The 256,274-nt window shown below is 41.2% G+C and overlaps 2 protein-coding genes and 1 non-coding gene across 4 annotated transcripts in view; 1 reads left to right on the forward strand and 2 right to left on the reverse strand.

The window, feature by feature from the left end:
* Positions 1-7,964: 7,964 nt before the first annotated feature.
* LOC126190826 (uncharacterized) lies at positions 7,965-146,116 on the reverse strand. Its single transcript, XM_049931400.1, has 9 exons — positions 146,098-146,116; positions 128,059-128,231; positions 91,509-91,585; positions 61,146-61,202; positions 58,215-58,277; positions 44,604-44,733; positions 37,776-37,882; positions 37,643-37,696; positions 7,965-8,903 (listed from the first exon to the last, which is right to left on the reverse strand). Exons 2-9 carry the CDS (start codon positions 128,228-128,230, stop codon positions 8,292-8,294), a joined length of 1,272 nt encoding a protein of 423 aa, XP_049787357.1. The 5' UTR covers position 128,231; positions 146,098-146,116; the 3' UTR covers positions 7,965-8,291.
* On the reverse strand, positions 124,357-124,431 carry Trnas-cga (transfer RNA serine (anticodon CGA)). The gene has a single exon. It is a non-coding gene; the product is annotated as a tRNA-Ser (tRNA).
* Positions 146,117-204,576: 58,460 nt separating the features above from the next.
* Positions 204,577-256,274, forward strand: part of LOC126190838 (mitochondrial Rho GTPase) — a 192,069-nt gene continuing 140,371 nt past the window's right edge. For both annotated transcript variants that reach the window (XM_049931420.1, XM_049931428.1), the window contains exons 1-2: positions 204,577-205,070; positions 249,889-250,082. In XM_049931420.1, the coding sequence (XP_049787377.1) occupies positions 205,069-205,070; positions 249,889-250,082 (196 nt within the window). In that variant the 5' untranslated portion in view covers positions 204,577-205,068. The remainder of the gene's footprint in view (positions 205,071-249,888; positions 250,083-256,274) is intronic.

Raw genomic sequence — 256,274 nt, forward strand, 5'->3', positions numbered from 1 at the left:
CTGATATAGAGAAAGCTATTTGCACTTACAGTGAGAATGTACTTAATTCATTAGATAATAAATTACAGGCTACTGGCATTTTCTGTGACCTGTCAAGCCTCTGACTGTGTGAACCACAGCATTCTCCTAAGTAAATTAGTGTATTATGGTGTCACCAGCAATGTCTTATCTATCTAACAGGAAACAAAGGGTGTAGTTGCAAAATACCTGTGCGGTAAGCAGTCAGTCTTCATCTGACTGGGAATTAATTACATGTGGTGTTCCTCAAGGTTCCATTTTGGGTCCATTGCCTTTTCTAGTGTATATTAATGACCTCTGATCTGTTACATTGCCAGATGCTAAAGTTTGTTTTGTTTGCAGATGATACAAGCACTGCAATAAGTAGCAAGTCAAGTACAGATATAGAAATAGCTGCTAATCAAAGTTTCACTGAAATTAATAAGTGGTTTAAAGCTAATTCTTTGTCATTAAACTTTGAGAGAACCCACTATATGCAGTTCAGAACATGTAAGAGATTTCCTTCCAGCAAGAGAAGAACATATGAAGACATGAAGATCGAAGAGGTTGACAGTGTTAAATTTCTGGGATTACAATTTGATGATAAATTCAGTTGGGAAGGGCATACCACAGAATTGCTTAAGTGCCTAACCAAGTCAGTATTTGCCATGAGAATGATGTCAGATGTAGGAGAGAGAAATATAAAAAAAGTGCATACTTTGCTTACTTTCATTCTCTTATGTCATATGGGATCATATTCTGGGGCAACTCATCAAACCGAGCAAAAGTTTTTAGGGTGAAAAAGCGTGTGATAAGAATCATTTGTGGTGTAAATTCGAGAACATCTTGTAGAAACCTGTTCAAGGAACATTGTATTCTAACCACTGCTTCCCAGTATGTTTATTCCTTGTTGAAATTTGTTGCAAGTAATACATCTCTATTTCCAAACAATAGCTCAGTACACAGTATCAATACTAGAAATAAGAAGAATCTACATAAAGGCCTACAATCACTTACCTTGGTCCAAAAAGGGGTCCAATATTCAGAAACACACAAAATAAATTGCCAGCAACTATTAAAAACTTGGTTTCAAATAAATCACAGTTTAAACAGAGTTTGAAAGACCTTTTGATAGACAACTCCCTCTACTCCATAGATGAATATCTTAACAGAGACTGTTAAGTCACCTGAAGTAAAAATATCTATTAGATTTCAGATCTGACAACACTTGGTCACAACAGTCAGGATTAGGTATTTTGCGTATGATAAATTTATTAATAGTGCATAACAGTGTTTCATTCTGACAGTGTGTTAATTCTGTAAATAGCTGTCCTAGTTTACTGCATTGTAGTAACTCATTTTCGACTATCTCCTGACAAATGATCAGGGAAGTAAGTATTATATTCAAATGTTTTTATGACATACTTTCTGACATGTTCCACACCCAAAAGAATCGTGTCATTTTTGGGTTTATGGAACGAAAACTGAATCTAATCTAATCAACACGTCTGTGTGTGCAGGGTTGACGTTTATCATGGGAAGACAGGAGTTGCGTCAGACAAGCAGCACCAACAAGTATTGCCGTAAGCGCCACAGACACTGTAGGAGAGGACACGGAGTAATTAAATGCTACTCTTTGCTGTGTTAGTGAATGTGATTGTTGTAAAAAAAATGAACATTTGTCTATAGACTTTTGACTTACTTCATAGCTTAGCTCTGAATGAAGCAAGACGCAGGGGACGTCTATAACTTATTTGGTTGTTAAAACCAGGCAAATGTGATTATGTTTAATTGTATGAGGGTCACTCCAAAAGAAATGCACACTATTTTTGTAAAAATACAATTTTCATTCTGTATGTGTGAAAGTTTTACAGTGTCTAGATACATCCTTCCCGCTTGTTTTCAAACTTAGTTCAACCTGTTCCCGTGAGTGGCACCGTCACAACATATCTTCAAGCTGGTTGCTACACTTGACGTTCGTCAGAAGCAACGTGCTGTCATAGAATTCCTGTGCTGTGAAAACGAGACAGTGGGAAACATCCACAAGAGGTTGAAAAAGGTGTACGGAGATGCTGCTGTCGCTCACAGTACAGTTAGTTGGTGGGCAAGCAGGTTACATTATGAAAGCGGGCATGGCAATATTGAGGATTGTCCTCACGGCGGCAGGCCTCTTACTGCACACACTTCAGACAATGTGCAGAGAGTTAACGAATTGGTGACTGCTGACAGACACATCACAGTGAACAAATTGTCACACTACGTTGGGATAGGGGAAGGAAGTGTTTGCAGAATACTGAATGTGTTGGTGTTAAAAAGGTTTGTGCCAGATGGATTCCCAGGATGTTGACAGTGGCTTACAAAGGAACAAGAAAAACGGTATGCAACGAACTTTTGAAACAGTAAGAGAATGGTGGAGATGAATTTCTTGGAAGAATTGTGACAGTTGATGAAATATGGCTCGATCATTTTTCACCAGAGATGAAGAGGCAATCAATGGAGTGGCATCATGCAAAATCACCCAGGAAAAAAAATTCAAAACCACACCTTCTGCTGGAAAAGTTATGGCTATGATGTTTTTCGATTCCGAAGGGCTCTTGCTTGTGGAGATCATGCCAAGTGGAACCACCATAAATTCTGATGCATATGTGACGACACTGAAGAAGCTTCAAGCTCGACTGAGTTGTGTTCGACCACATCGGCAAAAGCAGGATGTTTTGCTGTTGCACGACAATGCACGGCCACATGTCAGTCAAAAAACCATGGAAGCGATGACAAAACTCTGATGGACAACACTGAAATACCCACCTTACAGTCCTGACCTGGTTCGATGTGACTATCATCTCTTTGGGAAACTGAAAGACTCTCTTCGTGGAACAAGGTTTGAAGATGATGACTTCTTTGTGCATGCTGCCAAACAGTGGCTCCAACAGGTTGATCCAGAATCTTACGGTGCGGGTATACAGGCACTGGTTCCAGATGGCGTAAGGCGGTTGAGAGGGATGGAAATTATGTGGAGAAATGAAAATATTGTTCCTAAAGGATGTATCTACACACTGTAAGACTTTCAAACATGTACAATAAAAGATGGATTTAAAAAAAAAAAATAGTGTGAATTTCTTTTGGAGTGACCCTCGTATCTAACGGGTGTCGTCATAGTTGACTTACAAGGATTTGTATGTTTATGCGAAATTTGTGAAGACGAAAATAAACCTGAACTGAAAGGTTACTGAGTTATTTCTAGTGTGTGTGTGTGTGTGTGTGTGTGTGTGTGTGTGTGTGTGTGAGTGAGTGAGTGAGTGAGTGAGAGTGAGAGTGAGAGTGAGAGAGAGAGAGAGAGAATTTGTTAGTTCCTCTAATCAGCATTATTTCTTCGGAGAAGAAGTTGTGGAGATCGATGCAGCCTCATATCCAGAGAAGAGGATCGGCTAAAAGTTTCAAGAAAGTCAACTGTAGTAAGAGAAGTGTGAAGTTCGCAATCCAGCTTTGCACCACTTATCTTCTAGCCAAAACTGTCTGCGCTCTCTTCAGACATCTGAAATATGCTACATTCAAATGCTGACAGATGTGTCGAGTTTGGAGGTGGTAAAACAAAAGCTATGTCTTTTCTTCACAAAGTTTAATTACCTCCAAAGACAAATGACTGGACAGATTTTCTCAAATTACAATTTTGCACCCGGCAAATTTTCTTACATGTGGGACCTAAAGTTTCCTCAATAACTGCCCGCAAGTCAAACCAACCATTAGCACTTAAGTCAGACTGCTCTTCTCACACCATCCCACGTAGATGTGTTTTGCCTTACACACTACATAAGGTGGAACACTTCAGCCATGCACAAATCATGAAACTGATGCTTGACAGGAGTCTGAAATCTGCTCCACGTTTTACCATAAATTTGCTGACTCCCAGGTCCTCAGTAAAACTGAGTTTGTCAAAGTTAAATACGTTGGATGGTGGCACATCTTGGAGGGTTTCCTTTAGATTGATAAAATAGTCCCTTATCTCTCTTGGTATGGCACATCTTGATCTTTGTACAATTTCTCATAATCAGGCCATTAATATTTTATTCTGTAGCATGAATATATTTACCCATTCCTTTCTTGGTCTGTTATCTATAAATCTTCCTTATTACTTGAATAATCTTGACCTACATCACAAATGTCTGTCATAGGAAATCCCCACTCAGCAAATGTCAAAGCCCTCCACCAAATATCATTCATCACAGGTTAACACTGTCTGCCTCTCATAATTTAAAAGGATTAACTCTGTCATTGAGTGTAGTATATGGCGCAGGATTTTCATTAGAAGTCCTTCTGATTCTCATATTATCCGATTTCACAGCTTCAACTTTTAAACATGATATTATTACAGTTATACTCACAAGATACACATATTAATTGCTGGAATATTACTGCACTGTTAAAAACCTTCAAATCAGGGCTCTACTAATAACTATTTCCGTTTGATGCAGCCCTCCATGCTACTCTATCCTGTGCAAGCTTCTTCATCTCCCAGTATATGTCCACCCAGTCTCCCAGTATGTGTCAGTCTGAATAGTTTTAACTGTATTCTATGAAACTGGAAATTCCACGACGGAGACGACAAACAGATATAGAGAATGGCAACCACTCACCTATCACTGACTGATGTCTGGTGTATAACCACATGTAACACAGACTTTACCGCAGTGACTGCTTAGGCCTTTACTGTATTATATTGTGTAACATAGGAGGAAAGGGATTTAAAATTACAAATGATCCTGTTTCCCACCTCAGCAAGGGTATAATCTAAAATTATGTAAACAAAGCATTTTTCTTTAATAAAGGTGAGTTTTATTAGAACTTTCATACATATTTACAAAATTAAATTTACTGTTTTAAAAATAGATCTGTAAAAGTTACCTTAACAGGACTAAAAACAAATGGATTTTAAATTTCGTCCACACATTTAAGCATTTAAACCTCGGTCAATGTTTTTCACAATTATTTTACACAATGATCATTTTACATATCCAGTATCTAAAAAAAGAACTAAAAGTAGCAAAAACATGTATTATATGTCTTTTTTCAACAACTTCAGCCATTTACATATGGCTCATTCCATGTGAAAGGACCCTTCATAATAAAAAAATAATGTTTAAAAGATCTAAGTGTGGCATATCTTTCTGTAACCAAAAGGTCAAGGAAGCACAAACTAATCCCAGTTTTCATTATATCCTGGCCTGAAAGGTATAAAACAGTTACAAACTTACTTTTGGTGTCAGGGAAAAAAATTGTAAAATTTAATGTGAAATGTTGGCAGCCCTACAGACTAGTGTCTTTGAAGTTGAATGTCCATGTATTGTGCATATACTCTCTGGATAATTGTGAAGCTGTAACTGTGGTTTTACATTTACAATACAGGTAAATAAGCTCTGAATCTTAAAAAGGCAAAATACGGAATTTCTGTCACACTCACAACACAGAAATAGACATTTATTTATTTACCAGTTTAGTTTCATGTAATGTAAAGTTGAAAGTTTGTAAAAGTGAAGTTAGTTCCGTGGGATAAAACTTTGAATTATAATATTTTTTTTGTAGAAACAGTCTATCATGTCAAGAAACGCGTTTCGGGTGTGATATGTCAAAGTGTTAGAGCTGTTACCATGATACCATAACTTTGTAACAAGAAAATTTTACTGTAACAACAGACACAGTTATTGTCATTGTTGATATTATTGCTGTGATTGTTATTATTATCAACCAGCTGAAAGTATTATTCTTGTAATTTATTATGGGACAAGCATGTCATCCACTGAAAGGTGATGCAAGTTTAGGGAAAAACTGAAGCAATCTCCAACTCAGTATCAGGCAATGTTAGAAAGGAACGCAAAAACGGAGAGAAAAAAATAAAGCTGCCTTGCAGGATGATCAAAAGAAACTTAAACATATGCAAGATAGGAAAAGACAAAGGAGGCATCGAGAAAAGAATAAAATTTCTGCTCAAACTCCCACTTCATCTTGAAAATTGTCACCCTCTAAATCATATAGTTCCAAAAGATCACTTGGGAAGGCTGTAAACAAGGTGAAGAAAAGCGTAGCATGCAGCCCAAGGAAATGAAAGGATGTAGTGGCAAAGCTGTATAACGATGAGCTGCCTGAAGTTGCAAATAAACTTAAAAAAGATATGTACAAGGAAGGGAGTAAGTTTGTCAGTGCAGATACAGAAAATAAAATTAAGAACTTCTACCTTCGTGACGACATAAGCTGAAAAGAACCAGGAAGAAAAGATGTGGCTAGTGTCAAGAACCCAGAAACTGGAGAATGAGAACAGAAACAGAAGTGCTACATGATGATGACAATATCTGAAGCATATGAACAATTAATTCTTGAATATCCAGAGTGTCAGATAAAAAAATCAAAATTATTCTCTCTTCGTCCACCTTTTGTACACCCTGTATCATTTATGCCACATAATGTGTGTATTTGTCGATACCACGCACAGAAAATTATAAGTGTATGTCCAGTGCCTGCGAAAAGTGTAACACCTTAAATGCGAAGAGCCTTGTTGATGATGAAGTACTGAACAATGAGCTTGAATGGACGAAATGGAAAGATGCTGAAGGTCGCCTTCAGCTTATAGAAACAGTTGGGACAGTTTTGAATGCCATTAAAGAAATAGAAAAACAGCTTCTGGGATTCAAACTGCACTGTTATGTTAAGAAGAAGCAATCAAAGTACTTTGAGGATGCAAAAGTAAATTTCAGTAATCACGATTTGGGTTAGCAGGTTGACTATGCTGAAAATTATACTTCTGTTTGTCAGGATGAGATCCAGAGTGCTCACTGGCACCAACAGCAGACAACTATATTTACAGCTGTGGCCTGGATTAAAGATGGCACCGTACGCAGCTATGCCATTGTTAGCGATGACTTATCCCACAATAAATATTCAGTTTGGACAATGCTTAAGCTACTTTTTCAGGACTTAAAGAGAGAATTTCCGTATCTTCAAAGCGTCAAGATTTTCTCCGATGGTTGCGCAGCGCAATTCAAGAATCACTTGAAATTATTAAATGTTACATATTTACAAGCTGACTCTGGCATTACTGGTGACTGGTATTTTTTGCCAGTTGTCACAGTAAAGGTGCAGTTCATGGCATTGGTGGTGCTGTGAAAAGAACAGTGTTGAGAACTGTAAAATCATGGAAGGTTACTATTAACACTCCTTATGATTTTTACAAGTGTGTCGAGGAGAAATTGAAAGGGATTACAACCCTCTACTTATCATCTGAAGAAATTAATTCAGCAATGGCATGTTGGATAATGGTTGGAAAGGCGTACAGCTTATTCCAGGATTGCACAAACTCCATTGGACAATTGCATTATAGCAGTTAAAGAGGGAGTTCTAAGGGTTTCTGCTACATCTGCTGAAGACATTACAACAGTGACATTACTTCATAACCATGAAAATGCATGCAATTTGATATGTAGTGTTGATAGTGAAGAATCCTTGAAACTTACTATAGGAGACTTTGTACTGTCAGAGTTGACTGTCACTGGAGAGTCCTGTTTGAAGAAGAAGTACTTTGCAGGAGTTCTTCAAGTTGATGAACAAGCTGAGCAGGTCTTGCTGAAGTATATGTAACCCAGTGGGAACTGATGGATTTGGCCCACAGAAGAAGACATATCTTGGGAAAATATTTCAGCAATCTCCCAGAAAGTAAATCCACCCAAGCTGTTGAATAACAGGGGACAATTAGTTTTTCAGTAGTATTGAAATAGGCCTAGTTCTCTCTTGTTTAAGTTTTTATCATTTTAACATAATAATTAAAGTATTTTCTTGCTGTTCTGTTTTAAATTACAATCAATAATATTGATGTATCTGTGTGTCACAACCGCAATGTCACACCCGCAACATGAAGGAAAAAATACGTTGTGTTTTGGAAGTGTCTGTGAATAAAAGTTATCATATCTTGTATTTTATTACTCCTTTTCTTCACTGTGTAAAAAATTATCAACCATCCTGATTCAGAAGTAAAAGACAAAATAACTGAAGAACACCTCTATGTGCAAATGAAGGGTAAAGTTTTGTCACACCCGCAACTCTTCTTCACGATTTTTTTAGAAGGTTGAGTGTAAAATTAAAACCTAAAGTTTTTTTACAGGAACTTAATAACATGCTATTCTATTCATTTAATTAAAGTTAGCCTTACTCTGACAACTGAAGTACAAATAAATATAACTTTACGCGTGAAAAGTAGGACAAAATGTCACACCCGCAACAATGGAATGAACCATATGTCAATGTCAATGTACTTAATCACCATACAAATCGTTCAACTGAGCAATGACTTTTCTGGAAATTCTTCCTGGGGTGTTCATCTTTTTAGCTGATCCATGTCGAGGAGTTGTAAGTAATTTGGTACTCTTCCTAAGACTCTCATATGCATACTGAGCACCTATGTTATTTAGCCTTGAAGACCTCCTTAGTGAATAGCGTTTCTTCTCAGAGTCTACAACATAGTTCTTTGTCTCTGAACTTTGTTCATCAGAGCTGACCGGAACTCCTATCTGTTCCAAATTATTTATTGCTGTACTGCCATTGCTTTTTGTAGCAGTTGCTTGCGTGGTCTGGCAGTGACATGAACATTTTCTACAGACAGTTTCCTGATTTGAAGACAGATTTTTAACAATTCCTGTCAAATTTGCCAGTTCATTTAAAGTTTTATCCAGCTTTTCATCCAAGTTTTTTAGCTTCTCATCCATGTTTTTTAGCTTTTCATTTATTTCAGTTTGTTCATCAAGAATTTTCTGTTCATTTCTTACATCACAAGTGTTGACTCCTGTGTTCTTGTGTATCTGCTTTAAAATTTGAGACTTTAATAGGCTTGACTCTTTCACTAATTTTTCTTCTATATCGTCAACATTCTGAAAAAAATATTAATGTTATTTATGTTACAACAGCTTAAACATAAGAACACACCAGTAATAACTATAATTTTGAATTTCCACGTAAATAAAATCAGAGTCAAATGTAAGTTTCCAAACTATAATGTTTACTAGAATTAACAAACTCACTTTTCTATTCTAACAATCAGCTTTAGTTTAATACTATCATTCCTGGTGACTGAACTAATTATTATTCGAAACAGGAATAGTGTCTGGTATTTTAGAAAGAAAGTAAGAACAGACTTTGAAGTTTAAGAGTGAATAAGACTTCGTTTGATGCACCATTTCACAATTGGTCACATCTCTAGTTTTCTTTTTTCTGTTTGAAGACATGTACACTACGTGACAAATAATGCTCAGTTTCTTTCATTGTTATTTAAATACTCAAACATAGGAGTGAACTACCAAAATTGTGAAATGAGCAGATGTGACATAAATGAAGTACCGGTAGGCTAAGAAAAAAATGCATCTTGATCTATTATGACTGGTGGAAAGATGAACTGACAATGAGTCTACATAAGCATACACAGCTATATGAAGTTAAATCTGTCAACATACAAGCATGAAAAATAATAATAATAATAATAATAATAATAATAATGTCACAAAAAATGCTAATTTGCGAGAATCAAATAAAGAGATTATTTTGGGTCATACTGACCTGAACACTGCATATGTAACAACTACCATTTGCAAAAAACTATTTTAACAATCAGATATCTGTGTCACTGACAGCTCTTTGAATTAAAAATGAAATCAATGATTTTTACAAATACCTCATTCGATAAAAAAGATAAAAGAATACTTCTTTTAGGAGTTTTGGACATGAACAGACTAGCACAGTTAAATTCCTCTGCTCACTGTTACTAGTCTACGTGGATAAGCTACCTTTTAACTATTTGTTCTGACCACATTTGTGTATGTTTAAAGATTCCCTGTTAATCCTCTTATTTCAACCCCCCACACTTGAGCAATTGTGCAGAATGGGTTGCACAAGCACTCCCCTTGGCAGGCCGACTGCGTTTTCCCTGAATCCCACCGAAGAACCTAAGTCTGCCACTTGCTTTATGACAGTCTATGTGACTGTTCCACTTCATATTCCCCGAATTATTACACCTAGGTGTTGTATGAGATGACCAATTCCAATTGTGACTCACTGATAGTTTAGTACTAGGATACTTCATTCTTGTATTTTGTGGAGTTAGCAATTTTACATTTCTGAATATAACCTGATGGAGTACAATTGCACACACATGCAACATGTTTATAGTGATGTTCACGGCAACACCAATTCTAAGGCTGTATGGAAACAGACTCCAACAATTGTGGATACCACAGCCAAGAAAATGAACAATTTAAATTCAAAAGAATGTGTAAAATCTCTTAACCACTGATAACTGTAACTTGAGTCATGCTGGTTAATAAATGTGTGGTAATGTATTCTATCATGTTTGTAGTGTGTTCTTCCCAGTTATAGAAAATAACTGTTTGCTACACATGTCATCAAACCATCAAAAAATTGAGTTTGTGTGTATGTCAGCTATCATAACTGTGTATTGTGTTTCTGAGATCAACTTTGGAGAAAAAACCTTGTATTTGCCTAGGTGATAGCAGAAAACCATATGAAATTCTAAGAAGGGCTGTCTAATCTGTCACACCTATAGGCTTTCATCTGATACGTGGATTAAACCTAAGTCTCACTGACTAATGTGTGTCTCAAGCTATTGTACTGTTTTTATCATTATACATTTCTGAAGACGTGACATGGCATCTGCTACATACTACTGTTATAGTGTAGTACTATTCAATAAACTTAAAGCACTGTTCATGTAACACAGCATAATGTCAATGTTAGTTTGAATAGTGACACCTTCCCTGACATAACACAATCTGCTTCATTCCATGGCAAATAACTTTCTATATCCAAGCTTGCATAAATACTTATTTGTTTTCGAAAAATGGTTTCAACAGGCTTTGCTGTCATCTTCTGACCTTAAAATTGTTACAAAACATGTTCACTGCAAGCTGGAACCTCATGCCGAGTTGCCACATTAGTGGATAAAATGTCGCACATTATGCAAACATTTGTCACAATGGACAGAACACGTCAAGCTAACATACACAGATGTGCTGTTTCACATTTTATTGTATACTGTGTTTACAGACTTAATCATCTGGGAGTGCTATACATACAGAAATGTAATAGGCTCTTCGAAATAAATTATTGTGCTCAATTTTTTGCCATATAACACCCTCACACAAAGAAATGAAACAAATATCAAGATATTATCTCTAACTTTTAAGCTTACACAATTTTATAATGTACAGCCAATATTCTCACACAGTAATAAAGGAAAGAAAAGTTTCCAATTACCTCTAACCACAACCATGTTTGCAGCATGTGAATGTCTGAAGATAAAATTTTGAGAAAGAATTTAACTGTGGATAACAGTTTATTTACTTTGATAATGACCACATCCTGGGCAAATAACTGAAACACCATCCAATGTATCACAGAATGCAAACTGAAAAACAATCTGTCGAAACATCTAGCTTCAAAAGTTACATATTTGCAACAAGTCCTTTTGATAACTTCTAGCTCATTAGAAAGAGTAGAGGACTGAGTATACACAATGCACTTTAAATCGTGTGGAGACTGTCATGTTACAATACAAGTAACAAACATACAAATTGCACTTCAAATCAATATTCTAAAATACAATTTTCATAGACTGACGCTAACCTCTTATTTGGTTTTTTGTAATACTGAAACAAAATATAAAAGCTGGAAAGTAACTTTGCGAGCAAAATAATAATTAAACTTTAATTATGTCTTGAGAAGTATCAAAACAACTGCTGATATAAAGTTACATTTGCTGAAAAAAAAAAAAAAAAAACTTACTTGCAAGCTTAAAACAGGAATGCTAAGATATGTTTTTGGAATTACTGATCCTTACGAAGAAGTAGAAATATTATATAAAAAATACAAGCTGGCATTCTATGGATCGGAGCATGGAATGTTAGACCCATTAACTGGGTAGGTAGGTAGGTAGGTAAGAAAACTTAATAAGGAAAATGGATAGGTTGAAGTTAGATACAATGGGAATTAGTAAAGTTCGATAGCAGAAGGAACAGGACTCCTGGTCAGTTGAATACAAGTTTATAAACACAAAATCAAATAGGGGTAATGCAGGAGTAGGTTTATAATTAATAACAAAATAGGAATGCAGGAAAGCTACTATGAACAGTATAGCAAAAACAAGATAGACACAAAGCCCACACCCACCACTGTAGTACAATGTAATAAAATGGAACACCTTCAACTGTCCTTTTGCTGTTATTTATTATATAGCTACCAGTTTAGATTCAGTGCACCACCTTCACGCCTTAACTGACACTCAGGGATTAACTCCAATTGTGTACATGTTACCTCAGTGGCGAACATCAATGAACTAGCTTCCATGGCCTGTAACAATGATGATGTGTCTCCAATCATCAACTGGCAACTACCAACTGGTCGAGACATATCATCATTGTTACAGTCTACAGAATCCAGTTCAAAGATGTTGACCACTGATAGAATCTTGTGTACGACTGGGGGTTAACCACCTCATTGTCAGTTAAGTTCCGAAGATAGTGGTCTGAATCACCGAAATTGATAATTATATAATAAATAACATTGAAAGAACAGCTGCAGGTGATTCATTTCATTACGCAAGTAAACGATCAAAGTTCCTCAAACCTTCAGTCACAAAGGATACCAACTACATGGTGCATATGTGGACATGGGGAAAAAAATTCCCGGTTAAAAATACACTTTTTCCATGTTATGTGACAGTACACTTTCCTTCGGAACTGTAAAACTTATGAACCCTTCAAATGGTTAAGGTTTTATGTATTGGCATAGAACTTCCTGGCAGTTTAAGGGAGGGGGGGATGACTACGACCAGTTTTTGAAAGGTCTTGGATGTGAGCAACATGTACGCTGCATATTTTTATAGTCCAATACGCTGCATATTTTTGTATTACTAAATTATAAATTCGAATTTCACCAAAAACAGCACGATAGTTTCCAAAGTATTGAAATCGAGATTGAGATGCGATTTTGTAACCCAATAATAGCTTATGTCACATGATCTCACCAGACAATAACAGCAGATATTCAGTGCATAAGGCATGTGATTTAGGCAGCCACTAGCAACCTCACTTTCAAGTAGTGCTAGCACACAGTTAGGAAAAAGTTAATGGTTTAAAGTAATATATATAGTGTAGCTAGAAGAAAAACTAAGCTTTCACATATAATATTGGTCTCTAATAAGATCAATAAGCTACAAGAAAAGCTAAGTTTTTACTTATAATATTGGTCTTTTTTGCCTGTGTTACACTGTAAAATACATCACACCAATGTGCTAGTAAAATTTTAATAACAACATAAATGTCTGGTTTTCAGGGCTCAAAATTATTCTAAGTGGTTGGTCCTCAAAGTTTTAAATGAGAGTCAAACACTCTGTGGTTTAAGAAACTCTTCGCATGTTCTCATATGTAACACATTTCATCCAGCGTAAAAGCAAAAATTTACTTTGATAGTAATGCGTTTCAAACCACCATTAGCAATATCTTCCTGCTACCTGTTAGAAATAAGGTCATTTCAGAAGTTTCCAGAGAGTGCCAAAAAACAGGTGTTACAGCATGTACGCAGCTACGATGACGTAGGAAGCCCGTATATTCAACACATATAAAGCATTAAGAGATCTTACATTATGTCATAAAAGAAACAGGCCATCAGAGGATACTCCAAGAGCATTGGAATTTCATAAACCACACTAAACTGCATAATTCAGCTAAAGGTGAACATTTGTATGTCCAGATTCACAATGAAGTAGGCCCCAACCTGATATTAAGCTTTTCAGTGCAGTTTTCTGGGTGTAAATTTTCTCGTGTTTGATTCTTTATTATGGCATAATGCCATATGTGCCTGGAGATGAAAACGTGCACTTGAAATTCGACAAACAGTTGGAACTAGCCAATAGTATGGAATGAAACACTTTGTTTCCAATAAATTGACTGCCTCAGGGGAAAAGATTAATAAAAGTCAAATTTCTTTAGCAAACCGACAAAAATAACTTCATTGTTTTGCAAGGCAAATAATGCTTGACTGCCAATAACATGGAAACAAGAAAGGTGAAATTAACAACATATTTTAGCATTATGTAATCATGTGAATGTATTTTAATCCACTTGGTAGCTCCCAGACACAGAAATCCATTTTGTTTTCATTTGTCATGAGAGCTGTAAACAAAGAGGGATCAGCAAAATCGCTAAACGTAAACACGGGTCAAGTGGGACTACCCCCCTCCGCACTATAACTCAAACTGCTCGCACGTGTGAATCAGACAGCTTGGGCACACCAGAAACACTTTTCCTGGTAGCATATGGCTCCTTGTTGCTACTGCCGATATAGTTAACAACCACTCTTCAAAAAGGAAGAAGTTACTGCTCATATGCAACACAACTGCACATGAGCCTGCTGGCAACTGCTCAAATGAACCTAATGTAAACTGTTGTCACATAATGCCCATCAGAAGCAGTTTGTTGTTGGCAGACACTTTTGAGTGCACTGTGTTTTCTTTGCAGGTTATGTTTTATTGTTTTGTTTTATCTTTTTTTATTTTTTTATGTTTTATCGCTGCAGTATCATTCTGCAGTAGGGGATACAGTAATATTCTTTGTTAGAGTTTCAGTTCTTACCTATCAAAACTAAATTTAACTGAAAACTAGAACAATGAAAAATTTCCTGAATTTTTAAAAATTCCCAGACTTTGCCAGATTTCCCCGTTGTCCTGGGGGTTACACATCCTGAACTGACTTTGCAAATGAAGAGACTGAAGAAATGTATGATGAGATAAAATAAACTATTCAGATAGTTAAGGGAAATGAATATTTAGTTATGATGAGGGACTGGAATTCGATAGCAACAGGGAGAGAAGGAAAAATAGTAGGTGAATATGAAATGAGGGAAAGGAAAGAAAGACAAAGCCATCCAGCAGAACTTTGCTCTGAGTGCAATCTAATCAGCACTAACACTTGGTTTAAGAATTATGAAAGAAGGTAGTATACGTAGGTGAGACCTGGAGACACCGGATGAATTCAGATTGATTAGATAAGGGTTAAGATATAGATATTTGAACAAGATTTTAAGACATTTCCAAGGGCAGATGTGGACTCTGACCATAATTTATTGGTTATGAATTTTAGGTTAAAACTGAAGAAGTCAAAGAAATGTAGGAAGTTAAGGACACGGGATCTGGATAAACTGAAAGAACCAATGGTTGTTGAGAATTTCCGAGGTAGTATTCAGCAATAAGTCACCAGAACAGGGGTATGAATACAGCAGAAGGTGAATGGGTAGCTTTGGGAGATGAAATAGTGAGAGAGCAGAGGATCAAACAGACAAAAAGACAACGCCTAGTAAAAACCCCCCCTTGAACCATGGACCTTGCCGTTGGTGGGGAGGCTTGCGTGCCTGAGTGATACAGATAGCCGTACCGTAGGTACAACCACAACGGAGGGGTATCTGTTGAGAGGCCAGACAAACGTGTGGTTCCTGAAGAGGGGCAGCAGCCTTTTCAGTAGTTGCAAGGGCAACAGTCTGGATGATTGACTGATCTGGCCTTGTAACAATAACCAAAACGGCCATGCTGTGCTGGTACTGCGAACGGCTGAAAGCAAGGGGAAACTAAGGCCGTAATTTTTCCCGAGGGCATGCAGCTTTACTGTATGATTAAATGACGATGGCGTCCTCTTGGGTAAAATATTCCGGAGGTAAAATAGTCCCCCATTCGGATCTCCGGGCGGGGACTACTCACGAGGATGTCGTTATCAGGAGAAAGAAAACTGGCGTTCTATAGATCGGAGGGTGGAATGTCAGATCCCTTAATCGGGCAGGTAGGTTAGAAAATTTAAAAAGGGAAATGGATAGGTTTATGTTAGATATAGTGGGAATTAGTGAAGTTCGGTGGCAGGAGGAACAAGACTTTTGGTCAGGTGAATACAGGGCTATAAATACAAAATCAAATAGGGGTAATGCAGGAGTAGGTTTAATAATGAATAGGAAAATAGGAATGCGGGTAAGCTACTACAAACAGCATAGTGAACACATTATTGTGGCCAAAATAGATACAAAGCCCACACCTACTACAGTAGTACAAGTTTATATGCCAACTAGCTCTGCAGATGACAAAGAAATTGAAGAAATGTATGATGAAATAAAAGAAATTATTCAGATAGTGAAGGGAGACGAAAATTTAATAGTCATGAGGGACTGGAATTCGAGTGTAGGAAAAGGGAGAGAAGGAAACGTAGTAGGTGAATATGGATTGGGGCTAAGAAATGAAAGAGGAAGGCGCCTGGTAGAATTTTGCACAGAGCACAACTTAACCATAGCTAACACTTGGTTTAAGAATCATGATAGAAGGTTGTATACATGGAAGAACCCTGGAGATACTAAAAGGTATCAGATAGATTATATAATGGTAAGACAGAGATTTAGGAACCAAGTTTTAAATTGTAAGACATTTCCAGGGGCAGATGTGGACTCTGACCACAATCTATTGGTTATGAACTGTAGATTAAAACTGAAGAAACTGCAAAAAGGTGGGAATTTAAGGAGATGGGACCTGGATAAACTGAAAGAACCAGAGGTTGTACAGGGTTTCAGGGAGATCATAAGGGAACAATTGTCACAAATGGGGGAAAGAAATACAGTAGAAGAAGAATGGGTAGCTCTAAGGGATGAAGTAGTGAAGACAGCAGAGGATCAAGTAGGTAAAAAGACGAGGGCTAGTAGAAATCCTTGGGTAACAGAAGAAATATTGAATTTAATTGATGAAAGGAGAAAATATACAAATGCAGTAAATGAAGCAGGCAAAAAGGAATACAAACATCTCAAAAATGAGATCGACAGGAAGTGCAAAATGGCTAAGCAGGGATAGCTAGAGGACAAATGTAAGGATGTAGAGGCTTATCTCACTAGGGGTAAGATAGATACTGCCTACAGGAAAATTAAAGAGACCTTTGGAGATAAGAGAACCACTTGTATGAACATCAAGAGCTCTGATGGAAACCCAGTTCTAACCAAAGAAGGGAAAGCAGAAAGGTGGAAGGAGTATATAGAGGGTCTATACAAGGGCGATGTACTTGAGGACAATATTATGGAAATGGAAGAGGATGTAGACGAAGATGAAATGGGAGATACGATATTGCGTGAAGACTTTGACAGAGCACTGAAAGACCTGATTCGAAACAAGGCCCCCGGAGTAGACAACATTCCATTGGAACTACTGACGGCCTTGGGAGAGCCAGTCCTGACAAAACTCTACCATCTGGTGAGCAAGATGTATGAAACAGGCGAAATACCCTCAGACTTCGAGAAGAATATAATAATTCCAATCCCAAAGAAAGCAGGTGTTGACAGATGTGAAAATTACCGAACAATCAGTTTAATAAGCCACAGCTTCAAAATACTAACACGAATTCTTTACAGACGAATGGAAAAACTAGTAGAAGCCGACCTCGGGGAAGATCAGTTTGGATTCCGTAGAAATACTGGAACACGTGAGGCAATACTGACCTTACGACTTATCTTAGAAGAAAGATTAAGCAAAGGCAAACCTACGTTTCTAGCATTTGTAGACTTAGAGAAAGCTTTTGACAATGTTGACTGCAATACTCTCTTTCAAATTCTAAAGGTGGCAGGGGTAAAATACAGGGAGCGAAAGGCTATTTACAATTTGTACAGAAACCAGATGGCAGTTATAAGAGTCGAGGGACATGAAAGGGAAGCAGTGGTTGGGAAGGGAGTAAGACAGGGTTGTAGCCTCTCCCCGATGTTATTCAATCTGTATATTGAGCAAGCAGTAAAGGAAACAAAAGAAAAATTCGGAGTAGGTATTAAAATCCATCGAGAAGAAATAAAAACTTTGAGGTTCGCTGATGACATTGTAATTCTGTCAGAGACAGCAAAGGACTTGGAAGAGCAGTTGAACGGAATGGATGGTGTCTTGAAGGGAGGATATAAGTTGAACATCAACAAAAGCAAAACGAGGATAATGGAATGTAGTCGAATTAAGTCGGGTGATGTTGAAGGAATTAGATTAGGAAATGAGACACTTAAAGTAGTAAAGGAGTTTTGCTATTTGGGGAGCAAAATAACTGATGATGGTCGAAGTAGAGAGGATATAAAATGTAGACTGGCTATGGCAATGAAAGTGTTTCTGAAGAAGAGAAATTTGTTAACATCGTCAGGAAGTCGTTTCTGAAAGTATTTGTATGGAGTGTAGCCATGTATGGAAGTGAAACATGGACGGTAAATAGTTTGGACAAGAAGAGAATAGAAGCTTTCGAAATGTGGTGCTACAGAAGAATGCTGAAGATTAGATGGGTAGATCACATAACTAATGAGGAAGTATTGAATAGGATTGGGGAGAAGAGAAGCTTGTGGCACAACTTGACCAGAAGAAGGGATCGGTTGGTAGGACATGTTCTGAGGCATCAAGGGATCACCAATTTAGTATTGGAGGGCAGCGTGGAGGGTAAAAATCGTAGAGGGAGACCAAGAGATGAATACACTAAGCAGATTCAGAAGGATGTAGGTTGCAGTTGGTACTGGGAGATGAAGAAGCTTGCACAGGATAGAGTAGCATGGAGAGCTGCATCAAACCAGTCTCAGGAGTGAAGACCACAACAACAACAACAACAACAACAACAACAACAACAACTAGTAAAAATCCTTAGATAATGCAAGAGATACTGAATTTAACTTATGAAAAGAGAAAATATAAAAATGCAGCAACTGAAGCAGGCAAAAAGGAATACAAGTATCTAAAATATGAGACTGATAAAAGAGCAAACTGGGTAACCAGGAATGGCTAGAGGACAAATATAAGGACTTACAAGCATGTATGAATAGCGGAAAGATAGATACTGCCTACAGGGAAGTTAAAGAGGCCTTTGAAGAAGAAAAGAAGAAGAATTTCATAGAGCACTGAAAGACCTAAGTTGAAACAAGGCCCAAAGAGCAGAAGAAATTCTGTCAGAACTACTGATAATCTTGGGAGAGCCAGCCATGACAAAACTATTCCATGTGATACGCAAGATGTGAGATACAGGCGAAACATCCTCGGACTTCAAGAAGAATGTTATAATTTCACTTCCAAAGAAAACAGGAGCTCACAGGTTTGCATTCTGGACAAATGTAGGGTGTGAGGCAATACTGACCCTATGACTTACCTTAGAAGATGGACGAGGGAATGGCAAACTTAAGTTTACAGCACTGAAGAAAGCTTTTGAAAATACTGACTGGAATACTCTTTGAAATTCTGAAAATAGCAAGCATAAAATAGATGAAGCTTAAGGCTATTTAAAACTTGTACAGAAATCGGACAGCAAGTATAGTAAGAGTTGTGGGGCATGGAAGTGAAGCAGCAGTTGAGAATAGAGTGATACAAGGCTGTAGCCTACCCCCAATTTTATGCAATCTGTTCACTGAGCTAGCATTAAAGGAAACCAAAGAAAAATTAGGAGTAGAACAATTGAATGGAATGGACAATTTATTTAGAGGAGGATATGTGATGAACATCAACAAAAGCAAAACAAATACAATAAAATTTAGTCAAATTAGGTGACGTTGAGGCAGTTACAAAAAGAAATGAGACACAGTAGTAGATGAGCTTTGTTATTTGGACTGCAAAATAACTGATGACGGCTGAAGTAGAGGGGTTGTAAAATGTAGACTGTCAATGGCAAACAAAGTGTTTCTGAAGAAGAGAAATTTGTTAACACTGAATATAGATTTAAATGTTAGGGAACCTTTTCTCAAGGTTTTTGTCTGGAGTATAGCCTTGTATGGATGTGAAACGCAGACAATAAACAGTTTAGACAAGAAGAGAATAGAAGCTTTTGAAATGTGGTGAAACAGAATAATGCTGAATATTAGCTGGGTAGATCACATACAGATAAGGGGATACTGAACAGATTTTGGGGAGAATAGGAATTTGTAGCACAACCTGACTACAAGAAGGGATCAGTTTGTCAGACACATTAAGAGACACTACGCGATCTCCAAATTAGTATTGGGGGAAGAGAGAGAGAGAGAGAGAGAGAGAGAGAGAGAGAGAGAGAGAGTGTGTGTGTGTGTGTGTGTGTGTGTGTGTGTGTGTGTGTGTGTGTGCGCGCGCACGAGGGGGTGTGTGTAAAAATTGCTGAGGTAGACCAAATGATGTAAACAGTAAGCAGATTCAGAAGGATGTAGGCTGCAGTAGTTATTCGGAGAAGATAAAGTAGCATGGAGAGTTGCATCAAACTAGTCTTCGGACTGAAAACAGTGACCTGTCTAAAGAGTTTAGAATGTAATAGTTGTATTGATGTTGGAGTGACTGCACCATGTTTAGCAGTACGAACTGAGGAGGACAAATGGTGATGTGATGCACTAGGAGGCAGATGTGATGTGTTGACTGGTCTCATGCATCAGTACTGCACAATTTCTGTGCTCATGCTGCAAATTTAATCGCTGTGAGAAATATGTAGAGCAACTTTAAACAATTTATGAGCATTTTTAAACTAACAGCTGTCTTTTTATTTATTGCAAATTGTATTCATTATGCTTGTCCAAGCAACACAAACTGTGAGTCTCAGGTTATTAATTCAGGGTGTATACCCGGACAAGGAAAAAGAAAAAAATTCTGGATTTCACAGTTAAAATTACACTTTCTCCTGGGTGAAAACTCACTCTTTCCGTGTTAAGTGACAGTATATTTTACCTCGGAACTGTAAAACTTATCAATCTTTTGAATGGTTATGGTTTTATACACGGGTGTATAATTTCCCAGCACTTTAGAAAACAAAAATCAGGGGGAAAAAACACATTTTGAAACAATCGTCGACATGCAGCAAGACGTACACTGCATATTTTCATATTACAAAAGTATAAATCCAAATTCCACCAAACGACCGCATGTTACTTTCCGAAGCACTGAAATTGAGATTCAGCCAATAGCAGTATCACTGTTGAGTAGTGTGAACACACAAACAAGAAAAGCAAAGCTTTCATGTATAATGTTGGTCTCTAAGGTTAATAAGTTGCAAGAGAAGTCAAGCTTCCGTATATAATGTTGATCTTTTTGTGCGTGTTACACTTTAAGATATATTACACAAATGCGCCAGGAAAATTTTTAATAATGACATATAAATGGCATCCATTTGGCTTTACTCCACTCAGCTCATATAGCCCTATCCCTTTTTGTCTGGAGGAAAGTTTATTTCTAGATACGATGAGGATTCCCCTGACAGAGACATCAAGTACACTATACCAACATTCAAAAATCACTTCATGACTCATTCAGAAATTAACTTAGAACGTGTTCAAAAATGTTCAGAAACCAACAGGGATGCATTTCAAAATCATATGAATAATCGATAGACCAATGTGCGCTGAATGCTAGGCCCTTTGTGAACCAAGTTTTTTTTCCTCAAAATATATCTGGAGCCATCAAACTCATCTGTTTGGACTACTTACAATTCATGGTGATCATGACAAACGTATTTTTTGTTTCAGAAAGTATATTTGTCTGAAAAATCAACATGTACGATTGGCAGAAATAATGGACTACTGCAGTGGTCAATTATCATCTTATGACAGTGCTGTATACAAATTATCTGCTTAATAACAGCAGCAGAAGGCACGTCCCACACTCGTATCTGGGGGGGGGGGGGGGGAGAACTTCATGAACAATTGCTGTATCCATATAATCTAAAGTGCGTTCAGGTCCTAAGGCCACACTATCATCATGGCAGACAGCAGTTCTGTCAATGGCTGTTGCAGAAGTGCGCTGCAGATCCACTATTCACATCCAAGACTATTAACCAGTGAGGCAGGTTTCACAAGGGATGGTGTTATGAATCTCCATAACTGACATGTATGGCCAGATGTAAATTCCTAAGCAATTCAGGAAAGGGGCATCCACACTGATTCTCAACCAAAGTATGGGCAGGAGTACTTGACGATAGATTAATAGTGCCATATGCACTACATCACACAGGTTAACTGGGGCACATGATCTGGACTTTTTCATTAATGTATTGCCTACCTTGCTGGACACTGTGCCTCAGTCCCCTAGACTTTTGGTTGTGGGGACATTTGAAGGAATTTGTCTTTGTCTACGCCGCACCAATTAATGATGGGCGCGTCTTCAATACATGCCAGCAGGATGAACAACAACAACAACAACAACAACAACAACAACAACAACCGGGTGTAATTCAGTGGTTGCATCACTCCTTATGCCAGAGGGCAGAGGGGTTCGTTGTCATGAATAGATGCCATGTTGAACGCCTTCTTTAAACGTATTTATCACATGAAGTATCGATTTCCGGAACCGTGTTTATTGGACTTATTTTTCTTGTTTCAGTGAGTACTATCAGCTCTCAAAGTATTCAACATTTTTTTTGACACCCTATATATGACAGAATATGCGAAAGAAATGCTGCTTATACTGTCACCGAATTGTAACTCTTAAGAATAAGCATTCTGAGCAAAATTGTGGAGCACTTTTTGTACAACTCTCGTATTTACATAGTCTGAGCAAAAAGTAGCAGCAGACGACTCAGCACAACAGAAAGAGTGAAGAGATTTCTTTTATATTATATCTGAACACAGACAAGAACTTCAAAACACTGTTACTTTGGATTTATAAGAATAGGTTTGTAACTAGAATTAAATTTAAAATACAACGAGAGTGAATTTATGTAAAACTAAGCCTTGATTTTTTTTACTTCATAGACCTAACTAGCAACAATACTAAAAGAAATAAATAATAAACAGACCAACAAAGAAGGAAGAAGTCCATGACCAACAAATGAAAAATGACCACCAAAAATGCGCAAATCAATTACGGAATGATAGTGCATGGACTGCGGTAGAAATTTTTATTCCTTGAGTGAAAAGGCGTAGCTAGGCCATGCACTTCAAGTAATGGTCGATGCTGAACTGAGAACATGAGCAACCGTGCATGCAATCGCAAACATTACTGAATTGCAGCTATGTTAATTATACGAACTGGTAATCAAAGAATATTCATTTGTGCAACTGAAATGAAATAGTACACAACAGTTGAAACTACATCATTTGTATGAAAGTTAAGTGTTAACTGAAAAACATTGTTTCGAGTGGACAAATAAGTAAGTTGATCAAACAAAAGATTTGACTGTAACCATGGCATGATCCACATGATAAAATTACTCTGAATGGACAAGATCATAAGCCAAAGAATTGTAGGGCAAGAGTCTAGAAGCTTTTCAAGACTACAAGTCACAGACAGATGGACATCTTGTAGCAGTAATCAGATTGTAAATTCATGCCTAAGAAAATAACAGACAAACACACGTGAAATTTACGAAAATATGGACAAGATACAATGAACAGTTTGTAAGGAATTAAAAAGAGTCATGGAAATTATCAATATCCAGAAAATGTCAAAAAACGTGTAAAAGAAAGCACGGCCCAAGTAAAAGAAATGTGTGTTTGAATATCCATATCAACTAAAACAAGTAAAAAATGGCATAAATGTGGGAGATTTTCCAAGAACTACCAGCAGTATGGGGGCAGAAGCAACTAATAACATATTTGCTACATGATGGTCTAACCAAACCATCCATTTTCTACATTTATACCTGGAAGATGCAAGGTACACCCAGTGATTTTATAAAATAATTCCACAATGGACTGCTACAGCACTGGACAGAGAATGAGAAAATCAGATTTGTTGAAGGTCATATGTAAGGAGAAATAACGAACTTCCACTAAACAAACGACAAAAATTGTAAATGATACCAGACCATGACTTACAGTCAATTTTACTTGTCCTCTACAACACAAGCCAAAGGGAAATCAGAGATCCACACATAGTGTAAGTTCGACACAACACAGGCTGATGCAATAAATCAAGGAATCAACAAAAGTGCGGACAGTAAGATCAAACAGAAGTGATATGTGACATCAGCGCAGAGACAGAAACAGAAACCACTGAATGCTTGAATAACAGCATTAGACATTGGCAGTCACAATGTAATCACAGATACCAACCTGTTTGAAATGACACAAATTGGAGATATGAACTGGAACTGAAATAATGGACAGGAACTCAATGATGAAACAGGAATGAAGATGGACATTTACAACATGCGACAGAAAAAGTTTAAAAAAGGACAGCTGCATTGTAAATTGCTGGGCAAAGCTACAAATGCAGTGAAAATTATTACCGTATAATAAAGATGTAACACGTCAAAGCAGAATAAACACAAAAGGACCAAGTGTTTAACATTAATGTAAATGAGGTAATGGTCACAGCTTCTGAATGCAGGTGCAGATTTCAGTATGATTCTGTAGGCTAAGACAAAAGAAAATGTTAACATTACCAGTAAGTGATGTAAAATTAATTGGAGCCATTGGACAAAGCTAGAGAGAGAGAGAGAGAGAGAGAGAGAGAGAGAGAGAGAGAGATTGATTTAGGTTTCTTTTATAATTGTGTGGCCTACATCACAGAGATTAAATCATTCATATTTACACATTCTGGATGAAAAGAAGTGGTAGCCAGCTCAGCAGCCCAGAAAGTAAAATAATGGTGAAGATATAATTTTTTTAACATTACATCAAGCCCAATGAGAGGTTTAGTTCTTGAAGTGTATTGCCACGTTATTTAAAGATTGCGTTAAGTGTGCTGAATGCTACAAAGTTATAATGGCAGTGACTTTTCCATTAAAGTGAGTAGATGCACTGTAATGTGCTTATGCAAATTAAATGCAAGTAATATTAGAATTTCAATGTAAGTAACATATTACTGAAATGATAACACAATGGTGTGTAATACTTAAGGATAAAAATAAATTTTGCATGATGTGCCACTGTGAAGTGTGAGCATACATAGAAGCACTACAGTATAGTACCGAAGGTAACAAAGCAACATACAATGATATAAATAGAGATGACAGATAGTAATTACCGTGAAATTACTGTGGCTCTCAATGGTCCACTGAACATTATGAAACACAGGACATGGTTCTTAATAGTGCATGTGATTACCACAGACGGCAATGCTCACTCTGGAACATGTTCCAATGCTGGCCACAAGGTCGGTGAGGGGTTCTTGTGGTAGGGCATTCCATTCCTTCACCAATGCAGTTAAGAAGTTTTTTTTTTTTTTTTTTTTTTTTTTTTTTTTTTTTTTTTTTGGGCGCAAAACTTCTATGGTCATTAGCGACCAGCCCGTGACTTAGGAAACAGTAAAAAACAGAAATTTAAAACCAGCAGCAATGGGAACAAAGTCATAAAATTGGAGAAACTAAAAGCAGAGGGAATGCTTAAAAATCCACTACAGAAAGGGGTTGGTTGTCCCCAAAAAAAAGCTTCAAATGACTGACGTCATTTCACTGTCACTAATAAACTGGAGAACGCGGTCGGCTGAGCGCGTGTCATCTGCTAAAATCGACGATAGATCAGGCGATAGCTGTAGACGGGAGCGTAACGGATTAAAATAGGGGCATTCAATTAAAAGGTGTCTTACCGTCCACAGCTGAGAGCAGTGGGGACAGAGTGGGGGAGGATCGCCGCTTAAAAGATGTCGATGGCTAAAAAGACAGTGCCCTATCCGGAGTCTAGCTAGAATTACCTCCTCCCGACGACGCGTTCGGGATGAAGAGGTCCAAGCGCAAGGAAGGGCTTTCACTTCCTGCAATTTATTATGGGGAAGTGTTGACCAATGCGCATGCCATAATTGAGCAACTTTGCGACATAAACCGCTCCATAGATCGGTGAAGGGAAGCGACTGAATAGCTGGCCGAGGAAGAGAGACTGCAGCCTTGGCCGCTATATCGGCCGCCTCATTCCCACAGATACCAGCGTGTCCCGGGAGCCAGAGGAACGCCACCCCCAGGTGGAGCAAGCGCAGACAGTCCTGAATCCGGTGGACCAGAGGGTGCACAGGGTAAAGAGCTTTGAGACTGAGGAGAGAGCTGAGAGAATCGGAGCAGATAACGTACTATATCCGCTGATGGCGGCAGATGTAGTGGACAGCCCGGAGAACAGCGTAAAGCTCCGCAGTATAGACCGAACACTGGTCGGAAAGCCGAAAGTTATTGGGGGGGTCGCCAACAACATAGGCACTCCCTACACCTAACGATGTTTTCGAGCCATCGGTGTAAATAAATGTGGCTTCCGTCATTTGTGCACATAGAGCAGCAAATGCCCGACGATAAACAAGTGAAGGGGTACCATCCTTGGGAAATCGACAAAGGTCACGGAGCAGGCAGATCTGGGGACGGAACCAAGGCGGTGCTGTACCCCAAGTTGTCAAGAAGGTTTTAGGAAAGCGGAAGGAAAGAGAATGGAGCAGTTGACGGAAGCAGGCTCCCGGTGGTACTAGGGAGGAGGGGCGGCCTGCATACCCTACATCAAAGGAGGCGTCGAAAAATATGTCATGGGCTGGATTAGCAGGCATGGAAGACAGATGGCTGGCATAACGGCTCAGAAGGACTGCTCGCCGATTGGACAGCGGAGGTTCAGCAGTCTCAGCATAAAGGCTTTCCACAGGGCTGGTGTAAAAAGCTCCAGACACTAAACGTAATCCACGGTGGTGGATAGAGTCGAGACGCCGAAGAATAGACGGCCGAGCAGTGGAGTAGACTATGCTTCCATAGTCCAATTTCGAGCGCACTAGGGCGCGATAGAGGCGGAGAAGGACCACTCGGTCCGCTCCCCAGGAGGTACCATTCAGGACACGGAGGGTGTTGAGGGATCGCAGACAGCGAGCCGAAAGATACGAAACCTGGGAGGACCAGCATAGTTTTCTGTCAAACATAAGACCCAAGAATTTAGCGACGTCTGAAAACGGAAGGTTGACAGGTCCTAGATGTAAGGAGGGTGGAAGAAACTCCTTATGTCGCCAAAAATTAACACAAACGGTCTTACTGGGAGAAAAATGGAAGCCGGTTTCGATGCTCCAAGAGTGGAGGCGATCGAGACATCCTTGAAGACGTCCTTCAAGAAGGCTGGTCCGTTGAGAGCTGTAGTAGATCGCAAAATCGTCCACAAAGAGGGAGCCCGAGACATCAGGAAGGAGACAATCCATAATTGGATTTATGGCAATGGCAAACAGTACAACACTCAGCACGGAGCCCTGGGGTACCCCGTTTTCTTGGGAGAAGGTACGGGAGAGAGTAGTGTTCACCCGCACCCTAAATGTGCGCTCTGCCATAAATTCGCGAAGAAAAAGGGGCAGCCGACCTCGAAAGCCCCAAGAGATGGTCAACTGCAGAATGATGCTTTCGGAATCCGCATTGGGCAGGTGTTAAAAGACTGCGGGATTCCAGCCACCAAGCTAAACGGTAATTCACCATACGCTCCAAAACCTTACAGACACTACTCGTGAGAGATATGGGGCGATAGCTGGAGGGGAGATGTTTGTCCTTTCCAGGTTTCGGAACAGGAACGACGACAGCTTCCCGCCATCGTCGGGGAAAAGTACTGTCGGTCCAAATTCGATTATAAAGGCGAAGGAGGTAACGCAGACTATGGGTTGATAAATGCAGCAACATTTGGATGTGGATACCATCCGGTCCTGGGGCGGAGGAGCGAGAAGAAGAGAGTGCATGTTGGAGTTCCCGCATGGAGAATACAGTATTGTAGCTTTCGCGATTTGGAGAGGAGAAAGCAAGAGGTCGCGCTTCCGCTGCACATTTCTTCGGGAGAAACGGTGGCGGGTAATTGGAAGAGCTCGAAATCTCAGCAAAGTGCTAGCCCAATGAGTTAGAAATTGCGACGGGGTCCACTAATGTATCATGCGCAACAGTGAGCCCAGAGACCGGGGAGAAACTAGGCGCGCCTGAGAACCGTCGAAGCCGACTCAAAACTTCCGAGGAGGGAGTGAAGGTGTTAAATGAGCTAATAAAGAATTTCCAGCTTGCCTTCTTGCTATCGCGGATGACGCGACGGCATCGCGCACGGAGCTGCTTATAGCGGATACAGTTGGCCAAAGTAGGATGGTGACGGAAAATGCGAAGAGCACGTCGCCGCTCACGTAGTGCGCCACGGCATGCCTCGTTCCACCAAGGAACCGGGGGGCGCCGGGGCAATTCGGAGGTGCGTGGTATTGAACATTCCGCAGCTGTAAGAATAACGTCGGTAATATGTGTGACCTCATCGTCGACGCTGGGAAAGCGACGGTCATCGAATGTCGCTAGAGACGAAAAAAGTGTCCAATCGGCTTGGGCAAACTTCCAGCGTCACGGGCGCATATATGGCAGTTGAGGCTGCAGTCTGAGGACACATGGAAAGTGGTCACTCGAGTGTGTATCATCAAGGGCGAACCATTCGAAGCGCCGAGATAGCGGAACAGTACCGACCGCAAGGTCGAAATGAGATAAAGTTGTCGTGGAGGCAGACAAAAATGTGTGGACCCCAGTGTTGAGGCAAACTAGATCCGCTTGGTGGAAGACGTCTAGCAATATGGAGCCACGCGGACAAGGATGTGGAGATCCCCAAAGCGGGTGGTGGGCATCGAAGTCCCCAACCAGCAAACAGGGGGGTGGAAGCTGACCAAGAAGATGAAGGAGATCAGCTCGTGCCATTGGTGTGGACGATGGAATGTATACAGTACAAAGAGAGAACGTGTATCCGGAAAGGGAAAGACGGACGGCGACAGCTTGGAAGGAAGTGTTTAAGGGGATTGGGTGATAATGGAGAGTATTATGGAGAAGAATCATGAGTCCTCCATGGGCTGGAGAGCCTTCAACAGAGGGGAGATCATATCGGACCGACTGAAAATGAGGGAGAACAAAGCGGTCATGGGGACGCAGCTTTGTTTCCTGAAGACAGAAGATGACCGGCGAGTAGGATCGTAAGAGGATCGACAATTCATCCCTATTGGCTCGAATGCCGCGGATATTCCAGTGGATAATGGACATGGGGTGAACAGAAAATGGAGGAATGTGACCAAAGTTGCTGTCAACTCAAAGACTGCTCGGAGCTAGCGACCGACAGCATGGAATGGCAGTCAGCCGAAGGCAGAAGATCCTGATCCATAGGTTGGTCAGGAGCAGCTCCTGCCACCAGCGATCGGCCGGTTGAGCAGCCACCAGCAGTGCGCCTCGGCGACACAGAAGACGGCCGAGGGCGATTTCCGCCAGGTGGTGCTGTAGGTGGGACACGCCTTGGCGGAGAAGGAGAGGAACTGGGTTTCTTTGTAGCCTTCTTAGAAGTATGATGTTTAGATGAAGGAGGAACCGATGGTTGGGAAATTGCGGTACGTAAAAACTCTTCACGAGTATGCTCTTTTTTGGAAGGCTTGGTGTCTGACTTTTGGGCTCGAGATTTAGCAGAACCCGATGAAGGGTGAGCCATAGCAATCTCGAGAGGAAGCATTGTGGTCACCCATACAGTTGATGCAGCAAGGGGATGGAGGTGGACAAGCACCCTCATGGGCATCCTTGCCACACGTAACACATTTGGCCGGATTGGAACAGGACTGGCTGGTGTGATTGAACCGCTGACATCAATAGCAACGCGTAGGGTTTGGGACGTAAGGGCGAACGGAAATTATCTCATAGCCAGCTTTGATTTTCGATGGGAGTTGAACTTTGTCAAACGTCAAGAAGACAGTGCGGGTTGGAATGATGTTTGTGTCAACCCTTTTCATAACTCTATGAACAGCCGTTACGCCCTGGTCAGACAGGTAGTGTTGAATTTCTTCGGCAGACAATCCATCGAGGGATCGTGTATAAACGACTCCACGCGAGGAATTTAAGGTACGGTGCGGTTCCACCCGGACAGGGAAGGTGTGGAGCAGAGAAGTACGCAGCAATTTTTGTGCCTGGAGGGCACTGTGTGTTTCTAACAACAGGGTGCCATTCTGTAATCTGGAACAAGACTTTACAGGACCTGCAATTGCGTCAACACCTTTCTGAATAATGAAAGGGTTGACGTGGAGAAGTCGTGACCTTCGTCAGACCGAGAAACAACAAGGAACTGTGGCAACGATGGAAGAACCGTCTGTGGCTGAGACTCAGTATACTTACATTTGTGAGCAGACATAGTGGAAGGTGAGGAAACCATTGCGGAAGAATCCCCCATGATTACCGGCGTCTCCGATGGCGCACTCCTCCCTTGTGGGGGCCCTCACTGAGGGCACTCCCGCCTTAGGTGATTGTTCACACCTCAGGTCACACCTCCCGACAAACGGACGGAGGGACCAATCGGCACTTTCGGAAGGTATCAGCTCGGGTAATCACCCCTCCCTGGGCCTGGCCGTTACCAGGGGGTACGTACGTGTCCTACCTGTCTACCCGGGGCGGGGAATTACGCATTACCCCGTCACCGGCTACGCATGGAGGTGCGTGGGTCGGCCTTCAGACACGCACAGGGAGGAAAAAAGAGAAGAGGAAAGGAAAGAAGAGGGGTCTCAAACGCCGCAGCGGATAAAAGGGCAAAGAGAAGAGGAAAGGAAAAGAAAAGGACAGAGAAAGGACGAAGACTTGCAAGTGGAGAAAGCAAGGAAGTTGGAACAGTTTCGAGCGTCCGTCTCCGGATGTAGGCACAAACCATACTCTCAGATGGGGAGAAAGGGAAGCAAAGAGCCAGAGGTGAGGGGAGGAGGGGCGAAGGTGCGGGATGGGGAAGGATGCAGAAAGGGAAGGTATGCAGCCCGGAAAGGAAGGAAGGCCACATTAGCTCGGGGTCCCGTGCTCGCTACGCACGTATCCACAAAAGAGTTGTGGACCCCCCTGGGGGGCAGCAGCAGTTAAGAAGTGCTGGACAGTCGTCAGCACATGTGGATGTGCTGCAATACATCTCCCAAATTCATCCCATACATATTTGATGGGATTTAAGTCAAGGAAACAGGCAGGCAAGTCAATTTGCCAAGTATCTTCTCATTCAAAGAGCTCCTCCCACTTGTACAGTTCAATGCGGTCAGGCATTGTCATTCATAAAAATGTCAGGATTGAATGCACACCTAAAATACACACAAGTGGAAAGAGTACAATGTCACAATAACATTGGCCAGTGAGTATACTGTGTTCAAAAGTTTGGAGGTCAGTAAATCTCTCATGCAACATTATGGTCCCCCACACCATAAAACTTCTCTTTCCGTGTGAGGATACATCCAGCACAGCCAAACAATTGTTTTGGTGGTCCAGGTGTTATGCTGTGGGGAGGCATAATGTTGCATGGGCATACCAATCTCCAAATCTTTGAACATGTACACTCACTCTGTACTACTTCCACATTTGTATCTTTCCAGGTGCATTTGGCTCCGACTTAAATTTTAGGCATGACAATGTGTGACTGCATTGAACAGTGCAGGTGAAGCAGAGCTCTTTCAATGAGAAGATGTTCAGCAAATGGATTAGCCTGCACCCCTTCCCCAACTAAAAGATCACTGAGCATGTGTGAAGTGGGGGGTGCATTCAGGAGACATATTGCAGTATGTCCACATGCACCAATGACCATCCAGTATTTGTCAGCCGTGCTGGTGGACAAATGAAACACGCTACAAATAAGAACTCCTTACTAACCTTGTGGCCAACTTGAAAGCATGCTGCAGAGCATGCACTGCTGTCCATAATGACCACACACCCTATTAAGATCCATGTCTCAGGTTTTATTATGTCCAAGGGACCATTCCTGGGTGAATCGCAGTGACACTGCACTGAATAGACACGTGCCAGTACAACAGTTCATATTGGGAGGGAATCTCCATGATACAGTCACTGTAAAGAAACTTTTAAAGAAACAGATTGCTGCATAACAGGTATAAAACTAAGTGTAGACCTATAGATAGAAAGATGCTGAATGAAATGCGTTTGGCTGTCAAGGAGCAATGCGCGATGCCTTCACTGACTACCATAGCATAACATTGTCAAATGACATTTTACAAAGTTCAAAGACATTCTAGTCTTATGTGACGGCTGTTAGTGGCAGCCAAGTTAGTGTCCAGCCCTAATGAATGAGACAGGAACTGAAACTGAGGATAGCAAAGCAAAAGCTGAAATGCTTAATTCCATTTTCAAATGTTCCTTTGCAGTGGAAAACCCAGGAGAATTGCCCCAATTTAATGGTCGTACCACTGAAACGATGGATGAAATAAGTATTAGTCTCAGTGGTGTCGAGAAACAGCTGAAATAGTTAAAATTGAACAAAGCTCCAGGCCCTGACGGAATCCCTGTCAGGTTCTATGCGAATCAGCAGCCGAGTTAGCACCTCTTCTTACTATAATCTGTCATATATCCCTCGAACAAAAAACTGTGCCCACTTCTTGGAAAAAGGCACAGGTCACACCTGTCTATAGGAATGGTAGCAGAAGTGATCCACAAAACTACCGTCCAGTATCCTTGACTCGATTTGCTGTAGAATCTTAGAACATATTATGAGTTTAAACAAAATGAGGTAGCTTTAACAGAATGACCTCCTCAATGGCAAGCAGCAGGGATTTCAGAAACATCGGTCATATGAAATCTAAATCACCCTTTTCTCACAAGACATACTGAAAGCTTTGGATGAAACCAACTCGGTAGAGGCAATACTTCTTGATTTCCGAAATGCGTATGACTCAGTACCACACCTATGCTTATTTTCAAAAGTATGATCATATGGGGGTATCAAGTGAAATTTGTGACTTGAGTGAGGACATAGCATGTTATTCTGGATGGAGAGATGGAGTGTCATCATCAGGTGTAGAGGTACCTTTGGGTGTGCCCCAGGGAAGTGTGTTGGGACCCTTGCTGCTCATATTGTATATTAATGAGCTTGCAGACAATATTAATAGTAAAATCAGGCTTTTTGCATATCTATAATGAAATACTATCTGAAACAAGCTACATAAATATTCAGTCACACCTTGATAAGATTTCAATGTGGTGCTGAGATTGGCAACTTGCTCTATATGTTCAGAAATACAAAATTTTGCACTTCATAAAACGAAAAAAAAAAATAGTATCCTGTGTTACATATGCCTAGGTGTAACATTTCGTAGGAATATGAAAGTGAATGATCACATAGGTTGTCATGGGTAAAGCAGGAGGTAGACTTTAGTTTATTGGTAGAATACTGGGGAGCACAATCAGTCTATAAAGGAGATTACTTACAAATCACTCGTGCAACCGGCTACAAAATAGTGCTCAAGTGCGTAGAACCTATACCAAATAGGACTAGCAGGGGGTATTGAACGTATACAGACAAGGGCAGCATGAATGGTCACAGGACTGTTTAATCCCTGGGAGAGTACCACAGAAATACTGAAGGAACTGAACTGGAAGACTCTTGAAGATGGACTTAAAACTATCCTGAGAAAGTCTATTAACTAAGTTTGAAGAACAAGCTAAAGCTCACATAGGGCTCACACAGAGGCACTCAAACAATCATTCTTCCTGTACTCCATACATGAATGGAAGAGGAAGAAACCCTAATAACTGGTACAATGGGAGAACGTACTCTCTGTCACGCACCTCACGGTGGTTTTCAGTTTATAGATGTAGATATAGACATCAATATAATAATTATCTCTTACTGAAAGCGTCATTTCTATTAACTGCATTACATATTTCTTTCAGTTACCTTTTGTACTATATTGTAGCAGTTCTTTTTGTGTATGGTCCAAGTTTTATTGAGTTATGTTACATGGCAGTGACACATGATGCAAAATTTACTTTCATCTTTATGTTTTGCACACCAGTGTACACTGAGGTGACAAAAGTAATGACACAGCAAAATGCACATATACAGATGGCAGTAATACTGTGTACACAAGGTATATAAGGGCAGTGCACTGGCAGAACTGTTGTGTGATCCATGTGGAGAGGTTTCAAACATTATTATGACAGCACAACATGAATTAACAGATCTGAACACAGAATGGTAATTGGAGATAGATGTGTGGGACATTACATTTTGGAAATCGTTAGGGAATTCAATATTTCAAGACCCCTTAGTGTCAAGAGTGTGCCAAGAATACCAAATTTCAGGCATTACCTCTCACCACGGACAATGCAATGACCAATGTCCTTCACGTGATGACCAAGAGCAGTAACGTTTACGCAGAATTGTCAATGCTAATGGCTGTGTGAAATCACCACAGAAATCAATGTGGGATGTACCACCAACGTATCGATTAGGACAGTGCAGCGAAATTTGGCAGTAATGGGCAATGGCAGCAGACGACTGATGTGAGTGCTTTGCTAACAGCATGGCATCGCCTGCAGCACCTCTAATGGGCTCGTGACCATCGGTTGGACCCCAGGTGACTGGATAACTGTGGTCTGGCCAGATGAGTCCCAATTTCAGTTTGTAGGCGCCAATGCTAGGGTATGAGTGTGGCACACACCCCATGAAGCCATGGATCCTAGTTATCAAGAAGGCACTGAGCAAGCTGATGGTGGTTTCATAACGGTGTGGGCTATGTTTGGTCCAACTGAATTGACCATTGACTGGAAATGGTCAAGTTCAGCCACTTAAGAGACCATTTGCGGCCATTCGTGGGCTTTGTGTTCCCAAACATGTCACCAGGCCACAACTGTCTGTGACTCACTTGAAGAACATTCTGGACAATATGAGCAAATGATTTGGCCATCCAGATCACCCAATATGAGTACCACTGAGTATTTATGGGACATAATTGAGAAGTTAGTTCGTGCACAACATCCTGCACCAGCAGCACCTTAGCATTTATGGACGGCTATAGACACATCTTGGCTCAGTATTTCTGCAGGGGACTTCCAGCAACTTGTTGAGTCCATGCCACATAGAGTTGTTGCATTACGCTGTGCAAAAGGAGGTCCAGCACATTGTTGGTAGGTATCCTGTACTTTTGTCACCTTGGTGCATAATCAGATAATATGCAGTAGTCACTGTTATTGGAGCCACTCTGATCATACTGGCTCCACAGAAACTATATTTCCCATCTTGCAATTTTTGAGGAAGTGTTGTCTCTTTTCTGGTTAAGTTTCACATACTGTATGATACATAAGACCTTATGATATGATTATTTCTGATATGTGGTCAATATTATACTGAATATGATTAGCCCGTCCTGTCATTATCACTGCACTGTATTTCATGTAGTGTGTGTGTGTGTGTGTGTGTGTGTGTGTGTGTGTGTGTGTGTGTGAATGCACAACATTCTTTAATACCAATTACCTGTTTGAAATTACTGTTGTCTAGGATGTTGAGCATAAAGCAGACGTGACTGGATAATTATTCTGAGTGACAGATCAAAAAGATGTAAAATTAATTATGTATTTGGAACCTACAGCAAATGACTAAAAACACACATTACACTGGAGCGAGTCAGAAGTCCTTGGACACCTTCATAAGCTGGAAGATTAAAGGGAAAATTGAAATGTTATGATAGGAACACAGGTTTGACGTGAAGCCGCAACTTTTGTAGTGAATGTCATTCATGGCTGCCATCTTGAAATCCGCCATTTTGGATTAAAGGCATTTTTTTTTTTTTTTTTTAATGGGGAGGGGGTTGTATTACACATTAAAAATAACACTCGCTTGAGCTCTGGAACTGAGCAGTGTAATCTGTTTTTGTCTATCTTGTAGAGTTTAGAAGTTATTAATGTTCAAAGTTACCTTGATACTGACTCACGTCTCTCTTTGTTCCAGATGATCTAAAATGGGTCTGACACGTGAACGTAAGATCGAAATCATTCTTATATGAGGGGAACGCAGCTACCGAACAATAGCAGCTGACTACAACAGACTGCACCCAGACAGAGACCCAGTATCGCACAGCACGGCGGCTCATGTGATCACCAAATTCCGTGAGACGGGCTCTGTTCACGATAGGGCATGTAGTGGGCGACCAAGGACTGCCACCAATGAGGAAACTGCAACTGTGGTTTTTGCGTCGTTTGTGAAAAGTCCTAAATGAAGTACCCGTCGTGTGGCCCTAACATGTGGAATAAGCCAAACCTCCGTTGTCCGGATATTGCACACCAATAAGTGGTATCCTTATAAGCTGCAGATGCAACATCGACTTAACGAGGATGACCATGAGTTGGGAGTTCTGCCTATGGGATACTGAACAACACGAATTGGTTGGTTGGTTGGTTTAAGGATTAAAGGGACCAAACTGCAGAGGTCATCGGTCCCTTTTTCCAAAAAACTAAAAAAATACCCACAGAGAATAAAAAATGTTCAACAGAATAGGAGACAGACGACACAGAACAAAAGAAACGTAGACAAGGACCAGACAAAACGAAATAAAATCACACAGAGTGTGACAGTGGTTGGCCGACCATAGGAACAAAAAAAGGAAATGCCAACAACCGAAAACACATTAAAAACTGAGTTTAAAACCGTAGGCCAAAGGCCAGAATCAACACAAAACAATAAAATAAAACAAACACTCACATTAAATGATAAAAAACCCCTGCCCGAATAAAACGCAAAACTAAGCCAGCCACAGCAGCGTCACCTGTTAAAAGGGCAGGGAGCGTATCAGGCAGTGCAAACGTCTGCCTCAGCACAGCTAAAAGAGGACACTCCAATAAAATATGGAGCACAGATAAAACGGAGCCGCAGCGACATAGAGGTGCGTCCTCACGGCGCAATAAGTGGCCGTGTGTAAGCCAAGTGTGCCCAATGCGCAGCCGGCAGAGGACAACAGACTCCTTGCGGGAGACCCGCATGGACGACCGCCACACAGTCGTCGTCGCCTTGATTAGACGGAGTTTGTTTGGCGTGGGCAGATTGCGCCTTTCAGCGTCCCAAACCGATAGAACTTCGCGGCGCAAGACTGCCCGCAAATCAGTCTCTGGGAGGCCAATCTCCAGAGATGATTTACTAGTGGCCTCTTTCACCAGGCGGTCAACATTCTCATTGCCGGGTATCCTAACATGGCCCGGGGTCCAAACAAAGACCACAGAGCGGCCGCAACGGGCAAGAGTATGCAGGGTCTCATGGATAGCCATCACCATACGAGAACGAGGGAAACACTGGTCGAGAGCTCGTAAACCGCTCAGGGAATCGCTACAGATAACAAAGGACTCACCTGAGCAGGAGCGGATATACTCTAGGACACGAAAGATGGTGACCAGCTCAGCAGTGTAAATGCTGCAGCCATCCGGCAAGGAACTTTGTTCGGAATGGTCCCCTAGAGTTAGTGCATAACTGACACGACCAGCAACCATCGAACCGTAAGTGTATATAACGCCGGAGCCCTGATACGTGGCCATTTAATCCAAAATGGTGGGTTTCAAGTTGGTGGCCATGAATGACATTCACTCTAAAAGTTGCGGCCCCACATCCAACCTATGTTCCCATCATCACATTTCAATTTTCCCTTTAATCTTCCAACTTATGAAGGTGTCCAAGGACTTTTGACTCGCCCTGTATAACCTTCCTGATGAGGCAGTATGGTTGAATTTTATATTGAAACCAGTCATTTCTATATTTACACTTCTAAATGGAATGTTTAAGCTGAAAAAAAAAAAAAAAAAAAAAAAAAAAAAAAAAAAAAAAAAAAAAAAAAAAAAAAAAAAAACCAACATTTATGACATGTTCTGAAACAACATTTGTGTTACAAGTAGTTTGGGGATAAAAGCTAAAATGATTGTATTCTAAACAGAAGCAAGATGGCACTTAAATTCAGATAACTGTTAAATATACTTACAAGGAGATTAACAGAGTTTTCTAAGTTTGCAAGGTGAGGAAGGCGCCCCATAACCTGAAAAACATGAAATTGTTGACATCATAAATGCTGAAACAGTGAACTGGCAGCTGAGTGAAATTATAGCGTCACATACCTTTCCACTAATCTTCGACTGCCTGGATGGCAGAGCTGTGGCTGAACTGCTTTGATTTTGAAATCTGGTTACTGGTGGTTTAGTGTCTCCTTTCTTAGCACTGCTTGCTACAGTGATATGCAAGAACAAAGATCTTTTCACTTAATACCAAATCACATTTTCTTACAGATAGTTTAATACATTAAAATAAAACATGAATGTAACTACTTTAACAAAGTAAAAGAAATCTAAACACACAGTATAATAATCATGAAAGCAATGTCTTAAGTTTACATTCCACTACCTTAACGTACAGTCGTGTGATGACACTGGAGTGGGTGGAAGGTGGAGGCAGATAGAAAGATATTCCATGATGATTAAAGTGAAAGTTCACATTCCCCTCACCAGGCAAATTGGAGAAGCACATTTTACGATACTAAATAAATCTGGATTTCACCTAATCTAAATTTTGAGGTGATATTTCCAATAAAATCTTCAAGACAAATCCACTTTATGCCATACCTAATTTAAAAATAATTATTACTATTATTATTCTTATAATTCTATTACAATTATTCTCAGTTTAATTGGTTGATGATGCCTGTGTATTGCTATGGATGTGTTTCCTTGTTGATTTGTCTCTTTTTTAGTTTCATTTATAGTTTTCTAATCTCTTTCCCTTTATTCCTTTCTTGAACTTCATATGACCATTCCAAGTAACTTTAAGCAGTGATACATGTATTTAAGTTAATAATATTGCACTGAGCAACACTGGGGTGTTTAACTTTTCCTTGGCCATACTTTGGTACTGAAAGTTTTCAGGGAGGAAAAAATAGCTGGTAGTTATATAAACAGAAAATAATAGATTCAATTATAGATTTTCAAGCCGTCTCCCCTAGAACTGCAACTTTGGGTTTAAAAGCATTCAACAAAATTTATACCATCATTAATGCCCCATGCCCCTACTAATGAAAAGAATTTTCTCTAACAAAGACTAGGAAAGAAGTGGAAAAGTTTTGGGGTCTCCTTGACCAACGAATAAACCAAGTAAATATTAACAATGTTAAGATCCTGTTAGGGGACTTCAATGCCCAACTCTGAAGAGAGAAGAAATACCGGGATATCATTGGGAAATAGGCTCCACATAAACAAACAAATAAGAATGGCCAAAGACTTGTTGAGCTCTGTAGGAAACACAAACTGATCTCAAAGTCCACATCCTTCATAAGTAGGCCAAACAAACTTAAAACTTGGAAACATCCTGATTGGAGAAAAGGGAAATGGCAGCTGGATCATGTATTTATGGGCTAATTCTTCCACAGAGAAATCTACAATGTTAAAGTATTAAGAGGGGTAGATACAGGTTCAGATCATTACATTGTCAAAATCAAAATTAAGTTCACATCACTAAAAAAGAAACCAAAATGCAATAAACAAACAAGGAACTTCGATCCCCACCAGTTAATTAGAAACAATAAATATAGAGAAGTCACACAGAAAATATAAAACTGACATAATTTAGTAGAACTGGTTCAAATTCTCAGGCAACAAGCAGAAAATTTAGCCCCATTGAACAGACGTAAAAGACATGTCTGGTGGAACTCAGAATGTGACGGAATTTGTGAAGAAAGACATTATGCATGGTTAAAATTTCAAACACACAAAACAGAAGAAAATACAGCCAACCTCAAAAATATCAGGAAAAAGTTCACACAAATTATCAGGCAAACCAAGAGACAGTCACAGACAGATCTAATCGACTCAATAGAAGAAAATTACCATAAAACCCATTTCCAGAGATTTTTACAAAATTTTTGCAAGACAATTGCAAAAATTTGCCCTGTCATAATAATGCTGAAAAGGGACGATGGAAAAATGGCAAATGATGACAAGGAAAGTGCCGAAATAATGGCAAAAGCATTAAGTAAACTTTTGAATTGTGAAGAACCCCAGGAACTTTTAGCAATTAATACAGACACACCCATCAAGACTCCAACTGATCTCATAAATCCTCCAACAACCCAAGAGGTGGAAATGGTACTCCTCAGAGAGATGAAAAATTATAAGGCATGTGGAGAAGACCAAGTGCTTTCAGAAATGTGGAAATTTGCCAGTGATGTAGTTCGAACATCCTTACACATAGCCCTAAAAAAAATCTGGATAACAGAAAAGTTTACGAACATTGGACCACAGCCATAATCCACCCACTCCACAAAAAAAGGAGATTAAAGCAACCCAGATAATTGCAGAGGTATCTCTTTCTTAGACTGCACTCCAGAATCCTATACAAGAGGATCAAAGAGCAACTCGAGGAAGAATTAGGTGAATACCAAGGAGGCTTCAGACCTTGGAGAAGCTGTGCTGAAGAGATCATCAGTTTAAAATTAGCCACATTACAAGAAATGAAATAAACCTCTTGTAATAACCTTCATGGACTTAGACCTTCAATGTTAAAAATCTTAAGAAATTTTGGGCTCCATACAAAATTAATCAAATTGATAGGACTCACCTTAATCAACACTGTACCAAAAGTCAAGTTCTGGGGGGAACTCTCTGAACCATTCATCATAAAAACAGGTTCAAGACAAGGAGATTGCTTGGCACCCCTGCTGTTCAACTGTGCTTTAGAATACATAATGAGGGAATGGTACAAGATTAACCCAAAGAACATCCAAATTGGAAGACTCAAAGACAAAATAAGTTTAAATTGTATAGGATTTGCTGATGACCTTGCTCTCTTGTTCAACAGTATTCAGGAAACCAAACACCAAGTTATCTCATTACAGGAAATAGCATAGAAAACTGGTCTTGGAATATCCTCTGAAAAAACAGTCAACATGTTAACTGACCCACCACTCAAACAAAATTGCCATAGGAAACCAAGAAATGAAAATTTTAGATAAATTTAAATATCTGGGAAAAATCATAACATATAACCTCGATGGAAAGCCAAAATGGCATAACAGAATAAACAAATTGACTAGAGCACAATAAATCACAAAGAACACCTACAAAAAAGAGCCTGTCATTAGAAACAAAATTAAAACACTACAAAACAGTCACTCAACCAGAAATAACATGCGCAAGTGAAACCATCTTCAAAAAAACTAACACTGCACAAATACACAAAATACTCAAAATAGACAGAAGAATCATCAGAACGTGCATCAACAAATCGTACCACAAAGATGGACACTGGAGAGTAGCTACAAATGACAGTCTACAAGGAAATAGAACCAATAATGAGTACAATCAGGAAAAAACTAATTTCATTTTTCAGACATCTAATCAGAAGACAAGAGAACAGGATCATCAGGAGAGTAATAGAAAAATTGTGGAATAATAAGTGCAACATTAAGTGGACAACAGAATCAAGGAAGATATGGATGAGCTACAGATTACATTGGAAGACCTATGAAACAAAACTAACAAAATCAGGAAACTCGCAGGCAAACAAACCAGACTGCAAATCAGAATCAACAAACAGACAATAGGAAGGGTGATTTCTGATGAAGAAAGGATGAGATCTGAGAGAATGAAGAAGTACTGGGTTGACAGGAAACTGAAAAATTCTTTGTATAAAGTCTGACAGAGTGGTTCAATGAAGGCCATAAAATGGGAATAAATAAAACATAAAATGAAGGTGTTAATTAAATGCTTCAATTAGTCCAGCTTGGTAGAGCTTGCAAACTGACAGGCAATACTTTTAAGACCAACATGTAACCATATCATCTTACTTCAATCATGGATAAATTACTTTCTCTGAAGGTTCTAACAAATTGCAGTCTAGCACCTATACACCGCATACTTAGATTTATGTGGTCACTCCATTTAAAAGCCCTCCACCAGATGCAATCCTTGAGGTTTTGTTCTTTCTCAGATTGTCGTCAAGTATTTAACTAATTGTAATAGCATTTGGTTACCTTGCAGTGGTCAGCTGACAGTTGACAATAGGTGATGCAATTTAAAGGTCTTCCTGCAATTCACAATTTTCTAGTGACTCAGCCTTGCTCTGCAAAGAGGTACGCGTTATGTAATGGTCATTTACATATTTTCTGAACTGCAATGGACTTTTTTGCACTTTCCTGAGCAATGTCTGATGATACTTTAATCATAAGTTTCCTCACTGAGAACAATGTACTGAATTCCCTTTGGTAACACAACTTCAGTTCAGTCACATGCTGCTCTGGGATTTTATATCAGTTTATTTACTACGGAGCACTGCAGTTTCCTTGACACAAAAACCACAATCAACCTGGACTTCATTAACTATGGCCTTTTGGAGCTGAATTTCACGAAATCCGCATATATACAATCACATTGCTTCCAGCGGAGTAGTAGTTTGGTCTTCAAAATGTAATAATATTTAAGCAGCCAACATCCATAATTCTACAGTAAGTTGATCCTTGTCACCGAAAGTCAACACTCCTTAAAATAGATAAACTTATGTTTTTTCTGTTATTATTGGTCACACTACTGCTCTGAAGATCTATAATAAATGCAATAAACGGTTGCTAGAGCAGTAGTTGAATATTTTGCATGATCAATATGATTCTAATGAATATTCCACCATGTCCATACTTTTCCTGTACCAAGGAACTTGCTTTTTGAATTTGTAATCTCTAAGTCTGTCATTTTGGTGCCTGTGTGACATTCAATAAGAATAACTGTGGTCACTATTGTTTAGGAGATGTAAATTCAGAGGATAGTATATAGTTTATTTGGTCGCATTTCATTATGTTCTACCGTCATGCTAGTGTGATGAACAAGCAACACGAAGAATAGATTTTAATTTCCTGACTGACTACATAGGACAAAACATTTCTGAATTTTTATTTCTTTTCTTGAAAATTTGGCAGGTAAAGAGTTTGCTTAAACACTCCCTGCACAGCTGTTCTTACTCATTCTCACTTCATTCAGCTTTTGTTTCTCTGCAGTACATAGTTTTGTTTGAATCTGCATTTAATGTATTTCTGATTTCATACTAGCTTACCAACTTTGTTACTGTACTGGCTGAGGGTGGACCCTTTCTATCCATGACTACCTTACTTGATACATAATTATCTAACACATGACCTGCAATAATTAAGTTTATGTTGTTGATTCTATATGTATATACCCCTTCCCATGAGAGTACTAGCTACCTGGATAACTAGAACTCAGGTTCTTATCACTCTCGTCCATGACTACCTTACTTGATACATAATTATCTAACACATGACCTGCAATAATTAAGTTTATGTTGTTGATTCTATATGTATATACCCCTTCCCATGAGAGTACTAGCTACCTGGATAACTAGAACTCAGGTTCTTATCACTCTCGTTAAGCAGAAATACTTCATACCTTTCTTAAGAATCCCCTCGACGACTGCAGTCTGATATATTTAGTGATATGATCATAAAGTTGTACTAAATTCACTGTGTGTGCCTCTTATCAGGATATTCGAGTTCTTACCATAACAACTATGTCATTTAGACACTCAATGTGAATTTTCGCCCCTAGCATTAATAATGAAAATTTGCACCTTTCACTCTGCTGCTGCGAATTGCAGTCTCCATTTACAACTGTAGTTCACACAGTTTACAAGTATATGCTAAGTTTTCTGTGATGTGTCTGATGCCTTCAATGCTTGATGAAGATGGGTAGTAGAACGAATTGATCAGTAGCATTTGTCCATCTTTAATGTCTAACTATATATGGAATATCTCACATTCTAAATCACTGTTTATTTCCTGACGTAAGACTGTGGTTGTTAAAACGATAAATACGCCACTGTTACTGGCATCTAACCTCTATTTCCTATGCACATACTATTCAAAAATATTTTCCTGCTACATTTCTGGTTTCAGCCTGTAATTCTTACAGTGACGGTCGCAGCAGTTAAGTATTACTGGTTTGCACTTATACTCTCTGATTAGGAAATATACATAATCTTCATGCTTAAAATGCTTATTTCTCCAGAGTACTTGCCCCCATTTTTATCTCTTGCTCCACCGGTCAGGATCAGCACAAATCCGAAGTTTTTAGATAAAGTGTACATGTGCCAAATATTGCAAACAGTATTACCTACAGCTTATTACTCAACATGTCTTCTTTTACAGCACTATTTTTTAGTGTTTTGAGAGAAAATGAGTAATGAGTGATGCTTGTCCATTGCAACTGTCACTAATTTAAAGCAAGGGCACAAAAACACTTGCAAATAATGTTTAATGAACAAACAATGATAAGACAGGATAGGGTTGCTTTTCACAGGAAGCCAGGTTATAAAGGGTTGAAGAGAGCTACTACCTTAAACAGCCTTAAAACATTTTGCAAGAGATACCCTGTCAAGTTTCTGAGAACTCCTAATATGACATAAATAAGTTCACATTTTTTTAAATGTATTTCTGACACACATTCTTGCTATCATGATGAAACTGGATTGTTATTTTCAATTATCATGAAATACCTTCAATCATTGTATAAAAAACCTGTGCTATCTCACTCTCCTCAGAGCAGCCTGTGTATAGGGAAAAAATAAATAAAAAAAAAAATTCACTTCACGGCACATGCATCCCCCTCTGAAAGAGCTGCAGAAAACATTTTAGTACTCATCTGGCATACAGAATATCTTTAACCCAAGGAAACCCACATGTAATTTCCCTTAAAATGCCCAGTCATAACTTAACCAAAAAACTATTACCAACTTAGAGAGAAAGAGAGAGAGAGAGAGAGAGAGAGAGAGAGAGAGAGAGAGAGAGAGAGAGAGGGGGGGGGGGGGGGCACTTGACACAGAGAGAAGAGATGAAAAAGGTACAAATAACCAAATAACTTCAGCAATACTGAGGAACATTCATTCTTTCATACCAGAAATCTTCTGAGCACTTCTAATAGTTCCAAGAGCAACAGGCACTTGTGTTTTCCGTTGATACATTTTACTACCACGTCTGTTACCAGGATGTTGTGCTTGCCCAACACTGGGCCGGTTTTTATTTACCTGTTGACAAAATTGAAAGTGATATAACAATGAATTATTCAAATTATAGCTAAGGTTGATACAGTAAGAGTCATTCACAATTAGTATTTGAATTTAGTGGAACAGAGATACACGATAGGACTGTGCCTTCTCTTTTCTCATTTATGGAAATGTAACATCCCATTCATACAAAGGTAATTGGAGAAAACACCAGGTTATTTACAGGATGAATGAAGAAAATGTCCGCTTTTGTTAGATTAACGATGCCAACATTCATGTGTACAGTTGTCGTGAAGTCACAAATACATGGGTTGGATAGAAAGTAGTAGCAACACTGTTATAAATCATACCAGATGTTCACCATATTAAACAGCCCCGCATCTCTATCACTTTCCCCCACATAGACGGAAGGTGTGTGACACTTAACGCATCTATCTCTGTCGACCTCTCTTAAGGACTGCCCTGTGACAACGTGATGTCTTCTGTTGCATTGTAGTGCATGCCAGGAAGGGGTTCCTTCATTCAGGCATATGAGTCGTAATCGCACTGTCTCATATCGGACGAATGCATGGGATATTCGAGTATCTCCCACCCCTATATATACAGGAGCTCCTGCACAGTGTTCGCTGAGTGGCATCATGCATTGACATCAAGGATGATGCGATGCAGTTCCAGGTGCCATCACTCTTCTTCTCATTGCAGGATGAAGGTGATGTCACAAGAAACTGTATTAATAAGCAGCAGTGACATACTGTTAGGGAGCCTGAATTGGTCTCCTACATTTTTATACAGTAGGCACTGCAACTGACTCAAACACAGCCGTCGCCGCTCACTGCACTACTTCAACACACCTTCTGCTGTTGGCTGTAGAGTGTGCATACCATGTGACACACATCATGTATTAACCTTACTTTTCATCCAACCCACGTAATCAATTAAGATGGCAGTACTGGGACTTCAAGCACCAGTAGTACATCTCACTGCGATAACACAGCAGCTAATGTTTATACAAAATTAAGAAAAAGATTAATGGTGGGCTTCTGGGTGTTCTACTGAGTTACTGTTTCCATTTTGCGCATAATATTTCAACGACTGCCACAGCTATATTCTTCCGAGGCTGTAAGTTTTCATGTTATATGTACTTGCTGCCTGGATTCCAACCAGTCTGCAAAACTGACAGCATCTGAAGAAGATGGCAGAGTGTCATCTAAATATTGTGCAGCCAAAGCATTCCATTGATCAGTCATCCCAGGAAAACCTCACAAGAAACAAGACATCTGAAATGAATGTGAAATACATTTAAAAAGTTGGAGTTGTAATAAAGGGAAAAATACAAGACAAATTAAACTCACTATCAATAAATCATTGGGCAGAAGCCCAGGAAAGAGATCCAGTATGTTTGTCTATGAAAAAACAAAAGAAGGAAGGGAAAAATATTACTTCTCTCCCTTTGGCACTCACTTGTTCAAAAAAATTATTAGCAGTATAACCCCTCAAACAGATCAAATGAACCACATAGCCAAAGTGAACAAGGTAGATTAGGAGTTAATTTCCTGTTGAGATCAGAGAGTAAGCCACAGCTCAGAGAGGACAAATGTGGATTAAGGAAATTAGCTGTGTCCACTGGCTAGATCTCTACACAGTAAAAGTTATGCTTATTGCTATAGCACAATTAGTCATAAAACTCATCCCTCACAGACATTTCTCCTGGATGAATGTATGCTACTCTGCACCATGAAATCATTCCACAGCTGAAACTGTACAAGAACAGCTAATGAGTGATGCAAATTTTGCACCACTTTCATTTGGCACCTTTTTTCCAGGAGAGACTGAACACATTTTCTGAGAGTATGTACACATAGATTAAGAACACAAATGTTCAAAAAAAATGGTTCAAATGGCTCTGAGCACTATGGGACTTAACATCTGTGGTCATCAGTCCCCTAGAACTTAGAACTACTTAAACCTAACTAACCCAATAACATCACACACATCCATGCCCGAGGCAGGATTCGAAACTGCGACCGTAGCGGTCACGCGGTTCCAGATTGAAGCGCCTAAAACCGCAGGGCCACACCGGCCGGCAACACAAATGTTACTTGTTATTTTTGCATTCAGAGGAGAAAGTTGGCAATTGAACTTTTGTGAGAAGATTCTGCCGCAACGAAAAATGGTTTTCTCTAAATGACATCCTCCCCAAATGCTGTATCATGTCAGTGACACTCACTTCTATTTCACTAAGTACAAAATGTGCTGCTCTTCTTTGAACTTTCTCTATATACTCCGTTAATCCTATCTGGTAAGGCTCCCAGACCATGCAGCAGTACTCCAAAAGAGGACGGACAAGCGCAGTAGATCTATTACATTTTTTAAGTGTTCTGGCAATAAAATGCAGACTTTGGTTTGCCTTCCCCACAACATTTTCTACATGTTCTTTCCAATTTAAGTTGCTCGTAATTGCAATTCCTGGGTATTTAGTTGAATTTACAGCCTTTAGATTTGACTAATTTATTGTGGCACTGAAGTTTAACAGATTCCTTTTAGCACTCATGTGGAAGAGTTCACACTTAATTATTTAGGGTCAACTGCCAATTTTTGTGCCATACAGATATCTTTTCTAAATCTTTTGCAATTTGTTTTGATCTTCTGATGACTTTACTAGACAATAAATCACTGTATCATCTGCAAACAACCAAAGATGAGTGCTCAGATTGCCTAGTAAATCATTTATATAGATAAGGAACAGCATAGGACCTAAAACACTATCTTGGAGAACACCAGAAATCACTTCTGCTTTACTCTGCAACTTTCCATCAATTACTACAAACTGTGACCTCTCTGACAGGAAATCGCAAATACAGTCACATAACTGAGATGATGATATTCTGTAAGCATGCAATCTGACTACAAGCTGCCTGTGTGGTACTGTGTCAAAAGCTTTCTGAAAATCTAGAAATACAGAATCAATTTGAAAATCCTTGTCAGTAGCAGTCAACAATTCGTGTGAGTAAAAGAGCTAGTTGTGTTTCACATGAATGATTTTTTTCTAAATCCCTGTTGACTGTGTGTCAACAGACCATTCTCTTCGAGGCAACATGTTAGAACACATGTTCCAAAATCCTGCTGCAAGTCGACGTTAATTATATGGGCCTGTAATTTAGTGGATTATTCCTACTATTACTCCTACGACATTTCTTAAATATTGGTGTGACCTGGGCAACTTTCCGGTCTTTGGATATGGATCTTTTGTCAAGCGAGTTGTTGTACATGATTGTTAGGTATGGAGCTATTGCATCAGCATACTCTGAAAGGAATGTAATTGATATGCAGTGTGGACCAGAAGACTTGCTTTTAATAAGTGATCTAAACTGCTTCACTATTTCAAGGATATCTACTAAGTTACCCATGTTAGCAGCTGTTCCTGGTTTGAATTCAGATATATTTACTTAGTCTTTTTTGGTGAAAGAATATCGGAAGGCTGTGATTAGTAACTCTGCTTTGGCAGCACTGTCATTGCTAGTATTTCCACTGCTACCACATAAAGAAAGCATCGATTGTGTCTTGCTGCTAGCATACTTTACATACGACAGGAATTCCTTTGGCTTTTCTGCCCGGTTTCAAGACAAAGTTTTGTTATGTTAACTATTGCAGGTATCTCACATTGAAGTCTGCATTAAATTTTGAGATTCTGTAAAAGATTGCCAATCTTCGTAATTTTGTGTCCATTTAAATTTGGCATGCTTTTTTTGTTGTTTCCGCAACAATGTTCTGACTTGTTTTGTGTACCAAGGGGGTTCAGTTCCGTTGTTTGTTCATTTATTTGGTATAAATCTCTCAACTGCTATCGATACTTTTTTGCCACAGTCTACACTTACACTGTTAATTTGGAAGGAGTGAAGATATTCTCTCTCAGAAAGGCGTCAAGCGACTTTTTATCTGCTTTTTGAATAGGTTATTCTTCATTTATTTTTGGAGGATTTGGGGGGGTTACAATAATCAATTTCAGTACAACAACCCTTCGTTCATTAATCCCTGTACATTCTGATGTTCGTTACTAGCTCAGGATTATTTGCTGCTAATAGGAAAAGTGTAGTTTCACAACCATTTACTATTCATGTGGGCTCATGAACTAACTGCTCGAAACAACAGGATATGTGGGAGATGAATCAAGTGTGTGGGAGTATCCGGAGTGTCTTTGAAGGCAGAGTGCAGTCTATACACTCTCTCGTACTTCAGCTTTTGACCAGAGAGGAAAGCTCACTGGCCACACAAATGTGAACTGCCTCTCTCATGTTCCCTATTTCTTTATTTTACCTAATCACCTAAACTGGCAGTCGACATTTACTTGTGCCCTCGGGTGAACATACCACAATTCAATGAGTTTCACTCTTTAATTTCAGAATCCTCACTTCCGAGATCCCCTCTTCTGCCCTGACCATGCTGCTACTCTTTTATGCCTGCACAGTAGAAAGTACACCATACAAAATAATTAGGAGAACATATGAATCAACGCCCAGTATGTTAAATCTATTTTGATACAGGTGGTACCTGTGGTCTTACTGCATGGCTTGAAATCTTCACTTTCAATGTATGCAACAATTAAAATCATTCACCACTATTGGCCATGTCATGCATTAAAGGAGGGTACACAGATGGTAGTTGTCATTTGTGGACACTGTATTCAACCAAGCACATGCAACACGACATCTTAATGTAACACAAGTTGCAAGGGCGGTCTGTTTTATCCAAAAAAGGATGGATTTTCTGCTGGGTTTGTTGCAGCTGCCAATGTGTCTCCATCTGTCATACATAGGTCGTGGACATGCTTCAAGAAGACAGGTCAGTACACAAGGTGAGCTGGACGAGGTCGCCAATACATTACAACCATATGTGAAGACATATCTGGCCATCTCTGCGTGGCTTCTCACAGATACCACCGGGGTACTGCAAGACGATCTCAGAAGGGCCACTGGAGCCACTGTGTCCGATAAGACTGTAATGAACTGGTTAGGAGAAAAGGACTACACCCTGTTTGATAGGACGTCGTGCAGCTCGCCTTCTGTTCTGCCGTTCACATGTCAACACGTTACTTCATCTCTAGTGAAATGTGTTATTCACAGATGAGTCCAGATATCCTCCAATGCTAGGTGATGGCTATGTTAATGTGTAGTGACCTGTGATGAGTCGTCTCTGATGTCCAGGAAATCTACAGATCTCCAAGGTTCTATGTTGTTGTGAGGAGGCATCAGTGTTGACGGTCACAGGGATCTCATCGTCATCCATGATCAGTGTACCATCACACAAAGTAGAACAGATCATGTGCTGGATGCTGCACAGTCATGGCCCAGAATTATTTTTATTGCCAGAGCCTATGTGGCAGGAGTCAGCAAGGATGTCTTGTGAAGCCTGGAGATTGAAGTAATGGAATGGGCAGTGGTGAGTCCCAACCTAAATCCATCTTGCATATATAAGACGTGTAGCGGCACCACCGTTTAAGATGGGGAACGTTATCTTTGGTACAATATTTCTGAACGCACAAGTTACAGCCAGGTGCGGGCCTGTTAACAGTAAGTTACGCTACCAGCGGTTGCGAAGTAGAATGGAGGCCACAGGGCCGTAGACCCACTGAAAAGAATAAATGCAGCGGTGTGCATGGTGCGAGTTACAGACAGAAGGGGCCCACTGGCCCAACCCAGGTGTTATGAGTACACGACTCTGAGTGGCGCGTTAGCAAAACAGAGGCGCACAGCCGTGATAAATAGGCACTGGTTCACTAACAAGGTATCCAAGTGTGACAGCTCTCCTGGATGGCGGGGTGTGTCACACCACTGGCTACACACAACTGCAGATGGGATGCCAGCGTTCCAGTCCACGGCAGGTCACTGGTTTGACCCTCTGAGACCAACGTGGGGTCCACAGCCAGCCAGCAGCGTGCCACGCCACGGCTCGCTAATGCGGGCAGTCTTGTTGGCTCCCAACACACGCCGGAGGCATCCCGAGGCAAGGGCCACAGATTCGGACGCCGGATCGCGGGTGTTTGTTGTCGCAGCAATCTAAGCCACACTGGCGCGGAAACTAGCTGCGGGCCGCCCTGCAGCTTCCAGCAGGCGCAGCGCTGAGGCAGCAGGGACAGAGACTGCTGAGTTGACTGCCAGCGCATCCTGACGTGCGCGTGCGGGTGGGGTGGGGGCTTTAAATCACTTGGGGAACTCTGACGAGTTTTAATGCGGCACATTCTGACAGTTTCCATACTCGTCCAACATTCCTCTACATTTGGTGTCAGAATACTGGGCGTCGTCTGTACAGTACGACGTTCGAGCCCACCGCCTGCATTACAGTTACAAAATGTGGTGTGAGTGTAGACCAAGTTTTCTTTCTGAGTGTTGGACGTTTTCTTTCCTTTCTTGTTTGTGTTTTGAGTATGGCTCCTGGCAGACCAATTTAGATGTTTTGCGCACGCATTTTTTCTTGTCAGAGTAAGTGTCAGTGAGCTTGAGGCAGTAAGATGTTTTTCATAGCATTTGATTACTTTTGCATTAGTTTATGGTGATACGGAGCTGTAGGAAGTCATGTTATTCTTGTACTTAAATGTTTGGTTTCAGGATTAACTGGGAACAAAAGCAACACAATGGCATAGTCAGGGACGCAAGGTGTGTCGGAACCAGAAGCAGTACGGATTTTGTTGGAAAAGGTAGCACAATTGACTGCAGACAATACGCAGTTGATAAGTGAATTAACAGCCAGAAGTGAGCAGGAAAACGCATCGGAACAGTCGCTTTTGCCTAGGGTGCTGCAGCAGGAGATTGGTTCAGCTGCCGCGAGTTTGATTATTCTGTTTTCTGGCAAGGCATCTGAGGATGTGTGTTCATTTGTGGAGGACTTGGAAACTTCAGCTGCGATGAATGGTTGGTCTGATGAACAGTTGTTACATGTAGCCAAGAGTAGATTTACGGGTGAAGTGAAGACATATATAAGGTGTTCTGAGGCCTTAAGGAAAACGGGGCAGTTTAAGCAGTTTAAGGAGGGGCTTTTTACAGAGGCACAAGAAACAGAATAGCACTCGGTACTTCAAGGAGAGGTTGAGTACAATGACAAAGAGGCAGGGGGAGACGGTAGTGAAATTTGCAGACAGAATAAGAGAAATTAATGAGTATACTTACGAGTTGGATCAGAGTGATGAGGCGAATGGTATTCTTTTGCAGGACACCGAATAAAGGGCACTTTATGTATTTTTAAGGGGATTACCGGTGCATATGTTGCGGAAAGTGCGTGACTGGACTCCGAAAGATTTGTATTCGGCCATTCAGCTGGCAAGTCAATGTGAGGAAATAGACGTGGCAACAGGGGTACGTGATAGACAAGCAGTGTTTACAGTGGGTATAAAATGTTATATAAGTGTGGTCGTGTGGGACACATACAGAGGCAATGTACCCAGTCACTGAGGAATAGAGGAAGGGGTGGAAATCAGCAGCATGGAGAATGGAGAAGTGGAGTTAATAGAGGTGGACAATAGTTAAACGGCAGAGGGGGCCCAAGACCCACCTATGGGAGCTCCCGTTTAATTTTAATGCTACAAATACGTATGCAGAGGTGGAATGTTCAGTGGTAGGATCCTTAGGAACTAAAGGGTTTAAGATTTTGTTGAACGCAGGGGTGCAAGTGTCAGTGGATACTAAGAGTTTAAAGGGACGAAGGATGTTAGACCCACCACGTTTTAGACTACGTGGAGTCGGGGATAAGGAGGTCACACCTTTGGGGTCAGTGACAGTTGACTTTCACATAGGGAAAGTCTAATTTGTGCGTGCATGGAGGTAGTACAATGGGTAAGTGAGGGCTATGACATGATCCTAGGAGTAGATTTCTTGCATCAACATCATGCCAAAATTGACCTTGGACAACGAACTGTGGAACTTGGTGGAACGTTATTTCAGCTAGGAGAAACTGTTGTCAATGCAGAGCTGTCATGAGGGGCGTTCAACATAATGAACAAACCAATTGAACCACGTACATCAGCATTAAGGCTTAATTTGCATGTGTGTGTGTCTAGTGGCACCGGGAAGTCGCTTTGGGTGAGTCAAATCTACCTGTGGGTACGGTAGGTGTTATTGAACGATTGGAGGATAATGAATTTTTGGATCCATTAGGTTGTTTTGTGAAACTTAGTATTGTAGGCGTACAAGAGGGAAACTAAGGGCGAGTAGGCCCTGTGAACTTGGATAATTTCAGCGCTGTAGGTGCGAATCTGAGAAAAGGAGTTTTAGTAGCGAATTTGGATGTATTGATGACAAATACTGGTGTTCGAGAGGTAGGCGTAGCAATCAACCACCAATTGCTGACAGAACTGTATTGCGTAACAAAGTTAAGCATTTGAAAGGAGGAGAAAAAGACCATATGGAAGAATTGTTGTGGGAATTTAAGGATTTGTTTTTCTGCAAGGTCCGTTGCCAGTAACTCCATTAGTTCAACATAAGATACCAACAGGGAATGAAGCACCTGTTTACTGTAAACCATACAGAATACCGAGGTATCTGCAGCCAACTGGAGGATTTCATTGATCAGTAGCTTGCAGACGGTATTATAGAGCGTAGTAATAGTTGCTGGGGAATGGGCATTGTCGTTGTGCCTAAAAAATCTACAGATGGAACTAAGAAATACAGGTTCTGTTGTGACTACCGATACCTCAATAATAAGAGAGTAATGGGCGCGTACCCCATTCCAAACATATCGGAGACTTTGGATCACTTAGGACAGTGCCAGTACTTTTCTATGATGGATTTGACAAGTGGTTATCATCAGTTAGAGGTGGCTCCAGAGGATCGTCTAAAAACTCTTTTCTCTAATCCTGGAGGCCATTACCAGTAAATCAGAATGCCATTCGGTTTGGAAAACACTCCAGCAATGTTTCAGAGGTTGCTAGACAGTGTGTTAACGGGTTTGAAACCACGGCAGTGTCTTGTCGATTTGGATGACATAGTATTTTCAAGTAGTATGGAACAACACAGACAGGCGGTTAAGGGAAGTCTTTATGAGGTTAAGAGCATCTCATTTGATGTTGAGCCTGGAGAAGTGTCAGTTTACATTAGAAGAAATAAAATATTTTCGTCATATTATCACAGGGTGTATATGAGGACAAGGAAAAGAAATTCCCAGATTTTTCTCAGATCTCCCAGTTAAAAATACATTTTCTCCCGGGTGAAAATACACTTTCTCCATGTTAAGTGACAGTATACTTTCCGTCGGAACTGTAGAACTCGTCAATCCTTTGAATGGATATGGTTTTGTACAGCAACACAGAATTTCTCGTCACTTTATAAAACAAAACTCAGGGGGGGGAAAAAATAACTAGTTATGGAAAGATCTTCGATGTGCTGCAACATGTACGCTGCATATTAGCCTATTACAAAAGTATAAATCGAATTCCACCAACAGGAAAAGTTAATGGTTTAAGTTAATATATTTAGTGTTGCTACAAGAAAAGCAAATCTTTCACATATAATACTTGTCTCTAAGATTAATAAGCTACAAGAGAAGCTAAGCTTTCAAATATGTCAATCTGTTTAGCGCATGTTACACTTTTAAGACACATCACACAAATACGCCAGTAAAATTTTTAATACCGACATAAATCTCTGATCTTCTGGACTCGAAATTCTGCCAAATGGCTCATCATCAAAGAGTTGATTTTTAAATGAGAGCAAAAGCTCTGTGATTTAAGAAATTCATCGTACATTCTCACACATAGTTCATCTAGCGTAAAAGGAAATTTTACTTTGAAGATAACGCCTTTCAAACCACAATTCGCAATATTCTCCCATGACCTGTTAGAAAGAGTTATTTCAGAAGTTGCCAGAGAGTGCCAGATAAGAGACGTCACTGCGCTTGCACAGATACGGTGACGTAGGAAGCCCGCAGGTTTGTATGTGTAAAACATAAAAAGATCTTACTTAAAAGAAACAAGACATCAGAGGCTACTCCAAGAGCATCGGAATTTCGTGAACCATACTAAAATGCATAGTTTGCCTTAAAGCACACATTCGTTTGTCCTGATTCCCAACGACATAGGACTTGACCTGATATTAAGCTTTTCGGTGTGGTTTGCAGAAAAAGTCATGGCTTGCAGAAAATAAACTGATGCTAAATCACATCAAGACTCAGTTTTTACAATTTCTAACAAACAATTCAGAAAACGGTCATTTTGATTCACAGATTGGACATATGTTTAGTGAGACTGAACAGTTCAAATTCCTAGGTGTTCAGACAGAGAGCTGTAGTGGAAAGCCCAGGTTCAGGATCTTGTTCAAAAACTAAATGTTTCATTATTTACCATAAGAAAAGTATCTGAAATATGTGATGGTTCAACAGGAAAAGTAGTCTGATTTGCTTATTTGCATTCGCTTATGACACATGGTACAAATTTTTGGTGCAGCTCTTCCTATTCAAAAAGGGTGTTTTTGGCTCAGAAATGGGAGGTTCGAGCAATATGCTGTGTAAGTTTGCAAAGCTCTTGTCATCGCCTGTTCAGTAGTCTGGGAATTCTGAGACTGGCCTCTGAATACACGTGTTCTTTAATGTCAATTTTTGTCAACAATATCAGCTAATTCCCAAGAATTAGCAGCTTTCACTCAGTTAATACTAGGCAGAAATCCAATCTGCATTTGGAACGCACCTCCTTGATTCTCGTGCAGAAAGGCGTGCAGTATTCTGCTGCATCCATTTCCAATAAGAAGCCAAAAAAATTCAAAAATCTTAGCACTAATCCACACACTTTCAAATCTAAACTGAAGAGTTTCCTCACAGCTCACAACTCCTATTCTGTCACAGATCTCCTGGACTTATTAAAAAATTAAACTAATTCCTGTGTTATATGTTGTTGATTATGTACATTTGAACTAATGGTTTGCTGTCTGCATTGGATACGTATACGTATGTGGCAGGGGTAAAATACAGGGAGCGAAAGGCTATTTACAATTTGTACAGAAACCAGATGGCAGTTATAAGAGTCGAGGGACATGAAAGGGAAGCAGCGGTTGGGAAGGGAGTAAGACAGGGTTGTAGCCTCTCCCCGATGTTATTCAATCTGTATATTAAACAAGCAGTAAAGGAAACAAAAGAAAAATTCGGAGTAGGTATTAAAATCCATTGAGAAGAAATAAAAACTTTGAGGTTCGCCGATGACATTGTAATTCTGTCAGAGACAGCAAAGGACTTAGAAGAGCAGTTGAACGGAATGGATGGTATCTTGAAGGGAGGATATAAGATGAACATCAACAAAAGCAAAACGAGGATAATGGAATGTAGTCTAAGTCGGGTGATGCTGAGAGAATTAGATTAGGAAATGAGACACTTAAAGTAGTAAAGGAGTTTTGCTATTTGGGGAGCAAAATAACTGATGATGGTCGAAGTAGAGAGGATATAAAATGTAGACTGGCAATGGCAAGGAAAGCGTTTCTGAAGAAGAAAAATTTGTTAACATCGAGTATGGATTTAAGTATCAGGAAGTCATTTCTGAAAGTATTTGTATGGAGTGTAGCCATGTATGGAAGTGAAACATGGACGGTAAATAGTTTAGACAAGAAGAGAATAGAAGCTTTCGAAATGTGGTGCTACAGAAGAATGCTGAAGATTAGATGGGTAGATCACATAACTAATGAGGAAGTATTGAATAGGATTGGGGAGAAGAGAAGCTTGTGGCACAACTTGACCAGAAGAAGGGATCGGTTGGTAGGACATGTTCTGAGGCATCAAGGGATCACCAATTTAGTATTGGAGGGCAGCGTGGAGGGTAAAAATCGTAGGGGGAGACCAAGAGATGAATACACTAAGCAGATTCTGAAGGATGTAGGTTGCAGTAGGTACTGGGAGATGAAGAAGCTTGCACAGGATAGAGTAGCATGGAGACCTGCATCAAACCAGTCTCAGGACTGAAGACCACAACAACAACAACAACATGTTACATTTGATCTATAATTACTCTTCTGTTATAGTTTCACGTACTGACTAGTTCCATGACCATGGAGACTTGCTCCTCAATTTGGAGCTACAGAACATGACATAAAATAAAATAAACCACTCACAATTGCGAAGGGAAGAGACATTAAAGGCAAATACAGCTGAAGACCCTGAGTAGATGTAGCTTTTGAATGTTCAGGTAACGAATCATCTGATTAGAAATTGAGTCAGGGCCTGGGGCTGTATTGTGAGATAAGGCAGGAGCCTGAAGCAGTTCGCAGTCAGTGAAAGGTTCACGGATTCAGCTTGCTGGAGGTGAAACTTAGAGAGATGCCTTCAACTTGTCATTTATGCAGCAGAAAGACAGCTAGATATGAAAAGGACACCGGTGTTACTGCAAGGTGTTCAGCAAGAGCCAACACATGGGTACAAAGACCACCGTAAAGGACAAGACCCGGAACAGTTGGTCAACATTTCACGTGTAAAATGCCCACAATGACGACACCTGCTATGATCATGCACTCTCCCCAGGGTGCCACCCACCTACAGCAAAGGCCAACTGGTATGATGGCTATTGCTGGGAGTACTGTTGCCCAAGGAAGATGGGCATCTACTCCTTGGCATCCATGGGGAGCTAGCAGCTCAATCAACAGTGTGATCCCTGTGTTGTTAGTGGGCTCAACAGAATGGGTAAGTAATGACCTCACCACATCGGATTGGCTACTGTGTTGGCTTTGAAGTGCAAATAAGAGCCTACACAGGTATTTAGCTCAGATGGTCTTTAACAATGTATGCAGTAGGCACTATTTAAGGTGTTCTTCCCAGGTTGGTACACACCAAAGAAAAACCTACAGAATCCCAGAAGGGGACCACAAACTACTTTTGTCAAAGGTGGTGGAGAAAAGAATATTTCAAGAAAGAAAGGCAGAGCCTAGGGAATAGCCTGGTCACCATCCTAGGTTGCCACCATGAGAAAGAGAGCTGTAGGAGGAAGGATAATAAGAAGTGGGAGATTGCAGCACAGGATAGGAAGTCAGTGCTGCAATACCTTCGGACTCCACACACTACAAAAGAGTCATGAGCCCCCTGAGGGGAGGGGAAGGGGCATCAACATGAACAGAAGAAAGGAAAAGACAACATGGAAAGAAGATGAAACAGTACCGCAAGAATAAGAAACAGCAAATAAATAAGAGTAATTTGTTATATGATCCTAGTAGCTCAATACAAAGATAAATAATAAGGACCTGGCAAATAAATTAAACAGAAAGAATACAATGACCAGTCAAGGACACAAACACTTCTAATTATTTCAGTTAATAAAAGCATTATCATATAAAGAAGTGCATTGAGCTAAGTTCACCAAATCAGAATAACCTCTTTCTCACCCAGAATTTTTAGTTTGCAGTGTGCCAAGCAAATAAACTATTATGTTGAGGGAAAACATCTTAACTGATTCCTGATCAAAACAAATTTTTAGGAACAATTATCAAGCAAGCCACTCCTAGTTTATACTTATTAAACTTATCAGAGAAAGTTTTAAACATAATACGTACCACATTTTTTGGTTTTAAAAATGATGCTTTGTAAGTTTCTGATGGTCTTCTTACTGAGGATGGCTAGAAAAGAAATTATAAAGAACAATTTTTTTTAATTCTACATCCTTATAAACTAAATAACAACACATTAAGAACTTCACATGGAATGTACGAATTTTAGTAAGAACTACACTGGATATTCCCACACAACCATATATGAGTAAGGACTCAGCTAAAACTTGTTAAACACTCAATAATACAGATGAATGTATGAGCGTAATCCCTAAAGTAAGGTCTCTTTTTTGTTTTTAATATAAATACAAAACTCTGTGTGGCAGTTGGTCATACTATTATGAAGAGTGCTTCACGCGCTGTGTGCAAACATGCGCACGCCATGCTGAGGTGCTCAGTCTTGGCTTGGGAGGCGTTGAGAATGGAGCTCCCGTTAGATGTTACTGCCAAGTGTGAGTTGCACGCAGTCATTCAGTTTCTGAATGCAAAGGGCATTGCATCGATTGAAATCCATCGCCAATTGACGGAAGTGTATGGTGAGTCATGCATGGATGTCAAAATTGTTCGTAAGTGATGTAGAGTGTTTGCAGCTGGTCGGACTGAAATTCACAATGAACAAAGGAGCGGGAGACCGTCAGTTTCTGAGCAGACAGTGTTGAAGGTTGAGCAAAGGATGCGTGAAGATCGGCAGATCACCCTGGATGGTCTCTGCATGTTGGTTCCTGAGGTTTCCCGAAGCACCGCTCACAGAATTTTAACGTAAACTTTGAACTACCGGAAGGTGTGTGCAAGATGGGTGTCACGCATGTTGACTGAAGACAACATGCGGCAACGAGTTGATGCTTCCTCCCCATTTCTTCACTGCCTTGCAGCTAAACAGGACAATTTTCTGGACTCAATTGTCACGGGTGACAAGAACATTTGGCCGGAAAGCGATTCAGCTCCAACAACGAGGTGAAAGAAGAGGTTCATAACTTTCTGAATACCATGGCGGCAAGCTGGTATGGTATGGGCATACAAAAACTGCCACAGTGTCTACAAAAATGCATTGACGCAAATGGTGATTATGTTGAAAAATATGTGAATGTTCAAGCTGTAAACTGATGTAAACCATTGTAGAAATAAACAGGTCTATGTACTTATAAAAAAAATAGGAGACCTTACTTTTGGGATTACTCTCGTATCAACTTTTATTTCTCTACAATGAAACAGGGAAAGACAATTGTCATGAACCTCTTGCTGAAAAACCATATAACGCCAGTTCAAAAATTTATTTAACAATACTCAACATGAAAGTCAATGACATAGTTGGCAGTAACAGCCACAGACATAAGCAAATTGATTTAATATTTTTGGTAGTTTAATTGTAAAATGAAAAACATTGCATGCGCAATAAAAGGTCAATATCAAATTAAAAAATAAATAAATAAAACAACAACAACACCATGATCATCATCATTAACTAAGCTGTTTAAATGCTCAAATATCAAAGAATGACAAAACACATGTAGAAGTGCACAAGTATGGATTTTTAGTAATGTTGCACCCTGAATACATGCATTACAGTTTTCACTGACACACATCCACACTGCTCCTTCACATTTTTCAGTCTTGATCTACTCTTATTTTGTTAAATCATCTCTATCTTTTCTTACCTCTTTAAATACAGTAAGGATTCGTAATTATGCTCCCACTCAGATTCATTTGTTCCATGTAACCCTTCCAGCTGCTCTGTATTGTATCAACCAGTGACTAGTCAGGATTCACACCATTTCATTATTTTTTTTCTCTCAGCTTGATTCTTTCAAATTTCTTTGTGTCAATAGAAAGCTATAGATGTTCATGGATAAGACTAACTTAATATTTGTATAAATTGCACAGTATTAGTTTGTCATCACATTTGTTATGCCCAACTATCAAAACTTCTAAATGTAAGGGAGCACTGGCTCTGCACTGGAAGCAATATGCTTGGCAGAATCATTTATAAGCAATGACATATTATGCTTATATGAACTTGCCAACCCAAGTACTAAAGCAAACTTGGAAATTTTATTACAATTCCTATCATGTCAACACACAGATTATGAACCATATGTTGGAAGAAGCCTTCAGTGAAAATCACCTGCAAAGTAGGTGATGTACAGAAACTGCAAGCTTTCAGAACAGTTGAGGCTTATTAGCCTATCATCTTGGACAGAACTGCAGTGATGTTTGGGGCAAATGGTAAGGTATTTATATGCAATTTCATACTTAAACACCACTTCTTGTTTATTCTATAACTCGTTCCAACTTTCAATCATGGTGCCACAAGAACAGACTTTTCATCTCCACTGGGCTGTAAGGAGAGTCCTAGTCCAGACAGCTGCAATACTGTTTACAACATTTCATGAACAGGTTTCAGCAGTCTAGACTGTATCATCACCTTATTTGGAGCAACTCTACCCAAGTGAGATCGCTGCATTAATCTAGAATATCAAAATTTTTGACTATTGACTTGGATGGGAAAAAAATAATACGGGGCAGTATATATCACTAAATGCAAAAGAATGAAATCTCATTCTATGAAGGGTCATAGAAGCCATAAGAACCAAAGCTCAAATTTTTAGGGAAATTATTAGTAAAAAGAAGTATCAGATAAGATTTTTCCAACCGCAAAATTCCGTGCTAACAGAACTTCCAGCAAGCACATGTATTTTGATTACACAGTAGCACAGCAACTGCCAACCTCACCTCACTTTCCTTCCATAAATTTCTTACCCAAAAGAAAATCAAAAAGGAATTCCATATTTCCCCTTAAGGACATCGATTTCGTTTATCTCAATGTTCTGAATTTTTCTGTATCCTTGAATCGCAATAAAATGTCTTATACACTGGAATATAAAAACAACATTTAATACTTTGTTACAGTCAATGCTAACTATTATCTAATAGGCTTACCGCATGCTGTGGCAGAACTGATAATGTCTTTCGAGCAGCTGCCCTGTTTTGAATGTCCTGTAATGAGAAATATGAGTGGATTAGGAAAATGAAAAGTTGAAAATATTAAGCTACTATAAAAGACGAAATTTTTCTATGTTTGATGAGAGCCGTTTGCCTCCCCCCATACTTATCACAAAGATCATGACAATTTAAATAGGAATTACAATGTAGTCTCATTCTACACTCCTATATCACGGGGAACAAGACTTGTCTCTGCACCTTCCAGTAAGAGCTGTGGAACCACAAATGAGCACAAACTTAATGTCATGTAGAACACATCACTGTCCTAACAATGGAAAATCCAGAATGGAATAACAACATTACAAATTACAACTTGATCAAAATAACAAAGTGACTGACAGTAGCACATGGAGTGGGCAATGCTATTGGTTCAAGCATGTCTCTGAACATGACATGGCTGCCATAGCAATAGCTGTGTGTGTTTGCTCAGCAGGGTGGTAATAGTCCTATCACTTTTGTCTGCACTATTTGAACCAGTTTAGGATATTTTGACATGTAAAATAAGCGTTCCAGACATAGAAACAATGTAAACAAATCACAACAGTTATATTACCACCCACAAGTGTTATCTGAAACAAAGTGGCAACTGGCACCCGAGGTAGCAAAACGATACAACAGTTAACAGAATAGAAGGTGTAACCCAGATTGTTCTCTGACTGGTTGTCACTGTGGTGGCTACCCTGTAAACAACTAGCTGTCAGGGTTATTTCATGTCAAATCAATAAGATTTGTGGAAACACGAATGAGCACAAACTTAATGTCATGTAGAACAGTTCACTATCCAAACAATGGAAAATACAGAATGGATGACCCTCTTTGATTTATTTGAAGTAATTATGCATGTAATATTCATAGAGAGTACCACAATTTTTTTCACATTTTTCTGAGGAAAGGATACTGAGTAATGGGTGGAAAAAAAAGAGTATTTTTGACTTGCAAAACAATATTGATTTATTCACAACTTCTATTCTAATTAAGCTGGAACAATGAAACTCAGTCAACTTCAAAGCTCTTTCAAGGGTGTTTCGTATGATATAAAACGTAATTAGTTGAAAATACATATATACATTTTTAAAATAAAAACATTATTGAATTTGCTAAATTTGAAAAACTATTTTTAAAATTATAAAAAAGATATGTGAAAGTTATTTTTTCGTCTACCTATTCTGAAAGTTTCAACTTCGGATGAGCATGGGATCACTATTAAAAGTAATTTTATTTTTATCATTATTGTGTTAAATGTCATTCAGATAGTGAATTACTTTTACTTTGCTACCTGTGACAATTTTACAAAATCTTAGTTGTAATTATTGCTCGGACTACAAAATTGTACCTTTCATACAAATAACTGTGTTTTAAAGTGTAGCACTAGCTAAATTTCTAATTCAAAATTAATAAATAGACCAACATATCCAAAATATATACACTCCTGGAAATGGAAAAAAGAACACATTGACACCGGTGTGTCAGACCCATCATACTTGCTCCGGACACTGCGAGAGGGCTGTACAAGCAATGATCACACGCACGGCACAGCGGACACACCAGGAACCGCGGTGTTAGCCGTCGAATGGCGCTAGCTGCGCAGCATTTGTGCACCGCCGCCGTCAGTGTCAGCCAGTTTGCCGTGGCATACGGAGCTCCATCGCAGTCTTTAACACTGGTAGCATGCCGCGACAGCGTGGACGTGAACCGTATGTGCAGTTGACGGACTTTGAGCGAGGGCGTATAGTGGGCATGCGGGAGGCCGGGTGGACGTACCGCCGAATTGCTCAACACGTGGGGCGTGAGGTCTCCACAGTACATCGATGTTGTCGCCAGTGGTCGGCGGAAGGTGCACGTGCCCGTCGACCTGGGACCGGACAGCAGCGACGCACGGATGCACGCCAATACCGTAGGATCCTACGCAGTGCCGTAGGGGACCGCACCGCCACTTCCCAGTAAATTAGGGACACTGTTGCTCCTGAGGTATCGGCGAGGACCATTCGCAACCGTCTCCATGAAGCTGGGCTACGGTCCCGCACACCGTTAGGCCGTCTTCCGCTCACGCCCCAACATCGTGCAGCCCGCCTCCAGTGGTGTCGCGACAGGCGTGAATGGAGGGACGAATGGAGACGTGTCGTCTTCAGCGATGAGAGTCGCTTCTGCCTTGGTGCCAATGATGGTCGTATGCGTGTTTGGCGCCGTGCAGGTGAGCGCCACAATCAGGACTGCATACGACCGAGGCACACAGGGCCAACACCCGGCATCATGGTGTGGGGAGCGATCTCCTACACTGGCCGTACACCACTGGTGATCGTCGAGGGGACACTGAATAGTGCACGGTACATCCAAACCGTCATCGAACCCATCGTTCTACCATTCCTAGACCGGCAAGGGAACTTGCTGTTCCAACAGGACAATGCACGTCCGCATGTATCCCGTGCCACCCAACGTGCTCTAGAAGGTGTAAGTCAACTACCCTGGCCAGCAAGATCTCCGGATCTGTCCCCAATTGAGCATGTTTGGGACTGGATGAAGCGTCGTCTCACGCGGTCTGCACGTCCAGCACGAACGCTGGTCCAACTGAGGCGCCAGGTGGAAATGGCATGGCAAGCCGTTCCACAGGACTACATCCAGCATCTCTACGATCGTCTCCATGGGAGAATAGCAGCCTGCATTGCTGCGAAAGGTGGATATACACTGTACTAGTGCCGACATTGTGCATGCTCTGTTGTCTGTGTCTATGTGCCTGTGGTTCTGTCAGTGTGATCATGTGATATATCTGACCCCAGGAATGTGTCAATAAAGTTTCCCCTTCCTGGGACAATGAATTCACGGTGTTCTTATTTCAATTTCCAGGAGTGTATCTTAATACAAACAGAAAACCTCATTTTGAACACTACATAGAAAAGGCTAAAAGGGTAAAAGATTTGGCGAAGGTCTACATCTACATACACACTCTGCAAGCCACTGTATGGTGCATGGTGGAGGGTACCCTGCACCACTACTAGTCATTTCCTTTTCTGTTCCACTTGCAAACCGAGCAAGGGAAAAAACGACTGTCTATATGCCTCTATATGAGAATAATCCCTCTAAGCTTACCTTCATGGTCTTATGTGATACATACGTTGGTCGCAGTAGGGTTGCTCTGCAATTAGCCTCTAATGCCGATTCTATAAATTTTCCTAATAGTGCTCCTAGAAAAGAACGTTGCCTGTACTCCAGTGATTCCCATTTGAGTTCCTGAAACATCTCTTTAATACTTGCACGTTGCTTGAAACTACCAGTAACAAATCTTGCAGATATCCTCTGAAATGTTTCAATGTCTTCCTTCAATTCCACCTGGTGCAGATCTTCAACACTATCAGTACTCAACAATGGGTCGAACTAGTGTCCTACATGTGGTCTCCTTTACAGATGAACCACACTTTCCCAAAATTCTTCCAATAAACCTAAGTCTACCATTTGCCTTCCCTCCTCCAGTCCCTACATGCTCACTCCACTTCATATTGGTTTGCAACATTTTGCCTAAATTTTTAATCAACATTACTGTGTCAAGCATTGCACTACCAGTAATGTATTCCAACATTATAGTTTGTTTTTCCTACTCATCTGCATTAACTTATGTTTTTCTACATTTAGGGTTAGGTGTCATTTGTCACCCAAACTAGAAATTTTGTTTAAGTCATCTTGTACCCTCTTACAACTGCTCAATGATGACACCTTCCCATTCATCACAGCATCATCAGCGAAGAGCCACAGACTGCTGCTTACCCATTCTCCAGATCATTTATGTATATAGGAAATAACAGTAATCTTATCACACTTTCCTGGGTCACTCCTGAATAGGTCAGGGTATTTTGTCTTCTTCCAATCCAAAACCTTACAAGACTTTTCATCAGATGATTGCCAATTTTGTTAAAAACTTTTATTGTTCTGATGAGATAAGCAGGTCAATTCTTCGCAAAAAAGATTTTGTGCTTGTAAGAAACGAGGAAGGTAAATTTCACGTTCAGAAATTATTAATTTTAAGTAATTTGAAAGAAATTTATGTACACTTCAAAGACCACTATCCAGGTCTCCACACTGGGTTTCCGAAGTCTGCCGAGCTCATCCCAAAAATTTTGTTTTAGCTACAAGCAGTGGTATTCACCAAAGCTTCAAACTTATGTTGACCCAGTGAAGGTAGCATTCCTCATCTGACAATGAATGATGATACTCCAATACAAACCTACAACGGTTCAATTTCAAAAGTTAAGTGTAACCTATCATTACCTGTTCGCCACATTGGTGAATATCAGTTCTGTCCAGGTGCAGAAACGCTTTAATGGTATTTACAAGAATTGTTGGATATTAATGATATTAACCAAATAACTTTAATAAACAATGGATCTCTATTGATCATTCATCTCTAAGAACAGTCAACAGTCACAAAATCCTCAAACTACTTAACCGAATCTCCTTTCATCAGAAAAACTTGAAAAAATTATTTTTTTACTCTTTATAAATACTACATGCATACTTAATCCCAAACAAATCCAAGAGGTCTCGTTGAAAATCATACTTTAATTTGTTGATTTGACCTGTGTGTGTGTGTGTGTGTGTGTGTGTGTGTGTGTAGTGAAAGCAGAAAAGGGGATAGATACTAGACAAAAAAATTGATGCCAAGAGTGTTACAGGAACAGAAGATATGTTGCAGAAGTGTTACCAACTGCCTGATTAAGGAAGCTGGTGGTGGTGGGAGGAATTCAGATCTCAGAAGCTGTAAAGCAGTTCGTGAAGCCAAGCACCTCTTGCTGCACATCATGTTCGACAACTGGCTGGTCCAGCTGTCTCTTGCCCAGAATTTGGTGGTGTCTGGTTTTTGAAGACAGCTTGTTAGTGACCACGCCCACATAAAATGCTGCATAGCGGTTGCAGCATCCCATTGTTGCTTTCAAAGGTGGCTCAGCGTTTGATGGGAAGGAAATGCCTGTGACAGGACTGGGGTAGGTGGTATTGAGAGGGTGTATAGGACAGGTCTTCCATCTACGTTCTGTCAGGGATATTAGCCATGATGCAAGGTTGGTTGGTTGGTTTTGGGGTTTGATGGGGGCTAAACATTGAGGTCATCGGTCCCCTGTTCCGAACAGACATACTTGTAAAAGGCCAATACAGTAAAAGCTAAACCTCTGCACCCAGAGGGAGGGAACACCAAGGGGTACAGAGCTAAAATGAACACCACAATAACACAAAATAGAGGACTCTTAAAAGGAGCAGATCAAAGAGTTGACTAGAGTAAAACAGACTACAGTGGTTGATGGATCAGGTAAGAGGTCAACCACTCAACTACAAACGAAGAACCTCCAGCTGGAAAGCGTTGATAGAGGTACCAACACAACTTGTTACCACAAAAGACACTATTTTGGTATCCACGTCACAATTAAAAGTAGCTGGAGTGAGTGTAGCCTGAGAAATTGTGCGAGAGCGCCCACACTAGAGTGATGAAACCCAACTGCAGGGATAAAACGTAAAACTGAGTCAGCTATAGAGGTATTGTCACCTAGAATTAAAGGAAAAGCAGCTGGTAAATTAAAGCACTGGCGCTAGGGGGCTAATAGGGGGCAGTCCATCAGAAGATGGATCACTGTCAGCCATGCATTGCAGCGACACTTGGGCGGGTTCTCACGGCGAAGGAGATAGCTGTGGGTCAACCGCATATGTCCAATTCAAAGATGGCAGAGAACAACTGAGTCCCTATGCGTGCTCCTCAAGGATAAGTTCCATATGGCCGTGGATGACTTTACCATGCGGAGCTTATTTGTCATGTTCAAGACAGACCATTCAGAGCTCCAGACATCGTGGACCTTGTGATGTACGGCTGACCAGAGGTCTCTTTCCAGGAGACCAAGCTCCAGGGGTGGTGAAGTGGTGGCCTGCTTGGCCAACTGATCGACACGTTCGTTTCCTGGAATGCCGATGTGGCCCGGGGTCCATACAAACGTCGCTGAACGACCACACTCTGTGAGAGCAAAAACAGCATCTTGAATATCACGCACCAAAGCGTCCCGAGAAAAACACTGGTTGAGTGCTTGCAACCCACTCTGGGAGTCACTGCATATGACAAATGACTCCCCAGGGCAGGAGGAAAGGTGAACGAGTGCACGATAAAGAGCAACCAGCTCCGCAGTGAAAACACTGCTCCCACAAGGCAGAGAATGCTGCTCAACATAGTCGCCGTGGATGAAAGCAAACCCAGTGCATCCACTGACCACAGAACCATCGGTGTAGACTACATCTGCATCGCGGAACGAGGCAAGAAGAGCCAGGAATTGTTGAAGACTGGCAGGTGGAACGGAGGACTTGGGAGTCGCAAGACAAATCCAAGCAAAGCCGCAAGTGAGGGAAGGAGAGACCAAGGAGCGGTAGAAGAAGAGGGCCGGAAGCATGGAGGAAAGGAAATGACTCGAGTGACGAGAGAAGGGAACGAATGCGGACCGCAATCGGGAGACCCGACCGAGGCCGCAGTCGTGGGGAGGGGAGTGCAGAAGATGGAAAAAGGAGCCTGTGGTTTGGGTGGTCGGGCGAGGCATGGACGCGGGCGATGTATGACGCAAGCAACTGTTGTCAGCGGAATCGTAGGGGAAGGGATTCCAGCTTCTACAAGAAGAGTAGTCACCGGACTAGTGCGGAAGGCACCTGTCGCCAGTCTGATGCCACAATGGAGAATCGGGTTGAGGATCTGTAGCGTTGAAGGTGCTACTGAGTTGTACACCACACTCCTGGTAGTCGAGACGGGACTGGACTAAGGCCTTATAGAGCTGTAGGAGGGTTGTTCGTGCATCCCCCCAAACGGTGTGGCTGAGGCAGCGAAGGATGTTGAGGTGCCGCCAGCACCGTTGTTTAAGCTTGCGAAGATGAGGTGTCCAAGTGTGCTGAGCATCAAACAGCATGCCAAGAAAGCAATGCGTCTCCTCAATACGAAGGAGTTCACTGGCAAGGTAGAGCTATGGATGGAGGTGGACCGTTCGACGACGACAGAAATGCATCACTTGGGTCTTAGAGGCTGAGAACTGAAAACCATGGTTGGATTCCCAAAAATGTGCCTTACGGAAAGCTCCCTGCAGCTGCCGTTCAGCGACACTGATGCTTGGGGAACTGTAATAAAGACAAAAGTCATCGGCATATAGAGAGGAACAGACCGATGAGCCCACCGCAGCCGCAAGAATCGCCACCAAAAAGAGAGGAACACTGAGAACCAAGCCCTGCGGGACACCGTTCTCCTGAATATCAGCAGAGCTAAAATAAGTGCCAACTCCAACCCGAAAGGAGCGATTGGAGAGAAAATTCCATAGAAAAATCAGAAGTTGACCCCGCAAGCCCCATTCGTACAGCGTAGCAAGGATATGATGGCGCCAGGTAGTATCGTATGCCTTCCGAAGATCAAAGAAAACAGCAACTAGATGTTCTCGCCAAGTAAAAGCTGTACAAATAGCCAACTCTAGTGAGACTAAATTGTCGATTGCTGAGCAGCCCTGATGGAAGCCCCTCCATTGCTGGGCCAGGAGGCCCCGAGCTTCGAGGATCCACATGAGCCGCCGACTCACCGTCCATTCCAGAAGTTTGCACATAACATTGGTAAGGCTGATAGAGCGATAGCTATCAACCACCCGTGGATCTGGGCCAGGAGGCCCCGAGCTTCGAGGATCCACATGAGCCGCCGACTCACCGTCCATTCCAGAAGTTTGCACATAACATTGGTAAGGCTGATAGAGCGATAGCTATCAACCACCAGTGGATCTGCACCAGGTTTCAGCACCGGGATGGTAACGCTATCCTGCCAACGAGTTCGGAAAACACCCTCTGTCCAGATGCGGTTAAACAGGGCAAGTAATTCACCCTGACACTGCGCCGAGAGATGGCGAAGAAACTGGTTGTGAATTCCGTCTGGACCTGGAGAGGTATCGGGGCAAGCTGTAAGGGCACTTTGGAACTCCCATTCACTAAACGGGGCATTGTATCGTTCCCAACGGTGCGTGCAAAACGACAACTGCGTACGCTCAGCCAGCTCTTTAATGGCGCAGAATTCTGTGCTGTAGTCTGCTGTCGCGGAACTATGAGCAGAGAACTCTGCCAGATGTTCGGCGATGGCGATTGGGTCAGTAAAAAATGTACCCCGAAGAGAAAGGCAAGGGACAGACGCATGGGGTCGAAAGCCAAAAATGCGCCGAACCCGTGACCACACCTGAGATGGTGAGGTGTGAGGACCTATGGTGGCAACATATCGTTCCCAGTAGTCCTGTTTGCTCCGCCAGATTAACTGCTGAGCCCGGGCCCACAACCGTTTAAAAGGCGACCAGATTCTCTAGGGAAGGATGATGCCGGTGTCATTGCAGGGCTCGCCAGCGGTCTCTGGTGTCCACCAAAAGATTGACTTACGCCTTCGGGTACGAGAACACCAAGGGACTGACTTACGCCTTAGGGTACGTGAAGAACAGGGGACAGTTGCCTCGGCAATGGCTACAGTGACCTCGTCCCCTGCTAAATCAATGTCACCAGGAAGCAGAGCAACGGCCATAGTAGCTGAGGTGTAGGCTGCCCAATCAGCTCCACGAAGAGACCATCGCGGCAGCTGGTCAGGGGATTGGGATTGAAGAAGAGAAACCAGGATAGTAAAGTGGTCGCTACCACAGAGGTCGTCATGGATCCTCCAACTGAGGTATGGAAGAAGACCTGGGCTACTAAGAGAGATCAATGGCCGAGTATGTGCCATGAGTCAAGCTAAAATATATGGGAGTACCAGTGTTAAGAAGGTAAATGTCCTGCTGTGCCAAGAGAGCCTCAACGTTCCTACACTGGCCCGAGATCTGAGCCCCACCCCATAAAATGTGGTGGGCATCAAAGTCCCCCAAAACGAGGAATGGCGGGGGGAGCTGGGCAAACAAGGGAGATCCTGCCCAGATTCTAACAGCCACAGCCGCGAGATCCATGTGAAGTGGCACTGGGGCACCAGGAACAGTGGCAAGAACATAAACACAGACATCGCCAGACACCCTGTCGTATTCTACGTGGTTCGTATTGTAACCCCGGTAGCCACAGAGGGAGGACGTCCACCAAACACAAAGCCAGGTTTCCTGTAGGGCCAGACAATGCTCCACATCATCTTCAGGTGGAGCGATGAACTCCTTTTCTGTCTCTATGTCCTTCTCCTTTTGCCTTTTCTTCTTATTGGTAGGGTCCCGTTTGTTCTTCGGTTTATCAGGCTGGGTGGGCTTTTCCGGCCCAGCCTCATGGACCAAGGAAGACCTGGAAGCCCTACGGCCCTCAGGTGGTGGCTTTTTCAGCCACTGGATGACATCTGGAGGGGCAGTAAGCGTGGAAGGGAGGGCACCAAGCGATCCCTTCTGTGCGAGGGGAGCCGGAGGAGGCAGGCACTTCTCCGGTGCAGAGGTGGGAACTGAAGTCCCCAAAGAAGGAGGGGTTGTTACTACCAATGTTGAAGACAGGGGAGCAACGGAAGAGGGTGTTCCCCCAACTACAGAGGGGCAGGACTAGACGGCCGGGCTGGAGGGCCCACAAAAATCGGCTGAGCTTGGGGGCTCATCGCCAGGGATGGCGACATCGAAGCTGTTGCAGCATACATCGATGAAATGCGCACTGGGTGAAGTCGATCGTACTTGCGTTTAGCCTCTGTGTAAGTGAGCCTGTCCAACGATTTATACTCCGTAATATTCCGTTCTTTTTGATAAACCGCACAGTCTGACGAGCAAGGTGAATGTTTCTGTCCGCACTGACACAAACAGGGGGTGGCGAACATGGGACATTGGGGTGGGAGGCATGTCCACAATCCCAACAGGTAGGGTTGGCGTCACATCTCGATGACATATGCCCAAACCTCTAGCACTTACAGCAGCGCATGGGAGGAGGGATGTAAGGCTTAACATCACATCGATATATAATCACCTTGACCTTCTTGGGCAGAGTGTCATCTTCGAACGCCAAGATGAAGGCGCCGGTGGCAACCCTACTATCTTTAGGTCGTACAAAGTGGACACCGTGGCGTTCCAGATTTGGATGGAGCTCGTCGTCAGACTGCAACAACAGGTCACGATGAAAAATAAGCCCCTGAACCATACTGAGGCTCTTATGAGGCGTAATGGAGACTGCAACATCACCGAGCTTGTCAGAAGCAAGCAATGCCCGTGAGTGTGTGGGGGATGCTGTCTGCATGAGGACTGCTCCGGACCTCATTTTAGACATGCCCTCAACTTCCCCAAACTTGTCCTCTAAATTTTCCACAAAAAACTGAGGCTTTGTGGTCAGAAACGAGTCCCCATCTGTTCGGTTGCAAACCACAAATCAAGGAGAATACGTCTCACCAGGGAATTTAGACCGCCGTTCCTCCCCTGGTGTAGACAGGGAAGGGAACGATTTGGGGTCATACGGTAAAGCATTTAACTTCCCTTTCTTAGAGACTCGTACTTGCGCACTATTCGTATTTCTTTTCATGGTGGTCCCACGAGCAGCTAGGGAAAGGAGAAAGGAATATCCACCCAGACAGAGCCCCGCTTGCCTGGGTAAGCCTAATACAACCGGCGGGGAGGGGGGGGGGGGGGGGGGGGGGGGCAGGTTCCCCAGAGGTCGCCCGCTAGAAACTGTTCTACCTCAATAGCCATGTGTGTCCTCGGCGTGCAGCACGCCTTGAGATTGAGGGGTTTTTTTTTTTTTAAATAGAGGTTTATACCATCCTCGCAACCCAGGCAGTTAAGCCAAAATCCCTGGGTTGTGTACCATACAACGTTGCACCGTCGCGCCTTACGGTGGTCGTTGAAGCGCGCTCAAAGCTTACGGTAGGGAGGACTGGTGGCGCTTCCTAGTCCCCAGCTCAGGGACCCCGGGGTCGCCAAGCACGTACCCCGCAATTCAATGCTGAGCCCCCTGAGGGCCATGATGCAAGGCATGGAATAGGGATGCACAAGGATACTGCATACGTTAGGTGGGTGGGAGGATAAAATATCACTTGGAGAGAAGTGGGGAAGATATTTCTCCATTCACCATTCAATTGCTCATGGAGTTGCAACCAATGAAAGAAATAGATTGACAATTATTCTTAAGGATCGTCATATTAAGTTCACAAATTCATTCTGAAAAACCCTTGGATATGGAATATGGATATCTCTAAAAAGTCCATCAGCAAACACACTACAATGAAAATTTATCAGCATATGCAAACCATGAATCTTGGTAGCATCACAGTGAAAACATTTCTTGTGTGTGGCCTCTTATCTTCCCAGCAAAAACATGTCTGAATATAAACACATATGCAGCATGACCTGTTGTATGTAATAGAGGACAAAAGATCAAAGACATTAAACATCTACCGTGGATATGATGAATACGAATCATGTTACACACAACAGGTCCTCAAGACACTCCAATCATTGGTATATAACATATTTAAGGTAGCTAAACACCTTATGTTAAAACAACAGTTCCACACATCTTTTACAAATATTATTTATGTTGTGTATAATACGTTTAACAGCTTTTCAATTTTAATGCTATGAACCGTAATCTCCAATTGTTGCAACAGGTCAAATTTTCTATTCTTATTTTCCACTATCTTCAATTTCCAGCAAATGGCAGCCAGTTTCACGAATATGCACAGTCAGCCGACTTTTCAAATTCACTGAACCAACATGAATCCTTGTGTCCATTGTATCTTCTTCTGAAGGACCTTCCAGTTTGAGTGAAGTATTTCAATCGCCAAGTGTTACACTACTTTTTTTGAAGACATCTGCTTTGTCATACTCATCTTCTATCTGCTTAAGCTGTGTCTTAATTCATACTACAATAAATTGTTCATATCAATTGCACCTTAATCTTTAATTACTTAAGAAGTTAGCTTCCCTCTGTGATAAATTACCAAAATATACAATACTGGTACTCTTAAGATTATGGGTTACATTTCCATTTGGTTTCACAATACGTTCCTTTGTAGTAATGTAGTTGCCATGTTTTCTCGGAATCTGTTTTCTTTGATTATTTAGTAATAATCAGCTCTGTTACCCTATTGTCCTGAATCACTGGAATTTTGAATGCTCTAACAACTAAACGGCAAAGAGCAGATTGTTTTCGGCCATTCAAATTTTTGTTTTAAGATACTACTGATGACGAAGGCATGTACTTTCAAAATATGTAAAAATTTGTGGTTTTGCACTGTGAATGGTTTAGTCTATCTTCTAGATTTAAAGACGAGTACAGGGAGGATCTTACATCAAATCATACATAATATCAAAGCAGCTATACATTTTAAACACAATAAGTAACACAAAATGTTAGACAGACTGTATGTTCAAAGAAAAAATGTCAAAAATTTTAACAGACAATACATCACCCAAAAATGTGACACACTGGTGCCAATGGATCCCATTTCGATTCTTCTTGGAAGCAGCATTCTGGGCGAAATCATTTTAAATGCTTCCAGTCAGGATACCAGCAACTATACCGATGTCACATGATGGATAAGTGTACACGGTTTTCTTGGGTGAGAGCACCCTTCAATGCCAATGGAAACAGCGTAGCCCACTATGCATCCGACTACCACCACCCCTGCCACCAACAGCTGGTTGCACCATATGCATAGTACTGACAAGACCATATCAAGTTCACCAACAATTATGGACAATCAACAGCACATTAATGAGGTGTCTGCCTGGCCTGCATCCATGCCGACGCAGCCTTACCAAAATACTATCGCTTCGCTGTTGTAATGCCATCAGTAGGTAGGCTTAAAAGCAGTATCAAGGATGAAGAAGTCCATATGCCGCAACAGTCAACCAACATGAAAGTCACTGACCGAGCAGCTGCCACAAGTGACAACCAATCTCAACAATGTACCAACTTTTCCACTACCGCTACTTCCCTCGCCGTGACACAAACATGCCCATTTCAGGTAATGAGGAGGGAGGGTGCTACACTGATCAATGACCTCCTCATAATCCTGAAGTAAAAGAGATGTCAGCACCAACAGTATTGCTATGCTGACCACGTGATTGGCAGCACAATGTGAACTGTATCTCATTATGGAGAGTTTGAAAGCACAACACACAAAGCTCAGGTTCTTATTTAAGGCTAACTAGCCTATTGTTCCTACCTCAAAGGCTGTTGTTATGGGCAGTGCTTTGGTATGTTGCAGAGGGATCTATCATGGGTACCTCATTAGCAATGTTTCATGCGATGGCCCCTAGTTTCCGAGATAATCGGTTTGATGTTTTATGAGTACCTCTTACACCCATAATGTTACTCATGTTGCCACCAAGCAAATGTAGTGCAGCACCTAATATTTAGGACTACCACAATATATGTACAGGTTCAGGCCCTACTTATATTCTTTTTCAGTTTCAATTTCATCGTAAAAAATATCATTAAATAATATACATCAATCAAAATTATTCAAAAATTACTCCACTCAAAAGTACTATTTTTACAGGTATGACTGTTCAGAGATGTCACTAACCCCGTCCAAAGACGTAAACAACCAAGCATGAGCAGCACCTATTAGACAGACAGGTCCAAAAACCAATCAGTTCCAGTCATTCCACCAGGAAGGAGGTACACGGCTCGTGTTGTCTGTAGTTCCACCATGCCTAGACAGCCAATACTGCAGTTCGATCGCATCCGCATCATTACTTTGTGCCAGGAAGGGCTCTCAACAAGGAAAGTGTCCAGGTGTCTCAGATTGAACCAAAGCGATGTTGTTCGGACATGGAGGAGATACAGAGAGACAGTAACTGTTGATGACATGCCTCGCTCAGGCCGCCCAAGGGCTACTACTGCAGTGGATTATCACTACCTACAGATTATCGCTCAGAGGAATCCTGACAGCAATGCCACCATGTTGAACAATGCTTTTCGTGCAACCACAGGACGTCGTGTTAAGACTCAAACTGTGTGCAATGGGCTGCATGATGCGCAACTTCACTCCCGACGTCCATCTTTGCAACGACACCATGCAGTTTGGTACAGATGGGCCCAAAAACATGTCGAATGGACCGCTCAGGATTGGCATCACATTCTCTTCACCGATGAGTGTCGTATATGCCTTCAACCACACAATCATTGGAGATGTGTTTGGATGCAACCTGGTCAGGCTGAATGCCTTAGATAAATTGTCCAGTGAGTGCAGCAGGGTGGAGGTTCACTGCTGTTTTGGGGTAGAATTACGTGGGGCCGATGTATGCCGCTAGTGGTCATGGAAGGCGCCGTAACGGCTGTACAATACATGAATGCCCTCCTCCAACTGATAGTGCAACCATATTGGCAAGTGAGGCGTTGCCTTCATGGACAACAATTCGTGCCCCCATCGTGCACAACTTGTAAATGTGCTTCCTTTAGGATAACATTGCTCTAACTAGAGAGGTCAGCATGTTCTCCAGAGGTGAACCATATTGAATACGCCTAGGATAGATTGGAAAGGGCTGTTCATGGACAACGTTACCCACCAACCACTCTGAGGGATCTACGCTGAATCACTGTTGGGGAGTGGGACAATGTGGACCAACAGTGCCTTGATGAACTTGTGGATAGCATGCCATGACGAATACAGGCACGTATCAGTCAAAGAGGATGTTCTACTGGGTATTAGAGGTACCAGTGTGTACAGTAATCTGGACCACTACCTCTGAAGGTCTCACTGTATGGTGGTACAACATGCAAAGTATGGTTTTCATTAGCAATAGAATGGGCTGAAATGATGTGTATGTTGATCTCTATTCCAATTTTCTGTACAGGTTCCGGAACAGAGAGGTGATGCAAACCTTCTTTTGATGTGTTTATTTCATGAAAAATTTCAAAATACTTGCATCTTGGTAGAGACCAATAGAGAAACTGCTAAGGGTAGATTCCATAAAAATACATTCTTGAATTCTGCATTATTTTAGTGCAGCTACTTTCACAGAAATGATAAAATATGCTTGATTCACATCAGAGGTGATGGAAGATAGAACTTTTTTAAAAAATTTTAAACGAAGTGGTTTTTCAGTGTAGCTTCTCAAAATTGTGCTTAGTGCTTTACCAGTTTATGTTTCAGTTACTTCTACAACTACTGTACGACCCAGGATTCAGTTCTAGCACAGCAAGTGCTATCAAGTACGTCATTTCTGTAATACATGTGGAACACACATTTGGGGCAAGTTTCCTGTAATTATTACTTTATTAATGATATCACTACAGCAAAAATGACTATTTTTTAATAATTTAGCATTTACACATTTACAGATATTTTGTAGGATGAAATTGGAAAGAAAAGTACATGGATAGGTTTTGAACTTGTTTCACTAGCACGATAACTGTAGACTTAAGTGAGTGGGCTATGCTCGCTAGGGCAAAACAGAACTATTGTTACAGGTATAACTCATACATATAAAAATTCAACAAGCATTTTCTCGGAAACTAGGGGCGCCGCGTGGAAAATGGCTAGCCAGATACTCACAACAGGTCCTTCAGCAACATACTAATCAAAACCCGTGAATAAAGGGTCTAATGGTCCCTTGTGGGTTTGATCATTTAAAAAAAAAAAAATTGTATGCTATGTGACAAATGTTTATTGATCAAGAATTACCTTATTGATCAAGAATTACCTACAACAGCTTTCACACTTTGTTTGCTAAGAGGAGGCCATGTCAGTATGCTGGGTAGCTATGACATTCATTCACTACAAGATCAGCAACTGGAGAGTTACACTTTTGCGACACCTTTCAGCTATAGTCATACTGGGCTAGTATTTTACAATGGCTCAGCCCAACTAACTAATATAAAACTTATCAAAGTCGGAATATACACACGTATTCTGAAATTAGATACTAGTACATGAAAATACAATATGATTAATGTTACGTAACTCCACATCATCTCTGAATTTTTAAATTTGTTACAGTGTGGAACCCCACTGTGCTCTACATGGCATGGCATAGATATGTTCCTTGGAAATCTTCCTTCACTTGTTTTATGTGAGTCCATAAGGCATCAGCAACAGTTGCTAGAGAAGCATAATAAACAATCATCTCTTAGATACAATCAGAGGGACATGAAAACCAGGGAGACAGAGAAAATCATAATTCTTGGAAGAGCCTTTGCAGGTTTCTAAATAAGTAAGTCAAGCAATCTCTTGCTGAAATATGGCATGTCAGTTTGCCTACAGTACAGGCAGTAGTTCAGGCTCTCAATTCTTCCCGATTTAGATATGCTTTTCAGATTGCCCTCAACACACAGAAGTTAAGATTGCATGCTATATCCAATGACAAAAACAGCACTTCGCATTTATCTGTTACTCTGCTCAGAAATGCAATGTTTCACACCAAAAACACCACTATCACTGAGGGACTTGTTTAAGTAGGATCTGACAAAAAAATTCAGTTCAATATTCGTTCATTCTTTTTTGTCACTGGTGTTTGTGATTCCTGAACAACAGATACCTACTCAGTTGCATCCAAATCACCAACCTAAATCACATCAGATTTCGAACTTTCAATTGACATGTATTTGACTGCTCTAGCATTAAGCCAACACTGAAGACAAAATTCTATGGTCTGTTATAACGATAGAAGCAAATGGTCATTATCTCACACTGTAGATACATGACAAGATCCAAAAAGTATTGTGTTACTGATATATGACATCCTTCTATGCACTAGTTACACACAAGCATCAATGTACAAAATGAAGTTTCACAATATGATAGATTAAATTACTGGATACCTACAGTCCTGATGCATGTGGACACTATGGGCCTATATGCCTTTTGAATTTCAAGAGGAAAACATTCTTTCTCATTTCCTCCTCAATTGAGGACTCTTTACTAATTGAGCTCTGCAGGATATGGATCTTTTCACTCACCTAAGAGAAAGAGGCGGGGCAGTCTTTGTGAATACTGAAATGTTCAAACTTTCAACGTACAATAAAGTTAAACATTGTTCACTATAAACAGAATGCTAACAGCAGTGTAAACAGGTACATATGCATCATGTAAGGGGCCCACAATCCCTTACCCAATTATAAACACATTTTTGCCTCACACATGTCGATGGTACTCTACTGTCATGCGCCGCTAGTGCTAAGACAATAAGAGACAGAGTTCAAGTTTGGAGTCCATCGAGCTGGAGCGAAACCGTACTAGCTGAGTGCGTCCCTACCACCGAGGGTCGACCCTCAGCAAAACGTTACCGATTCCTTACAAATGATATTTCTGACAAGTTTTTAAAAGTCTAAAGTGTGCTGTATTTTTGCGTTCGTATCAACTATCTCAGCCACCCCACAGTGAGGATTGTGTGTGTTAATCACTGCTACAGAGTGTGATGCAATACCAAGAATTCTAATCTCTGATGAGATTAACCGTAATTAGAAGTGTGAGATTGAAGTAGTATCTGCCTCATATTGTATTTAAACAGAATATATAAGTCAAACAGTGTAAAACATTTTGAGATTGGTCTTTGTAAAACCCTTTGTCACTGTTGTGAACATCATTAACCAGCTGCATCCCGATTAGAAATGATCCTCAAAGCAGCTAAATCCAATCATCACTTATCTATCAGGCCATGGGCACATAAAAATTACAACTAGGCTGCTATTTTGGTTAATAACAACTGACACGATATTAATCACGAGTGTTCCAGCCTGGAAGAAGAACTGTGCTGCTTTGGTCAGTGCACTACTTAATGGCAGATCAAGATGACTGTCGCATTGGTGAAAGGAGATGCTCAACATCTAGCTTATTGGCTTCACAGATTACAGCACCGCAACTTCCAACCACTCATGATTATTACTTCACAATGATTTTCCCATACCAGTAATTACTGCATATTATCAATGTCTTGTTCATGATGCATTCACAAGCTGCTATGCCCACTAAGTTCTTCCCTCAGAAGATGAGAGTCCATTGACAGCACTACCACTGAACTATTCAAGTCGTTTAGTGGAATGTCATAATGTCATCTCTCAGATTTATAATAAATAGAAGTAAAATGAAATACTACCAGCAGCACTTTTTTAAAAACTGAAACAAAAGTCAAAATTTTTTAAAACTGAAACTAAAGACAAATACAACTAAGAGAAAAAAGAAGTTTGGTGGAACACTGGCACACTGGGAACAAATCAGTGTACCAAATGAAACAAACCTGAGGCACGGTAAACCAACTGCAGAAGTAGTTCTCCATAATCAGAGCTAAGTTTTTATGGCTACTAAATAATGACACAGAGGCAGCCAAATAATCATCATTTACATCTGCCATGTTCCATTACCAGTTACCAGATGAAATATGATGCCGGTGCATTGGAATTACGTGGCTCAATAGGAAGATTTGTACAAAACATGAGAGCAATCACAAATCCAATAAACAGAGCACAATCAACAGGATCATTCCATGTCAATTCAACCAATTTGAGAAAATGTTCCAGCTGATAGTCTCAGATTTGGCTGAAATTTAGCACACCAATGCTACCAAGTGTGGAACACTCATGTACAAAATTTTAAATTCCCCTGCCAATTACTTCCAGAATTATGGCTTGTGGAAGAAGGTGGCGTGACCCGGAAATTGCAACCTGCATCTGGCAATCCATCTTCAGACCCAACTTCAGGTCTTCATAACTTTGGAACTATTCCACGCAGTCCAGTGAAATTTTTACAACCCAGTAACATGCACTTAAAGAACACGCTGTATGAATCAAACCATCAACAACATATTTCTGAGGGAAAATAAAAAATTCCAAAATGTGATTAAAAAATGTAATATGTTAAAAGGTACATATTGTAGGTGCCCTCTATGCCAAATATAATTCACTCAAAAAGGGTATAAATTTTTTTTGTGGGTAGCTTAATGTGGCCTAAACACACACAGAACTCATCTTGCCCATGTCACACAAACAGTGTTACATGCACATGAAAATACAAAAATTTGAAAAATTACCCGAAAACATGGATTTTCTAAGTGTGGTAGCACAAAAGGGCCAAGTGATATCCAAGCCAAATTTCAAACACTGCTTAAGTGGACCATAATATAATATGAGGCAAAATTTCAACTTGTTATTGCAAGGCATTTGTGTACAATAACGCGATTTAGCAAGTAATAGTGATGATGCAGACAGCTCGTTTCAGATAAAGCTGCAGCAATTGTTGGGAACCATTAGGCAACAGAAAGTTAAACAATGGTAGTTTTCAGGGACAGAATGAGTCATTGTTAGGCAGAAACAACAAAGGAAACAAGCAACAATTACAGGTTACTCATGTTTTTAAGATTCTAGTTCAGACTGGTCAGTACTGTTGTGGAAAGTCAGTATGGAGGCAGAAGAGTGTACTAGTGGTGCTTTTGTTCAAACAAGTTGCAGTATTGGTAGAGCACAAGCATCTGAATGTCATAAAACAACATATGGAACAAAATGTGGCATTCTCTTTGTACTGTACGATCTGGATGAATTGGACCAAGATTTGTTGCTATGGAGATCTGGGATACACCCTGTGGGCACAAGAAGTACAGTTCCAGGAAACTTTAGTGTTTGTTATCATCATATGAAAGTGTTTCTGGATAATTATTCTTTCCTACAAAGAAGTTGTTTTGATCCATTTCGGAAGTGAAGTGTAGCCTCAGAAAATTGATATAAAATCAAGTGAATCAGTGCATGGGACTTAACATGAAACCAGGGCAAAAGTTATGTTCCAGGTGTGTTACACTGCTAAAAAATGAACAATATTCTGATAATTTACATGACAGTGATGATGAGTATCAGCCACCTACAACCACAGCGGATGAGCAATTAAATACTTCAGTGACTGCTCTTGGTTTGTCTCCCATGAAGACACACACAAAGTTGAGAAAAGAGACAGGCCCAGCTATGGTAGAAAAAAAACTACAAGAAGCTCAAATGGAATTAAAATACAAAATAGCTGACACACTAGTGGTGGAAGAGGAAGAACTATCTGCTCCAAAGAAACAGAAATCATGCCAGAAATGCTCTGATTTGGACAAAATTGTGTAAGATTTGAAAACAAAAAGTGCCATATCCACATGCCAGAAAAAAGTAGCTATTCTTACCCTTGCACCTTCCAGCTGGTCTATTGACTACACTGCAAAAGAATTCAAGGTTTCTACATATATGGTAAAGCAAGCTAGGAAAATAAAAGCAACCCAAGGAGTGCTTCCAAAACTTCAGCAGGCTCAAGGTAAGCAATTGAGTTCAGAAATAAAGGTGCTAGTGTCGGAGTTTTATGAAAATAATGACTACAGCCGAATAATGCCTGGAAAAAAAGACTATGTAACGGTGAAAATGGGAAATGTACGTGTACAGATGCAAAAAAGACTGTTGCTATGCAACATATCAGAACTATATGTAGAATTCAAGGAAAAGTATCCCAATACCAAAGTAGGTTTTATCATCTTTTTTCAATCTTCGGCCAGAATGGGTTGTGCCTGTAAGTGCAAGGGGCAAACACAATGTTTGTGTATGTGAGACCCATCAAAATGCTAAGCTGATGTTTGTTGCTATAAAGGATTCTGGTCTGGACTACAAAGGTGCAATGAAGCTGCTAGTGTGTGACATCAGTTCCTCCCAGTGCATGATACACAGGTGTGAAAAGTGTTCTGGTAAGGCAAATCTTGCAGAACACATGAATAACAAACTGTATGGTGAACTCCTTATGGATGAAGATGAACCTGTTTCTTATAAACAATGGACACACACGGATCGCACAAGTCTTGAAACAAAGCAAAGTAAGTGGAAGATTTTGTTGAAATGTGTTTTCAAAAAACGGACAAACTGACCACACACAGCTTCACAGCAACAGCACAATCGGCTTATCTCCAGTTTTGTAAGGATAATTTGAAACAAGATGAAATTATAGTAATACTAGACTTTTCTGAAAATTATGCATTATAGTTTAAGATGCCATCCAAGGATATCATTGGGACAACAGTCAAGCAACTCCCAGCCATTTGCGATTTACTACAGGTGAATCAGGTGATGTGTCTGTCACGAACCTGTGCATTTTTAGTGACTGTTTAATTCATGATGCCATTGCAGTTCATGCCCACATTCGCACTGTCATGGCATATGTGAAAAACAAGCTGCCTCACATACATTTTGTGAAATACTTCAGTGATGGGGCAGCTAGTCAGTACAAAAACTGTAAAAATCTCAAAAATTTATGCATGCATTACCATGATTTTCAGATTCATGCAGAATGGAATTTTTTCACAAGTCATGGTAAAAATGTATTTGATGGTATTGGTGCTACCATTCAGCGCGCATGGCATCACGAGCTAGTCTGCAGCACCCTAATCAGCACATTCTAACACCTCTTCAATTATTTACCTGGGTACAGAAAAATATCTCTGGCACACAATCAGTCTATGTTTCGAAAGATGAGGTGAAATCAGTTGAAGAGTTGCTAAAAAGCAGACTAGAACACCTTAAAACTGTTGTAGGCACATACATCCAGGTTGCTATGTTATTGCTGTTTATGATGACAAATGGTACTTAGGATGTGTTGCAGAGTGGTGTGAATCAGAAGGTGATGTATTTGTGAACTTCATGGCACCAGCAGGACCAGCAAGACCAGCAAGATCATTTCATTGGCCACATTTGGCAGATAGGTGTTGGATTCCTTTTGAAAATATTCTTATGACAGTTCCAGTTCCTACCACAGTGTCAGGAAAACAGTACAATTTGCCACTCAATGTACAGAGTACAGTAGTTAAAGTGTGGGAGAACTTCTGTTCAAAGCACAATCGACTGGTTTTTGGCAGTTAATGTGTAGTAAACATTAATGATAGGTTGTGTTAATCTGTCTATATGTTGTTGCTTAGTGATTAAACAGCCGTGGGAGAGGATAAGAAGAGGCAGAACAGATTTCGATATGTTTTTACAAAATTGTGTTGTGGAACAATGACCACATCACCAAATACATCTGTCAACTTCCATTGTACACAAATGTCTTGTAGTAACACGCTGAAATTTTGAGACGTATATCATTATGGCCTACTTATGCAGTGTGTGAAATTTGGCTTGGGTACCACTTGTCCCTTTTGCGCTACCACACTTCGAAAATCCATGTTTTTCAGGTAATTTTTCGAATTTTTGTATTTTCATGTGCATGTAACACTGTTTGTGTGACTGATATGGGCAAGATGAGTTCTGTGTGTGTTTAGGCCACATTAAGCTTACCACAAAAAAAAATTATACCCTCTTTGAGTAAATTATATTTGGCATAGAGAGCACCTACAGTATGTATCTTTTAACAAATTACATTTTTTAATCACATTTTGGAATTTTTTATTTCCCCTCAGAAATATGTTGTTGGTGTTTTGATTCATGGGGTGTCTTCTCTAAATGGATGTTACTGTGTTGTAAAAATTTCACTGGGCTGTGTGGAATAGTTCCTAAGTTATTAAAACCTGAAGTTGGGTCTGAAGATAGATTGCCAGATGCAGGTTGCAATTTCCGGGTCACGCCACCTTTTTTCACAAGTCATAATTCTGGATCTAATTGGCAGGGGAAACTAATACTTTGTACATGAGTGTTCCACAGATGGTATAATTAGTGTACTGAATTTCAGTCAAATCTGAGACTATGAGCTGGAGCCCCTGGTTGAACTGACATGGAATGACCCAACACACAGTTGAGTTGAGTGGGCATTCAACCCAATCAATTCTCTGAATTAAAGCTTTCTTCGGTAATGAGTCTTGCTGAGGAAGACAAATATTTTGGTGCTCACCTTCACTCAATCTACAAACTACTGTGGCCACAGAAGCTTAGAATGCTAACAATGTAGCACTGTTCATAGTAAAACCATCCCTGAATTTGGGTGTTAAATGCAAATACTCTCATTTCATCCACACTCATGGCAACTGAATATAAAGCATAATACAACAATGAAAGCGCTTTTAGTGCCCACAGTTCACACACATTTTAACAACATATTACACACAATGAAGTTATTACTTGTCTTCTTAAAAGTGCAAATTTTGTCAGAAACCAGTCTCTCTCGTGTATAATGATAATCCCTTATAATAGTTCAAAGTACAAAGGAACATTAGGGGAAAAAATTCGCGTAGTCAAAAATATTTGTACAGTGCTACGGGAGTGTATCATGAACAACATACTAAAAATCGTGACTGGTGTGGCAGAAGCATGGGATGGGAGATGTTTAAAGGTCACTAAGTTTTTCCTGAATAACTCAAAAACTGTGGCTCCTAGTAAAAATGTTTCCCAGTAAAGAATTAAACTATATTAAATTTCCTACAAAAAGGGCCCTATCAATGTTTCCTCTGGTACTATTAGTTTCCATGCCACAGTGGGTGGAAAAAATCAGATTGTTAAAAACAGTGTTTCTGTTACAAAATTAATATTTATTGTTAAATGAAATGGGTTAAGAAAGAATATTAAATTAGTGTACCACAATTCAGTGCAACAGAACGGTATTAAGGGTTAAACTGTGTTCTATTGTGTAACAGGATGGAAAGGGGTAGAAGGAAGGGTGACAATTTTGACGGAAGGTATATCGCCCCAGACTGCTGTCATGCACTTCACTTTTCACAGGTCTGCAAACTTAAGAGCAAGCAGACAATTCTCTCTACTGCACAATGTCTTTAAAAGCAAGTACAGCATTTTTCACAAAGTTATACCAACCCTTCTGCAGCTAGCCTTATGAACCACTGGCGATGCCATGTGCACACATTTCCAGGAGTATTTATTTTCCACCAAGTGTGTTAACACTGCACAGAATACATACTACTAATGCAAGAAACACACGTGGACAGAATCTACGTAAGTCTCTGCATACTGTTCTACACTGCTAGAGGGAAACTGATTACTAGTCATCCTGTATAGCAGCTGTAGTGTTCTTCTGGGAAGGGACACTTCCCCCACCACAAGTACTAGTCATCCTGTATAGCAGCTGTAGTGTTGTTCTGGGAAGGGACACTTCCCCCACCACAAGTGCTTCTCACTTTCCAGTTTACAAATAGACTATACCTAACAAGCATTTCCTATCCAGTTCTCTCATCTGAGTAGAAAAATAATTGATCTTGTGTTTATATTGTGGAGTTATTTTCAGTTTATTAAGTGAATACACACTTGTGTATTTTTTTCCAGTTATGAAGTGAGTGGAAAGTCAAGGTAGGAATATCAATAACGTAGGACAAGGCAGATTGTTACTTACCACACAGTAATCACGCCAAGTTGCAGACAGGCACAATTAAGACACACACACACACACACACCCCTCATGCACACATGACCGCCAGCTCCAGCATCTCAGGACGGAATGCATCATCAGGTGAGATGCAAGCAGCAATCTGGAAGGGGTGGGGAAGAGGGATGGGGTAGTACAGGCCCAGCTTTAGGATGTTGTGGGTCAGGGAGGTGGGGAAAAAAGGAGTTGGGCTGGGTTATTTTGGGGGAGGAGACCAGTTGGCAGAAAAGCCCTGCACACTCCACCAGACGGCACTCATCCCTCTCCCCACCTGTACACTACTATCCCTTCCCCTTCCCCACCCCCCTACAGATTGCTGCTTGCATCCCATGTCACGTTGCATTCCGGCTCAAGATGCTGGAGTTGGCAGTTGTGTATGCATGAGGCGCGCGCGCGCTTGTGTGTGTGTGTGTGTGTGTGTGTGTGTGTGTGTGTGTGTGTGTGTCTTGTTTATGGCAAGTAGCAATCTGTCTTTCCCTACATTGTTAACAATGTCAATATGTGTTGAGCAATGTTGATTTCATTGTCTCTACTATCAGAAGCTGGAATACTTTTCACAGCACAAGGAGTATCAAATGCATCACGCCAGCCTCAGCTCTTCCATCATCTGTAGAGGTCCAGAGGTGAACTGCCTCCCTCTGTAAACAAGCAGGTCACCAAGGTGTCAGACATTTCAACAATAAGTTACTGTTATCTGTCATATTCAACCAGACATACTGACACCCACCCTGAAAGATATACTATGGATGTTGCACAAGTGGCACCATTCAGCACAGCCTACTCTGCAAGTGCCAACAATTCCTGAACGGAATAGGTATATGTAGTCTACAACTTACACAAAGGCAAGAGAAACGCAGTAACTTTCAGGACATTCATTAATTCACTGAGTGACTACAACATAGTTACATGGCTTCATAATAAATACTACCAATGACAAAAAGCAAAAAGACTACACATTTACCAATCCTATCTATTTCCCACCAACATTACATAGGTTACTGACAACATCACACTTACAATTTAAGCACTTCTCAGACACTGTTTATAGGAATGTATTTTACATAAAAGCTCACTTAAGAACTGCAAATAAGTATTCAAACACCAAAACGGAAAATAACTCCACTATATAAACACAAGCTCAGTGAAGTTATTTTGTCTATTCACATGAAAGAACTAGACAAGAAATACCAGAGAGGGATAGTCTGCCTGCCAGAAGAACACTACAACAGCCGTACAGTATGGCTAAGAATCCATTTCTTCTCTAGCAGTGTGGATCAGTGTGCAGAGATTTACAGACAATGTATCCATATGCTTTCCTAGTATTAACATTTTTACCATATCCTACATTAAAAGTTGTGTTAACACACTTTTTGGAAAATGAACAACCCCTGGTAATGTGTGTGCACTGTGTAGCCAGTGATTAATGAGGCCAGCTGCAGAAAGTTTGGTATAACTTTGTGAAATACCAAGTACTGGCTTTTCGTGACACAGTGGGGTATGGAGAATGGGACTCTCCTGTTCACTCTGCAGTTCACAGATCTGCGTCGTCTTCAGTCCTGAGACTGGTTAGTTCTAGCTCTCCATGCTACTCAATCCTGTGCAAGCTGCTTCATCTCCCAGTACCTACTGCAGCCTACATCCTTCTGAATCTGCGTGATGTATTCATCTCTGTTTCACTCTACGATTTTTACCCACGCTGCCCTCCAGCACTAAATTGGCGATCCCTTGATGCCTCAGAACATGTCCTACCAACGAATACCTTCTTCTAGTCAAGTTGTGCCTCAAACTCCTCTTCTCCCCAATTCTATCTCCTCATTAGTTATGTGATCTACCCCTCTAATCTTCAGCATTCTTCTGTAGCACCACATTCTGAAAGCTTCTATTCTCTTCCATTCCAAACTATTTATCATCCATGTTTCACTTCCATACATGGCTACACTCCATACAAATAATTCCAGAAACGACTTCCTGACCCTTAAATCTATACTCAATGTTAACAAACTTCTCTTCTTTAGAAACACTTTCCTTCCCATTGCCAGTCTACATTTTATATCCTCTCTACTTCGACCATCATCAGTTATTTTGCTCTCCAAATAGCGAAACTCATTTACTACTTTAAGTGTCTCATTTCCTAATCTAATTCCCTCAGCATCACCTTACGTAATTCGACTACATTCCATTATCCTCATTCTGCTTTTGTTGATGTTCATCTTACATCCTCCTTTCAAGACACTGTCCATTCCGTTCAACTGCTCTTCCAGGTTCTTTGCTGTCTATGAAAGAAGTACAATGACATCAGCAAACCTCAAAGCTTTTATTTCTTCTCCATGGACTTTTAATTCCTACTCTGAATTTTTTTTTGTTTCCTTTACTGCTTGCTGAATATACAGATTGAATAACATCGGGGATAGGCTACAGCCCCGTCTCACTCCCTTCCCAACTGCTGCTTCCCTTTCGTGCACCTCGACTCATAACTGTCATTTGGTTTCTGTACAAATTGTAAATAGCCACTCGCTCCCTGTATTTTACCCCTGCCACCTTTGGAATTTGAAAAAGAGTATTCTAGTCAACATTGTCAAAAGCTTTCTCTAAGTCTACAAATGATAGAAATGTAGGTTTGCCTTTCCTTAATCTATCTTCTAAGGTAAGTCGTAGGGTCAGTATTGCCTCACATGTTCCAATATTTCTACAGAATCCAAAATGATCTTCCCCGAGGTCGGTTTCTACCAGTTTTGCCATTCGTCTGTAAAGAATTCGCATTAGCATTTTGCAGCCGTGGCTTATTAAACTGATAGTTCGGTAATTTTCACATCTGTCAATACCTGCTATATATTTGGGACTGGAATTATTATATTCTTCTTGAAGTCTGAGGGTATTTCGCCTGTCCATACTTCTTGCTCACTAGATGGTGGAGTTTTGTCAGGATTGGCTCTCCCAAGGCTGTCAGTAGTTCTAACGGAATGTTGTCTACTCCCGGCGTCTTGTTTCAACTTAGGTCTTTCAGTGCTCTGTCATACTCTTCACCCAGTATCGTATCTCCCATTTCATCTTCATCCTCTTCCATTTCCATAATATTGTCCTCAAGTACATCGCCCTAGTATAGACCCTCGATATACTCCTTTCACCTTTCTGCTTTCCCTTCTTTGCTTAGAACTGGGTTTCCATATGAGCTCTTGGTATTCATACAAGTGGTTCTCTTTTCTCCGAAGGTGTGTGTAATTTTCCTGTAGGCAGTATCTATCTTACAGCTAGTGAGATAAGCCTCTACATCCTTATATTTGTCCACTAGCCGCTTAGCCATTTTGCACTTCCTGTCGATCTCATTTTTGAGATATTTGTATTCCTGTTTGCCTGCTTCATTTACTGCATTTTTATATTTTCTCCTGTTACCCAAGGATTTCTACTAGCCCTCGTCTTTTTGCCTACTTGATCCTCTGCTGCCTTCACTACTTCATCCCTCAAAGCTACCCATTCTTCTTCTACTGTATTTCTTTCCCCCATTCCTGTCAATTGTTCCCTTATGCTCTCCCTGAAACACTCTACAACCTCTGGTTTAGTCAGTTCATCCACGTCCCATCTCCTTAAATTCCCACATTTTTGCAGTTTCTTCAGTTTTAATCTACAGTTCATAACCAATAGATTGTGGTCAGAGTCCACATCTGCCCAGGGAAATGTCTTACAATTTAAAACCTGGTTCCTAAATCTCTGTCTTATCATTATATAATCTGAGACCTTTAAGTATCTCAAGGCTTCTTCCACATATACAACCTACTTTCACGATTTTTGAGCCAAGTGTTAGCTATGATTAACTTATGCTCTGTGCAAAATTCTACCAGACGGCTTCCTCTTTCATTTCTTACCCCCAATCCATATTCACCTACTACATTTCCTTCTCTTCCTTTTCCTACTATTGAATTCCAATCACCTGTGACTATTAAATTTTCGTCTCTCTTCACTATCTGAATAATTTCTTTTATCTCATCATATATTTCATCAATTTCTTCGTCATCTGCAGAGGTAGTTTGTACATAAACTTGTACTACTTTAGTAGGCGTGGGCTTCGTGTCTATCTTGGTCACAATAATGCAGTCACTATGCTGTTTGTAGTAGCTTACCTGCACTCCTATTTTTTTAAATTCATTATTAAACCTACTCCTGCATTACCCCTTTTTGATTTTGTACTTATAATCCTGTCTTCACCTGACCAAAAGTCTTGTTCCTCCTGCCACCGAACTTCACTAATTCCCACTATATCTAACATCAATCTATCCATTTCCCTTTTTAAATTTTCTAACCTACCTGCCCGATTAAAGTATCGGACAATCCACGCTCCGGTCCGTAGAACGCCAGTTTTCTTTCTCCTGATAATGATGTCCTCTTGAGTAGTTCCCACCCAGAGATCCAAATGGGGGACTATTTTACCTCCAGAATATTTTACCCAAGAGGACGCCATCATCATTTAACCATACAGTAAAGCTGCATGACCTTGGGAAAAATTACGGCTGCAGTTTTCCTTTGCTTTCAGCCGTTCACAGTACCAGCACAGCAAGGCCATTTCGGTTAGTGTTACAAGGCCAGAACAGTGAATCATCCACTGTTGCCCCTGCAACTACTGAAAAGGCTGCTGCCCTCTTCAGGAACCATACGTTTGTCTGGCCTCTCAACAGATACTCCTCCGTTGTGGTCGAATCTACGGTGCGCCTACCTGCATCGCTGAGGCACACATGCCTCCCCACCTACGGCAAGGTTCCATGGTTCATGGGGGTAAGGGAGGGGGGGAGACTTAGTTTTATGCTGTTAAAATAATATTTTTAATAATTTCGATTTTTCGATGTCCTGTAATGCAGGAACTATTTTGTTGTAGGTGGAAAAATACTGAACAGGACTTTTTCTGTGGCAAATTTAATGTATTTTAATTTTGTACTGGGAAACATTTTCATTTTCACTAGAAGCCACAATTACTGAGATCTTAAAAGAACAAAAATTTCCATTAAATGCCCCCTCCCCCATACTATCACCCCATCAGTCAGTTTTTTCCGTGACCCTCCCCCCATACCCCCAAACACTGTTCAAAAATTTGCGACTAGATGATTTTTTTCCCCAGAGTTGACTTTTTTTTGTCTTCACTGACTTTCATAACACACACCACTTTCAACTTACAGAACTGAAGATACAGTGCCTGGTATAATTGGCTCATAATGCATTTTTGTATGTGTATTCTCATACACAATTTACTTACAATCACGGCATTATTTATAAAATATTACATTTTGTTTTGCCATATTTATGACTTAACTATGCAGCTATCTCAATGAGCTATTTATGTCAGAGATGTAAGTCTGATTATACTTTTTTTTTATCTTTGATGACCACAGTTTTATTTGATGTAAATATTTCAGGCTATATTCTGTCCTGAACTACCTATATATTAAATAATTTTATCCATATTATCAATATATTTTTTGTTTGGAACTCCAGTTTATTTGTTGTCTTTTTTGTCATGTGTAGATCTCTAAACAATGGAAAATCCAGGATGGAATGTAAAAATCAGAGAAGGAAAGTTGCTACTCACCATACAGCAGAGATTCAGAGTTGCGATAGGCATAACAAAAAGATTCACACAACTGAGTGTGGTTTCAGTTCTCTGAGACTGCAGTGTGAGTGTGAGTGTGAGAGTGTGTGTGTGTGTGTGTGTGTGTGTGTGTGTGTGTGGCGCACACACACGTCAAAAGCTATAATTGTGTGAATCTTTTTGTTGTGCCTATCGTGACTCAACATCTCCGCTATATAACTCGTCTAAAATGTTCATTTGGCAACTCCCTTCCACTCTATGAAGAATTGTAAAGCTACTGCTTATATCTAATTCAGAGTACTGTTTGCAAGATGAGTACTCAATTTGGAGAGATTGGTTTTGCTTTTGTTTCTACGTTCATCAGTATGTAACAGCAGTTAATGATATTCAAATGAAGAAGGAGTAAAAATGGTTAGTTCGTGCACGACATGTAGCCTACAGTGAGTCACAGGAGAAGTGATGAGGAGGATACTTCACTTTAAAGAGGACAACAGCTATTTAAATAAAATGTATGCAACTATTTTACCTTCATCACATTTCTTCCTGATGCGAAGAGCTGCCGTTGTGTCACTTTCTTAGCAGAATGTGGTACCAACAGTCCACCTAAAATACGAATGAAACATTCATTTATCATCCTCTTTGATATTTAAATAATTGTGAGAGGACTGATCAACTCTCACTGTACTAATAATGTTTGGTAAGTGTGGTGAAAATATGTTTAAGATCTCCTTTTACACACACATTCTTCATTCCTGATTATACATTTTTTCCTATAACCTTTCAGGAAAACATGCCAACCTCTGCAAAATAGTAGTTGATAGCAATGATTATTTTCTCTTTGAATGCATATTTATTCCCATTCTAGAAGACAATCAAGGATGAGAAAGCAATTTAAATCCCAAATCAACATTTCTGTCACTGTGACTGCTGGAATAACTACAGAATGGTGTATTGTCCTGCTGAAACACCTTTTCGTGCCAAGCAGTTGTAAGTGTCGAGAAGCATTAAAGGTAAGAAGTGTTTGAGAAGGGCTTGAGACAAGGTTGTAGCCTATCCTCGATGTTGCTCAATCTGTACACTGAGCAAGGAAACCAAAGAAAAATTTGATGAAGGAGTCCAAATTCAAGGAACAAAATAGTATCTTGAAAAGAGGATATAAGATGAAAGCAAACCAAGGGTACTGTAATACAAACACAAACATACACACAAAATTCTAGCTTTCGCAACCAACGGTTGCCTCGTCAGGAAAGAGGGAAGGAGAGGGAAAGATGAAAGGATTTGGGTTTTAAGGGAGAGGGTAAGGAGTCATTCCAATCCCGGGAGCGGAAAGACTTACCTTAGGGCGAAAAAAAGGACAGGTATACACTCGCGCGCACACACACACACATATCCATCCACACATATACAGGCACAAGCAGACAAGCAGACAAATTTCTCTTTGTCACCAACTGGTACATTAAATCCTGTAGGAGGTAATGTGTGTGTGTATATATTACAAGTAGTGGAGTAGTTCTGCTATCTGGGCAGTAAAATAGCTTATGATAGCTGAAATAGAGAGGATATCAAATGTAGACTGGCAATGGCAAGAAAAGTGTTTCTCAAATAGAGAAAATTGTTAACATCAAATATAGATTTAAGTGTTCGGGAGCATTTTCTACAGGTACTTGTTCGGAATGTAGCCTTGTATAGAAGTGAAATGTGGAGAAAAAACTATTTTACAAACTACAAGAATAGAAGTTACGGAAATGTTTGCTACAGACGAACGCTGAAGATTAGACAGTTAGATCATGTGATTAATGAGGAGGTAATGAATAGAATTCTTAATAATCGAATGGCTTAATAGGACATCCTGCGGCATCAAGGGATCAGCAGTTTAGTACTGAAGGGAAGTGGGGTGGGGGACAACAACTGTAGAGGATGAGACCAAAGGATGTATGTTGCAGTAGTTATCCAGCGATGAAGAGGCCTGTGCAGGATAGCTGCATCAAAGCAGTCTTCAGACTCAAGATTACAATAACAACAACAGATCACTTTTCACGAATTTGTTTTTCAAACAGTCTAACAATGAAGCATAAGCCAGTCATGGCTGTGTCTTTTTGTATGAAATCTATAAGGATTATAGCCTGGAACCTAAAGGAAGTGAACAAAATCTTATCAGCAAATAAAATGGTCTTGATGCATTGTTTTGACTGCCGTCTAACTTTGGTGTGTAATAATGGACCCAGATTTCTCTTTGTCACTAACTGGTACATTAAATCCTGTAGATTGTGATTCACCATTGCAAAAAAACTGATGTAAAAAAATTCTTTCAGATGAGTTTATAGTCAATAGTAAGCACTTGAGATACCCACTGCACACACACAGGTTTTTAATTTCCAGTTTTTATTGTGTGCTCATTCACCCGATGTAGATCAAGTATTCCATGCATTTTTTACATGGCAGTGTTACATAATGAAATGCAGATTTCTTTCAATTATCTTCACTGTGGTGACCCTATTGGGTAGAAGAGGGTTTTTCGCATGCCATCTTCATCTCATCAGTCTTAAAGCAAATCTTATTAAGTGCTAGTTCATAATCACTGGGAAATCCAAACAACTCTAAGACGATCTGTTTTGCAATCAAACTTTTCAACAGAAAATGCTTAACAGCAGCACAAAACTATACCCTCTCTCCTCCCTGCATCCATATTCCCTAACACTTCCAAGAACAACCATTTCAGTTGACCAATAATGACAAACTGCCAAACTCTTATGATTCAGGTTTTGTTTATAATACCAAACGAAAAACCATTGTATGGAAGAAATGGTGTGTGTAATGACTGAGACAAAAACAAGACATCATCTATCCAGTATCATCATTATAAGCGGTATGCTTTAGAATCACTGTATTCTTAATTGACAGTTATCTGGCACATCCAGCAATTTTGCACAATTTCTTTAATTTTGCGGAAATTGAAAATTTGTGATAAGATCCTATGGGACCAAACTTCTGAGTGCATTGGTCCCTAAGCTTACACATTACTTAATTAACTTAAACTAACTTACGCGCTAAGGACTACACACACACCCATGCCAGAGGGAGCACTCTAACATCTGACGTGGGGAGCAGCTTGAACCATGGCAAGGCGCCTAAGATCGCGCAGCTACCCTGCATGGCTTCGATTTTGTTGTTTGGAGCTGTTAACAGCCGTATACATTCCTTAATAAAGCCCACAAAAGTTAGTAGTATAGAAATCCCTCAGCAAAAAAGTAATCTGTTAGTATCAAGTGGGATCTGAAATTTTATATTACTTACATAATTCCTTTACTTGTTGGTCTTAACATAAAGTAATCCACAACACACTGAAATAATTTTAATCATCATTATATACCAAAAACGTTCAGTTATGTTGCAAATATCTTTCTTACAAGGAACCCCTTGAGTGCAAGGTTGCAAGTTCAATCTTTAGTAAGGCCGATTTGAAAGTAACAATTACAGACAATCTGTAATAGTTGGCAATCATGCTTTTTATTGCGCAATATGCTGTGAACCACTGATGATGGGAAACTGGCAGTTCCCACATCCCTTGATTTCCAGAAAGCATTCACACAATGCCACACTACAGATTGTTAATTAACGTCAGCACATACAGAATAAGTTCACAGATATGTGAGTGGCTCGAAGACTTCTTAAGTGATATAATCCAATATGTTGTCTTGGACAGTGTATGTTCATTGGAGACAGGTGTATCAGCAGTACCCAAGAGAAATGTGGTAAGACCACTCTTATTCAGTGTATACACAGACAACCTGATGCCAGGGTGTGCAGCAATCTGTTACCATTTGTTACTAATACCTTAGTATACGGGAAACTGTCATCACTGGGTGACTGCAGGAAGATGCAGGAAGACATGGGAAAAGTTTCTTTTGGTATGATGAAAGGCAGCTATCTCTAAATGCAAAAAAACTTAGTTACTGCAAATGAATAGAAAAAAACAATTCCTTAATATTCAGTTACCATATCACAGGTAAAGGTGTACTGTTTGGTACAGTTACACTGCTGTAGCATAGCAGAGCAACATGAACTGAACGAGCACATGAGGCTTGTTTTACAGAAGGCAAATCGTCAATTTCGGTCCACAAGGAGATGTCTAGGGAAGTGTAGCCCCCTACAAAGTAGTCTACACAAGGAACATTGTATTTTAAAAGACAACGATCACTTTAGATCGCAAATGACGTTTATTTTTCCAGTAAACTGTTGTTGTTGTGGTCTTCAGTCCTGAGACTGGTTTGATGCAGCTCTCCATGCTACTCTATCCTGTGCAAGCTTCTTCATCTCCCAGTACCTACTGCAACCTACATCCTTTTGAATCTGCTTGGTGTATTCATCTCTTAGTCTCTCTCTACGATTTTTACCCTACACGCTGCCCTCCAATACTAAATTGGTGATCCCTTGATGTCTCAGAACAAGTCCTACCAACCGATCCCTTCTGCTAGTCAAGTTGTGCCACAAACTTCTCTTCTCCCCAATTCTATTCAACACCACCTCATTAGTTATGTGATCTACCCATCTAAATCTTCAGCATTCTTCTGTAGCACCACATTTCAAAAGCTTCTATTCTCTTCTTGTCTAAACTATTTATCGTCCATGTTTCACTTCCATACATGGCTACACTACATACAAATACTTTCCGAAATGACTTCCTGACACTTAAATCTATACTCGATGTTAACAAATTTTTCTTCTTCAGAAACGCTTTCCTTCCCATTGCCAGTCTAACATTTTACATCCTCTCTACTTCAACCATCATCAGTTATTTTGCTCCCCAAATAGCAAAACTCCTTTACTACTTTAAGTGTCTTATTTCCTAATCTAATACCCTCAGCATCACCCGACCTACTTCGACTACATTCCATTATCCTCGTTTTGGTTTTGTTTATGTTCATCTTATATCCTCCGTTACACACAATATCCATTCTGTTCACCTGATCTTCCAAGTCCTTCGCTGTCTCTGACAGAATTACAATGTCATCGGCGAACCTCAAAGTTTTTATTTCTTCTCCATGGATTTTAATACCTACTCCGAATTTTACTTTTGCTTCCTTCACTGCTTGCTCAATATACAGATTGAATAACATCGGGGAGAGGCTACAACCCTGTCTCACTCCCTACCCGACCACTGCTTCCCTTTCATGTCCCTCGACTCTTATAACTGCCATTTGGTTTCTATACAAATTGTAAATAGCCTTTCCCTCCCTATATTTTATCCCTGCCACCTTCAAAATTTGAAAGAGAGTATTCCAATCAACATTGTCAAAAGCTTTCTCTAAGTCTACAAAAGCTACACACATGGGTTTGCCTTTCCTTTATCTAGCTTCTAAGAGAAGTCGTAGAGTCAGTATTGCCTCACGTGTTCCAATATTTCTAAGGAATCCTAACTGATCTTCCCCGAGGTCGGCTTCTACCAGTTTTTCCATTCGTCTGTAAAGAATTCGCGTTAGTATTTTGCAGCTGTGACTTATTAAACTGATAGTTCGGTAATTTTCACATCTGTCAACACCTGCTTTCTTTGGGATTGGAATTATTATATTCTTCTTGAAATCTGAGGGTATTTCGCCTGTCTCATACATCTTGCTCACCAGATGGTAGAGTTTTGTCAGGACTGGCTCTCCCAAGGTCGTCATTAGTTCTAATGGAATGTTGTCTACACCCGGGGCATTGTTTGGACTCAGGTCTTTCAGTGCTCCGTCAAACTCTTCACGCAGTATCATATCTCCCATTTCATCTTCATCTACATCCTCTTCCATTTCCATAATATTGTCCCCAGGAACATCGCCCTTGTATAGACCCTCTGTATACTCCTTCCACCTTTTTGCTTTCCCTTCTTTGCTTAGAACTGGGTTTCCATCTGAGCTCTTGATATTCATACAAGTGGTTCTCCTTTCTCCAAAGGTCTCTTTCATTTTCCTGTAGGCATTATCTACCTTACCTCCCTAGTGAGATAAGCCTCTACATCTACATCTACATTTATACTCCGCAAGCCACCCAACGGTGTGTGGCGGAGGGCACTTTACGTGCCACTGTCATTATCTCCCTTTTCTGTTCCAGTCGCGTATGGTTCGCGGGAAGAACGACTGTCTGAAATCCTCCGTGTGCGCTCTAATCTCTCTAATTTTACATTCCTGATCTCCTCAGGAGGTATAAGTAGGGGGAAGCAATATATTCAATACCTCATCCAGAAACGCACCCTCTCGAAACCTGGCGAGCAAGCTACACCACGATGCAGAGCGCCTCTCTTGCAGAGTCTGCCACTTGAGTTTGCTAAACATCTCCGTAACGCTATCACGGTTACCAAATAACCCTGTGACGAAACGCGCCGCTCTTCTTTGGATCTTCTCTATCTCTTCCGTCAACCCCCATCTGGTACGGATCCCACACTGATGAGCAATACTCAAGTGTAGGTCGAACAAGTGTTTTGTGAGCCACCTCCTTTGTTGATGGAATACATTTTCTAAGGACTCTCCCAATGAATCTCAACCTGGTACCCGCCTTACCAACAATTAATTTTATATGATCATTCCACTTAAAATCGTTCCGCACGCATACTCCCAGATATTTTACAGAAGTAACTGCTACCAGTGTTTGTTCCACTATCATGTAATCATACAATAAAGGATCCTTCTTTCTATGTATTCGCAATACATTACATTTGTCTATGTTAAGGGTCAGTTGCCACTCCCTGCACCAAGTGCCTATCTGCTGCAGATCTTCCTGCATTTCGCCACAACTTTCTAATGCAGCAACTTCTCTGTATACTACAGCATCATCCACAAAAAGCCGCATGGAACTTCCGACACTATCTACTAGGTCATTTATATATATTGTGAAAAGTAATGGTCCCGTAACACTCCCCTGTGGTACGCCAGAGGTTACTTTAACGTTTGTAGACGTCTCTCCATTGATAACAACATGCTGCGTTCTGTTTGCTAAAAATTCTTCAATCCAGCCACACAGCTGGTCTGATATTCCGTAGGCTCTTACTTTGTTTATCAGGCGACAGCGCGGAACTGTATCGAACGCCTTCCGGAAGTCAAGGAAAATAGCATCTACCTGGGAGCCTGTATCTAACATTTTCTGGGTCTCATGAACAAATAAAGCGAGTTGGGTCTCACACGATCGCTGTTTCCGGAATCCATGTTGATTCCTACAGAGTAGATTCCGTGTTTCCAAAAACGACATGATACTCGAGCAAAAAACATGTTCTAAAAATTCTACAATGGATCGATGTCAGAGATATAGGTCTATAGTTCTGCGCATCTGCTCGACGACCCTTCTTGAAGACTGGAACTACCTGTGCTCTTTTCCAATCATTTGGAACCTTCCGCTCCTCTTGCGGTACACGGCTGTTAGAAGGGGGGGCAAGTTCTTTCGCGTACTCTGTGTAGAATCGAATTGGTATCCCATCAGGTCCAGTGGACTTTCCTCTGTTGGGTGATTCCAGTTGCTTTTCTACTCCTTGGACACTTATTTTGATGTCAGCCATTTTTTCGTTTGTGCGAGGATTTAGAGAAGGAACTGCAGTGCGGTCTTCCTCTGTGAAACAGCTTTGGAAAAAGGTGTTTAGTATTTCAGCTTTACGCTTGTCATCCTCTGTTTCAATGCCATCATCATCCTAGAGTGTCTGGATATGCTGTTCCGAGCCACTTACTGATTTAACGTAAGACTAGAACTTCCTAGGATTTTCTGTCAAGTGGGTACATAGAATTTTACTTTAGAATTCACTGAACGCTTCACGCATAGCCCTCCTTACGCTAACTTTGACATCATTTAGCTTCTGTTTGTCTGAGAGGTTTTGGCTGTGTTTAAACTTGCAGTGAAGCTCTCTTTGCTTTCGCAGTAGTTTACTAACTTTGTTGTTGAACCACGGTGGATTTTTCCCGTCCCTCACAGTTTTACTCGGCATGTACCTGTCTAAAACGCATTTTACGATTGCCTTGAACTTTTTCCATAAACACTCAACATTGTCAGTGTCGGAACAGAAATTTTCGTTTTGATCTGTTAGGTAGTCTGAAATCTGCCTTCTATTACTCTTGCTAAACAGATAAACCTTCCTCCCTTTTTTTATATTCCTATTAACATCCATATTCAGAGATGCTGCAACGGCCCTATGATCACTGATTCCCTGTTCTGCACTTACAGAGTCGAAATGTTTGGGTCTGTTTGTTATCAGTAGGTCCAAGATGTTATCTCCATGAGTCGGTTCTCTGTTTAATTGCTCGAGGTAATTTTCGGATAGTGCACTCAGTATAATGTTACTCGATGCTCTGCCCCTACCACCCGTCCTAAACATCTGAGTGTCCCAATCTATATCTGGTAAATTGAAATCTCCACCTAAGACTATAACACGCTGAGAAAATTTATGTGAAATGTATTCCAAATTTTCTCTCAGTTGTTCTGCCACTAATGCTGCTGAGTCGGGAAGTCAGTAAAAGCAGCCAATTATTAACCTAGCTCGGTTGTTGAGTGTAACCTCCACCCATAATAATTCACAGGAACTATCCACTTCTACTTCACTACAGGATAAACTACTACTAACAGCAACAAACACACCACCACCGGTCGCATGCAATCTATCCTTTCTAAACACCGCCTGTGCCTTTGTAAAAATTTCGGCAGAATTTATCTCTGGCTTCAGCCAGCTTTCTGTACCTATAACGATTTCAGCTTCGGTGCTTTCTATCAGCGCTTGAAGTTCCGGTACTTTACCAATGCAGCTTCGACAGTTTACAATTACAATACCGATTGCTGCTTGGTCCCCGCATGTCCTGACTTTGCCCCGCACCTTTTGAGGATGTTGCCCTTTCTGTACTTGCCCGAGGCCATCTAATCTAAAAAAACCGCCCAGTCCACACCACACAACCCCTGCTACCCGTGTAGCCGCTTGCTGCGTGTAGTGGACTCCTGACCTATCCAGCGGAACCCGAAACCACACCACCCTATGGCGCAAGTCGAGGAATCTGCAGCCCACATGGTCGCAGAACTGTCTCAGTCTCTGATTCAGTCCCTCCACTTGGCTTTGTACCAAAGGTCCGCAGACAGTACTGTCGACGATGCTGCACATGGTGAGCTCTGCTTTCATCCTGCTAGCGAGACTAGTAGTCTTCACCAAATCAGATACATTTATCTTACATTTATCCCCTAGCCATCCCTGCTTTAGCCATTTTGCACTTCCTGTCAATCTCATTTTTGAGGCGTTTGTATTCCTTTTTGCCTGCTTAATTTATTGCATTATTATATTTTCTCCTTTCATCAATTAAATTCAATATTTCTTCTGTTACCCAAGGATTTCTACTAGCCCTCGTCTTTTTACCTACTTGATCCTCTGCTGCCTTCACTGCTTCATCCCTGAAAGCTACCCATTCTTTTTCTACTGTATCTCTTTCCCCCATTCCTGACAATTGTTCCCTTATGCTCTCCTGAAACTCTGTACAATTTCTGGTCCAGTCAGTTTATCCAGGTCCCATCACCTTAAATTCCCACCTTTTTGCAGTTTCTTCAGTTTTAATCTACAGTTCATAACCATTAGATTGTGGTCAGAGTCCACATCTGCCCCTGGAAATGTCTTACAATTTAAAACCTGGTTCCTAAATCTCTGTCTTACCATTATACCATCTGAGACCTTCTAGTATCTCAAGGCTTCTTCCACATACACAACCTTCTTTCACGATTCTTGAACCAAGTGTTAGCTATGATTAAATTGTGCTCTGTGCAAAATTCTACCAGGCGGCTTCCTCTTTCTTTTCTTAGCCCCAATCCATATTCACCTACTACATTTCCTTCTCTCCCTTTTCCTACTACTGAATTCCAGTCACCCATGACTTAAATTTTCATCTCCCTTCACTATCTGAATAATTTCTTTTATTTCGTCATACATTTCTTCAATTTTTTCGTCATCTGCAGAGCTAGTTGACATATAAACTTGTACTGCTGTAGTAGGCGTGGGCTTCGTGTCTATCTTGGTCACATTAATGCATTCACTATGCTGTTTGTAGTAGCTTACCCGCACTCCTATTTTTTTAAATTCATTATTAAACCTACTCCTGCATTACCCCTTTTTGATTTTGTACTTATGACCCTGTCTTCACCTGATCAAAAGTCTTGTTGCTCCTGCCACCGAACTTCACTAATTCCCACTATATCTAACTTTAACCTATCCATTTCCCTTTTTAAATTTTCTAACCTACCTGCCCGATTAAGGGATCTGACACTCCACGCTCCAATCTATAGAACACCAGTTTTCTTTCTCCTGATAACGACGTCCTCTTGAGTAGTCCCCGCCCGGAGATCCGAATGGGGGACTATTTTACCTCCGGAATACTTTACCCAAGAGAACGCCATCATCATTAACCATACAGTAAAGCTGCATGCCCTTGGGAAAAATTACGGCTGTCGTTTCCCCTTGCTTTCAACCATTCACAGTACCAGCACAGCAAGGCTGTTTTGGTTAGTGTTACAAGGCCAGATCAGTCAATCATCCAGACTGTTGCCCCTGCAACTACTGAAAAGGCTGCTGCCCCTCTTCAGGAGTTTTGCTATTTGGGGAGCAAAATAACTGATGATGGTCGAAGTAGAGAGGATATCAAATGTAGACTGGCAATGGCAAGGAAAGCGTTTCTGAAGAAGAAAAATTTGTTAACATCGAGTATAGATTTAAGTGTCAGGAAGTCATTTCTGAAAGTATTTGTATGGAGTGTAGCCATGTATGGAAGTGAAACATGGACGATAAATAGTTTAGACAAGAAGAGAATAGAAACTTACGAAATGTGGTGCTACAGAAGAATGCTGAAGATTAGATGGGTAGATCACATAACTAATGAGGAGGTGTTAAATAGGATTGGGGAGAAGAGAAGTTCGTGGCACAACTTGACTAGAAGAAGGGATCGGTTGGTAGGACATGTTCTGAGGCATCAAGGGATCACCAATTTAGTATTGGAGGGCAGCGTGGAGCATAAAAATCGTAGAGGGAGACCAAGAGATGAATACACCAAGCAGATTCAGAAGGATGTAGGTTGCAGTAGGTACTGGGAGATGAAGCTTGCACAGGATAGAGTAGCATGGGGAGCTGCATCAAACTAGTCTCAGGACTGAAGACCGCAACAAACAACAAGGGACTTCAGAAAAATGGTGTAAAACATGGGAGAATGTAACATGTGGGAAATAAAGCCTTAAGCTGTAAAAGTTACGTATAGGATACCCCTTGCACTTTATGTATGATATATGTACATAACAGGCATCAAAAGACTTGTCAGGGTCTTGATTATTATCTATTTAAGGTTTATTATCTAATAAAAACTGCTGATGTAACTGGAACTGGTAAACAGGAACATTTCACACTATTTCATATGTCACAATCAATGTTTTTTTAAAGTCTGCAGCTGTCATTAATTATTTAAATAATGAAATACTGCACTAGTTATGTATTTTTTCATGCGTAGCATGATGCATTTCAAGAATTTTCCCTTGTGTACGTAATTACACAAGTATGTGTACATAAGTATTTTGTGTGGTGTTTGAATATGTGTTATTCTGCATCTCTTGTCTTGCAGTCATCTTTTTGAGGTTATCAGGTACTGTGTCTCATCAGTTCTGTAGAAAACCACACACACGCGCACACTCACATTGTACGTTTGTGTAACATCACGAAAAATACATACGTAAATACTGCACTTGACAACAAGAATAAATTCTTGAAGCACGTTTTTCTCAGCATGAATAAAATACCTAACCAGCACAGTGTTCAAACTAAAAACATTGACCAATGCAAAGTGAAGGTCTGCGTCATCTAGCATTCCAAGTGGCCATACGCCGAAACACACTAAATATGGTTCGACAAAGGTGTCACGATTATCACAACAATCACGAAAGTGCGTTTGCGTAGTAGACACACTTTGGATTGTTCATGATGTCTTCATTCGAACGAACCTAGTTACTCCCATCAGCCACCACGTCAAGTAGAGCTTGGCAGCGGCGGGAGACACGGCACGAATTGTTCCAACTTTTACACGTTTACCAATTCATATCCGATGAGTAGAGCACTCTGGTGTCAAGAAACGTAACCACGTAATATCTGTAAACACTACTGGACAACAAACATCATGCCAGTGTCATTTTTTCTCCACAAACATTTTTTCGTAATGCGTAAATTGTGGGAAAATTATAAATAATAAAATTTTCTCGGGCTTCCAGCCGCGTAGGTGGTTAAAATCCCACGAGCTTTTGACCAAGCTCTCCTCGGTCATTGTTAAGTGCTAAGACTGCTGTGTAGTCATGGCTGTGTCGTCATATATGGTAATGTTTTCAACCTGCATCTGTCGCGTCCATTTTAACCTCGCGATGGCTAGGTCCCAGGCTGTGCTGAGCTGCAAACCGCCGTCCTTGTTGATGGTGTTTACAGAGGTTTTTATTTCAATAGCTTCTTTTATGACACTATCCCAAAATCCCTTCGTCCTCATAACGACAGATGTTTCGTCGAATAGAATTCGGTGTCCATTTTCTAAGGCATGTTCTGCCCTGACTGATTTTTCTGGATAGCGTAGGCATAAGCACCTCGTGTTCTGCCCGGCGTTGCTCCACAGTGCGTACTGTTTGGCCGACGTAGTAACAGCCACACTGACATGGTATCTTATACACTCCAGATGTTCTATGTCTTAGATCGTCCTTCACAGGCTTCATGAGCTGTCGAATTTTTGCTGGGGGCCTGAACACCGATGAAATGTTATATCTCTTCAGGAGCCGGCTAATCTTTCCCGACACTGTACCACAGAAAACACGAGTTTCTTGCTTTCTTCTTATGTGGTGTTCTCTTCTCTGTTGGTGTGTTTCTTGTGTGTCACCCCAGATATAGCCTGTGACACCTGTCTGGCTGTGCCTGCTTTCCCGGAAGACTTTTCGGAGGTGGCTCAGTTCTAGTGGCAGACTTTCAGCGTCTGAGACAACTTTACCATGATGGATGAGGGTATTCAGAATGCCACATTTTTGTGCCGGATGGTGGTGGCTGAGAGCGTGCAGCATGTGTCGGTTTCCTATAGACAATGCGGCTGAGGTGCCCATTCGTTTTCCGTTGTACGAGAACATCAAGGAAGGGCAATGCACTATCTCCATCGTAAACTTGAAGTGGCCGTGAATACTTTTCAGGTGTTCTAAGAATTCTCCCAGTTTTTCATAACCATGGGGCCAGACGATAAAAATGTCATCAACATAATGATAAAAACAACTTGGCTTAGCTAGAGCCATGTGCAAGGCAATGTCTTAAAATTTTTTCCATAAAAAGGTTGGCTATGGATGGAGCTAATGGGCTTCCTATAGCCACGCCCTCCAACTGGTCGAAATACTGGCTGCCACGTAGGAAATACGACGATGTCAACGTCTGCTTAAACAGTCCCACAATTGTGCTATCAAATAACTGCCGATTACCGTGGGGAACGAACAATCACTAGTGCTGCCACTCCAATTGCCAGCAGCCAGTAAACAAAATCTGTTCCACTGCATGCCTATCATTTTGTTATAAAACATGTAGTTAAGGACAGTGAATTATTTTCAGATAAAGATTAGTATCTAAGAATCTTTAGAGAAGTTAAAAATGAAATTATAAAAGGGGTCAATCCAAATGAAGTGGGGTCCAATAAAATTAAGTTGGTTGCTTGACCATTTTTGAATATTTTAATTTTTTTATATGTAATTACCCTATAATTGTGAAGTTCAAAACAGTTTTTAAAAAAAATTTTAGCTTTCACCTTTACTGAATGGCGGCCATTTTCGTTTGTATGCGCATGACAATGTTTCAGTTTAGAGACGTTAGCAAAAATATGAATATCTCTGCGCTGGGTTAAGTAACAACACTGCAGTTTTTAGAAAAGTGTCCTCTACAACATTGTCTATTACACAAAATACGCTAAATTCAAAAATAACAAGTCAAATTGACATCCAAAGTTTGGTATCCAAATTTTCAAAAATCCACTTTTTAGACCCAAAAATAACAAACAAGGAGTGATTTATGAGAGTCTATTTTTTTCCTAAAGTTAGATATCTTACACTACTAGCCTCATATAGAGCAACAACACTTACAAATGTTTCCTTAATTTTTTTATGAATTTTTGAAATTTGGGGTAAGCTATCTCAGGTCGGACTGAATACAAAAATATGTTTTTTGCACAGTTTGTATACCTATACGATAGCAACGTACTGTAAAAATTTCAACATTGATATCAGACTGTGAAAAAAGATATGAATTTCTGAAAATGAGGAGATAATTCACATACTCAACAACTTATCTCATGGATGTTGTCTATTCATGTGTGATATTGGCAGGATATAATCAATTATTATTGAACTAAGGCACTGAATTATATACAAAAAGTGGAAATGTCACTGAAATTAACATTTATATTATTTTGACATACTTAAAATAAATATTTTCAATTAACATCCTTCAAGATGCAACTGTTCCTAAAATTGGTGGTGAATGTTAAGAACACTTATTTCTTCAGACAGCTTCTGTGATATAGAATAAGACCTCCCAGTTGCTGTGTTAAGTCCAAGCACCGAAAGTTTCATTAAAACACTTTTCATTGGTATCCAAACGTTGTCACTAGTAGATTTCTTGAATGATGTTCTTGGGCCAGCAGGGTGGGGGGGGGGGGGATTATTGTTTTCCAATCTTATTCTTTCAACCTCTGCAAGTCACCACTGTCCATCATACACACATGCCACCACATCATTCAACGTTAATGACAATTATCCTCATAAATTTCGGTTTCTGATGTTACATAGCATCAAACTAAGTTTTCTGCAATACCAAGGAATTTGTGGAAATGCCTTGTTCCTTTTATTGCTATACAGTTTTCAATTCTGGTTTGAAGTGTTGTTTTCATATGCAGAACCACTTCTTTCTTGATCAGAAAATAGGTAATGTCTTCAATATTATCCTTGCAAAAGATATGCATGTCCTGTACTGTGTAAATTTGGTCTGTGGTTGGTCTTTTAGGCTGGCTACACTTACTTCACGTTTTGTTGTACCTCCTACTCTATCACATGCATTTTTACTATGGCAAGATGCAGAAGAGTGCCATTCAGCCTCCAACCCAAAGTCTACTTTGTGGTTGTACAGATTTGAAAAATTCTTTTTGTTCTTATACTGACTACCACTTCCATCTGAAAAGTGTATCAGCTTCTCAACCTTGGGAACATTTTCTTTTATGTAACTTATTACACACTTTTGAAACGCATGTACAGCCAAAGTGTTGTGCTCCAAATAGTCGCTTAGAATGCAAACTGAAGAACTGCAAACTTCTCATTTTTAAAGTAGAGAATAAGTGGATGCACTGCTGCCTGGTCACTAAACCAGTGCTACCCTAGTATTGCATCCTGAATCACAAATGTAAAATTTTCTGCAAAATCAGATAGTACTATGCATTCAGTTTCATGACATTACGCTTTTTTGTCCTTCAAAAACTTTGGATTTTAGAAACATATTGGTGACTTGAGTTTTTGTATAAGTTATCATTAAAGATTCCAAGTACTCTTCCTGAGATTTATCCACTGTTGTCATTTCTGTCCTGTCAGTTGTGACCCAATGTTCGAAGGCAATACTGTCTGGCATTTCCTCATCGTATTCGTGAAACAATTCAGTAACTGTTTCCTTACCAGGGCATTTATTACACAAACTCATCATGCAGTCAGTCATAACTGATAGTGTCACAGACCATTAAATCTAGTAACTCTTCGTAGCTAAGATCACTGAGTTTTGCACCCGCAATCATCAGTTTGACATTTTGATGATATAAACAAACAGATACCGAGTATGTCCCTGAGGTCCCAGCCAAAATACATCAATTAGGGCGGAGGTCACAAAATTTTGACCTTCCAATTTTGCATTCACGATGAGAATTTTTGAAAGCTACATAAAGTTCATTTAAATTTGACAGCACTAGTCATTTCTGCTTTGTTACTTGAACTCCATTTATAACAACCCTTTTGCTATTTTTGCAACCTGGGGACATTCTCCTGTTTTCATCATCTTCAAAAAACTGCTGGATCTTTTTAATTGTTTCTTCACTTATACTTACTCTCCTTTCTTCTTTCCTAAAACTGGAAGAATGCCTTGCTCTTTCAATAATTTGCGGGTTACTCTAACCAAACGTTGAACTTGTGAACCTTTTTTTTTCCCTGACCATGAGTCAGGGAGCAAACTTAAAATTTTAAATTTTTCCTCTTTAGATGTCACTGAACATTTAATTTTCTATTTCTCTATTAAGCTCAAATATTCAGTGTCACATGATGCTGGTGGTAGGTTTTCTTCTTCTTTAGAAATAATGTTGGTATCTGTATTATTAAAGCATGATTCCAAGTCTCTTCTAATTTTGTTTGAAATTTGTTGTACCTTATTTTCAATAAGTGCTTTTCTTTTTCCGTTACTGAATTTTATTATTTTTGAAGCATGAGATATGTCTAACTTAGAACAAGCAAACTCCAATATCCTAACAGTTTCCTCATTAAGAATATAAATGTCATTAACAAGGTTACATGATTCTGGTTCTGGATTCACAACAAATGTTTTTGAGTAATAATTTGGGCACAGGGAATTTCCAGGAATCACATTATTTTCACTTGGGAAGCTGTTTCACTCTCACACAACAAGGACAAATCTTCAAGGTTTTATTTCCCTCAAACCTTTAATGATAGGCTTTTTATGAACTTTAAGTGGATCACAGCACTTTCTTCCAAAAATGTGGTTGTACTTCAGAATATATTTCTTCTCAAGATACTCACACACACTGATGTTACAGAAGAACTTACGCGAAATTTAAACAAAATTTGTCTACCTTCATCAAAGTCATTGACATTTTTTAAGTTTTCTGAAACTGAACTGTAAACTGTTTTGTGACGCACTTCACTTGCTATCTGCCTAACTGAGCACTGTTCATCCATGTTATTGCATTCCAGTTAATCTCTCAAAATTAATTACAAATTACACACAGAACAAAGCACATAACAAATTATACACTTTCGATGAAGTATGTACATTCAGAACAGACTGACTACAACAATGCCACACACAGCAATAATGTACTTCTACAATGCCACACCCAGCAAATAATTTACTTCTCTATTGATAATAAACCTAAATCTAAATAGGCATTTTTATTACCATAGAACAAAAGCAAAAGCTCCTGTTGTTTAATATTGCATAATTAAAAATAAATAAACTAAATGAATATTGGGTGATAGTGTTAACTAAATATATGTCACAATTAAATTTTATCATAATGAAACAACAAACCACTTAAACCGGCAACAGCCGATCAGTTGTAGAGTAATGTGAATTATTTCCTCATTTTCAAAAATTCATATCTCTGTTCAGTCAGATATCAATGTTGAAATTTTTACAGTACGTTGCTATCATATAGGTGTACAAACTGTGCAAAAATCATATTTTTTATATTCAGTCCCACATGAGATAACTAACACCGAACTTCACAAAAAATGAAAATTTTCAAATTTCAAAAATTCATAAAAAATTAAGGAAACATTTATAAGTGTTATTGCTCTACATGAGGCTAGTAGTGTATGATATCTAACTACAGGAAAAAATAGACACTCATAAATTACACCTTGCTTGTTATTTTTGGGCTTAGAAAGTGGATTTTTGAAAATTTGGATACTAAACTTTGGAGGTCATTTTGACTGGTTATTTTTGAATTTAGGGTAGTTTGCGTAATAGACAATGATGTATAGGACACTTTTCTAAAAACTATCATGTCAATTGCAATGTTGTAACTTGACCCAGTGCAGAGATATTCAAATTTTCGCTAATGTTTCCAGACTGAAAAATCGTAGCTCGCCTACAAATAAAAATGGCCCCCATCCAGGAAAGTTGCAAGATAAATTATTTAAAAAAAAACTGTTTTTAACTTCTCAAATATAGGGCAATCACATATAAAAAATTAAAATATTTTAAAATGGTCAAGCAATCATCACTGGACCACTTCATATGGATTGAACCAAACGCTATTCAAAAAGAATGGAACTAGTGTCATTCGAGAAGTTCCTTGAGCTGACAGGTAATAATTTAAATATATTGGTAACTCACTAAAATAAATCAGAATCAGGTGCTAACAAATGAGGAAGCTTTGCATTGCTATTTTAGATTATACAATGTGTGCTACAAGGAATGGTCTATGTTCAGGAATATGACAGGAATGATCACTGAAAGCATAAAAAGTCTAGCAAACATGAGCTCTAAAGTGCAAACATCAAGAGATATGAGCCCTTTTTCAGTAGAAGAGGCATTTCAGAGCAGTGAAGATTAACAACAGTGCATAGATCTTAACACACTGCATACATTTTAGAGGCCTTGTTTACTCGACTTTTTCATTTTGAATGCCCATTCCTGTCATATACCTGAGTAGTGACCATTTATCCTAGGACACCCCATATAGATTTGCAAAAGATAAAAATTATAAATATTCAAGAAGTATTAGATTAAAAAATGCTATCCGGCATACACAAGGGTTGAAATAAAATTGTGTTGCTATAAGTAATTAAATCAGAAAAGCATCAGCAAGGAAGTTAAAAACCGAAGAGCAGAATGAACATTTTAATAAATTATCGGATAAATCATAAGAATGTTTTTCTTTAAAATCAATTTATTCATTCAGAAGGTTTTGGAGCTGACTTTTGTGTCAAGTGTAAATCTCTACTTCTTGAATGACAGCTCCATTATTTTAAATATGTTTTATAAAATCCTATTTTGATCTCTTAAAAAAGTTCTTATACAGGTTGTGTGTGAATGCATTTTATTCAAGCACACAACATAACAGTTAATTACAATGAGTAATCATAATCCCAAAACTGTTAAGTGCATCTGTTTCTATACCTCTTCCTCTTTAGCACAGAGGCACTGCAAAAAATCAAACAGTTTACACTGCACACATGTAATATTTAGCAGACAATTCCTTGTTCACATCACTCTCCCCCCAAGTGTCAACGGAATTTGGGGTTGAAATGTATCCTCCTCAGTGAGGACCATAACGAATGGTCGCACTTGTGGTGTCGATATGTCACAGTACAGTGTCATGTTCGAGCTCGGTGCTTGGGTGCGTCTGAGCAGGCAACAGCTAGTGTGAAGCTTTGTGACTTGGTTCCATTTAATGGACTGGCAGTTGTCAGTGGTCAACAGTGGGTGCCTCCTGAAAAGAGCCAGCTGTACAGTGGGTGCATCCTGAAAAGATGCCAGCTGTGGCAGCTATACTTTATGTTGGTGGATAAGGCCTGGTGAAACTGATGTTATTTTGAGTGGCCATATAGTGCAACTGACAGAGCTCGCAGCCATTCATAGACTAGTTGCCTATGGTGGATGCTTCTGATAAACATCTGACTGAGTTTAATAATGAAAACTGTGGGCATGGTGTCTGCTTTTAAGGTGATTTAAACTGTATTTGAACAAGTGCTTCACTAGTTCAGTTGAAACTGTGGTAGTAACTGTACCTTTAGGAGTCCTAGATTTTGAGGGCTGCGGGCATCCACTTGTTTGGTTAACTTGCCTACAGATTACTTTCCTTGTTCAGATATTGGCTCACTTCCTTGGTTAACAGCAACTTTTTCAGTACCTGCCCCTTTGACTGGTCAAAGCTAAATTGTTTTCATTGGGTTTTATTCAGAAATTGGGGTAAGCCATTTCCTTCAAGATTGGGTTCTTCTAGCCGTTGTGAGATTTATATGGTTCCATTAGTCATTGCCGAGCTCAATGAACTGAAGTTAGTTTAATTATGGCAGTACTCACTGATCAATTTACTTCCTTAAAATTTTACTGTTAAATATTTTAAATTTCTTTAAAAGATGGGGCTCTTCTAGTTACTATCCTCCGAGTCATTACTACACTGAAATTCTTAATCACACAGGGTGTATAGGCAGACAAGGAAAAAAAAATTCCCGGATTTCCCGACTAAAAGTACACTTTCTACCAGATGAAAACACACTTTTTCCACATTAAGTGATACTATATTTTCCCTCGGAAGTGTAAAACGTATCAATCTTTTGAATGGTTATGGTTTTATACATGGGCGTAGAATTTCCCGGCACTTTAGAAATGAAACGTTTTGGAAAGATCTTTGATGTGAAGGAACACGTACCCCGCATATTTTCGTATTACGAAAGTATAAATTCTAATTCCATCAAAAACTGCATGTTACTTTCCCAAGCAATGAAATCTAGATTGCGATGCGCTTTTGTAAGCCAGTCATAGCTCATGTCACGTGATCTCGCCAGCCGATGACAGCAGATATTCAGAGTATAGGACACATGATGTAGTCAGCCAATTAGCAACATCACTGTTAAGTAGTGCGGACACACAAACAAGAAAAATTAATGGTTTAAACTGATATACATATTGCTACTACAAGAAAAGAAAAGATTTTGTGTATAATGTTGGTCTCTAAGGTTAATAAGTGGCAAGAGAAGCTAAGCATCCATCTATAATGTTGATCTTTATGCGCGTGTTACACTTTAAAATATATCACACAAATCTGGCAGTAAAATTTTTAATAACGAGATAAATGTCTGATCTGCTGGGCTCGAAAATCTTCTAAATGGCTCATCATCAAAGAGTTTATTTTTAAATGACAATCAAATGCCGTGTGATTTAAGAAATTCGTCATACATTCTCGCTCATCATTCAACTTGCATTAAAGGAAATTTACTTTGAAAGTAACGCTTTTCAAATCACCATTCGCAATATTTTCCCACGATCTGTTAGAAATAGGTTCACTTCAGCAGTTGCCAGAGAGTGCCAGATGACATCGCGCTTGCACAGTTACGATGACAGAGGACGCCCGTAAGTTCGTAATTGTAAAACATCTTACATTATGTCATAAAAGAAACACGACATCAGAGGATACCCCAAGAGCATTGGAATGTGCACATTTAAAGTGCATACTTTAAGTGCACATTCATATGTCCAGATTCCCAATGAAGTAGTGCTCAACCTGATATTGTAAGCTTTTCAGTGTGGTTTTCAGGATGTACATTTTCTTGGAGTACCCGTACTGTATTATCTCATGTTCGGTTCTTTATTAGGGCATAATGCCACACGTGCTAGATGATGAAAACGTGCACTTGAAATGCAGCGAACAGTTGAACCTAACCAATAGTGTGGAATGAAACACTTCGTTTCAAATACACTGACTGCCTCAGCAGAAAAGATTAATAAAGGCCACATATCTGTAGCATACCGACAAAAACACCTTCTTTGTCCTGCGAGGGGATTAATGCTTGACTGTCAAAAAGGTGGAAATAAAATAAAATCTGAAACTAATAACAAATTTTGCCTTCCATAATTATGTGAATGTATTTTAATTCACTTGATAGCTTCCGGCCACAGAAATCTGTTCTGTTTTCATTTGACGTGAGAGCATTAAATGAAGAGGAAGCAGTAAGATCACGGGTCACGTGGAGACTACCCACTTCCCCACTATAACTCAGACTGCTCTGCCCATCAGCCCCGGATCTATGATATTTCTGAACCGGGACAATACTTGACAGCTTCTACTATAACAAAGAGGTGCGCCTGGAAGAAAATGAGGTAACAATGCAGCCTCTGCAATGGCAGCTTTTTTCTGACCAATGATGTCTTTTCATCAGTCCAATACAGCATGTCTCCAGACTTAGGAAAAACCTTTTAGCATTGCGCTGAGAGATGCTGCCAACAGTGCATGACTGTGCACAAAAAACTGATTAAATTTTGTGAAGCTCAAGAAATGACAAAATTCTCATATTATCGTGGGATGGGGAACCTGAGAGATAGCTTCCACTCTATTTTGAGGTATCAGAATTCCTTGTTATTTGGTAAGGTGTTTACTTCTGCCACTCCAAAGACATTTTTTCGGGTTAATCACTATGCCATGTACTTGTAGACTAGTGAACAGTTGCTGTAGATGTGCCATATGCTCTGCCTCATTAGACAACACTACAAGCATGTAATCAATGGAGATTTAACAAAACCCTCAATCTCTAGTTACTTCACATGAAGCACTGGTAAGTCTTAAGCAGTACTGCATAATCCGAAGAGCATTCGCACAATTTCATGAAGTCCGAATGGAGTGCAATCAGCAGTTTTGAGTACACCTTCCGGTGATGAAAGGCATGGTGAGGTTGATCATGGAGAAAACAGTCTTACCATAAATGTGTATATGTGGCACAGAATATCAGGTATCGTTCTGACGTTAAAATTAGCAAGAGATGGTACCCGTTATTTTTCTTGGGAGTATACGGAGCCGAGAGGTTTAGTTACTGTTTGAAGGGGGAAAGATCCCTAGTTCTAACACAAAAGAGAACTCTAGCTTTGCCGTCTTTAGTTATTTTACTTTTTTTTCATGTACACAATGAGGCTGTGTGCAAACTAGCGGTACTGGTGTAGTGACAAAGTAACGTACCGTTGAGTGTCTTACCAGTGCTGGGGTAGGTTATGACAGGTGATTTCAGGGAACTGATGAATCACCTGCAATCACTATGATGCCAGCATGATTAGGTAACTAGTAGAATCAAGGACGTATCAAACTGTGAAGATATGGTAGGAGGCTATACATAGATAACAAGTTCACTCCAACAATCTGATACAGGACATCAGCAACAATCAAGCTTCAGACGAATTCTCATCGGAGATTGAAGTTTAGATGTAAGGTAATGTAACCGTAAGTCTTAATGGAAGATCTATTCTCAGTATATAGGTGATTGCCATTAGTATTCTGTGGGGAAGATGAGACTTTGTAGGGATATGAAATGGAATTCTCACATAGGCTTAGTTGTGGGTAAAGCAGGTGATATACTTTGGTTTATTGGTAGAATACTGGGGGAAGTGCAATCAGTTTACAAAAGAGATTGCTTACAAATCATTCTTGCGACCGTTCTAGAATATGGTTCAAGTGTGTCGAACCAGGGGATATTGAAAGTTTATCAACAAATTTTTCCAAGAAAATATATCAACGAATTTTCCAAAACTGGCTTTAAATGATGACTCTAGAAATATACTACAACCCCTACATATCACTCAGATAGGGACCGTGAGGATAAGATTAGAATAATTACTGCACACATACAGGCATTAAAAAAAATCATTCTTCCAATATTCCACACGTGACTGGAACAGGAAGAAAGCCTAATAACTAATACAATGGGATGTACCCTCAGCTATGCATCTCACAGCGGTTTGTAGAATATAGATGCAGATGTAAAAGAAAGGTAAAATGAGATCAGCACTTGCATTAATGAGATACTGCAGCTGTTACAAATAGTCAATGGCTGTCCAGCTTGAAATCAGTGACCACCACTACCGATTTCCAGCAGCATTTCCCTTGTCAGAGTGTGGTCGACATTTCTGAGCTTCAGCTCCAAATCTGTGATACCAGCAAATATTGTCCCAAGTGGATGAACACTTGTTTCTGCTAGAAGAGTGTTGCCATCACAATGCACATGTGAAGCACCGTATTTGTAGGGCTGCAACTTGCTAAGAAAGTTCAGCTACTTGTGCTTGCAGTGGTTACAGAGAAGTCTGTTTTGGCGGAGACAGCTATAACACCCATCAATGGAAACATCTTTAATACCTGACTAGCAGTTTGTGCGAAAGCATTGAGATTACCAGTGCATCCACATGCAAGTACAGGGTGTCCAGAAAAGGACTCCCTGATTTCAATATCTCGAAAACAAAGATCGATAGAGGAATGCAGTAAACGGTATGTTTATTGTGAAAGCTGTAAGAAGTTTATACAGCAGTTTGAAATAATAGTTACAAAAGCTGCTAACAGATGGCACTGTACGCTGTACAGCTCATATCAGCATACATAAGTGAAATAATCATATGAAAACAATCTTTGCAAACAATCACATCACAATGTTTTCAAAACGTTCACCACTGATTAGCAAAGGCAACCCTTTGTTGCACAGCTCGTACGGGTATGGACTGGTGCATTTGAATTTTGAATGTAAACATGTGTAGGCTCTTTCTCAGTATTTTCTGCGTGCTGGAACGCTTCAAACCAGTCTCAGATGCAATTCTACGGACGGATGACACTGGATTTCGCTGAATAATTCCAGAAACTGTGGCGATATTTTCATGCGTAACTGCGGTTTGCTTGCGGCCAACATGCCCCACTAGATCATCAGTTACGCTGCCTGTTCGTTGAAATTTTGCGAAGAGCGTACGAATGGTTTTCGCATCGGGTCCTTTTGGAACATTAAATCGTGCTTGAAAACTTCGCCTTGTTGCCGTAGGACTCTCTTCTAACCTGTGGTACTCTAGCACCAGAAAAACGCGTTGTTCAATGGAGTACATGGTTTTAATCTCTTCCTTCGGTACGCTAACCTCCTTTCACGTTTCAATAGTGGAACTGATCACTCTGGGCTTCGGATCACTATTTATACTAGGCATTACGTATGGCGATTACAGCGCCATCTGTTAGCAGCTTTTGTAACTATTGTTTCAAACTGCTGTATAAACTTCTTACAGCTTTCACAATAAACATACCGTTTACTGCATTCCTCTATCAATCTTTGTTTTCAAGATATTTAATTTTGAAATCAGGGAGTCCTTTTCTGAACAGCCGTATATTCCACAGAATATCATAATTAATTGTGTTGCCTGCCAGTTTGTGAAGGCAACAAAGTAGTTGAGATGATGGGACACTGCCGAGTTCCTCAATGCAGAGCAAGTTTTCAGGTAGCTTAGTTTATGACTGTGACAATTGCATTATGTGTGTTTTTTTTTTTTTTTTGTTGTGGTTTTAGGGCGCAAAACTGCTAAGGTCATTAGCGCCCAGCCCGTGACTTAAGACAGTAAAAAACCGAATTTTAAAACCAGCAGCAATGGGAACAAAGTCAGAAAATTTGAGAAACTAAAAATAGAAGAATGCTTAAAAATCCACTACAGGAAGGGGGTGATTGTCCCCAAAAAAAGGTTCAAATGACTGTCATCTGCTAAAATCGACGATAGATCAGGCGATAGCTGTAGACGGGAGCGTAACGGATTAAAATAGGGGCATTCAATTAAAACGTGTCTTACCGTCCACAGCCGAGAGCAGTGGGGACAGAGTGGGGGAGGATCGCCACTTAAAAGATGTCGATGGCTAAAACGACAGTGCCCTATCCGGAGTCTAGCTAAAATTACCTCCTCCCGACGACGCGTTCGGGAGGAAGAGGTCCAAGCGCAAGGAAGGGCTTTCACTTCCCGCAATTTATTACAGGGAAGTGCCGACCAATGCGCATGCCATAAATGAGCAACTTGGCGACATAAACCGCTCCGTAGATCGGTGAAGGGAAGCGACCGAATAGCTGGCCGAGGAAGAGAGACTGCGGCCTTGGCCGCTATATCAGCCGCCTCATTCCCACAGATACCAGCGTGTCCCGGGAGCCAGAGGAACGCCACCGAGACGCCCCTCAGGTGGAGCAAGCGCAGACAGTCCTGAATCCGGTGGACCAGAGGGTGCACAGGGTAAAGAGCTTGGAGACTGAGGAGAGAGCTGAGAGAATCTGAGCAGATTACGTACTGTATCCGCTGATGGCGGCGGATGTAGTGGACAGCCTGGAGAACAGCGTAAAGCTCCGCAGTATAAGCCGAACACTGGTCGGGAAGCCGAAATTGATTTGGGGTGTCGCCAACAATATAAGCACTCCCTACACCTAACGATGTTTTCGAGCCGTCGGTGTAAATAAATGTGGCCTCCCTCATTGCTGCACATAGAGCAGCAAATGCCCGACGATAAACAAGTGTAGGGGTACCATCCTTGGGAAATTGACAAAGGTCACGGAGCAGGCAGATCCGGGGACGGAGCCAAGGCGGTGCTGTACCCCAAGTTGTCCAGAAGGTTTTAGGAAAGCGGAAGGAAAGAGAATGGAGCAGTTGACGGAAGCGGACTCCCGGGGGTAGTAGGGAAGAGGAGCGGCCTGCATACCCTACATCAAAGGAGGCGTCGAAAAAAAGGTCATGGGCTGGATTAGTAGGCATGGAAGACAGATGGCTAGCATAACGACTCAGGAGTACTGCCCGCCGATTGGACAGCGGAGGTTCAGCAGTCTCAGCATAAAGGCTTTCCACAGGGCTAGTGTAAAAAGCTCCAGACACTAAACGTAATCCACGGTGGTGGATAGAGTCGAGACGCCGAAGAATAGACGGCCGAGCAGAGGAGTAGACTATGCTTCCATAATCCAATTTCGAGCGCACTAAGGCGCGATAGAGGCGGAGAAGGACCACTCGGTCCGCTCCCCAGGAGGTACCATTCAGGACACGGAGGGTGTTAAGCGATCGCAGACAGCGAGCCGAAAGATAGGAAACGTGGGAGGACCAGCTTAGTTTTCTGTCAAACATAAGACCCAAGAATTTAGCGACGTCTGAAAACGGAAGGTTGACAGGACCTAGATGTAAGGAGGGCGGAAGAAACTCCTTACGTCGCCAAAAATTGACACAAACGGTCTTACTGGGTGAGAAACGGAAGCCAGTTTCGATGCTCCACGAGTGGAGGCGATCGAGACATCCTTGCAGACGTCGTTTAAGAAGGCTGGTCCGTTGAGAGCTGTAGTAGATCGCAAAATCGTCCACAAAGAGGGAGCCCGAGACATCAGGAGGGAGACAATCCATAATTGGATTTATGGCGACGGCAAATAGTACAACACTCAGCACGGATCCCTGGGGTACCCCGTTTTCTTGGGAGAAAGTACGGGAGAGAGTAGTGTTCACCCGCACCCTAAAAGTGCGCTCTGCCATAAATTCGCGAAGAAAAAGGGGCAGCCGGCCTCGAAAGCCCCAAGAGAACAGTGTGCGGAGGATGCCTGTCCTCCAACAGGTATCGTATGCTCTCTCCAGATCAAAAAATATTGCTACCGTTTGGCGTTTCCGGAGAAAATTGTTCATGATATAAGTGGAGAGAGCAACAAGATGGTCAACGGCAGAACGATACTTCCGAAATCCGCATTGGGCTGGTGTTAAAAGACTGCGGGATTCTAGCCACCAAGCTAAACGGTAATTCACCATACGCTCCAAAACCTTACAGACACTACTCGTGAGAGAAATGGGGCGATAGCTAGAGGGGAGATGTTTGTCCTTTCCAGGTTTCGGAACGGGAACGACAACAGCTTCCCGCCACCGTGTGGGAAAGGTACTGTCGGTCCAAATTCGATTATAAAGGCGAAGGAGGTAACGCAGACTAGGGGTTGATAAATGCAGCAACATTTGGACATGGATACCATCCGGTCCCGGGGCGGAGGAGCGAGAAGATGAGAGGGCATGTTGGAGTTCCCGCATGGAGAAAACAGTATTGTAGCTTTCGTGATTTTGAGAGGAGAAAGCAAGAGGTCGCACTTCCGCTGCACGTTTCTTCGGGAGAAACGCTGGCGGGTAATGTGAAGAGCTCGAAATCTCAGCAAAGTGCTGACCCAACGAGTTAGAAATTGCGACGGGGTCCACTAAGGTATCATGCGCGACAGTGAGCCCAGGAACCGGGGAGAAACTAGGCGCGCCTGAGAACCGTCGAAGCCGACTCCAAACTTCCGAGGAGGGAGTGAAGGTGTTAAATGAGCTAATAAAGAATTTCCAGCTTGCCTTCTTGCTATCGCGGATGACGCGACGGCATCGCGCACGGAGCTGCTTATAGCGGATACAGTTGGCCAAAGTAGGATGGTGACGGAAAATGCGAAGAGCACGTCGCCGCTCACGTATTGCATCACGGCATGCCTCGTTCCACCAAGGAACTGGGGGGCGCCGGGGCAATTCGGAGGTGCGTGGTATTGAACGTTCCGCAGCTGTAAGGATAACGTCGGTAATATGTGTGACCTCATCGTCGACGCTGGGAAAGCGACTATCATCGAATGTCGCGAGAGACGAAAAAAGTGTCCAATCGGCTTGGGCAAACTTCCAGCGTCGCGGGCGCATATATGGCAGTTGAGGCTGCAGTCTGAGGACACATGGAAAGTGGTCACTCGAGTGTGTATCATCAAGGGCGAACCATTCGAAGCGCCGAGCTAGCGGAACAGTACCGACCGCAAGGTCCAAATGAGATAAGGTTGTCGTGGAGGCAGACAAAAATGTGGGGACCCCAGTGTTGAGGCAAACTAGATCCGCTTGGTGGAAGACGTCTAGCAATATGGAGCCACGTGGACAAGGATGTGGAGATCCCCAAAGCGGGTGGTGGGCATTGAAGTCCCCAACCAGCAAATAGGGGGGTGGAAGCTGACCAAGAAGATGAAGGAGATCAGCTCGTGCCATTGGTGTGGATGATGGAATGTATACAGTACAAAGAGAGAACGTGTATCCAGAAAGGGAAAGACGGACGGCGACAGCTTGGAAGGAACTGTTTAAGGGGATTGGGTGATAATGGAGAGTATCATGGAGAAGAATCATGAGTCCTCCATGGGCTGGAGTGCCTTCAACAGAGGGGAGGTCATATCGGACGGACTGAAAGTGAGGGAGAACAAAGCGGTCATGGGGACGCAGCTTTGTTTCCTGAAGACAGAAGATGACCGGCGAGTAGGATCGTAAGAGGACCGACAATTCATCCCGATTGGCTCGAATGCCGCGGATATTCCAGTGGATAATGGACATGGGGTGAAAGGAAAATGGAGGAATGTGACCGAAGTTGCTGTCAACTCAGAGACTGCTCGGAGCTAGCAACTGACAGCATGGAATGGCATTCAGCCGAAGGCAGAAGATCCTGATCCATAGGTTGGTCAGGAGCAGTCCCTGCCACCAGCGATCGGCCGGTTGACCGGCCACCAGCAGTGCGCCTCGGCGACACAGAAGATGGCCGAGGGCGATTTCCGCCAGGTGGTGCTGTAGAGGGGGCACGCCTTGGCGGAGAAGGAGAGGAACTGGGTTTCTTTGTAGCCTTCTTGGAAGAATGTGGTTTAGATGAAGAAGGAACCGATGGTTGTGAAGTTGCGGTACGTAAAAACTCTTCACGAGTATGCTCTTTTTTCGAAGACTTGGCGTCCGACTTTTGGGCTCGAGATGTAGCAGAACCCGACGAAGGGTGAGCCACAGAGTGGGCAGGCGAAAGTGGTGAGGTTGAACGAGCGATCTTTGCGCTGGCCGATCTGACGACCGTGGTACTAAAGGTGAGGTCGCAAGTCTGCGTGGCCGCCTCCTTTGTTGGCCGAGGGGAAGCAAGGACAGTGCTGTATTTTCCTGTCTGAGGCACGGTGGGCTTGCGACTGGCGAATAATTTTCGAGCAGCAAAGGTCGACACCTTTTCCTTCACCCTTATTTCCTGGATGAGCTTCTCGTCCTTAAAAATGGGGCAATCTCGAGAGGAAGCAGCGTGGTCACCCATACAGTTGATGCAGCGAGGGGATGGAGGTGGACAAGCACCCTCATGGGCATCCTTGCCACACGTAACACATTTGGCTGGATTGGAACAGGACTGGCTGGTGTGATTGAACCGCTGACATCGATAGCAACGCGTAGGGTTTGGGACGTAAGGGCGAACGGAAATTATCTCATAGCCAGCTTTGATTTGCGATGGGAGTTGAACTGTGTCAAATGTCAAGAAGACAGTGCGGGTTGGAATGATGTTTGTGTCAACCCGTTTCATTACTCTATGAACTGCCGTTACGCCCTGGTCAGACAGATAGTGCTGAATTTCTTCGTCAGACAATCCATCGAGGGAGCGTGTATAAACGACTCCACGCGAGGAATTTAAGGTACGGTGCGGTTCCACCCGGACAGGGAAGGTGTGGAGCAGAGAAGTACGCAGCAATTTTTGTGCCTGGAGGGCACTGTGTGTTTCTAACAACAGGGTGCCATTCCGTAATCTGGAACAAGACTTTACAGGACCTGCTATTGCGTCGACACCTTTCTGAATAATGAAAGGGTTGACCGTGGAGAAGTCGTGACCTTCATCAGACCGAGAAACAACAAGGAACTGTGGCAACGATGGAAGAATCGTCTGTGGCTGAGACTCAGTATACTTACGTTTGTGAGCAGACTTAGTGGAAGGTGAGGAAACCATTGCGGAAGAATCCCCCATGATTACCGGCGTCTCCGATGGCACGCTCCTCCCTTGTGGGGGCCCTCTCTGAGGGCACTCCCGCCTTAGGTGATTGTTCACACCTCAGGTCACACCTCCCGACAAACGGACGGAGGGACCAATCGGCATTTTCGGAAGGTATCAGCTCGGGTAATCACCCCTCCCTGGGCCTGGCCGTTACCAGGGGGTACGTACGTGTCCTACCTGTCTACCCGGGGCGGGGAATTACGCGTTACCCCGTCACCGGCTACGCACGAAGGGCGTGGGTCGGCCTTCAGACACGCACAGGGAGGAAGAAAGAGAAAGGGAAAGGAAGGAAGAGAGGTCTCAAACGCCGCAGCGGAGAAAAGGGAAAGAGAAGAGGTAAGGAAAAGAGAAGGACAAAGGAAGGAAGAAGACAAAAGCAAGGAAGGCGAAGAATGCAGTACATTTACGAGCGTCCGTCTCCGGACGTAGGCACAAACCATACTCCCAGATGGGGAGAAAGGGAAGGAAAGAGCCAGAGGTGAGGGGAGGAGGGGCGAAGATAGGGATGGGGAAGGATGCGGAAAGGGAAGGTATGCAGCCCGGAAAGGAAGGAAGGCCACATTAGCTCGGGGTCCCGTGCTCGCTACGCACGTATCCACAAAAGAGTTGTGGACCCCCTGGGGGGGCATTATGTGTGTGCTTGATAGTCTTATCTTCCAATGCTTGGCAGTGAAGCCAGGATGTCCTCTACTTCTGTAGCCATTGGCTCATTAAGTGCAGTCACCGGATAACTGTATAAGCTTTGTAGAGGGACATGGCCCAAGCAAATTGTGGCCCCAAGGCAAATTGGCTTCTAGGTGGATAAAACATAGTACAGGATTATTTGACCAGCAAGGTGGTGGTTTCACACCAATCTAAGGATCATGTTTGCCACTAGGAAGTTAATGTTTGTCATGGCTCGCGTTTATTATGTGATGTGGTTGCTCACAAGTGATTTTGCATGACCCAGTTGATACAAAAGCTTATGTACAGTTTTACTGCTCTGATGCACAATTCAATTCTTCCGCATGCTACGTTATCGTTCTGACACGATTAAAAAAATGTGGAGTCAGCAAATGTTTTGTGTAAATGCCATGAACAGCTACATGCGAAAGGGAGAGATGTTAGATATACTTGGGTGACAAATTGGCAGTATGGCTGCATACTGGTTGAAGAGTATTCTTCCTTTCGGTACAGTAGTAACCAGCTTTGATCTTTCTTTGTCAGAATTCTGACAGACTCTCTCAGTGTGGTCATTGAAGAGTAACAATTGATAGAATTCAGAACTTCTGCCTTAGTCTCCTGCTTTCTTCACTCAAAAGACCTTTGCTCTTGCTACTCAAAATGCTGCAAGGTTTTATGCTGACAGCCTGCTCCTTAATCTTCAGAATTCCTTACTCCATCACAGCACACACAATCTTCTAAACTGACTAGACTCTGGGAAGGATTATTCAATGCCTTGATAAATCTAAAGTAAATCATCTAAAGGACATCGCTGCATTTTTCAAACATGCCCACTGAATATATAGCCTCCAGATCGAAGCAAATTCTTTTCATAATTGCCAATACAAATCGAAAAGCACATCTAACAAATAATTTAAACTCTTGTCGGATACTTACCCAACTCAAAATTACAAGAACATCCTAGCAACAAATACAGAAAAAACATAACCCAAGACTAGACACCACATTAGCAAGTGTGGGCTCATTGGAAGTGGTACCTCTTGTTTTCACTAAGCACAGAACCCGTTCATCTAGCCAGTTGGTAGTGCAAATATATTGAATGAGCAGTCTTTATTGTCAAGAAGTTCCATTTATTCACAAACACCAAGCTCTAGCAGGAGCCAAAATATTTTTCTCATGAAAAAAGGCAAGATTAATCGAGAACCAAAGCCCTTCAAAATTAGGATCTGGCATTTACGTGTAACCGTACAACCACCTATATAACAATGTACATGAAATCATAAAGTCACATTTACACCGAGTTTAAAAACTTATTTCTGTTTGCAACTTTTTCCGCAACATCGTTCGCTGTTTGTTCCCCCACCAATATTAGTAAAACATACTTACACATATACATTCACATTGTCTGCTACACATTTCACACTGTGTATTCGCATCAAGAGCTACACTATGACAAGTGAAGAGAAAGAATTAATGATACTCAAGGAATTTTTTTGAAAGATATAGCTGCCATCGGTGGACAAAAACATAATACAGGAAGTGTGGCACAAGTGACACGCTGCGTGAACTGAATTTGGCAGACATATCTGGTTTTTGTAACTTCACTTGGATACCACCATCCAATTCTGGAATTCTATATAAGAGAGTCAGTTCTTTCAAAGAAAGACACAAATGAAACTCTGCTGCAGAGTGAAGAAATCTCATTCTGGAAAGACACAAATTACAGAAAAGCAATTCCTGTGAAGACTTGCTGTTACCCTTTGTTTTTTAGCAACAGGAGATTCTTATCAAAGCCTTGCATATTTATTCCACATTTTCAAGCCAGTCATATCTCTAATAGCTCCTGCAGTCGGTGAAGCTTTGGTTGAAGGGATGAAGGATTATGTGAACTTAATTCAGTAACATTAATAGCATCAAAACACACATCTAATTGATCAATTGATCATATATTTATATTTATTTAAAATAATTTTAATATTAAATTAAAGAAAACTAATTCAGCTTCAACGTCAGCCACACTTCCAATGAATCGAACAGGTTAATCTATAGCTGATGATCATCCTGTCATATACATGTTTACTGCTGGCTGCTGCCTCCAACATACATCATTTCTGCCTCCACAAAGCTCTCTCTCTCTCTCTCTCTCTCTCTCTCTCTCTCTCTCTCTCTCTCTCTCTCTCTCATTGCACTCTCATTAGGCAATAGCTTGCGTAACTTGCTGACTACAAAATTTTCCAAAGTCAGATAATGAATCATGTTTCCTTGTTGCTGCAGTATTGAAAAATTAGACTTTTTTTTTATCAATGTCACTGCTGCTAGTGCCACGCAACAGAGCATTTTTGCAAAAAGTCATGCTTCTATTTAACATTTTAATAAATTTGACAGTGAACATTCTAGAGACACTCTTCTGGACTCCAAGGCAAGATGCAACACTACAAACAGAGTAAAAACAAACACTAGCACAGCATACTGGCATTTAGTGCTAGCAGGCATGGAATAATGTTCCTTTGATCTGTACTGACACAGTCACGAAACACTGGTTTTGTGTTGGCATCATGTTCCAAACATCAATAGTCCAGAATGAGATTTTCACTCTGCAGTGGAGTTTGCACCGATATGAAACTCCCTGGCAGATTAAAACTGTGTGTCGGGCCGAGACTCGAACTCTGAACCTTTGCCTTTCGAGGGCAAGTGCTCTACCAACTGAGCTACCCAAGCACAACTCACACCCCGTCCTCACAGCTTTACTTCTGCCAGTGCCAGTACCTCCCCTCCTACCTTCCAAACTTAGAAGCTCTCCTGCGAATCTTGCAGAACTAACACTCCTGAAAGAAAGGATATTGCGGAGACATGGCTTAGCCACAGCCTGGGAGATGTTTCCAGAATGAGATTTTCACTCTGCAGCGGAGTGTGCGCCGATATGAATCTTCCTGGCGGATTAAAACTGTGTGCCGGACCGAGACTCACTAGATTCGTAGGAGAGCTTCTCTAAAGTTTGGAAAGTAGGAGGCGAGGTACTGGCAGAAGTAAAGCTGTGAGGACGGGGTGCGAGTCATGCTTGGGTAGCTCAGTTGGTAGAGCACTTGCCCACGAAAGGCAAAGGTCCCGAGTTCGAGTCTCGGTCCGGCACACAGTTTTAATCTGCCAGGAAGTTTCATCAATAGTCTAATATAGTGGTTCCCAACAAGTGGTCCGCGGACCCCAGGGTCAGGGGTCAGCGAGACTGTGCCAGAGGGGTCCGCAAGATGCTATTAGAATAAAAAATATATTAAATATATTTCTTATGATAATAGATTTTTAGTCGCTTCCTGCTTGAGAAGAGCTATAGCGAACACTAACTTCTGCGTCTAGCGTCTTCCTAGAGCCAACTGACACTAGCACACTCTAGAGCAAAACTAGAATTAGATAGGATTTCAGACCGAAAGTTTCAAGTTTGGAACCTAATATTTCAGAAATAATGGATTCCAAGGTCAGGTTGAACTCATCTCATTAAGAACTGAAAATTAAAACTAACTGTATACTGTTGTAACTGTATTTTTTTTAAATAAATAATACCGTGTATGAAATTAGTATTTTCTTATTTTTCACACGTCTACTCAATGCAACCTCAAGTGTAGTACACTTTAAAAGCCAACACTCCCAGTTTTAATTTTTTTCCTGTCATTTTCAGTTCATACTCAATTTTTATTTTTTTAAGGAGTTTGTTATACTAAACACCCAGATTTGAAGACAAAGATTTTGAGCAATAATCAAAAATTTAACAGTAACAATGATGGCTAAATTGAGAAGTTTTAAGCTCAATATTTTTTCAATAATGAATATGTCAATTTTTTTTTCAAGTACCAAAAATAGAAACCGTATAAAAGTACTCTTAATTTGGCTCTTTTAGGTACTTGATACAGTGATATGACAAGGTACCAATCATGCTCGATGGGAGGGGGGTGTCCTCGAGAAAATTTTGTTGGGAACCCCTTGTCCAATACTAGCTGGCATAATCCGTATCACTGCAGGCAGGGGGGGTTACCTTCCTAGTCTCGGATAAAATTCAGGAGTAAGTAAGGAACTTTTTTTTCTTCCCCCTCCAAAAATATTCCTGCCCTGAGATACAGGCCTACGAAGATGACACTGCAAACACCATTTTGAATATGCGAATTTCGAAAAAAATTTTAAACTGTAACAGTTCTAGATATTCTGATAATAGTTGTTTTTATTTGAAACAGCTGCAACAATGAAAGTGAAAATAACTGCAACAAAGAAAGTGGTGAAAAATAGGTGCAACAAAGACAATAGTAATTAACATTGTAACAAAGAAGTAAGTGAGAAACAACTTCAGTGAAGACGTACATTACCCTTGGAAGTTAAAAAAATGATTTTTTAAAATAAAACATGTCCATCTTAAAAGTGGAAGCTCTCCTTTACAGAGTATATAGTACTACATGGTACTGATCAACAGAAATGGAGGATACCATTGTAATCATAAAGCAATTATCTTTCAAATAAAAGAAAAAACCAACAAAATATCTACAACTGTTCCAGAGACACAGCATTTTAAAATTTTTCCGAAATTCTTATCTTCAAAATGGCATGCGCAGTGTCATCTTTGGAGGGCTGTATCTCAGAGCAGAAATTTGGAGAAAACAGAAAATGTGTGTTCATTACCTAGTCCTCCATTTTAACAAATGCTAAATTCAATAACTCCCCGAGACTATGCAGGTAAGATTTTTTCCTAGCCTGCCTGAATTGAAATGGACTTTGCCAGCTGTGAACAACATTGCAGGACATGTTTCAAACTCAGTGTAAACAAATCTTAATACATAACTGCAAAGCCACTGAACAAATTATATTTGTATAACGTATGTTTGACCATCAGCTATTTTTATTTTAAACCCCAATATAAAACAGTTTTAGTCAAAGACCATCTTCACGTATACCAAAAAATAAACTAAAATAAAAAATTATTACTTGTAGTGTACAGAAAATATTACAAATTCTGATCCAAGAAAGTGCAAAATATACATGAATACTTACAAGGTTGAAACAGTTTAAGCCACAAGATCACATCTGCCATTACTTAAATAATAGCCATTTCTCGTGTCGAGCATGTCATGAATTCCAGAATACAACACAGGACTTTTAGAAGCAAACATACTAATAACAAGTGTAAATAGAGCATTACTGAAGAGACGATCAGAAGTATCAGTATTACACAACCCATGCGTATGATAGTGGTGAGTAACATACTTTACCCAATGCAAAATTTTAGCTAAAAGGCATTAGAGGCTGAGCTGTTAAGCAAATATTTAGGGAGGTAATGTGTTGTCAGTAATCCTTAAAGCCAAATTTGGGCAGCAGTTTGGTTATACTGTGGTTATTTACCCCCTTCCTTTCTTTATGGTGTATTATTATTACTGACATACTAGGCCTCTAATTAAGCACTTTTAACAAAACTTTATTTACATATGATGTTTTTCTCTAAATGTAGTCGATATTTTACAGTAATTGTTCACTACTAAAACTTGGATGCATATGAATGCTGAGTGACATTTCAATCTATTTCTGAACACTGTAATTTAGCTTGTTTTTATGTTATGGACACTATTTACATTACATTTAGGATACAATTGACATTTGTTTATACACATTTCATTGAGTGTACGCAATGATTAAAATACTGTTTAACTTTAGGGTTCTATAATGCTTTTTACCTTGTCTAGCAAGATCAATGTTATTCTATGTTTCGGGATAACAAGTTTATTTTCTGTTTGCATATGTAACTATACCAGATATCACCAAAGATAGTCCAGTCCTGTGCATTTAGCAAGAAATTTTGTCATTGTGGTATTTTCATACCATACGACGAAAATACTTTCTGAAGATCTTTGACCAACTCCTCAATATTTTGTACAATTATAATACTTATACTTCTGATCTCTTTAGTATTGCTCTGTTTATGCTTGTTATTGATATATTTGTTTCTAAAAATCCAGTATCGTATACTGGAGTTTGTGACATGCTCTACACATGAGACATGGCCCTTGCTTAAGTAATGACAGATGTGGTTACGTGGCTTAAACTGTCTTAAACCCTTAAGTATTCATTCCTCGGAACAGAATTTGTAACATTTCCTGTATACCACATGTAATTTCTAACATATATAGAATCTGTGAACATGGTATGTGACAAACTGGTCGATATTTGAGTTTTAAATAAACAACAGCTGGTGGTAAAACACACATTTTATACATTACTTGACAGCTGTTGACAGTCACCTTCCAAAAATGTTCAAATTATATTATTTCCACAGACACAAAAATTAATATTATGGGACAAATAATATATACATACCTTGCATAAGAGCTACATTAAGTTTGACAGGTTTGTCCCAACTCTTATGTGAGGACTGAGCACCATTAGAATTTTCATCTGAGGAACTGGGTTTAACTTCTGGTTGCGAAGCAGGATATTTTGCTAGGTCTTGCAAACTTCTCATTTGTTGCGAAGCAGGTTCACAAGCCATCCTGATAAATAAATATGACAGAAATGAACATTATTATAAGTATCTATGACAGCTCTGTAAAATGTGTTAGCTCAGTGCTGTCAAGTATTTGCGACTGCTCTGAAAGACATATCTTTCTTGACGATACAAGCATCATAACAACAGAGCCCTTACGATGTTTGGAAGAAATGTGGAGAAGCCAGTGACAAGTTACAGCTTATAGCTAGTGTATGAGCCATACTTACATCGTTCAATTGTAGCAACCCCATCAGAGAAATGCAGGTATCCATGTCCAAAACATACGGACAGATGTCAACAAATATTTATACTAAAGGCTAGCATATTTGGCAACTCATTGGTTGCGTATTTTGTTGGTTTTAGCATCATCAATATGTTCCATATGAACAAAGTTGGTTTTCCCACTGTCATATCATTATGCAACATAAAATCTTCAAGATTGCAAGATATGAGCATCACAGTTTATGGAAATTAACTGATCTCCAGTCACATTCTGGAGTCTACCCAAAACAATTGCTCATACACAGTTTTTATAGGTTGCTGATGCCTTAATGTAGATGACGGTTCAGGTGAACAGATCTATTGCTCTCTCAGATATTATTCTAATATTGTCCAGGCAATGACCTCTATTATACCGAATATTGTGGAAGACTTAAATCTGATTTGTTTCTGAAGAACACTTTCTTCTTCACAAGCACCTAATCTATTTTTCTGCAAGCTTTCGTATTTAGTATAAATAAAAAGAAAAGATTCTAAATGAATGGCCTATATCTACTGAAAATTCACAAGCAATCAGGTGATTGCAAAAGGCACAAAATAATTACTAGCCCATTCCGTATCCATTTACATATCCTGAAAAGGAATAACACCATTAATATTAATAAATTAACAATTAACTATGCCTCAAACTAATTTTAACACTGTGATCCACGTGTCATACGTTAGTAAAAGGGTGGCACACAAATGTGTGTTCCTTGGCAAATGTGTGAAGAAATAGCCCTGGAATTTTTAATGTGATGGCAACATACTTTCCTGAATGAGTCTTAATTATCTGTCATGGTCTTGTGAAGGCCTTTGTACACGTCAAGAAATGCACTTTTTTTTTTTCGGTGAACTTTATTGATTCTTTCATTAATTTCAATTTATTAAGCCCCCTGAATTAGCCATATTGAAGGTGAATCATGGAAGTGTCTCGAAGGATATTACTTCATTTGAGAAACTAGGCCAACACTCAAGCCAAATACTTTAAACGAATCAGCCTACTCTTCTTTTCCACGAAGCACTACTAATCAAGAACAGGTATCAGCTTAGCCAAGAATTTGAGATGCATTATCCTGAGTAATCTGGACACTTTTTTTTTTTTTTTTTTTTTTTTTGTGGTTTTAGGGCGCACAACTTCAATGGTCATTAGCGCCCTGACTACTCTAAGAATGCACCGCGAGGCACAAGTTGACAACAACAACTAAAAGGGAAAACACGATAAAAGACAGACTGACAGGAATAGGATTAAAAAACAGCATCATCAAATGTCCTGAGAGAGAAACTTACTGGCAGATTAAAACTGTGTGCCCGACCGAGACTCAAACTCAGGACCTTTGCCTTTCGCGGGCAAGTGCTCTACTGGCAGAAGTAAAGCTGTGAGTACCGGTCGTGAGTCGTGCTTCGGTAGCTCAGTTGGTAGAGCACTTGCCCGCGAAAGGCAAAGGTCCCGAGTTCGAGTCTCGGTCGGGCACACAGTTTTAATCTGCCAGTAAGTTTCATATCAGCGCACACTCCACTGCAGAGTGAAAATCTCATTCTGGCCCTGAGAGAGGTTTGTCAAATTGATAAAACGAAGAACACGAGCAGCTGCTCGTGAGTCATCCGCTAAAATGGCATCGAAAGTACTTGGCAGGTTAAGATCTAGACGCAGTGTGTTAAAATCGGGACAAGACATTAAAATGTGTCGAACCGTCAGCAAGTGCCCACATGGGCAGAACGGCGCCGGCGCAGCCGTCAACAGATGGCGATGGCTGAACCGGCAGTGTCCAATTCTTAACCGGGCCAAAACTACCTCCTCCCGCCGAGAAGGGCGTGAGGAGGACGTCCAAGCCATGGGAAGAGGTTTTAAGGCCCGAAGCTTGTTGTCTGTAAGTGCAGCCCAATCGGCATGCCACAGCGATAAAATGCGCCGACAAATGACCCTGCTAAAATCGGACGAAGGGACACAACAAGAAGCTGTCCGAGGCTGGAGGACCGCAGCCTTGGCCGCGGCACCTGCAGCTTCGTTCCCAGGGATACCGACATGGCCAGGAACCCACATAAAGCTAACCGGAGAACTGACGTCCACCAGCTGCTGAAGAGAGCGTTGGATCCGGTGTACGAAAGGGTGAACCGGATACGGATCACTGAGGCTCTGGATGGCGCTCAGGGAATCGGAGCAGATGACACAAGCAGAATGTCGGTGGTGGCAGATGTAAAGAACAGCCTGGTAGAGGGCAAAGAGCTCAGCTGTGAAGACTGAACAATGGCCATGGAGCCGGTATTTGAAACTTTGTGCCCCGACAATAAAGGAACACCCGACCCCGTCATTGGTCTTAGAGCCATCTGTATAAATGAAAGTCATGTTGTTGAACTTCGAACGAAGTTCCAAAAAACGGGAGTGGTAGACCGAACTGGGGGTAACCTCTTTTGGGAGCGAGCTGAGGTCAAGGTGAACGCGGACCTGAGCCTGGAGCCAAGGTGGCGTGTGGCTCTCGCCCACTCGAAAGGTTGCAGGGAGTGAAAAATTAAGGTGTTGAAGGAGGCGACGAAAGCGAACTCCAGGGGGTAGCAAGGCAGAGACATACAACCCGTATTGACGGTCAAGAGAGAAGTCAAAAAAGGAACGATAAGACGGATGGTCGGGCATTGACAGTAGCCGACAGGCATACCGACAAAGCAGTATATCGCGCCGGTAAGTGAGTGGCAATTCGCCAGCGTCAGCATGAAGACTCTCTACGGGACTGGTATAAAATGCTCCGATCGCAAGTCGTAAACCCCGATGTTGTATGGAGTTGAGGCGGCGTAAGATGGATGGCCGTGCAGAGGAGTATACGAAGTTCCCATAATCCAGCTTGGAGCGGACGATCGACCGATATAGACGAAGTAGGACGGTTCGATCCGCACCCCACGACATACCACTGAGAACACGGAGGACATTTAAAGAACGGGTACAACGGGCGGCCAAATATGACACATGTGGAGACCAGCTAAGTTTCCTGTCAAAGGTAAGACCTAAAAATTTGGTTGTCTCCATGATTGGGAGAGCAACGGGACCAAGTCGTAAGGACGGTGGGAGAAACTCTTTGTAGCGCCAGAAGTTAATACAGACCGTCTTCTCGGCAGAAAAACGGAAGCCATTGGCGACACTCCAGGAGTAAAGACGGTCAAGAGAACGCTGAAGACAGCGCTCCAGGACACGTGTACGCTGCGCGCTGCAATAGATGGTAAAATCGTCCACAAAAAGGGAGCCTGATACATCAGCTGGGAGGCAATCCATTATTGGATTGATCGCGATGGCGAACAGAGCGACGCTCAAAACTGAGCCCTGTGGCACCCCATTCTCCTGGCGAAAGGTGTCGGACAGGACAGAACCCACACGTACCCTGAACTGTCGATCCATTAAAAAGGAACGAATAAAAAGAGGGAGGCGACCGCGAAGGCCCCATGTATGCATGGTGCGGAGAATGCCCGCCCTCCAACAGGTGTCGTAAGCCTTCTCCAAATCAAAGAACACAGCCGCGGTCGGGCGCTTCCGCAAGAAGTTATTCATAATGAAGGTCGACAAGGTTACCAGATGGTCAACAGCAGAGCGGCGCCTACGAAATCCACATTGGACATTGGTAAGTAGGCGTCGAGACTCAAGCAGCCAAACCAATCGAGAGTTAACCATTCGCTCCATCACTTTACAGACACAGCTGGTAAGTGAGATAGGTCGATAACTGGAAGGCAAGTGCTTGTCCTTCCCCGGCTTAGGAATCGGGACAACAATAGACTCGCGCCAGCATGCGGGAACATGTCCCTCAATCCAGATGCGATTGTATGTACGAAGAAGAAAACCTTTACCCGCAGGAGAAAGGTTCTTCAGCATCTGAACATGAATAGAATCAGGCCCTGGAGCGGAGGACCGTGATCGGCCAAGTGCGGTTTCGAGTTCCCGCATGGTGAATGGGGCATTGTAACTTTCACAATTCGAGGAGCAAAAGTCAGGTGGCCTAGCCTCCTCTGCCTGTTTGCGGGGGAGGAAGGCAGGGTGGTAATGAGCGGAGCTCGAAACCTCGGCGAAAAAGCGGCCGAAGGCATTGGAGACAGCCTCAGGGGCCACAAGGACTTCATTCGCGACCTTCAAGCCAGAAACTGGGGAGTGGACCTTAGTGCCTGATAGCCGGCGCAGGCTACCCCAGACAACAGAAGAAGGAGTAAAACTGTTGAAGGTGCTTGTGAAAGCAGCCCAGCTGGCTTTCTTGCTTTCGTTAATAATACGACGACACTGAGCACGTAATCGTTTATAATTAATACAATTCGCCACTGTAGGGTGGCGTTTAAAGGTGCGTAAAGCACGTCGACGAGCACGTAAAGCGTCTCTACATGCTGCGGTCCACCAGGGGACCGGTACGCGATGTGGAGAAGAAGTAGGGTGAGGGATGGAATATTCAGCAGCAGCGAGAATGACTTCCGTGAGGTGTGCGACCTGACGATCGCAGCTTGTGAAGGTTTGATCCTGAAAGGTCGCCCTGGAAGAAAAGAGCCCCCAGTCTGCCTTGGAGATGGTCCAACTAGAGGAGCACGGAGAGGGAGTATGCTGCAGGAGATGGATAACACACGGGAAGTGGTCGCTCGAATATGTATCAGAAAGTGCATACCACTCAAACCGGCGTGCAAGTTGGGGAGTACATATAGAGAGGTCTAAATGGGAATAGGTATGAGATGTGTCCGAAAGAAAAGTAGGGGCGCCAGTATTAAGGCAGACAAGATTGAGCTGGTTGAAAAGGTCTGCTAACAAGGAGCCCCTCGGGCAGGAGGCTGGAGAACCCCAAAGGGGATGGTGGGCATTGAAGTCTCCAGTTAACAAAAACGGTGCAGGTAGCTGAGCAATAAGTTGCATCATGTCTGCCCTGGTAACGGCAGATGACGAGGGAGTGTAAACGGTACAAAAGGAAAACGTAAAAGTGGGGAGAGTAATGCGGATGGCGACTGCCTGCAGGCCGGTGTGCAATGTGATGGGATCGTAGTAAATATCATTCCGGACCAGCAACATAACCCCTCCATGAGCTGGGATTCCTACCATAGGGGGTAGGTCAAAACGCACAGAGGTGTAGTGTGCCAAGGCAATGTGATCGCATGGGCGTAGCTTCGTTTCCTGGAGGGCTATGACGAGCGGACGATGCAAGCGGAGCAGCAACTTCAAGTCCTCTCGGTTGGAGCGAATGCTGCGAATATTCCAGTGAATAAGTGCCATCGTAAGAAAAGGAAGATGAGAGAAGGGGTCACCTCGAAGGCCGCTTAGGGCCTGGCTTCGAGCGAGCACTGCCGCCGCTATCAGTAGGCGGACAGTCATCGTCCATGGGGTCTATAGGGTCATCGGCCATCTCGGGAGGATGGCCGGGAGGGGGAGCTTCCTCCGCCGGTGAACGGCCAGATGTACGGCTACCGGCGGTGCGGCCAGGCGAAACGGATGACGGCCTGGGGCGGCAACCGCTGGGTGGCGCAGGAGAAGAGATGCGCCGTGGCGGAGAAGGAGAACTGTGCTTCCTATGCGCCTTTTTGGAAGGACGTTTGGTGGAAGTACCGGTCGAAGGCTGGGAGGTCGAGGGACGAAGGAAGTCTGCACGGGATGGTTCCTTCTTGAAGGACCGTGCATCTGACTTCGGGGTCTTCGACTTAGCAGAAGCTGAGGAAGTAGCTGGTGTCTGTGGTGTGATGGGAGGAAGAGGAGACGTCGACCGCGCGATCTTAGCACTGGCCGAACGGACGACCGTGGTGCTGAAGGTCAGATCGCATGTCTGGGTTGCGACCTCCCGGGTAGTCCGAGGAGAGGCGAGGACAGTACTATATTTCCCCGCTGGGAGCAGCGTGGGCTTCCTACTAGCCAATAGCTTGCGAGCAGCCGAGGTGGACACTTTCTCTTTGACACGAATTTCTTGGATGCAACGTTCGTCCTTATAGACAGGACAGTCGCGGGAGGATGCGGCATGGTCACCTTGACAGTTCACACAGCGAGGAGACGGAGGTGGACAGTCACCCTCATGGGCATCCCTGCCACAAGTGACACATTTAGCCGCATTGGAACAATACTGTCGAGTGTGATTGAAACGCTGACACTGGTAGCAGCGCGTAGGTGTTGGGACATAGGGGCGAACAGAAATAACCTCGTAGCCCGCCTTGATGCGCGATGGCAGCTTAACACTATCGAAGGTCAAGAAGAGTGTCCGGGTCGGTACAAGGTCGTTGTTGACCTTTTTCATGACCCGATGGACAGCCGTCACGCCCTGCTCAGCGAGGAAAGATTGAAGCTCCTCGTCAGTCAATCCGTCGAGGGAGCTAGTATACACTACACCACGAGACGAATTTAAAGTACGGTGGGCCTCCACCCGGACAGGGAACGTGTACAGGAGGGTGGCCCGAAGAAGTTTTTGTGCCTGAAAGGCACTCTCAGTTTCTAGTAATAAGGTGCCGTTACGCAACCTGGTACAAGATTTGACAGATCCGGCTATGGCATCAACGCCCTTCTGAATAACAAAAGGGTTGACAGAGGAAAAATCCTTTCCGTCCTCAGTGCGAGAAACTACGAGGAACTGTGGGGCAGGCGGTAGTACTTTTGTCACTGTTGGCTGGTCACATTTCCGTTTTTGGGTCGAAGTCGAGACAGATGGAGTAGAATCCATTGCGGAGGAATCCCCCATGATTGCCAGCGTCTCCGATGGCGCGCTCCTTCCTTGTGGGGACCCTCTCAGAGGGCACTCCCGCCTTAGGTGAATGTTTACACCTCAGGTCACACCTCCCGAGAAACAGACGGAGGGACCAATCGGCATGGTCAGAAGGTATCAGCTCAGGCAATCACCCCTCCCCGGGCCTGGCCTTTACCAGGGGGTACGCGCGTGCCTTACATGTCTACCCAGGGCGGGGACTTACGCGTTACCCCGTCACCGGCTACGCGTGCGAACGCGTGGGTCGGCCTTCAGACACGCACAGGGAGGAAGGAAGAAGATGAAAAAGAAGAGAGAGAGGGGGAAAGAGGGCAGACTGTCTCAAACGCCGAGGCGGAGACCAGAGAAGGCAAGGAGAAGAAGGCAATGAGAAGAAGGCAATGAGAAGGCAAGGAGAAAAAGGCAATGAGAAGGCAAGGAGAAAAAGGCAATGAGAAGGCAAGGAGAAAAAGGCAATGAGAAGGCAAGGAGAAAAAGGCAATGAGAAGGAAAGGAGAAAAAGGCAATGAGAAGGAAAGGAGAAAAAGGCAATGAGAAGGAAAGGAGAAAAAGGCAATGAGAAGGCAAGGAGAAAAAGGCAATGAGAAGGCAAGGAGAAAAAGGCAATGAGAAGGCAAGGAGAAAAAGGCAATGAGAAGGCAAGGAGAAAAAGGCAATGAGAAGGCAAGGAGAAAAAGGCAATGAGAAGGCAAGGAGAAAAAGGCAAGGAGAAGTCAAGGGAAAGAGTAAGGAAGACAGTGAGGCGGAGAAGAGCAAAGAAAGGGACCAACAAAAGGAAGGAAGAAACGAGAAGTTTAAAACCAAAAAGACCACGATTATAGGTCGTGAAACCGTCCGTCTCCGGACGCAGGCGCTAACTACCCCCGTGAGGGGGATGGACTCCTTTTAGTCGCCTCTTACGACAGGCAGGAATACCTCGGGCCTATTCTAATCCCCGACCCGCAGGGGGGGGGGGGGGGGGGGGGGGGGGGGGGGGGAATGCAACAGTCCGGATGACTGAAGTATCTGGTCTTGTAAAATTACACAAATGTCCTTGCTGTGCTGGTACAAGGAATAGTTGGCAAGGGAAAACTAAGCTGTTACTTTTCCCCAGAGCAAGGAGCTCTACAGGTTAGAGAATTCGAATACAAACCATAGGATAAAGTTAGATATTGTGAAAATTAATGAAGTGCCATGCCAGGAAGAACAGGGTTTCTGTACAGCTGAGTACCAAAAAATCAAAAGCAGTAATGCATGAGCAGGTCCACTAATGAATCAAAAAATAGGAATGCAGGTGAGCTACGATTAAAAGCATAGTGAATGCATTATCATAGCCAATGCAGAAACAAAGCCAACACACACCACAGTAGTGGTTCAAGTTTACATGCCAACTAAATGCGCTGATGAAGAGATTGCAAGAATGTTTGATGAAATAATAGAAATTATTCATATAGTTCCATGATACAAAAATTTAACTATGATAGGAGATTTGAATCCAAAAGAAGGAAAAGGAAGAGATGGGAAAATAGTAAAACACTGACTGTGAGAAAGCATTGGTTGGTTTTGGGGTTTGATGGGGGCTAAACATTGTGGTCATCAGTCCCCTGTTCCAAACAGACATACTTGTAAAAGGCCTATACAGTAAAAGTGTAACCTCTGCACCCAGAGGGAAGGAACACCAAGGGACACAGAGCTAAAATGAACACTGCAGTAACACAAAATAGAGGACACTTAAAAGGAGCAGAGCTAATAGTTGACTAGAGTAAAACAGACTACAGTGGTTGATGGATCAAGTAAAAGGTCAACCACGCAACTACAAACGAAGAACCTCCAGCTGGAAACTGTTGATAGAGGTACCAACACAACTTGTTACCATGAAAGACACTATTTTGGTATCCATGTAACAATTAAAAGTCACTGGAGTGGGTGTAGCCTGATAAATCATGCGAGAGCGCCCACACTAGAGTGAGTGATAAAACCCAGCTGCACGGATAAAATGTAAAACTGAGTCAGCTATAGAGGCATCGTCACCTAGAATTAAAGGAAGTGCAGCTGGTTCATTCCAAGGGCTGCAGCAAGGAGCCTAAAACGGGGCAGTCCATCAGAAGATGGATCACTGTCAGCCCTGTATCACAGTGACACTTGGGCAGGTTCTCACAATGAAGGAGGTAGCTGTGGGTCAACCGTGTACGTCCAATTTGAAGACGGCAGAGAACAACTGAGTCCCAACATGTGCCCCTCAAGGATGAGTTCCATACGGCAATGGACGACTTGACCATGCGGAGCTTATTTGGCGTGTTCAAGACAGGCCATTCAGAGCTCCAGACATTGCGAACCTTGCAATGTAGGGCTGACCGGAGGTCTCTTTCCATGAGACCAAGCTCCAGAGGTGGCGAAGTGGTGGCCTGCTTGGCCAACTGATCGATACGTTCGTTTCCTGGAATGCCGATGTTGACTGGGGTCTACACAAACGTCGCTGAACAACCACATTAGGCGAGAGCAAAAACATCAACTTGAATACTGCGAACCAAACGGTCCTGAGAAAAACATTGGTCGAGTGCTTGCAATCCACTCAGGGAGTCACTGCATATGACAAATGACTCCCCAGGGCAGGAGGAAAGGCAAGCGTGTGCACGACAAAGCAGTGAAAACACTGCTCCCACAAGGCAGAGAATGCTGCTCAACATAGTCGCCGTGGATGAAAGTAAGTCCAGTGCATCCATCGACCACAGAACTATTGGTGTAGACTACATCTGCATCAGGAACCGAGGCAAGAAGAGCCAGGAAATGTTGATGAAGACTGGCAGGTGGAACGGAGGACTTGTAGTCACAGGACAAATCGAAGCAAAGCCGCAAGGGAGGGAGGGACCAAGGAGGGGTAAAAGAAGAGGGCCGGAAGGATGGAGGAAGGGGAAGGATCTCAAGTGACAAGAGAAGGGAATGATTGCAGACCGCGATCGGGAGACCCGACCTAAGCCGCCGTTGTGGGGAGGGGAGTGCAGAAGATGGAAAAAGGAGCCTGCGGTTTGGGTGGTCGGGCAAGGCGTGGACGCAGGCGATGTATGACGCAAGCAACTGTTGTTGGTGGAAATCGCAGGGGAGGGATTCCAGCTTCTACAAGAAGGCTAGTCACCAGACTAGTGAGGAAGGCACCTGTCGCCAGTCTGACGCCACAATGGAGAATCGGGTCGAGGATATGCAACGTTGAAGGTGCTGCTGAGTTGTACACCACGCTCCCGTAGTCGAGACGGGACTGGACTAAGGCCTTATAGAGCTGTAGGAGGATTGTTCGTGCAGCCCCCCAAATGGTGTGGCTGAGGCAGCGAAGGATGTTGAGGTGCCGCCGGCACTGTTGTTTAAGCTCGCGAAGATGAGGTGTCCAAGTGCGCTGAGCATCAAACAGCATGCCAAGAAAGCTATGCGTCTCCTCAATACGAAGGAGTTCATTGGCAAGGTAGAGCCCTGGATGGAGGAGGCTGAGAACTGAAAACCATGGTTCAATGCCCAAAAATGTGCCTGGATAGCTCCCTGCAGCCGCCGTTCAGCGACACTGATGCTTGGGGAACTGTAATAAAGACAAAAGTCATCGGAATATAGAGAGGAACAGACCGATGAGCCCACCGCAACCGCAATACCATTAATCGCCACCAAAAAGAGGGGAACACTGAGAACAGAGCCCTGCGGGACACTGTTCTCCTGAGTATGAGCAGAGCTAAAATAAGTGCCAACTCTAACCTGAGAGGAACGACATAAGAGGAAATTCCGTATAAAAATCAGACGTGGACCCCGTAAGCCCCATTTGTGCAGCGTAGCAAGGATATGATGGCGCCAGGTGGTACCGTAAGCCTTCCGAAGATCAAAGTAAACAGCAACTAGATGTTCTCGCCGAATAAAAGCTATATGAATAGCCGACTCTAGCGAGACTAAGTTGTCGATCGGTAGATCGCTGAGCGGCCCTGACGGAAGCCCCCCTGTTGCTGGGCCAGGAGGTCCTGAGCTTCGAGGATCCACATGAGCCGCCGACTCACCATCTGTTTCAGGAGTTTGCACATAACGTTGGTAAGGCTGATAGGGCGATAGCTATCAACCACCAACGAATCTGCACCAGGTTTCAGCACCAGAATGGTAACGCTATCCTGCCAACGAGTTGGGAAAATGCCCTCCGTCCAGATGTGGTTAAGCAGGGTGAGTAGTTCACCCTGACAGTGCGCCGAGAGATGGCGAAGGTTGTGAATTCGGTCTGGACCTAGAGAAGTATCAGGGCAAGCTGTAAGGGCACTTTGGAACTCCCATTCAGTAAATGGGGCATTGTACCATTCCCAATGGTGCGTGCGAAACAACAATTGCATAGCTCAGCCAGCTCTTTAATGGCGCGGAATTCTGCGCTGTAGCCTGCTGTCACGGAAATACGAGCGAAGTACTCTGCCAGATGTTCGGCAATGGCAATTGGGTCAGTACAAAGTGTACCCCCGAAGAGAAAGGCAAGGGACAGACGCATGAGGGCGAAAGCCAAAAATGCGCCGAACCCACGGCCACACCTGAGATGGGGAAGTGGGAGAACCTATGGAGGCAACATATCGTTCCCAGCAGTCCTGTTTACTCCGCTGGATTAACTGCCGAGCCCGGGCCCACAGCTGTTTAAAGGCAACCAGATTCTCTAGGGAAGGATGACACCAGTGTCGTTGCAGGGCACGCCGGCGATCCTGGATAGCTTCTGCTATCTCTGGTGTCCACAACGGGACTGACTTACGCCTAAGGGTACTCGAAGAATAGGGGACAGTTGCCTCGGCAGCAGAAACAATGGCCATAGTGACCTCGTTCACTGCCAAATCAATGTCATCAGGAAGTGGAGCAATGGCCATAGTAGCTGAGGTGTAGGCTGCCCAATCGGCTCCACGAAGAGACCATCATGGCAGCTGGTCAGGGGGTTGGGATTGAAGAAGAGAAACCAGGATAGGAAAGTGGTGGCTACCACAGAGTTCATTGTGGACCCTCCAACTGAGGTATGTAAGAAGACCTGGGCTACTAAGAGAGAGGTCAATGGCCGAGTATGTGCCATGAGTTAAGCTAAAATATATGGGCGCACCAGTGTTAAGAAGGCAAATGTCCTGCTGTGCCAAGAGAGCCTCAAGGTTCCTACCCTGGCCAGAGATCTGGGCCCCGTCCCATAAAGGGTGGTGGGCATTAAAGCCCCCAAAAGGAGGAATGATGGGGGAAGCTGGGCAAACAAGGCAGCTAGGTCGGCAAGAGGGCTCATCCGGGGGAAGGGGGAACAGATGGTAAGCTCCATTCCTGTCCAGATTCTAACAGCCGCAGCCTCGAGAGCCATGTGAAATGGCAAGAACATAAACACGGACACCACCAGACACCCTGCCGTATACTACGTGGTTCTTATAGTAACCCCGGTAGCCACAGAGAGAGGGGGTCTGCCGAACAGGAAACCAGGTTTCCTACAGGACCAGATAAGTGGCCGGGAAGAGGCACAAAAGCGGTTTCAACTCAACAAGGTGGTGGAAAAAACCACGGCAATTCCATTGAAGGATAATGGTATCCGACTGTGAAGACATGAAAGAACCTGGAGGGGGGGGGGGGGGGGGGGGGAGAAAAATTTGTCGCACAACCTAAATAGAAGAAGGGATCATTTGATAGGACACATTCTGAGACATCGCGGGATCACCAATTTAGTATTGGAGGGAAGTGTGGGGGGTAAAAATTATAGAGGGAGTCTAAGAGATAAAAACAGTAACTAGGTTAAGAAGTATATAAGCTGCAGTAGTTATTTGGAGGCTTGGACAGGATCGAATAGCATGGAGAGCTGAGTGAAACCAGTTCTTGGGCTGAAGACGACAACAACAACAACTACAACAAGTCAACTTACTGATTTGTCCCTTCCCGAGATTTGCAATGAGTCTAACTGGAATTGTGGCTGGATTGTGTTGTTTTAAGAGTTCTAAAATGTGTTTTTTCAGTTTAAATTCTCATCAATATCTAAACCTAATATTTTTTACGTTCACACACTATTATTTACTCATCATGTGTTACACTTATCAATGGTATAGCACCCCTAGATGAGCAGAACTGAGTATGTCTGTGCCTTTTTAAAATTGAGGGCGAGACCATTCATTGAAAACCAGTCAATGATACTTTTAGGAACTCTGTTTACCATTTCTTCTGTTTCTGTAGAAAGTTTGGACTGATTACAAAACTAGGTCTATCTGCATAAAGGATCTAATTCTGGTTTTTGTACATTACGTGGATGGTCATTTACATAACTGCAGAATGACAGTTGGCCTAAGATTATATATTGGGGAAGCCCATATGTGATTTCTCCCCAGTCAGACTTAAGAACACAGATTACATTGGCTGGATTACTAAGTGAAACTTTCTGTATTCTTTTGGTTGGATATGACATTCATTGGTTGACTATACCATCAATCCCATGAAACTTCAATTTACCTATGAGAAAACTACAATTCACATAGTCAAATGCTGTACAAAAGACACAGAGAATACCCAACACTAATCTGTTATTTAATGCATCGATAAACTGAAAGAATAAGGGTCTGTTGAGGGTTTTCAGAGTATGCATAAGACAACTGAAAAAAGAGAAAGGAACACAATATTAGACGAATGGATAGTTTCGAGCAGTAGTGAATGCAGTAGAGGATGAAATACATAAAAAGACACCACTTAGCAGATATCCTTTTATGAAACTTGAGATATTTAATTTAATTGGAAAAAATGAGGGAATATAACACTGTAGTGAATGACGCAGGTGAAATGGAATATAAATGTCTAACAAATGAAACTGACGAAGTGCAAGATGTCTAAGCAGGAATAGCTATAGGGCAAATATAAGGCCTTAGAAGTATGCATAATAGAGTAAAGACAGATTCAACCTGCAGGAAAATTCAACTAACATTTAGAAAAAAAGAAGCAGTTGTAGGCACATAAGTAACAAGCAAAGAACAGAATGAACGTAGTATCTGTTCCCGAAAGAACAGATAACATTGACGACAGTGTAGCTTCTCTAGAATGAAATTATAATTAAATTGACACCCTAGCTGCAAGCAGGCGTTGTTATACATAATTGGGAACACGTTGAAAATGAGTGCCCCGACCGGGACTCTAACCCGGAATCTCCTGCTTACATGGAGACGCTCAAGCCATCTGAGCGACTGAGGGCACAGAGGATAGTGCGCCTGCAGGGACTTATCCCTTGCACACTCCCCATGAGATCCACATTCCCAACATGGCCGCACCACTACATTCATAGTGCGCCTAATAGATGTTTGCCCACCACACTCATTACTCGAGGCAGATTAATCTACCAAGTCCCGTATGAGTTGGGGCATAATGTGTCTGTTCACACGAGAAAGTCAATGGCCAGGTAGCCATATTTTAACTCTATATGAAGGTAGTATCTGTTCCTGAAAGAACAGATACCATTGATGACCGTGCAGCTTCTCTAGAATGAAATGAAAATTAAATCAACACCCTAGCTGCAAACAGGTATTGTTATACATCACTGGGGACATGTTGAAAATGTGTGCCCCGACTACGACTCAAACCCAGGATCTCCTGCTTACATGGTAAACACACTCTCCATCTGAGCCACTGAGGGCACAGGAAATCCAGGATCCGAGTCCCGGCCAGGGCACACATTTTCAACATGTTCCCAATGATGTATAACAACACCTGTTTGCAGCTAGGGTGTTGATTTAATTACCATTTCAAAGAAAAGAATTCTGAAAAAAAAGGCGGTGGGATATATAGATGGGCATGGGACTATCCGAGAACAATTTGACAGAGCACTGGAAGACCCAAATCAAAACAAGATCCTTGAACAGAAGGTGTTCCATCAGAATTAATGTGATTCCTTGGAAAGCCAGCCATGACAGAACTATTACATATGGTGTTCAAGACATATTAAACTGACAAACTACCCTAAGACCTTAAGAACAATGTAACAATTACAAATACAGTTCCAAATAAGGTGCTGACAATTGCACATTTCCAAAACAGTTCATAGCTGCAAAATATTGACACAAATTATTTACAGAAGAATGAAAACATCAGTAGAAGGCAGCCTCAGGGAATATCAATCAGAATATCATAGAAAAGTGGGAACAGAAAGGGCAATACCGACCGGAAGTAAGGAAGCGTCCGATCCCGCCAGTATGCTTTGACCCATGACGTCACAAATATGGCTGAAACGACCATAAACCACGATTCCAATATGGCGCATATAAAGTCGGTTTGTACACATTACGAGGACAAAAATACATCGAGAAACAAACACACATACTTTCCACAAAAGCCTAATGACACTAACGGTACAAGCGCGGGAAATGGGGTGTTTTTGGGTGGGGGCAAACTAAATATTAACAAATTTAGACACCAACCCCCATACAAAACCACACAAAACGACAAAAAAACCGACATCACAAAACTCCCCAAATATCACTAAACACAATATCATCTGGAATCCGACACTTCCCTTGACCCATATAGCTCACAGCAGGTCCCGATCCCATAAATTAGGGTCAAACACTTCCCTTGGCCTGTATAGCTCAAAAACATCTCCCGATACCCATATCAACATACACAGCCACATATTGGGATCGAACACTTCCCTTGACCTGCGCACTGTTAATTTTATCCGTTATATCCATTCCTGAACGAAAACAACAACCGATTGATTTTACTAAAATTACCACACGATGTACAGCGAACAACACTAAATTAACCTTCACACAAAATCTTTAACTCACTGAAACGAATTCCACTACAAAACACAGCCGACACTCAAACAATTCTGGATAATGAGCAACATCAAACTGAGCCCATTACACCACACAAACGAAAACCCTGAACATACCACCAGAGAGCACAACAAACCACAACACGACGACATCTACAAACACTCCACACTCACAAACCAAACTCCGCACCATCATGACGTCACACACGACAACACCCTTACGTCACGGGTCAAAGCCGACGCGTGGGATCGGACGCTTCTGTCGCCCCTACCGTCCTTATGATAAATCTTAGATTGGTCAACGAAAGATAAAACTATCTTTATAGCATATGTGTATGTAAGAAAGGTTTTGACATTGTAAAGTGGAATACACTCCTTGAAATTATGAATATAGCAATGATAAAATAAAGGGAAAAATGTTATTTACAAGTTAAGTCGGACAGCAGTTACCCAAAGTTGATGGATGTAAAGGGGAAGCAGTGATTGGGAATGGAGTGAGACAAAATTTAACCTACACCCGATGTTATTCAGTACGCTAATTGAGCACACAGTAAAGGAAACCAAGGATACATTTGGGAAGGGGATTAATGTTCAGAGAGAAGAAATAAAAAACTTTAAGGTGTGCCTATGATATTGTAATTATGTCAGACAGACCTATGAACATTGAAAAACAGTTGGATGGAAAGGACAGTGACTTGGAAAGAAGTTAAATGATGTACACCAAGAAAAAGTAAAATTGTGGTAATGGAATGTAGCCAAATTAAATAAGAAGCCAGGGAGAAGTGGACTAGCAAGTGATACATTAAAAGTAGTTTACCAGCTTTTTCTGTTTGACCAGTAAAATAAGTTAACTGATGATAACCAAAGTTGAGAGCACATAAAATGCAGAGTGGTTACATCAAAAAAGCATTTCTGAAAAACAGCAATTACCACAGACATATTTACAATCCCATTTAACACTATTATATTCCCAGTGTTGTCTAACATTTTCAAGTAGTTTAACTGTTGACAGTGAAAGTTATAACCCCCCTCCCCCATAAAGACATCACGGGGGTCAAAATTTGATAGTTAAATGCCTGCAATCTTATGACATCAAATTCACCAAAGCTTATTTAATACTGATGAACAGTTACCTTGTTGAAACAGTCACTGTTCAAAGCTTGAAAGTTCTATTTCACTCTTGGCAATTTCCATTTTCACTGTATTGAATCATTTATGGATGCAAAATTCAGTAACTACTTACGGGTTATGGTCTAAAAGTGATTCAGTTTTCTTCAGTTTTAAAAAAAATCATTCATTCAATATTGCTGTAGCATCTTCAAAAATAAGACACTGGGTAAGTCACAATTTGGTTTACAGCATTTCTGTTGGAAAAGTTGAAATAAAATCCCCACCATATAATAAAATATTTAAGAGAAAGTTTCAGCAACTTGCATTTTCAGTGATCTGTGTCATACCACTACACACTGCCCTTTGTAGAACAACCAGTTGAACTTATATTCCATCAATAGCAAGCAAAGAGTCATGTTAGATACATCTACTTGTTTGAAGAATTATCTTCTGACTGAATCCAAATCACTATCGGCATGCCAATGTGGGCATTTTCATCAAGAGTTCCACCACTACAGTAATCTTGCTATACACTGAATTCCTATTAGGCTGTTGAGTCAGTACAACATAGTAATGTGTCGCCTATATGACAGCTCTGAGGGACACCATTCAAAAGCTAAGCAGTAAATTCCTAATCTTGGTTATGTGACTGTCTAATGATCAATGCCTCAACAATACAATGAGTAGTGAACTTCACAGTTTCACTTAATTTAAGTCCGATACTGCAACAATAAAACACAAAATTTCCTCTGATAATGAAGGCAGGGTTCTAGTAAGAGTCCACAACAGATGTACCAAGAAAGGGCACTAAAACTAAAATTGCAATTAAAATAATTTACTGGTCTTCTACAAACAGGTCATTTTAAACAGACAATACACAATTCCATTTAAAGCAGAATGCAATTGCGGGAAGATAAATACGTAAAAGTCGATGTCCACAGTTTCTGTAACTGAATAAATCGATCAAAATACGGTTTGAAATCACTAATCTCAAATGTTTAAGTTCATTTGCTTTTGGTATGTGCAGAATCACCGATTTTGTTGCTGAAATGATCTGAAAGTTGATTTACCTTGCAACACTCCTAAGACCGTACGGAATAATATTATAGGGCAGATCTAAAGACAGTTGTAAAACACTAACACAAAATTAGTAACAAGTATTAAAACTATGTCGCATATATTTTCAAGCCTCATGTGCATTAGAGAACTGTTTACACAATTAGATAGATTAGGAATGAACCGAACAGTTACTTGAGCCTGGATCGTTTCCTTATATGGAATATGTTCTGAAAGCCCTAGGTACTCATCGGTGGATGAGGTAATGAAACTTTCTGACACTATCAAATACAACGCGGTTCTGAGTGATATTTAATGCGGCACTGCGATTGAAACGCATATATTAAATAGCGTGGAGTAATTGTGTTCATAACTGCGTATTTCGAAAAAATTCCTCCAAATCGTTAACATACTCTCTCAAAACTTCGTGGTTTTGGGTACCATTTATTGCCTAAAAGTTTCGGGAATTATGGCTCTGCGCACCATAATTTTTGATTGACTTTTACGAAAATTTACTCAGAAGAAACACATCGCGCCACATAAAACAGGACCGCCAGGAAACTAACATACAGGACACTCATGTGGAAAATTTCAGTAGATTGGTTTGACATAAACTAAGAAATTTAACACTTTCTACCAAGTAGCCTTTGGGTCTTTTAAATTGAAAAATAACTTGTTTCGCGTCTTGATGTGTTACACACTTTGCTAATCGCATATGCACACTAATATTATTGTTAGGAAAAGATCTAAAAACTCACTTCGAGAACAGCCAACAACATTACAACTACACTGTCACCACTCACAAATAACAATTCAAATCGTTTTAACCGCTTCTACCAAAGTTGAGGAATGCACTCACAAAGATATACACATATCACAGGACATTGCAAACGACCACGGAAATGACATACAATCATCAAGAATGGCTGGGTCGTCCAATGGGTGCTGTAGGATAATGCTGACACAAGCAACGAAAGTGACGCACCAAGCCATGCCATTCTATAGTGTCACCGTGAAATATCACACAGTACGCAACAAATTTTTTGCCCTTCCACGGTTTTCAATATATGTTGTCAACTGAAATCATATGGCCGGACATTAACGTTAAAATAATCGAATTTGTTACAATGTTTAATGTGCAGGTTACAGCAGTAGAATGGTGAAAAGCGAATAGAAGTAAAAATTAGAAGGGAGATGGCACTATAGAGTTGTGTCATACGGTGGTTTGAAGCCAGAGTGGGTGGGCCTGCCGTCATCTGAAATAGCCTAAAACGATTGCTTCTTGATCATTATTTTTGTACAGTGCACGCAAAAACTGTCTCAAATTCTAAAAATTACAGTCTTTACGTCAATAACATGGATAGGAAGCCAATTTCAGCGTTTTTCTGTTCTCAACTGTGTATTTACTCTAGTAAGAGTAAAGGAGTTCATTGTAACTTGTTTTCAGTTGATCTAGTTCGAATGACAAGAAAAGAAGGAATTGATGTGAAAGGCATACTTTCATAATCCATTTAATTTCCATTTTACTGTACTTATATCGATAGCAAATGAAGCTGGAACTAAGAAATCAGTGCTTGTTTGCTTACTGGTACTGGTTCTTGTTCGTTACATTTTCAGCTTACATCTCGTATTCACAGTGTTTTACCTATTCACTTTTGCAAAGAAACCTACTTATGTCTTCTTTGCTGCCTATAAACGAAATGTGTTCATTGAGAAACTATTCCCAGATAGCACAGTAAGCCGGTTTCAAACTTGTTTCCAGATGTAAAGTTCAAGTATATAAGCTTGATCAAAGCTGGAATATTCAGGCCTGTTAGTTGGATTCAAGCTTGAAACAAACATCAAAGCTGGCAGAGTTCAAGCTATATTTCAAGCTTGACTTATCAAGTTTGGCTCCAGCTGTATCTACACACGTGGAATACAGCCGGGTATTTACAGCTTGTTTTAAGCTATATAATTATTAATCTGAATTTATTGAACCTAATTAATTAAATAAATATCAGAACGGAAATGGTGTGAAAAAATTATCAAGACATTTATGTTTAAAATTTTTTATTTTCAAAGTGTTTAAAATTGTTTTATTTCAAAATTTAATTATTATGACGCCCCTCCGGCCCCAGCACACAGACCAGAGCAGGATCAAATTTCGCTGACTTCTGCTGGTATAATGATCCTGTAACAGGTAAAAGAAAATGTTAGCCACACCTAAACATAACAAATGTAAAAAGTTGAAACTGATTAACCTAAATATGAAAAGTAATGTTACGCTTATTGTGAATATGCTTAACTTTTGCCAAGCATGAGTCACAAGAAATTTTGTGTCCATCACCACAGAAAGAATTAACAGCTTCAACAAAATCTCTCAAGACTGATGGCGTAATAACAGACTGCAACTCTGACTTTACTGTTGCCCCAACTTTAAGACTTCTTTGACTTGAATTTTTTGAGCATGTTTACTTTGTGCAAGAGTGTCATACTAATGGGAAGAAATTTCATATTCCGCAATTGAAGAGCAGTCAAAGCTACGTAAATATAAAAGACTGACACCTATGTAGTGACTGGTTCTGGATATACTTTTTCCCGTTCACCATGGCATTACTATTTGAATTCACAAAGAAACTTTTCGCACTTCACGATTATTCATTCACGGTGTGACACACGCGAGTACTTACAAGTAAACAAACGTAATAGAGCGATATATATAAAAAGGCGAGATTTTAAAAATAACATTAAGTTTTAAGTTATTGGTGCCACGTACTAGAGAGCTAGTTTAAAATGATCTCTTTTTGCTGAACAACTTGTAATATGTATTCTTAGCTGGTAATCCATTTCACTTTCATCCAGGCTCAATTTTTCTACGTAAAAGAATATGATATTTCTTTATATTACGTAATAGTATTTAACATCTGTAATATTAACGTACCACTAGAGAAAAATGCACCAACATACCTGTAATACACTATATATCCTCGTCAGACCTGGTGTAGCAGTAAGGCACGAGACGCCACACACTTACCGAACTATTTTCCAGTATAAAACAAATTTCACAACAGTCAACAATCATTAACGCGTGTCACAAAGGTAAAATGGCCGTAAACCTAGCAGAGTCAGTGCAAGGCTTATAAACGCTTGTGGCGCTTCCCGTGGACATCTATGGAAGCTATGCTGCACGCGCATCTGCTGTACAACCTTCCAGGGAAATTACAGTTTATTTCAAGCTTGGGAAAATTATTTTAATTCAAGCTAAATTTTTACAGCTTGATGTAAACTGTGTAACAGGTTGATTTTTCAATCTTGAATTTTCAACTGAACCTAAACTCAATATCCACCCTGAAATAAGCTGTGTAACAGGTTGATATTTCAATCTTGAATTTTCAACTGAACCTAAACTCAATATCCACTTTGAAATAAGCTTGAGTGCTAGCTGGGTTCAAGGCATGCAATCGTGTCTTGTGCATGGCAGCAAAGTGAACGATTATTGAAATGTCAAAGAAACAGGACTACATAGATGTCTACTTCTATGCAGAACAGATTAATGGATTGTCAGTGCATTAGTTTCACTGTATTTTACACATATTCTCACTTTGCAATCTACGGATGCATCGCTCAGTGTGTGTCCAATAACAGAAATTTACAGGTTAAAAAAAGGATATAATGTTTTAAACATGTTCTAGCACTGTGCTATACTATAAATGTGATTAAGGGAATGGTCCCAAACGCTTAGACCTTGTGAAATGGATATTACGCTCTAACATGCGTGTAAGTCATTTTTTTAGTAATGATAGCCTAATCCGTGTAACTTATAGGCATACCTCTCCAACAATACCCAGTTTGCTTCTTTTCTGGGAACACTTCTCATCAGTAAGAATAACCAAACACATCACAAATGGAATACATCTACTTCGATCATTAGGTTAATTTCACTTCTGAATTTCATTTTGAGATTTTCAAAGAATAGAAGTCTTAACCATGCATTGTGATACACCAATGGTTAGTTTCATGTTCCGAGTATCAACTGAATGATAAATTTTAATGGTGTGAAACAAGTCATCTTATATTAACATTAATGTTTTTAAAAATATGCCTATATGCTGAAAATTTATTAGTTTTTTGTTTAAAGACAGGTATTAGTCATTAATTCCTAGTCATCATCATTTACACAGTACAATAATAAATAGTCTTCTGTGAAATAGGGGGAGTTGTCAAAGATAAACGTTTTCAGTTTTGTTTCACATTTTATTTTGCTGTCTGTCAGATATTTTATGTCACTGGGTAAGTGATCAAAACTTTTTCTTGGAGCATTTTGAACTCATGCTTGTGCTACAGACAACCCTAATGTGGCATAAAGAATGTCTTTTTTTCTTCTGGTATTGTAATTATGTACATCATCGTTCCTTTTGGAGTGCACTAGATTGCTTACAACAGACCTCAGGAGGCTGTACTGTGGAATGCTTAGACCGCTACTCACACATGAGCAGCAGGCTGCCACGATGAGAAGAGTGTTGACATTAGTTTTCAGCCAGCGCGTTCTTAAAAAAGAAGCAAAGTTCATACATACACCCATACACACACACACACACACACACACACACACACACACACACACACACACACACACACACAAGGGCGATTCTAGAAGTCGGGCAAGGGGGGGGAGGGGGAGTTTTGGTGGAATGGAATATCACTTACGAAAAGGAAAGTTGGGGTCCACCATCGACAGATTGGTAAAATTTTGGTGTTGCTTAAAGTAGTTTTTGGTAACTGTTTTGGAGTTCAGGGTAAAATGTGTATTAATAAATAATGAGACGTCCATTTTAAGTTAAATGATATTTATTGGTTTAGATAGTCAGCTTATTCTTTTGTTGAATGAATTTGAAATACATTGCAACCTATATTGCTGTATAATTATAAAAAATTATTGAATCTGTTGGAATAATATATTCGCTGATTTCTGAAGTCATTTTATCCAGTGTAATATGATACTCCATTGGGGGGGGGGGGGGGTTCTATAGCCCACATTGCCCCTCCCCCCTTGCCACCGTCCCTGCACACACACACATATTCATATAATCATACACACAAAACACACACACACATGACTGCTGTCTCTGGCTGTTCTAGCTAGAATCTCTTTTAAAGGGGGAGAAAATGTAAACAATGAGTAATTAGACATGAGATGCTACCCCAACAATCAGCGCGGTTGTGTAGCCATGTGGTGTGAGGCGATGAGACAGCGATGAGACAGCAATACAGTGTGGCTCGGATATCAGGGCGTTTGCGATGTGGAAGGCAATGAAAAGCACAGGAAAAAAGACAATGAACAGATACTGAGCAAAGTAAGGCAAATCTAAAATCAAATGACAGAAATACAGTCACTACAATAAAAGTAAACAGTGCAGCCACAATTCAAGTATACAAAAGAGAATATCGCTTGAATGGTTCCACTTGCGAATTAAACGTTATTCCTTTAAATTTTAGATTACCATCGGACAGATTAGTACGCCCATATACAACGCAAGCTGGCCTTTTTTATGAAACAACTACGTCTCCACACAATCAAAGCACCCAACACTTTCTAAACTGGGCACAAGCACCTCAGAGAGACGTCACAGGGAAGATCACTACAGTGAACCATGGAGGTATCAATATAGTGAATCTAATGTTTTGTGCTATTTAAGATGGCGGATGTCTGCTACGAGTTTGTGACGTAACGACAACTGTATTTTTAACGAGTAGCATTCATCTCACGCTAGGTGAGGAGAACCCTACATCATAGTGACCTAACGTACGTCATCGCGACGTAAATAAATCTAAATCGACTTCTTGGGTACGTATATCGATATTTGCAGTTGTACCACAGAGGTTGTACCGATAACGTGAAAGCAAAATGTAAATAGACGTGTACGAACAAAGTGACAACAGTTGTGTGGTATGCTCATCCCAGTTGAATTACTTATTAAGCTGTAATCTCAACAATTTTGTGTAGTATTGTTTGTTTCTTGATGTAATGAATGTCTGAATGAAGGAATCAAACAATGACGAAAGTAAAAAACAGCGTGTAGTCATTTTTTTAAATACAGTTAATTGTGCATAAATCATGTGGATAGAAACGTGAAATAGCAAGAAGTTAGAGTTTCGTATTTTTATAAAAGCCAATGGATTGTACATAATTCTTCTGGGTAGAAACGTTAAACTGAGAAATTAATGTGGTTCTATAAATAATTCCAAATGTTGCTGGAATTTTAATTGTGCCTTCATGCTGTAGGTCAGCACAGAAACTTTCCCTCTTCAGAAATAAATTACTGCTGATGATTATAATGTACTGACCTGTTGTAACACGTCATTATTTTTTTTAGGTTGTATACTGTGAAAAAACAATGACATGCAAGTCATTTTTACCAGCATTTTAAGCAACTGAAAGGAGTAAGTGTTGTCGCTATTATCAGCTACTTTTTGTATAACCCTTAGGCAGTATGGAAATAGGTATAGTAATCATGCCAAACACCCCAAAATTTACACCATGTCTATTGAGAGAATAAACAAACACAGTATTCCACCATCACATATGAAACATCACTTAGTGCTGCTAAACACTGTAGGCTGTTGAGTTTATTTCGTCAAGTACCTTACCCATTGTGACAGTCAGTGTTGAACATCATTTGGCAACTACTAGGAAACTTACTTTTTTATATAGTTGATAGCATTTAAATATTAAAATGTGCGTAACAATTATAGACGAAATATCATAGGTTTTTCACAGTACACAGCGCATAAAGAAAAATAATGACATGTGTTATAAACACATTATATTATACATTATAATTATCAGCAATAATTTATTTCTGAGGGGCAAAATTTACTGAGTTGATCCGCAACATGAAGGCAAAATTAAAATTCCATCAACATTGGGTATTATCTTTTTTAAAAAAATGACTACTCGCTGTTTTTGACTTTATTTGTGGTTATGGTTCCTTCGTTCAGATATTTGTTATGTTCATGAAACACACAATAGCATCCAAAATTGTTATTACTAATTCAACTGTGCTTAACATACCACACAACTCCTATAACTTCGTTCCTACACATGTATTTATATTTAGCTTTCACGTTACCGAGCAACCTCTGTGCAAGACCACCTACAATAAATCAGAACTTAAGGCAGCTGTCGATAGTTGACAATACGGCGGCAATCGTGGGGGAAACAAACCAGCATGCTTGTGTTTCCATAACGTGTGTGTGTAACATTTTGTACATGACGTTGAAGAGAAGCGAAAGCATTTATTACTAGCTGTTATTTATGCTATATGCTGTGAATGTCGTCACAAGTTCTACGCTAGTATTTATTTTTTTGATTCTGTAGTAACTTCGACATAATTTGAAGTGAAAACTGTTCTTGCGATGGGTAATAGCCATTGTGTACCAGGAGGTAAATCCAATTACAGCGAAATATACGATACCTCAAAATTTAAGTTTCCCAACGAAACAGCATTGAGGAACAAATGGATTAAAGTAAGTCATAGAGATAATTTTGAAGTGAACGATAAAACTGTGCTATGCATTAAGCATTTTGAACCTAAGTTTGTGGTTAGGGAAGATATTTTTCCTGTGGAATATAGTGAACCAATACATGTGCCACAAATAATACCAAAACTAACAAATGATGCAATTCCAACTATCTTTCCTAATAAACCTTCTTATCACACAGTACCAGTTCCTAAGGAAAGGAAGAATCCTGAAGATCGTGTTCAACAGCTACTGCAACATGATGAATGTAGTATCAGTAAGTGGTGCGAAAATGGCAATATACCTGACTTTCAGCATTTTAAAAGCGAAGTGCAGAAAAGGAATGTTTGTCCATTTACAATTTTAGTAAAGGATGACTACGTATCTTTCATTAAATTAAAGGATGATTCAGTCAGTGATGTGCCATTAGTTTCAGTGTGTTTCGAGATATCAAGTTCCTTGGAAGTAAAAGTGTTTCACAAAAATGTGTGTTTGCCTACAGAAACCTTGAAATGGATATTACAGTCTGGGGAGGAAGACAACTTTAAATGTGACAAGTGGACGAAATTTGATAATGTGGTGAGTCACCTCAACGGTTTTACAGATAACTCTACTGGCACCATTGACAAGATCATAATTTTAGTCAATGTTCTCAAACAAGTACTGAAAACTGGTAGTGATTTTGACGCTGAAATAGCACCTAAAATAGAATTTGTTTTGGAGCAATTACAACTTGCAATAACAAAGCAAAGTAGATATTCTCCTGAGCTTTTGATATAGGCAGCAACCATTTGCTTTTCATTTCCTGGTGCCTACCATCACTTGAGAAAAACAAATATGTTAACATTACCTCATCCTGTCTATTTAAGGCAGTTTCTATGCAAAATGGGTCCAAATAAACCTTATATTGGTCAATCACAGGTAGCTTTTTTGAGGGAAAAAATAAATTTCTTCAGGAAAGTGACAAGGTAATTTCAGTGATGCTAGATGAAGTTTATGTTAACTCAAAATTCTCTTATAAGGCAGGAAAGATACTTGGTGTTGCTGAGAATACTTCAGATGCTACAACAGCAGGTACAATGCAGGTTTTCATGGCATCATCTTTACATTCTGATTGTAAAGAAGTAATAGCTCTCTTTCCTGTAAAAAATGTTAATTCTGGTACACTACTGAAAACGACAATTGATGTATTAAAGTTAATGCATGAGCTTCGGTATGATGTTATATGCCTGGTAACAAATAACCATAACACTAATAGAAAAATGTATCACCTTATGTGTGGTGGCACTATACAGCAGTGTATTACAAATCCAGTCGCTGTATCCAAATTTCTCTTTCTTCTGTTTGACAGTGTGCACTTGCTTAAGTGTATCAGAAATAACTGGTTGAATGGCAAAAATGAATCCTTCATAATGCCAAATACTGAGGATACATTTGCTTTCATCAATACCTTTCTACACAGTGACGAAGGGAATGCTGCATGTGAATATACTGTCAGTGAAGCAAAGTTTTCAGATTTGAGGAACGTGTTTCATTCTGAGAAAAGTAAAGTGTTGAAACTTGCCTCATAGGTAGTGAGAATGGCAGTATATCCAACTTCTATTGAGAGGCAGAATGTTACCCTTGCTCTCAGTGTTTTTGATTCTAAAAATGTAGCAGCACTAGAAATTTTGAGAAGTCAGGCAACTGAGATTTCTGATAGAACTATTCAGTTTTTTAAATTAATCATTAAATGGTGGACAGTTTGTAATGTACAGCATCCCATAAAAGGCAAATAAAAATCATATTATAATTCTAGCTCAATCATTGGACCTAATGACTCCAAACTTGAGTTTCTTGAAAATTTGAAAACATATCTTGATATCTGGCATGCATTGCCTACTCATGGAAAATTAACTAATGAAACATATACTGCTTTCTCTCACACACTTGCAACAACAGTTCATTTATGCAGATACATTTTTAACACTTACAACTTGTCCTACATTTTGACAGCAAAATTACACACTGATGCTTTAGAAGCAAGATTTGGAGCTTATAGAAGGCTATAAGTGGCTGCACATATAATGTTTCAGTTGAGCAAATCTTAGAATCTGAGAGGAAACTGAAAGTAATAACTCTACTAAAGCTCAGATCTACTAAACATGGTGAATTTACATTAAATGATTTTGCAATAAAAGTAGATTACAGCATAAAACATCAAAAGTATGAAAATTTAGATAAATTAGAACTTGCTCTAGAGGAACTAGCAAACTTTCCCATGATGGATGAAGATTTGAAAGTCCTGGTTTGTATTGCTAGCTACACCAGCAAAACAGCGCTCGAAAAGCTGCAAAAAGGTGGAAAATGTTCAGGCTGTGAAGAAATGTTACAGACAGAGGATGAAATTTTGTTGCTGTGTGAAACCAAAGAGCTCCTTTCCTGTTTCAACCAACTGAATCATGGGGGATTGAAGTGTCCTTCTTCTATAATGATTTCATTGTGTTGTAATATACATAAACTTTTTCAAGTTCTGATTAGCAGCATATATGAACCAGAATTTCTCAAACTTGAAAATCAGAGAGATGCAGTACTTGCCTTAGGAACTGAATTGTGTGAAAATGCCATTAGTAACCTCAGTGATGTTTGTAAATGTGGCATTCCTTTAAAAACAATAATCAAGAAAAGTATTAAAGTGCTTTCAAATATTTTTATTAATAATTACACAAAACTGTTGAATGAAAAGTGTGTTTCAAAGGAAATTGCTCGAACCCTAATGAAACAAGAAAGAGGAACTCATGAAGACATTGCAGCAAAAATAACAAAATGCAAAGTGGCCAAGCTGAGCAGCAAATAAATCCAACAGGTAATCAAAATCAAACCACTTCCAGCATATAACGTTATGCCAGTGACTAGAATTAACTGCATATTATTTAATACAATTTTGAGCTTTAGTTACATGCTGCATTTATTATTGCTATGTAGCTTCTATTTTGCAAATTATTATTAGTGTCCAAATATGCCATTTACATGTATTGTGTAGTAGCTGTTTGGATTTGATTTTGAGTTGCATTTCATAATTTTACTTCATCTTAGTACTTATTACGTAATTTGTGGCTTTAGTGACAACTTTTTATTTAAGTTTGAATATAGAAAAATACATAACAATACGACATTTCGTATGCAATTTAGAATATACTTTCCATTTATGAAGTTTGTAAATAATTTGTATTAGGGTAGCTCTGAAATACTTGGCCTAAGACTGCCTCCATCTTGGTTTCTGTGTTGTGGTCTGATGGATTGTAGGTGGGCTTGCTCTGTGGTACAACTGCAAAGATCGATATAGGTACCCCTGAGGTGGATTTAGGTTTATTTACGTCATGATGACGTAGCGTTACGACACTATGACGTAGGGTGCTCCTTTACCTAGCTTGAGATGAATGCTACCCTTTTTTTACCAACATGAAAAAAGAGTTAAAGTCAAGGAGAACGAAGCACAAATGTTGAATGCAAAAATAGATTTCAAAAAGGGTTAAAATAAGGACAACAAGCACATTTACAAAATAATAACCAAATTTTGTGATCACGTGGTTATGATGTCTTTTCTGGGCATGGCTCCTAAAACTATATAAGTATTATGTTTCCATTATTTTTTATTTTATTTGTCTCATTTTTTATTATTATATTTTTAGCTGGATTTGTGCATGTTGTGCAAGACTTCAGCTTTAATGGATTATTCGGTGAAGGTTGGATGCAATAGCATACCTCGATACTCTATACTAAGAAAAAGGCTACCAGGATCTCTAATGAGTTATAAAGTTATTCTTTGTATGCTTATTATTTTAAAGTGCAAATTGGTTACACAAACAGTGATTCTAACGGTCTTATTACGGACTATCTCCTGGTGGAAAACTATTGTGGCGTCGACAGAGATCGAGCGTTCTGCAGCGTGATCAGCTGATCGTCGAGTTATGTCAAAGAGGTTCGCGCGCTCTCCACCTGGGGCGCTGACGCACGCGCTTATTTCATACCTGAGGAGAGACAAAGAGGTTTTTAATTTTCAATATTATTTTTCCGTTGATATCCTTTTCATTTCCAAAAACAGTCCCTAATCTCAACGTACACGGAGTGGAGAGTTTTTTAAATACGGAAGAAAGAATAACACTCGCATTTGCCGTGTGCTGTACGCCCACGTATAACGCGTAATTTTTGTGGCTCTCTTATAGCCCTATAAGCTTCAGTGGTGACCCGGACGTGATAGCGGCACAGACAAACAATTCGCGACGAGAAAATATCGGTTTGCGGTAGTAAAATGCCGAATGAAGAAATGCATGACACGTCAAGACTGACTGCATGACTTCCGCCGTTCTGGCCTACCAATCCAAATCTCTGGTTTGCGCAAGTGGAGGCAAATTTTTTATGTTCTGGGTAACGCCGGACGCCACTTAACACACCCTGGTGGTAAGTCAACTTGATCACAGATTCGCAGCGGAAGTGCAAAATATAATAACGGCACTGCCGGACGCGAAGATATATTCTAAACTGAAGGCAGAATTGAAACGCCGATTGCCTGCCTTTCAAGAGGAGAGAGTACGACAGGTACACACGCAAGAAGACGTCGGTAACAAAATCCCTTACAATTCTTACATCACTTAAGAAGCAAAGTGGACCCTCATACCGTGCCAGACGCGCTACTACGTACAATATGGAGCAGGAGGCTGCCAACGCAAGTGAAAGCGATAACACACTACTGGCCATTAAAATTTCTACACCACAAAGAAGACGTGCTACAGACGCGAAATTTAACCGACAGGAAGAAGATGCTGTGATATGCAAATGATTAGCTTCTCAGAGCATTCACACAAGGTTGGCGCCGGTGGCGACACCTACAACGCGCTGACATGAGGGAAGTTTCCAACCGATTTCTCATACACAAACAGCAGTTGACCGGTGTTGCCTGGTGAAACGTTGTTGTGATGTCTCGTGTAAGAAGGAGAAATGCGTACCATCACGTTTCCGACTTTGATAAAGGTCGGATTGTAGCCTATCGCGATTGCGGTTTATAGTATCGCGACATTGCTGCTCACGTTGGTCGAGATCCAATGACTGTTAGCAGAATATGGAATCGGTGGGTTCAGGAGGGTAATACGGAACGCCGTGCCGGATCCCAACGGCCTCGTATCACTAGCAGTCGAGAGATGACAGGCATCTTATCGGCATGGCTGTAACGGATCGTGCAGCCACGTCTCGATCCCTGAGTCAACAGATGGGGACGTTTGCAAGACAACAGCCATCTGCACGAACAGTTCGACGAAGGTTGCAGCAGCATGGACTATCAGCTCGGAGACCATGGCTGCGGTTACCCTTGACGCTGCATCACAGATAGGAGCGCCTGCGATGGTGTACTCAAAGACGAACCTCGGTGCACGAATGGCAAAACGTCATTTTTTCAGATGAATCCAGGTTCTGTTTACAGCATCATGACGGTCGCATCCGTGTATAGCGACATCGCGGTGAACGCACATTGGAAGCGTGTATTCGTCATCGCCATACTGGCGTATCATCCGGCGTGATGGTATGTGGTGCCATTGGTTACACGTCTCGGTCACCTTTTGCCCGCATTGACGGCACTTTGAACAGTGGACGTTACATTTCAGATGTGTTACGGCTCGTGGCTTTACCCTTCATTCGATCCCTGCGAAACCCTACATTTCAGCAGGATAATGCACAACCGCATGTTGCAGGCCTTTCTGGATACAGAAAATGTTCTACTGCTGCCCTGGCCAGCACATTCTTCAGATCTCTCACCAATTGAAAACGTCTGCTCAATGGTGGCCGAGCAACTGGCTCATCACAATATGCCAGTCACTACTCTTGATGAACTGTGGTATCGTGTTGAGGCTGCATGGGCAGCTGTACCTGTACACGCCATCCAAGCTCTGTTTGACTCTATGCCCAGGTGTATCAAGGCCGTTATTACGGCCAGAGGTGGTTGTTCTGGGTACTGATTTCTCAGGTTCTATACACCCAAATTGCGTGAAAATGTAATCACATGTCAGTTCTAGTATAATATATGTGTCCAATGAATACCTGTTAATCATCTGCATTTCTTCTTGGTGTAGCAATTTTAATGACCAGTAGTGTAGCCTCTCATACCGAGATGCATTGAGTGGGAAACGAGTGTTCAGTGTCCTCGACTGCGCCTAAGCTTATACGCAAATTTCTGTGGCCTAGAAAAACATACCCGAGATGGCAATAATTACACCTTTTGGTTTATTTGAGAGTCTGTTTATGGCCATTGCCCTCAGGAACACTACCCAAATTTGGCAGAGACTCATCGATTCTGTACTATGAGGATTGACACATTGTTTTGCTTACCTCTATGACGTCCTCATCTTCTCAGAAACGCCAGAATTAAAGCAGCAGCACCTTACTCAGGTTTTCTTACGTTTCGCTACTTACGGCAACGTCCTAAACGTGTCGAAGTTTGTATATGGTCAACCAGAGGTGACTTTCTTGGGACATTGCATTTCATCAGAAGGCCCATGCCCACTACCAGAGAAAGTCGATGGCCATATTAAACATCCCAGGACCGGCTACAGCAAAAGAGTTGTACAGATACCTTGGAACGATCGAATTTTACCAATGCCACCTGCAGCTGAAGTACAGGAATCACTCACAGCTGTGCTGTCAGGTCCCAATTCGAAGGGCAAAGCATTTACTGCAATGGACCCCAACAATGATCGACCTATTGAAGGCCTCGCACACTCTACCACAGATGCGCCCCTGGCATTAGTTGCAGACGAAAGGCAAACAGCAGTCAGAGCGGCACTTAAGCGATGTGTCACTGATACATAGCAACCTGCTGCCATCTTTTTGCGTAAATCGATGCCAGCGCAGTAGGGATGGAGTGTGTACGATCGCGAATTTTTAGCCATGTATGCACCAGTAAAGTACTTCTGTACCCAATTGGAAGCAATAACCTTTACTGTATATGCTGATCACAAGCAGCTCACATATGACTTCCAGCAAAATAATTAAAAATGTTCGCAGGGACGATTTAGACAGCTGGAATACATAGCGCAATTCTCGACCGATGTACAACACGTCTCCAGCTTCAGTAATGTGGTGGCTAACTCAGGTTAATGCAGTCATGGAGACTATCGATCTTTCACACCTATGCAACACACAACAGACCAATGAGGAGTTCCGTAACCTTCCGCACGATACAAAGGTTGCCCTACAGCTCATACTCGTCAACGACCTGCAGCAAGCACGCAACTCTATTGCTACACTTCCACAGGAGCAAACCGCCCATACGTGCCAGCGGGACTATGCAGGTTGATTTTCCATGACCTACACACATCTGCCATGCAGGCATAAGAGCATCAGTAAAACTCGTCGCCTCCTGTTATGTTTGGCCTGGTATCCAAAAGGATTGTCGACAGTGGGCCCGCTCTTGCATAGCATCCCAATGAAGCATGATTACACGACACGTGCATGCGTCCTGCCACCATCAGAAGGACAGCAATATCTATTAACAATTATCGATAAATTCACGCATTGGCCTGAAGCAATCCTGGTCGACAATATCTCTTCTGAGACAGTAGCAGAATCTTTTATGGCGTAATGGGTCGCTCGATTTGGTTGTCCCCTACATATAACAACTGATATAGGGCGCCACATTGAATCTGAACTTTTCATGCAGATAGGCAAATTATGTGGCGCAACACACCACCTCACCACAGGCTACCACCCAGCCAACAACGGGAATGTGGAAAACTTCCACCAATCCTTGAAAACTGCTCTCATGTATTACGACACGTATTGGACCACGGCCTTGCCCCTTGTCTCTCTCGACCTTTAAACAGTACACAAGCCATCCTCTGATGTGTCACCGGCGGAGCTCGTTTATGGAGAGACACTTCGTCTACCAGGGGAAACTGCTGTCGCGAGGAGAGACTTTTTATGTCAACCAGGTCGACTCAGAGAATACATCACTCAAATGCGACCTCAAGCGGCGTCACGACACAGTTCACGTCCTTCATTTTTGCATAAATACTTAACAAAGAGCACTCAAGTCATGCTTCGACATCTCACACCGCCATATACCGGACCTCATTGTGTCCTCGCCCATACAGATAAAACCATGGACACTCTGCTAAAGGGCAAACACAGCACCGTCTCCACCGATCGTGTCAAGCCCGCGTTTGTGTGTGATGACTCTTTTGAGGCAATCCCACCTTCTACGACCAGCCAACAGCCTTTCCAGCCTTCTACGATCAAACCACTGTCTGATGAATCGCTGGTGCCTCAACTGCCGCGAAAACACGGTAGGGCTGGCTCGTCCATTTTCCATCAAGAATTCTCGACGGCGTCAGTGCTGATGGACACAGACGACGCTCCGCCTCTACGCAAAGGGCTGATGTGGCGACGGCGGAGATCGCACGTTCTGCAGCGCGATCAACTGATCGCCAAGTTACGTCAAAGAAGTTCGCGCTTTCGCCGCCCGGGGCGCTGACGCGTGCACTTATTCCATACCTAAGAAGAGACACTATTGAACTCTGTAGTTTTTAATATTATTTTTATGTTGTTGTCTGCCACAGTGAAAGTTTATTTATCCTTTTCATTTCTAATAAATGGTCCTGTTCTCAACGTACACATCTTCCCTTTAAGTACTTGAGAGTTGAGAGTTTTTTAAATACGGAAGAAAGAATAACGCTCACATTTTTTTTTTTTTTTTTTTTTTTGCATATGCGTTACAAGAATGCTGTTTTAACGGAGCATTTGCAAATGGCGAAAGGATGTGGTTGTCTATTCATCTAACCGTTTCATCAGCCAGTTACTGGTAACAAATACATCTTGCAGGATCAAGACTGGAAAACATTTGTTATTTGCAGTTACTATGGTGGTCAAAGCCTCAGCCTTCCCCAGAGCTTTTGCTAGCGTGTTATGAGTGTAGAAAAATCTTGTGACAGTAATTTTATTAATGAAATGGCGAGTCCTGGCTGTCTTTCTGGTAAAAACATAGAACAAGTTACGACTTACTAATATGTAAAGGATGCAATGTTTCTCAAGCAGTCTTAGCCCATCACCTATTAAAATTTTCTTATTTGTAGTCCTAATGTCGTTCTACAATTTGTCTGCTGGGGGAATAATGCGAGCTTACCATTATGACTTCTAAATTTAAAATACATGTCAAATTTTTAGCTTGATGTGTGTACCTATTGTGTAGTTTTAATGGATTATTCGGTAATGGTGGTATGGAATTCCACAACTTGATTCTCTACTTAAAAAAAGACAATCAAGACCTATAGTGGTTATAAATCTGTGGGAATCGCCGTCACCAGATTGAGCATACAGTGTACATTTATGTTTATTCTGCGAGAGAAAAGAGAGAGTGTTGTTTATTCTTTTTCATGTTTGTGGTCTTTGTTTTTTGAAAAACTTTGCTCCATGTGTGGAATTGATTTAGCCTTTTGTGAATAAAGTTATAGCTTTCCTGAAACAGTATTTGTAGAAATTAATTACATGGAAACTGAGGAGCGCTATAAAACTATGCATGCATCTTTACAGTTTCAGCATGGAAAACCCTTACACGAAACAGTGATATTGGGATCTGTTTTGAATCTGATCTAATTGTGGATTACTCTGCCGTGTGACTGACTCATTACTTCCTACAGCCAGACTAGGAAACATACCTCTTTATGCACAAGCAGCTAAGACTGGCCGAATATATAGCCTTCCCAGGTGTATAGCGGTCGTATTCCTTTTTTTTAAAAAAAAAAATTCTTGCCTGACTCAAAGTTGTTTATATGTGGGCCATGCGATTATGACACCAAGCGTTAAAATTTTTTAGAACACACACACACACACACACACACAAACACACACACACATACACACACACTACACCGCACATTCCATATGATACTATGTGGCGTGCAAAGAAAGAGGAAAGTGTTTATCTGTATGAGTCTTATTTTCTCGTATCTTTCATTGGCTGAGAATTTCGTTTCTCATTATTGTTTTCACGAAAAAAAGCATTGGCCAATTTGAGTTCACATAATACTAACGTCTTGATCGATCTTACCAATAACAATTCGAATAAGAAGCAGTCTACTTAGTAAGGATTGTGTTACAGCGATTTCGCAAGCAACGAAAAATTTGCTGCCACGAAGTATGGCCAGCAACTTTATAAAACCACATTACAGGATTTTCTTGTTATTCTGAGACACATACCAGGCTCGATTAATAGATGTGGGATACAATTTCGCGCATCTGATCTTCAATGGATGGTCCCTAAACAACTTACCCAGTTGAGTGTCATAAGAGGAAAAAATCGCCTACAGGGATTAGGGCATTTTTTCCAAACGAGTTGTCATATTTACCAACTTGGGGAAAAAAGATTTAGTAATATACTACCTACGGACTTTTCCTCTTAGCATCATCAGGCTCCAAGCTTGACTCCAATATTAGCTGATTTATGCTTTGTCAACAATGACAGTGTCGTATATGTGGCGTTGTTGGAGATCTAATAATGTATGAAAGCAGGACAGAAATGGATTTGTGGTGTGGACGTGCTCCAGACGTAAGTATGTGCTAATCGTTTCACTGCTCCAGACGTATATATACTATTTGCTATAAAAAATACTTACAGCCGTTCCCTGCTACAGTCGTATAGTTACGTACAACGCCGACGATCGGGCCAGCGAGTCGGAGGTAATTGTTGCGCAAGTATGCAGTTTAATTGTTGGAATACTAGGAAATACCTGAACGACTATTGAATGCTGAATTCTCTTTCTGCTAAGTTCATTCGTATCGCTATATTACGTAGTTTGTGTGCGGCGGTTTCCGCGTTGCCGAATAAAATGACGCGACGTTACCGTCCGTTTACAGACGATGAGCTGCTGAGTATTCTAAAGCAAAGTGACGACGAGGACATCATCATGCCCAATCCAGCTGATTATGGGTGGACAGATAACGACGACGACGAGCTGGCAGATAAATCTGTCACCACAAATATAAAAAATATTTGCGAACCAACAGACGTTGATGCAGATCGAGACTTTAATGTTATCTTCGATTCTTTCTCCGATTCCGAAGAAGAGCCTGAGCGTATGCCTGAAAAATCTCCTAAGAGACACAAAACAGTTGATTTTAGATGGATAGACTCTGATTTCGACACTAAAGTGTATAATTTCGATAACAGTGGTTCCGGTTGCAAAATCGTTAATTTAGATAATTTGTGTACTGTATATGACTGCTTCCAAGTATTTTTTTTAGCCAAGAAATTGTGAGCTACATAACTGAGCAATGTAATTGATATTATGAACACCTTTGCAATGATGACAGTGAAAAATCAAGACTGCACGTTGGAAAAACACAAACAGTGACTAAGTTTACCGTTGCTTTGCTGTAAATATTCTGATGGCTCAAGTGAGACAAAATGAAATAAACAGTTATTGGACCAATGATCAGTTACTGTGTGCTCCAATGTTTGCGCAAATCATGCCGAGAGATAGATATCTTCTGTTACTTAGAATGTTACATTTTGCTGATAACAGTAAGGACCCTGGAGATGACAAAATCTGTAAATTACGTCGAATTGTGGATCACTTAAGAAAAGTATTTCCAGGTGCTTTCTATCCTTTTAAAAATTTGTGCATTGACGAAAGTTTTGTTCTCTTCAATGGTCGTGTCTTCTTCAAGCAGTACATTCCTTCCAAACGGCACAGATTTGGTGTAAATTTTTTTGTGCCATGTGATTGTGAAACTGGTCATATTCTTGACTTTATTATTTATGCGCCGGCCGAAGTGGCCGTGCGGTTCTGGCGCTGCAGTCTGGAACCGCGAGACCGCTACAGTCGCAGGTTCGAATCCTGCCTCGGGCGTGGATGTGCGTGATGTCCTTAGGTTAGTTAGGTTTAACTAGTTCTAAGTTCTAGGGGACTAATGACCTCAGAAGTTGAGTCCCATAGTGCTCAGAGCCATTTGAACAATTTTTTATTATTTATGCGGGTGCAGCAACAGACGTAAAAAAAGAAACTGACTTTGGTGTAAATGTTGGACTACTTGGAAGCATTGTTCTCACTTTACTTGAACGTTACCTTGGTAAAGGTCACACATTATATGTTGACAATTGGTACACTAGCCCAACGTTATTTTCTTATTTGCATGACAGTGTGACTAATGCCTGTGGAACTGTGAGAACAAACCGCAAAGGCATGCCTGCATTATCAAAAAAACTTAGAAAATGCGGGATCGAGTTTATGTCAACAGATAAACTGCTTGCTCTGAAGTGGCAGGACAAGCGGGGGGTGAGGATGCTTTCAACTCTTCATACAAGCGAAATTAGAGCGACTGACAAAATTGAAAGAACCATGAATGAACCAAAAACAAAACCAGCTTGCATCGTAAGCTACACTGAAAATATGGGGGGTGTCGACAGGAGCGACATGATGCCAAGTTCAGTAGAACGTGTACGAAAAACTGTAAAATGGTATAAAAAAGTATTTTTTCGTTTGGTGGATCTGTTTCTGCTCAACGCACATGTATTATATAAAACTGAAACGGACGGAATATTTCAGTATCTGATTTTCAACAGAAACTTATCAAGGAGATCCTAGAGATTCACCGCCAACCGCAAACAGAGGGACGTCGTGGAAGGAGATCGGCTGATGGTGACAATCCCTTACACCCAACCGAGCGCCACTTTATCTCGCTAATCCCAGGCACTTCAAAGAAGAAGGCCGCCCAGAGAAGGTGTATTGTATGTGCAAAACATGATAAACGAAGTGAGAGTAGGATAATGTAGAAATGCGTAATGCAAGCAGTCAGATATTTATACAGTGACATTCTTCATTAATATTTGCCTGCGTAATGGGTGAATTTTTACCTGTGAACTCTTATGAGTGCTTGCTTATAGCAGACACGAGATTACTTTGAGTTCTTCAGTGTTTGAGAACTTTAGAGCCGCCTATTGTTAAACATATGTACATAATTTCGTCAGTGTCATTCCAACACATCTTATCGTACGGTAATGTCTGTTAGATATCAGTTTTGACAGCAGTTGGCCACAACAGTCAAGATTAGGAACAACCGCGGTAAAACAAAAAACGACGAACAAAAACACGACAGCGACGAGGACTACCAAAGATCATATTGATGCGCTCTTGGTTGGTGTGGCGGGGGGTAGGTGTGGAGGGAGGTAAATGGGAGGGGCTTGTGCAAATGTCCGGGGCTGTCGCTAACGTTTGCTGTGAAAATTAACGCGCACAAGGCGGGAGCCGCTGAGAGTAAATGCGCAGTGAAAGGGTTAACGTGCAATACTTTACCATTAATGATCTTCTTGTATCGAGTATCTTATATAGAGTTTTTGCTTCTAAATAATTCGTGTTTGTTAATAAAACTGTATGGGTAAATCGAGTATTTCACAGATGTATTCTGAGACATACAAGAGCTGTGTGATCTCTTCTCATCTTCTCTGGCTATATAAATTAAAGTCGCCCTTTTGTGTTCTTCTATATGTGCAGGCCAATCTCAAGTACTGCTGTAGGAATTATGATCTAGATTTCATTAATAGAAACACTGTTTAATGAGGAAGGTTTTTATCATAATTTATAAATATTTCGTAGAAATTGTCTTAATTATGACGCATTAAGGTTGAGTCGTGAAAACGATTCCATTGCCATCTAGCGAACAGATGCCATTACTCAAGAGAGGAGCAGTCCTGAGAGTGCAGCAAGCATGATGGAATTCCCATATAGTTTTGGTGGTCTAGCGGCACCAGCATGGTAGCTCAGCATGTTAAATGTAATGCATAATAAAGAAAATAATAAAAAAACTGGGTGAAGGGATCAACAACGAACTACATCAGATTTCAGGTGGAGTCCGCTACGTCCAAACACAACGAAAAAAAAAAAAACGGAAGAGAAAGTTTCTTGAAAATGAGACGTTGTGGGATCGAACCGTGGCTAAGTCACTTTTTTTTTACGCTGCTTTTTAACCTAGCGGTTGCGTGTGAATGATGTGAAAATTCGCCAGAAACGAAACATATCTCGGATTCTGTGTAACACTGTAGCTCCTCTTTTCCTGGTTGGATAACTGGTTAGGGACATGCAAGTCCCCGAAGTCACATTTCAGCATATCTGCATAGCGAAAAAAACTCTCGAATCCATACCTGTGGTTTTCAGTTCTTTATGCCTACAGAAAAACATTTTCTGAAAAATCTGCTTCAGTCTGGGATGCAGTGTTACTTGTTTTATATAAAGAAAGTTTTGCGGCAGTGCAGCAGACTCAATTTCAGCTTTCTACTTTCCACAGATGCAAACACGGTTCTTTGCATGCTGTGGGGATAGATATTATTTTTTTAACACTTTCAAATTATACAGAAGTCTGGTAAACGAATCTCTACTGGCGAAAAAGACATTTAAGCCTTTTAAATATTATAAACCCATGGGTTCGATCTTCTTGAATGGGACTTAGAAATTTCTTGAGAATGAATTAACGAGATTTCGAAATATTTTTACAGACGATTGGACGCATTTCTTGACTTCATAGCCACGCTGTGATGTGAGACATACAGTTCGAAATAATCTAACTTTTTAACCAATAGTTTTTCTACCATTGTTCGAGAACGTTGCACAGCGAAATAACAAGCGATTCCAAAACACACTGTGTTTCATTTTTAATCCTACAAGTAAAACGTTTTCTGAAAAACTACTTCAGAAACTTTCCTTCATTTACCTACAGTATGTTCTTGCAGCACCGCAACAGACGAATCAACGTTCATCTTTCAGCTTCCTTGAATCAAACATAGATGTGAGTAAGATACCAGGGTAGATTCAGGTGCAGATAACTATCTAATCAGGTATAGTCTCATATTACACATCCAGTATTGGGTCACACACTTGGGCTCCTTGCTTCCCCCACTCACTCTCCTCTGGGGAAAAACCGCAATAGATTCAGATCCAGTAAAACTCAACCTCAAAAATTATTTATTTTTTATATCTCAATAATCAACTCTCTTGCTAATGAAGTGGCAAATCATTAGTTTACAATAAAATGAAGCACATATTTACTAAAGCTAGGAAACATGCTAGTAAGAATTTATATTCTGTATTTTACGAATAATCCATTAAAATGTAATATGTATTATAATAACTATGTATCTGACTATTATCATTCTGAATGAGACTCCTTTTCATTGAATTTAATATATTATCCAATGTAATTTTATTTTATGATTTATTCAGTGTTATTTAATGTACTGTTATCTGACAAAATTCATTGTAATTCTTTAAATTTGTGTTTTTAATAGTTATGTCATTATAACAAAACCTGCATAAGGCCCATGTGGAGCTCTGTTGTATGCACAGTTTTGCTTGAGGTATCGACATGCATCTGTGCAATTCAGTTACCATATAATCGGTTCTTCATGACAGACATTGTGCCAAATTTGTAGAGATGTACTCCAAAATAAATAAAACTGAAGATTAAAACAACGTGTAGCACAAATTAATGTGGGCAATATAACTCATTTTGTCAGTATTTGTACTTCCAGAACGTCGATTTATTCTCGTTTTCTTTATCATCTGCAGCACGAACAACTCTTCAAAGCTGACAACCAGGTTAAGTATTTGATACAGTGTGTAACCTGACAGTGGATGTGTAATATGAGACTGGACGAAATAAGATAGTTATCTGCAACTGTACCTGTCCTGGTATCATACATGCATCGTTCTCAAACAATAGCAGGGAAACTATTGGTTTAAAAAATTAGATTATTTCCAATTCTAAGTCTCACATCACAGCCTGCAAATGAAGTGGTTATGATTCAAATGGCTCTGAGCACTATGGGACTTAACTGCTGAGGTCATCAGTCCCCTAGAACTTAGAACTACTTAAACCTAACTAACCTAGGACAGCACACACACCCATGCCCGAGGCAGGATTTGAACCTGCAAGTGTAGCGGTCACGCAGTTCCATACTGTAGCTCCTAGAACCACTCGCTACTCCAACTGGTGAAGTGGTTATGTTTTCATTGTTGGATGTGTTTAACACTATCTTCAAAGTTCATTTTAGTAAAACAATCTTCAAAGTTGAATCTAGCAAAAGGGACATATTTTGTAATTTCATAGTTACACTTTTATTAACCACATTAGTTATAACCTATACATCTTCAGTATTGGTTATAACTGAATTTTTTCTGACTTCAACTACTTTCAAATTACTCCTGTTTCAAATGTGCTATCGACAATAAAGACAGAAACATATAAATTTTAAGAGAACAGAATGGTTTAAACATTCCCATCTAGTACAATGTCTACTTAATGCATAAGGAAAACATTGTGCAGACTTATTTCTTGATAACAGCTCCCAAAGTCTATTATTCCTAATATAGCACATATTTATCTACTCTTAGGAGTGCTATGGACATGTTAAAAGCTTTTCAATAAATTAATGTGAGTTTGAAATTGCTGTTAACAAACTGAAGAAGAAGAGGAAAGGTCCTAGTTATTAAGTTGCTCCTCCCCCCCCCCTCCCCACCCTCAAGAGGTTTGTACAGACAAAGGCTGGACAAAAGTCATGAAGCCTGATCAAGTAACAGCAGGTAAATTTAGTTTTACATTTTTATAAGTTGAAATTGAAAATGACAATATGAATTTACATAATCAGAATATCACTGGAATAAATATTTCTGTGAAACTTAACTGAGTGAACCGAAGATGGTGTGTATGTTTCGAACTTGGAACATAATTTGCAAAAGACAAAGGTATACAAAACACTAAGCATTACATCAGTTGTGTTTTTCTTAACTAATTTTGGTGATCAGTATAAATCTCAGTATTTCAAGACGAAGTTAAAAAACTTATACAATTTCAGTGCATCAATATGATACAAAATTTAAAACAAATTAAATACTAAAGTATAATTACTAGTACTGTTCTGTGTATTCATTTTTACAGATAATAATGCAATTCATTTATAAACAAGAAGTAATAAGCTTTAGAAAACTAATATTACATATGCTGTTCTAAACACATACCACTGTAGTTTAGGTGACAAGATATGTCAATGTGGTAATAAGTACAAATAAATTATTTTTGAAATATAGTTTAAATATTATAATACAAGTAATTATCATTTACATATAGGTGTCAGAGGCAGTTCAATTTCTACAACTAAAGAATGTCTTATTGTTTTCTTTTTCTTTGGCATCTGAGAAGGTAGGACGCAGAAATTTTAAGTTTCAAAAATGTGTCTGACAATTTATAAGATAGTTAAGTGTTTTACTCATAGTTGCTAGTATTTTACTCTCACTTGGTATATTGCCAAGAATCATAGCACATAACATAGTAATAGTAATCTTTCACTGTCCCAGGGAAAATTCAACTTCAAAATCACTTAACTTTTTATATTGCAACAATCAACTCTCTTGCTAATGAAGTGTCTAAGTCATTAGTTTACACATTTGTGAAGAATATTTCTCATTTACAAAATGGCTCATAAGCAAACAAAAAAACAAACAAACACACACACACACACACACACACACACACAGATTTATATATTTACTTATGAATATAAGATGAACATCAACAAAATCAAAACGAGGATAATGGAATGTAGTCGAATTTAAATCGGGTGAAGCTGAGGGAATTGGATTAGGAAATGAGACACTTAAAGTAGTAAAGGAGTTTTGCTGTTTGGGGAGCAAAATAACTGATGATGTTCGAAGTAGAGAAGATATAAAATGTAGACTGGCAATGGCAAGAAAAGTGTGTCTGGAGAAGAGAAATTTGTTAACATCGAGTATAGATTTAAGTGTCAGCAAGTCGTTTCTGAAAGTATTCGTATGGAGTGTAGCCATGTATGGAAATGAAACATGGACGATAACTAGATTGGACAGGAAGTTAATTGAAGCTTTCGAAATGTGGTGCTACAGAAGAATGCTGAAGATTAGCTGGGTAGATCACATAACTAATGAGGAGATGTTGAATAGAATTGGGGAGAAGAGGAGTTTGTGGCACAACTTGACGAGAAGAAGGGACCGGTTGGTAGGACATGTTCTGAGGCATCAAGGGATCACAAATTTAGCATTGGAGGGCAGCATGGAGGGTAAAAATCGTAGAGGGAGACCAAGAGATGAATACACTAAGCAGATTCAGAAGGATGTAGGTTGCAGTACGTACTGGGAGATGAAGAAACTTGCACAGGATAGAGTAGCATGGAGAGCTGCATCAAACCAGTCTCAGGACTGAAGACCACAACAACAACAACAACAATGGACCATATACAACTTAAGACTTACGGTGTTTTTTTTTCTTCCTTTCTTCCCAGTACTTCTTAAATTTCTCTCCAACCACTTGTCTCTACTCATCTGCCCACACTCTTTTGGGTCAAGGTTATGGTGCATCTTCTTCATTGTTTGCGTTTTCTATCAGTAGGCTGAAGTGATTCCTGTCACATATTATTTCTTCTGTAACACATATTTTGTTGGCATTTTTCTTTACAGCTTCTATCCATCCACAGGTTTTTTTCATTTTACTAATGAAATTAAAAATTTTCTATGTAACTTGTGTTTCTTCCATTCTTTTTAAATGTCCATAAAATTTTAGTCATCTCTTCCTCATTGTATCTCTGATCGTTTCAGTATTTTTGTGTAAATCTTCATTTCTCGCTTTAATCCAACTATTGTTTTTCTCACGACCTAGAATTTTTCTTAGTCTTTTTCTCTCTCTTTTTATAGTTCTCTTAATTTGCCTTTCTTATTCAGTGTTAGGCACTCTGATCCATATGTTGCTTGTGTCCTAATAACTGAGTTATAATGTCTAATCTTCACTTGTATAGATATTAATTTCTTATTGTGGTAATATCATGTTAATTTATATGCAAATTCTAACTTTTATATTCTTTGTTTATTTGTTGTGTTGCCCAGTCCATTGGCTTGGAGCCACTCCGCCAGGTTTTAAATTTATCAACTCTTTCAATTTTTCCATACTTTATTTTCATAAACTTTTCTGTATTATGTTTATGTTCTTTATACTCAGTTTTTTCATATGATATTTTTAGCCCACTCTTTTCAGCAATCTCGTGTAACAGATCAATCATAACTGTTGCATCTGTTCATATATATACTTCAACTGGTATTTTGTGTCATTCGAGCCTAATATTTCCTTATTCAAAAATGATGCTGTTGCTATGTCAAATCTTTATTTTAAAATGCAGCAACTTTTTCCTATCTTGTGCAAAATTGAAACATCTCCTTATTTCTATCATTATGATTATTATTTTAATCAGAAATAGCTAAAATCAAATGAAACTTTATTTCATTCAATATAGAACTTACATCACAGTTACTACCTCAATCAACACACACGCAAAACACTTAAAGTTTTTCCTTTTTCACTTAATGTTTGTAGACTTTCTTGGTGCAATGAAAATTGATACCTTTAAAAAACACATATGTAAATTATGTTGCAATTCCTCTATCTAATACTTTCATTCTTTACTCATAATTGTCTAAAGTTACTAAATACAAATCTCTTCCCTGGTATCATAACACATTTTTCAGTGCAGTGTGGCAAGTAATTTCTTATTAAATTCTATATGTTTGTATAGCAAATCATGAATGTATATGTTCATATGTGTAATAATTCTTCACTCTCTCATGACATGTAAAAAAATCTCAAGCTATAACAATAATAATCATAATGCGAACAAAAATATGCACACATGGTTCCACCTATAACATCACATAATTATTAGTACAAAATATCTTTTTTTTGTCAAGCAATTGTGTCTTCAGCATTACAAAGTTCAGAGCATAATATAAGTAAAATCTCATAACTTCAGCATATTGTTACTTTTGACATCAGTATTATTAAATCTTTGTAGCTGGTCATAGTAATTTAGCATTTTATATTTCATCTACTGACAGCTGTTTGGACAATAGATAAAACAATATGTAAGACATAATATTCCCATTTATGTAGTTATGTCAGAATTGCAATTTATATATACAGGGTGGCCCATCTGGAGTTTCAGATGAGATTACATCGAAAACTGTACATCGGGTAAAAATTGTGGGTAAGACAAGTTCGTAAGCTTAAATGATACTACATGTGACCCCCAGCCACTGCCCACTTGGGTGGGGCGGTGGGCAACTTCTAAATCTTAAACGGAAACCTCCATTCTTATTGCATATTCAGATTCTCCATAAAAAAAGTTCTGTCTGAAACATTTTTTAAACCACTGACAGATGGCGCTGCAATCGAAAAAAATTAAAATTGGGGAAGAACTCCAATTTATTTAGAATGATCCAAAAAGGACACATCCAGTCGATACAAGATGTGCACCAACTCTTTCATTACACAACATTAAGCTATTTTCTTTTACAAAATGTGTCCTACCCGCCATAGTTTTTGATGGAGGGATGCGGAATGGTATTGAAATCTCGTTAGGCAACTCTTAACAATTGAATTAGTCCCCCGGCTGTGGCGCTACCATGGCCAAACTGCAAACTATGGCTCAGTATAAATGTCGGTGTAATGCGATCAGATGTCATTACACTTTCAGATTGTGAACCATAAACATTAACTGACAAAAGTAAATTATTCTTTAGTGAAACATGGCTCACTATCCTCCTACAGAGATTGTTGATATGATGTTAATTTTAGGTGAATGCCATAACAATTATGTTGCAGCTGCGCAATTGTATGCGGATTGTTTCCAAAACTGACGACATCCACGCGAAAACATTATTCAAAATTGCACTCAACGAGCTCTAAATGTATACATGCACAGTCCACCTCGTCATCGCGGATACAATGAAAATGACGTTTGTAACCTTACTGTTCTCGTCTGTGTTCAGCTGGATCCTGAAATGAGTAGTCGTGTGCTTCAGAGACAAACTGGAATACCAAAATCAACTGTTTTGATGATTTTGAAGACACATAAATATCATGCATATCATATCACAATGACACAGGCATAAACGCAGAAAGATATGCAAGTATACATGCATATATTCCAATATGCATTGGAAATGATAAAAGGTGACAATGATTTTTTTAGATATGTTATGTTCACTGATGAAGCCACATGCAAAAATAATGGCGTATTAAATCGTCACGATTGTCATTACTGGTCCCCTGTCAATCTATACTGCCACAGACCTGTTGACAATCAACATAAATCGTCGTTATTGTCTGGTGTGGAATTTTAAATGGTTACTTGATAGGACAGTATTTTTTTGACCGAAATGTTACTGGGGAATCTTATTTACAACTTCTCCCTGATGACTTGTTGGTGCTAATGGAAGATGTTGATTTAGAAACTAGCAATGAATGTGGTTCCAACAGGATGGACCAGCTCCCCATTATGCTAAAATGTCATTTGCCCTAGTCTTATCTTGTTCCCAATTTCCCTCAAGGTGGCCATATGTTCTTCCCAAGTTTTACTCAACAATAAAATACCATTTCCATATATAGTCAATTTTTCCAATAGTTCCTTTCCAAAAACAAAAAATAATCCCCTGATAAATACTGATGCAGAAACATTTAAAACAAATGATACAACACAATACTAAAATATTTCACATTATATAGAAATGCTCTATAATTTCTGGAGTCAATTCTAGTCCAGTTTGGTCAGAACTGGATGTTAAATCAAGACTAGTCATAAACTTTACATTTTCAAATTTATTTAGCAAGTAATCAATATTTTCTGGATGGTCTTTCAAGGTACTTATTTAAGCGTCTAGAGTCTAAAACAAGTCTTGTTCCTACGTCACATTAGATAGCACCACTTTGTTTGACTTCTACTTCCCTTTATTATCTTACACTTTTCATTTTTGGCAACTCTCTTTCTGCTTCCTTTCTTTTATGTATTGTTATGTCACAGGGTTTAATAACAATAGATCATGAGATTTAAGTCTATACTTATAACCTTTTACTCTCTCTGACTTAATATCGAAAATATCACAGTACTCCCAAAGAAAATTTTCTAGTTGCGCTCTGTACATTTTTATTAAAGCTAGGAAACATGCTAGGAAGAATTTACATTGTATATTTTAGGAATAATCCACTACAATGTAATATGTATTCTTATAATTACGTGTCTGGCTGTTTTTATTCTGAATAAGGCTGTTTGATACTGAATTTCATATATTATGTAATGTAATTTATTTTACGATTTGTTCAGTGATATTTAATGTGTTTTTGTCTGTCAAAATTCATTCTAATTCTTTAAATTTTGGTTTTTAACAAGCAAAACCTATATTAGGCCCATCTGGAATCAATGTTGTGTGACCAGTTTTGCTTGCAATATTGATGTGGCACCTGTGGCAATTGGTTACCATGTAGTTGGTTCTAAATGTCGCACACTGTGCCACCTTTATAGAGTTGTACCCTGAGATAATCAATGCCATTGTGGCATTAGGACATCTCCAGACCAGCAGCTGTAGGACACCGAATATTCCATACATTTTCTTTGCTATAGGACAGTGCTTCGAATTCTGTTCGCATAATTTTTCTGATTTACCATCTGTGCTTATACAGTGCTCTCTTAGCAAACAACAAGAATGATATTATGATTAACGGTGTTTCTGCAAGCATGCACAGACATGATGAAGACTTTTAGTGGTGAAAACATGAGCAAACGTTTAACATGTCTGAGATGTATGTTGAAAGCAGGACATTATGATTTCCAGGATGGTTAACACATGATGGACGGGATGCTCATTAGGACCATTGAAAAGAATGCATTTTATGTTATTCTGGGAGATTTTCGTAAACAGGTCCTGTTTGGACAAGAATTTGCATGCAGACAAGCTGAGACATCACGAAAACTCCTACAACAAAAGCGACCATTAACTATTTGTGTGGCATTTTATGATTTCAGGAAGGGTTAATACGTAATGGATGGGCTGTCGCATTAGGATCGCTAGGAAGAATGCATCCTGTGTTATTCTGCGATATTTTCCATTTTCGTGAACAGTTTCTGAAAACAATACAAAAGATTTATGTAGCACATCCAGAGAGAGACTTGGCTGTTATTTACATAGGCATGAGACATCAGTATAACACTGACAACCTTTTAACTGGACCTGCGAGCGTGGAAGCATCTCTCTCGGAAATTAGGCCGGTACTGGACCCGCAGGTACGAAGGCGATGCGTCAGCACGCCGACCATGGTGGGTAGGTAAACAAATGCACGGCCAGAGGGGTCTCACGTGTGGGACAGGCTGGACCGGCGTGCGCGCCCAACACATCTGGTCATCATTCTGCCTTGGACCTCTGCGGGGAACAGAATGCTGGTACTTCACGGTCGAATTTCTTAATGATAGTTCGAAAGCGTTTTTACATGCAATGAGTGTTTGATCACTGTATTATTTCGGCTGTATAAGCGTTGTGAGTATGTTTGCAGAACGTAATACATGCGTCATTTTTATAATTTTACTCGTAGTGAACGTTCTTGTACATCGTTGTACTGGATTAATTTGTGAACTTGTCGCCGGCCGAAGTAGCCGTGCGATTAAAGGCACTGCAGTCTGGAACCGAAAGACCGCTATGGTCGCAGGTTCGAATCCTGCCTCGGGCATGGATGTTTGTGATGTCCTTAGGTTAGTTAGGTTTAACTAGTTCTAAGTTCTACGGGACTATTGACCTCAGAAGTTGAGTCCCATAGTGCTCAGAGCCATTTGAACCATTTGTGAACTTGTCTGTATGCTGTGCAATGCATTATTTCGACAGTTTACAATTAGTGAGTCTGTTTGCAGAGCGTTCTACATGCATTCCTTTGACAATATACCAGTTGTTTGCATGTTTGTACATCAGTGCACTGCATTATTTCGCTAATTTACGAGTTTGCAGGTCTGCAGGCTATTTATCGTGGCCCCCAAGCACGTCAGGGAGAGTGTTTTGTATCAGCATAATAAATAAACAACTTGAAATCTGTCCCTATATAAATTGTTCCAAATAAATAAAGTACACTTCTTTCTCTCCAGCAGGTGGACACAGACTGAGCCCTCTTATCGCCATCTTGAATTATGTCATGAGACAGGAGAGGGGGAGAGACGACAGCGCTCTTTGGTGGCGGTACTGTGTACTCGGTCAGTTGGAGTCTAGACCTCATAGTGAACACACTGGATATAGCTACTGCCTATTACAACACAAATTGTTTGAATATACAATGCATGCAAAATAAAAAGTCCATCTTATTCAGCAGCTCACCACAGAATGAGTCCTTTTCCCGCCAATTCCGAGGAAGAGGTGGTGGTTGCATTACTTAGATTAGTGGAGGTAGCCCAGTTGACCTATTTTCTAGCAAAAATTTTAACTTCTCACAATAACAAAATTGCGATGTTGCCATATCTATAGTGGCCAACTTGGATCCGCCATATTGAATAAATCTGGCAACAATGCAACAGGGTGTGACACGAACTTTGTCCTATTACTTTCATTCCAAGAAAAATATTCAGATGAATGGTTCTTCATAAAACGAGGGAGGCTTCACTTGTGAACCAGAAATGTGTAAATTGAGTCAGGATATTATTGCGTACGGAGGAAGAGCAGATATTAAGGAAAATTTGGCTGACATAAAGCTCAAATCAAACGTGCACTCTGGAACCACTTAAAGAAATGGACTGTTACTTTGTATCAAATTCTACAAACAGGGTCAAATTGTAGCAGTAGCAAAATTAGCAATGTGCTGTCATACCGTTAAACATCATCATATCTTTGAAATCAGTGAAATATACTTTCACGCTAAGCTCCAAAAATTTTAATGTTTCCAAAGCCTCAAAAATATGTGATGTTGGGCATAACAAAATCAGCAGCAATTGTGAAATATTTGTTAGTGAACAGCACTGTCAAACAAATATACGTTTCAAAGTTCTGTTATATTTGGTATAGTCGCAGCTGTTCACATCTATGAGAGAGGACAAGTTACTCTCTCACCTATTTTTTCGTATAAATGTCAAACAAATACACAGTGATGTTTCAAAGTTCTGTTATTTTTGGTATAGTCGCAGCTGTTCACATCTATGAGAGAGGACAAGTTACTCTTCACCTATTTTTTCGTATACAGAAAATTATAAAATATTTTGTTACTCGCCTTGAGCGAGTCTCTAGAAAATTAACGGCCTGAGCAGACGTTGATGGAGCCTTGTAGGGTGCTAAAAGCATGATGTATTTTTACGGTTCTTAGCTTGTAGAAATGGCATTTTGGAAGTTGAAAGCAATTGGCTGCAAGCTCATCCCTCAGTAAAACTTGCTGGACAGGCCCACAGCCATACAGGGCAAACAGAGCAGCTCCTAGACGAGACAGGTCTCCAGCAGAACAATGCTGGGCTACCTGCTGTGGCGCAAGTCGAAGGCTGGGCTGCAGGCGACAGACTGAAGGGTCACATCTATACAGTGGAGTAATAAACCAGGTATTGAGCACAGAGCCACATTCACCTCCGCGAAAACTTTAAAAAGGCAGTAATTGGCGGTATCTTTTTTTTTCAGAGACAAAGATTTCTTAATTCTTGCACTGGTTTGACGTGAGTTTGTGCTGTTGTGTAGGACGAGAGATGTAGTTCCTCTAAAGCCCCGTGATTGGTTCAAGACGAGGTGAAGGCGGTGTCGTTCACGCACTTTGCGGGAAAACGGAAATTTTTTATCTGGAGAGGTGTGAAGCACTCGGGTGCTGGACTTTGGTCTGGTGAGAAGTCTGCTGGACGAAGCTCTGGCATGTGTGGCTAGGGCTTGGAACCTGTTCTAAGACTAACTTCAGTTGCAAGTAGTTAGACTGGAGAGTCTGTGGTGAAGTTCTTACTGTACCGACAGTGTGACTTCAAACATCTCAGACTACTCATTTGCCGAGGGCACAGTTATTCGTTTTTTGTTTACCAGTCTCGACGTTTGGTATCCTTGTGTGCTCTGTTGTATAAGTGAGCCAGATTCGTCCTTAGTACGACCAGTGAACGGGTGTTTCACACACTGAAATCTACTGTGATTTCAGGGATCTGGTAGAGAGTAAATTACGATCCGTCCACCTGATCGCTAGACCATGAGATTTTTGCATTTCTTTCGTGGCCACGATCGATTCAAAGGTGCCGCCTTACGTCTCGCCTCCGCCGCCCACATCTCGCCAGCTGCAAGTTACATTGCTGCACGAAGCAAACAGGATAACGCACTGCTGCTCTGGCCTTGTCAGGGCGTACAGATCTCAATCCCACTTGCTCTCAGCTGCACCTATATAAACTTCTGTAGATTATCGATCAAAGTCTGCTCAGCGTCAGATCAGTTCAGATTGCTTTACCCACATTTTTAGAGCCAGAGTAGTTGACTCACACCTGCCACCCAGGAGCCTTGTCCATTGTGGTCTTAAACCACATGCTAGTTATTTACAATATTCACTCAATTCAATCATAACTTGTTTAGCATAATCTATGTCTGTTTTTGTTTTGGGAAATTAAATGTTGTCAGTAAACTAAATTTTGCATACATTTTCAATCTTTTTATGTAGTCAGCCCCAAGGGTTAACTTTCATTGTGGCGTCCCATGCCAGGATTACTTTCAATTAAAAGCAGCATTTGCTCCAATCTTTCACTTTTTAGAGCTTAAGAGGAGTAGTCCACTTTACCCCAACTTCTCCTTCCCAAATCACGTCAATTTTTAGTCAGAAAACACTGTACTCAAATCACTAAAGGTGTGGAAAGCTGGCTACAGCCGGGTATCACTTCACCGAAATTTTTATAAACGACTTGACCGTGTTCAGAAAGAATAGATTAAATAGAGTTGGTGGTGGAGTGTTTATAGCTGTCATAAGTTGTCTACCTTCTTGTGAAAATGAGGTAGATAGTTCGTCTGAGTTATTATGGGTGGAGGTTACACATGGCAACCGAAATAAATTTATAATTGGTTCCTTTACCAAGCCCCCAACTGAGGTGATACAGTTGCTGAGCAATTCAAAGAAAACTTCATTCCCATTTCAGAGTTTTACCCAACTTGTACAATTATAGTTGGCGGTGAGATAAATCTACCCATGATATGTTAGCGAAAATAAAACGTTTAAAGTCGCTGGTAGACGTAAAACGTGTCCAAAATCTTTCTGAATGCGTTCTCAGAAAATTATTTTGAACAATTTGTTCAAGAGCCCACTCGAAGTGTAAATGATTGCGAAAACATACTCTATCTCTTAGCAACAAATAATCCTGAGCAAATAGGAAGCATCACGGTGTATACATAGATTGGTAACCACAAGGTTGTTATAGCGAGACTGAATAGTGTAGCATCCAATCCCACCAAAAACAAACGCAAAATACGTCTATTTACAAAAGTAGATACAAACTTTCTTGATGCCTTTCTAAGAGACATTCTCCACTCCTTCCAGTCTGATTATTTAACCAGATGTGGTTTAAATTTGCAGAAATAGTATCGATGGCAGATGAGAGAAGTATACCAAATAAATGAATAAGAGATGGTACTGATACCCCATGGTACACAAACCAGATCAGAACACTGTCATTTCTCTAAATCGCTTCAGGCAAATGCCAGGATGATTTCTTTTACAGGGCATGGCCGAGTTCCTTCCCCATCCTTCCCTAATTCGATGGGACCGATGACCTCGCTGTTTGGTTCCGTCCCCCTAAATCAACCAACCAACCAACCAACCGACACTGCTGCAGAAGCTACGAAAAAAGCATACCAAATTTAAAAGAGGGCAAAACTCCCAAAGTTAGCAAAGCTTTACGGAAGCTCGAAATTTAGCGCGAACTTCAATGCGAGAAGCTTATAGAAGATTCCACAACGAAACTCTGTCTTGAAAACTGGCAGAAAATCCAAAGAGACACTGGTCATATATAAAGCACACCAGTGGAAAGACACAATCAATACATTTACTGTGCGATAACAATAGTGATGCTAGTGATGACAGTGCCACTAAAGCACAGTTACTAAACACTCTTTTCTGAAACTCCTTGAGCAAAGAAGACGAAGTAAATATTCCACAATTCGAATCTAGGACAACTGCCAGCACGAGCAACTTAGGCATCCTCGGTGTAGTCATCATCATTGGGTTGTCTGTCTTGCGGCAGGTTTTGACTGCATAGCCCTCCACGCTTCTCTGTCTTCTGCTTTCCCCTTCATTCTTTGGTACCCTCCTTGTGGCCTGCTGACATCATCCAGCATCTGGAATCTTCTTCTGCCCTTCCCTCTCTTTCCTGGAACGAAACCTTCAATTGCCTCTACTGGAAGCCAATCTCTTCTTAGACTGTGGCCTATCCAGGTTAGTTTCGTGTTCTTCACCATCAGCAGCATCCTCGGTTCTTCTCCAGCTCTCATCAGTACTTCTTCATTCCTGACTTTATCAGTTGAGCTGATCTTCTCCATTCTAGGCCATATCCACATTTGACAAGCTTCAATTCTCTTCTCATCCTGCTTTCTCGAAGTCCACATATCTGCTCCATACATGTCCACGCTCCATATTAAGCACTTAACCAGTCGCTTCCTTAATTCCTTGTTTAAACAACTCATTAGGAGTCTTCTCTGGTTTAGAAATGCCTCTTTCGCCAGAGCCAGTCTCACTTTCATATTTTGTTGGAAATCCATGTCTTCTTTAATCCAACTTTCCAAATACTTGAATGCTCTTACCTGTTCTATGATTCCTGATCCCAACTTGATTTTCACTATTGTTTTCTTTAGGCCTATGACCAAGCTTTTGGCTTTCTTTTACTAATTTTCATACCATACGCTGCACAGGCTTCATACAGGTCATTTAGCATTTGAGTCAGCGTATCTTTATTTTCTGCGAGGATCGCCATGTCATCTGCAAATCTTATGCATTCAATTTTTCGTCCACCTATCCTGAAGCCTCTTGTCCCAACCACCAGTGATTCAGTTCTGCTGTAGCACTCTTCAATCTCATCGTCACTGTGTTGGCTGGTTGGCAAGTAGACCTGTATCAGAACTATATCTTTCTTGTGGCCTTTCAACCTCAGCATTAACAATGTGATATTTATTTATTCCACCTTAATTATCATAGTTTTTACCTTCTTCTTTACCGTGATAGCTACTCCATTCATTCCATTCTTTTCCTCGCTTGAATAAAATGGTTTGTAGTCATCACTCTGTAACGCACCATTGCCTGCCCATCTCACCTCGCACATTCCAAGAATATCTATATTGTTGTACTTCATCTCTTTTACGCATTTTCCAGTTTGCCATGTTGTAAGAGAGTGCGAACGTTCCATGTACCAATCCTTAGGTTTTCCTCTTTTCTTTTTCTTTATCTTCACATTTTCAATTACCCTTAATCTACTCCCCTCCCACAGATCCGATTGAGGGGATTTTTTACCTCTAGAATCATTATTTTGCACATAGAAGGAGCGTCAAGCGCGCCTTGGGAATAGTAATGTGGTAGCTTCACATTGCTTTCCACATTTGATACCAGCCGCCAACTTTTGGGTCAGTTGCTATTTGCAGTCGCTCGCTCTGAGTCAGACACTGCATCTGCCTGTTGGTTCGCAGGACGTATCTGATTTCCCTCCTACCACCCATATCTGTGAGGTGTTCCCCGATCCACCACCTGGGGACGCGCCCTCTAGGGGTTTCAGGCTATCCCAGGGGGTAGTGCAGCAGCTTAAATGCCTTAATAAATGTGAGGCCTCCGATCCAGATTGTATACCAGTCAGATTCCTTTCAGAGTTCACTGATACAATCGCTTCGTACTTAGTGATACACCGTTTGCTCTTCGCAAAATCGGTATTTAAAGACTGGAAAGTTGCACAAGTCACACCAATACCCAAATAAGAAACAGGAGTAATCCGCTGAATCGGAGATCTGTATCATTAACGTCGATTCGCAGTAGGATTTTGGAACATATATTGTGTTCGAACATTATGAGTTATCTCGAAGGAAACGATTTACTGAAAACCAGTACGAATTCAGAAAATATCGTTCTTGAAAAACACATCCAGCTCTTTATTCTCACGAAGTAATGAGTACTATTGACAAGGGATGTCAAATTAATTAAATATTTTTAGATTCCCAGAAGACTTTCCACACAATGCCTCACAAACGACATGCAGTCAAACTGATTGCCTGAGGAGTATCGTCTCAGTTGTATGACTGGGCCCATAATCTCCTATTAGAAAGGTCACAGATCGTAATAAATGACAGAAAGTCGCCGAGTAAAACAGAAGTAATACCTGGCGCTTCCCAAGGAAGGCCCTTTGCTGTACGATTTAGGAGACAATCTGAGCTGCCCTCTTAGATTATTTGCTGAAGATGCTGTCAAATACACCCTTATAAGGTAAGCAGATTATAAAAACAAATTTCAAAACGATTTAGACAAAATATCTGGATGGCGAGAAAAGTGTGAAGTCTTCCACAGGAGTAGTGAAAGCAATCCGCTAAATTTCGGTTACTTGGTAAATTAAACAAATCTAAAAGCTGTAAACACAACCAAAAACTTGGAGGAAACTGACTTCAGTAAGAACAGCCAGAAAGCCTGGAAACTTCTCAGACGCCTTAATAATGATCCGGATTGCCCATCAACTATTATTAAATGGGAAATTGGATAACCGAAACATCAATCCTAAGTCTAATAAAATGCGTGCTTCTGTTACCGACTTGTCTAGATCTTTCTGCTCAGAAGAGCTGCAGAGGGCGATTAGTAAGTGTAAAACAGGAAAGGCTGCTGGGTTGGATAATCTTAGGAATGATCAAATAAAACGTTTTGGTCCTGCAACACTAAAAAGGATTCTAGATCTTTTTAACAACTGCGTATGCTCTGGTAGGATCCCCAAAGTCTGGCAGAAAGCTCGTGTCATCGTTATCCTTAAACCCGGTAAAGAGAACAGTGAGCCTAAGAACTACTGTGCCATATCACTTCTTTACCATTTGTATAAAATCTTGGAGAGAATGATTCAGAACCACTTGACAGAAGCAATCGACTCCGCACTCATGCCTCAACAGGCTGGCTTTAGACCGGGTAAAAGCTGCACATCACAGATCCTCAGTCTCACCCAGTACATTGAAGACGGTTTTGAATCATGTATGGTAACTGGTGTGGCTTTTGTTGACCTGCCTGCTGCGTACGACACTGTGAACCATAAACTACTCCTTAAAAAGTTTTATGACATCATTAATGACTCTACTTTAACCATCTTAATAGCCAACTTCCTTAGCAACAGGAGATTTTCCGTGGAATTTCAAGGACGGTGCAGTAGATGGAGACTACAGAGGAATGGGCTACCCCAGGGCAGTGTTCTGGGCCATATACTCTTTAATATGCGTATGAATGATGAACCAATCCCGCTGTACACCAGGAGTTTTCTGTATGCAGATGATCTAGCATTGGCCACTCAGGGAAAGGATTTTCATGACGTGGAAAATAAGCTGTCAGAAGCACTGGAGGAACAAGGACGGCACTACAACAATAATAACTTAAGGCCTAACCCTACGAAAACGCAAGTCTGTGCTTTCCACCTAAAAAATCAGTCAGGCCAACGAACAACTAAATATTTCATGGAATGGCACTCAACTTGAACATTCATTCTCCCCAAACTACCTTGGGGTGACCTCAGATCGGCCCTTAACGTTCAAAACACATTGTCAAAACACCAAAATGAAAGTGTCTGCAAGAAATAATATCATACAAAAACTAAGGGGATGTAACTAGGGTGCACAGCCAGTCACTATTCAGACTTCGGCTTTATCATTGTGCTACTCTGTGGGTGAATATGGAGCACCTGTCTGGCATAAATCCTGCCGTGTTAGGCACGTGGACACTGCTCTGAATGAGATGTGCCGCATAATCACTGGGTGCCTGAGACCCACTAAAGCGAGCAGCTCTATCATCTAGCAGGTATAGCTCTGCCCGACATCAGGTTTGAAGCAGCTGCTCAAGCAGAAGGATGTAGACCCTTGACATCTGACAATGGCCCATTATTTGGCCATTCGCCAGCACCGTCTCGCTTGAAGTCCAGAAACAGTTTTGGAAGGGCCTATGTAAGCAACAACAACAACACAGACCAAAGGCTGGACATGTGAAGGAAAAGAGTAGAGACTGCTCCTCTAGAGTGGAGACAACCTAAAGAAGAACTACCTTCCGGTGTTAATAAGAGCTGGTGTACCTGGAAGTCCCTCAGAAGACTAAGAACTAGTGCTGGGCAGTGTAAAGAAACTCATGAAAAATGGGGATACGCCAGAGGACCCTAAACTTGTGTGTGGAGAGGAGCAGACGATGTCTCACCTGCACAACTGCTGTCTGTGCCCATCATCAAGCACTGAAGAAAAGTTGATGATGGCCAGTTCTAACGCCTTGGACGTTGCCCGTTACTGGGCAAAGACAATTTAATTCAATGTCTGTTAGTCTATAGTTAACTGTATTTATGAATGTTCATTTATGTACAATTACTTCTAACTGTATGGTAACTGTAATGCTTTGAATGTAGCTCACTTTTGGGCAAAAGTAAGTTAATTATGGATTTCTTTGTCCTTTTTCATGTTTACATGTTAATGTCCATTGCCTACTTACATGTTTTATAACTGACAATTTCTGTTAATTCCCTTGTAATTGATGCCTTTGACACGAATAAAAAAAACTTCAATTCCAAGTTCATTTTTTATGTAGAGTTTATAAGTTTGTTGCCCATTTTTGTTGTATGGTTTTAGGTGAACTGTCATCAGATGTGAGTACATTCATAACAAAAAAACTGTTTACAGAACTACATCAAGGAGCAAATATGTACATTGCCTTCTCTCACAAGTACTTTGTCATTTATTGTGTTATTTTCGGATCGACACATCATTTGGGATCGTTCGCACTATTCAGTATTTTGAAAATTTAACTTCTACTCCCCCATCCAGTCAAAGGTTACTGGGAAACCAAGGAATACCAGAACAGAGCCTTTGACTACCCCTTTTCCAATTTCACTTTAAAATGTTTGTGATAACAGCAAGTTAAACATCATTTATGAGATGCAATGTTAGTTTTGCATAAAGAAGTCCATAGTGAAATTCGAGCTACTGCTTATGTTTCACTTCATATCACAGTTCGTAATACACTAGCCAAAGTTTCATATTATACATTTAGCTTTATATCAGTTTTTCATACAATGTTTCAAAATAATGAAAGGTCATAATAGAGGTAAACTTATAGCATTCTGTATTATACACATGTGGCCTCATTAAGTTCATTTATGTGAAAAAGACAAACATATTTTGATGTAAGTCGTTTCTTGTGACCGCTGTGGAAGATGTCGCGCGCTACCACCCTGCGTCGTGTCAGGAACACGCCGTTATCGGGTAGGTAACACCTGGCTGGAACAAGAGTCGGGCGTCGATCTCTTAGGTCCCAGCGCTGAGCCTGCGTGGCTGCAAGATCCGCTGCCCATCTCCTTAGGCGCCTCCTCATCTTTGCTTGTTCGGCATGGCTGGACAGATTCTCAGCAGTTACATGAAATTAATCCACAGCAGCATTACATTTCCATTCATTACCAGAGGGTTTGGCGGCGGGAAGAAGTCGCTAAATGGTTAGCTTTTATTGTCAAGTTCAGAGCCATTTCTGTAGAGATTTATCAATTCATTTTGTAGGATCACTCTTGTTACACTTAATGTGACACTGCCTAGACAGTTTGTAACAGAGTTTGCATCCGCCTGTCGATTATGAACAGCTATGGCTATGTCACTAATAAGTATGTGGTGAGTGTCTATTAATCGGTGGCTGACCATTGATACATGCCATTCTAATAATATTCCTTGTGGTATCTGTTGGGCATCCTTTGTTTAGCGTCCAATACACATACGAAATTCAAATTGTTGCTTGCACACATGTAGTATTCACCCTAAAAATATTGACTGTGGTATGTCGCCTTTTATGTCACTGTTCACCTAGGTTGTATCTGTTTCAAAATTAGTTCACACTTTTTAGTGTCCACACTTGCTATGCAAATGTTACTGCACATTCTCATAACATTTTAACTACAAACTTTTGTGCTCATACTGAAGTTATTGTTCAAAGTGATTTGTTACCTAAAAAACGTTCAATAACCACACATGCGCTTTATCATTGTTCATAAACCGTCACAATTTTGTTCCTTCATTGTTTAACAGCTTGTTTACGACTCCATAATAAAAGGTATTTACATTTTCAGTTGTACTTGTGTACAGATTGTCTTAATTTGCATTGACACTTTCATATATATCTATATCCTGAGTATGAACACATTGTATAGATGTTTATGATGGCTATACAGCCTTCTACGTAAAAATTTTCTCTCAAAGGGATCCTTATGACCTTCTGTGCAGATTCTGGTCTGTCATTAGAATACTATTTACATTTTATATAATATAAGAGATCCCCTCTCGTAAATTTATTTCTCATCAACTTAGGACTGCAGTAAATGTTCTCGTCAAACAAAAAACAACACGCATATATCAGATCCAAAAATCTGGAAGAAACGGATCCAACAAATACTTCAAATAAGAAGCAGGTACGCTACGAAACAACGAGTTAGACTCTTATTATGTTAGTGGCTTTTACAACCTCTAACAGCATACAAGATAGCTTCTGGTGCCTCAAAACTCTGTTCTTATTACTTTATGGAACTGTTTTTCTATTGCAAAGTTTATTTCTAGCTTAACTTTTACTTTTTATGAATAAATCTATCCCTTTATGGAAAAACCAGTTATAATTAAAACATTAAAACATCATAAGATTCTATTCCCTGTATAGAATATACTGACAGGTTTCTCTCGTAAACAAAATTATTCACTGACATCGTTTAGCGAAATAAATATTCAAGAATTTACATACATACTAGACATAAATACCACACACATGTTATTGTTGTTGTTATGGTCTTCAATTCAGAGACAGCTCTCCATGCTACTCCATCCTGTGCAAGCTTCTTCATCTCCCAGTACCTGCTGCAACCCACATCCTTCTGTTTAGTATATTCATCTCTTGGTCTCCCTCTACAGCTTTTACCCTCCACGTTGCCCTCCAATGCTAAATTGGTGGTCCATTGATGCCTCAGAATATGTCCAACCAGGTGATCCCTTCTTCTAGTCAAGTTGTGCCACAAATTTCTCTTCTCCCCAATTCTATTCAATACCTCCTCATTAGTTATGTGATCTACCCATTTAATCTTCAGCATTCTTCTGTAGCACCACATTTCGAAAGCTTCTGTTCTCTTTGTGTCTAAACTATTTATCGTCCACGTTTCACTTCTATACAAGGCTACACTCCATACAAATCTATACTCGATGTCAACAAATTTCTCTTCTTCAGAAACGCTTTCCTTGTTACGGTATATTAATAATTTTTACTTATGGACCGTCTGACAGCAACTGAACAAAACACAATTTTAGTGCCATACGCGTTTCGCCTTTATTTTCTGCAAGGCATCATCAGTGGCAGGTTGCGTGGACAATTTCCTAGATATTACGCTCCTGTTGCATTTTTGGTGTTGTTCTTCTTCTTATGAACGACAATTTGCGGTTTTTTTTGCCATTCCACAACACTCTGCACAGAACGCACAGGGGGCGGGAAGGGGGAGAAGTGGTGTAGAAATAATCGATCCAGCTAACAAGAGTAGTGCATCTTGTCTCTGGTACAATGGTTAACTTTGAAATTACTCTCGGTGTTGAGTTATAAGTGTTCATTTATGAATGTGTACGTGTGTGCCACAAACACAAAATAATTCTGTATGCTTAAATTCAGTGTACATTATTTTATGTGGTATGTAAGCATTACATACGAAGATATAGTCTTGTGTAATTAAATGAATCTCTTCGAACATCCTGTATACACTATTTGAGCAAAAGTATCCAGACATCTGTTGTGCACATTAGTACATCGTGTGTCCACTTTTCACTTTTATGAGGCTTTAACTCTGCTGAGAACACTTTCAAAGAGGTGTCTGAATTTTTGTGGAGGCAAGGCAGCCCATTCTTCCTCAAGAGTAGCTGGGTAGGGAGTGAAGATATGTCACAATGTTATTTTCATGTGTTACATTCACTCAAATACGTCTTTAGTTTGGTGTATAACTTGTATTGTACATCTTCGCAATATTTACGTATAACTACTAAAACCATAATGCTTCTCCTCGCCAAGCGCTGTTTTATGGAGAAGAATATAATATATGAAGTTCCACAATAGAAAAATATAATTTACGTTATTGGCTGTATAATATGGCTTTTTATTTCACTAGTTGTATTGTGGACATCTTTCGATCTGTTCTATGCAAATTCTTGTAGATTTCTTCAATTCCTTTTCCATTTACTGCCCCTGGAGCTTTTCTGTTATTTTTATTTATATCACATGCCCTGATATTGTCCAACTCTGTAAATGGGTGATCAATATATCTGCCTGCCAAGCTGATGGCAGTCATAATCATATGATCCTCTTGGTCTGATCTCTGAGTGTTTAGTTGGCTATAGCATCTATGAAAACGTACCTGTGTGAATTACGCTATGAATTTACAGTCTCAGTGCATCTATATAAATGTCATCATTCACAATGTTACTGGTTCTCATGGTTGTTGTTGCAAATTGTGTTGGGGCAGCTGGATTACATAAAATGGCAAGTGAATCAAGTATAGCTCTAAAATAAGTTTGCTCTAAAAATTGAAATAAGTGTCTTTACCTCATACCCAGCTGATAGTCAATAAGTTTAATACAGAGTGAAATGGTTTCATAGATCATTGAGAATAGCCCTGTATGTGAAAAGAATCATAATGAATTTTCCATGGTTGGTTGGTTTAAGGGGGGAGGGGACCAAACTGCTTGGTCATTGGTCCCAATTTTCCATGAAAATCTGCTTCTGCAGCACATGCTGAGCACTGTGAATCCTGTGGGCATGAATGCTTCTATATTTGCAGTCCCTCTTAATATAAGTGGCAACTACTCCTTTATCCATACTTGTCCCACAGTAACTGGACATTAAATTATATCCATTCACACTTAGCATTCCCATATCAGTGGTGAAATGATGTTCAGAAACATATATTTCATGTACATGATATATAGGCAGCAGTTCATCTAAACCAGTTGGAGGTTCATTGATTTTATTCCTTAATCCTCTAATATTTTGATGTAATAATGTTACTTAAATGTATTTTATATGTTCACATGTTTAGACTAAAATTTTATATTTTGATCCTTTAACACTAATAGCCTGAAATCAGAATCTGCACCACAGCAAATGCCATTTTCACACCTGTGACTGCAGTGTCCCCCTTAAAAAAATTTGTATCAACCAATTCAATTTCCTTCTTTGATTCCATTTGGGACTTAGACCATACCTTGAAAACACCATCTGCTAACAGCATCAAGAGAAACTGAACCTATGTTCGACCCCACACCTAACAGAAGTAGTTGATTCATCACAGTGATCTACCCATAGTTCATTGGAATATTTTCAGTAGATTGCAGTAATGTTGAGGTTGACTACTTTAAATTTCTCCACTGGCCTGATCTCAGACTGCACTCATGACGAGAATTGCTTGTTTCTTGTGTACGATTTCCATTGTCAGGCAAGAATGTCAATTGTCAGCCACATAGTTGATTGTATATGAACGAAGTCATGCACATTATATTTTTCCTGCATATATCAGACATTTGCTAACGTGGATAGTTTGAGTTGTTTGTTGATAAAAAGATTTATTCTAATGATGTCATGTTCAACCAAAATCATAGAGCTTGCACATTCATTCACAAAAGAAACTCGATTACTTCTTTACCCAGGTAAAGCACAAGTGTTTGCATTTACTGTGCTGTGCAACTGTATCAGCTGAGAAGAAAGGGAATGTCGAACTTCATTTCAAAACTATTCACTCAGGGACTGAAAGGGATTTCCCACTGGATTCAGCTCTAAGGAAATAAAAGATAAGGCACCTAAAATCCAAAGATAATGCTCAACAGATATTTTAAGCCATTAGGCGACAATAAAGCAGCAACTGAATAGTCATACTAAGTTTCAAATATTATTAAGAAACCATGCAAAGACAGTGAATTACACAAAAATATATTTTTAAATCTCCAGATTCATTATTATATAGTTTCAAAAATGGAGATAATGTCTGCTATTACACTGGTATATCTTTCTGCAAATATATAGTAAGAGGAGGGTTGAGGTTATAAGTTCTGATGTTATTTCACAACGTAAAATTGATTTTAATCAGTGCAGCTACTTTCCCTACAACTTGTTGAATCAACTGATACAGCTCAGTTGGCAATTTTTGCAAGAATAGCTTTTGATTATTTCGAAATAAGAGAGGAGCTGGTAAGGATTAAACCACTAACAGGATGCTCTGACGGACGGGACATATTTTTAACAGTCAAAGATCTTATCAACTCTGAAAATATTCCTGAAAAGAAGTTGGTGGGTTTATCAAGTGATGGAGGCAATGTAATAACCACAGTTCCTTTCCGAAATTTCTGTCTTACCATTGGGTAACACATCACCAGTCCCTGTGTGGAAAGTTTTTAGGTATGAACAATGTAATGGAAACTGCCATAACAGTAGTGAACAAAGCTAGAGCACATATAATTCAGAGACGTTTGTACAGAGAAATGAGAGATTAACTAAATTGTCACCAGTATGACGATGTACTGCTTCATATGGAAGTTCATTGGTTTAGTAGAGTCAGAGTTTTACAACGTCTTAAACAGTTGCTTCCTGCCTTAATAGAATTTTTGAAAGAATTAGGCGAATCCTGTGAACGAGAGGATCCAGTTTGGTTACAGGATTTTGCTTTTCTTGCAGCAATCACAGAAAATTTAGGTACCTCTAACTTGCGATTTCAAGGTAGTTAAAAAGATATTAATGGAACATTTTCAGATTTTGATTCATTCTCTAAAAAACTGAAACTGTGGGACAAATCTCATTCAAAAGGAATACAGAGACTTTGCTTATTTGAAACAAAACGTTGACAAGCAAGGCTCTTCAGCACTTCCTTACAACAACAAATAATATGCAGTAGTTTTTGCATGTTTGAGAAATAGTTCAACAAACAGTTCCAAGATTTCAAAAGCATTTCAGCTGTTGCACAATTTGTCAAATCGCCTTGTTTACAGATTGAAGCGGAAAAATTCTCTACTTCTGTCACTGAACATTTTTATTTTCATGAAGACAGTGCTCAAGAGGTTTTGATTTTCAAAATGATTTGGCTTTAAAATCGTTTTCTTCAAGCTTTGATAATATCTGGGTTTTTGTTCCTAGAGAATAATATCAAATTTTGGTCCAGGTTGTTCATAAAGTGAAGGTAATCTACAGCTTGAAATGTCTGTGTTAGATTCCTATTCTAGTATGAAATCTGTATAAACAAATAGGCATAAAACAGACTGACTGATGAACACTTGGAATATGGTACACGAATGGCAGCTGCTATGAAAAACTTATTGATGACATAAAAAAACTGCCATCACTTTCACTGACGAGAAAACTACCTGTTCTTACATTTGTAATTTATTACAAACTACATGTCAGTTTCTTTCTTGTGTAGAGTTCAATTTCAATTTCTTTTTCTTATATACCGTTTCAGCAACATTTGTTTCCTATTGACTGGAAAGGTAGGTTCACAAGTTAGTTAGTTAGTTGGTTGCGTGTTCCATTGATCAATCACATGGTATGGTAGTCATTATGATGTGGAACGTGTCAAGTGAACAAGAAATGCACATATGAAACAAAATTTTGTAATATATATATATATATATATATATATATATATATATATATATATATATATGTGTGTGTGTGTGTGTGTGTGTGTGTGTGTGTGTGTGTGTATTACTATACAGAGTTATAGATTAATATTTCTATTATTTATCTCATTCCCTTAAATGGCACGAAATGAATATACTGTATTTATAGATTTATTTATTGCTATTCAAGAATTCATCTATGGTACAGGAGGAGTTGTCAAGGAGATACGATTTTTAATTTATTTTTGAAGCTATTACAGCTGTCTGTCAGACACCTTATTTCGTCTGGTAATTTGACAAAACATTTTATAGCAGCATATTTTACCCCTTTCTGTGCCAAAGATAGGTTGAACAAAGGATAGCATAAGTCTTTCTTTTTTCTGGTATTATAATCATAAATATCTTTGTTGTTTTCAAACTGGTCCATGTTGTTGAGAACAAACTTCATTAGTGAGTAGATGTATTGTGAGGCTGTTGTAAGAATTCCCAATCTTTTAAAAAGCTGCCTACAAGATGTGCGACTATGAACCCCACACATTATTCTAACCACTTTCTTTTGAGCAGTGAATACTTTTTGTCTAAATGTTGAGTTACCCCAAAATATTATTCTGTATGACATCAGAGAGTGATAGTATGCAAAGTATGTTTCTATATCCTCAAAATTGGCAATTATTCTGATCGCAAAAGTTGCTGAATGTAGTCGATTTAGGAGATCCAAAATATGAATTTTCCAATTAAGATTCTCATCTATATATACACCCAAAAACTTAGTATGCTCTACCCTGTCTACTGACTTCTGTTGATGTGTTATATTTATTAAAGGAACTGAATTCTTTGCAGCAGAAAATTGGATGTACTGTACTTTTTCAAAGTTTAGAGCAAACCCATTTGCAGAAAGTTTAGAGCAGAAAACCAATTAATGACTTTCTGAAAGACCTTATTTATATCATTTTCAACTGGACTTTCTTTTACTGGATTAATAATGATGCTTGTATCATCAGCAAACAGTGTCAGTTCAGCTTCCTGTTTCAGATAGGAAGTGAGGTCGTTCACATATATCAAGGACAGAAGGGGACCCATGATTGAACCCTGTGGACACCTAGTGTAATTTCACCCCAGTTAGATGAAGTGGCAAAATTATTTAAATCACTTGACCTATATAGGGAAACTTTTTGCTTCCTGTTCTGTAGGTATGACTTAAACCACTCATATGCTATTCCATTTATACCATAGAATTGCAATTTCTGTAACATAATGTCATGGTTCACACAATCAAATGCTTTGGACATGTCACAGAAAATTCCTATTGGTGACATTTTAATGTTTAAAGACTCTATTATGTGGACATTGAAATTGTATATTGCTATCTCAGTGGAACAGCATTTTTGAAATCCGAACTGTGATTTACTAAGTATCCCATTACTGATGAGATGGCTAACCGCTCTTGAGTACATTACTTTCTTGAAGATTTTCGAGAATGCTGTAAGCAAGGATACTGGCCGATAATTTTGGACATCTGTGGTGTCCCCCTTTTTGTAGAGAGGCCTGACAATGGCTTATTTTAACCTGTCTGGGAAAATACGTTGAGTAAGTGATGCATTACATATGTGACTCAGAGCATCAGCTGTAATTGCTCCACATTGTTGTAATATCTTATTAGAGATGTCATCTACTTCAACAGAACATTTATTTTTCAGAGATTTAATAATTTTACTTATTTCACAAGAGGTTGTTAGGTGAAACTTAATCTGACTAATTTTTTTCAAAACAGACTCTTCCATGTACTGACTAGCTTTTTCTTTTGAACTGTTCTCACCAATTTTTTCTCCTACACTTAAGAAATGATTGTTAAATACATTAGCTGCTTGTGTAGTGTTGGTTTGGATGGTCTCGTTCTCTTTAACTGTTATACTACCTACCCCAGTGGTTACTTTTCCTCTCTCCCTTCTAACAACATTCTATATTGAGTTTGTTAATTTCTTCTCTAACATACATATTTCTTGATTTCTTTACAACTTCTCTCAGATGTTACAATAATTTTTATAGTGTAAAACTACTTCTGGATCTTTACTAGTTCTTGCTCTCTCATACAGTTTTCTTTTTTTTTCTGAAGACACTTTAACACCTGTAGTAATCCAAGGTTTCTTTGAAAAGTGTGTGGTGTTACACTTAGTAATTTTCTTTGGGAAACAATGTTCAAAGAGGGATATAAATTTATCAAGAAATATGTTGCATTTATCATTAGCATTTGGCTCATTATATACATCTCCCCAATTAACATTTCTTAAGCTTTCTCTGAAGTGCTGTATAGATACCAGACTGAGCGACCTCAGACTTTTACTTAATGGTTTCTGAGCTGCACACCCTGTTAGGTTTTGTAAGTCAATCAGTTGTGCATCATGGTCTGACAATCCATTTACCACAGGCAAAGCACGTATTTGTATTACACCCTCTTTGTGTTCAAATACATTATCTATTCTACAGCTACATCTACATTTATACTCCGCAAGCCACCCAACGGTGTGTGGCGGAGGGCACTTTACGTGCCACTGTCATTACCTCCCTTTCCTGTTCCAGTCGTGTATGGTTCACGGATAGAACGACTGCCGGAAAGCCTCCGTGCGCGCTCGAATCTCTCTAATTTTACATTCTTGATCTCCTCGGGAGGTATAAGTAGGGGGAAACAATATATTCGATACCTCATCCAGAAACACACCCTCTCGAAACCTGGACAGCAAGCTACACTGCGATGAAGAGCGCCTCTCTTGCAGAGTCTGCCACTTGAGTTTGCTAAATATCTCTGTAACGCAATCACGCTTCCCAAATAGCCTTGTGACGAAACGCGCCGCTCTTGTTTGATCTTCTCTATCTCCTCTGTCAACCCAACCTGCTACGGATCCTACAGTGACGAGCAATACTGAAGTATAGCTCGATCGATGGTCTTGTAAGCCACCTCCTTTGTTGATGGACTACATTTTCTAAGGACACTCCCAATGAATCTCAACCTGGCATCCGCGTTACCAACAATTAATTTTATATGATCATTCCACTTCAAATCGTTCCGTACGCATACTCCCAGATATTTTACAGAAGTAACTGCTACCGGTGTTTATTCCACTATCATATAATCATACAATAAAAGATCCTTCTTTCTATATATTCGCAATACACTACGTTTGTCTATGTTAAGCGTCAGTTGCCACTACCTGTACCAAGTGTCTATCCGCTGCAGATCTTCCTGCATTTCGCTACAATTTTCTAATGCTGCAACTTCTCTGTATACTACAGCATCATCCATGAAAGGCCGCATGGAACTTCCGACACTATCTACTAGGTCATTTATATATATTGTGAAAAGCGATGGTCCCATATCACTTCCCTGTGGCACACCAGAGGTTACTTTTACGTCTGTAGACATACAGAAATGTTCGTTGTGATCTGTTAGGTAGTCTGGATTCTGCCTCCTATTGCTCTTGCTAAACAGATAAACCTTCCTCCCTTTTTTTATATTCCTATTTACTTCCATGTTCATGGATGCTGCAATGGCCTTATGATCACTGATTCCCTGTTCTGCGCTTACAGAGTCGAAAAGTTTGGGTCTGTTTGTTATCAGTAGGTCCAAGATGTTATCTCCACGAGCCAGTTCTCTGTTTAATTGCTAGAGGTAATTTTCGGATAGTGCACTCAGTATAATGTCACTCGATGCTCTGTCCCTACCACCCGTCCTAAACATCTGAGTACCCCAGTCTATATCTGGTAAATTGAAATCCCAACCTAAGACTATAGCATGCTGAGGAAATTTATGTGAAATGTATTCCAGATTTTCTCTCAGATGTTCTGCCACTAATGCTGAGTCGGGAGGTCGATAAAAGGAGCCAATTATAAACCTAGCTCGGTAGTTGAGTATAACCTCCACCCATAATAATTCACAGGAACTATCCACTTCTATTTCACTATAGGATAAACTACTACTAACAGCGACAAACACACCACCACCGGTTGCATGGAGTCTATCCTTTCTAAACACCATCTGTGCCTTCGTAAAAATTCCGGCAGAATTTATCGCTGGCTTCAGCCAGCTTTCTGTTTCTATAAAGGCGGGTCCACACTGAGCGCGCCGCGCCACGCCGTGCTGCGCCGCGCTGCTGCTGCCCGCGCACAGCTGTAGCAGAGAGGAGAGCGCCGTCCGCGCCCCACCGCGCCGCTCCGAGGCGCGCACTGTTTTCCAGTTGGAGCGCGCTTGGTCTGAAGATGGAGCGAGCCGAAGCCCCGTCTACACCGAGCGCGCGCAAACGCGCCACTTCCTTTGATGTACCGACAACAGCCGCAAAACTGCGCGGTTCTGCGCGGCACGACGCGGCGCAGCGCGGTTCGCCGTCCACACTGAGCGCACAGAGCCGCGCAGAGCCGTTTTGCGCAGCGCGGCGCGACACGGCGCGCTCAGTGTGGACCAGCCTTAACGATTTCAGCTTTGGTGCTTTCTATCAGCGCTTGAAGCTCTGGTACTTTACCAATGCAGCTTCAACAGTTAACAATTACAATACCGATTGCTGCTTGGTCCCCACATGTCCTGACTTTGCCACACATCCTTTGAGGCCGTTGCCCTTTCTGTACTTGCCCGGGGCCATCAAACCTAAAAAACCGCCCAGTCCACGCCACACAACCCCTGCTACCCATGTAGCTGCGTGCTGTGTGTAGTGGACTCCTGACCTATTGGGGCAGAACACGAAACCACACCAACCTATGGCGCAAGTCCAGGAATCTGCAGCCCACACGGTCGCAGAACCGTCTCAGCCTCTGATTCAGACCCTCCACTCGGCTCTGTACCAAAGGTCCACAGTCAGTCCTGTCGACAATGCTGCAGATGGTGAGCTCTGCTTTCATGCCTCTAGCGAGACTGGCAGTCTTCACCAAATCAGATAGCCACCGGAAGCCAGAGAAGATTTCCTCTGATCCATAGTGACACACATCATTGGTACCGACATGAGCGACCTCCTCCTGATATGCACACGGAGTGCACATTGGTTTTCATTCCCTCCCTTGCAGCCATATCCCTAAGGGGCCCCACCCCATTACACGCCTGACGTTGGATCTCCCAACTACCAGTAAGCCCACCCTCTGCGATCGCCCGGATCTTGCAGTCTGAGGGGCAACCTCTGGAACAGGACAAGCAGCCATGTCCGGCCGAAGATCAGTATCAGCCGGAAACAGAGCCTGAAACCAGTTCGTCAGCCAAACTGGAGAGGCCTCCCGTTCAGCCCTCTGGAATGTCTTTCGCTCCCTGCCACACCTTGAGACGACCTCCCACTCTACCATGGGTGAGGGGTCAGCCTCAATGTGGGCAGTATCCCAGGCAGCCACAGGCATAGTCCAATGAGCTGGCGTCCCCGACAAATCTCCGTCCAGACCCCCACAGTGTTGCCCATTGGCTACAGCCTCAAGCTGTGTGACTGAAGCCAACACTGCCTGAAGCTGGAAGTGAAGGGATGCCTACTCCGCCTCCATCCAAACACAGCAGTCACAGTCCCTATCCATGCTAAATACTGTTGCGCAAAGAACGTCTGAACTAATCTACAGAGAGCACAAATAATTCGACACAAAATTCAAACGGTTATTAAATTACAAGACTGCCTTGTAAATGCAGTAATGCTGCTACTTGCGCACTGCTGACACACTGCTCGGCGGCAGAAGGTTAACTGTACTGTCAGTAACGCACAAAGACGGTTTGAAAGAAATAAACAAATGAGAGACGACTATGCGACTTTACATGTCACAGATATTAAAATGCAAATCTGCCCCTGCTAATTACGAAACTACACAATGATTTGACGGATTTTAACTAAACAAGTGCGCTAAGATCACTCAAACAAATTTTCAACTTGACTACTACACTTATATGAACGCCAAATAAGCCACTTTCTACTACTTGCACGCTCCTGACACACAGCTCGGTGCAGAAGGCTAACTGTACTGTCGGTAACGTGCAAAGACTATTTGAAAGAAATAAACAAATGACAGACGACTACGCGACTTTACACATCACAGATTTTAAAATGCAAATCTGCCCCTGCTAAATACGAAATTATTAGCGTGCTACTCTCCTGAGCTATATGTGCAGGGAAATTGATCACTGATTCGAAGTTATATGTTGTTAATAGCACTTATAGTTCACTTTTCCTATCAGAATTACTTAGAAAGTTTACATTGAAATCACCACAGATTAAAAACTTCTTCTTTTTGTCTAAAAGACAGCATAATAGGGCATCAAACTTTTTTATGAACAGCTTCCAGTCTCCTAATGGGGACCTGTAGATTGTTGCTAATATCAACACTACATTATCTAGCAGAAGTTCACATGCACAAACCTCAAAGTGCTGATCGACACAAAATTTGCTTACTTCTACAGTTTTGCATTTATACCCTTGTTTTATGAAAATGGCAACACCTTCTTTATCCATCATAGATCTACAAGTGTAAGATGCTAAATTATACCCACTTATACTCACACTATCAAGCAATAAAGAAATGTAAGTTTTTTTTAAAAAAATAATGTTCTTGTTTCTGTCCTAGTTTTTTTAGGCTTTCATTGGGGTTTAAAAACAATAGATTAGCTCACAAACTTCATAAGTTTGTCGACCATTGACTAACCCCATATTGACTCTACTCACAGAGCTGATCAATAGAGACTGGTGATAATGTCTGAAAACAGAAGCGAACTCTAAATTCGTAGACATGTCTTAAGGCCTAACTAATCTTTTTATACAAGATCTTGTTTTGGCCCTTTAAGATGAGCCTATACATGAGTACCAATCTTACCAGTTGGCATCATTCTCCTACAACATTTCAGCTCACATTGCCTTCCTGCTCGGGTTTTAGATATATTTTTATATATCATCCACACCCTCTGTTTCAATATATTTTTTACCTTACATCTTTTTATTCTGATGCTCTGTGTCATGTTGGATTTTATGAATTTTTGCCGAATACTTATATTTATATGTTATCATATTTATTCTCTTATTCGTAGTTCTATTTTGTATCGAGGTTACGTATCACACTTATGTACGCAGCTTGGGTCGTCAGACCCTGTTTTCAACTCTTTTTTTTTTGTTGCCTGCTTTGGTTCCCTACCTAATTGGTTCCTAGGTCAGTTGCTTCTGATACTACAGTCAACTGGCTTCTGGGCATTCTGCACTAGTCACTGGTGTATTGTGCTGTCAAGTGGGCACTGTGGCAGCGCATCCTAAGTGTGAGTTCATTTACTTATTTATTTACATTATTATTGAGTTCATTTCTGTCCAAATCCCTCCCTCAATGTTATCCTCTTTGTTCCAGTACTATCCAGTTGTCTGATGTGGGCATAGCTCCTCCATGACTGACTGGCTCGACCACAGCCCATTTATGTTTTCATGATTATGTGAGTACACCACTTTTCAGAACTTTACCTTTCGTTTTGTATGTCAACCCATATCACATGTACGCTAGTAGCCCCTCCTCTAGCTTACAGGTGGTGGCACCTGAAGATTAAGCTTTAGGCTTCGAAACTGTCTTGAAATACATTAAGAAATTACTGGCAAATGAACCTACTCTCGATACTGTAACGCTGTTCTGTGTCAGAATAGGTTTCACTTTCAGCCGTCTATCACCACATCATTATCCTTTCAAGAATCTTTGCTCAAAGAACCTATGCCCCCTACCTCTTATTTGGAAGACATCTGTGACCTTTGGGTAACTTGTTTCCCAGTTCTTCCTGCAATCAGTCACTGATGAAATGCTAGTTAATTTCGTGCTTTCTTGTCTCCTTAATCATAGTGAAGATTGCATGAGGATTTTGATATTTTTCTGATTAGTGTTGTTACTCGAAACAGGCCAAAGCACAGAAAACAATAAATGATACAGGTTTTATAATACCCGGACAAAGAAGAATTCGAAACGTTGAATTAATAAATGAGTTAGACATATTCCTTAAAACTGGAGTTTTTAAATAGTGAAAGTCACCACTATTGAAGGAGAAAAATACAACAGTGTCACTTTTTGTAATAATAGAATAAAAATAAAAATAAAGTAAAAATTCCTGTGTATGACCTTTTAAGTTTTGTTTTATCTGTTTGTCTGTGTATATTTTCTCAATAAAAGAAATACTGTTGTTCTGAAATTTTGGCCTACACTTTCCCTACACTTTCAGTTCTCAGCTGATTAGAATTATCATCAACTTTCAGGATACAGAAGTCAGTAAGGTAATCTATTTTGTGTCCTTTCATTTAATGATTTATTACAGGACAATATTCTGGAGTAACCTCTCACTTTGTCAGAAAGCACTCATTTCACAAATGAAAGTAATTAGAATCGTGTATGGGGTTCATGCAGACGTATCTTGCTGCAATCTCTTTAAAAAGCTGTAAATACGGACAACACTCTCACAGTACCTTTATTCACTTACCAAATTTGTTATCAACGATCCATGTGGGTTTCAGCACAACGGAAATATGAGCGCCACACTGGAAGGAATAATTATCTGCATTACCCTTTAGTGAATCTAACATTGCCACAGACAGGGATGAAATATGACGCTCTAAGGATTTGGCAATTTATCCATTGAAATAAAATATCTGATATATGGAAGAAGTATTTTAAGTGTGGATAAAATATGTAATTTCTTAAGAGCTCCTTCTAAACCGCAGAGAAATTCTTGCATATAAATAATTAGTCATGTATATATAATAAAATTGTAAATGGTTAGCTTATGCCATGTAGGCCCTAAATATGTCTTCATCCTTTCTATAAAAGTTTGTTCAGCTGTCGCAATTCACATCGCAAAATTTATCATGAATATGATCTAAGGGACATACAACTAACTAACTAACTATATGGAAAATTTGCTGTATAACCGCTGTCAAGAACATTTGTTATGAATGTAGTTTAACTATTAATGGACTCTACTATCTATGCTAGTTTGTTAATTCTGATAATATAGTCTGACATTTTATATCATAGATGGTAATACTCGCCGAATTTAAAAATTTAAAATGCTATCATAATCTACTCATTAAGAGGTATAATGTTACGTTAAAAGTTTACACATTAAGATAAGTATTACATCTAGAAGCTGCACATTACTCTCGAGGCAACATAACTAATGAGAAACATATGCCCATACCTTATTCATTCAATAGTTGAGAATGAGAGCACTTAGTGATGTCCAACAAACTTTACACATAACTTCAAACCTTTTCGAAGATTTTTCTCTCTGACACTTCCAGAAAACGACCAGAGAAAAAATGAATGCGCTTAGTACATTTTCACTGTTCATTCACTGAAACGGCAGCATCGGGCATGACGTTTTAATTTGTTCCTTCTTTACTACCTACCTTTATATCGTTGTACAACATGTCGTTTAAAAGAAATGATGTCATAAAAATTGATTTGTGATAAACTAGCTTTTGCTTAAAATGCAGTGCACATTGCCTAGTTTATATTCATCCAGTGCTTAGCGACTTCTAACAAACTTTAAGAATAATTTCAAACCTTTTGTAAACTTTTTCTCACTTACATGGTACTCAGATGTTTGAAGCTGTTTTATACATGGAAGTTAGGCTCTTTGGTGAATTGGGGTTGACTGGTTATAATAGAAAATAAAATCTAATGCATTTATGCTTCAGCTTTAGTTTTCGATTTGTTTTGTTGCTATTATGTTTTTAATGGCCTCAATTTCGTATTGATTTTCGGTATTTGTGGTTTTAATATATTTCTTCGAATTATCTAGTTTTACAGGTGAGGTAGTCGGTATTTATTTGAAGGAGAGGTTTTTTTAATTTAATCTATTTACGCTGATTCTAGGAACAAGAGTAGTTAACATCTCTGACTATTCCCCTGACAACATTCATAATATTTGTGTACTGCAAAGAATGTGTTTTCAGGAACAATTCATTGTAAATAAGTATGCATTTTTGTATTCCCTGCATTCGTTAGTTAATAATATAATATTAATTGGCAGACTACTAGAGGAGGCTAATTTCAATTTACGCATTACATGCCATTTGTTAAATAATACTTTTGATGTAAACCACTAATGAACATACCCAAGTCCAAGATAGTGTACATACTTAGCATTCTTTTGTTTTTGTTGCGACTGTTGTATTGGTTCCGAAATTGCTTTTCCACTTCTTGTAAGTTGTTCTTTGAAACTAAGCAGCAATGGCTGAACTTCGAATAATGTGCTGGTATCAGACTTGATCTCTCCTAAATCTATCATTACAAAACCACATGCAAATTTCGAGCCCGAGACAGTGTCAATCACACATTGTAATGGCAGGACGACACATTAAAATATTGTGCGGTGTTGAAGGTCCCAGAACTCCTACATAGCAGAAGGTATTTGACCTCTTGTTTCTATCCAAATGTCATTCAGTATTGAGTTTTCATAGCCTCTCCCCTTTTCTTGAACCATATATTCTGCATACTGCTTTTTGTGTATTTTTTAGGTGAGTGTGACATTCATAATTTCTTAAAGTTGTCTGAAGGATGACCCAAAAACGTTGTGTTCGTTTCTGTCTGGTGACTCTAGTTTAATACTTATTTTATTCGTTCTTTCATGTTTCGAACAAGTGACGTGTATTTTAGGCTGTTGAAGAATTGGTCTATTTCGTTTTTATGACATTTTGTAGGAAGATATTGACTTTCAGTGTGATATTTGTACAGTTTCCTTTAGACTGATTTAACTCATCTCCTAATTAATTGATTTCATTGTAGCAAAATTGATATTGTCTCTACTAAGACACTGACTACATATCTCAGCCTAAATATCAGCGTATTAAAAAAATTGTTCTCACATTTTCAAGTTTAAAGTAACCCACAGACATACAAATCGGATGCTTATGTGCGCAAAGTACGTCACATATCCTGTCTACCTGATGCTAATAAGATACATAGATTTTGTCTAAATGATTTTGTTACCTGGTTGTATGTGCTGGTAACATTATATACTGCAGAAAATATTGAATCAGTATACACTCACTTATAACTACTTGCACATGTTTTGTAAAATATTTAGTAAGAACTAATTTTCGAGGGTCGTGTCACTGGCTATACTTACGTCGATCGAGAATGTCTCAGTCCACCGTTTGTACTTACAGGAATTGTATACTCCTCTCTTACTTCCTCATTCTTATTGTAAGCTAGCTTTTTGTTAGTTACATTCAGTTTTTGAATTTTTATGTCTATAATTGATAATCTCTGACGTTTGACGAAAGTTGCAGTGATGTGTCGATAATGACATTGACAAAAACAGCACTATCGATATATGCAAATTTTCGCCGGGGAGGGTGAAGGATTAACTAAATTTGTTTTGGAAGGTTGGGCGAGAGTAGAGTGTTGTGACGATAGTTTTTCAATTGTGCTGTATAAACTGTATTTTCTTTAATGTGGTTTTACCCACTGAAGACCTTGCAGTTCTGCACGTTATGACATACTTAGCTACAGTTGTAGGTGTAGTGGTTTACTAAAGCATCCAGTGTTGAATATATTGCGTTAAGCCGCGGAGAGAAGTTTTTCGAACGTTCCTTCACCTCTTCAAGTGAACGGTGGACAGAGTGAATCATCATGTCAAGTCGTCGTATTAATAAGCTGTGACACTTTGGACATCAAAGTATATTGTTGGCTTCATGAAAGCCTGTATAGCTGTTATCAGAATATCATGAGGACCACTCATTCTGAAGAAGGAAACGAAACATTACTTTACCCATTACATACTTCAAGAAGGAGAACTGTCTAGCAAACATTCCTACTGCAGAAGCTAACATGTGAGTATTAAGTGTTTGATATAGAGGTCACTAATAACCAGGGCAGGGATAACAAACGCATGGATAAATAACTTACCTGATTTCAAAGTAAATAACAATTAATTGAATTTAGCATATGAAAGTAACGTGAAAGTGAGATGGAGCCTTATACCCTTCCGCAATATCCATTCTTGGATGAGTCCGTAGTCATGGCGTGTATAACGCAGTTGGTCAGTAAATGCAAGGGCACAATGTTTAACAGTTCGGCAACTTGCGAAACAACTATGTAGACTGAAAGATTCATTCCAAAGATTTAATCCGTTTGTTTTAAATAGTATTATAAACAGAAGTCGCGTCTTTTCTGTGACATAGTGATTAATACTGAGCCTTCCGATACCAGACGTCGGACCTTTGACTCCCGACGTCAGGCATGCAGATAGAACACAATACAGACTATTTATTTTGCTTTAATTTTTTTAAATGTAGGTTCTGGTAACGAACAGTTCTGTAGCATACCAGTGACTTGGCTTAGCTTGGGAGTTTATTCCACTATTCATATGGATAGCAATTTGACCTTTACTTATACAAGGTGTCCAGGTTCATATGTGTAGCAATTTGCCCATTCCTTATGTAAGGTGTCTAGGCTAGAGGTATACAAAAGCACATTCTATGTTTCAGTACCTATTAAGCCTTATAAGTTTATTTTTCCAGCACAGTACACAAGAGCTCAAACATTTTTATGCTTGTTGGTACAGTTCAATGTTGGGCTTGTTTGTAGTTTGACAGGTATCAAAAAAGGTACTCCACTTCTTGCCACATATTCATAAGCATTGCTTGTGTCATGGTCAGTACTGCAGTGTAGGTCTGTTGTCTTAAGTCTACCAGATCATAGAACCCTTGTTCTGTAAACAGTGCCCTAGATGTACCTCCATTCACTAAATAAAATAGTGTGTCAGACCAAGAGGGGCAGGCAATAGGACAACCTCCTCCCCCCCCCCTTTCTGATCCAGTGCTCAAGAAACGTCTTGTGGACAAATCTGGTAACATCCTCATGAATGTGGGGGGGGGTCCAAAATTTTTCTGGAATATGATGTCTGGAGACATTTGTGGAACTGGCTAGTTTGCAAACATGTCGGACAGGTATGCCCTACCACTGGTGTGCATGTGGATTAGTGGTGGTGCCCATGAAATCATGAGGATCAGATCTTGGAAGTGTCCCTATAGATTGTGTGTTTACACAACAACATAAAATGTTGAGTTCTTTCGTTATAAGAATTTATTTGTGAATACCTCTAGCCTGGACATCTTGTACTATGATCACAGTAATAGGTTTCCATTGTGTCCATTCAAAATTTGTGAATTCCAAATCATTTTCTGTTATGTGTACTACAGCTGTAGAAATACATTTAGTTTCTTCAGTTTCCTGAGTAAGATAGACTATTTTTACTACAGTACTTACCTTTTCTGTCCTTGGACTGACACCTGTTGTCACGTCACACACCATTCCTGTAAACAAATGACTAACACTTCTGCTGCTGGTTTTTTATCACTAAGCTAATCAAATATGGCAACACTTCAAAATCTCAATGATCTTTACAGTGTCAAATGAAACCTCAGTTACTAGCTAATTGTTTGCATAGTCTTGAAGAAATATTCTCAGTAAATACTATGATACCATTTTTTACAAAAAATGTATTTCAATTTCTTAGAGATAATGTAGAAGACTAAGGGGCTTTATTTTTTTCCACTACAGACCTCAATGGTGGTGATGTGGTTGTAGTCAATAGGCCAAAGACATACCTGATTTAGCTCCCTGTGCTAGTTTACCTCATACAAGTCTTCTAACGTCTGCAAAATTACTCCAACGTACTTCCATTAGATCCAGTGCATGTCAAACAGTTTGGCTGATGGGACATGGAGGTGGTATATTTGTCATAATAGAGAGGAAACTCAAATCCTCTGAGACAGAAACTTAATCTGCATGCAAGACTCAATATCAGGATGAGCATCAACTTGTAATGGAATTTTTGTAAGCAAAAGCTTTCAAGGAAATCTCTCTCCATTATTATGTATGTTCCCCAGTCATACTGCCGACATTGAGGGAGACTTTCATAATCCAACTATTGATTAGGATACTTACAGTTTTGTAAGTGATGGGTGTGAGAGGACATCATGGGAAACAATACTGGAAATACGGAAGCGTCCGATCCAACCCGTCGGCTTTGACCCATGACGTCACAAATATGGCGGAAACGACCATAAACGACAATTCCAATATGGCGGATATAAAAACGTTGCATACGTATCACAAAGACGAAAACGCATAGAAAAACAACACACACAAAGGTTTCACAAGAACAATCTGCTAACATTGATAGCAAACAAAGATAATAATAAACAAGTTGTACTCAAGGCCAGGCAGGGGGGGGCTGCGACCCCCCCCCCCCCGACTTCCCCCCCCCCCCCCCCCCCCCCCCCCCCGCCAAAAAAAAAAACTTCCAACCTAACCTCGTATTCAGGGCTACGCTACAGATCAATGTGTAGGTCAATCAAAAGACAAAAGATAAAAAAAGAAACAAACAAAAAAAAAAGAAAAAAACAATATTGATTCATTAGACATAACGAGTAGCGACAACACATATAGACCATAAAGATTGAACAATCTAATGGCAAACTGATAAAAGCCTCATAGACGACGTTAAAACAAAAAGTACAGTAAAAAGGTAAACTATATATTACAGGCCCTAAAACTCCCACTAAGGTAACGTCAACGAGGCAACATCTACAAACACGCCACACTCACAAGCCAAACTCCGCGCCGTAATGACGTCACACACCACAACACCCTTACGTCACGGGTCAAAGCCAATGCGTGAGATCGGATGTTTCTGTTGACCCGCATTACTAAATCCTCCTTCGAAAACTTCCTACAAAAAAGAAAGTTTGGAAAATGAGAACTTACATGTTGCCAGACTAAGGAAAACATTAGGAATCGGGTGAATTGGCTCGCCAATGCACATTTAGTAGTATATGACAGAGTGAAATTTGAATATCATTACAGTGAATGTGAAAGTTGTTGTTGTTGTTGTTGTGGTCTTCAGTCCAGAGACTGGTTTGATGCAGGTCTCCATGCTACTCTATCTTGTGCAAGCTTCTTCATCTCCCAGTACCTACTGCAACCTACATCCTTCTGAATCTGCTTAGTGTATTCATCTCTTGGTCTCCCTCTATGATTTTTACCCTCCATGCTGCCCTCCAATACTAAATTGGGGATCCCTTGATGCCTCAGAACATGTCCTACCAACCGATCCCTTCTTCTAGTCAAGTTGTGCCACAAGCTCCTCTTCTCCCCAATTCTATTCAATACCTCCTCATTAGTTATGTGATCTACCCATCTAATCTTCAGCATTCTTCTGTAGCACCACATTTTGAAAGCGTCTATTCTCTTCTTGCCCAAACTATTTATCATCCATGTTTCACTTCAATACATGGCCACACTTCATACAAATACTAACAGGAACGACTTCCTCACACTTAAATCTGTACTCGATGTTGACAAATTTCTCTTCTTCAGAAACGATTTCCTTTTGCCATTGCCAGTCTACATTTTATATCCTCTCTACTTTGACCATCATCAGTTATTTTGCTCCCCAAATAGCAAAACTCCTTTACTACTTTAAGTGTCTCATTTCCTAATCTAATTCCCTCAGCATCACCCGACTTAATTCGACTACATTCCATTATCCTTGTTTTGCTTTAGTTGATGTTCATCTTATACCCTCCTTTTAGGACACTATCCATTCCGTTCAACTTCTCTTCCAAGTCCTTTGCTGTCTCTGACAGAATTACAATGTCATTGGCGAACCTCAAAGTTTTACTTCTTCTCCATGGATTTTAATTCCTACTCTGAATTTTTCTTTTGTTTCCTTTACTGCTTGCTCAATATACAGATTGAATAACATCGGGGATAGGCTACAACCCTGTCTTACTCCCTTCCCAACCACTGCTTCCGTTTCATGCCCCTCAACTCTTGTAACTGCCGTCTGGTTTCTGTACAAATTGTAAATAGCCGTTCTCTCCCTGTATTTTACCTCTGCCACCTTCAGAATTTGAAAGAGAGTATTCCAGTCAACATTGTCAAAGGCTTTCTCTAAGTCTATAAATGCTAGAAACGTAGTTTTGTCAGGGCTGGCTCTCCCAAGGCTATCAGTAGTTCTAATGGAATGTTGTCTACTCCCGGGGCCTTAGGTCTTTCAGTGCTCTGTCAAACACCTCACGCAGTATCATATCTCCCATTTCATCTTCATCTACATCCTCTTCCATTTCCATAATATTGTCTTCAAGTACATTGCCCTTGTATAGACCCTCTATATATTCCTTCCACCTTTCTGCTTTCTCTTCCTTGCTTAGAATTGGGTTTCCAGCTGAGCTCTTGACATTCATACAAGTGGTTCTCTTTTCTCCAAAGGTCTCTTTAATTTTCATGTAGGCAGTATCTATCTTACCCCTAGTGAGATATGCCTCTACATCCTTACATTTGTCCTCTAGCCATCCCTGCTTAGCCATTTTGCGCTTCATGTTGATCTCATTTTTGAGATGTTTGTATTCCTTTCTGCCTGCTTCATTTACTGCATTATTATACTTCCTCCTTTCACCAATTAAATTCAACTTATCGTCTGTTACCCAAGGATTTCTACTAGCCCTCATCTTTTTACCTACTTGATCCTCTGCTGCCTTCACTATTTCATCCCTCAAAGCTACCCATTCTTCTTCTACTATATTTATTTCCCCCATTCCTCTCAATCTTTCCCTAATGCTCTCCCTGAAACTGTCTGCAACCTCTGGTTCTGTCAGTTTATCCAGCTCCAATCTCCTTAAATTCCCACCTTTATGCAGTTTCTTCAGTGAAAGTATGCAAAATTAGTTATTTTGCCATTAATAAATAACATGGTGATAATTCAAATAATACTGCACTCACACAAAAATAGCTCACTTTGTATATGAAGGAAGAGACACTGGCATTCACTCATGTGGAACTTGCTCACACATGGCCACTATCCTCTCCAGGCACTGTAGCCCAGCTGCTTGGGTGTGTAGCAGTCTTGGTTGGGTGGCTGTTGGTGTTACAGAAGAGGTGTGTGATGGGGAAGGGGAGGGATAGCAGAATAGAGGAGAGGGAAGATGATGTGCTCCCTGTGGGAGTGTGTAGGTCATGGTTGAGATTGAATGGTGGTTTGTTAGGTGCGGCATCAGGAGCCTATTCTGGGATAGAAGGGCAGGGATAGAAGAGAGGCAGAGGAAGGGAAATACCTATGCAGGTGATATATGGTGTGTGCAAGGCTGAAGTGGGAGAATGCAAGGGGATAGAGGTGGGAGGAGCACTGTGACTAACAAAGAGTGAAGCCATAGGGTGTATGAGAGTGAAGGATATGTTGCAGGGAAAGTTCCCACCAACACAGTTCAGAAAAGCTAGTGTTGGTGGGAAGAATCCACATGACATGGGCTGTGAAGCAGCCAAGTGAACTTGGTGTTGTGTGACATGCTCAGCAAGTGGGTGGGCCAGCTGTCTCTGGCTACAGTTTGCAGTGGCCATTCATATGGACAGCTTCTTAGTGGTTATGCACACACAGAATGCTGTGTAATGGTTGCAGCTAAGTTGGCAGATTACATGGCTGCTTTCAAAGGTGGCTCTGTCTTTGAGAGGGTAGGAAATTCCTGTGTTTGGACTAGAGTAGCTGGTAGTAGATGGATGTATGGGTCAGGTTTTACAACTAGGTCTTTTACAAGGACATGAGGAATAAGGCAAGGGGTTGGAAGCAAGGGCAAAACAGGAATGAATGGACAGGGATACTGCTTGGGTTGGGTGGGCAGTGGAATTCCACTGTGGGAGGAGTGGGGAGGACAGTTGTCATTTCAGGGCAGAGAGCATAATTCACTTGTTCCTGTCCTTTGTGGCCAGTCACTGGGTATCTGGAGAATCATAGCTGACATGTGAGAAAGGGACAAGATGGAGAGTGTAATTTCCATCTGCCAAGGCCTCAGTCAGACCCTCAGCATTTATTCACTGCAGATGTGATGACCACTTGTAGTCGGACTGTTGGAAGGGACTTATCAATGTGGAATATGTGGCAGTTGTTGAAATGGAGGTGTTGTTGGTTGACAGGTTTGATGTGCTCGGGGTACTGAATGAGCCGTATGTGAGGTGGAGACTGACACCGAGGAGGGTGGCTTGTTGGGTTTGAGGAGGACCAGTTGAACAAAATGCAAGAGAAGGTGTTGAGAATCTGAATGATTGTGCATAGGATGTCCTCACTCATAGTCTTGATCAAGATGATGTCGCCAAAGAACCTCAACCTGGAAATTTTGGATTGTGGGTGGCTAGGAAGAATTTCTCTATGTGGCATACTAGTATTTTGGCACAGTTTTGCAACATGCAAGTGCCCATGGTTGTTCCACGGAGTTGCTTGTTAGTGGTACCTTAAAAGGGAAGCAGTTACAGGAAAGGATATGGTTGGTCCTGGTGACCAGGAAGTGTAAAGAGAAGTGGCATCAACAGTAACAGGCAGGATGCTAGGTCTTTCAGATACAGGAATTGTGGGGAGGAGACAGATAAAATGATTAGTGTGTTTTTAATAGGGGGATAGGTTACTGGTAATAGGCTGAGTGTGTTGGCCCACAAGGTCCAAGATTCTCTCTGTGATGTTGCAGTATTCAGCCACAAGGGGAGTCTTGAGTGGTTTGGTTTGTGTGTTTTAGGAGTCACATTCTTCGACAGGGTTTTGATCACCACTTGTCGTGCTCTGAAGTTATACATCCTCCTCACAGTAATACCCCGCCACCCACCCTAAACACACAACATTCTTCTGATGAATTCTTCTTGGGTTATCATCCGAGTGGTGGCTTTGTCTTGTCGCAGCGTTTCAATGAGTTTCGTAACCACCATCTTCTGGCAGAGAGAGAGAGAGAGAGAGAGAGAGAGAGAGAGAGAGTGTGTGTGTGTGTGTGTGTGTGTGTGTGTGTGTGTGTGTGTGTGTGTGTGTGTGTAGGGGGGTGGGGGTGCACACGTGCATGCAATTGATTTCATTTGCTTTCTGAAGTTTCCTTGGTTCCAGTTCATGCAAATAAGATATTTACCCATGAATAAATGAATTGATATCAAGTATTTGTGATTAAATATGTTATTTGTGTGAATTGTAGCAGCAGATAGACAGGCTGGAAATCAGAATGTCATATTCAGATCCAGTTTTACATTTGTGAACAACCACAACACCCAATATCATTTCGTCACTACAGAGGAAAAAAGCTAATTGCATATCACAGTGTGCACAGCAAAAGAACAGAAACAAAATGAGTCACAGTCCATGTTTACTGAGTGGAGAAATATTGTGTCGTGAAATTTTAACCCTCGATAGCTGATGCCAGTAGGAACCAAAATTATTAATATTGTGTAGGTCAACAATGCACCATTTTTAAACTATGGAAACTATGCGCTCCGATTGGCTGTGGGATTGCCCTGTTGCTGTTTGTCGGTTGACGGGCAGCGCTATGGTTGTTGGTTCACACATACAAACGTCCCTCGCCCCCATCACTGCCCCAATGTGATATGCACGTGTCAAATAGGTCTTGCTGTTTGTCTCTACCTCATGTCAGAGGTATTCACACATTAGCTTTTCTTCGGAGCATGCACACGTCACCTGCGATTTAGTCATACAGTAAGCATGGTAGCAGAGTATTCTTTTGAAGAACAACGAGGTATGGTTTTTGTTTATGGACTAGCCGACAGTAATGCACCTGAAGCTCGACGGTTGTATGAGGAACGGTATCCAGCAAGACACCACCCACACCCGCAAATGTTTACAGCAATTCACCGGTGACTTGGCGAAACAGGTTTGTTAGCGGGGTGTTGTGGTGATGCTGGAAGACTTTGAACGCAATGGGATCCTGCATTTGAAGAGGCTGTTCTCGAGCACTTCAAGGAAGCACCTACAACAAGTACCCGAGCAGTTGGACACATGGGGGGTCACTCATTGGTTAGTCTGGGAGGTTTTGAGGGACGACGGCCAGCATCTATTTAGTTTCTACCCTGTCAAAGACCTAAATCCTGTGGCTGACTATGAACAGAGGCTAGGGTTTTGCTGGTGGTTTCTGTGATATGTTGCAAGAGATCCCAACTTCCCTGCCATTGTGTTGTTTGCCGGTGAGTGCAGCTGTCATCTGGATGGCCTTTACAACACTCGTAACGTTTATTCCTCGGCAAGGGGAAATCCTCACATCACGTATGTCTACAGACACCAGGAACGATTTTTGCTCAACATTTTGGCAGGCATTGTGGGTGTCCATCTGATTGGACTGGTCCAACTACCTCCTCGACTTACCAGGGCAAATTACATTCACTTTTTGCAAGAAACTCTACCTGGGCTGCTGGAAGATGTTCCGATGGATATATGGCTATGCATGTGGTTACAGCACAATATAGCGCCCGCACATAACAGTCATGCTGTTCGTGGATATTTAAATGAACTCTTCAACGGTCAGGTAATTGGCAAAGGTGCTTGCAGGGCGTGGCCCCTGCGATCACCAGACCTCATGCCACAGGACTTTTTCCCTTGCAGATTCTTCAAGGTTCTAGTTCACCCACCCGGATGCAAACCACCTATAAATGAAGAGGAATTAATGGATTGCGTTTATCATGCCGCTAGTCACATCAGGGCAATGCCAGGAATCTTTGAAGGAGTTCAGCAAAACACCGTTTGATGTTACCAAGCTTGTGTCATGTCAGAGGGTTGTCAGTTTGAGCACCTGCTTTAACTAAACAATGACCTAACTACAAAAAAGGCCCTTTTCAGGGCCGATACAATTTGTAAAAGACTTCCTGTATGCGAACTAACAGCTGTTGACTGGTTTATTCGTGGTATGTCTTATTATGAAACTACAATGGATGTGTCAGGACCCCACCAGATTTGCCCCCAGAGTGGAAGGCTGGTGCACTACCACAGAGCGTGCGGGCTGCCTTGGACACATCGTGATCTCCGGCAGGCGAAGCATTTGTGGTCATGTGTTGCCTAGAGCATCTGGCAACAGGGCAATCCCACCGCCAATCGGAGTGCATTGTGCCAAGTTTCCGTAGTTTAAAAACTGTGCATTGTCAATCTGTACAACATTAGTAATTTTGGTTCCTACTGGCATCAACCATCCAGGGTTAAAATTTGGTGGCACAGTTTTTCTCCACCCTGTATAAATGGTGCACAGTAAACATCGTTGTCATTAGAGAGACAGTACTAGCCAAAAATTTCTTATAACTGAATTTCATATTGGGCATGTATTATCATACAGCAGTGGATGTAATTCTCTTTCTGATGGCTCTTCGGATTTAAACATGAAAAAATACACACATCAAAAAAAGTTTTGCATCACCTCGGTTCCGAGAGTTCCGGAACCTGTACAGAAAATTGGAATAGAGATCAACATAAACATCATTTCTGCCCTTTTTATTGCTCATGAAAACCACACATTGCATGTTGTACCACCATGCAGTGAGAACTTCAGAGGTGGTGGCCCAGATTGCTGCACACAATGGTGCCTCTGATACCCTGTAATATGTCCTCTTGCATTGATGCATGGCTGTTTTTGTCGTGGCATACTATTGCCAAGTTCATCAAGGCACTATTGCTCCAGATTTGTGTTCTCTCTCTCATTACCATGATGTTTATGGTGCACCATTTACAGACACGGACTGTAATTCAGCATTCCAGGCAACTTGTTTCTACTTAATTTAAAAAAAAAAAAAAAAAAAAAAAAAGACGTTGAATATAATAGTTATAGTTCTGTACTTTTGCTACTGTATGCACACTGTGACATGCAGTTAGCAGATGGATTGGTCTGGGATGGTAGCCCTCTGTAGTGAGGAGATGATATTGGGTGTCGTGGATGTTCACAAACATAATTTTGGATTTAACATATGACATTCTGATTTTTAGCCTGTCGATCTGCTGTTACAATTCTAGGTAGCCAGTCATATTGCCTGAAACCTACTGATGAGTTACCTAAATCTACCAGTACCAGACAGCAGCCTGATATGTTGATGTTGTGCCATGTAATGTCATATTTGCCAAACAGAAATAGAACAGAATGCTAAAAATATTTACTTTGCTTCTACATTATTTTTTTGGAATGTAGATTGTGATCGCAAACCTATCTGTAGTACACCTAAGGGGTAGCATATGTTAGAAGATGGCAGTTTGTTGTGAGATGAGATGCTGAATCCAACAAATGTGAATACAAAACCTTAGCTGTGGTGATATACTGATTATAATATAGCCTGAGGTTGAGAATAACTGAGAAGGTGACAGCATGGTTGTGAGTTGGCAATACAACCTGATAACAGCTATAATTCTTGTGGAGTATATTCTACGTATTTGATTTTGATGAGTGGCTTTTGTCCGCTATCTATCAGCAGGTGCAGTATTTCATTTGTTGCTATGATCATGAAGCCTCTTGACTGGTGATTTACCTTATCTGAGATATGAGTGTAGATATTTGACAGAATTACACGTCAGTGGTGAGCATATGCATAATTGCAGCCACAATGGCTTATACAGGGTGATTCAAAAAGAATACCACAACTTTAGGAATTTAAAACTCTGCAACGACAAAAGGCAGAGCTAAGCACTATCTGTCGGCGAATTAAGGGAGCTATAAAGTTTCATTTAGTTGTACATTTGTTCGCTTGAGGCACTGTTGACTAGGCGTCAGCGTCAGTTGATGCTAAGATGGCGACCGCTCAACAGAAAGCTTTTTGTGTTATTCAGTACGGCAGAAGTGAATCGACGACAGTTGTTCAGCGTGCATTTTGAACGAAGTATGGTGTTAAACCTCCTGATAGGTGGTGTATTAAACGTTGGTATAAACAGTTTACAGAGAATGGGTGTTTGTGCAAAGGGAAAAGTTCTGGACGGCCGAGAACGAGTGATGAAAATGTAGCACGCATCCAGCAAGCATTTGTTCGCAGCCCATGAAAATCGACTCGTAGAGCTAGCAGAGAGCTGCAAATTCCACAATCAACTGTATGGGGAGTCCTACGAAAAAGGTTAGTTATGAAACCTGAACGTCAACTACCCGAGGCGATGAATCGGCCGCCAGGCAGCCCGTGACAGAGCACTTCATCACTGGCCTCCAAGAAGCCCTGATATTACCCCCTGCGATTTTTTCTTATGGGGGTATGTCAAGGATATGGCGTTTCGGCCACCTCTCCCAGCCACCATTGATGATTTGAAATGAGAAATAACAACAGCTATCCAAACTGTTACGCCTGATATGCTACAGAGAGTGTGGAACGAGTTGGAGTATCGGGTTGATATTGCTCAAGTGTCTGGAGGGGGCCATATTGAACATCTCTGAACTTGTTTTTGAGTGAAAAAAAACCTTTTTAAATACTCTTTGTAATGATGTATAACAGAAGGTTATATTATGTTTCTTTCATTAAATACACATTTTTAAAGTTGTGGTATTCTTTTTGAATCACCCTGTATTTGTGGTATTGGTGATATTGTCGTTGGTTTGATGATTTGACTTATGCAGGGAAACAGAAACAACATTGTTGCTTGCATCGAAACTGAGTTTATTGCTACACAGTTTTGTTCCCTGTGGTTTTAGTAAATCCAGCTGGCACCTTAAGAAGTAGAAAGAGACCATGTACTAGTTCCTTATTAGACACCATTTCTTCAGGCTCTATCGACCCAAATATTCCGTGCCTTTTGACGTCCAGAGCTTTGCATTAGATGATTAGATATGGTGCAGTTTCATCCTCCTCACCACATAGTTGGCACTAGTCTACACTTAGAGGCTTCTTCATCAATAACCATTGTGTAGGTGCTTCCTAAAGTTCCCATGGCCAGTCACGAGTCCTACCATGTGTGTAATCTGTTTCCTGTTCAAGTTCCGGATAAGAGATCTTCTCTCTTGAAACGTGGTTTTGGCGAATTTCGCTTGAAACATGGTTTCGGCATCATTAGCATAATGTTTTTGATATTGGACAGCAGTCCAATATTCTACATGCTGTCGCTTGATCCAGCTACATAGTTTTGATTTTACCATTGCCTTAATGATGGTTGGGACAGGTTCCAGTCCTATAAATGGAGTTATTGTGCCTCTCCTGGCCAGTCTGAGCTTGTTCATTGCCACAAATTCCTGAGTGACTAGGGGCACACACACCATGTTTACCGTGTTCCTTTCTCGTAGTCTCCAAGGGCTTCATGGCATTTTGCAGTGATGTTTTTGCAGGGGCTGATAGAGATTCCAGAGTTGCTTGGCTATCTGAATAAATGTAAATGCTATGATCCTTGTTGCACTTATACAAATTCTCATTCGTGCAAACTCATATAGCAGATATTTCCGCCTGGAATACTAGCTTCCCTAGGGACTGCTTTCTCTATTCTAGACTGTACCCCGTATACTCCAGCCCCACTACCTTCATCTGTTTTTGACCAGTCAGTAAACCAGACCATGTCTTCTGAAAGCTGTCGTGGTTCATTCTTCCACTGCCCCCTTTTTCCAATTGTTACATGTATGGTTTACTGAAGCAGCTGGAACTTATTTTATAGTCATGCGGCATTTTTCTGACCATTCCTATACCCTCACTGCATGAATGCGAGATTCTGTATATCCTAAAGGAATTCAGTTCCTTCCAGTTTTTAACCTGTGTGTCCATGCTGCTGCCTCCATTGTAATCCAAAGGTGTAATGGGGTCATGTCCAGTATGGTGTCCATACCATCAGCAGATTTGCTGCTTATTCTGCCAGTTATGGCTGAGCAGACCAATCTGTGCACCGTGCTGAGCCCCTTAGCAGCCATCTTTTGTTCTACTTCCTTCCAACATTGGATCCCAGTTTTTACCACAGGCCCATCTAGTTCTCATAAGAGTACTTTCTGCCCTGGAACATATGTCCTTCATATATGATAGATCTATGATAGTTTCACAACCAGGATTATCCCTGGATGTTTCATTGCCCCTTCTACTGGTAGAGTATAATCGAAGAGCATGACATTCCAATATGTGTGCTGAATTTGCTTCCTTGTAGATGGCACAACAACAGTTCCCTTGGCACCAACCCTTATAGCCTGCTTCCTGCACCAGTTTTCCACAGTGTTTTGTGCACATTGTGGCTGTGTTCCAACAACACTAGCAAATTTGCCAGGCAGTACTATGACGAAATGATCTATGTATCCTTGGAAAAAGTAACCTGTAGTATTTAACTCTAATGAGTTCTTTCACCACTAGGTTCAATAGTAGTGGGGCAAGATCCCCCCCTGTGGAAACCAGCTGGTGGTGTTGATAACCATCTTCTCATTCATCATTGTGGCGTCTACCTTTCTTCTACTTAGCATGGTCTTAATCCACCTGCATATGGTGGTCCCAGTGCCATGCTCTTCTATAGTTCTAACCATGGATTTGGAGGTTATATTGCTTAAAGCCCTCTTGATGTCCAGGAAGATGTAGAGAGGTAAAAGGTGTACAGCTTTGCTTCTGCCGTTTTCCCCCAACATTTGAGGCTTTAATTTAACAAATTGGTTATGCATGTATCATTCAGAACATTTTCCACCCCTGGCCACTACTTTCTCCCATCTTTTGGGCAGTGTACGAATCCCGCATCAAAAAAATTGTTCATCTTTTGGAGCGATCCACGAATCAATCCAATTTGTGACTTCTTCATGAGATCAGAAGTGTTGGTCAACCAGGCCGTGTGCCATTGATCTAAACAGGTGATAGTCAGAGGGAGCAATGTCTGGAGAATACGGCAGGTGAGGTAGGACTTCCCATTTTAACATTTCCAAGTATGTGTTGACCTCTTTCACAACGTTGGGTCGAGCATTGTCAGGCTGCAAAATCACTTTATCGTGCCTCTTGCTGTATTCCGGCCATTTGTCTTTTAATGCTCAACTCAGACGCATTATTGCGTTCGATAACAAGTACCTGTGATTGTTTCATTTGATTTTAACACATTATAGTACACAACACCGAGCTGGTTCCACCAAATGCAGAGCATGATTTTGGTGCTGTGAATATTCGGTTTGCCCCCCTGCGGGTTCTGGCGTAAGAATAGGCCCGCGATATTCCTGCCTGTCGTAAGAGGTGACTAAAAGGAGTCTCAACTGTTTCGGCCTTTAATGTGATGGAACCCTAAGGGGTTTGACCACTCCATTTCAAAATTTCCCGTTAGTATGTACCATTTGGGGAAGGACTCCTTACGTGGTGCATTCTATATCCATCTTGCCCTAAGATCTGGCACACTCGATATTGTCATGGAGTTAGACTTACACCGAGCTTCCGGCCACATCAGCTGCAGTGTGTTCCGGGTAGCATACATTCCCTCCATTGTGCACTTCCATCTTCGCCCTCGTGATACACATGGATATTCGATACCTGAGATCCAGCACGGTAGCCAGTCCGTTGTGGTGGGGTCATCATGTACCCTCTTAGTAGTAGCCCCCTGACTACACAGGAATCGTACTGCTGATGCCTGAGCTGCTATCTCCCCACGTATGCCAAGGAGTAGATGCCTATCCCTCTGGGGCATCAGGACTCCCGGCAAAGGCCATCCTGCCAGGTGGTCTTTGCTGTGGCTTTGTGGCACCCATGGGGAGAGCCCCTGGTCGGAGTGGGTGGCATCAGGGCGGATGACCCGCAATGAAGCGTGGTACGTCATCTCTCGCTGGTGGGCCTCCACCAGCAGTCTCTAAGCGATCGAGGTCTAACCTCAACGGGAAGAAATATGATCCGAGATCATTTCCTCCCTGGCCACTCCATGTGAGGAACGTATGGCTAAAGAAGACAGTGGAGATTATTCACCCCGGTACCTCGTCTGTACGCGAGTTGATTGTAAATCATTTATGCCGACCAAGCCTCAGTTTTTTGTGGAGCATTTAGAGGACAAGTTCGGGGAGGTGGAGGGCTTGTCCAAAATGCGCTCTGGGTCAGTTATAATCAAAGCAGCATCCTCTGCCCGTCACGGAGGTTGCTCGCTTGTGACAAGTTGGGGGATGTTTCAGTTACCATCATGCCCCATAAGAGTTTAAACATGGTCCAGGGTATAATATTCCACAGGGATCTTCTTCTGCAGTCAGATGATGAACTACGCGCCAACCTAGAACTACGAGGTGTTCACTTTGTCTGGCGCATCCATCGGGGTCCGAGGGATAATCACGTAGCCACCGCTGCCTTCATCTTGGCCTTCAAGGGTGACGTCTTACCCGAAAAGGTCAAGGTGATGGTTTACCGCTGTGATGTGAAACCATATATCCCTCCTCCAATGCGGTGTATTAAATGCTGGAAGTTTTGGGCATATGTCGTCCCGATGTACTTCCGGCATCACGTGTCAAGATTGTGGACGTCCTTCGCATCCCAATACTCCATGTGCCCCACCTCCCATCTGTGTTAACTGCGGAGAACACCATTCCCCCTGCTCGCCGGACTGTAGGATATTCCAGAAAGAACGGAGGATAATGGAATATAAGACCCTGGACTGCCTGACCTACACCGAAGCTAGGCGGAAATATGAGCGGCTACATCCTGTGCCAGTGCCATCAACCTATGGCGCTGCTGCAGCATCATCTCCCGTGTCGTCACGTAGAGCTGGCTCCTTGCAACGTCAGAATCCACCGGCCCCCTTGATTGTGGGGGGCACTTCACTCCCTGTTGCTCCTGCTCCATCTACTTCAGGAGCAACACCCCCCCCCCCCCCCCCCTCCCAATCATCGGGGACATCAGTTCCCACTTCCCAGTTAGAGAAGCGTAAGACTTCTTCGGCTACTCTCGCCAGGAAGGGGTCCCTTGGGGACCTCCCTTCGCAAGTTCTGACCAGCGAAAAAGCGGACACCCGCAAGTGGCTGAAACAACTACCAGTCGCTGGTTGTAGGGCCTCACGGTCGTCGTCCGTCCCTGAGACTGACCCAGTGCAGCTCTCCCACAGCGCGAGAAGCAGAAAAAGGAGGAGGTTCCGAAGAATCAAGAGATAGCGGCGGCACCCATCCCACCGCTTCCTACAAGCTCACCGTCTGAGGATGAGGTTGAGATTCTGGCGTCTGCTGAAGACCTGGATCTCACCTCGGACACAGTGGATGTCACTCACTTGGGTATTGAATCGGTGGCAGGAAGTGACCCAGCGGCATAATCTGCCTCCCCAGTCCCTTCACGCCTTTCTGAGCCATGGAAAATGACATCCTCTTGTGGAACTGCAGCGGTTTCTTCCACCATCTTGCTGAGCTCTGACAACTTCTCAGCCTTTACCCTTTTTTCTGCATTGCTTTTCAAGAAACTTGGTTTCCAGCAATGCGAACCCCCACCCTCCATGGCTATCGGGGTTATTATAAGAACTGGGCAGCTTATGAAAGGGTATCTGGTGGCATCTGCATCTATGTCCTTCACTCTCTTCACAGCGAGTCTGTCCCTCTACAAACACCTTTAGAGGCTGTCGCTGTTCGGGTGTGGACGCCACAGGCTGTTACTGTCTGCAGTCTGTATCTTCCACCTGATGGTGATGTCCCGTAGCATGTCCTCACTGGGCTGATAGCCCAATTGCCGCCACCTTTTTCTTGTTACTGGGCGACTTCAACGCCCCAAACCCTCTGTGGGTTGGGTCAGTGGCAACAGGTTGAGGCGCCACCATTGAGCATGTATTGGCTCAGCTCGACCGTTCCATTCTAAATGAGGGCATTTCAGTGTGGCGCATGGCACATACTCCGCCATCGGCCTTTTGATCTGCAGCCCTAGACTCTTCCCGTCTGTCCAATGGAGTGTGCATGACGACCTGTGTGGTAGTGACCACTTTCCGATCATTCTGTCACTGCCACAGTGTCACTCTTCTGGGCACCCTGGGCACCCTTGCCACTATTGAGCCTCTTTCTAATGAAGCAATCGATGCGGTGGTTTACTTGGTCACCACCGGCATTGTTACTGCCGCAGAATCTGCCATTCCCTGTTCTTCTGGGTCCCCTTGGCGGAGGACTGTGCCTTGGTGGTCGCCTGAGATCGCTGAGGCTATTAAAGATCGCTGGCGGGTGCTCCAGCATCACAAGTAACATCCCTCCATAGAACACCTCATCGCCTATAAACGGCTGCGTGCACGAGCCCACTGCCTTATTCGCCAATGCAAGCAGGAGTGCTGGGAATGGTATGTCTCCACCATTGGGCGCCATATCTCTCCATCGCAGGTTTGGGGCAAGATTACGTGCCTCTATGGCTATCGGACCCCTGTCAGCATCCCTGCCCTCTCACTGAATGGGGCAGTTTGTACTGACTCCGACGTAATTGCAAACAGCTTGGCAGCGCATTTTGCTCTGAGTTCCGCTTCTGCGAATTACCCACTGGCCTTCCGCTCCCTTAAAGAGCAGATGGAACGTCGGAGCCTTTCCTTCTGTACCCGCCATCCTACAATGTTCCATTCAGTGAGTGGGAATTCCCCAGTGCCCTAGCCGCTTACCCTGATACAGCTCCCGGGCCAGATCGCATCCACTGTCAGATGCTGAAACACCTCTCAGTGGACTGCCAGCAACGCCTCCTCGACCTTTACAACCGTATCTGGGTCGAGGGTGACTTTCCGTCGCAATGGCGGGAAAGCATTGTTATCCCTGTTTTGAAGCCTGGCAAGAACCCATTGGAGGTGGACAGCTACCGCCCCATTAGCCTCACCAACATTCTTTGCAAGTTGCTCGAACACATGGTGAGCTGGAGGTTGAGCTGGGTACTCGAGTCTCGGGGCCTTCTGGCTCCGTCTCAGGGTGGGTTCCGTAAAGGCTGTTCTGCCGCCGACATTCTGGTGAGCCTGGAGTCAGCCATCCGTACGGCCTTTGCCCACCGTCAGCACCTTGTCGCTGTCTTTTTTGACATGCGGAAGGCTTACGATACGACGTGGCGCCATCACATCCTCTCTACACTTCATGGTTGGGGTCTTCGGGGTCCACTGCCGATTTTCCTACGAAATGTTCTGTCGCATTGTACCTTCTGAATGCAAGTCTCGGCCTCCCATAGTTCCTCCAGAGTTCAGGTGAACAGGGTACCACAGGGGTCTGTCCTAAGTGTCTGCCTGTTTTTAATTGCGATTAATGGGCTCGCTGCGGCGGTGGGATCGTCTATCTCAGCTTTCTTGTATGCTGACGACTTCTGCCTCTACTATAGCTCCATTGGCATTGCAGCTGCTGAACGTCAGCTGCAGGGCGCTATCCGCAAGGCGCAGTCTTGGGCTGTAGCGCATGGCTTCCAGTTTTCGGCTGCTAAGACCTGTGTTATGCATTTCTGCCGGCAACGAACAGTTCACCCTGAGCTGCAGCTTTATCTTGCCGGCGAACTTCTTGCTGTGGTGGAGACACATCGATTTTTGGGTGTGGTTTTTGATGCCCGGTTGACTTGGCTCCCACATATTCGGCAGCTTAAACAGATGTGTTGGCTGCATCTTAATGCTCTGCGATGCTTGAGCCACACCAGCTGGGGCGCCGACCGCTCTACCCTCTTACGGCTCTACCAGGTGTTAATCAAGTCCCGTCTGGATTATGGGAGCCTGGCTTATGGTTCAGCATCCCCTTCTGCGTTGCGGGTGCTGGACCCAATCCTTCACAGCGGGATTCAACTTGCCACTGTTGCTTTCTGGACCAGCCCTGTGCACAGCATACTTGTGGAGGCAGGTGTCCCTCCACTGTGGTTACGTTTACTGGCCACGTTTACTGGCCACTTACGCTACGCATGTTTGTAGCTTGCCTGGGCATCCTAATTATTGTCTTCTGTTCCCACAGTCAGTTGTTCATCTGCCAGAACGTCGGCCTCGGTCAGGTTGTATGATCGTGGTCCGTGTCAGAGAGCTTCTCTCCCGGCTTGGGGGTTTTCCACATCCTTTCCGGGCCCCTCTGCATACATCCCCGTGGCGTGTGCCTCGCCCTTGCCTTGACTCGAATTGGCACAGGGCCCTAAGGACTCAGTCCCTCTGGAGACCTTCCGCCGCCGCTTTCTTTCCATCCTTGCCACGTATCAGGGCTCTGGCGTTGTTTACACTGACGGTTTGATGGTTGCTGGTCATGTTGGTTATGCTCTGACTCTAGGGGACCACTACGAATGACATTCATTGCCGGCTGGCTGCAGTGTTTTCACTGCTGAGCTGGTCGCCTTCTTTTGTGCCCTAGAGTATATCCACTCCTGCTCAGGTGAGTCCTTCGTTATCTGTAGCGATCGACCAGTGCTTCCCTCGCTCTCGTCTGGTGATGGCTGTCCAGGAGTCCCTCCATACTCTTGCCCGTTGCGGCCGCTCTGTGGTCTTTGTGTGGACCCCAGGCCATGTTGGGATACACGGCAATGAACATGTTGACAGCCTGGCCAAACAGGCCACCAGTAATCCAACTCTGGACATTGACCTCCCGGAGACTGATTTGCGAGCTGTCTTATGCTGCAAAGTTTTTGAACTTTGGGACACTGCATGGCGCGCCTTGCCTTCACCAAACAAACTTCGGGGTGTCAAGGAGGCTACTGGCGTGTGGCACTCCTCCTTGCGGGTCTCTCTCAAGAAGTCTGTTGTCTTCTGCCGGCTGCGCATTGGGCACACATGGATGACGCACGGCCACTTATTGCGCTGAGAGGTCCCACCTCTCTGTCGCTGCAGATCCGTTTTGACGGTGGTTCACATTTTGTTAGAGTGTACCCTTTTAGCTGTGCTCAGGCAGACGTTTGCGCTGCCTGATACGCTCCCTGCCCTTTTAAAAGATGACACTGCTACGTCAGGCTTAGTTTTGCATTTTATTCGAGCAGGGGGCTTTTATCCCTTAATCTTAGTGTTTGTCCTTTTTGTATTGATTCTGGCCTTTGGCCTACGATTTTAGTCTGAGTTTTTAGTGTGTTTCTCGGTGGTTGGCTTTTCCTTTTTTGTCTCTATGGTCGGCCACTACTGTCACCACACACAGTGTGATCTTAATTCCTTTTGTCTGGTCTCTGTCTAAGTCTTTCTTGTCCTGTGTCATCTGTCGTCTTTTCCATTGTCGTTTTTATTCTGTGTGGGTGTTTTTAAGTCTTGTAAAAAGGGACCGATGGCCGTAGCAGTCTGGTCCCTTCAATCCCCACAAACCAGCCAACCAACCAACCAATATTCGGTTTGGCCGTCGACGTGGAAGCATGGCCAGGATATCCCCACAATTTTTTGCATTTAGGGTTATCGTAATGAACCCATTTTTTGTCCCCGGTCACAGTGTGATGCAGAAATCCCTTCTGTTTTTGCCTCTGAAGCAACTGTTCACAAACACAGAAATGCTGTTCAATAACTCTTGGTTTCACATCACACGGGACCCAAGTTCCTTCTTTCTGAATCATGCCCATAGCCTTGAAATGTTTTGAAATGGCTGGCTGTGTCACTCCCACTAATTGTGCCAATTCTTCTCGAGTTTGACGCAAGTTTTCATTCACCAATGTCTCCAATTCTGCATCTTCGAAAACATTCTCTCTTCCACCACTACGCTGGTCTAAGACGTTAAAATCACCTTTCTTGAAGTGTTGAAACCACTCTACGACATGTTATTTCACTAATAGTGTCCTTAGCATATGTACTTGAGAGCATTTGATGAGACTAAGCCGCTGTTTTCTTCATATTGAAACAAAACACTAACACCTCCTGCAAATAATGAGAATTAGGCTCGTAAACTGACATTTTCAATCAAGAACAACTTTATGATGAAGACCCAAATCAACTAATGTTTGAATGAGCTATGCTGACCGAGGTCCAAGCTAACTGCCCGACGTCTGCGATCTGTTTCTTTCGACTGCTACTTATTGTTGTCACCTATCGGCAAATGGCGGAAGCAGAGTTGTACACCTTGTATATCCTGAAAGTGTAGAGCTTTTACAACTTTCCAATAAGTTTGTGCTGTTTCACATAATTTACCTGGCTGATATGCGTGTTGGTTTACATGTAGAGGAACCTCAGTTAACCTCCTCTTCCTGATGTACATGTTCACGAGTTTTTCTAGTATCTTCAGAATAAAGGAGGACGGACTGATCTATTTGACATCCTTGGTCTTGGTATGATCAGTTCTTCCCGGCATCATAATGAAAACAACCCTCACTGTCCTGCAAGCATTAGAAACGATTCCTGCTGCTAGACTGACATTAAAAATACATGAAAACTGGAAAGATACCATCTGGGCCAGATGAGTTGACTGCTTGATAAGTTCCCACAGCCCATTGTATATTTTTTTATTTTATTTATTTATCAGTACATTCAGTGGCAGATTCCCGGTTTGCCCTTTGATTACCTGTAAACCAATGTCTCTCAGGTACTGACTCCTGGTCTGTGTTATCTGCCATAGTTCATTGAGAGAATTGCGTCTTGAGGACTAAAAAGGACTTTATAAAATCTAGCACAAGTAGCTGTACCTTCCACAAATGCAAAACTGTATTTTAAAAGGGGTTCCTGAATTTTCGCCCATTTTCCTTTCTGCCTTGCTAGGCTGAAAAGTCTTCTTACCTGCTTAATTTGTTCTTCCAGATTGTTGTACCATCAGGGCACATTCATATCTGTTCACTTCTTGGTAACTGGGCAGTTTTCTAAATACGAGGTCTTAATGTCAGATGGCACTGCGTTTGCCATTTCCTCAAAATCTACGTGGTTCCTTATTGAAGTTCTGACTTCAGATAAGCATGAGTATAGGTCTTTCCTGTATGGTTTCCAGTCTGTTTTATAGCACTCCTATAGGCCATAGTCTGTTTGATACACATTTTAACCTCAAAACTTAACCTTCCTGCCACAAGGTGAAATATCAGGACTCGTGTCACAAAGCTGCATCGAATTCCCTCTTTGAGTCTTTAAAAGAAACATTTTCCTGGCCTTGCTGACGTTGAAAGAGTTAGTGATTGTGCATTTTCAGGCATTTCTATTCCTAGGGTGTTTCATATTTCTTCTCTTGATGTTTTACTAATGTGAGAGTTTGTTACCCTATTCTTCATGTGTGATGTAACCAATTCAAAAGAAAATTTATTCAAAAACTCGACCCTACAGATGTTGCTTTCATTTTTGTGCAGCATATTTAGCTTTTAGATTACTTAGGCATTTACTGCGACTGCATCTAAAATGCCATTATTTTGACAGACTTTGCAAGATGTAAAGTCTCGGAAACATTCAAACCCCCTTCAGTCAGATTATAGAATTCAACTAAGACAGCTTTTTGGGTGATTTGGTCAATTTTGCCTGTGAAATGCACGAATGATATGAGGACAGAAATGAGCATCTTCAGATCATCATACAGAAATTTTAAATAATTCATATTACAACCTTTGGGGTTTACCATGGATGGAGGAAGCTCTTTTTGGTTCTTCTGGAGGTACTGGGTAAAGTGAGTTTTCTTTCATTTAATTTTTCAGTTAAGTCACAGGAGCATAACAAGTTGTCAGTCATCACATTTGTGTTGGTTCCTCTCAGTGTGATTTAAAACATACTGTTTTGGCAGTAGTAAGATACTTTCGTGTCTATTGTTTCTGCCAACAAATGGAATCCCATCTCAAAAATAAATCATTGCAATTACCTTGGGACCATACATATCTGGTTTTAGGCTATATATGTATGAAAAGGGAGTCTGCCCCTAAAGCTCAAAAGGATCTCGTCAACAGTGACATATTCTGAAGGGCTGTACTATTCCAAACACATCCCAAAATTCCGTGAATGCGGCAAATTTATCGCTTTCTTTTCTATGAACCTTTGTACTTGTATGAAAATGTACTGCACTCCGTAGAAATTAAAATCTATTTTTTTCATCATACACTGAAACAAAAGTGGGCTGTAAATGTTAGAAAACATTTCTGTTATGGTCAATCCAGAATTTTTAGGACCCCAGACATGAACAACAGACCTATAACAGCTTTGATCTCTGTTGAATCAATTTTCCTGGTGCACCATTGTGTTGACATGTACTTTTCTTTTCTGCTTTACAGTCAATTTCTCCATTGGGTTATTTCACCAATAGGTCAATTATTCCATCAGTGGTAAATAGCGGAAATATTTCATGCTCTTTGACAAGGCCTTTCACCCTCCCTTTAGGTCCTGGAAGATGCATAATTGTTTTTCATTGAATATGTGGAAACATACAACAGGCTTATCTTACCAAATAGTTTCAAAATCTCACCCAAATTCAATGTTTCCCATGTCATTAGTGGAAAAATTTTATCTGTAGAAAAATCTGACATAGTGTCATCGGAGAGTGAAGCAGTGTCTTTCGTATCATCATCATCATAATCATAATCATCATCATCATTATTTTATAAGATTACATCAGTCATTTCACTACATGACTTGTGACACTGTTGCATTTGTCATCTGTATCTTCAGCTGTTTGCTGCAACAGTTCTTGACAAATTTCATATTCTGTAGTAAACCGTTGTTATTCTGCCATAGTAACCTTTAAAACAACAGTAAATAATCATGAAATAGTTCTTAAGGCTTTTCCTACATGATGAAAAATGGTAATGTAGATCACACCAGAGTGTCATAACTGACACTGAGGTATAGTGCACCCTAATAGTTCCTAAATTATGGGACAAATTGAATACCAGTGATGTACCTTTCAAAGCTGGTGTCTTGTGAACTGCTACCTGATCGGATAATTCAAGGTTGCAGGCCCCTAATACTAGCACTGTTTCCTGTGCCAACGAAAGCAAGCAAGACATGTTGGATGTGACACAGCCGTTTAGGAAGGTACATGTGGTTCCTACTCCACATGCTGTTTTTTGACATAATTACCCATTGTCTTGTGACAGCGAGAGCGAGAGCACCAGCAGCAGCACAGTACTGTTTGTATAAAGCGTTTATTTTGCATTTTGTTTACGACCTTCCACTAAGGAAGGGATTCTATTTGTGTTTATCTGCTCTGCATAGTAACTAACAGTTCTTGATAAAACTTTACGTAGTTTTCGTGTTAGATTTCTTAGTATTTTCTTGATCGTTTAGAACAGAAAGCGCCCTAAAACCGTCATTTGTTTGTTTCGCGGCCGTTAGCCACTAGTCACTTGAATCAGCAGTTGTCTTGTGACAGCGAGAGCGAGAGCACCAGCAGCAGCACAGTACTGTTTGTATAAAGTGTTTATTTTGCATTTTGTTTACGACCTTCCACTAAGGAAGGGATTCTATTTGTGTTTATCTGCTCTGCATAGTAACTAACAGTTCTTGATAAAACTTTACGTAGTTTTCGTGTTAGATTTCTTAGTGTTTTCTTGATCGTTTAGAACAGAAAGCGCCCTAAAACCGTCTTTTGTTTGTTTCGCGGCCGTTAGCCACTAGTCACTTGAATCAGCAGTTGTCTTGTGACAGCGAGAGCGAGAGCACCAGCAGCAGCACAGTACTGTTTGTATAAAGCGTTTTTGTACTTATTTGCTGCGCTTAGCTTTTAAATAGTTTTTCTGGGAAAACCTAGCGTAGTTTTCGCGTCTCGTATTTCAGTGAGTGTTTCTTGATTATCAGAGTAGCTCATCAGAAGATTATCTTGGGAATTTGTCACCGTATAGGGTAGGGTAAACATAGTCATGTGTAGGGACTGTGGTTGTTGTGAGCGGACGCAAGGAGAATTGGCCACTCTTCGGGGGCAGGTGGAGGCTTTGTCTGTTATGCTCATCGAGCTCGAGGCGCAGGCGTCGGCTCGTAGTGGCGTTGGGGCAACTGTGGTGAGACCTATGCCTACTCCGGTGGCCTTGGAATCACATGGAACCCCTGATGTCGCTGCGTCTTCCGGCAGTGAGCATCTTACCGGTCAGCCATCACTCCAGGGTGAATGGCGGACAGTGGTGGGCTCTCGCGTGCCTGGCCGAAAGGCGAAGGTGGGATCTGGCCGCGTGGCAGCTGCCTTACCCCTTTCAAACAGGTACGGGGTGCTTCCTAGTGGTGATGACATCGTTTCCGAGCCACTACAGGATGCCTCGCCTGTTGGGCCAGTGGCCGATTCTCCGGCAAGGTCCCGACAGTCACAGAGGGCGGGCCTATTAGTTATAGGGAGCTCCAACGTTAGGCGGGTTATGGAGCCCCTCAGGAAAATAGCGGGTAGGTCGGGGAAGAATGCCAGTGTGCACTCGGTGTGCTTACCGGGGGGTCTCGTCCGTAATGTGGAGGAGGCCCTTCCGGCAGCTATTGAACGCACTGGGTGTGACCGGCTGCAGATAGTAGCACATGTCGGAACGAATGACGCCTGCCGCTTGGGTTCTGAGGCCATCCTTGGTTCCTTCCGGCGGCTGGCTGATTTGGTGAAGACAACCAGCATCGCACGCGGAGTGCAAGCTGAGCTTAATATCTGCAGCATAGTGCCCAGAGTCGATCGCGGTCGTCTGGTTTGGAGCCGTGTGGAGGGTCTAAACCAGAGGCTCAGACGACTCTGCGACTATAATGGTTGCAAATTCATTGACCTCCGTTATTGGGTGGAGAACTGTAGGGCCCCCCTAGACAGGTCAGGCGTGCACTACACACCGGAAGCAGCTACTAGGGTAGCAGAGTACGTGTGGCGTGCACACGGGGGTTTTTTAGGTTAGAGGGACCCCCCCTTGGGCGAAACGATAAAATACCTGACGGCTTACCAGAGAGGACATTATCATCGTTGATAAAGAACGTCCGTCCTCAGAGACCAAAAACAGGAAAAGTTAACGTAATATTGGTAAACTGCAGGAGTATCCAGGGCAAGGTTCCTGAATTAGTATCTCTTATTGAAGGAAATAGTGCGCATATAGTATTAGGAATGGAAAGTTGGTTAAAACCGGAAGTGAACAGTAACGAAATCCTAGACACAGAATGGAATATATACCGCAAGGATAGGATAAACGCCAATGGTGGAGTAGTATTTATAGCAGTAAAGAATTCAATAATATCCAGTGAAGTTATTAGCGAATGCGAATGTGAAATAATCTGGGTTAAGCTAAGTATCAAAGGTGGGTCAGATATGATAGTCGGATGCTTCTATAGACCACCTGCATCAGCAACCGTAGTAGTTGAGCGCCTCAGAGAGAACCTGCAGAACGTCGTGAAGAAGTTTCGTGATCATACTATTGTAATAGGGGGAGACTTCAATCTACCAGGTATAGAATGGGATAGTCGCACAATCAGAACTGGAGCCAGGGACAGAGACTCTTGTGACATTATCCTGACTGCCTTGTCCGAGAATTACTTCGAGCAGATAGTTAGAGAACCAACTCGTGAAGCTAACGTTTTAGACCTCATAGCAACAAATAGACCGGAACTTTTCGACTCCGTGAATGTAGAAGAGGGTATCAGTGATCATAAGTCAGTGGTTGCATCAATGACTACAAGTGTAATAAGAAATGCCAAGAAAGGAAGGAAAATATATTTGCTTAACAAGAGTGATAGGGCACAAATCGCAGAATATCTGAGTGACCACCATCAAACGTTCATTTCTGAGGAAGAGGATGTGGAACAAAAATGGAAAAAATTCAGAAACATCGTCCAGTACGCCCTAGATAAGTTCGTACCGACTAAGGTCCAAAGCGAGGGGAAAGATCCACCGTGGTATAACAATCATGTACGAAAGGTACTACGGAAACAAAGAAAGCTTCATCATAGGTTTAAGAGTAGTCGAATCATAGCTGATAAGGAAAAGCTGAACGAAGCGAAAAAGAGCGTAAAGAGAGCAATGAGAGAAGCATTCAACGAATTCGAACATAAAACATTGGCAAACAATCTAAACAAGAACCCTAAAAAGTTTTGGTCATATGTAAAATCGGTAAGCGGATCTAAATCCCCTATTCAGTCACTCGTTGACCACGATGGCACCGAAACAGAGGACGACCGAAGAAAGGCAGAAATACTGAATTCAGTGTTCCGAAACTGTTTCACTGCGGAAAATCGTAACACGGTCCCTGACTTCAGCTGTCGCACGGACGCCAAAATGGAAAATATTGAAATAAACGATATCGGAATTGAAAAACAACTGCTATCACTTAGTAGCGGAAAAGCATCCGGACCAGACGAGATACCCTTAAGATTCTACAGTGATTATGCTAAAGAACTTGCCCCCTTTCTATCAGCAATATATCGTAGATCGCTGGAAGAACGTAAAGTACCTAGCGACTGGAAGAAAGCGCAGGTCGTTCCCATTTTCAAGAAGGGTCATAAATCAGATGCGAATAATTATAGGCCTATTTCGCTTACGTCAATCTGTTGTAGAATAATGGAACATGTTTTGTGTTCTCGTATTATGACGTTCTTAGATAATACAAATCTCCTTCATCATAACCAACATGGATTCCGCAAACAGAGATCATGTGAAACTCAGCTCGCCCTATTTGCCCAAGAAATTCACAGTGCCGTAGACACTGGCGAGCAGATTGATGCCGTATTCCTGGACTTCAGGAAGGCATTTGATACGGTTCCGCACTTACGTTTAATGAAAAAAATACGAGCTTACGGAATATCGGACCAGGTTTGTGATTGGATTCAGGATTTCCTAGAAGAAAGAACTCAACATGTCATTCTTAACGGTTCAAAATCTGCAGATGTAGAGGTAATTTCGGGAGTACCGCAAGGAAGCGTGATAGGACCTTTATTGTTTACAATATACATAAATGACTTAGTTGACAACATCGGTAGCTCCGTGAGGCTATTTGCAGATGACACGGTTGTCTACAAGAAAGTAGCAACATCAGAAGACTCGTACGTACTCCAGGAAGACCTGCAGAGGATTAATGCATGGTGCGACAGCTGGCAGCTTTCCCTAAACGTAGATACATGTAATATAATGCGCATACATAGGGGCAGAAATCCATTCCAATCCATTCCAGTACGATTATGCCATAGGTGGTAAATCATTGGAAGCGGTAACGACCGTAAAATACTTAGGAGTTACTATCCGGAGCGATCTGAAGTGGAATGATCACATAAAACAAATAGTGGGAAAAGCAGGCGCCAGGTTGAGATTCATAGGAAGAATTCTAAGAAAATGTGACTCATCGACGAAAGAAGTAGCTTACAAAACACTTGTTCGTCCGATTCTTGAGTATTGCTCATCAGTATGGGACCGTTACCAGGTTGGATTAATAGAAGAGATAGACATGATCCAGCGAAAAGCAGCGCGATTCGTCATGGGGACATTTAGTCAGCGCGAGAGCGTTACGGAGATGCTGAACAAGCTCCAGTGGCGGACACTTCAAGAAAGGCGTTACGCAATACGGAGAGGTTTATTATCGAAATTACGAGAGAGCACATTCCGGGAAGAGATGGGCAACATATTACTACCGCCCACATATATCTCGCGTAATGATCACAACGAAAAGATCCGAGAAATTAGAGCAAATACGGAGACTTACAAGCAGTCGTTCTTCCCACGCACAATTCGTGAATGGAACAGGGAAGGGGGGATCAGATAGTGGTACAATAAGTACCCTCCGCCACACACCGTAAGGTGGCTCGTGGAGTATAGATGTAGATGTAGATGTAGATTAGACTGGACCTGAGAGTTATGTGAATTATGTTTTCCCTTCATCTGTTCCTGAAGGTAGGTTCCCTACCTTGTTCAAGATTTCCAGACTGTTTTGTGGTAGACACTTGTGTAGATGCTCACCTCTGCTGTTGGTGTCAGTGTCTCCCCACACCAGGTTTGGGGCATTGGCATCACAGACAAACAGCAGTTGTTCAGTCTGCTCTGAGCAGCTATCTATGAGTCTCCTCACTTCCTGGGAAGGAGGGGTAATGTCCTCCTAAGGAAGGTAAGCTGAGGCCAATCCAATTTCGTTCTTGCTTCATTCCTCCTGTTTTTTCATCCTGATTGTCACAAAGTCCCTAGAACAGAAGTCCGCCATTGTTTTGAATGAAATTCCTTTCTTAACATAAATTTGTTTTCTGAAGTTCTTAAGATTGCTATCATAAATCAACTTACCTCCAGATACTTCAGAGGCCTGAAACACCACATTTATGTAGACAGGGTTCCTTGATCAGGGCTGCGTCCACCTCCTGTCTTCACAGATGACAACTGAGGGTGCCAGTTGTCCCTTTACTGTGTTGCAGGTTTATCTCCCAACAGTTGCAGCCTGCAGCTTGTCACATGTTCACTTCTGATGTCCTCGATTATTCTGATGGCAACCTGTGAGAATCTTAAGTACAGTTTTAGGTCCTATTCCTGCACTGCCACCAGGGATTTTTCACCAACATCCACCATAAGGGTTTGGCCATCTGATACATCTTATTAGTTGATTACCCTCCAATCCTCTGTTGAGATCATCTTGTTCTGTGCATTATTTTCTCAAATGAGTCTTTGGAGGAGTATTCATAAGAAGTTTAGGTATTCAAATTTACACCTTTGAGATCTTAAAAAGCTCAGTCTGTGTCTTTACCAGCAGTTTCGCAACATTCCTCAGAGATATTGTGGGTACCATCTCCTTAATCCACTCCACTGTTCCCAACCCCTCACAGACAAAGGTAAGAGTATGTTCATCCAGATACACTTTCCTGAATTTGGGTCCTGGATTTGTCTCCCCCCCACCCCCAATCTCCTGGAAGAGAGCCATCTGAACAAACTCCATGTGCTGTGAGGTGACGTTGACCTTGGATGTCCATGTTGGATAACCACCATTCTGAAAACTGAGGCTGCAGTACTAAAAGTCTGTTTCCCTTTTTCCTGTCTTAGTTTTTTTTTTCTTTTTTGTGGCTCTGTTTAGCCTGAGGAGTGATAGCATTAAACTTCTCCCATGTCCTTGTGCTCCCTGTTGTAAAGGTAGAAGGGGTCTGATTACTCCCTCACTTTGAGATAGTTTTTTTTCAGGTCTTAGTTTCAAGACATTTTAGTTCCTTTTACTTTTAGGAAGCCGTTCTTTAGCTTCCTTTTCTTCTTGTTCTTTGAGGAGTTTCCTCCACTGAGCCCCAGACAAGGATTTGATATTGACTTGATCCAACTTCTCAGTGACAGTTTCCACTTCTAAAACTGTATTATCACCCAATACAGTTGCAGAAACAGCTTTCACCTGTTCCATTCCTGATGCTAGGGTGTATGACGTCTCATTAAATCCCTCAGTTCTTGTTTTGTTTTCTGTGTTGACCATTTTGGACACACGAGAATTAGGTATTAGTTTGGTTGGCGTGAGGGGCCCCCATGTAGTGCAAGGCTAGTTACTCAGGGAGGTCGCCCCATATACCGGAGACTCTGTTGGGTATCTGGGGGATTGGGGAATGACTGTGTTGGTGAATAGGGGAGAGATGGGGCTTTGTGGGGAAACTTCACCTGATTCATCCATAGAGGCCTGTCTGGCATGGAAGACCCTTCCAGTAGCTGTGCTATTGCCGACATAGTCCTCGGCTTATTGTGAACATGCAACCCTCTCTGCCTGCAGTGACAGTGTTTCTATAAGGCGTAGCCTCCTAGAGAGGGATATTGTCTGGGCTAAAGGCACTGAGACTTTATATCTTGCCTATCCTGTGTTGAACTTTCACTCTGATGGCCAGTAGGAGACTTGACACCATCATGATCATGTGCCATGTAGTTTACAGTTTTCATTGTGACACCATAATAGTTTCTCACTTGATTGGTCACCAGAGTTTACTTATGCTCTGTTGCCAATTATAAATGTGTTAAGTATTTTACACCTAAAAGAGATGTATTTCTGTCACCATCAGACTAACACACTGATAGCAAACCAAGCTACACAGATTAACTGATACTACATAATTAATGTAGCAATCAAGACAGATGTTGAATGCTGAAAGAACTATGGAACTAATCATCCTGTTGTTTCCTTTCCAATTTTATTGATTGAAAAAAACAATAGATGCCTCAAAAAACGTGAAAATTGTGATAAGCATTGATTTACTTGCTATCAATACTTCAAACATAGCCACATTCATCTGTGCGCTCTTCGATTTAATCTCTTACCAATGTGTTCTGTGTAAGCAGTAGCCATGTATGTCAGATGTGAAAAAAGTAACATTGAAGACAACAGGATAAAGTTAATAATTTGATGTACAAATATGGAGGAAAGTTCTGTAGAGTGTGAATAATTTAGGAGTAAAGGAGACCACTCACCAAAGAGCTGATGGGTTGAGTCCTCAGCAGCCACACACAAAAGAGAAAGAAAACTTGCTGTATATGCTCTTCATGGCTAGGGCACAGGGACCCTGGGCAACAGTTTACTTGCCAAGTAACCATTGCTGTGGCATCTGTGGGAGAGCCCCCATTCTGAGTGGGTGGTACCACAGCAAAAGTTTTGCACAAGAAGTGAATTAAATTTTCTTCCAGTGGTGGCTGAAAGGCCACTGAAGTCTCTTCAGATGGGGATGATTATTGTAATGCAGAGAGATAAGTTCTCACGATGTTTCCTTCCCTGGCTATGCTGCTGGGAGGAGGGACAAGCCAGATGTTGTAGTGCAAAACAATTCACCAAGTATGTGGTATGTATTTGGATTGGTGGGCATTCTTTCACTACAATGAAGCCATTATCTTTTGTCAAAATGATTGATGACAGATTTTGGGAAAAATATGAAATAATTCATTATTAATTAAAACTTTCCCTCCTGTCCAATTTATAGCTCTTCAGGCATGCGATCATCTAGGTGACATACCGGTGACCATTGCCCTGCATAAAGCTTTGAATGTGGTCTCAGGAATAATTTTCCACAGAGATCTTATGCATCAAAACATATGAGGAGTTGTGGACTAATCTCCAGCAGTGAGGCGTACATTTTGTCTGACATATACAAAAAGTGCACAAGGATAATTGTACAGGTATAGATGCCTTTATCATAGTCTTTGCAGAGTATGCCCTCATAGAGAAAGTTAAGATCTTGGTGTAACATATGATGTGAAATCATTATGTGTCACCAACTATGAGGTGCTTCAGATGTTTACACTTTTGGCGTATGTCATCCCACTGCATGGAGGACCCAAAATGCAGCAACTGGAATGATTATTCATGACGGTTGTATTTGTGAACACCCACCTTTGTGTGTCAACTGTACAGAACATCACCCTTCACGCTCGCTAGTTTGTCCAGATTGCAAGAAAGAATAGAAGAGCCAGGAATACAAATCTGTTGACTGCACGTCTTATACTGACTAGAGATGGGCAAAACTGTTCTTTTCAGAGATTGGATCAGAACTGTTCACTCCTTGAAATGAATTAGCTCTTTTTCATGACTCACCACTCATTTACAATAGAAAATAAATGGAAGGCACATTGCCCTTTAAGCTTGGTTTATTCCAGTACTATACCTGTATTTTGACCTTATTTGATCCTATTTTGAAGTAACACAGATAATGAGTAAGAATTTTGTATTGTTTATTGAAATTTCCACGATATGACAAAGTTTTTGATTATTGATTTATTTTGCACTATCGTGGTTTTCTGGGTGATCGGAAAATGTTGTGTAACTTGAGATTTACATTAACAATATATTTGGCTATAATGTATTAAAATTTCATTAACCTCATACAAATACATCGCAAGCCATATACACTCCTGGAAATTGAAATAAGAACAACGTGAATTCATTGTCCCAGGAAGGGGAAACTTTATTGACACATTCCTGGGGTCAGATACGTCACATGATCACACTGACAGAACCACAGGCACATAGACACAGGCAACAGAGCATGCACAATGTCGGCACTAGTACAGTGTATATCCACCTTTCGCAGCAATGCAGGCTGCTATTCTCCCATGGAGACGATCATAGAGATGCTGGATGTAGTCCTGTGGAACGGCTTGCCATGCCATTTCCACCTGGCGCCTCAGTTGGACCAGCGTTCGTGCTGGACGTGCAGACCGCGTGAGACGACGCTTCATCCAGTCCCAAACATGCTCAATGGGGGACAGATCCGGAGATCTTGCTGGCCAAGGTAGTTGACTTACACCTTCTAGAGCAGGTTGGGTGGCACGGGATACATGCGGATGTGCATTGTCCTGTTGGAACAGCAAGTTCCCTTGCCGGTCTAGGAATGGTAGAACGATGGGTTCGATGACGGTTTGGATGTACCGTGCACTATTCAGTGTCCCCTCGACGATCACCAGTGGTGTACGGCCAGTGTAGGAGATCGCTCCCCACACCATGATGCCGGGTGTTGGCCCTGTGTGCCTCGGTCGTATGCAGTCCTGATTGTGGCGCTCACCTGCACGGCGCCAAACACGCATACGACCATCATTGGCACCAAGGCAGAAGCGACTCTCATCGCTGAAGACGACACGTCTCCATTCGTCCCTCCATTCACGCCTGTCGCGACACCACTGGAGGCGGGCTGCACGATGTTGGGGCGTGAGCGGAAGACGGCCTAGCGGTGTGCGGGACCGCAGCCCAGCTTCATGGAGACGGTTGCGAATGGTCCTCGCCGATACCCCAGGAGCAACAGTGTCCCTAATTTGCTGGGAAGTGGCGGTGCGGTCCCCTACAGCACTGCGTAGGATCCTACGGTCTTGGCGTGCATCCGTGCGTCGCTGCGGTCCGGTCCCAGGTCGACGGGCACGTGCACCTTCCGCCGACCACTGGCGACAACATCGATGTACTGTGGAGACCTCACGCCCCACGTGTTGAGCAATTCGGCGGTACGTCCACCCGGCCTCCCGCATGCCCACTATACGCCCTCGCTCAAAGTCCGTCAACTGCACATACGGTTCACGTCCACGCTGTCGCGGCATGCTACCAGTGTTAAAGACTGCGATGGAGCTCCGTATGCCACGGCAAACTGGCTGACACTGACGGCGGCGGTGCACAAACGCTGCGCAGCTAGCACCATTCGACGGCCAACACCGCGTTTCCTGGTGTGTCCGCTGTGCCGTGCGTGTGATCATTGCTTGTACAGCCCTCTCGCAGTGTCCGGAGCAAGTATGGTGGGTCTGACACACCGGTGTCAATGTGTTCTTTTTTCCATTTCCAGGAGTGTATTTTTAAAGTGAACGTTTCCTTCCGAAGACGCCTAAAATCGCAAAATCCGTAACAGAATAAGAAAAAAAAATATAAATTTGACTGTAAAACGAAAGTGCTGCATATAGCCTTACGCAGAATAAAACAAGGAAAATATTTGTGTATCACATTTTGCGATACGTTTATCGGTTCGCTTGTAATTAAAGCGTAAATTCGAGTGTCCATAATAAAAATCCTATAGTAAGAGGAGTCATCAGGAACCTAATCTAATCAGTTTAAACAAATAAAAATAAAATAAAAACAATTGATGTATACATAACATAATAATGTAATATACATAGCGGTATTACTACGAAGAACAATATCCAGTAGGGACGAACTCCGATGCAGAGGCGCTGAGTCGAGCAGGTCGAGCCGCGAGCTGTATTACTGCGTGAGCTGAGACCGCAGAGACCAGAGTGACACCTGAGTCGCTTTGCTCAACGCTCTGGCTAGAGTCGAGACAGTGGGGTGAGCGTTGAGCGGGCGAGTTCCGAGGGTGGGGGGAGCGGTGAACTCACCCGCTCCGAGACAAATCGTCCGTTCCCTTGCGAGCAGGTTGTTGCAAGTAGTTCCTATGTTATCCGCTAGGTGGCTCTCTGTCCTGTTGCTCGCATCAACTGCCCAGAGGGCAGGACGTGCGACTGAAACGATCGCCGACAGAGTGCGCTGCGAAGTTAAGCTGCGCCAGACACTGCAAGCGGCAGACGACGCACAGAGACGGCACGGCATATGTGAAACACAAAATCCAATGGGGCACTGCACAATGCAGGCAGCCAAGGTAGAAGCAGGACAGAGGCCGGCGCTGGCTGTGTTGTGTGGCGTGCACTGTGCTGTGACCAGCAGAGGTGCTGCTGATATGCTCCGTCTCTCTCTCTCTCTCTCTCTCTCTCTCTCTCTCTCTCTCTCTCTCTCTCTGCCGTGGGAAACGTTTGAAGCTACCGTTCTTTTTTTCTGAATGACTGATTGTTCACTCCTTTGAAAGATTCAACTCTATGAATTAGTTCAAGAGCGGATCCCCCATCTCTAATACTGACACACGGAAGAAATATGAAAGTGTACATCCTGTGGCTGTGATGATCAATTACACTAACATCATTACCATCACCTCCCCTACTTCTACCTTCCCCAAACCAGATCTCTTACCAGCCTGCTAAAGTGCGGTTCTGGTCTGTGCTGTACCTACTTCAGGAACCACTTTCTGCACCCGATCTGTTCTCCTTCTTCTTCAGCCTCTACTGATGACAGGACTGCCTCTCGGGATCTCTCTCACTGGCAACCCACAGACCAGAGACCTGACACCAGACAGTGGCTGAAGGAACGACAGCCTGCGGGTCTCAGGGCTGTCCGCTCATCATCTACCCCTGTGCTCAATGCAGATAGCCGCCTTGAATGAACCATTCCCACCAAAGGTAATGAAGGAAAATAAAAAGAAGAATGTGTGTCGGGACAAGGCTCCTCCAGTGATTCCAGAGATGCTAGACCCCCAACATATTTGGGTTCTGAGCTGATGTTTGTGGATGTCGTTCCATCCCCACTTGTGATAGGCAGTGACTGCAGCTTTATTGGTCCTCCTGCGTTTGCACACCTAACCTGGCCACGAGTCATTTGATCATTGAGTGGAATCATAATGGTTACTACTGTCACATGCCACAACTACAGCTGATGTCCACTTCTTCTGCAGTTTGCATTGCTCTCCAAGAAAGGCACTTCATTGATGACCTTTCTCCAATGCATTGGGGTTATCCTGCTTTCTGCCAAAACCATGCTGGTCCCTTGAGGATGTCTGGAGGAGTCTGTACTTTGATTCGTACAGATATCATCAGTGAATAGCTCTTCATACCTCATTGGAGGCAGTAGCAGTGTGGGTGCAAATGACCTCAGCGATTACCATCTGCAGTTTTTACGTACCTCCAGGCAGGCCACTTACTTGTGTTGAATGGACCACATTAATCTGACAGCTCGCATCCCCCGCCCCCCTCCTTTTTTCCTGCTTGGTGCCTTCAGAGCACCTCATCCCCTGTGAAAGAGTACAACTTTGTCTGGTAGGGGCCTTCTAAATGACCAGCTTCTCTTGAGTCATGATCTGTGCCGCCTCAGTGATGCTTCTCCTATGCACTTCAGCGCTGCCCATGGCGCCTTTACAGTTATCGATCTAATAGTTTCTTCCCTTAATATTGCAGCTTTGCTAAATTCGTCATTACATGATGACCTTTTAGACAGTGACCACTTTCTGATGATCATGTCGTTTCCTTGCCACTGCTGACAGACCAACTACCATGTTGGGCACTTCACATAGCCAACAGGTATGAGTCTGCTGTTACATCTGCCACCTCTCTGTCAGATTATTTTGATGAAGGTGTATGAGGAATCTCAGATGTTATCGTCCATGCTGCTGGAACTGCCATTCCCCATTTTACAGGTACCCTTGTTGGCCAGTGCCACGGTGGACCATAAACACTGAAACAGCTATTCAGGATTGCCAATAAGCCCTGCAGTGATTCAACAATATCTTCCAGAGACCAACCTTATCACTTTCAGGCGATTTTTGTGTGGTGACCTATGCCTCTTCATCTCATGTATGGACCAAGCTCCGTGATCTTATGGCCACCACCAATTAACAGCTGTTCTGGGTCTTGCCCTAGGTGTGGTCTTTGTACCATTTCATCCGTTCTTGAAGAATGCCTTGCGACCCACTTTGCGACTGCATTGGCATCCTCTTCCTATTTGGCCACCCTTCTACTGTAGAAGAGACAAGTTGAAGACATCCCCTTACGTTTCACTCCCCACGAAGCTGAACCCCATAATGCACCCTTCACTGAGTGAGAACTACTGCAGGCTGTTGCCTCATCCCACGACACAGCCCCAGACCCTGATTCAGTTCACGGTCAGATGATCCAATACCTGAATGTTCCCCAGAAGCACATCTCTTCAGCATCTTCAACCATACTTGGCTCCAAGGTGCCCCTTGCAATTTTGGGATATCATAGTTGTCCCAATTCTGAAGCTAGGCAAGAAACCATCTCTCAACATTTACTGGTTAATTAACCTTACCAATGCAGTCTGTAAGTTGCTGGGTTCTTGAATCTTGTCTTCCCCCCCCCCCCCCCCCCCCCATAGTGTGGTTTCAAGGATTGACAATCCACAACCAACTATCTGCTTAGGATGGACGCGTCAGTGTGACAGGCTTTTTCTAAATGCCAACACCTTATTGCAGTCTTTTTTGACTTGCGTAAGGTGTAGAACACCTCTCGCATTACCAAGTTTTATTTATCCTCCATGACTGGGGCTTTTGAGCCGCCCTACAGATTTTTACTCAGCAGTTTTTATCCCACCAGTTGTTGTGTGTCCCGCAAGCCTCTGTGTTGAGTGTCACTCTTTTCCTCATCACCATCAATTGGCTAGTGATCTCTGTTGGGCTGCTGGTCAGCCCTATGTCATATGTCGACAGATTTTGCTTCTGGTACATCTCCCACTCACTAGCTCGTGCTGACTCCAGCAGTCCACTGTGGGGGCTCTTTCCCATGGTTTCCAATCCTCTCCTACAAAAACAATGGTCACATATTTCTCCCTTTAGATCACAGTCCATCCTGACGTGGAACTCTGTTTAGCACCTGGATGTTATAGCTCAGTCCCATTTTTGATAGAAAGCTGACTTGGCTGTCCTATATTTGTCACCTGAAGGCTAGCTGCATGCAGAAGCTCAACACTTTCTGCTTCCTTGCCCACACATCTTGGGATGCAGATTGTTCTAATCTTATCCATGTTTACAGGACCCTGTTTTCGTTGCTACTCTACTTTGGTTGCCAGATTTACAACTCGGCAGCTCCTTCAGCTTTGAAACTAACACCCCATTCAGGATCGTAGTGTGCATATAGGCCACTGGTGACTTTCCGCCTACTCCCATAGACATTCTCCTTGCCTAAGTGGTGACCTTCCATCTTCATATTTAATGGTACCAGCTCTTGGTCACCTATGCAGCCACCATCTGACATCATTCACATATCCCATTCTCTTATAGGTCATATCCATCGGAAACGTTGTGCCAGGTCTCACTGCAGATAACTCCATATTTAACAAATCTGTTAAATGGTGCCCTGAGGCTGGGACGGGTGTCTCTAGTCCGGGAAACAGCGAACACAGTAATTATTAAAAAAGTCACATATAGGGATCCATCAGAACCAAAATCATACCAACCAATTTGATTGTTAAATACATTCGCTAAGGTCCATGAGATACTTCTATGTAACTGCCTCCAAGCTGACAGGAAACTCCATGGCCTTAGTCAGTACCAGTTTGGCTTTAGAAGGGGAAAATCTATTAATGATGTGATTAATTGGGCTTTCAAATTGTAGAAAGGACATTACAGAAGTACACAGTTGTGATTCTTATTAACGTTGCTGGCACCATTGATAATCTTTGGTGGCCAGCAATGTTTGCATGATTTTGAGAACTACAGGATCCCTGTAGTCTTTGAGACTATTGTAGGAACAGAATGGCTGAGTGGCAAGACGGCAACCACAAGGTTGTAAAATGGATTACCGAAGAATGCCCACTATCTGTGGACTCATCTTCTGGAATATCGCGATTGAACCACTCTCGAATTTAATCGCGGGAGATGGATGTTCAGAAGGGATTGTTGTTTATGCTGATGACCAGTTATTTGTGATATCAACCAACACAAGAGCACGGTTGGTGAACAAGGCCAGTGGTATGCTACACACAGTACAACAATGGTGCACCAAAACAAATTATCCATAGCAGCACAAAAATAGTGTACATAATGCTTTAAGGATCACTACAAAGACACCTGACATTTAAAATAAACAACACTGACAGAAAATGCGATGTAGTAACTAGATATCTTGGGATACACATTGACAAACAACATAGCTTCAATAAACACGCATGACTAATCACAAAGGTGAAAGTATACTTCACAAACTAGTGACAGTAAATTCGACATGATACAGACTACCACTCACATACATAAGAACGTACCATGTGCACTTTTTGAGACGGTATTAAGCTTTGCAGCTAGCAGATGGACACACAGACTCGCTCTCGTCATGAACAGGATAATTGTTAGACAGGGACAGAGGAGTGTGTTACTTAGACTATCTGGAACATCAGTCGATTCGCTGTACGTGGTGCTTTGAATATGTCTGATCAATATGACCATCAGATATTTCGCTGCAGCAAACTGGCTGAAGATGGGTAGACCTGAGAGAGTGTTGCAGAACATGAGGCAACCCATAGAAGATGGGTGCCAATGGGTGGACACTTGACAAAAAGCATGGGCAGAGAGTGATAAGGGCCGTCAAGTGTTCATTTATGCCCCATATCAGGGAGCAGTTATGGTTGCACCATTTCAACCCCAGCCGAGGCATGGTTCATTTCGTCACTGGACATGACCCTTATCCCACAGACTTGCACCGCAGGTCACTTTCAGGAAGTGATCGTTGCACATGTGGGAAAATTGGTTCCCCAGAACACTTCCTCTTGAAATGCATTACATACAGGCATTAATGCAATAACATAATGGAAACAACACTATGACATATACAGATGGCACAGAAGTAGAAGACAGGCCAACATAGATAGCTCGAGTAGTACATATACTGACAGTCATACGAGTGACAGTGACAACACTGACATAACATACTCACACAAAATACACAGAATGTAAAACACGTGAAACATGCACAACTACTCATCTGAACATTAATCTTATTGTGAAATAATCTAATTAAAAGTAGGGGTAATTAGAATACTCCATCGGTAGATACTGTTGTAGAATCCACATTACACCTGTACCCAACATTGTTACAAATTAACACACAATTGTAAATGTAATAATATGAATGCAATATAAATTTAATATAAAGTAAGCAAACAAAAACAAAGATTGTAAATACATGATATAAACAGATCTTGTGTATAACACAATTATCCCTTTAGTGACCAGTGGGAACTATAGTTCCCACTTATTTGTTTTCGCTGTAAGCTCAGTGGTAATCTGTGTTCCCACTTCCAATTTTGCTGCCATCTCTGTTAGAGTGTGCTAACTGCATGTAGATTGTCAATGGGTGCGCAAAAGTGGTTGTATTCCTACCTTGTCAGTCAATCAATGGAGAAGCGCAGTTCCCCCGTGAAAATGAGCCACTGTTTCGACTGCTACAGCGCTTTTTGTATAGTGTGCTTTCCTTTTGGGTGTGAAGTGACTTGTGTTGTATTTATCTACTTTTATATTTACGAGGGAGATAGTATTCATGTATATTTGCTGGATTTGTATTAAAAATATATAAATATTACAAGGTAAGTTAGTGGGAACTATTCTCCCACGGAACATGTGTGAAGTGCAATGCATATGGCTGCGCAATCGGCATCGTAGTTATTGTTTGTTTCTTATTGTTTAGAATGCGTGGACTGATGCCAGAAGAAGTTTTCAGAATTTTGTACGTGTTACCAGAAGATGTGGAAGATTCAGATATTGATTCTGACTCTGATGATGATTTTGAGTCACCAAATACTTCACAGATTTTGAACAAAAATAGTGATAACTTATTGTTTCAAATGACAACTGTTTCAGTGTGACAATAGACACTAGTGAAATGTGGAACATGTTTCCTTGTTAGGCAAGTGTATCTGATTTAACCCCAGAAACAGCTGCTGCAACATTTTCTTCTAGTGATAAAATGTGGAATGAGAATATTTCTTATTTTGAAAGTCTTCCACTGAAATTAGAAGAAAGTGCAGAAAATATTGCAAAGTTCTCAAAGTCTGGCAAAGAAATAAAATATTTCGAGTCTATATTTACAGAAGAGCTGTTGCTTCATATTTGCAATCAGACGAACTTACATGCAAGGCAGGAAAGGTGTGTTGTGAAGTCTGGAAAGAAAACAACTAAAGTATCTTCCAACTAGCAGGACATTACTGTTTCTTAGCTAAAAGCTTTTTTGGGAATGCGTATTTTGATGGGTGTTCACCAGCTTCCACAACTTGGAAATTATTGGAGCAGTGATCCTATTCTTGGAGTAACTGCTATCTAACCACTCATGACAAAGCTTTGATACAAAAAAAATTGTTGAGAACCTGCATTGCAATGACAACAGCACGTGTGTCAAAAAGGGAAAACCAGGTTATGACAAGTTACACAAAATTTGACCTGTCATCAGTGCAATATCAAATAAGCTTTGTGAAGTGTACAAACCATCTTCTGTTTTAGCAATTGACAAATGTATGGTGGCCCTCAGAGGACGGTCAACACTCAAACAATATATGCCAATGAAACCAGTGAAGTGTGGATATAAAAAAGTGTGGTGCGTAGCTGATGCTAGTACTGGGTTCATCATAAATTTTGACATCTACATTGGAAAAAAAAAAGATACAAATGATAAGTCTGAATTTACTTTGGGTGAAGAAGTTGTGCTTATTCTAACAAAGGCAATGGCTTGCAGCAAAAGGCTGGTAGCATTTGACAATTATTTTACAACAGTACGTCTAATGGAAGAGTTACAGTCTCATGGACTTTATGGCATTGGAACTGTTCGTTCAAACAGGAAGGATTTGCCTGATAAGCTGAAAAAAAATTCTATACTTAGCAGAGGAGAATTTGAATTTGCTGTCGGGTCATGTGTTGCAGCAGTGAAGTGGCGGGATAGTAAACCTGTTTGTATACTATCAAATTACCACAATCCCAAACACATTATGACAGTTTTGAGAAGAAACAAATATGGAAGCAGAAGTGAAGTATTCTGCCCACTGGCTGTGGCAGAGTATAATAAAATGATGGGAGGAGTGGATAGATTTGATCAGCTCTGTGAACAGTATGCTGTAGGCCATTGTTCATGGAAGTGGTGGCACAGACTATTTTTCTTTCTTGTAGATTTGGCAGTTGTCAATTCCTACATTATGTGGAAGCTACAGAAGACAGAAGCAGACCAGCTAACATTTAGATTGCACTTGGCAAGGCAGCTTATCTCTCTGGCTTTTCAAGTCGTAAGCGAAGAGGAAGGCCCATTCATTTTCAAACACCAAAAAGAAGTGTGTCTGGAGTACCAGATGAAGTTCGTCTGGAGAAAGTTGGAACTCATTTGCCTACAAAAGGTACAGCAAACAGAAGATGCAGCCAATGTAGCACCAAGAACAAAGAAAAGATAACAAAAGTAATGTGTACCAACTGTCATGTACCTTTGTGTGTAGCACCATGCTTCCATAAATTTCATAGTACATCACCTTAGTGAACTCAAAGGACAATATGAACGAATACAAATATAAATGTAATGTTTAACATGTTTATTGTACTAAAAAATAGAGGATATACATTTTTTGAAATTAGCAAGTGAAGTTACTCCGGAGTTCGGTGGAAACAATAGTTCCCACTAATTTTTTTACACTTGCAGGCTAAACTCTCACTTTCAAGATTTAAACTATGATTTTATGAATGGTTTCCTAGCCCAATAAAGTATTCATAAAAAGTCTACAACTTCTGGAAATAATTTGGTCACTAAAGAGTTATACAAAATTAGAGGGTCCACTACCCACAAAGTCCAGTTTTATTCTACAAAAATGTCTTTACAAGATTAATAATAGATTAGTGGTGGCCTGTTATATCTCCTTCAGCTATGTAAGAACAGTGTACAACTTAATTAGGTTACATTGAGACAGGATATTGTTCCAAAGCCATGCAGAATTTGTTTACTAACTAAGCTAGTGGAAGTAGCTGTTATGTAACTTAACAAACATCAACTCACACAGCACTCTAACAAAAAAAGATTATATCCACATTGAATGAACAAATTGAGTATTCCCGAAGAGAAATGTTCATGTGCATAATGCTAAAATGGGTAGACCATATGTGAATGCTAGATTTGAAGTTCAATACCAAGTTCCCTTCCCGAGGTGGTGTTGGTGAAAGGTTATCTATATCTACTCCTTCTGTGTCGAGCACTATAGCCTGTATAAAGTAATAATTTGCAGGCCCTAGTAGTCATGAAGTTTCAGGTTATTGACTGATGCGGTTGTTGCCACCATTTGGTCTCCGCTATTCGTGATTATCTCAGTGAGCTTCATTGTGCTGCCTTCTCAGTTGCATTTCTTGCATCCCAACTCGTGCATTTTTCAAGGAATGAACTGACCGACTGTTTGGCTGGAAGAGCACTTACTTGCTCCCTATTCGCTTCGCTAATCCCCAGTGAGGATTTGCAGGTGCACATGAGATTTCTGCTCACCCAGAAATGGATTCACATTTGGTGATCTGCTGCCCCCATCTAATATACCCAGCACAATCGTGGAGACTACTCGAAGGAAGGAATCCACTGTCCTTTGTTGTCTTGGCATCGGTCGTACCAAGTCAACCACTAGTTTTATTTTCTGTAACTAGCCACCCTGATATTGTGGTTTTGGAGCCTTGCAGACAATAGCTCATATCTTGATGGAATGCCCCTTAGTTTTTGGCCCCTCATGTCAAGTATGGACTTCAGGACACATTGCCTCTAATATTGGGGGGTGATTCATGGATCATTGACCTGGTTCTCGGTTTTTCTCCAAGAAAGTGGATTTTATTCTCAGCTGTAAGATTTTATTTTACCTCCAGAGCAGGGGCAGGGTGATTAGGGATGGGGTATCTCCCTCAGTGTGCTAGCTCTGTGGGTTCCCTTAATCATTTCCTTTAGCAGGCTACTCTTTCATCCCTTTTACTCTGTTGTAATTGCTTTTAGATTCGGTTTGCATTCTTCATACAGTTTTCTATTCTAGTTGTCACACTCTATTGAATAGTGGGTGCTCTTGCCTGTAATAGATTAGGGGTGGGACTGCTGTGGGTGAGACATTTCTTGTCACATGCTGAGCCCCGGGGTGCTCACCTGCAGACTTCCTTATTTCCTTAAGCTTCCTTGTTTTTAGCTTTTCCGCTTTTGCTGTTATGAATCTCCTGACTAGATTAGGAAAGGTTCTCAGCAGATGTCTCTATTACTGGATGCATCATTCTCGTATTGGGGGACTGATGACCTTTTGTATGGTCACTTCCCACCCCCACTCCCTCCCCCCTCAGTCAGTCAACCAACCAACCACCAACCAACCAACCAACACCAACCATCCTACCTCCGAATCACCTTAATCGTGTGCCACACCCCGCCGACTCTAGTACCTGTGCATCACGTGCCCAGCCTGTGCACCTGCCATCCCTACCTCCCCCTCCCTCCACATTCCTAGCCAACAAACTTGCTGCCTCCCTGTGAATGGCTAGCTACCCCCGTTCCAGCTTCTCCCTCTCCCCCCTCTCCCCCCTCTCCCCCCCTCTCCCCCCTCTCCCCCCTCTCCCCCCTCTCCCCCCTCTCCCCCCTCTCCCCCCTCTCCCCCCTCTCCCCCCTCTCCCCCCCTCTCCCCCCTCTCCCCCCTCTCCCCCCTCTCCCCCCTCTCCCCCCTCTCCCCCCTCTCCCCCCTCTCCCCCTCTCCCCCTCTCCCCCCTCTCCCCCCCTCTCCCCCCTCTCCCCCCTCTCCCCCTCTCCCCCCTCTCCCCCCTCTCCCCCTCTCCCCCCTCTCCCCCCTCTCCCCCCTCTCCCCCCTCTCCCCCTCCCCCCTCTCCCCCCTCTCCCCCCTCTCCCCCCTCTCCCCCCTCTCCCCCCTCTCCCCCCCTCTTCCCCTCTTCCCCCTCTTCCCCCTCTTCCCCCCTCTCCCCCCTCTCACTTCCAACATAATCCCCATCCCACCTGCCGACATGCAATCCTGGCATTGTGTGTCCAACTGGCACACAATATAGGGTCACTGTATGTGTGTGTGTGTGTGTGTGTGTGTGTGTGTGTGTGTGAAGTTTCCTTTCTCTTTTCGATGTGCCTGTCAATGACTCAGTGCTTCTGCTATTCAGTAATTCGGTGTATGTTACTCATGGAATGGAATGACCGGACTTCAAATAATTTTGAATTTGTCACAGTTATTTGAAATTTGTGCCTGTAGGATGTTCCGCTCTGGAATGCGTCGGAATGTTAGAATGCTTCTTGTCGGTGAAAGAGGTGTTGGAAAAACATCGCTTATCCTCTCACTCGTCAGTGAAGAATTTCCTGAAGACGTACCTAGCAAGGCGGAAGAAATCATAATCCCACCAGATGTTACACCTGAACAAGTACCTACACACATTGTAGATTATTCAGGTAAGTGGATTTAATTAAGGCAATATGATACTTGACAGGTCAGTTTGTCTCATTGGACTTCATTCTCATGAGCTTTTATATATTGGCTTTGTGGTGTTCAGACATTAACATGTGATACATCTGTCTACTGCACATGAAAGCATAGCTATGTCAGTTATTCTCAGACATTAACTTTAGCAGTATAAACCTAGATTTAAGGTTTTTATTTCTGTTGGATAATAATGTAGTATTTCAGAGTTTGGTGTGTAAAAATCTTGATACACATGTATTTGTATAACATCACTGTTTGATTTCCTCTGAAATGCATCACACACTACTGTGTAGTGTAGAAGTAGGGGAGGATGTATAACTTCATAATTTGGACTTGTTGTTTAGAGTGTCAGCTTGCTGAGTGATTGCCTTCACAGGGTCTCAGATCAGATAAAGTTATTTCGTTTTATTTTTCAGTCTTCTGTATTTTGGTGATACAGTAGTTGGAGTAACATTTCTTTTTCTTCTTCACTTCTGAATGTAAAGTACCTATTCTTTCCCTGTTCAGATGTTTTGCCTGCTGAAAGAATTTCGTAAAATCTCTTGAAGTTGAAATTCAACTACTCTTCAAATTTTTATACCTGTTGATCTTGTCTTACAGCATTGGCCATTAATGAACAACTTAAAAAAGAGAAATTGTTCTTTTAGGGTTTTCTGGAACCTTGCAAACACAATAAAGTTTTACTTCAAACACTGTAATCAATCTGAGATCCTTTATTTTTGTCTTGAAAGCACATTTTCATCGAGCTTTGGCCGTCTACAACAAATGTGGTACCTTGAGAGCTCCATCAGCCATCTCTTTTCAGATGACCCCGCATTTCATGTTTCCTTACTCTGTCTCCCACAGTTTGAATAATAGGTTGCACTCAAAAAATCAGCAGAACCAAAACAATAGGTTTAGTGTTGAGACAAAAAATTCCAGTAGTCTTACAAATGGAAAATGAAAATGTGGACGTTGTGGGAAACTTGTAGTACTTAGGTACTTTTTCTCTCTTCAGGTAATACCATACATCTCTTCAGGTAATACCATTCACCAAGTGATTAGTAGTAGAATATAAAAAAGTTACATTTTACTTCGTATGTTTTTGATACTTCAGGATGAAAAATTTCCACAGATTTCCAGCATTATGCTGTGTGAAATACATTTTGTACCTATGGGGTATCATTGATTACTGAACCAGCAAAGAGCCATTTCCAGGTAACAGAAATGAAATTTCTCCTTCCTTGCAAACAAGAGGAAAAAAATTAATAAAATAGAGATTTAGCATTTTCATTTAAAAAAAAGGTATAATTTTTATGTAGAGAAAGTATTCCTACAGTACCCCTTGAGTTTGTGTGATGGAAATGTTGCTGGGAAGGGACCAAGAGGAAGACCTCTTGATAATTGGGATGAGATCTTCAAGAATCACAAAACTGGGAACCTCAGCTGGCATCGGTTATAAAAACAAGAATTGTGCTGTGACAAAGCATTGTAAAGGACATTCTTAACAGGCTCTTAGAATATAGATGTGATGTGTCACAAGCATATGAATACTTTTCAAGCTAACAATACCAGGTACAGCCAGAGTATTAACTGGCACACTTAGAATTTGTTCTCAGCCAACAGCTTAACTTTCAATCTCACAAAAACTCATTTATACAGTTTAAAACTAATAATGACTATTACAAGATTCATAGACATATGTGAATCATTGATCATGTAATGGATGAAATTTAGTGAAACTTCTCAACCTCTTCTGGCATATTTGTTTTTCTAAAAAAATTCGGAAACACTGTCAGCAGTCAGTTACGTGCTTCAGTCCACAATCTTTTCACTTTCTTCTGATGTTCACAGGTGAAATACCCTGAGTTGTTCTATTTAAGCACCCACATAAATGTTCGGGGTGTTCTCCCACATTGCTGCACAAGCTGTACTTGAGTTTGTGCACTATTACTATAAGTTGGTAGGTTGCTCCAGGAACCCTCTGTGGGAAAGACTCACCTTTTCTTTACCAGAGTAATCGTATTTGTTCATTGAACTAGAAGTATATGGCCGATTACGTGGAGAATAGAGTTTCCTAATGACAGGATTCTGTGTGATATAGAACTAGAGACTGGTGATCTGATTGAAGATATAAACTTACAAATGAATTTCCCTTAATTGCATAATGATAAAGTCTCGAAATTTATCTGTGTGGGCATCAAATTTCATTTTATCGTTGTTCGTCAAATAATTTGTAGAATTGTATTGTTTTTCATTAGTGGTTTTATTGCCTTGAATGATGTGATTGTTGCTGGTCTTCCATAGGTAGCACACTTCTAAATAGTGCATAGTATTCACCCCCATGTAAAAGTTGCCTCATTCACATGAAATCCTATAAGCAACAACTTATGTAGGGCTCATTTGCTGTTTGCCAGACACAGAAGTGCCATGGTTTTAGCTGGGAGACAAAAGACAGTTTTAAGTTAGTGTTTTCTCTGCCACTATTCTAACTTTTGTATGCTCTTTGTAGCACCTGACATTCTCCACTTTATTTTTTATTGCCATTTCCTAAATCAGTATAGTAGGAAATACTGTGTTGTTGTTGCTGCTGTTGTTTCTAGAATGAATTTTCAGTCTGCAGTAGAGTATGCACTGATTTGAAACACTCTAGTAGATTAAAACTGTGTGCCAAACTGGGACTTGAAGTTGGGACCTTTGCTTTTGACAGACAAGTGCTCTTCTGACAGAGCTGTCCATGCACGATCCATGACCTGCCCTCACAGCCTTACTTCTGCCAGCTGTGATTTATAATTGAATAGTTCATTTCTTAGAGCACTTGCTTGCGGAAAGCAGTGGTCTCAGGTTCAGGTCTTGGTCCAGTACATACTTTTAATATGTCAGGAAGTTGTTGTGGACTTCGCCCTAAATATTGGTTTAATGCAGCTCTCCACGCTAATCTATCCTGTGCAACCCACTTCATCTGTACTTAGCTGGTGCTGCCGCTTACATACATTTGAACCTGCTTGCTATAGTCAAGCCTTTGCCTATTTCTACAATTGCACCCCACACCCCGTCTTTCACTACCAAATTGACTATTTCCTGATATCTCAGAATGTATCCTGTCAGTATCTCTCTGCTTTTAGACAAGTTGTGCCATAAATTTCCACATTTTGATTCAGTGCCTATTTATTAATTATCTGGTCTACCTGTCTCTGTTTCAGCATTCTTCTGCAGCACCACATTTAAAAGGCTTCTATTCTGTTCATTGCTCACATTTCACATTTGTGCAATGGCACGGTCCAGACCAACACCTTCAGAAAGAACTTCCTAATATATAAATTTATGTTCAGTGTTAACAGTTTTCTCTTTTTCAGAAACACTTTTCTTGCAGTCGCCGCAATGCTGTTCATATACTCATCGTTTAGGCCACTGTAACTAATTTTGCTGCCCAAGTAGCAAAACCAATATACTACTTTAAGTGTCTCTTTTTCCATATCTGATTCATTCAGCATTGGCTGATTTAATTTGCTACATTGCAATATCCTTGTTTACTTTTGTTGATACTCATGATATTATAACTTCTTTTTCAGTACATTGTCTGTTTTGACTGAAATTTCTAGTTTTGAGAATTGTGAAGGAGCAATCTACTTTACTTTGTAAAAAATTTTCTAAGGCCAAGACCGCATAAATACTTATTTATTTTCCCCGGCAAACAGTGTTGACAGTCTCTGCTATCTTCAAAAATTTTTATTGAAAGATGTGCACATTGTGAGTTGAAACCTCAAGCCAAGTTGTTGTGTTAGTAGATAAAATGTAGCACATTATGCAAATGTTTGACAAAAATAAAGCATTTACAATCAAAAAGCACCTTGTGCATGTGAGCATGTCTGTATATGTAACACTGACAGATGATTCTTAAATCTTAAAAAAAAAACCACAATATACAATACAATGTGTACTACTGGCCATTAAAATTGCTACACCAAGAAGAAATGCAGATGATAACGAGTATTCATTGGACAAATATATTATACTAGAACTGACATGTGATAACATTTTCACACAATTTGGGGTGCATAGATCCTGAGAAATCAGTACCCGGAACAACCACCTCTGGCCGTAATAATGGCCTTGATATACCTGGGCATTGAGTCAAACAGAGCTTGGATGGCGTGTACAGGTACAGCTGCCCATGCAGCTTCAACACGATACCACAGTTCATCAAGAGTAGTGACTGGCGTATTGTGACGAGCCAGTTGCTTGGCTACCATTGACCTGACGTTTTCAATTGGTGAGAGACCTGGAGAATGTGCTGGCCAGGGCAGCAGATGAACATTTTCTGTATCCAGAAAGGCCCATACATGACCTGCAACATGTGGTCGTGCGTTATCCTGCTGAAATGTAGGGTTTCGCAGGTATCGAATGAAGGGTAGAGCCACAGGTTGTAACACATCTGAATGTAATGTCCACTGTTCAAAGTGCCGTCAATGCGAACAAGAGGTGACAGAGACGTGTAACCAATGGCACCCATACCATCACGCAGGGTGATACGCCAGTATGGCGATGACGAATACACGCTTCCAATGTGGGTTCACCACAGTGTCGCCAAGCATGGATGTGACAATCATGATGCTGTAAACAGAACCTGGATTCATCCGAAAAAATGACATTTTGCCATTCGTGCTCCCAGGTTCGTCGTTGAGTACACCACACAGGCGGACTCCTGTCTGTGATGCAGCGTCAAAGGTAACCATGGTCTCTGAGCTGATAGTCCATGCTGCTGCAAACGTCGTCGAACTGTTCGTGCAGATGGTTGTTGTCTTGCAAACGTCCCCATTTGTTGACTCAGGGATTGAGACATGGCTGCAACGATCCGTTACAGCCATGCGGATAAGATGCCTGTCATTTCGACTGCTGGTGATACGAGGCCATTGGGATCCAGCATGGCGTTCCATATTACCCTTGTGAACCCATCAATTCCATATTCTGCTGACAGTCATTGGATCTTGACCAATGCGAGCAGCAATGTCGCGATACGATAAACCACAATCGCGATAGGCTACAATCCAACCTTTATCAAAGTCTGAAACGTGATGGTATGCATTTCTCCTCCTTACACGAGGCATCACAACAACGTCTCACCAGGCAACGCCGGCAACTGCTGTTTGTGTATGAGAAATCAGTTGGAAACTTTCCTCATGTCAGCACGTTGTAGGTGTCGCCACCGGGCGCCTACCTTGTGTGAATGCTCTGAAAAGCTAATCATTTGCATATCACAGCATCTTCTTCCTGTCTGTTAAATTTCACGTCTGTAGCACATCATCTTTGTGGTGTAGCAATTTTAATGGCCAATAGTGTATAATACCACATATGTTTACTTTAATTTGACATGTTTCATTCATTGATGAACCACCGTAGATGGTGTATATGGTACAATTGAGTAGTTAGCAGTTGTATCATGTATGCTGTCCAAGGTAATTTCGTCAATGATTGAAACATTGTCAAGCTAATGTAAACTGATATGCTAGTGTACTGTATGCTGTGTTTTCTAAGCACTACACATACACACATGGCCACATGCACAAGTTGTTTTTTGATTGTAAACATTTTATTTTTGATAAAACTTTGCATAATGTGCTACATTTTATCTACTAAAATGACCACATGGCATAAGATCCAACTAACAATGAACACGACTTGTAGCAAAAATTTTTGAAGCCCACAAGATGACAGCAAAGCCTGTCGAAACTGGTTGTCAAAAATAACTAAATATTTATGCGATCTTGGCTATAGAAAGTTTTCTATTATCCATTTTTTTTCAGTTGATCTTCCAAGTCCTCTGTGATCTCTGACAGAATTACGATATAATCGGCAAACTTCAAAGTTTTTATTTCATCTCCCAGAACTTTGCTTCGCTTCCAGATTTTTATTTTGTTTTGTATACTGCGTGCTCAATGTAAAGAGTGAATTACATCAGCATTAGTCTACAATCCTGTCATTCTTGCTTGTTCACTACCGCTTCCATTTAAAGCCCTTTAAGTCTTACAGTTTCACTCTAGTTTCTGTGCAAGTTGTAGATAATCTTCTGCTCCCTGTATCCCTGTTATCTGCAGAATTTTAAAGTGTATTCCAGTCAACATTGTCAAAAGCATTCACTCAATCTGCAAATACTATGAATGTAGGTTTGCGTTTCTTGAGAC

Source organism: Schistocerca cancellata, chromosome 1 (genome assembly GCF_023864275.1).
Source record: "Schistocerca cancellata isolate TAMUIC-IGC-003103 chromosome 1, iqSchCanc2.1, whole genome shotgun sequence".
NCBI classification, from domain to species: Eukaryota; Metazoa; Arthropoda; class Insecta; order Orthoptera; family Acrididae; genus Schistocerca; species Schistocerca cancellata.

What these genes read in the sequence shown, in the direction of transcription:
- LOC126190826 (XM_049931400.1), bottom strand. Translation starts at nt 128,230, where the DNA reads ATGGCTTGTGAACCTGCTTCGCAACAAATGAGAAGTTTGCAAGACCTA. An exon ending in CAGGAAGAAATGTGATGAAG is followed by an intron (nt 61,203 to 91,508) that starts GTAAAATAGTTG and finishes TTCTCATTACAG; the next exon opens with GACATTCAAAACAGGGCAGC. An exon ending in AAAACTCTGTTAATCTCCTT is followed by an intron (nt 8,904 to 37,642) that starts GTAAGTATATTT and finishes TATTTTTTTCAG; the next exon opens with AATGTTGACGATATAGAAGA.